Below are 225,651 nucleotides of genomic sequence, written 5' to 3' on the forward strand. Positions count from 1 at the left end.
CCGCCGTTCCGACTCGGCCTTGGAGATCAGCATACCAAGGCGTTTGGAAAAGTCTAACAGTCTAAACACAGTTTGCTATCAGGGGAGAGATTGTTTGCTATGTTCAGCTCCAGCCTCCAGACCGCAGCTGGCGCCGATATGGTAGCCGCATGAAATAACGGTGCTGTTCTTTCTTTAGCGCGAACCACTGCATGTCAATTTTACAGTCGTCTAAGGTCCTTCACTGGTCTCTCACCACCAGTGTTCACGACAGCCGCGAGCCTCTCCCAGATGTTGTCAGATGTTGTCAGAGTCTCAGTACTCACAGCAGCCGCAAGCTTCTCCAAGATGTCATTATACTCCTGACTTAGAAGAAGGTGACAACTATAAGATTTATTAGACTGATTTGTATTACATTATACTGCTGATTTACTGTGAATGAGTTACACTGTTTTATGACATTCCATCCTGCTGATTTATAAAGAGAATACTGTTTGCAGACAATCGTGGCCTTGCTTTTCTGATTGTTGGTTTTATGGCTAGGTGGGGGCCACCAGAGGCTATAAGAGTTTGAGTAACAGTCTGACATTTTGAGATCTGCTGTGACCCTCTTCATGCACATCTCCCATCCGGATGGTTAATGCTCAAAAGTGTTTGTATGGAATAATAATAATAATTGTATGGAATAAAGGGCACGGGGGCTCTCCCGAACCCAGGCTTCTCGTGGAGAAGAGGGCGTCAATTGCATTCAGGGACCAGTTGATCAAATCCGTAATTCTTCTTTTAGGTGTTTGAGAACAGACTGTAAGACTCTTCCAGTGTAAAGGGAGACAAGTAGACAAGACTAGACAGAGACACGAGAAAGCCAAGCAGGAAAGATAAGGGAGAGGGAAAAAGTGTGACCGCCTTCATCAAGAGCCAAACGAGACACAGTTCTGCTCTCTAGGCGAACCAGCCCTTGTCCACCTTCCTCTTTGGGCAAAAAAAGTGCAGCCTGGGGTAACCAGTGTCGGTTATCCCCCCCAAAAAATTGATCAACAAAGATTGATGTTTACACAATAAGCCAGGCAGTGGCTCCAGACAAGCTAATCGATGCCACAATACAGAAGCAACTAAGCTGTTTATAATCAGCGCCCTCCCCCTATATGACATCTGGGGTAATAACCATCTCCACTTCCCTAATTTCCCCTCAACTGTACCCAACACCCCTTCCCAGTTCTTGTTAACTGTATCTTCATCTCCCAAGTACACACCCAAATATTTCAAACAACGACTTTTCCACTTCAAAACACCTGGAAGTTGCGGGAGTCCAGCACGACAATATCCTACTGCAAGAGCCTCATTATTAGCCCAGTTTACTCGTGCAGCTGAAAATCTGCAGAAGTTTTCAACAATCATTCCTAACTTATTGACATCTTTTTGACTTCTAACAAAAGCAATAATATCACCAGCATATGCAGATAGGTTAAAAGACATGTTCAAACCTGCTGAACTCATCCCAGCAATAGAACACCTAACATCATTTAACACTGGTTCAATAGACAGAGCATATGACATACCAGACAGCGAACAACCTTGCCTGATACCTCTGGTCACTTTAAAAGGTTTACACAAACAACAGTTTATTTTCAGTACACTTTCAATGTCTTTGTACAACACCATAATCTTGGTAATTAAGTCAGTGCCGAGAACAAACCTTTGCAACACACTCCAGAGGTAACGGTGCTCAACTCTGTCAAAAGCCTTTTCTTGGTCCAGAGAAATCAGACCAATATCACATCCCAATGAACTGGAGACCTCCAAAATAGCTCTGACTAGTGACACATTATAAGAATAAGAACAACTTTATTTATCCCGAGGGAAATTCTTTTGTCATGTACATGCTCAAAGCAGCAGGAGAGACCGAGGAACAGATGAAATAGATATAAGATATACAATATATACAATAAGAATAGTGTACAGTAATATACAGTAGGATAGTGCAAGACAAATAATCGGATAACTCTAACAAAGTAATATGCATAACTATATCCTGGTGAATAAATAACTAAACTATCAGTGCAGGCGGTTCTAGAAAGTGACAAAGTATTGTGCAATAGACTGGAGTAGCAGCATATGATGGGGCGATGAAAACAAATATTCAATAAGTACTCTTGGGTAATATTGCACGGTCTGGAGGGAACAGAATAACATAGGTAATAGTCTCAGGAGAATCACCTACAGAGTGAGGAAGAGTTAAACAGTCTTATTGCCACCGGTACAAAGGATTTCCTGTGGCGGTCAGTTCTGCATTTCGGGGCAATGAGTCTTTTGCTGCGTTTGCTCCGATGGTCCATCATGGGGGCGTGCACGGGGTGGGAGGGGTTGTCCATGATAGAAAGAAGCTTTTTTAGCATTCTCCTCTCAGACACCTCCTCCAGGTTCTCAAGTCTGACACCCAGGACAGAACCAGCCTTTCTAATCAGTTTGTTCAGCCTGTTGGCATCAGCTGTCTTCACCCCACTTCCCCAGCACACAGCTGCAAAGAACACGACGCTCTCCAACACCGAGTGATAGAACATGGTCAGCATTTTCCTACCAACATTGAAGGACCTGAGCCGCCTCAGTAGGAAAAGCCGACTCTGCCCTTTTTTGTAGATAGCATTGGTGTTCTTGGTCCAGTCCAGTTTACAGTCCAAGTGTACCCCCAGGTACCGGTAGTCCTCAACGATCTCCACGTCAGCCCCTCTGATGGTGACAGGGGTAGGAGGAGGAGCCTGCTTCCTAAAGTCCATAATCAGTTCCTTTGTCTTTGTGATGTTAAGTTGTAGGTGGTTTAGCTCACACCACTCGACAAAGCTGTCCACCACACTCCTGTACTCCTCCTCCTGTCCATCCCTGATACAGCCCACGATGGCAGAGTCATCTGAGAATTTCTGCAGATGGCATGACTGAGACTTGTACCTGAAGTCAGATGTGTAGAGGGTGAAGAGGAGGGGTGATAGGACCGTCCCCTGCGGCGCCCCTGTGCTGCTCAGAATGTTATCTGAGCGGCAGCTCTTCAGGCGGACATGCTGTGGTCGACTTGTTAAATAGTCCGTAATCCAACCTACCAGTGGGGCGTCCACCTGCATTTCCGTGAGCTTATTCCCCAGCAGTGAAATCAGAGAATAGACCTGCCTGGCACGCAGTAGGTTTGTGTTTGATGGACAACTTGATCCATCACCTTCTTCAGTCTGTTTGCCAGCACTTTTGCAGCATTTTATAATCAGTGCATAATAAAGAGACAGGCCTTCAGTCCTTAATATCTTGAAGATCACCGTTTTGGGTAACAGTGTTAGAACCGCTCTCCTACAGCTCTGAGGTAAAGATCCTGTAGCAAAGCTCTCTTCAAAAACCTCCATGACAGCAATACCAAGGTCAGACCAAAAAGCTTTATAAAATTCGACTGGAAGTCCATTTATGCCAGGGGCCTTCCCTCCTTGCATACTTTGTAAGGCAGTATTAATTTCAGTCATTGTTAGAGGCTCCCCCAGCTCCTTGGTGAAATCCTCAGAAATTCTGGGGGGACTGCTGCAGAAGGCATTAAAAGTCTCTTCATCCTCCAAGTACTCAGAACGATAAAGCTCTGAGTAAACATCTGCCGCTCTCCGCCTGATGTCACCATCCACTGTCAAAGATCCCCAGCAGCTCAATTTCAAGGCAAGCAATTTAAGTGAGTGCTAATAAGAGTGACAGATACCGGCTAATACGGGTTCTGTGACACAAAGACACCAAATATATTAAAGCTGACCGCAAACAAAAACTAGTTTGTAAATAAAACCATTTCAAAAATCACGAGGGTACACAAAACAACATTTTTCACATTTATTTTGTCCAACAACTGTGATTTTACGTAACTGTATTCCAAAGTGCGTAAACTTTTAAAAAACTAGAAATGTCAAACTACATCAAAATTCCTTAGATATTCGGAACTGTTGCAACAGTGAGAAAAAGTCAGATGGAAAACTCAAAAGCTTATCTTGAATCAGCAGGGTTTCTTTTTTTGTTTTTTTACAGAGCCGTAAGTCTATTTTGTACCCTTGCAGCCCTCGGTCCTTCTCTGTCTTTAGCTCCAGTGAACCACTTGGACAGAGCCTTCTCTGCTTCTTGCAAGTTGACTTTTGATGTTAAATAATTCTTCTTCAGTGCCTCTGCAAATGAAGTAGAAAAATGGGCAAGCCAAAGTAAAGTTAATCTTAGCTTACTTAATTTGGTGATGATTTGCAAAGAACAATGTTTATTTCACTTTATTGCCTCAAAAAATATATATAAATTGCATGATAACCAATCTCAGTTACACTTGACTGATATGATGAAACTGGGATTTTGTTACACTTAATTAATGCAAACACAACTAAAACTATAACTGAAACTAATCAAAACTAAACTGAAACTAAGGATTTTCAAAAAAAAATTAAAACTAAACTAAACTAGCAAACAATTGGTAAAAACTAATTAAAACGAATATAAAATTGAAAATCTGAGGTCAAAACTAAATAAAAATAAAAACTAATGAAAATTGCAAAACTATTAAAACCCTGGTGTGCACGATGTGTCTTCTGCATGCAGTAATGCACTTCTGCTTGTGCTGAGTGATGTAAACAAACAATCGATCTACGCTCTTCAAACATCAAAATTGATCATTTGATATTTTTTATGACACCTCAATGGCGAGTGTTCCCACCCTCTGCTCTTTGTAACTTAACGTAATCTTTCCGTTTTCGTATTTTGGACATGATTTTTGAGTCCACCTTCGCAGTAGCAATTGACTGCAAAATAAAGCTACCGGAAATGTACAACCCTACATCCGGTCTTAAAACAGGAAGTTAGCATTTTCTCGTGCACAGGGTCTATTGCTGCTCAATACTTTGGCTCCTCACGAATTTGGTGTCTTCTGATTCTGGTCAGTAGTTATTGTGCTGTAATTCACCTTTACATCTCTAAAGTTGGTTACATATGGCATACAAGAGTTAATGGTGGCACTGACGGCAAGATCATCATCCATATTACACTCCACACAAACTGTCTCACTGGCACGTGAAAATTAAAATCTGGTAACACCGGGAGCATTAGAGAAGTTAAACAATTTACCATTGTAAGAAAAATTCTTTTTTTCTGCTTTCTGACTGGGGGGAGGTGCCACCGCATAACGAGGGTATTTATTAATCGTTTAAAGCCATCTTGGATGGAATTCCCCGACACTCTTTTGCCATGTGTCCACTGGCTCCACACTTACTACAGATGGGTCGCCCTTGTTCATCCCACTTATGCCGTGGCCGTTCCACCGGCCGTGAAATTTGTTTTGTCTCTGGGGGTGGCTCAGACACTTCAGCACATCTCCTATACTGACAGGAACTAAAGAGCTGGGAGCTGGACATGTCTGTGGCATTGGTGCTGGTCAAACAAATTCCATCAGCTCCTCCTGAAGAGTATTCTTGACATCCATAATTTGCTCCTTCATTTCTCCGCTTTAACTGTATCTTTCCAATTCAAGGTATCCTGCCACTTTAGATCTCCTTTTACTATAGCACAAGCAGAAAAATAGAAAGAAAGAATAGAAATCCCCAATCCACTCTATAACAACAGTCTCCTGCTTCCCTATAAATCAACACGTTCTCACTCCTAACTCGTCATATGTGCGACGCCCATACAGCATGTATCACTTCTCAATTATTTATTGCACTTCTTGCTCGTCAGTAAGGTACTTTTAGTGCTTTATCTATGTTTGTGTGGGGACTTGTTATAAATCAGTCTTCAACCTTTAATCTCTCTCTGAAAATTACTGGGATTAAATGCAGTATAATAAACTTTCCTGAAACTGTGTCTTGTCATGATCTCCAGTGCTGCCATTTCATAGGATCTCCTGTCCAGGGCTTCTCAAACGTTGGTTGTTTTTTATAACTCATCTCACCTTCTGCTCTTGTGTCTGCTGTGACAAGCCTTTTATACTCACCCAAGCTTGAGCAGAATAACAAGACTTCCAGTTTCTGCATAAAGCAAATATATAAATTGTTCATCATTTTCAGCTGGTGAAACTCGCCAACCATCCCACTGCTGCTGCAGCAGTAGCTGACAGACCAGCTGCACCTGCAGCACCATTACACAAAGAAGCTGAGAAATACTTATGCTTTGTGCCTAATAAGTAAATATCACTTCAGTCCTGCTGAGATCACAGTGTACTGTATCTTTATCATCATGATTAGTTATCGTTATCATTAATGATATCACTGACGATGTCATTGTTATATTTCCCCTCAACTGTACCCAACACCCCTTCCCAGTTCTTGTTAACTGTATCTTCATCTCCCAAGTACACACCCAAATATTTCAAACAACGACTTTTCCACTTCAAAACACCTGGAAGTTGCGGGAGTCCAGCACGACAATATCCTACTGCAAGAGCCTCATTATTAGCCCAGTTTACTCGTGCAGCTGAAAATCTGCAGAAGTTTTCAACAATCATTCCTAACTTATTGACATCTTTTTGACTTCTAACAAAAGCAATAATATCACCAGCATATGCAGATAGGTTAAAAGACATGTTCAAACCTGCTGAACTCATCCCAGCAATAGAACACCTAACATCATTTAACACTGGTTCAATAGACAGAGCATATGACATACCAGACAGCGAACAACCTTGCCTGATACCTCTGGTCACTTTAAAAGGTTTACACAAACAACAGTTTATTTTCAGTACACTTTCAATGTCTTTGTACAACACCATAATCTTGGTAATTAAGTCAGTGCCGAGAACAAACCTTTGCAACACACTCCAGAGGTAACGGTGCTCAACTCTGTCAAAAGCCTTTTCTTGGTCCAGAGAAATCAGACCAATATCACATCCCAATGAACTGGAGACCTCCAAAATAGCTCTGACTAGTGACACATTATAAGAATAAGAACAACTTTATTTATCCCGAGGGAAATTCTTTTGTCATGTACATGCTCAAAGCAGCAGGAGAGACCGAGGAACAGATGAAATAGATATAAGATATACAATATATACAATAAGAATAGTGTACAGTAATATACAGTAGGATAGTGCAAGACAAATAATCGGATAACTCTAACAAAGTAATATGCATAACTATATCCTGGTGAATAAATAACTAAACTATCAGTGCAGGCGGTTCTAGAAAGTGACAAAGTATTGTGCAATAGACTGGAGTAGCAGCATATGATGGGGCGATGAAAACAAATATTCAATAAGTACTCTTGGGTAATATTGCACGGTCTGGAGGGAACAGAATAACATAGGTAATAGTCTCAGGAGAATCACCTACAGAGTGAGGAAGAGTTAAACAGTCTTATTGCCACCGGTACAAAGGATTTCCTGTGGCGGTCAGTTCTGCATTTCGGGGCAATGAGTCTTTTGCTGCGTTTGCTCCGATGGTCCATCATGGGGGCGTGCACGGGGTGGGAGGGGTTGTCCATGATAGAAAGAAGCTTTTTTAGCATTCTCCTCTCAGACACCTCCTCCAGGTTCTCAAGTCTGACACCCAGGACAGAACCAGCCTTTCTAATCAGTTTGTTCAGCCTGTTGGCATCAGCTGTCTTCACCCCACTTCCCCAGCACACAGCTGCAAAGAACACGACGCTCTCCAACACCGAGTGATAGAACATGGTCAGCATTTTCCTACCAACATTGAAGGACCTGAGCCGCCTCAGTAGGAAAAGCCGACTCTGCCCTTTTTTGTAGATAGCATTGGTGTTCTTGGTCCAGTCCAGTTTACAGTCCAAGTGTACCCCCAGGTACCGGTAGTCCTCAACGATCTCCACGTCAGCCCCTCTGATGGTGACAGGGGTAGGAGGAGGAGCCTGCTTCCTAAAGTCCATAATCAGTTCCTTTGTCTTTGTGATGTTAAGTTGTAGGTGGTTTAGCTCACACCACTCGACAAAGCTGTCCACCACACTCCTGTACTCCTCCTCCTGTCCATCCCTGATACAGCCCACGATGGCAGAGTCATCTGAGAATTTCTGCAGATGGCATGACTGAGACTTGTACCTGAAGTCAGATGTGTAGAGGGTGAAGAGGAGGGGTGATAGGACCGTCCCCTGCGGCGCCCCTGTGCTGCTCAGAATGTTATCTGAGCGGCAGCTCTTCAGGCGGACATGCTGTGGTCGACTTGTTAAATAGTCCGTAATCCAACCTACCAGTGGGGCGTCCACCTGCATTTCCGTGAGCTTATTCCCCAGCAGTGAAATCAGAGAATAGACCTGCCTGGCACGCAGTAGGTTTGTGTTTGATGGACAACTTGATCCATCACCTTCTTCAGTCTGTTTGCCAGCACTTTTGCAGCATTTTATAATCAGTGCATAATAAAGAGACAGGCCTTCAGTCCTTAATATCTTGAAGATCACCGTTTTGGGTAACAGTGTTAGAACCGCTCTCCTACAGCTCTGAGGTAAAGATCCTGTAGCAAAGCTCTCTTCAAAAACCTCCATGACAGCAATACCAAGGTCAGACCAAAAAGCTTTATAAAATTCGACTGGAAGTCCATTTATGCCAGGGGCCTTCCCTCCTTGCATACTTTGTAAGGCAGTATTAATTTCAGTCATTGTTAGAGGCTCCCCCAGCTCCTTGGTGAAATCCTCAGAAATTCTGGGGGGACTGCTGCAGAAGGCATTAAAAGTCTCTTCATCCTCCAAGTACTCAGAACGATAAAGCTCTGAGTAAACATCTGCCGCTCTCCGCCTGATGTCACCATCCACTGTCAAAGATCCCCAGCAGCTCAATTTCAAGGCAAGCAATTTAAGTGAGTGCTAATAAGAGTGACAGATACCGGCTAATACGGGTTCTGTGACACAAAGACACCAAATATATTAAAGCTGACCGCAAACAAAAACTAGTTTGTAAATAAAACCATTTCAAAAATCACGAGGGTACACAAAACAACATTTTTCACATTTATTTTGTCCAACAACTGTGATTTTACGTAACTGTATTCCAAAGTGCGTAAACTTTTAAAAAACTAGAAATGTCAAACTACATCAAAATTCCTTAGATATTCGGAACTGTTGCAACAGTGAGAAAAAGTCAGATGGAAAACTCAAAAGCTTATCTTGAATCAGCAGGGTTTCTTTTTTTGTTTTTTTACAGAGCCGTAAGTCTATTTTGTACCCTTGCAGCCCTCGGTCCTTCTCTGTCTTTAGCTCCAGTGAACCACTTGGACAGAGCCTTCTCTGCTTCTTGCAAGTTGACTTTTGATGTTAAATAATTCTTCTTCAGTGCCTCTGCAAATGAAGTAGAAAAATGGGCAAGCCAAAGTAAAGTTAATCTTAGCTTACTTAATTTGGTGATGATTTGCAAAGAACAATGTTTATTTCACTTTATTGCCTCAAAAAATATATATAAATTGCATGATAACCAATCTCAGTTACACTTGACTGATATGATGAAACTGGGATTTTGTTACACTTAATTAATGCAAACACAACTAAAACTATAACTGAAACTAATCAAAACTAAACTGAAACTAAGGATTTTCAAAAAAAAATTAAAACTAAACTAAACTAGCAAACAATTGGTAAAAACTAATTAAAACGAATATAAAATTGAAAATCTGAGGTCAAAACTAAATAAAAATAAAAACTAATGAAAATTGCAAAACTATTAAAACCCTGGTGTGCACGATGTGTCTTCTGCATGCAGTAATGCACTTCTGCTTGTGCTGAGTGATGTAAACAAACAATCGATCTACGCTCTTCAAACATCAAAATTGATCATTTGATATTTTTTATGACACCTCAATGGCGAGTGTTCCCACCCTCTGCTCTTTGTAACTTAACGTAATCTTTCCGTTTTCGTATTTTGGACATGATTTTTGAGTCCACCTTCGCAGTAGCAATTGACTGCAAAATAAAGCTACCGGAAATGTACAACCCTACATCCGGTCTTAAAACAGGAAGTTAGCATTTTCTCGTGCACAGGGTCTATTGCTGCTCAATACTTTGGCTCCTCACGAATTTGGTGTCTTCTGATTCTGGTCAGTAGTTATTGTGCTGTAATTCACCTTTACATCTCTAAAGTTGGTTACATATGGCATACAAGAGTTAATGGTGGCACTGACGGCAAGATCATCATCCATATTACACTCCACACAAACTGTCTCACTGGCACGTGAAAATTAAAATCTGGTAACACCGGGAGCATTAGAGAAGTTAAACAATTTACCATTGTAAGAAAAATTCTTTTTTTCTGCTTTCTGACTGGGGGGAGGTGCCACCGCATAACGAGGGTATTTATTAATCGTTTAAAGCCATCTTGGATGGAATTCCCCGACACTCTTTTGCCATGTGTCCACTGGCTCCACACTTACTACAGATGGGTCGCCCTTGTTCATCCCACTTATGCCGTGGCCGTTCCACCGGCCGTGAAATTTGTTTTGTCTCTGGGGGTGGCTCAGACACTTCAGCACATCTCCTATACTGACAGGAACTAAAGAGCTGGGAGCTGGACATGTCTGTGGCATTGGTGCTGGTCAAACAAATTCCATCAGCTCCTCCTGAAGAGTATTCTTGACATCCATAATTTGCTCCTTCATTTCTCCGCTTTAACTGTATCTTTCCAATTCAAGGTATCCTGCCACTTTAGATCTCCTTTTACTATAGCACAAGCAGAAAAATAGAAAGAAAGAATAGAAATCCCCAATCCACTCTATAACAACAGTCTCCTGCTTCCCTATAAATCAACACGTTCTCACTCCTAACTCGTCATATGTGCGACGCCCATACAGCATGTATCACTTCTCAATTATTTATTGCACTTCTTGCTCGTCAGTAAGGTACTTTTAGTGCTTTATCTATGTTTGTGTGGGGACTTGTTATAAATCAGTCTTCAACCTTTAATCTCTCTCTGAAAATGACTGGGATTAAATGCAGTATAATAAACTTTCCTGAAACTGTGTCTTGTCATGATCTCCAGTGCTGCCATTTCATAGGATCTCCTGTCCAGGGCTTCTCAAACGTTGGTTGTTTTTTATAACTCATCTCACCTTCTGCTCTTGTGTCTGCTGTGACAAGCCTTTTATACTCACCCATTTTATTTCCATTTCTGTTTCTCACTATTTTTCTTAACAAGATTAAACCAGAGTCTATGTATGACTCAAGTATGTGAAGAAATTCTACACTAATTGGTACCTGCGCTTTTCCTTCTGTTACATACCACACTCCAAAGAAAGGACACACATAATACAGACACATTTTCAGTGACCCAAATAACGTTCATACACGCTCCGTATCATAACCTCCTTTTTGTTTGTGTTTATTTTAAGCAAGGGATTTAACATAAGGATTAAAATAGAAAGAAAAATCCTTGAAATAACACATGTGTGTGAAATACATAATAAAAAACATAAAATAAATAAATATATCAAACCCCCTGAGATCCAGTCTCACAATCATTTGTTCTATGACGACTAAAGGAAGTTTATTTACTTCACAGACCCAGTGACACCCATTCAGTTTCATTATCCAGGAAATAACAGCTGATGCTCACACTTCTGTTTAAGACACAGTCCAATCTTAGGTTCCTCACCCTGAGTGGAACAATGGGCCTTTTTCAAATCATCTCTACATCATATGAGTTCATGATTCTAGCATTACAGAAAATGTCTTAATATTTCCAGACTGAGCTGTGGTAAGATCTTTTGTTTTCTTTCTTGTGTTTCAGTGACAGCCTTAGCCATTGCAGCCGGTCAGGTAACAAACCTATTTGCTCATTTATTTATTTTTATCTCTAAAACTCATAAAGTCATACATATCAACACATGTATTCATTGTGAAGCATCCTGATGATCAGTAACCAAGTGTTTCTTCCTGGTCTCAGGTACAGCAGTGATCTCTGCTCCTATTGTCCTGGGGGCTGTTGGTTTCACCTCAGCTGGAATAGCAGCTGCAGCTGCTGTGGCCAATGGAGGAGTGGCAGCAGGTAGTGCGGTGGCTGTTTTGCAGTCAGCAGGTAAAAGAAAAACAAAACAATCATCTGAGTTGGTGAAATCATACGTCACACAACTTTAAAATGCTTTTCACCAGGGGTTTCAACTCATGAGCTAAAACTCCCTGATTTTAGCTCATAAACACAGTTTGGTGATAAGTATTAGGTTGTACCAAAAATGGCTGGTAATGGACAGATGCAAGGTTATCGATGGTTACATCCTCGTGCAATAAAGAGGTTGAATGTTGTATCACACTACGGCTGATCAATTTATTTCACTTACTCATCTAAATAAGGAATTTTGTAGCGGATATAGCAATGATAGCAGTTTGTCTTGGAACTGTAATGTCCATATCAACAACTTTTTTCGTACGGCTCTAATACTCCGTCGTAGGATAAAGCCTCCCCGTCTTCTCTGTAGCTCAGTTACTTGATCTAACTCCTCGATCAGCTGTCTGGTATTCTGAAGCCTGTTTTCTCTCTGCAGGTATGGCAGGTCTGTCTGGGACCGTCACCACAGCCGTGGGCTCTGTTGGAGGAGCTATTGGAGGATTTTTGGCTGCTCTCATTTGAGACCAGGAAATTATGATAATCAGAAAGAAAATATAATAATAAATGATATATTTACTGCTGCCAATTGGAAAGAGTTGCAATGGTATCAGTGTCGTACTTCAGTAGAGCTTGACTGAAATTTGATTGCCGGTAATGCTGTGGTGTTTTGTTATAAAACATGAACACTATCAATTTATGCAACTTTGAATGAAGCCATAACAAAATAATGAAAAGCATTTTTATTGTTATGTTTAGATTTTATTATTATACTTATGTATCTGTTAAACCTTGCTGGCTATAAAAATCAGCCCATTTCACAGCAGACGCAGAGCAGTCATTTGAGTTCCTGTGCATGAATTGTCTTTGACAAAAACCAGCTGAGCTATGGCCCAGTTAGATGTTAATGTGTGTTCTTATGTTGTGTTATAGAGACAGCTGTGTGTACTGCTGCAGGAGCAAGTAAGCAGTTTATTTATCTTTAACTAATTTGAATTAAAGCACGATCCATGTCTGATACATGTCTTGTCTTCCTGCAGTAGGTGCTGTAGTCGCTGCTCCTGCTCTTCTGGGAGCTGCAGGTTTCACCTCAGCTGGAATAGCTGCAGGCTCCTACGCTGCAGGCATGATGTCGTCTGCTGCAGCTGCTAATGGAGGAGGAGTTGCAGCCGGAAGTGTGGTGGCTGTTTTGCAGTCAGCAAGTAAATAAATAATTAGACGTTTTATTAGGATTTTAACTTGCAACAACATGCAAAAAGAAAAAGTTCATGAAAATATCACAATTTTAGATTAGATAATGACACTGTTGTATTATTATGATAATAAATATAACAATGACATCGTCAGTGATATCATTAATGATAACGATAACTAATCATGATGATAAAGATACAGTACACTGTGATCTCAGCAGGACTGAAGTGATATTTACTTATTAGGCACAAAGCATAAGTATTTCTCAGCTTCTTTGTGTAATGGTGCTGCAGGTGCAGCTGGTCTGTCAGCTACTGCTGCAGCAGCAGTGGGATGGTTGGCGAGTTTCACCAGCTGAAAATGATGAACAATTTATATATTTGCTTTATGCAGAAACTGGAAGTCTTGTTATTCTGCTCAAGCTTGGGTGAGTATAAAAGGCTTGTCACAGCAGACACAAGAGCAGAAGGTGAGATGAGTTATAAAAAACAACCAACGTTTGAGAAGCCCTGGACAGGAGATCCTATGAAATGGCAGCACTGGAGATCATGACAAGACACAGTTTCAGGAAAGTTTATTATACTGCATTTAATCCCAGTCATTTTCAGAGAGAGATTAAAGGTTGAAGACTGATTTATAACAAGTCCCCACACAAACATAGATAAAGCACTAAAAGTACCTTACTGACGAGCAAGAAGTGCAATAAATAATTGAGAAGTGATACATGCTGTATGGGCGTCGCACATATGACGAGTTAGGAGTGAGAACGTGTTGATTTATAGGGAAGCAGGAGACTGTTGTTATAGAGTGGATTGGGGATTTCTATTCTTTCTTTCTATTTTTCTGCTTGTGCTATAGTAAAAGGAGATCTAAAGTGGCAGGATACCTTGAATTGGAAAGATACAGTTAAAGCGGAGAAATGAAGGAGCAAATTATGGATGTCAAGAATACTCTTCAGGAGGAGCTGATGGAATTTGTTTGACCAGCACCAATGCCACAGACATGTCCAGCTCCCAGCTCTTTAGTTCCTGTCAGTATAGGAGATGTGCTGAAGTGTCTGAGCCACCCCCAGAGACAAAACAAATTTCACGGCCGGTGGAACGGCCACGGCATAAGTGGGATGAACAAGGGCGACCCATCTGTAGTAAGTGTGGAGCCAGTGGACACATGGCAAAAGAGTGTCGGGGAATTCCATCCAAGATGGCTTTAAACGATTAATAAATACCCTCGTTATGCGGTGGCACCTCCCCCCAGTCAGAAAGCAGAAAAAAAGAATTTTTCTTACAATGGTAAATTGTTTAACTTCTCTAATGCTCCCGGTGTTACCAGATTTTAATTTTCACGTGCCAGTGAGACAGTTTGTGTGGAGTGTAATATGGATGATGATCTTGCCGTCAGTGCCACCATTAACTCTTGTATGCCATATGTAACCAACTTTAGAGATGTAAAGGTGAATTACAGCACAATAACTACTGACCAGAATCAGAAGACACCAAATTCGTGAGGAGCCAAAGTATTGAGCAGCAATAGACCCTGTGCACGAGAAAATGCTAACTTCCTGTTTTAAGACCGGATGTAGGGTTGTACATTTCCGGTAGCTTTATTTTGCAGTCAATTGCTACTGCGAAGGTGGACTCAAAAATCATGTCCAAAATACGAAAACGGAAAGATTACGTTAAGTTACAAAGAGCAGAGGGTGGGAACACTCGCCATTGAGGTGTCATAAAAAATATCAAATGATCAATTTTGATGTTTGAAGAGCGTAGATCGATTGTTTGTTTACATCACTCAGCACAAGCAGAAGTGCATTACTGCATGCAGAAGACACATCGTGCACACCAGGGTTTTAATAGTTTTGCAATTTTCATTAGTTTTTATTTTTATTTAGTTTTGACCTCAGATTTTCAATTTTATATTCGTTTTAATTAGTTTTTACCAATTGTTTGCTAGTTTAGTTTAGTTTTAATTTTTTTTTGAAAATCCTTAGTTTCAGTTTAGTTTTGATTAGTTTCAGTTATAGTTTTAGTTGTGTTTGCATTAATTAAGTGTAACAAAATCCCAGTTTCATCATATCAGTCAAGTGTAACTGAGATTGGTTATCATGCAATTTATATATATTTTTTGAGGCAATAAAGTGAAATAAACATTGTTCTTTGCAAATCATCACCAAATTAAGTAAGCTAAGATTAACTTTACTTTGGCTTGCCCATTTTTCTACTTCATTTGCAGAGGCACTGAAGAAGAATTATTTAACATCAAAAGTCAACTTGCAAGAAGCAGAGAAGGCTCTGTCCAAGTGGTTCACTGGAGCTAAAGACAGAGAAGGACCGAGGGCTGCAAGGGTACAAAATAGACTTACGGCTCTGTAAAAAAACAAAAAAAGAAACCCTGCTGATTCAAGATAAGCTTTTGAGTTTTCCATCGGACTTTTTCTCACTGTTGCAACAGTTCCGAATATCTAAGGAATTTTGATGTAGTTTGACATTTCTAGTTTTTTAAAAGTTTACGCACTTTGGAATACAGTTACGTAAAATCACAGTTGTTGGACAAAATAAATGTGAAAAATGTTGTTTTGTGTACCCTCGTGATTTTTGAAATGGTTTTATTTACAAACTAGTTTTTGTTTGCGGTCAGCTTTAATATATTTGGTGTCTTTGTGTCACAGAACCCGTATTAGCCGGTATCTGTCACTCTTATTAGCACTCACTTAAATTGCTTGCCTTGAAATTGAGCTGCTGGGGATCTTTGACAGTGGATGGTGACATCAGGCGGAGAGCGGCAGATGTTTACTCAGAGCTTTATCGTTCTGAGTACTTGGAGGATGAAGAGACTTTTAATGCCTTCTGCAGCAGTCCCCCCAGAATTTCTGAGGATTTCACCAAGGAGCTGGGGGAGCCTCTAACAATGACTGAAATTAATACTGCCTTACAAAGTATGCAAGGAGGGAAGGCCCCTGGCATAAATGGACTTCCAGTCGAATTTTATAAAGCTTTTTGGTCTGACCTTGGTATTGCTGTCATGGAGGTTTTTGAAGAGAGCTTTGCTACAGGATCTTTACCTCAGAGCTGTAGGAGAGCGGTTCTAACACTGTTACCCAAAACGGTGATCTTCAAGATATTAAGGACTGAAGGCCTGTCTCTTTATTATGCACTGATTATAAAATGCTGCAAAAGTGCTGGCAAACAGACTGAAGAAGGTGATGGATCAAGTTGTCCATCAAACACAAACCTACTGCGTGCCAGGCAGGTCTATTCTCTGATTTCACTGCTGGGGAATAAGCTCACGGAAATGCAGGTGGACGCCCCACTGGTAGGTTGGATTACGGACTATTTAACAAGTCGACCACAGCATGTCCGCCTGAAGAGCTGCCGCTCAGATAACATTCTGAGCAGCACAGGGGCGCCGCAGGGGACGGTCCTATCACCCCTCCTCTTCACCCTCTACACATCTGACTTCAGGTACAAGTCTCAGTCATGCCATCTGCAGAAATTCTCAGATGACTCTGCCATCGTGGGCTGTATCAGGGATGGACAGGAGGAGGAGTACAGGAGTGTGGTGGACAGCTTTGTCGAGTGGTGTGAGCTAAACCACCTACAACTTAACATCACAAAGACAAAGGAACTGATTATGGACTTTAGGAAGCAGGCTCCTCCTCCTACCCCTGTCACCATCAGAGGGGCTGACGTGGAGATCGTTGAGGACTACCGGTACCTGGGGGTACACTTGGACTGTAAACTGGACTGGACCAAGAACACCAATGCTATCTACAAAAAAGGGCAGAGTCGGCTTTTCCTACTGAGGCGGCTCAGGTCCTTCAATGTTGGTAGGAAAATGCTGACCATGTTCTATCACTCGGTGTTGGAGAGCGTCGTGTTCTTTGCAGCTGTGTGCTGGGGAAGTGGGGTGAAGACAGCTGATGCCAACAGGCTGAACAAACTGATTAGAAAGGCTGGTTCTGTCCTGGGTGTCAGACTTGAGAACCTGGAGGAGGTGTCTGAGAGGAGAATGCTAAAAAAGCTTCTTTCTATCATGGACAACCCCTCCCACCCCGTGCACGCCCCCATGATGGACCATCGGAGCAAACGCAGCAAAAGACTCATTGCCCCGAAATGCAGAACTGACCGCCACAGGAAATCCTTTGTACCGGTGGCAATAAGACTGTTTAACTCTTCCTCACTCTGTAGGTGATTCTCCTGAGACTATTACCTATGTTATTCTGTTCCCTCCAGACCGTGCAATATTACCCAAGAGTACTTATTGAATATTTGTTTTCATCGCCCCATCATATGCTGCTACTCCAGTCTATTGCACAATACTTTGTCACTTTCTAGAACCGCCTGCACTGATAGTTTAGTTATTTATTCACCAGGATATAGTTATGCATATTACTTTGTTAGAGTTATCCGATTATTTGTCTTGCACTATCCTACTGTATATTACTGTACACTATTCTTATTGTATATATTGTATATCTTATATCTATTTCATCTGTTCCTCGGTCTCTCCTGCTGCTTTGAGCATGTACATGACAAAAGAATTTCCCTCGGGATAAATAAAGTTGTTCTTATTCTTATAATGTGTCACTAGTCAGAGCTATTTTGGAGGTCTCCAGTTCATTGGGATGTGATATTGGTCTGATTTCTCTGGACCAAGAAAAGGCTTTTGACAGAGTTGAGCACCGTTACCTCTGGAGTGTGTTGCAAAGGTTTGTTCTCGGCACTGACTTAATTACCAAGATTATGGTGTTGTACAAAGACATTGAAAGTGTACTGAAAATAAACTGTTGTTTGTGTAAACCTTTTAAAGTGACCAGAGGTATCAGGCAAGGTTGTTCGCTGTCTGGTATGTCATATGCTCTGTCTATTGAACCAGTGTTAAATGATGTTAGGTGTTCTATTGCTGGGATGAGTTCAGCAGGTTTGAACATGTCTTTTAACCTATCTGCATATGCTGGTGATATTATTGCTTTTGTTAGAAGTCAAAAAGATGTCAATAAGTTAGGAATGATTGTTGAAAACTTCTGCAGATTTTCAGCTGCACGAGTAAACTGGGCTAATAATGAGGCTCTTGCAGTAGGATATTGTCGTGCTGGACTCCCGCAACTTCCAGGTGTTTTGAAGTGGAAAAGTCGTTGTTTGAAATATTTGGGTGTGTACTTGGGAGATGAAGATACAGTTAACAAGAACTGGGAAGGGGTGTTGGGTACAGTTGAGGGGAAATTAGGGAAGTGGAGATGGTTATTACCCCAGATGTCATATAGGGGGAGGGCGCTGATTATAAACAGCTTAGTTGCTTCTGTATTGTGGCATCGATTAGCTTGTCTGGAGCCACTGCCTGGCTTATTGTGTAAACATCAATCTTTGTTGATCAATTTTTTGGGGGGGATAACCGACACTGGTTACCCCAGGCTGCACTTTTTTTGCCCAAAGAGGAAGGTGGACAAGGGCTGGTTCGCCTAGAGAGCAGAACTGTGTCTCGTTTGGCTCTTGATGAAGGCGGTCACACTTTTTCCCTCTCCCTTATCTTTCCTGCTTGGCTTTCTCGTGTCTCTGTCTAGTCTTGTCTACTTGTCTCCCTTTACACTGGAAGAGTCTTACAGTCTGTTCTCAAACACCTAAAAGAAGAATTACGGATTTGATCAACTGGTCCCTGAATGCAATTGACGCCCTCTTCTCCACGAGAAGCCTGGGTTCGGGAGAGCCCCCGTGCCCTTTATTCCATACAATTATTATTATTATTCCATACAAACACTTTTGAGCATTAACCATCCGGATGGGAGATGTGCATGAAGAGGGTCACAGCAGATCTCAAAATGTCAGACTGTTACTCAAACTCTTATAGCCTCTGGTGGCCCCCACCTAGCCATAAAACCAACAATCAGAAAAGCAAGGCCACGATTGTCTGCAAACAGTATTCTCTTTATAAATCAGCAGGATGGAATGTCATAAAACAGTGTAACTCATTCACAGTAAATCAGCAGTATAATGTAATACAAATCAGTCTAATAAATCTTATAGTTGTCACCTTCTTCTAAGTCAGGAGTATAATGACATCTTGGAGAAGCTTGCGGCTGCTGTGAGTACTGAGACTCTGACAACATCTGACAACATCTGGGAGAGGCTCGCGGCTGTCGTGAACACTGGTGGTGAGAGACCAGTGAAGGACCTTAGACGACTGTAAAATTGACATGCAGTGGTTCGCGCTAAAGAAAGAACACCACCGTTATTTCATGCGGCTACCATATCGGCGCCAGCTGCGGTCTGGAGGCTGGAGCTGAACATAGCAAACAATCTCTCCCCTGATAGCAAACTGTGTTTAGACTGTTAGACTTTTCCAAACGCCTTGGTATGCTGATCTCCAAGGCCGAGTCGGAACGGCGGGTGTGTATGTAGCTGCTGAGGGACAGAGTGCAGATGCAAGTGATTTGTGTCCATTTTGTGAGGAAACAAAGAGTTTGTGAGCAAGTCCTACAATAATAACAGTAAGATTTTGAGAAAGCCCCCCAAAATAGCTAAGTTTTGATGAATAGATTGTGTGTACAGAGCGTAAATTGAGTGAGTTAGAAGCATTTGTTGGGAGGTGAGAGAGCAGATTGAGATGGGCTGTTGAGCAGCTGAGAGAGCTGATTGTGGCAGTGTTTTGCTGAGAAGAGAGAAGAGGAAAGAAAGAGCAAGTGTCATTATTTGAAAGAGAGAAAGATGGCGGGCAGGCCGCCTTTGCGCAAAGAAAAAGGAAAAGAAAAGGGCAAAAGAGTGAGGGGCTCCGGTTCTTTAAGCGCAGCCCAGAAGCCCACTAGCTGCTGAGGGACAGCGTGGATTCGAACCAGCGACCTCAGGTGTCACACACGAGCTAGTAGCCTGGCAGTATACTCCTGCGCCACCTGCGCAAGCCGGAAGAATCGGGACATATTTGGTATATTTAAGTTCTATAAACATGCTCCTACGCAGGGGCGATTTTAGCCCATTTCTGGGGGTGCTTCAGCTCCCCCAAAATGAATCAAAGCACCCCCAAAGATTTCTTACTTCTTTTTTTTTTTTTTTTGACAATATTTGCTGTTTGTGTGACACACTACTAAAAATATAAAAAGCATACAGTACTTGGTTGAGACGGAACATTTGAACAACAAAAGTATAGAGAACCCCTCCCCCCTCCCAAAATGGTTTGTTCCAGCTCGCCCCCACTCTGGCTCTAGGGTCGTTGCTGCCACAGCGATGGTAGCGGAGACGCAGCGGAGCGGAGGTGGATTGGCTGGATTAAAACAGGACATATTAGCAGCATTTAACCTTCAGTTACTCTTTATGTAGTTAGATAGGAGTCGTGTTTCTTTTTAGCTGAAAAACCTTACACCCAGGTAACCTGCAGTGCTGAAAACGTGTTTTCCAATGATGTTTGCTACCCTACAATCCGTCCTACTCTGTAGTAAATTCTGCGACATTTGACCGTCCTGTTGCTCCCACTGAAATGTATACAGCCTATTTAAAATCTAAAACTTAAAATTGTCCGTAGCCTGCCGTTGTTACCACTGTCCTGTTTGAAATGGATACTAACTAGCTAACTGACTGAATGCCCATTAACCTTATAACTCCTGTTGTGTGTGTGTGTGTTTGTGTACAGAGAGACAGCCAGGTTCATAATGGATATAAGGAAGGCTTTTTCAAAAACAGGAGCCACATTCAGGTAAAAGTGTAAGAACAAATGATCCATCAATAAAGGATAATGTTGGATCAGTGTTTCAATATTTTATATCTTTTATTAGATGTTCATGTGGTTTGGTTATTTGCCTTTTGGTTGAAAGTACACTGAGAGAGGACTTTTCGTTAGTGATCCTAATAATTTTTTTTTTCACATGAATGTAATTTTTTCATCTAATTGAATACAATCTATTTGTGTATGATTGTCAGTCCAAAGAGGGAGAGAGGAAAGAGGGGAACGTGAGGAGAAAGTACAAGGTCAGGAAGAACCAGGTAAGAAAACAGACAGGGAACAGTGACAGGCAAAAGAGAAACTATGAAACTGACGAAGAGAAAAAACCTGATTTTACTCATACAGTCTGGAAGTTGTGTCCTCCCTATATTAAAGCTGCTATCTGCAAAACAAACTGGGTTGAAACATTTTTGACCCTCTTTAACAACATTCCAACATAACATTATCATTGATTGGGGAGATTAAAATGAATGATATATTTTTATGTGGTTCAGCCACAACTCTACTAAAACCTCAGCCAGTAATAGGTAGGCCAACTTTTGGACTGTCCAGTTGTGTGTATGACTGCCGCATACAGACCCCCTTATCAGTGTTTCTCAAACTTTTTACAGTGCACACCACCTGAGAAAAATGTCAAGCTCTCCCAAGTACCACTATGAAAGCATGAAACTCATAAATCTTACAACACAAAATTAGTATTATTAAATTAGTATCTGCAGTAAAGATTTTTTCATACATTGTATACATTCTACCACAGGCAAAGTTGCCTCCATTTTTATAGTACTTGTTGACCACCTCCACCTCCTCTCTCTCTATCTGAACTGTCAGTGGACCTGGTCTGGACCTCCCGAAGTCCACAACCAGTTCCTTGGTCTTTGAAGTGTTGAGTTGCAGGTGGTTTGTGTGACTCCATGTAACAAAGTTTCTCACAAGACTCCTGTACTCCTCTTCCTGGTCATCCTAGATGAGGGGTAGGCAACTCCAGGCCTCGAGTGCCGGTGTCCTGGAGGTTTTAGATGTGTCCATGATCCATCACAGCTGATTTAAAGGGCTAAATGGCTCCTCAGCATTTCTTGAAGTTCTCCAGAGGCCTGGTAATGAACTAATCATTTGATTCAGGTGTGTTAACCCAGGGTGTGATCTAAAACCTGCAGGACACTGGCACTCGAGGCCTGGAGTTGCCTACCCCTGTCCTAGATACACCCCATGATGACTGTGTCGTCCACAAACATCTGAGATTCAGAGTTGTAGCAGACATCAGAGGTGTACAGGGTGGAGAGAAGAGGGGACAGCACAGTTCCCTGTGGTGCTCCTGTGCTGCTGACCACAGTGTCAGACGTGACGTCCTTCAGCTTGACGTACTGTGGTCTGTCAGTGAGGTAGTTGGTTTTTAATAGTATTCATTTATTTCTCCTCTGACTTTGGCCTGGGTCTTGCGGTTCCAGTGAAAGGAAATCTTAACGCTTCAGGTTACCAAGACGTTTTGGACCAGTCTGTGCTTAAAACACTGTGAGAACAGTTTAGGGAGGGTGTTTTTCCCTTCCAACACGACTGTGACCTAATGCACAAACATGGTCCATAAAGACATGATTGAATGTGTCTGGCATAGAAGCAGAGTGGCTTGCTTTGAGCCCTGATCTTAACTCCTAGATCACCATTGTGATGAACCAGAATGAACCCCTCAGTTTCTTGCACCGTCACAATGAGGCTTTTTCCACCGAGCCTCTGAAAAACACTGGCAAAGGAGCTCCTCTGGGCTTTTACCACGTCCAGAATGTGAGTGCACACACACACATCTGCACCTACACACACACTAACTGTGCTTCAACGATTTTATTCTAACTCAGTTTGTCAAACCCTTTATTTTTATCTGTTGGAGCAGATTTCTGTCGAAGTTACAGAGTCTTTTATTGAGAACATCAAGAGCAAGCCCGTCGTGTTTGAAGTGTTCAGCCACTACCAGCAGCACCCGCTGCACCTCCATGGCCAGGACGTGAACAGGTTGGTGGGGGTCAAACAGCAGATCCAGTCATGCAGTGATAATTCATATTTAATGCAGCAGATTTTGTTAGAAATGTGTAAACGATTGTATTCTAATCACATTGGCTAATTTTATATGCATATATAAATAAAAGGTATTTTTATTAAGTCAACATTCCTCCAACAGCATCCAGGAAATACTATCCTATTCCCATCCGTTGCTTAGAAACTGTCCTGAGGAGACAGCTTCAGGATCAATGACATGTCATTCACACCAATGAAGACGTGAGTAGAGCAGTTTTCAAGTGTAATAACATTCCTTTCGATCATATTGAGTATAGACGAATGCAACTGTGAGCTTTAGCGATTAGCCCGTTTCAACAGGACCGTGATCTTGATGTGTGAGACAGCAGGGTGCTGCCACTGGTGTTGTAATCTGTGATTTAGTTCCTCCTAACATTTCAGTTTGCTTCCAGTATCTATCCTCTGTGATTACTGGCTCTATAGACAGATTTAATAGAAGTGTGTGAGCTACTGGCTCAGTATAAAGGGTCAGTAGTGTTTTCACGTCACCTATCCATCCTCCATTCAGTCACCCAAAGCATGTAGTAAATACTCCTCACTTTTATTCATCTTCTCTTCAATTCAGAAAATTTTCAGCTTGATAACATTGAGCTTCTGTGTGTGTGTGTGTGTGTGTGTGTGTGTGTGTGTGTGTGTGTGTGTGTGTGTGTGTGTGTCATTGTTTTTGTCCTCTGCTTTAGGTGAGATCTGAATGGCATCAGGCAAAGTTGCTAAGCTTGACATCACAGACAACAACGACGGCACAGTTGCTGTCGAATATGCTCCCACAGAGGCCGGTCTGCATGAGATGGATCCATGCACATCCCGGGTATCTGCATATGTTTAGGAGTAATGTGTGGGAATAAAGTGCATGGAGAAAATAGTTTGGAAGGAAGTCACTAACCACTCTTTTTCTGTCTGTCAACAGGAAGTCCCTTGCAGTTCTACGTGGATTACATGTGCCTATGGCCCTGGCCTTATCCACGGGACGGTCAACAAGCCAGCTGTCTTTACTGTTAACACCAAAGAGGCTGGAGAAGGTAGGTAACAGTCACATGGCCAAACACACATTGTGTGCTGTGGAATGCTATAACTTACTTGCTTCCTCAGATTTTCAACACACGGGACACTGTCTGTTCATATCACATCTTTGTAGGTGGTTTGTCTTTTGTCTCTGGCCATTAAGGGTCCATCCAAGGCTGGACTGTGTGGACAACCATGGCGGAACCTGCACTGTGTCTTACCTTCCAGTGCTGCCATGAGACTGCAGCATCCTTGTTAAATACAATGACAAACACACCCCAGGCAGCCCCTTGTCTGCTAGGATTACTGCTAACATCAGTGTAGACCATCCATGCAGCCTCTAAGATGGCAGCCCAAACACTACAGTAAAGTAATTCATTTCCTGCTGGATCTGGAGATGTTCCAAGACTACATACCTGGAAACATTCTGATCAGATGCCCCAAACCACCTGCTTCTCCCCTCTCCTGCAGCTCAGCCACAAACCACAGCCCACCACAATATGATAGAAAAGGTGCATTTATGCCATTAGTGTGCCCTAGGAATCACTGCTGGATCTCTAGGTGACGATTCCATGAGGATGTACCATCTGAAGGTGGGCTGAGCTGCAGATATTCCACTGGACATAGGAGAGCTTGACCTCAGCCAGCTGACAGCCTCTCTTACAACACCCTCGGTGCGAGAGGAGCCCTGCCTGCTGAAGATGCTGCGTAACGCTCACATTGGTGAGTGTCCGTCTGATAAGTGAGAAGTTTGCTAAACAATGAGACTCATCAGAATCCAAATACTTTATTAATCACTGAGTAAAAGACAGAGGGGGAAAAGTAATAAAAGTTAAAGCATGGAGAAAGAATCAGGAGCAACTGAAACAGGCTGCATACACACAAGAATAAGCGTTAACCCTCATCTGTTTTGTCTGTCTGTCTTAGGAATCTCCTTTGTTTCCAAGGAGATTGGTGAGCACCTTGTTAACATCAAGAAGAACGGCCGTCATGTTCCCAGCAGCCCAATTGCTGTTATGATCAAGCAGTCAGGGATTGGTGATGTGAGCCGTGTGAGTGGACCGGGGCTGACCGAGGACAGGACCTTTCAGCCTGCAGAGTTCATCGTGATGCAGGTAAATGCTCAGTGAAAGCATAGATACTAGAGATGGCACCATACCACTTTTTTATTTACCAATATGATAAATTTTCCTGGTCGGTACAGTGTTATCCACACAAAAGTTGATATAGTCTCTTCTGCAGGTTGTTAGGCTGTCGATATCCTCCTACAGCGGCTGAGATCCTTTGGTGTGAACAGGACTCTTCTAAGGACGTTCTACGACACTGTGGTGGCGTCTGCTGTCTTTTATGCTGTGGTCTGCTGCAGTGGTGGAATGGCAGAGAGGGACTGGGGGAAACTTAACAAACTGGTCAAGAGGCCCAGCTCTGTCCTGGACTGTCTGCTGAAGTTCATTGAGCAGATAAGCTAACATCCATCATGGACAGCCCCTCCCACCCCTTGCATGAGACTGTACGAGCACTGAGCAGCTCGTTCAGCAGAAGACTTTTACACCCACAGTGTAGGAAGGAGCGCTACCAATTCAGTCATTCTTACCAGCAGCTGTCAGACTATAATCCAGTTTAACATGGTTATCTGACTCATCACCTGTTTAATTAACATATCAATGTTTTTAATTGCTGCTGCTCACTTGCAGCTTGTTTGTACACTGTATATTTCACCAGGATCATTTCTTCTTCATTTCTCCTTTTCTTCTTCAGTCTTCTTTTGCGGCTCTTTCACTGAATTTTAGTCAGAGCGCGGTGAAACTTGGTGTTTGGTATCGATGATAGCTCTGGAAGATAGCTTGTGGTTCAGTTTTGTTTGTTTAGTGGACTTGTGTGCATTTACGTAACAGCTCTTTTAATCATGGCTTCTTTTCGTTGTGTTTGGTGGTTGTAGAAATGGTTTATATGAGATTTTAGCTGAGATGTGCCCACAGAGTGAATGTAAAATGCAAATGAAGCAGTAGAAACAGTCTACGTCATTTCCTGGATGCTGTACGAAAAGTAACGGTAAGAAATCGAAGGCGTGACCGTTATGATTTGTAATATATTATCTGTGTGTGCGCTGAGTAAGTCCTCTGTAAAATGGCTGCCTGGCTGAACAAAACAGAGTGGGATCAAGTTCGCCACAACTTGTTCTCCAGGGACTCCTCTCTGCAAAGGTTAGCCTTACAGAGGATATCGGCTTGGAGGGACAGGTGTCCCAATATCTCTAGTTCTGTGGCCATTGACTGCACAGAGGCTCTGGTTCGCTGCCAGGTGCGTGACCGGTCCGGACCGCTAAATGACGAAGAGCTGGCGCTAATGTACGGGATGGCCTTGGTGAGGTTTGTTAGCCTCATCTCCGAGGGCAAAAAGAAGAGGAAGCCCCTGTCGCGTTCCTGGGTCTGTTGACCCAGCGTTTTGAGTTTTAGTTTATTTTGATGTTTATGGTTTATTTTTAAGTTCATTAGGTTATCTAAGCTTATTTGTTTATTTAGATTCCCCTTGTGTCTTCTACCCCTGTGTTTTAGTCTCCTATTGCCCTTTGTGTTTCATGCTGCGTGTCTTATGTTGTCAAGTTTATATTGTCTTGTCTGCATCTCATGTTTTCTGTTTTATTTTGAAGGTCTGTGTCCTATGTTAGTGTAGTCAGCTTTGCTTCCTTTGTCTCCTTATGTCAGACCAGTGTCAGCTGTTTCCCCATGTGTTTCCACTTCCCCTAATCACCCTTGTCTGTTGTTCAACGTCATGTTTCCAGGATTTTCCATGATTAGGTTTTTTGCAATGTTCAAGGTTTTGTTCTTTACCTTTTTGTGTTTAGCATTTAGTTTTCCCAGTTTAGTTCTAGTTAGGTTCTTTCTTGTGTGCATCTGCCTTTTTGTTTTTGTAGCTTTTTATCAGCCATATTAATCTGCTCGCTTTTTGTTGATAGTCAAGTTTTGGTCCAAGTTCCTTCGTGTCTGCATTTTGGGTCCGCTCTTCACTATACATACAGTCTGCCTCTGCCAGACTGTGACAGCCCCGGATGATGAGGATCGGGGCTAAAAAGCTAAAGATCCCAGTGTGGTTGGTACATCTGAGGCACAGGGCCACTCACTGGACGACTCCTCCATCCCTGAAGTCGTTGCGACAGGGATGTGAGGCGGCGCTGGAGTGGCTCAAAGAAGAGCACTGGGCCAAGTATAAGGAGACTGACCTCAAGCGGCAGGAAGGTGGCATGTTAAAAAGAATCAAAAAGTCTGCCTTGCAGTCCAGGAATCAGTTGATTGATGTGCTGCTGGGGGATGGATTTCTGGTTCCTACAGTTGGGCAGCTGGAAGAATTTGGCTGTGACACCTCATACTGTGCCAGTCTCACTGAGCCCAGATTGCCAAAAACGTTTCTGCGCTTTTGGCTGCCCCTGCTTAAGATGGTCAGCTCACCAGCATTTATCCAAGTCTTCCTTGAGAAGCTCTTTGCGAAGCAGAAGCTGCTCACCAAAGAGCCCAAAGGTCACAGGGCTTTCTACATTGCAGCCTGGATTTCAGAAGTCCTCCTATGCAATAGGAAGAAAGGTGCCAGGAGGAAGCACAGGATCTTTAGGAACCGGATCCAGCTGAAGGGGTTGGACCTAATATCTTTGTGCCTGGATGCCCCCTCCATCAGCATGCCTCACCTGCTCCAGTTAATCCTGGATGACATGGAGCACTGAAATCAAAATATAAAAATAAAATCTGTTCAGAGATATTAATAATGTTCATAGTTGATGTCTTTAAGTTGATTATTTCATGTCACATATCGCCCTATGTTTTTATTTCTTTTAATCATCTTAATTGTACAGCACATTGGTTGATCTGTTAAATGTGCTATAAAAATAAATTTGACTTTGACATTTATGATTTGAAGAGTCTGTTTGTTTATTTTGATCTTTTCTGTACAGCTGATCAGAGTTGGTTTCACCCGAGGTCGTTAACTAAAACAATTTGTTCAAAAGACAGAATTTTCTGAGAGACTTAACAAAGTAAAAGTTTTGATTATTCAATTCTCTGTTAATTCAACTCAGTGTTTATATAAGTAAACATAAACTATGGGGGTGTCCAAATTCAGATGCTGCATCCTGCTGAGGCCACATTTGTAGGCCGATTACGTCACAGCGATGCAACGAAGGCTGTCCAAATTCGTAGACTCCTCTAAATGCAGCCGACAAATGCGTCCTCCTTTTCCCCAGATTTGAAGGATGCGTCGGGTATATCCATCGTGACCCACCATATCCCACAATTCATAGCATGCCCCAGCCGGCGGCAGCCACTTAGTTTTAATATTACTCTTATTACTCTTTCTGGGTGTGCAGACACAGGCAGCTATACAGCCAACTTCTGTGTTCTAGGCTTCAGTTCATTTCATCTCATTTTACTCACTGATCTGAACCTCTTCAGGTCCTGGGTTTGGTGCAGCAGTGCAGTTGGTTATACTAATGGCTTATCAAAGGTCGTTGTATGTGAAATTCTATTTTATGTATTTGGAAGCAGTAATTAGCAAATACCTTGGAAGTGTTTCACAGAGCTGTTGAATCTATCCATCAAAATGTTCTGACATCTTTAACACAAGCTGAAAATCTGAACCTTTTTGAGTGAGGATTCTTTCCATTACTGATATCAGGTCAGTGTAACTAATAAACTGACACTTCTCGTAGGACAAAAACAGTGACATGTTGTCCTCTGGTCTGTGCTCTTCTCAGGAGTTGGAAATGCTGAAGGAAGTGTCAGAAGCTTGTGAGTCCCTGAGCGAGGAGAAAAGCGGTTTCAAACACAGCCTCACTACTGGAGCCGAGGAGAGAAGCACACATTACGTAAGTCAGTTTTAATACTCACACTCGTATTTGGAGTTTCTTACATTTTGTTTTTTATTTGTTTCTTCTTCTTTTTCTTTCTCCACTAGCTGATCAACTGAAGAAGGTTATGAGGTGAATTGGAGACTTTCTCTCTCAGCTTGATTCATGATGTCGTTTAGAGTGATAAGACTCATCAAAATCACAGAGGAGGGTCTGAGCTATGGTGGTGTTGAGACACAGACAACACAGCTTGGAAGTGTTTCACAGAAGTGTAAGGGACAGACAGAGGTGTGTGGTCACTGCAGTCACCATGACACAGACTCCCTGATTTAATCCGAGCATGACTGACATGTTGGGCAAGTTTGTCTAATTCTTTTTTATGTAAAACAGAAAAGTGTCACTGTTAAATTGGTGAGTCGAGATTTTTTTACGTAATTTTTTTTTGAGAAATCATGGGTGACATTAAACAGGCAGTTGCAGAGCTTCTATGTTTAACACTCACTTTGTTCCTTTATAGAAGGAAATTATTTCAGCAGCAGAGCAAACTGTTTTTTGGACAATAAATGTAAAGTATAACAGAGAATTTGATACTTTGATTTGATACTTTAACCTCACTACATTTATTTCATAGCTCAGAGTTCTAGTTATTCAAAGATGAGAATTTAGATGTGAAATTGAACCTTTAAGTGACTAGTGCTTTGAGAACTGCCATCAGTTACACAATGAAGTTCATTTACGTACAGGTTATTGTATTAGTAATGCTATATTGTACATAGAGACAGAATATGACATGAAGGGCTACTGACCACAGAAAAGTAAAAGGTAACTGGGCCGATAGACTAACGGGAGAGAAACAAGCTTTCTGTGATTCTATTTGTGTTTTTTTGTGGTAATCTTGGATATCTTAGGTTGTCTCATTACTGTCATATATGTCCTATCATTAAAACACTGGCTTCTAACAACTAACAGTGTCTCGAAAATAATTTAATAAATAAACAAATAATATGGATGCATGACTCAAATGCATGACTTTTAACTTGTGTATTTTTTAGGCTGAACACTGCTGCTAATGCGACTTAGGTAAATGGTTTCAGGCTCTCCCCTCCTGAGTTTGAGAAACGTTCAGGATCAGAAAATGTGTGACTCACAGGTGCTGTAGCGTATGGCCACAGCTTCACTCTGAGCTCCATCTCCATAGAGTGCAGACAGTGATATCTGATACTCCTTAAGACACAGGACAACAGTTTATTGACATATTGTATTTTTACTTCATAATATGTACTCCAACAATCCAATAGTTCTTCCCCACCTGTCTCAGGTTGCCTCCACTTAGTGAGGTAAGAAACATCATCATCAGCTGCAGCTTCCCAGTCACTGTCTGAGAAATTAGTTACCCTAAGGTCAGAAGGAGGAGGCACCTTCACTAGAAGAAAAGAATAAAAATGAGAAAGCTACATTTTGACATCTTTCATTATTAATAACATTTACAGTACTGTGCAAAAGTCGTGAGCCACACGCTGAAGTATTTCTTTGGACATTATCTGGTTTTTCCACTCCTTTTTAGTCCAGTTCTTGTACCTGGCCATTTTCTGAGTAATGTTTTTTGTTTGTTTGTGCAAACACTTTGCACTGACCATTATTGGAGAATTAAAAAGCACCTAAGTCAAGGAATGTGTGTGCACATAACAGAAAACTTGGGAAAGAACCAATTTTAAATCTTTAAGCACTTTGTTACTAGCAGCCTGTCACAAAAACACATTTTGTATAGTGTGGTTTTTTTTTTAATCTGAATAAAATGTATAAAAATGTGTGTGATTAATCACAATGTGTTAGTGTGTAATCACCCTGAGACATGCATGCCTGTCTGCTAGCGTCAGATCTAAAGCCATTTCTGATTTGGAGATGCAGGCTGCAGATTCTGTCCAGATTATCCCAGCTCTCGTCACTAAACATCCAGTCTTCACTTATCAAATGTGTAAAATTCAAGGCTGGTCCTTAAAAGCTCCCAACAACACAAAAAGTGCATAGCCACACAAGTCCCAGCGTTTCCCACAGCAGCAGCAGCAGCAGCAGCTGTGAAAAGAAAGTGGAGAAAGGATGAATGAGTCTGTGCTTATCGGCTCTCCGCTCTCCCCCAAGCTGGCGTTGTTCTTGGTAGCCATGACAACGGAGATAGTCCCAGCTTTCTAAATAAAGGCCCCAACACCCCAAAAAAGAGATCGGGATTCCCTGCGCAGGCCAGGAATCCCCCTAGCAGACCGAAGCTACAGACAGGATTCGGAATGAGTGATTGAGTGAGAATTGAACCATCGACTGTCTGTGCTTCAACCTGCCAGGGGCCGGCAAGTGCTCTGCGCCAGAAAGAACTGGCAGAGGGCATTGGAATAGAGGACGATGACACCGAAGACCGAGGTAATGGGTCTGTCTAAGGGCCAGTGGAATATAAGCTATAGGTTGTAGTGGTGGTTATATTAGATTCAGAGTGTAGAGGAGATGGATCATTGTAATTAAGAGTCATAGAAATCTGAACCTCACTGCTAAACTGGCGGTCTAACTGTACATGTGCTGCCATTGCAGAGGTCCCTCCCACTGAGTGTGAGGATGTGGAAGATATTGGTAGTCCTGATGTGAAAGCAGAGCTTCCCTCCCACCTCAGCATCACTAAGGATGTTAAGGAGCGCTGCATTCATCTGCTGTCTGATCCCAGCCTCAGGCTCCGACTCAAGGTAGTTTTATGTAGAGTCAACTGTTGGACTAATAACAAAAATAATCATTCTTGTGAAGGTAGGACCGCCAGCGTTGGTACAATTCATCCTGTCAGAACTGTGTGGATGACTGTTCAGTGGTGTAATGCTCATCAAGGAAAAACATTCAGTCTGGTCCAGGAGTGAAACAGAAATAAGTCACGTCTGTGCTGAAGTCGTGCCTGCTCAGGAGTTTGGGCTCTCAATGAAGACCTCAGTAATTAGTTTCAGCTCACATATAATCAGGATCAAAACAGAGATAATTGTTAGGCGTGTTGTGCGTCTTTGTCTTTAGGTACTGGACGTGCTGGAGTTGTGCGTTCAGGTGCTGAGTGAGAGGGAAAATGAACTGCTGCCTATGGCTCATCGCTGCTGGCCAGCACTCCTGCAGAGACTCACAGCCGATGACCCATTAGCAGTCCTCAGAGCCTTCAGGGTAAGTAAAACAAACCTCTCTTTTCATTACATGAGTCAAAATTATTCAAGTCGTCTTTAGTTTTAAACTCTTAATAGTGAAAGAATGAAAGATGGTGCCCAACAACAGTCTTATTTCATTCAGAAATAGTTCTATTATTTTCTTCTTTGGGTTGTAATGTGAAGACTCTTGAAACTAACATTTCTTCTATCAGCACAGAAAAATCACCGTGTGGATGCCTTCTTAGAGGCTGCTTTTCAAACTGTCTCAGAGAATCACAAAGTAGGACTTTGTGATAAATGAAGCTGATAGTTTTTTGTGATCTTTGGTACAAGTGTCAGCTGATTCAACTTGTCGTGTAAATTAGGCTACTCGTCAGCTCCTGTCATCAGCTGGAATATTTTTAAATTTGTTATTCATATTTTCATTGATGAACTGACAAGTACAGACACGTTAAGTCTGTAAACAGTCATTTATTCACTCAGAGCTGCTGCTGGGAAATTGTTTCATCAGCTTTTGGATATATACGAGTTTTGTAAATACTACAATTCATCCATGAGTATACAACGGGAAGGTTTTATTGAATTTTGACTGCTTGCTGCTGGATTGTATAGTTTGGTTACAACAGTTTAAATCAGATTTAGTACTGACTTTAGTACAAACCGGATTCCAAAAAAGTTGGGACACTAAACAAATTGTGAATAAAAACTGAAAAACTGAATGCAATGATGTGGAGATGGCAAATGTCAATATTTGATTCAGAATAGAACATAAATCACGGAACAAAAGTTGAAACTGAGAAAATTTATCATCTGAAGGGAAAAATATGGTGATTCAAAATGTCATGGTGTCAACAAATCCCAAAAAAGTTGGGACAAGGCCATTTTCACCACTGTGTGGCATCTCCCCTTCTTCTTACAACACTCAACAGACGTCTGGGGACCGAGGAGACCAGTTTCTCAAGTTTAGCAATAGGAATGCTCTCCCATTCGTGTCTAATACAGGCCTCTAACTGTTCAATCGTCTTGGGCCTTCTTTGTCGCACCTTCCTCTTTATGATGCGCCAAATGTTCTCTATAGGTGAAAGATCTGGACTGCAGACTGGCCATTTCAGTACCCGGATCCTTCTCCTACGCAGCCATGATGTTGTGATTGATGCAGAATGTGGTCTGGCATTATCTTGCTGAAAAATGCAGGGTCTTCCCTGAAAGAGATGACTTCTGGATGGGAGCATATGTTGTTCTAGAACCTGAATATATTTTTCTGCATTGATGGTGCCTTTCCAGACATGCAAGCTGCCCATGCCACACGCACTCATGCAACCCCATACCATCAGAGACGCAGGCTTCTGAACTGAGCGTTGATAACAACTTGGGTTGTCCTTGTCCTTGTCCTTGGTCCGGATGACATGGCGTCCCACATTTCCAAAAAGAACTTGGAATCGTGACCCGTCTGACCACAGAACAGTCTTCCATTTTGCCACACTCCATTTTACATGATCCCTGGCCCAGTGGAAACGCCTGAGCTTGTGGATCTTGCTTAGAAATGGCTTCTTCTTTGCACTGTAGAGTTTCAGCTGGCAACGGCGGATGGCACGGTGGATTGTGTTCACTGACAATGATTTCTGGAAGTATTCCTGAGCCCATTCTGTGATTTCCTTTACAGTAGCATTCCTGTTTGTGGTGCAGTGTCGTTTAAGGGCCCGGAGATCACGGGCATCCAGTATGGGTTTACGCCTTTGACCCTTACGCACAGAGATTGTTCCAGATTCTCTGAATCTTCGGATGATGTTATGCACAGTTGATGGTGATAACTGCAAAGTCTTTGCAATTTTTCGCTGGGTAACACCTTTCTGATATTGCTCCACTATCTTTCTGCGCAACATTGTGGGAATTGGTGATCCTCTACCCATCTTGGCTTCTGAGAGACACTGCCACTCTGAGAAGCTCTTTTTATACCCAGTCATGTTGCCAATTAACCTAATTAGTGTTAATTGGTCTTCCAGCTCTTCGTTATGCTCAAATTTACTTTTTCCAGCCTCTTATTGCTACTTGTCCCAACTTTTTTGGGATTTGTTGACACCGTGAAATTTTGAATCAACATATTTTTCCTTTAAAATGATACATTTTCTCGGATTAAACTTTTGATCTGTCATCTACGTTCTATTCTGAATGGAATATTGACATTTGCCATCTCCACATCATTGCATTCAGTTTTTATTCACAATTTGTTTAGTGTCCCAACTTTTTTGGAATCCGGTTTGTACTATGAGCGCAGTGCGGGCTGAACAGTTTTTGAGTTGATGACTTCTGATAGGAAGAGTCTGTTTGTTTATTTTGTTTGTTTCCGTACAGCTGATCAGAGTTAGACTGAGTTACTTTCACCCAATCTCGTTAACAAATAACCTCCTAGGACCTGGCGTCCACGTATGTGGACATCACATGTGTGTTAAACATTTTTCCTCTGCCACCTTTAGTGCCATCTTTAGTACAAACCACTGCATGTCAATTTTACAGTCGTCTAAGGTCCATCACTGGTCTCTCACCATGAGTGTTCACGACAGCCGCGAGCCTCTCCCAGATGTTGTCAGATGTTGTCAGAGTCTCAGTACTCACAGCAGCCGCAAGCTTCTCCAAGATGTCATCCGTGCTGCATCTAATGAGTGTGAGGTTATTATACTGTCATATGTTACATTATACTTTTAATCAAAGAATGGTAGAATCATGATACTGCTGTAGGCCACATTACACTTATACTTATTATAGATGGTGTAATCATTATGTAGTTTAGTTTGCATTATACTCCTGACTTAGAAGAAGGTGACAACTATAAGATTTATTAGACTGATTTGTATTACATTATACTGCTGATTTACTGTGAATGAGTTACACTGTTTTATGACATTCCATCCTGCTGATTTATAAAGAGAATACTGTTTGCAGACAATCATGGCCTTGCTTTTCTGATTGTTGGTTTTATGGCTAGGTGGGGGCCACCAGAGGATATAAGAGTTTGAGTAACAGTCTGACATTTTGAGATCTGCTGTGACCCTCTTCATGCACATCTCCTATCCGGATGGTTAATGCTCAAAAGTGTTTGTATGGAATAATAATAATAATTGTATGGAATAAAGGGCACGGGGGCTCTCCCGAACCCAGGCTTCTCGTGGAGAAGAGGGCGTCAATTGCATTCAGGGACCAGTTGATCAAATCCGTAATTCTTCTTTTAGGTGTTTGAGAACAGACTGTAAGACTCTTCCAGTGTAAAGGGAGACAAGTAGACAAGACTAGACAGAGACACGAGAAAGCCAAGCAGGAAAGACAAGGGAGAGGGAGAAAGTGTGACCGCCTTCATCAAGAGCCAAACGAGACACAGTTCTGCTCTCTAGGCGAACCAGCCCTTGTCCACCTTCCTCTTTGGGCAAAAAAAGTGCAGCCTGGGGTAACCAGTGTTGGTTATCCCCCCCCCAAAAAAATTGATCCTATCAACAACAAAATCATACTACGACACACACTAATAAACTACATTCACTATGACCTCAATACCTAATACACAGTCCAATATTTCTACAGTGTACTGTTATGAAAACAACAGAATGATGATGACACACTGTGGTAAAGGTTTAGAGGTTTATTTGCAGATAGTTATGAATACAGGATAAACACTGTGGGCTCCAGGAGACGGGGCAGAGGTAGTGAAGGTTGTCTGAAGGCACACTCAGACACTGTCACAGAAGGTTGCGGAGAGCCGTAACGTTGAAACGTCTGCACAGAAACAGAGAGTGAGCAAAGGCAAGAACTGATGGAAAATGTGACATGACTGTGGCATGATACCTTGGTAATGCAATGATCTGGTTGTTTAGAAGCCAGCGTGAAGACCTCATGAGGAACAGGCGAGTAATCAGCTGATTGTTGACAAGTGACCGAGGGACAGGAAGGTGGAGGAGCATCCCCTAAAAAAGACAAGCACACGGACAACAACACAGGCATACACCGAAAGAGGAGAGAGAGAAAGAAGCAGGCCAGCAAAAGAGGGCAAGGGAACGATGACATCTACAGAGACCCATTTTCATTTGGTACATCGTGTTACCAGATGTCAGTTTGTGATGTTAGATCCCAACTTGTCAGTCAAGAAACCTTTTTCCAAAGATATCAGCACAAACCAAAATCACTGTGCGGATTAAAAACAGTAAATTGTCGAAGTTTGTGACGGATCATCCCATTTTCTGTTTGTAATCTGATTAAATCAGATGTATAGCACTGCCTGCATTTGTGAGTAGTGTCTCACTGTTGTTCAGTGGGTGCAGCCGTGTTGGGAGAGGGTCGCCATGGCTATAAGCCAGGGCAGCTTCCGGGATGATGGTTCTGGCTCCTATTTGTTTTTACTTACAGGTGATGACGTGAGGGGAGCCGCGGTGGTATCGAGCGACGGACTCCAGTGCAGAATGCTAACTGGGCTGGGATGTGATGGGCCCAGTGGACGGACGAGACTGGGACAGGAGGCTCCTCGTCTGCCTGGCACGAGGCTGGCCTGGACCCCGCTCAGCAAGAGGAATTTCTGTCCAGCTCAAGAACACACAAGGAATATTCGTCCTGGGTTGTGGGACTGGGTGGGATTTTTGTGCACGAAGAGAATTGTATTTTGACCAGTTTTAGAATAATCTTATCTAGTCTCGGTGGGAATTTTAGCATATTGAGAATATTTTATTGTATAATTTATTTCTTAGTATCTGGTTTGTCTTATTCCTGCTGTCCACCTGGTGGAATAAACAGTTTCTGATCAGACAATCACTTCTGTGTTATAATGTTAACTGAAGTTTCTCAGGTCAGATGACCAATAGATGATAAGAAATATACTCTTAGCAATTATTAGAGTTGAAAAGTACTTTGCAAGTCAAAGTACTAAATCGGGTTAGGTTGAGGCTTAATCCTTCACCTTAAATGGTTCAGATTGTCTCTAAATGGATGAATGAAACAATACTTTCCTGTCAAAAACAATATTTTAGTCAGGGCTAGCAGAAAGTTTCATATATATCATGAACATCTTTCCTATTTGTCTTCCTATAGTTTAGTTTCATTTTCTTACCCCACCCCCAACCGGTGGAGGCAGATGGCCGCCCTCCCTGAGCCTGGTTCTGCCGAAAATGGAGTTTTTCCTTCCCACTGTTGCCAAGTGCTTGCTCATAGGGGATCATTTGATTGTTGGGGCTTTCTCTGTATTATTGCACAACCTTTATCTTACCATATATTTCAAGTTTATATGTTGTGAATTGGCTTGATTTAAATCAAACTGAACTGCATTCAATTAAAGCCAAATATAACTTGTAATCGAATCTATTCAAATGTAAAGTCCTCTCACTCAATTTGGACTAGCACTGAAAAACACACTGACATCCTCTGTTTCCCAATTAGCAGATCAGAGGGTGCTGTTTTATTCATGACTCAATACTTGAATGGTTTTATCCTGTTTATAAATAAACATTTTAAAATGACATTGCTTCATTGTATGATTAGTTCTTTGTCTGTGTCAGTCCTTAATACACACACATGTATACAATAATTCTAGTTGCCACAGTCTCCGGAGATCCTATGCTCTGTTTTCTCATACTTTTCTTCACTGTTTACCTCATTCTGCCCAATAAAATGTACATTTTTGTAAACAATGACTTGTTTTATGCCATTAAAAAGAAACATGTCTCCATACGAGGACGTAGTTGAAAAGAAAAAGTCACCACTTTGCATTTTACAAATCAAGTAAACAAACACGGGGCTATTTATCATATAACTAACTTTTAGGTATGTGGGATAGAAGGACTGGAGCTTTAAATGTTGTGCCTCCATAATTATTCTAGAGTCTTTACAGTGTTCAGCCCCTGCTGTGATTTGGTTCTACATACATAAACTTGAAGTGAATTAATCCACCTGTTCACAGGAGATCACAGGAAGATGACACCAAACATCAGAAGATCTTATTGTGCGCCACAGTAAAAGGCTGGTTTCTTGGGACTAAAAGCACATAATAAACTACAGCAGAAGCTCACATAAAGCAGGAAATAAGCAGGCAGCACTTCATCTGCTAATGCACGTTTCCCACTTTTATTGTTGCCTCATTCACTAACAGTTCAATGGTGCAAGATTACCATACACAGAATTAGGATATCTGCATGACACATCTGGGGTTAACTGATATTAAATTTCAGAGGGGGAAGGTGGGAAATATCACGGCTAGTTTTGTTTGAAAGGCATCAACAGAAAAACAAACACAGAAAAAAGTGATGAGGTGAAGAAAGACACAATAAGTCTGCTGTCGTTTTAGATGTCACCAGCTACTTTGTATAGTCCTATATCTCTGATATTAAAAAATTAAAATGAGTTAAAATACACCTTTATTTTGATAGAGTTCAGATGGATGCCTAGCATGACTAATGAGTAGATCTCCTCCAAAAAAACAACAGACTTCTAATTCACTCAAACCACTTTCTAATAAAGAGGAAGCACTAATGTAACTCACCTCCTCAGTGGAGGTGCAGGGGTTACATGTTAGGTCTCCTTTTCCTTTCATTTGGTTTAATATGAGTGGAACAACTAAACCGCACAGACTTTATCTGATCAGTTAGTTCAACCTTTTATTAATATGTGCAAAGAGCTGCAAACAAATACATATACATTGCAAACAATAAATACACAATCCAAAATAAAAACACCTCTGCAAATGAAGTGGAAACGTTTGCTCTGGCAGCGCTTCGCATCAACATGTATATGAGGTACATTGCACTTTTGAGACTTGATCTGTGCATAGGTGCATCTTTGATGTGCAGCTCAGAGATCCACAATCCAGCACGTTTCTGTTTCTCTGACTGTCAGGCTGGCTGACCCGAGGTCACGTCAGAGCTTTATTTTTTATCTATATGTAACAGACAGCTGAACACGAGTACTTCACTTCAGAGATTTCAGCCGACGCTGGTGTGACAGCGAGGGGAGTCATGGGACTACATCGTAATCTGTCCTGCGGGCCATTTAAAAGCAGCTTTGCTGGCTAACCACTGCCGTCAAAGCAAAAAAACTAAAGAAACATTGCACCTTCATTCTTTTTTCCTTACGTCCTTCTAACCTTTTCACTGTGTTTTCTTTGCGTCTTGACAACAAGAGTGTAAAGTTAATAGCAGTAAATGTCAAGGCTTCTGATTCTCAGTGAGATAGAGCAAGCTAGAGGAGCAGAGAGGAATGTGTTAAATGAGGGTTAACTAACACACTGATCCCAGAACACACCCGATGTACAAATCAAGTTTTCTCCTTAGTTCGTTTTCATCCTCCTAGTCCTCCTCCTCCTCATCTCCTTGTAACCTTGTTTATATTCCTTGGGATGAAAAAGCAAAAAGGGGCCCAAATCTACTCCTGCAGGAACAATTGGTCATTGTTTGTTTTTTTAAACTGCTGAGATATGAAGCGATCCTCGCTTGTTTGTCTCTAGTTAGTCTGCAGTTTTAATGTTAACACAAATGCATGAGTATTTTACTGACTCACTAACTGACACTGGCACTATTGGGGGTTTAGAGGCGGCGTATGTACACAGATTGAGGAGGATCTACGTATGACGTGGACGACAGTGGAACCGCTCCGCCCGCTCAGTTCTTCGTCAGGCCGCTGCGCCGCCTCGCCAGCTTAGATCTGCGGGGAGAGTTTTATGTTGTGAGGAGAAGGGAATGTTTTTGAAGGGTGCAGAAGCTGCACGTTTGACTGTGGTGTGAGAGGAGCGTGTGTGTGTACCTTATCCTTCCTGCTAGCAGAGGACTAAAAGCGTACAGCCATTCGTTCATGTCTTTCTCATTGTTGGCCTGCAGGAGGATGCCTCGATGTTTTGTGTACACTGCAAATGTGTTGGGCATCTGAAAAGAAAACATCACATTATATTCATGTTCATTCAAATGATAAATCCCAGTCCATTTGCCATTTCATCATTCAATGTGTCCAAAATTGGCCAACGTGCACCAAAACCATTTGAATGAATCTCATTAAAAACAAACGTGTTACATCGAGCCTTTCTCTATCCTGCCTCAAACCTTAAGCATGGCCTGCTGGTCTTTGCTGTATTCCACCTGTGCTGTGGAGAGGTTGACGGCGCCTCGCTCCACGGGGTCCTTGTCGCTGTTGTAGATGAAGACGTAGGGCCGGCGAACAACCACAAAATGCTTCACCTATGAGTTAGAGCGAGGCTCCACGAAGCTTAGAAAACCCTTCTTGGACACAACAGATCTGAAAAGAAGAGATTTGATTCATTTATTTTTTTTTTTTAAGAGAGTGCTTGTTTTTCTGAGGAAGAAGCAGAGTTGGTTTGTTTCCAGCTGAAATCATCCAGGTTCAGGAATTTGAATCGATCCACATCATTTCTGCTTGAACTAGAGAACATGAGTGTCGAGTATAGAGTATACGAGTATAGACAGAAAGAGGAAAAGTTAGTTTAACAGCATTATTTTTTATGAAGTCCTACTTGGTGCTAACATTACAGGGTGTCTGTTTACAGCAGTGTGTCATGTTGCTAAAAAAAAAAGTGAGTGACGTGAGCAGAGTTCTGACATATCAGGAAGTGAACACAGTGACTGAAGCGGTGTTCACATTCATCCTTGAATCATGACAAAACGTGAGGAATCGCACTGAGGTGAGACCTTGACAACAGATAAATCAGGAGCCACAGAGTGTCAAGTGTCAGCCGACACCAATCGGGACAATGATAAGAGAGAAATTCATTTACAGACACGTGAAAAAGCAGTCTAAGGTTCTGGATCTAGATTATTACAACACATCATTATTTATTTAAAACAACCCAAAATGCACAAATGACTATAACCAAGTACATGTGACCTGTGAGTACCTGTGATTCAGCAGCTGATGGAACCAACTTTAGCAGCAAAAACTTGAGGTAATCGTTTTTTATTAGTGTTTCACAGCAGTGTGGACGGATTTGTGGCCCATTTGTCTTTACAATGTTTCTTTGGTTCATTGAAGTTTGCAGATATTTATTCATTCACAGCTTTCTTAACGTTCAATCATGTTGAAGTCTCAACTTTGAGCCACTGCAGCATCACTCTGTTGTTGCTTTGCTGCTGCGCTCTGGAGTCACTGACCCAACGATGATCTCATTTGACTCTAGAGTACTTCATGGCTCACTCAGTGACCTAGACACTTTGCAGGTTCTTTGGCAGCAAAAAAAGCCCAAATAATCATCACGATTTATTCATAACACACGTGAAAAGACCCAGGAAAACCGAGTTAACGATAAAAACGATAACAAAATAACGCTGAAAACTGATAAAAACCCTGAAAACCATACATTTCACACCTGAGCCTCAACTCTTGCGGCCCGGTACCAAACGACTCACGGACCGGTACCGGTCCGAGGCCCGGGGGTTGGGGACCGCTGATCTAGTGCATTTGATTAGCACTTGGCTAATACTGACCCTCTTAACTAATTATGGAAATAGTCTTGGATGTACTTAGTTTTTTAAACATCTGAATTTCGGCTGAGTGTTTGTTAAATAAATAATGACGTGGTATAACGTGTTATGTGTTGTTCATCTGAGGTTGCATTTACCTCATATTAAGACCTACTAAGGACCTGATTTATTTTTAATTATGTCCTAAAACATAAAACCTGAGAGCTCACATAACTGCATATGCTCAGAATATATACAGCACACATGGATACAAATGACTGCCTTGCAGCAGCAATCTTAAGACCATCACTATGAGCTCTATACAAGGTTACACTGTTCCTGTTATTAACAGCAGGGGGCACTATCAGCCACAGACTGAGAGCCAGATATGCTCTGCTGGTGCCTCATTGGCCTCATTGTTCCTGAGGTAAGACTCTATAGTGAGAAACAGCTGAGGGGGAAAACATTGATCTGGAAACGTCTGAGTGTTACAGAGGATATACATAGCACTGTGGTTCAGTGTCACACAATCACAAACAAATACAGAAAAGTAGTAAAAAGGGTGTTGCCTCCAAATATTGCTTTTTTGGAGCTTAGGAGGCTTAATATCGACAGGCATGAATGAAGACAGATCAGAACAGCTGTTTGATCACAGCATCCAGTACCAACACAATCATCCACACTCAAGAGCCCTGTTGGCTTCAGAGTCAGCAGCTGAATGTCTAAAATATGAAATGCAATTTTTTGGTCCATCAGCTACAGCTACAGCATGAACTGCTTAAAGTGAGAAGCAGCCTAAAGCCCGACAGATTCATCTTTCCAGACTGAAAATATCTCGCTGCCCTTCTCGTGGATGAGGGTCACCCTTGATCCTGCAGCAAACATAACAGGAGCTCAGGATCACAGTGAGCACAGCTAGAGCAACATTACGCTTTAAAAGAAGATATTAAACTGTGTACAAAGGAAGCAGTTACCACTGTGTGAGTAAGCGGGCGATCGTGGCTCAAGAGTTGGGAGTTCGCCTTGTAAACCGGTTCGAGCCCCGGCCCGGACAGTCTCGGTAGTTGTATCCTTGGGCAAGACACTTCACCCTTGTCTGACTACTGGTTGTGGTCAGAGGGCCCGGTGGCGCCAGTGTCCGGCAGCCTCGCCTCTGTCAGTGCACCCCAGGGGGGCTGTAGCTTGCCATCACCAGTGCGTGAATGTGAACTGGATGTGTAAAGCGCTTTGGGGTCCTTAGGGACTAGTAAAGTGCTATACAAATACAGGCCATTTTAATAAGAAAACAACATGTGCACCAATCCTGTACCTGGTGCAGCAGGTAGGTACCATGGCAGGGCAGGCCTCCACTGTGATCCACGATGGCTGGAATGCACCTGTGCATGGAGGGAGGAGGAGACACAGCATCCCAACTTATAATATTCTTCATGGAGATCATTTTTATGGTTCCTTTAAAGCTTGTGCGTGAATATAACACTCCAGGTGGATACTCACTCTCCAGTGGGCTCCAACTCGCTGATCTCAAACCAGACCAGCAGGTCGTACTTGCTGACACACTGACCCAGGTTGGATTTGGTGATGGTGTTCAACTTGGTGGCTGGAACTGACACACACACACACACACACACACACACACACACACACACACACACAGAAGCTCAATGTTATCAAGCTGAAAATTTTCTGAATTGAAGAGAAGATGAATAAAAGTGAGGAGTATTTACTACATGCTTTGGGTGACTGAATGGAGGATGGATAGGTGACGTGAAAACACTACTGACCCTTTATACTGAGCCAGTAGCTCACACAATAGAAGCTCACACACTTCTATTAAATCTGTCTATAGAGCCAGTAATCACAGAGGATAGATACTGGAAGCAAACTGAAATATTAGGAGGAACTAAATCACAGATTACAACACCAGTGGCAGCACCTTGCTGTCTCACACATCAGGATCACGGTCCTGTTGAAACGGGCTAATCGCTAAAGCTCACAGTTGCATTCGTCTATACTCAATATGATCGAAAGGAATGTTATTACACTTGAAAACTGCTCTACTCACGTCTTCATTGGTGTGAATGACATGTCATTGATCCTGAAGCTGTCTCCTCAGGACAGTTTCTAAGCAACGGATGGGAATAGGATAGTATTTCCTGGATGCTGTTGGAGGAATGTTGACTTAATAAAAATACCTTTTATTTATATATGCATATAAAATTAGCCAATGTGATTAGAATACAATCGTTTACACATTTCTAACAAAATCTGCTGCATTAAATATGAATTATCACTGCATGACTGGATCTGCTGTTTGACCCCCACCAACCTGTTCACGTCCTGGCCATGGAGGTGCAGCGGGTGCTGCTGGTAGTGGCTGAACACTTCAAACACGACGGGCTTGCTCTTGATGTTCTCAATAAAAGACTCTGTAACTTCGACAGAAATCTGCTCCAACAGATAAAAATAAAGGGTTTGACAAACTGAGTTAGAATAAAATCGTTGAAGCACAGTTAGTGTGTGTGTAGGTGCAGATGTGTGTGTGTGCACTCACATTCTGGACGTGGTAAAAGCCCAGAGGAGCTCCTTTGCCAGTGTTTTTCAGAGGCTCGGTGGAAAAAGCCTCATTGTGACGGTGCAAGAAACTGAGGGGTTCATTCTGGTTCATCACAATGGTGATCTAGGAGTTAAGATCAGGGCTCAAAGCAAGCCACTCTGCTTCTATGCCAGACACATTCAATCATGTCTTTATGGACCATGTTTGTGCATTAGGTCACAGTCGTGTTGGAAGGGAAAAACACCCTCCCTAAACTGTTCTCACAGTGTTTTAAGCACAGACTGGTCCAAAACGTCTTGGTAACCTGAAGCGTTAAGATTTCCTTTCACTGGAACCGCAAGACCCAGGCCAAAGTCAGAGGAGAAATAAATGAATACTATTAAAAACCAACTACCTCACTGACAGACCACAGTACGTCAAGCTGAAGGACGTCACGTCTGACACTGTGGTCAGCAGCACAGGAGCACCACAGGGAACTGTGCTGTCCCCTCTTCTCTCCACCCTGTACACCTCTGATGTCTGCTACAACTCTGAATCTCAGATGTTTGTGGACGACACAGTCATCATGGGGTGTATCTAGGACAGGGGTAGGCAACTCCAGGCCTCGAGTGCCAGTGTCCTGCAGGTTTTAGATCACACCCTGGGTTAACACACCTGAATCAAATGATTAGTTCATTACCAGGCCTCTGGAGAACTTCAAGAAATGCTGAGGAGCCATTTAGCCCTTTAAATCAGCTGTGATGGATCACGGACACATCTAAAACCTCCAGGACACCGGCACTCGAGGCCTGGAGTTGCCTACCCCTCATCTAGGATGACCAGGAAGAGGAGTACAGGAGTCTTGTGAGAAACTTTGTTACATGGAGTCACACAAACCACCTGCAACTCAACACTTCAAAGACCAAGGAACTGGTTGTGGACTTCGGGAGGTCCAGACCAGGTCCACTGACAGTTCAGATAGAGAGAGAGGAGGTGGAGGTGGTCAACAAGTACTATAAAAATGGAGGCAACTTTGCCTGTGGTAGAATGTATACAATGTATGAAAAAATCTTTACTGCAGATACTAATTTAATAATACTAATTTTGTGTTGTAAGATTTATGAGTTTCATGCTTTCATAGTGGTACTTGGGAGAGCTTGACATTTTTCTCAGGTGGTGTGCACTGTAAAAAGTTTGAGAAACACTGATAAGGGGGTCTGTATGCGGCAGTCATACACACAACTGGACAGTCCAAAAGTTGGCCTACCTATTACTGGCTGAGGTTTTAGTAGAGTTGTGGCTGAACCACATAAAAATATATCATTCATTTTAATCTCCCCAATCAATGATAATGTTATGTTGGAATGTTGTTAAAGAGGGTCAAAAATGTTTCAACCCAGTTTGTTTTGCAGATAGCAGCTTTAATATAGGGAGGACACAACTTCCAGACTGTATGAGTAAAATCAGGTTTTTTCTCTTCGTCAGTTTCATAGTTTCTCTTTTGCCTGTCACTGTTCCCTGTCTGTTTTCTTACCTGGTTCTTCCTCACCTTGTACTTTCTCCTCACGTTCCCCTCTTTCCTCTCTCCCTCTTTGGACTGACAATCATACACAAATAGATTGTATTCAATTAGATGAAAAAATTACATTCATGTGAAAAAAAAAATTATTAAGATCACTAACGAAAAGTCCTCTCTCAGTGTACTTTCAACCAAAAGGCAAATAACCAAACCACATGAACATCTAATAAAAGATATAAAATATTGAAACACTGATCCAACATTATCCTTTATTGATGGATCATTTGTTCTTACACTTTTACCTGAATGTGGCTCCTGTTTTTGAAAAAGCCTTCCTTATATCCATTATGAACCTGGCTGTCTCTCTGTACACAAACACACACACACACAACAGGAGTTATAAGGTTAATGGGCATTCAGTCAGTTAGCTAGTTAGTATCCATTTCAAACAGGACAGTGGTAACAACGGCAGGCTACGGACAATTTTAAGTTTTAGATTTTAAATAGGCTGTATACATTTCAGTGGGAGCAACAGGACGGTCAAATGTCGCAGAATTTACTACAGAGTAGGACGGATTGTAGGGTAGCAAACATCATTGGAAAACACGTTTTCAGCACTGCAGGTTACCTGGGTGTAAGGTTTTTCAGCTAAAAAGAAACACGACTCCTACCTAACTACATAAAGAGTAACTGAAGGTTAAATGCTGCTAATATGTCCTGTTTTAATCCAGCCAATCCACCTCCGCTCCGCTGCGTCTCAGCTACCATCGCTGTGGCAGCAACGACCCTAGAGCCAGAGTGGGGGCGAGCTGGAACAAACCATTTTGGGAGGGGGGAGGGGTTCTCTATACTTTTGTTGTTCAAATGTTCCGTCTCAACCAAGTACTGTATGCTTTTTATATTTTTAGTAGTGTGTCACACAAACAGCAAATATTGTCAAAAAAAAAAAAAAAAGAAGTAAGAAATCTTTGGGGGTGCTTTGATTCATTTTGGGGGAGCTGAAGCACCCCCAGAAATGGGCTAAAATCGCCCCTGCGTAGGAGCATGTTTATAGAACTTAAATATACCAAATATGTCCCGATTCTTCCGGCTTGCGCAGGTGGCGCAGGAGTATACTGCCAGGCTACTAGCTCGTGTGTGACACCTGAGGTCGCTGGTTCGAATCCACGCTGTCCCTCAGCAGCTAGTGGGCTTCTGGGCTGCGCTTAAAGAACCGGAGCCCCTCACTCTTTTGCCCTTTTCTTTTCCTTTTTCTTTGCGCAAAGGCGGCCTGCCCGCCATCTTTCTCTCTTTCAAATAATGACACTTGCTCTTTCTTTCCTCTTCTCTCTTCTCAGCAAAACACTGCCACAATCAGCTCTCTCAGCTGCTCAACAGCCCATCTCAATCTGCTCTCTCACCTCCCAACAAATGCTTCTAACTCACTCAATTTACGCTCTGTACACACAATCTATTCATCAAAACTTAGCTATTTTGGGGGGCTTTCTCAAAATCTTACTGTTATTATTGTAGGACTTGCTCACAAACTCTTTGTTTCCTCACAAAATGGACACAAATCACTTGCATCTGCACTCTGTCCCTCAGCAGCTACATACACACCCGCCGTTCCGACTCGGCCTTGGAGATCAGCATACCAAGGCGTTTGGAAAAGTCTAACAGTCTAAACACAGTTTGCTATCAGGGGAGAGATTGTTTGCTATGTTCAGCTCCAGCCTCCAGACCGCAGCTGGCGCCGATATGGTAGCCGCATGAAATAACGGTGCTGTTCTTTCTTTAGCGCGAACCACTGCATGTCAATTTTACAGTCGTCTAAGGTCCATCACTGGTCTCTCACCACCAGTGTTCACGACAGCCGCGAGCCTCTCCCAGATGTTGTCAGATGTTGTCAGAGTCTCAGTACTCACAGCAGCCGCAAGCTTCTCCAAGATGTCATCCGTGCTGCATCTAATGAGTGTGAGGTTATTATACTGTCATATGTTACATTATACTTTTAATCAAAGAATGGTTGAATCATGATACTGCTGTAGGCCACATTACACTTATACTTATTATAGATGGTGTAATCATTATGTAGTTTAGTTTGCATTATACTCCTGACTTAGAAGAAGGTGACAACTATAAGATTTATTAGACTGATTTGTATTACATTATACTGCTGATTTACTGTGAATGAGTTACACTGTTTTATGACATTCCATCCTGCTGATTTATAAAGAGAATACTGTTTGCAGACAATCGTGGCCTTGCTTTTCTGATTGTTGGTTTTATGGCTAGGTGGGGGCCACCAGAGGCTATAAGAGTTTGAGTAACAGTCTGACATTTTGAGATCTGCTGTGACCCTCTTCATGCACATCTCCCATCCGGATGGTTAATGCTCAAAAGTGTTTGTATGGGATAATAATAATAATTGTATGGAATAAAGGGCACGAGGGCTCTCCCGAACCCAGGCTTCTCGTGGAGAAGAGGGCGTCAATTGCATTCAGGGACCAGTTGATCAAATCCGTAATTCTTCTTTTAGGTGTTTGAGAACAGACTGTAAGACTCTTCCAGTGTAAAGGGAGACAAGTAGACAAGACTAGACAGAGGCACGAGAAAGCCAAGCAGGAAAGATAAGGGAGAGGGAGAAAGTGTGACCGCCTTCATCAAGAGCCAAACGAGACACAGTTCTGCTCTCTAGGCGAACCAGCCCTTGTCCACCTTCCTCTTTGGGCAAAAAAAGTGCAGCCTGGGGTAACCAGTGTCGGTTATCCCCCCCCAAAGAAATTGATCCTATCAACAACAAAATCATACTACGACACACACTAATAAACTACATTCACTATGACCTCAATACCTAATACACAGTCCAATATTTCTACAGTGTACTGTTATGAAAACAACAGAATGATGATGAGACACTGTGGTAAAGTTTTAGAGGTTTATTTGCAGATAGTTATGAATACAGGATAAACACTGTGGGCTCCAGGAGACGGGGCAGAGGTAGTGAAGGTTGTCTGAAGGCACACTCAGACACTGTCACAGAAGGTTGCGGAGATCCGTAACGTTGAAACGTCTGCACAGAAACAGAGAGTGAGCAAAGGCAAGAACTGATGGAAAATGTGACATGACTGTGGCATGATACCTTGGTAATGCAATGATCTGGTTGTTTAGAAGCCAGCTTGAAGACCTCATGAGGAACAGGCGAGTAATCAGCTGATTGTTGACAAGTGACCGAGGGACAGGAAGGTGGAGGAGTATCCCCTAAAAAAGACAAGCACACGGACAACAACACAGGCATACACCGAAAGAGGAGAGAGAGAAAGAAGCAGGCCAGCAAAAGAGGGCAAGGGAACGATGACGTCTACAGAGACCCATTTTCATTTGGTACATCGTGTTACCAGATGTCAGTTTGTGATGTTAGATCCCAACTTGTCAGTCAAGAAACCTTTTTCCAAAGATATCAGCACAAACCAAAATCACTGTGCGGATTAAAAACAGTAAATTGTCGAAGTTTGTGACGGATCATCCCATTTTCTGTTTGTAATCTGATTAAATCAGATGTATAGCACTGCCTGCATTTGTGAGTAGTGTCTCACTGTTGTTCAGTGGGTGCAGCCGTGTTGGGAGAGGGTCGCCATGGCTATAAGCCAGGGCAGCTTCCGGGATGATGGTTCTGGCTCCTATTTGTTTTTACTTACAGGTGATGACGTGAGGGGAGCCACGGTGGTATCGAGCGACGGACTCCAGTGCAGAATGCTAACTGGGCTGGGATGTGATGGGCCCAGTGGACGGACGAGACTGGGACAGGAGGCTCCTCGTCTGCCTGGCACGAGGCTGGCCTGGACCCCGCTCAGCAAGAGGAATTTCTGTCCAGCTCAAGAACACACAAGGAATATTCGTCCTGGGTTGTGGGACTGGGTGGGATTTTTGTGCACGAAGAGAATTGTATTTTGACCAGTTTTAGAATAATCTTATCTAGTCTCGGTGGGAATTTTAGCATATTGAGAATATTTTATTGTATAATTTATTTCTTAGTATCTGGTTTGTCTTATTCCTGCTGTCCACCTGGTGGAATAAACAGTTTCTGATCAGACAATCACTTCTGTGTTATAATGTTAACTGAAGTTTCTCAGGTCAGATGACCAATAGATGATAAGAAATATACTCTTAGCAATTATTAGAGTTGAAAAGTACTTTGCAAGTCAAAGTACTAAATCGGGTTAGGTTGAGGCTTAATCCTTCACCTTAAATGGTTCAGATTGTCTCTAAATGGATGAATGAAACAATACTTTCCTGTCAAAAACAACATTTTAGTCAGGGCTAGCAGAAAGTTTCATATATATCATGAACATCTTTCCTATTTGTCTTCCTATAGTTTAGTTTCATTTTCTTACCCCACCCCCAACCGGTGGAGGCAGATGGCCGCCCTCCCTGAGCCTGGTTCTGCCGAAAATGGAGTTTTTCCTTCCCACTGTTGCCAAGTGCTTGCTCATAGGGGATCATTTGATTGTTGGGGCTTTTTCTGTATTATTGCACAACCTTTATCTTACCATATATTTCAAGTTTATATGTTGTGAATTGGCTTGATTTAAATCAAACTGAACTGCATTCAATTAAAGCCAAATATAACTTGTAATCGAATCTATTCAAATGTAAAGTCCTCTCACTCAATTTGGACTAGCACTGAAAAACACACTGACATCCTCTGTTTCCCAATTAGCAGATCAGAGGGTGCTGTTTTATTCTTGACTCAATACTTGAATGGTTTTATCCTGTTTATAAATAAACATTTTAAAATGGCATTGCTTCATTGTATGATTAGTTCTTTGTCTGTGTCAGTCCTTAATACACACACATGTATACAATAATTCTAGTTGCCACAGTCTCCGGAGATCCTATGCTCTGTTTTCTCATACTTTTCTTCACTGTTTACCTCATTCTGCCCAATAAAATGTACATTTTTGTAAACAATGACTTGTTTTATGCCATTAAAAAGAAACATGTCTCCATACGAGGACGTAGTTGAAAAGAAAAAGTCACCACTTTGCATTTTACAAATCAAGTAAACAAACACGGGGCTATTTATCATATAACTAACTTTTAGGTATGTGGGATAGAAGGACTGGAGCTTTAAATGTTGTGCCTCCATAATTATTCTAGAGTCTTTACAGTGTTCAGCCCCTGCTGTGATTTGGTTCTACATACATAAACTTGAAGTGAATTAATCCACCTGTTCACAGGAGATCACAGGAAGATGACACCAAACATCAGAAGATCTTATTGTGCGCCACAGTAAAAGGCTGGTTTCTTGGGACTAAAAGCACATAATAAACTACAGCAGAAGCTCACATAAAGCAGGAAATAAGCAGGCAGCACTTCATCTGCTAATGCACGTTTCCCACTTTTATTGTTGCCTCATTCACTAACAGTTCAATGGTGCAAGATTACCATACACAGAATTAGGATATCTGCATGACACATCTGGGGTTAACTGATATTAAATTTCAGAGGGGGAAGGTGGGAAATATCACGGCTAGTTTTGTTTGAAAGGCATCAACAGAAAAACAAACACAGAAAAAAGTGATGAGGTGAAGAAAGACACAATAAGTCTGCTGTCGTTTTAGATGTCACCAGCTACTTTGTATAGTCCTATATCTCTGATATTAAAAAATTAAAATGAGTTAAAATACACCTTTATTTTGATAGAGTTCAGATGGATGCCTAGCATGACTAATGAGTAGATCTCCTCCAAAAAAACAACAGACTTCTAATTCACTCAAACCACTTTCTAATAAAGAGGAAGCACTAATGTAACTCACCTCCTCAGTGGAGGTGCAGGGGTTACATGTTAGGTCTCCTTTTCCTTTCATTTGGTTTAATATGAGTGGAACAACTAAACCGCACAGACTTTATCTGATCAGTTAGTTCAACCTTTTATTAATATGTGCAAAGAGCTGCAAACAAATACATATACATTGCAAACAATAAATACACAATCCAAAATAAAAACACCTCTGCAAATGAAGTGGAAACGTTTGCTCTGGCAGCGCTTCGCATCAACATGTATATGAGGTACATTGCACTTTTGAGACTTGATCTGTGCATAGGTGCATCTTTGATGTGCAGCTCAGAGATCCACAATCCAGCACGTTTCTGTTTCTCTGACTGTCAGGCTGGCTGACCCGAGGTCACGTCAGAGCTTTATTTTTTATCTATATGTAACAGACAGCTGAACACGAGTACTTCACTTCAGAGATTTCAGCCGACGCTGGTGTGACAGCGAGGGGAGTCATGGGACTACATCGTAATCTGTCCTGCGGGCCATTTAAAAGCAGCTTTGCTGGCTAACCACTGCCGTCAAAGCAAAAAAACTAAAGAAACATTGCACCTTCATTCTTTTTTCCTTACGTCCTTCTAACCTTTTCACTGTGTTTTCTTTGCGTCTTGACAACAAGAGTGTAAAGTTAATAGCAGTAAATGTCAAGGCTTCTGATTCTCAGTGAGATAGAGCAAGCTAGAGGAGCAGAGAGGAATGTGTTAAATGAGGGTTAACTAACACACTGATCCCAGAACACACCCGATGTACAAATCAAGTTTTCTCCTTAGTTCGTTTTCATCCTCCTAGTCCTCCTCCTCCTCATCTCCTTGTAACCTTGTTTATATTCCTTGGGATGAAAAAGCAAAAAGGGGCCCAAATCTACTCCTGCAGGAACAATTGGTCATTGTTTGTTTTTTTAAACTGCTGAGATATGAAGCGATCCTCGCTTGTTTGTCTCTAGTTAGTCTGCAGTTTTAATGTTAACACAAATGCATGAGTATTTTACTGACTCACTAACTGACACTGGCACTATTGGGGGTTTAGAGGCGGCGTATGTACACAGATTGAGGAGGATCTACGTATGACGTGGACGACAGTGGAACCGCTCCGCCCGCTCAGTTCTTCGTCAGGCCGCTGCGCCGCCTCGCCAGCTTAGATCTGCGGGGAGAGTTTTATGTTGTGAGGAGAAGGGAATGTTTTTGAAGGGTGCAGAAGCTGCACGTTTGACTGTGGTGTGAGAGGAGCGTGTGTGTGTACCTTATCCTTCCTGCTAGCAGAGGACTAAAAGCGTACAGCCATTCGTTCATGTCTTTCTCATTGTTGGCCTGCAGGAGGATGCCTCGATGTTTTGTGTACACTGCAAATGTGTTGGGCATCTGAAAAGAAAACATCACATTATATTCATGTTCATTCAAATGATAAATCCCAGTCCATTTGCCATTTCATCATTCAATGTGTCCAAAATTGGCCAACGTGCACCAAAACCATTTGAATGAATCTCATTAAAAACAAACGTGTTACATCGAGCCTTTCTCTATCCTGCCTCAAACCTTAAGCATGGCCTGCTGGTCTTTGCTGTATTCCACCTGTGCTGTGGAGAGGTTGACGGCGCCTCGCTCCACGGGGTCCTTGTCGCTGTTGTAGATGAAGACGTAGGGCCGGCGAACAACCACAAAATGCTTCACCTATGAGTTAGAGCGAGGCTCCACGAAGCTTAGAAAACCCTTCTTGGACACAACAGATCTGAAAAGAAGAGATTTGATTCATTTATTTTTTTTTTTTAAGAGAGTGCTTGTTTTTCTGAGGAAGAAGCAGAGTTGGTTTGTTTCCAGCTGAAATCATCCAGGTTCAGGAATTTGAATCGATCCACATCATTTCTGCTTGAACTAGAGAACATGAGTGTCGAGTATAGAGTATACGAGTATAGACAGAAAGAGGAAAAGTTAGTTTAACAGCATTATTTTTTATGAAGTCCTACTTGGTGCTAACATTACAGGGTGTCTGTTTACAGCAGTGTGTCATGTTGCTAAAAAAAAAAGTGAGTGACGTGAGCAGAGTTCTGACATATCAGGAAGTGAACACAGTGACTGAAGCGGTGTTCACATTCATCCTTGAATCATGACAAAACGTGAGGAATCGCACTGAGGTGAGACCTTGACAACAGATAAATCAGGAGCCACAGAGTGTCAAGTGTCAGCCGACACCAATCGGGACAATGATAAGAGAGAAATTCATTTACAGACACGTGAAAAAGCAGTCTAAGGTTCTGGATCTAGATTATTACAACACATCATTATTTATTTAAAACAACCCAAAATGCACAAATGACTATAACCAAGTACATGTGACCTGTGAGTACCTGTGATTCAGCAGCTGATGGAACCAACTTTAGCAGCAAAAACTTGAGGTAATCGTTTTTTATTAGTGTTTCACAGCAGTGTGGACGGATTTGTGGCCCATTTGTCTTTACAATGTTTCTTCGGTTCATTGAAGTTTGCAGATATTTATTCATTCACAGCTTTCTTAACGTTCAATCATGTTGAAGTCTCAACTTTGAGCCACTGCAGCACCACTCTGTTGTTGCTTTGCTGCTGCGCTCTGGAGTCACTGACCCAACGATGATCTCATTTGACTCTAGAGTACTTCATGGCTCACTCAGTGACCTAGACACTTTGCAGGTTCTTTGGCAGCAAAAAAAGCCCAAATAATCATCACGATTTATTCATAACACACGTGAAAAGACCCAGGAAAACCGAGTTAACGATAAAAACGATAACAAAATAACGCTGAAAACTGATAAAAACCCTGAAAACCATACATTTCACACCTGAGCCTCAACTCTTGCGGCCCGGTACCAAACGACTCACGGACCGGTACCGGTCCGAGGCCCGGGGGTTGGGGACCGCTGATCTAGTGCATTTGATTAGCACTTGGCTAATACTGACCCTCTTAACTAATTATGGAAATAGTCTTGGATGTACTTAGTTTTTTAAACATCTGAATTTCGGCTCAGTGTTTGTTAAATAAATAATGACGTGGTATAACGTGTTATGTGTTGTTCATCTGAGGTTGCATTTACCTCATATTAAGACCTACTAAGGACCTGATTTATTTTTAATTATGTCCTAAAACATAAAACCTGAGAGCTCACATAACTGCATATGCTCAGAATATATACAGCACACATGGATACAAATGACTGCCTTGCAGCAGCAATCTTAAGACCATCACTATGAGCTCTATACAAGGTTACACTGTTCCTGTTATTAACAGCAGGGGGCACTATCAGCCACAGACTGAGAGCCAGATATGCTCTGCTGGTGCCTCATTGGCCTCATTGTTCCTGAGGTAAGACTCTATAGTGAGAAACAGCTGAGGGGGAAAACATTGATCTGGAAACGTCTGAGTGTTACAGAGGATATACATAGCACTGTGGTTCAGTGTCACACAATCACAAACAAATACAGAAAAGTAGTAAAAAGGGTGTTGCCTCCAAATATTGCTTTTACTGGTTTGGAGCTTAGGAGGCTTAATATCGACAGGCATGAATGAAGACAGATCAGAACAGCTGTTTGATCACAGCATCCAGTACCAACACAATCATCCACACTCAAGAGCCCTGTTGACTTCAGAGTCAGCAGCTGAATGTCTAAAATATGAAATGTAATTTTTTGGTCCATCAGCTACAGCTACAGCATGAACTGCTTAAAGTGAGAAGCAGCCTAAAGCCCGACAGATTCATCTTTCCAGACTGAAAATATCTCGCTGCCCTTCTCGTGGATGAGGGTCACCCTTGATCCTGCAGCAAACATAACAGGAGCTCAGGATCACAGTGAGCACAGCTAGAGCAACATTACGCTTTAAAAGAAGATATTAAACTGTGTACAAAGGAAGCAGTTACCACTGTGTGAGTAAGCGGGCGATCGTGGCTCAAGAGTTGGGAGTTCGCCTTGTAAACCGGTTCGAGCCCCGGCCCGGACAGTCTCGGTAGTTGTATCCTTGGGCAAGACACTTCACCCTTGTCTGACTACTGGTTGTGGTCAGAGGGCCCGGTGGCGCCAGTGTCCGGCAGCCTCGCCTCTGTCAGTGCACCCCAGGGGGGCTGTAGCTTGCCATCACCAGTGCGTGAATGTGAACTGGATGTGTAAAGCGCTTTGGGGTCCTTAGGGACTAGTAAAGTGCTATACAAATACAGGCCATTTTAATAAGAAAACAACATGTGCACCAATCCTGTACCTGGTGCAGCAGGTAGGTACCATGGCAGGGCAGGCCTCCACTGTGATCCACGATGGCTGGGATGCACCTGTGCATGGAGGGAGGAGGAGACACAGCATCCCAACTTATAATATTCTTCATGGAGATCATTTTTATGGTTCCTTTAAAGCTTGTGCGTGAATATAACACTCCAGGTGGATACTCACTCTCCAGTGGGCTCCAACTCGCTGATCTCAAACCAGACCAGCAGGTCGTACTTGCTGACACACTGACCCAGGTTGGATTTGGTGATGGTGTTCAACTTGGTGGCTGGAACTGACACACACACACACACTCACACACACACACACACACACACACACACACACACACACACACACACACACAGAAGCTCAATGTTATCAAGCTGAAAATTTTCTGAATTGAAGAGAAGATGAATAAAAGTGAGGAGTATTTACTACATGCTTTGGGTGACTGAATGGAGGATGGATAGGTGACGTGAAAACACTACTGACCCTTTATACTGAGCCAGTAGCTCACACACTTCTATTAAATCTGTCTATAGAGCCAGTAATCACAGAGGATAGATACTGGAAGCAAACTGAAATATTAGGAGGAACTAAATCACAGATTACAACACCAGTGGCAGCACCCTGCTGTCTCACACATCAGGATCACGGTCCTGTTGAAACGGGCTAATCGCTAAAGCTCACAGTTGCATTCGTCTATACTCAATATGATCGAAAGGAATGTTATTACACTTGAAAACTGCTCTACTCACGTCTTCATTGGTGTGAATGACACGTCATTGATCCTGAAGCTGTCTCCTCAGGACAGTTTCTAAGCAACGGATGGGAATAGGATAGTATTTCCTGGATGCTGTTGGAGGAATGTTGACTTAATAAAAATACCTTTTATTTATATATGCATATAAAATTAGCCAATGTGATTAGAATACAATCGTTTACACATTTCTAACAAAATCTGCTGCATTAAATATGAATTATCACTGCATGACTGGATCTGCTGTTTGACCCCCACCAACCTGTTCACGTCCTGGCCATGGAGGTGCAGCGGGTGCTGCTGGTAGTGGCTGAACACTTCAAACACGACGGGCTTGCTCTTGATGTTCTCAATAAAAGACTCTGTAACTTCGACAGAAATCTGCTCCAACAGATAAAAATAAAGGGTTTGACAAACTGAGTTAGAATAAAATCGTTGAAGCACAGTTAGTGTGTGTGTAGGTGCAGATGTGTGTGTGTGCACTCACATTCTGGACGTGGTAAAAGCCCAGAGGAGCTCCTTTGCCAGTGTTTTTCAGAGGCTCGGTGGAAAAAGCCTCATTGTGACGGTGCAAGAAACTGAGGGGTTCATTCTGGTTCATCACAATGGTGATCTAGGAGTTAAGATCAGGGCTCAAAGCAAGCCACTCTGCTTCTATGCCAGACACATTCAATCATGTCTTTATGGACCATGTTTGTGCATTAGGTCACAGTCGTGTTGGAAGGGAAAAACACCCTCCCTAAACTGTTCTCACAGTGTTTTAAGCACAGACTGGTCCAAAACGTCTTGGTAACCTGAAGCGTTAAGATTTCCTTTCACTGGAACCGCAAGACCCAGGCCAAAGTCAGAGGAGAAATAAATGAATACTATTAAAAACCAACTACCTCACTGACAGACCACAGTACGTCAAGCTGAAGGACGTCACGTCTGACACTGTGGTCAGCAGCACAGGAGCACCACAGGGAACTGTGCTGTCCCCTCTTCTCTCCACCCTGTACACCTCTGATGTCTGCTACAACTCTGAATCTCAGATGTTTGTGGACGACACAGTCATCATGGGGTGTATCTAGGACAGGGGTAGGCAACTCCAGGCCTCGAGTGCCAGTGTCCTGCAGGTTTTAGATCACACCCTGGGTTAACACACCTGAATCAAATGATTAGTTCATTACCAGGCCTCTGGAGAACGTCAAGAAATGCTGAGGAGCCATTTAGCCCTTTAAATCAGCTGTGATGGATCATGGACACATCTAAAACCTCCAGGACACCGGCACTCGAGGCCTGGAGTTGCCTACCCCTCATCTAGGATGACCAGGAAGAGGAGTACAGGAGTCTTGTGAGAAACTTTGTTACATGGAGTCACACAAACCACCTGCAACTCAACACTTCAAAGACCAAGGAACTGGTTGTGGACTTCGGGAGGTCCAGACCAGGTCCACTGACAGTTCAGATAGAGAGAGAGGAGGTGGAGGTGGTCAACAAGTACTATAAAAATGGAGGCAACTTTGCCTGTGGTAGAATGTATACAATGTATGAAAAAATCTTTACTGCAGATACTAATTTAATAATACTAATTTTGTGTTGTAAGATTTATGAGTTTCATGCTTTCATAGTGGTACTTGGGAGAGCTTGACATTTTTCTCAGGTGGTGTGCACTGTAAAAAGTTTGAGAAACACTGATAAGGGGGTCTGTATGCGGCAGTCATACACACAACTGGACAGTCCAAAAGTTGGCCTACCTATTACTGGCTGAGGTTTTAGTAGAGTTGTGGCTGAACCACATAAAAATATATCATTCATTTTAATCTCCCCAATCAATGATAATGTTATGTTGGAATGTTGTTAAAGAGGGTCAAAAATGTTTCAACCCAGTTTGTTTTGCAGATAGCAGCTTTAATATAGGGAGGACACAACTTCCAGACTGTATGAGTAAAATCAGGTTTTTTCTCTTCGTCAGTTTCATAGTTTCTCTTTTGCCTGTCACTGTTCCCTGTCTGTTTTCTTACCTGGTTCTTCCTCACCTTGTACTTTCTCCTCACGTTCCCCTCTTTCCTCTCTCCCTCTTTGGACTGACAATCATACACAAATAGATTGTATTCAATTAGATGAAAAAATTACATTCATGTGAAAAAAAAAATTATTAAGATCACTAACGAAAAGTCCTCTCTCAGTGTACTTTCAACCAAAAGGCAAATAACCAAACCACATGAACATCTAATAAAAGATATAAAATATTGAAACACTGATCCAACATTATCCTTTATTGATGGATCATTTGTTCTTACACTTTTACCTGAATGTGGCTCCTGTTTTTGAAAAAGCCTTCCTTATATCCATTATGAACCTGGCTGTCTCTCTGTACACAAACACACACACACACAACAGGAGTTATAAGGTTAATGGGCATTCAGTCAGTTAGCTAGTTAGTATCCATTTCAAACAGGACAGTGGTAACAACGGCAGGCTACGGACAATTTTAAGTTTTAGATTTTAAATAGGCTGTATACATTTCAGTGGGAGCAACAGGACGGTCAAATGTCGCAGAATTTACTACAGAGTAGGACGGATTGTAGGGTAGCAAACATCATTGGAAAACACGTTTTCAGCACTGCAGGTTACCTGGGTGTAAGGTTTTTCAGCTAAAAAGAAACACGACTCCTACCTAACTACATAAAGAGTAACTGAAGGTTAAATGCTGCTAATATGTCCTGTTTTAATCCAGCCAATCCACCTCCGCTCCGCTGCGTCTCAGCTACCATCGCTGTGGCAGCAACGACCCTAGAGCCAGAGTGGGGGCGAGCTGGAACAAACCATTTTGGGAGGGGGGAGGGGTTCTCTATACTTTTGTTGTTCAAATGTTCCGTCTCAACCAAGTACTGTATGCTTTTTATATTTTTAGTAGTGTGTCACACAAACAGCAAATATTGTCAAAAAAAAAAAAAAAAGAAGTAAGAAATCTTTGGGGGTGCTTTGATTCATTTTGGGGGAGCTGAAGCACCCCCAGAAATGGGCTAAAATCGCCCCTGCGTAGGAGCATGTTTATAGAACTTAAATATACCAAATATGTCCCGATTCTTCCGGCTTGCGCAGGTGGCGCAGGAGTATACTGCCAGGCTACTAGCTCGTGTGTGACACCTGAGGTCGCTGGTTCGAATCCACGCTGTCCCTCAGCAGCTAGTGGGCTTCTGGGCTGCGCTTAAAGAACCGGAGCCCCTCACTCTTTTGCCCTTTTCTTTTCCTTTTTCTTTGCGCAAAGGCGGCCTGCCCGCCATCTTTCTCTCTTTCAAATAATGACACTTGCTCTTTCTTTCCTCTTCTCTCTTCTCAGCAAAACACTGCCACAATCAGCTCTCTCAGCTGCTCAACAGCCCATCTCAATCTGCTCTCTCACCTCCCAACAAATGCTTCTAACTCACTCAATTTACGCTCTGTACACACAATCTATTCATCAAAACTTAGCTATTTTGGGGGGCTTTCTCAAAATCTTACTGTTATTATTGTAGGACTTGCTCACAAACTCTTTGTTTCCTCACAAAATGGACACAAATCACTTGCATCTGCACTCTGTCCCTCAGCAGCTACATACACACCCGCCGTTCCGACTCGGCCTTGGAGATCAGCATACCAAGGCGTTTGGAAAAGTCTAACAGTCTAAACACAGTTTGCTATCAGGGGAGAGATTGTTTGCTATGTTCAGCTCCAGCCTCCAGACCGCAGCTGGCGCCGATATGGTAGCCGCATGAAATAACGGTGCTGTTCTTTCTTTAGCGCGAACCACTGCATGTCAATTTTACAGTCGTCTAAGGTCCATCACTGGTCTCTCACCACCAGTGTTCACGACAGCCGCGAGCCTCTCCCAGATGTTGTCAGATGTTGTCAGAGTCTCAGTACTCACAGCAGCCGCAAGCTTCTCCAAGATGTCATCCGTGCTGCATCTAATGAGTGTGAGGTTATTATACTGTCATATGTTACATTATACTTTTAATCAAAGAATGGTTGAATCATGATACTGCTGTAGGCCACATTACACTTATACTTATTATAGATGGTGTAATCATTATGTAGTTTAGTTTGCATTATACTCCTGACTTAGAAGAAGGTGACAACTATAAGATTTATTAGACTGATTTGTATTACATTATACTGCTGATTTACTGTGAATGAGTTACACTGTTTTATGACATTCCATCCTGCTGATTTATAAAGAGAATACTGTTTGCAGACAATCGTGGCCTTGCTTTTCTGATTGTTGGTTTTATGGCTAGGTGGGGGCCACCAGAGGATATAAGAGTTTGAGTAACAGTCTGACATTTTGAGATCTGCTGTGACCCTCTTCATGCACATCTCCCATCCGGATGGTTAATGCTCAAAAGTGTTTGTATGGGATAATAATAATAATTGTATGGAATAAAGGGCACGGGGGCTCTCCCGAACCCAGGCTTCTCGTGGAGAAGAGGGCGTCAATTGCATTCAGGGACCAGTTGATCAAATCCGTAATTCTTCTTTTAGGTGTTTGAGAACAGACTGTAAGACTCTTCCAGTGTAAAGGGAGACAAGTAGACAAGACTAGACAGAGGCACGAGAAAGCCAAGCAGGAAAGATAAGGGAGAGGGAGAAAGTGTGACCGCCTTCATCAAGAGCCAAACGAGACACAGTTCTGCTCTCTAGGCGAACCAGCCCTTGTCCACCTTCCTCTTTGGGCAAAAAAAGTGCAGCCTGGGGTAACCAGTGTCGGTTATCCCCCCCCAAAGAAATTGATCCTATCAACAACAAAATCATACTACGACACACACTAATAAACTACATTCACTATGACCTCAATACCTAATACACAGTCCAATATTTCTACAGTGTACTGTTATGAAAACAACAGAATGATGATGAGACACTGTGGTAAAGTTTTAGAGGTTTATTTGCAGATAGTTATGAATACAGGATAAACACTGTGGGCTCCAGGAGACGGGGCAGAGGTAGTGAAGGTTGTCTGAAGGCACACTCAGACACTGTCACAGAAGGTTGCGGAGATCCGTAACGTTGAAACGTCTGCACAGAAACAGAGAGTGAGCAAAGGCAAGAACTGATGGAAAATGTGACATGACTGTGGCATGATACCTTGGTAATGCAATGATCTGGTTGTTTAGAAGCCAGCTTGAAGACCTCATGAGGAACAGGCGAGTAATCAGCTGATTGTTGACAAGTGACCGAGGGACAGGAAGGTGGAGGAGCATCCCCTAAAAAAGACAAGCACACGGACAACAACACAGGCATACACCGAAAGAGGAGAGAGAGAAAGAAGCAGGCCAGCAAAAGAGGGCAAGGGAACGATGACGTCTACAGAGACCCATTTTCATTTGGTACATCGTGTTACCAGATGTCAGTTTGTGATGTTAGATCCCAACTTGTCAGTCAAGAAACCTTTTTCCAAAGATATCAGCACAAACCAAAATCACTGTGCGGATTAAAAACAGTAAATTGTCGAAGTTTGTGACGGATCATCCCATTTTCTGTTTGTAATCTGATTAAATCAGATGTATAGCACTGCCTGCATTTGTGAGTAGTGTCTCACTGTTGTTCAGTGGGTGCAGCCGTGTTGGGAGAGGGTCGCCATGGCTATAAGCCAGGGCAGCTTCCGGGATGATGGTTCTGGCTCCTATTTGTTTTTACTTACAGGTGATGACGTGAGGGGAGCCGCGGTGGTATCGAGCGACGGACTCCAGTGCAGAATGCTAACTGGGCTGGGATGTGATGGGCCCAGTGGACGGACGAGACTGGGACAGGAGGCTCCTCGTCTGCCTGGCACGAGGCTGGCCTGGACCCCGCTCAGCAAGAGGAATTTCTGTCCAGCTCAAGAACACACAAGGAATATTCGTCCTGGGTTGTGGGACTGGGTGGGATTTTTGTGCACGAAGAGAATTGTATTTTGACCAGTTTTAGAATAATCTTATCTAGTCTCGGTGGGAATTTTAGCATATTGAGAATATTTTATTGTATAATTTATTTCTTAGTATCTGGTTTGTCTTATTCCTGCTGTCCACCTGGTGGAATAAACAGTTTCTGATCAGACAATCACTTCTGTGTTATAATGTTAACTGAAGTTTCTCAGGTCAGATGACCAATAGATGATAAGAAATATACTCTTAGCAATTATTAGAGTTGAAAAGTACTTTGCAAGTCAAAGTACTAAATCGGGTTAGGTTGAGGCTTAATCCTTCACCTTAAATGGTTCAGATTGTCTCTAAATGGATGAATGAAACAATACTTTCCTGTCAAAAACAACATTTTAGTCAGGGCTAGCAGAAAGTTTCATATATATCATGAACATCTTTCCTATTTGTCTTCCTATAGTTTAGTTTCATTTTCTTACCCCACCCCCAACCGGTGGAGGCAGATGGCCGCCCTCCCTGAGCCTGGTTCTGCCGAAAATGGAGTTTTTCCTTCCCACTGTTGCCAAGTGCTTGCTCATAGGGGATCATTTGATTGTTGGGGCTTTTTCTGTATTATTGCACAACCTTTATCTTACCATATATTTCAAGTTTATATGTTGTGAATTGGCTTGATTTAAATCAAACTGAACTGCATTCAATTAAAGCCAAATATAACTTGTAATCGAATCTATTCAAATGTAAAGTCCTCTCACTCAATTTGGACTAGCACTGAAAAACACACTGACATCCTCTGTTTCCCAATTAGCAGATCAGAGGGTGCTGTTTTATTCATGACTCAATACTTGAATGGTTTTATCCTGTTTATAAATAAACATTTTAAAATGGCATTGCTTCATTGTATGATTAGTTCTTTGTCTGTGTCAGTCCTTAATACACACACATGTATACAATAATTCTAGTTGCCACAGTCTCCGGAGATCCTATGCTCTGTTTTCTCATACTTTTCTTCACTGTTTACCTCATTCTGCCCAATAAAATGTACATTTTTGTAAACAATGACTTGTTTTATGCCATTAAAAAGAAACATGTCTCCATACGAGGACGTAGTTGAAAAGAAAAAGTCACCACTTTGCATTTTACAAATCAAGTAAACAAACACGGGGCTATTTATCATATAACTAACTTTTAGGTATGTGGGATAGAAGGACTGGAGCTTTAAATGTTGTGCCTCCATAATTATTCTAGAGTCTTTACAGTGTTCAGCCCCTGCTGTGATTTGGTTCTACATACATAAACTTGAAGTGAATTAATCCACCTGTTCACAGGAGATCACAGGAAGATGACACCAAACATCAGAAGATCTTATTGTGCGCCACAGTAAAAGGCTGGTTTCTTGGGACTAAAAGCACATAATAAACTACAGCAGAAGCTCACATAAAGCAGGAAATAAGCAGGCAGCACTTCATCTGCTAATGCACGTTTCCCACTTTTATTGTTGCCTCATTCACTAACAGTTCAATGGTGCAAGATTACCATACACAGAATTAGGATATCTGCATGACACATCTGGGGTTAACTGATATTAAATTTCAGAGGGGGAAGGTGGGAAATATCACGGCTAGTTTTGTTTGAAAGGCATCAACAGAAAAACAAACACAGAAAAAAGTGATGAGGTGAAGAAAGACACAATAAGTCTGCTGTCGTTTTAGATGTCACCAGCTACTTTGTATAGTCCTATATCTCTGATATTAAAAAATTAAAATGAGTTAAAATACACCTTTATTTTGATAGAGTTCAGATGGATGCCTAGCATGACTAATGAGTAGATCTCCTCCAAAAAAACAACAGACTTCTAATTCACTCAAACCACTTTCTAATAAAGAGGAAGCACTAATGTAACTCACCTCCTCAGTGGAGGTGCAGGGGTTACATGTTAGGTCTCCTTTTCCTTTCATTTGGTTTAATATGAGTGGAACAACTAAACCGCACAGACTTTATCTGATCAGTTAGTTCAACCTTTTATTAATATGTGCAAAGAGCTGCAAACAAATACATATACATTGCAAACAATAAATACACAATCCAAAATAAAAACACCTCTGCAAATGAAGTGGAAACGTTTGCTCTGGCAGCGCTTCGCATCAACATGTATATGAGGTACATTGCACTTTTGAGACTTGATCTGTGCATAGGTGCATCTTTGATGTGCAGCTCAGAGATCCACAATCCAGCACGTTTCTGTTTCTCTGACTGTCAGGCTGGCTGACCCGAGGTCACGTCAGAGCTTTATTTTTTATCTATATGTAACAGACAGCTGAACACGAGTACTTCACTTCAGAGATTTCAGCCGACGCTGGTGTGACAGCGAGGGGAGTCATGGGACTACATCGTAATCTGTCCTGCGGGCCATTTAAAAGCAGCTTTGCTGGCTAACCACTGCCGTCAAAGCAAAAAAACTAAAGAAACATTGCACCTTCATTCTTTTTTCCTTACGTCCTTCTAACCTTTTCACTGTGTTTTCTTTGCGTCTTGACAACAAGAGTGTAAAGTTAATAGCAGTAAATGTCAAGGCTTCTGATTCTCAGTGAGATAGAGCAAGCTAGAGGAGCAGAGAGGAATGTGTTAAATGAGGGTTAACTAACACACTGATCCCAGAACACACCCGATGTACAAATCAAGTTTTCTCCTTAGTTCGTTTTCATCCTCCTAGTCCTCCTCCTCCTCATCTCCTTGTAACCTTGTTTATATTCCTTGGGATGAAAAAGCAAAAAGGGGCCCAAATCTACTCCTGCAGGAACAATTGGTCATTGTTTGTTTTTTTAAACTGCTGAGATATGAAGCGATCCTCGCTTGTTTGTCTCTAGTTAGTCTGCAGTTTTAATGTTAACACAAATGCATGAGTATTTTACTGACTCACTAACTGACACTGGCACTATTGGGGGTTTAGAGGCGGCGTATGTACACAGATTGAGGAGGATCTACGTATGACGTGGACGACAGTGGAACCGCTCCGCCCGCTCAGTTCTTCGTCAGGCCGCTGCGCCGCCTCGCCAGCTTAGATCTGCGGGGAGAGTTTTATGTTGTGAGGAGAAGGGAATGTTTTTGAAGGGTGCAGAAGCTGCACGTTTGACTGTGGTGTGAGAGGAGCGTGTGTGTGTACCTTATCCTTCCTGCTAGCAGAGGACTAAAAGCGTACAGCCATTCGTTCATGTCTTTCTCATTGTTGGCCTGCAGGAGGATGCCTCGATGTTTTGTGTACACTGCAAATGTGTTGGGCATCTGAAAAGAAAACATCACATTATATTCATGTTCATTCAAATGATAAATCCCAGTCCATTTGCCATTTCATCATTCAATGTGTCCAAAATTGGCCAACGTGCACCAAAACCATTTGAATGAATCTCATTAAAAACAAACGTGTTACATCGAGCCTTCCTCTATCCTGCCTCAAACCTTAAGCATGGCCTGCTGGTCTTTGCTGTATTCCACCTGTGCTGTGGAGAGGTTGACGGCGCCTCGCTCCACGGGGTCCTTGTCGCTGTTGTAGATGAAGACGTAGGGCCGGCGAACAACCACAAAATGCTTCACCTATGAGTTAGAGCGAGGCTCCACGAAGCTTAGAAAACCCTTCTTGGACACAACAGATCTGAAAAGAAGAGATTTGATTCATTTATTTTTTTTTTTTAAGAGAGTGCTTGTTTTTCTGAGGAAGAAGCAGAGTTGGTTTGTTTCCAGCTGAAATCATCCAGGTTCAGGAATTTGAATCGATCCACATCATTTCTGCTTGAACTAGAGAACATGAGTGTCGAGTATAGAGTATACGAGTATAGACAGAAAGAGGAAAAGTTAGTTTAACAGCATTATTTTTTATGAAGTCCTACTTGGTGCTAACATTACAGGGTGTCTGTTTACAGCAGTGTGTCATGTTGCTAAAAAAAAAAGTGAGTGACGTGAGCAGAGTTCTGACATATCAGGAAGTGAACACAGTGACTGAAGCGGTGTTCACATTCATCCTTGAATCATGACAAAACGTGAGGAATCGCACTGAGGTGAGACCTTGACAACAGATAAATCAGGAGCCACAGAGTGTCAAGTGTCAGCCGACACCAATCGGGACAATGATAAGAGAGAAATTCATTTACAGACACGTGAAAAAGCAGTCTAAGGTTCTGGATCTAGATTATTACAACACATCATTATTTATTTAAAACAACCCAAAATGCACAAATGACTATAACCAAGTACATGTGACCTGTGAGTACCTGTGATTCAGCAGCTGATGGAACCAACTTTAGCAGCAAAAACTTGAGGTAATCGTTTTTTATTAGTGTTTCACAGCAGTGTGGACGGATTTGTGGCCCATTTGTCTTTACAATGTTTCTTCGGTTCATTGAAGTTTGCAGATATTTATTCATTCACAGCTTTCTTAACGTTCAATCATGTTGAAGTCTCAACTTTGAGCCACTGCAGCACCACTCTGTTGTTGCTTTGCTGCTGCGCTCTGGAGTCACTGACCCAACGATGATCTCATTTGACTCTAGAGTACTTCATGGCTCACTCAGTGACCTAGACACTTTGCAGGTTCTTTGGCAGCAAAAAAAGCCCAAATAATCATCACGATTTATTCATAACACACGTGAAAAGACCCAGGAAAACCGAGTTAACGATAAAAACGATAACAAAATAACGCTGAAAACTGATAAAAACCCTGAAAACCATACATTTCACACCTGAGCCTCAACTCTTGCGGCCCGGTACCAAACGACTCACGGACCGGTACCGGTCCGAGGCCCGGGGGTTGGGGACCGCTGATCTAGTGCATTTGATTAGCACTTGGCTAATACTGACCCTCTTAACTAATTATGGAAATAGTCTTGGATGTACTTAGTTTTTTAAACATCTGAATTTCGGCTCAGTGTTTGTTAAATAAATAATGACGTGGTATAACGTGTTATGTGTTGTTCATCTGAGGTTGCATTTACCTCATATTAAGACCTACTAAGGACCTGATTTATTTTTAATTATGTCCTAAAACATAAAACCTGAGAGCTCACATAACTGCATATGCTCAGAATATATACAGCACACATGGATACAAATGACTGCCTTGCAGCAGCAATCTTAAGACCATCACTATGAGCTCTATACAAGGTTACACTGTTCCTGTTATTAACAGCAGGGGGCACTATCAGCCACAGACTGAGAGCCAGATATGCTCTGCTGGTGCCTCATTGGCCTCATTGTTCCTGAGGTAAGACTCTATAGTGAGAAACAGCTGAGGGGGAAAACATTGATCTGGAAACGTCTGAGTGTTACAGAGGATATACATAGCACTGTGGTTCAGTGTCACACAATCACAAACAAATACAGAAAAGTAGTAAAAAGGGTGTTGCCTCCAAATATTGCTTTTACTGGTTTGGAGCTTAGGAGGCTTAATATCGACAGGCATGAATGAAGACAGATCAGAACAGCTGTTTGATCACAGCATCCAGTACCAACACAATCATCCACACTCAAGAGCCCTGTTGACTTCAGAGTCAGCAGCTGAATGTCTAAAATATGAAATGTAATTTTTTGGTCCATCAGCTACAGCTACAGCATGAACTGCTTAAAGTGAGAAGCAGCCTAAAGCCCGACAGATTCATCTTTCCAGACTGAAAATATCTCGCTGCCCTTCTCGTGGATGAGGGTCACCCTTGATCCTGCAGCAAACATAACAGGAGCTCAGGATCACAGTGAGCACAGCTAGAGCAACATTACGCTTTAAAAGAAGATATTAAACTGTGTACAAAGGAAGCAGTTACCACTGTGTGAGTAAGCGGGCGATCGTGGCTCAAGAGTTGGGAGTTCGCCTTGTAAACCGGTTCGAGCCCCGGCCCGGACAGTCTCGGTAGTTGTATCCTTGGGCAAGACACTTCACCCTTGTCTGACTACTGGTTGTGGTCAGAGGGCCCGGTGGCGCCAGTGTCCGGCAGCCTCGCCTCTGTCAGTGCACCCCAGGGGGGCTGTAGCTTGCCATCACCAGTGCGTGAATGTGAACTGGATGTGTAAAGCGCTTTGGGGTCCTTAGGGACTAGTAAAGTGCTATACAAATACAGGCCATTTTAATAAGAAAACAACATGTGCACCAATCCTGTACCTGGTGCAGCAGGTAGGTACCATGGCAGGGCAGGCCTCCACTGTGATCCACGATGGCTGGGATGCACCTGTGCATGGAGGGAGGAGGAGACACAGCATCCCAACTTATAATATTCTTCATGGAGATCATTTTTATGGTTCCTTTAAAGCTTGTGCGTGAATATAACACTCCAGGTGGATACTCACTCTCCAGTGGGCTCCAACTCGCTGATCTCAAACCAGACCAGCAGGTCGTACTTGCTGACACACTGACCCAGGTTGGATTTGGTGATGGTGTTCAACTTGGTGGCTGGAACTGACACACACACACACACACACACACACACACACACACACACACACACACACACACACACACACACACAGAAGCTCAATGTTATCAAGCTGAAAATTTTCTGAATTGAAGAGAAGATGAATAAAAGTGAGGAGTATTTACTACATGCTTTGGGTGACTGAATGGAGGATGGATAGGTGACGTGAAAACACTACTGACCCTTTATACTGAGCCAGTAGCTCACACACTTCTATTAAATCTGTCTATAGAGCCAGTAATCACAGAGGATAGATACTGGAAGCAAACTGAAATATTAGGAGGAACTAAATCACAGATTACAACACCAGTGGCAGCACCCTGCTGTCTCACACATCAGGATCACGGTCCTGTTGAAACGGGCTAATCGCTAAAGCTCACAGTTGCATTCGTCTATACTCAATATGATCGAAAGGAATGTTATTACACTTGAAAACTGCTCTACTCACGTCTTCATTGGTGTGAATGACACGTCATTGATCCTGAAGCTGTCTCCTCAGGACAGTTTCTAAGCAACGGATGGGAATAGGATAGTATTTCCTGGATGCTGTTGGAGGAATGTTGACTTAATAAAAATACCTTTTATTTATATATGCATATAAAATTAGCCAATGTGATTAGAATACAATCGTTTACACATTTCTAACAAAATCTGCTGCATTAAATATGAATTATCACTGCATGACTGGATCTGCTGTTTGACCCCCACCAACCTGTTCACGTCCTGGCCATGGAGGTGCAGCGGGTGCTGCTGGTAGTGGCTGAACACTTCAAACACGACGGGCTTGCTCTTGATGTTCTCAATAAAAGACTCTGTAACTTCGACAGAAATCTGCTCCAACAGATAAAAATAAAGGGTTTGACAAACTGAGTTAGAATAAAATCGTTGAAGCACAGTTAGTGTGTGTGTAGGTGCAGATGTGTGTGTGTGCACTCACATTCTGGACGTGGTAAAAGCCCAGAGGAGCTCCTTTGCCAGTGTTTTTCAGAGGCTCGGTGGAAAAAGCCTCATTGTGACGGTGCAAGAAACTGAGGGGTTCATTCTGGTTCATCACAATGGTGATCTAGGAGTTAAGATCAGGGCTCAAAGCAAGCCACTCTGCTTCTATGCCAGACACATTCAATCATGTCTTTATGGACCATGTTTGTGCATTAGGTCACAGTCGTGTTGGAAGGGAAAAACACCCTCCCTAAACTGTTCTCACAGTGTTTTAAGCACAGACTGGTCCAAAACGTCTTGGTAACCTGAAGCGTTAAGATTTCCTTTCACTGGAACCGCAAGACCCAGGCCAAAGTCAGAGGAGAAATAAATGAATACTATTAAAAACCAACTACCTCACTGACAGACCACAGTACGTCAAGCTGAAGGACGTCACGTCTGACACTGTGGTCAGCAGCACAGGAGCACCACAGGGAACTGTGCTGTCCCCTCTTCTCTCCACCCTGTACACCTCTGATGTCTGCTACAACTCTGAATCTCAGATGTTTGTGGACGACACAGTCATCATGGGGTGTATCTAGGACAGGGGTAGGCAACTCCAGGCCTCGAGTGCCAGTGTCCTGCAGGTTTTAGATCACACCCTGGGTTAACACACCTGAATCAAATGATTAGTTCATTACCAGGCCTCTGGAGAACGTCAAGAAATGCTGAGGAGCCATTTAGCCCTTTAAATCAGCTGTGATGGATCATGGACACATCTAAAACCTCCAGGACACCGGCACTCGAGGCCTGGAGTTGCCTACCCCTCATCTAGGATGACCAGGAAGAGGAGTACAGGAGTCTGGTGAGAAACTTTGTTACATGGAGTCACACAAACCACCTGCAACTCAACACTTCAAAGACCAAGGAACTGGTTGTGGACTTCGGGAGGTCCAGACCAGGTCCACTGACAGTTCAGATAGAGAGAGAGGAGGTGGAGGTGGTCAACAAGTACTATAAAAATGGAGGCAACTTTGCCTGTGGTAGAATGTATACAATGTATGAAAAAATCTTTACTGCAGATACTAATTTAATAATACTAATTTTGTGTTGTAAGATTTATGAGTTTCATGCTTTCATAGTGGTACTTGGGAGAGCTTGACATTTTTCTCAGGTGGTGTGCACTGTAAAAAGTTTGAGAAACACTGATAAGGGGGTCTGTATGCGGCAGTCATACACACAACTGGACAGTCCAAAAGTTGGCCTACCTATTACTGGCTGAGGTTTTAGTAGAGTTGTGGCTGAACCACATAAAAATATATCATTCATTTTAATCTCCCCAATCAATGATAATGTTATGTTGGAATGTTGTTAAAGAGGGTCAAAAATGTTTCAACCCAGTTTGTTTTGCAGATAGCAGCTTTAATATAGGGAGGACACAACTTCCAGACTGTATGAGTAAAATCAGGTTTTTTCTCTTCGTCAGTTTCATAGTTTCTATTTTGCCTGTCACTGTTCCCTGTCTGTTTTCTTACCTGGTTCTTCCTGACCTTGTACTTTCTCCTCACGTTCCCCTCTTTCCTCTCTCCCTCTTTGGACTGACAATCATACACAAATAGATTGTATTCAATTAGATGAAAAAATTACATTCATGTGAAAAAAAAATTATTAGGATCACTAACGAAAAGTCCTCTCTCAGTGTACTTTCAACCAAAAGGCAAATAACCAAACCACATGAACATCTAATAAAAGATATAAAATATTGAAACACTGATCCAACATTATCCTTTATTGATGGATCATTTGTTCTTACACTTTTACCTGAATGTGGCTCCTGTTTTTGAAAAAGCCTTCCTTATATCCATTATGAACCTGGCTGTCTCTCTGTACACAAACACACACACACACAACAGGAGTTATAAGGTTAATGGGCATTCAGTCAGTTAGCTAGTTAGTATCCATTTCAAACAGGACAGTGGTAACAACGGCAGGCTACGGACAATTTTAAGTTTTAGATTTTAAATAGGCTGTATACATTTCAGTGGGAGCAACAGGACGGTCAAATGTCGCAGAATTTACTACAGAGTAGGACGGATTGTAGGGTAGCAAACATCATTGGAAAACACGTTTTCAGCACTGCAGGTTACCTGGGTGTAAGGTTTTTCAGCTAAAAAGAAACACGACTCCTATCTAACTACATAAAGAGTAACTGAAGGTTAAATGCTGCTAATATGTCCTGTTTTAATCCAGCCAATCCACCTCCGCTCCGCTGCGTCTCCGCTACCATCGCTGTGGCAGCAACGACCCTAGAGCCAGAGTGGGGGCGAGCTGGAACAAACCATTTTGGGAGGGGGGAGGGGTTCTCTATACTTTTGTTGTTCAAATGTTCCGTCTCAACCAAGTACTGTATGCTTTTTATATTTTTAGTAGTGTGTCACACAAACAGCAAATATTGTCAAAAAAAAAAAAAAAAGAAGTAAGAAATCTTTGGGGGTGCTTTGATTCATTTTGGGGGAGCTGAAGCACCCCCAGAAATGGGCTAAAATCGCCCCTGCGTAGGAGCATGTTTATAGAACTTAAATATACCAAATATGTCCCGATTCTTCCGGCTTGCGCAGGTGGCGCAGGAGTATACTGCCAGGCTACTAGCTCGTGTGTGACACCTGAGGTCGCTGGTTCGAATCCACGCTGTCCCTCAGCAGCTAGTGGGCTTCTGGGCTGCGCTTAAAGAACCGGAGCCCCTCACTCTTTTGCCCTTTTCTTTTCCTTTTTCTTTGCGCAAAGGCGGCCTGCCCGCCATCTTTCTCTCTTTCAAATAATGACACTTGCTCTTTCTTTCCTCTTCTCTCTTCTCAGCAAAACACTGCCACAATCAGCTCTCTCAGCTGCTCAACAGCCCATCTCAATCTGCTCTCTCACCTCCCAACAAATGCTTCTAACTCACTCAATTTACGCTCTGTACACACAATCTATTCATCAAAACTTAGCTATTTTGGGGGGCTTTCTCAAAATCTTACTGTTATTATTGTAGGACTTGCTCACAAACTCTTTGTTTCCTCACAAAATGGACACAAATCACTTGCATCTGCACTCTGTCCCTCAGCAGCTACATACACACCCGCCGTTCCGACTCGGCCTTGGAGATCAGCATACCAAGGCGTTTGGAAAAGTCTAACAGTCTAAACACAGTTTGCTATCAGGGGAGAGATTGTTTGCTATGTTCAGCTCCAGCCTCCAGACCGCAGCTGGCGCCGATATGGTAGCCGCATGAAATAACGGTGCTGTTCTTTCTTTAGCGCGAACCACTGCATGTCAATTTTACAGTCGTCTAAGGTCCTTCACTGGTCTCTCACCACCAGTGTTCACGACAGCCGCGAGCCTCTCCCAGATGTTGTCAGATGTTGTCAGAGTCTCAGTACTCACAGCAGCCGCAAGCTTCTCCAAGATGTCATTATACTCCTGACTTAGAAGAAGGTGACAACTATAAGATTTATTAGACTGATTTGTATTACATTATACTGCTGATTTACTGTGAATGAGTTACACTGTTTTATGACATTCCATCCTGCTGATTTATAAAGAGAATACTGTTTGCAGACAATCGTGGCCTTGCTTTTCTGATTGTTGGTTTTATGGCTAGGTGGGGGCCACCAGAGGCTATAAGAGTTTGAGTAACAGTCTGACATTTTGAGATCTGCTGTGACCCTCTTCATGCACATCTCCCATCCGGATGGTTAATGCTCAAAAGTGTTTGTATGGAATAATAATAATAATTGTATGGAATAAAGGGCACGGGGGCTCTCCCGAACCCAGGCTTCTCGTGGAGAAGAGGGCGTCAATTGCATTCAGGGACCAGTTGATCAAATCCGTAATTCTTCTTTTAGGTGTTTGAGAACAGACTGTAAGACTCTTCCAGTGTAAAGGGAGACAAGTAGACAAGACTAGACAGAGACACGAGAAAGCCAAGCAGGAAAGATAAGGGAGAGGGAAAAAGTGTGACCGCCTTCATCAAGAGCCAAACGAGACACAGTTCTGCTCTCTAGGCGAACCAGCCCTTGTCCACCTTCCTCTTTGGGCAAAAAAAGTGCAGCCTGGGGTAACCAGTGTCGGTTATCCCCCCCAAAAAATTGATCAACAAAGATTGATGTTTACACAATAAGCCAGGCAGTGGCTCCAGACAAGCTAATCGATGCCACAATACAGAAGCAACTAAGCTGTTTATAATCAGCGCCCTCCCCCTATATGACATCTGGGGTAATAACCATCTCCACTTCCCTAATTTCCCCTCAACTGTACCCAACACCCCTTCCCAGTTCTTGTTAACTGTATCTTCATCTCCCAAGTACACACCCAAATATTTCAAACAACGACTTTTCCACTTCAAAACACCTGGAAGTTGCGGGAGTCCAGCACGACAATATCCTACTGCAAGAGCCTCATTATTAGCCCAGTTTACTCGTGCAGCTGAAAATCTGCAGAAGTTTTCAACAATCATTCCTAACTTATTGACATCTTTTTGACTTCTAACAAAAGCAATAATATCACCAGCATATGCAGATAGGTTAAAAGACATGTTCAAACCTGCTGAACTCATCCCAGCAATAGAACACCTAACATCATTTAACACTGGTTCAATAGACAGAGCATATGACATACCAGACAGCGAACAACCTTGCCTGATACCTCTGGTCACTTTAAAAGGTTTACACAAACAACAGTTTATTTTCAGTACACTTTCAATGTCTTTGTACAACACCATAATCTTGGTAATTAAGTCAGTGCCGAGAACAAACCTTTGCAACACACTCCAGAGGTAACGGTGCTCAACTCTGTCAAAAGCCTTTTCTTGGTCCAGAGAAATCAGACCAATATCACATCCCAATGAACTGGAGACCTCCAAAATAGCTCTGACTAGTGACACATTATAAGAATAAGAACAACTTTATTTATCCCGAGGGAAATTCTTTTGTCATGTACATGCTCAAAGCAGCAGGAGAGACCGAGGAACAGATGAAATAGATATAAGATATACAATATATACAATAAGAATAGTGTACAGTAATATACAGTAGGATAGTGCAAGACAAATAATCGGATAACTCTAACAAAGTAATATGCATAACTATATCCTGGTGAATAAATAACTAAACTATCAGTGCAGGCGGTTCTAGAAAGTGACAAAGTATTGTGCAATAGACTGGAGTAGCAGCATATGATGGGGCGATGAAAACAAATATTCAATAAGTACTCTTGGGTAATATTGCACGGTCTGGAGGGAACAGAATAACATAGGTAATAGTCTCAGGAGAATCACCTACAGAGTGAGGAAGAGTTAAACAGTCTTATTGCCACCGGTACAAAGGATTTCCTGTGGCGGTCAGTTCTGCATTTCGGGGCAATGAGTCTTTTGCTGCGTTTGCTCCGATGGTCCATCATGGGGGCGTGCACGGGGTGGGAGGGGTTGTCCATGATAGAAAGAAGCTTTTTTAGCATTCTCCTCTCAGACACCTCCTCCAGGTTCTCAAGTCTGACACCCAGGACAGAACCAGCCTTTCTAATCAGTTTGTTCAGCCTGTTGGCATCAGCTGTCTTCACCCCACTTCCCCAGCACACAGCTGCAAAGAACACGACGCTCTCCAACACCGAGTGATAGAACATGGTCAGCATTTTCCTACCAACATTGAAGGACCTGAGCCGCCTCAGTAGGAAAAGCCGACTCTGCCCTTTTTTGTAGATAGCATTGGTGTTCTTGGTCCAGTCCAGTTTACAGTCCAAGTGTACCCCCAGGTACCGGTAGTCCTCAACGATCTCCACGTCAGCCCCTCTGATGGTGACAGGGGTAGGAGGAGGAGCCTGCTTCCTAAAGTCCATAATCAGTTCCTTTGTCTTTGTGATGTTAAGTTGTAGGTGGTTTAGCTCACACCACTCGACAAAGCTGTCCACCACACTCCTGTACTCCTCCTCCTGTCCATCCCTGATACAGCCCACGATGGCAGAGTCATCTGAGAATTTCTGCAGATGGCATGACTGAGACTTGTACCTGAAGTCAGATGTGTAGAGGGTGAAGAGGAGGGGTGATAGGACCGTCCCCTGCGGCGCCCCTGTGCTGCTCAGAATGTTATCTGAGCGGCAGCTCTTCAGGCGGACATGCTGTGGTCGACTTGTTAAATAGTCCGTAATCCAACCTACCAGTGGGGCGTCCACCTGCATTTCCGTGAGCTTATTCCCCAGCAGTGAAATCAGAGAATAGACCTGCCTGGCACGCAGTAGGTTTGTGTTTGATGGACAACTTGATCCATCACCTTCTTCAGTCTGTTTGCCAGCACTTTTGCAGCATTTTATAATCAGTGCATAATAAAGAGACAGGCCTTCAGTCCTTAATATCTTGAAGATCACCGTTTTGGGTAACAGTGTTAGAACCGCTCTCCTACAGCTCTGAGGTAAAGATCCTGTAGCAAAGCTCTCTTCAAAAACCTCCATGACATCAATACCAAGGTCAGACCAAAAAGCTTTATAAAATTCGACTGGAAGTCCATTTATGCCAGGGGCCTTCCCTCCTTGCATACTTTGTAAGGCAGTATTAATTTCAGTCATTGTTAGAGGCTCCCCCAGCTCCTTGGTGAAATCCTCAGAAATTCTGGGGGGACTGCTGCAGAAGGCATTAAAAGTCTCTTCATCCTCCAAGTACTCAGAACGATAAAGCTCTGAGTAAACATCTGCCGCTCTCCGCCTGATGTCACCATCCACTGTCAAAGATCCCCAGCAGCTCAATTTCAAGGCAAGCAATTTAAGTGAGTGCTAATAAGAGTGACAGATACCGGCTAATACGGGTTCTGTGACACAAAGACACCAAATATATTAAAGCTGACCGCAAACAAAAACTAGTTTGTAAATAAAACCATTTCAAAAATCACGAGGGTACACAAAACAACATTTTTCACATTTATTTTGTCCAACAACTGTGATTTTACGTAACTGTATTCCAAAGTGCGTAAACTTTTAAAAAACTAGAAATGTCAAACTACATCAAAATTCCTTAGATATTCGGAACTGTTGCAACAGTGAGAAAAAGTCAGATGGAAAACTCAAAAGCTTATCTTGAATCAGCAGGGTTTCTTTTTTTGTTTTTTTACAGAGCCGTAAGTCTATTTTGTACCCTTGCAGCCCTCGGTCCTTCTCTGTCTTTAGCTCCAGTGAACCACTTGGACAGAGCCTTCTCTGCTTCTTGCAAGTTGACTTTTGATGTTAAATAATTCTTCTTCAGTGCCTCTGCAAATGAAGTAGAAAAATGGGCAAGCCAAAGTAAAGTTAATCTTAGCTTACTTAATTTGGTGATGATTTGCAAAGAACAATGTTTATTTCACTTTATTGCCTCAAAAAATATATATAAATTGCATGATAACCAATCTCAGTTACACTTGACTGATATGATGAAACTGGGATTTTGTTACACTTAATTAATGCAAACACAACTAAAACTATAACTGAAACTAATCAAAACTAAACTGAAACTAAGGATTTTCAAAAAAAAATTAAAACTAAACTAAACTAGCAAACAATTGGTAAAAACTAATTAAAACGAATATAAAATTGAAAATCTGAGGTCAAAACTAAATAAAAATAAAAACTAATGAAAATTGCAAAACTATTAAAACCCTGGTGTGCACGATGTGTCTTCTGCATGCAGTAATGCACTTCTGCTTGTGCTGAGTGATGTAAACAAACAATCGATCTACGCTCTTCAAACATCAAAATTGATCATTTGATATTTTTTTATGACACCTCAATGGCGAGTGTTCCCACCCTCTGCTCTTTGTAACTTAACGTAATCTTTCCGTTTTCGTATTTTGGACATGATTTTTGAGTCCACCTTCGCAGTAGCAATTGACTGCAAAATAAAGCTACCGGAAATGTACAACCCTACATCCGGTCTTAAAACAGGAAGTTAGCATTTTCTCGTGCACAGGGTCTATTGCTGCTCAATACTTTGGCTCCTCACGAATTTGGTGTCTTCTGATTCTGGTCAGTAGTTATTGTGCTGTAATTCACCTTTACATCTCTAAAGTTGGTTACATATGGCATACAAGAGTTAATGGTGGCACTGACGGCAAGATCATCATCCATATTACACTCCACACAAACTGTCTCACTGGCACGTGAAAATTAAAATCTGGTAACACCGGGAGCATTAGAGAAGTTAAACAATTTACCATTGTAAGAAAAATTCTTTTTTTCTGCTTTCTGACTGGGGGGAGGTGCCACCGCATAACGAGGGTATTTATTAATCGTTTAAAGCCATCTTGGATGGAATTCCCCGACACTCTTTTGCCATGTGTCCACTGGCTCCACACTTACTACAGATGGGTCGCCCTTGTTCATCCCACTTATGCCGTGGCCGTTCCACCGGCCGTGAAATTTGTTTTGTCTCTGGGGGTGGCTCAGACACTTCAGCACATCTCCTATACTGACAGGAACTAAAGAGCTGGGAGCTGGACATGTCTGTGGCATTGGTGCTGGTCAAACAAATTCCATCAGCTCCTCCTGAAGAGTATTCTTGACATCCATAATTTGCTCCTTCATTTCTCCGCTTTAACTGTATCTTTCCAATTCAAGGTATCCTGCCACTTTAGATCTCCTTTTACTATAGCACAAGCAGAAAAATAGAAAGAAAGAATAGAAATCCCCAATCCACTCTATAACAACAGTCTCCTGCTTCCCTATAAATCAACACGTTCTCACTCCTAACTCGTCATATGTGCGACGCCCATACAGCATGTATCACTTCTCAATTATTTATTGCACTTCTTGCTCGTCAGTAAGGTACTTTTAGTGCTTTATCTATGTTTGTGTGGGGACTTGTTATAAATCAGTCTTCAACCTTTAATCTCTCTCTGAAAATGACTGGGATTAAATGCAGTATAATAAACTTTCCTGAAACTGTGTCTTGTCATGATCTCCAGTGCTGCCATTTCATAGGATCTCCTGTCCAGGGCTTCTCAAACGTTGGTTGTTTTTATAACTCATCTCACCTTCTGCTCTTGTGTCTGCTGTGACAAGCCTTTTATACTCACCCATTTTATTTCCATTTCTGTTTCTCACTATTTTTCTTAACAAGATTAAACCAGAGTCTATGTATGACTCAAGTATGTGAAGAAATTCTACACTAATTGGTACCTGCGCTTTTCCTTCTGTTACATACCACACTCCAAAGAAAGGACACACATAATACAGACACATTTTCAGTGACCCAAATAACGTTCATACACGCTCCGTATCATAACCTCCTTTTTGTTTGTGTTTATTTTAAGCAAGGGATTTAACATAAGGATTAAAATAGAAAGAAAAATCCTTGAAATAACACATGTGTGTGAAATACATAATAAAAAACATAAAATAAATAAATATATCAAACCCCCTGAGATCCAGTCTCACAATCATTTGTTCTATGACGACTAAAGGAAGTTTATTTACTTCACAGACCCAGTGACACCCATTCAGTTTCATTATCCAGGAAATAACAGCTGATGCTCACACTTCTGTTTAAGACACAGTCCAATCTTAGGTTCCTCACCCTGAGTGGAACAATGGGTCTATGTGAGTACAGCTGCCTTTTTCAAATCATCTCTACATCATATGAGTTCATGATTCTAGCATTACAGAAAATGTCTTAATATTTCCAGACTGAGCTGTGGTAAGATCTTTTGTTTTCTTTCTTGTGTTTCAGTGACAGCCTTAGCCATTGCAGCCGGTCAGGTAACAAACCTATTTGCTCATTTATTTATTTTTATCTCTAAAACTCATAAAGTCATACATATCAACACATGTATTCATTGTGAAGCATCCTGATGATCAGTAACCAAGTGTTTCTTCCTGGTCTCAGGTACAGCAGTGATCTCTGCTCCTATTGTCCTGGGGGCTGTTGGTTTCACCTCAGCTGGAATAGCAGCTGCAGCTGCTGTGGCCAATGGAGGAGTGGCAGCAGGTAGTGCGGTGGCTGTTTTGCAGTCAGCAGGTAAAAGAAAAACAAAACAATCATCTGAGTTGGTGAAATCATACGTCACACAACTTTAAAATGCTTTTCACCAGGGGTTTCAACTCATGAGCTAAAACTCCCTGATTTTAGCTCATAAACACAGTTTGGTGATAAGTATTAGGTTGTACCAAAAATGGCTGGTAATGGACAGATGCAAGGTTATCGATGGTTACATCCTCGTGCAATAAAGAGGTTGAATGTTGTATCACACTACGGCTGATCAATTTATTTCACTTACTCATCTAAATAAGGAATTTTGTAGCGGATATAGCAATGATAGCAGTTTGTCTTGGAACTGTAATGTCCATATCAACAACTTTTTTCGTACGGCTCTAATACTCCGTCGTAGGATAAAGCCTCCCCGTCTTCTCTGTAGCTCAGTTACTTGATCTAACTCCTCGATCAGCTGTCTGGTATTCTGAAGCCTGTTTTCTCTCTGCAGGTATGGCAGGTCTGTCTGGGACCGTCACCACAGCCGTGGGCTCTGTTGGAGGAGCTATTGGAGGATTTTTGGCTGCTCTCATTTGAGACCAGGAAATTATGATAATCAGAAAGAAAATATAATAATAAATGATATATTTACTGCTGCCAATTGGAAAGAGTTGCAATGGTATCAGTGTCGTACTTCAGTAGAGCTTGACTGAAATTTGATTGCCGGTAATGCTGTGGTGTTTTGTTATAAAACATGAACACTATCAATTTATGCAACTTTGAATGAAGCCATAACAAAATAATGAAAAGCATTTTTATTGTTATGTTTATATTTTATTATTATACTTATGTATCTGTTAAACCTTGCTGGCTATAAAAATCAGCCCATTTCACAGCAGACGCAGAGCAGTCATTTGAGTTCCTGTGCATGAATTGTCTTTGACAAAAACCAGCTGAGCTATGGCCCAGTTAGATGTTAATGTGTGTTCTTATGTTGTGTTATAGTGACAGCTGTGTGTACTGCTGCAGGAGCAAGTAAGCAGTTTATTTATCTTTAACTAATTTGAATTAAAGCACGATCCATGTCTGATACATGTCTTGTCTTCCTGCAGTAGGTGCTGTAGTCGCTGCTCCTGCTCTTCTGGGAGCTGCAGGTTTCACCTCAGCTGGAATAGCTGCAGGCTCCTACGCTGCAGGCATGATGTCGTCTGCTGCAGCTGCTAATGGAGGAGGAGTTGCAGCCGGAAGTGTGGTGGCTGTTTTGCAGTCAGCAAGTAAATAAATAATTAGACGTTTTATTAGGATTTTAACTTGCAACAACATGCAAAAAGAAAAAGTTCATGAAAATATCACAATTTTAGATTAGATAATGACACTGTTGTATTATTATGATAATAAATATAACAATGACATCGTCAGTGATATCATTAATGATAACGATAACTAATCATGATGATAAAGATACAGTACACTGTGATCTCAGCAGGACTGAAGTGATATTTACTTATTAGGCACAAAGCATAAGTATTTCTCAGCTTCTTTGTGTAATGGTGCTGCAGGTGCAGCTGGTCTGTCAGCTACTGCTGCAGCAGCAGTGGGATGGTTGGCGAGTTTCACCAGCTGAAAATGATGAACAATTTATATATTTGCTTTATGCAGAAACTGGAAGTCTTGTTATTCTGCTCAAGCTTGGGTGAGTATAAAAGGCTTGTCACAGCAGACACAAGAGCAGAAGGTGAGATGAGTTATAAAAAACAACCAACGTTTGAGAAGCCCTGGACAGGAGATCCTATGAAATGGCAGCACTGGAGATCATGACAAGACACAGTTTCAGGAAAGTTTATTATACTGCATTTAATCCCAGTCATTTTCAGAGAGAGATTAAAGGTTGAAGACTGATTTATAACAAGTCCCCACACAAACATAGATAAAGCACTAAAAGTACCTTACTGACGAGCAAGAAGTGCAATAAATAATTGAGAAGTGATACATGCTGTATGGGCGTCGCACATATGACGAGTTAGGAGTGAGAACGTGTTGATTTATAGGGAAGCAGGAGACTGTTGTTATAGAGTGGATTGGGGATTTCTATTCTTTCTTTCTATTTTTCTGCTTGTGCTATAGTAAAAGGAGATCTAAAGTGGCAGGATACCTTGAATTGGAAAGATACAGTTAAAGCGGAGAAATGAAGGAGCAAATTATGGATGTCAAGAATACTCTTCAGGAGGAGCTGATGGAATTTGTTTGACCAGCACCAATGCCACAGACATGTCCAGCTCCCAGCTCTTTAGTTCCTGTCAGTATAGGAGATGTGCTGAAGTGTCTGAGCCACCCCCAGAGACAAAACAAATTTCACGGCCGGTGGAACGGCCACGGCATAAGTGGGATGAACAAGGGCGACCCATCTGTAGTAAGTGTGGAGCCAGTGGACACATGGCAAAAGAGTGTCGGGGAATTCCATCCAAGATGGCTTTAAACGATTAATAAATACCCTCGTTATGCGGTGGCACCTCCCCCCAGTCAGAAAGCAGAAAAAAAGAATTTTTCTTACAATGGTAAATTGTTTAACTTCTCTAATGCTCCCGGTGTTACCAGATTTTAATTTTCACGTGCCAGTGAGACAGTTTGTGTGGAGTGTAATATGGATGATGATCTTGCCGTCAGTGCCACCATTAACTCTTGTATGCCATATGTAACCAACTTTAGAGATGTAAAGGTGAATTACAGCACAATAACTACTGACCAGAATCAGAAGACACCAAATTCGTGAGGAGCCAAAGTATTGAGCAGCAATAGACCCTGTGCACGAGAAAATGCTAACTTCCTGTTTTAAGACCGGATGTAGGGTTGTACATTTCCGGTAGCTTTATTTTGCAGTCAATTGCTACTGCGAAGGTGGACTCAAAAATCATGTCCAAAATACGAAAACGGAAAGATTACGTTAAGTTACAAAGAGCAGAGGGTGGGAACACTCGCCATTGAGGTGTCATAAAAAATATCAAATGATCAATTTTGATGTTTGAAGAGCGTAGATCGATTGTTTGTTTACATCACTCAGCACAAGCAGAAGTGCATTACTGCATGCAGAAGACACATCGTGCACACCAGGGTTTTAATAGTTTTGCAATTTTCATTAGTTTTTATTTTTATTTAGTTTTGACCTCAGATTTTCAATTTTATATTCGTTTTAATTAGTTTTTACCAATTGTTTGCTAGTTTAGTTTAGTTTTAATTTTTTTTTGAAAATCCTTAGTTTCAGTTTAGTTTTGATTAGTTTCAGTTATAGTTTTAGTTGTGTTTGCATTAATTAAGTGTAACAAAATCCCAGTTTCATCATATCAGTCAAGTGTAACTGAGATTGGTTATCATGCAATTTATATATATTTTTTGAGGCAATAAAGTGAAATAAACATTGTTCTTTGCAAATCATCACCAAATTAAGTAAGCTAAGATTAACTTTACTTTGGCTTGCCCATTTTTCTACTTCATTTGCAGAGGCACTGAAGAAGAATTATTTAACATCAAAAGTCAACTTGCAAGAAGCAGAGAAGGCTCTGTCCAAGTGGTTCACTGGAGCTAAAGACAGAGAAGGACCGAGGGCTGCAAGGGTACAAAATAGACTTACGGCTCTGTAAAAAAACAAAAAAAGAAACCCTGCTGATTCAAGATAAGCTTTTGAGTTTTCCATCTGACTTTTTCTCACTGTTGCAACAGTTCCGAATATCTAAGGAATTTTGATGTAGTTTGACATTTCTAGTTTTTTAAAAGTTTACGCACTTTGGAATACAGTTACGTAAAATCACAGTTGTTGGACAAAATAAATGTGAAAAATGTTGTTTTGTGTACCCTCGTGATTTTTGAAATGGTTTTATTTACAAACTAGTTTTTGTTTGCGGTCAGCTTTAACATATTTGGTGTCTTTGTGTCACAGAACCCGTATTAGCCGGTATCTGTCACTCTTATTAGCACTCACTTAAATTGCTTGCCTTGAAATTGAGCTGCTGGGGATCTTTGACAGTGGATGGTGACATCAGGCGGAGAGCGGCAGATGTTTACTCAGAGCTTTATCGTTCTGAGTACTTGGAGGATGAAGAGACTTTTAATGCCTTCTGCAGCAGTCCCCCCAGAATTTCTGAGGATTTCACCAAGGAGCTGGGGGAGCCTCTAACAATGACTGAAATTAATACTGCCTTACAAAGTATGCAAGGAGGGAAGGCCCCTGGCATAAATGGACTTCCAGTCGAATTTTATAAAGCTTTTTGGTCTGACCTTGGTATTGATGTCATGGAGGTTTTTGAAGAGAGCTTTGCTACAGGATCTTTACCTCAGAGCTGTAGGAGAGCGGTTCTAACACTGTTACCCAAAACGGTGATCTTCAAGATATTAAGGACTGAAGGCCTGTCTCTTTATTATGCACTGATTATAAAATGCTGCAAAAGTGCTGGCAAACAGACTGAAGAAGGTGATGGATCAAGTTGTCCATCAAACACAAACCTACTGCGTGCCAGGCAGGTCTATTGTCTGATTTCACTGCTGGGGAATAAGCTCACGGAAATGCAGGTGGACGCCCCACTGGTAGGTTGGATTACGGACTATTTAACAAGTCGACCACAGCATGTCCGCCTGAAGAGCTGCCGCTCAGATAACATTCTGAGCAGCACAGGGGCGCCGCAGGGGACGGTCCTATCACCCCTCCTCTTCACCCTCTACACATCTGACTTCAGGTACAAGTCTCAGTCATGCCATCTGCAGAAATTCTCAGATGACTCTGCCATCGTGGGCTGTATCAGGGATGGACAGGAGGAGGAGTACAGGAGTGTGGTGGACAGCTTTGTCGAGTGGTGTGAGCTAAACCACCTACAACTTAACATCACAAAGACAAAGGAACTGATTATGGACTTTAGGAAGCAGGCTCCTCCTCCTACCCCTGTCACCATCAGAGGGGCTGACGTGGAGATCGTTGAGGACTACCGGTACCTGGGGGTACACTTGGACTGTAAACTGGACTGGACCAAGAACACCAATGCTATCTACAAAAAAGGGCAGAGTCGGCTTTTCCTACTGAGGCGGCTCAGGTCCTTCAATGTTGGTAGGAAAATGCTGACCATGTTCTATCACTCGGTGTTGGAGAGCGTCGTGTTCTTTGCAGCTGTGTGCTGGGGAAGTGGGGTGAAGACAGCTGATGCCAACAGGCTGAACAAACTGATTAGAAAGGCTGGTTCTGTCCTGGGTGTCAGACTTGAGAACCTGGAGGAGGTGTCTGAGAGGAGAATGCTAAAAAAGCTTCTTTCTATCATGGACAACCCCTCCCACCCCGTGCACGCCCCCATGATGGACCATCGGAGCAAACGCAGCAAAAGACTCATTGCCCCGAAATGCAGAACTGACCGCCACAGGAAATCCTTTGTACCGGTGGCAATAAGACTGTTTAACTCTTCCTCACTCTGTAGGTGATTCTCCTGAGACTATTACCTATGTTATTCTGTTCCCTCCAGACCGTGCAATATTACCCAAGAGTACTTATTGAATATTTGTTTTCATCCCCCCATCATATGCTGCTACTCCAGTCTATTGCACAATACTTTGTCACTTTCTAGAACCGCCTGCACTGATAGTTTAGTTATTTATTCACCAGGATATAGTTATGCATATTACTTTGTTAGAGTTATCCGATTATTTGTCTTGCACTATCCTACTGTATATTACTGTACACTATTCTTATTGTATATATTGTATATCTTATATCTATTTCATCTGTTCCTCGGTCTCTCCTGCTGCTTTGAGCATGTACATGACAAAAGAATTTCCCTCGGGATAAATAAAGTTGTTCTTATTCTTATAATGTGTCACTAGTCAGAGCTATTTTGGAGGTCTCCAGTTCATTGGGATGTGATATTGGTCTGATTTCTCTGGACCAAGAAAAGGCTTTTGACAGAGTTGAGCACCGTTACCTCTGGAGTGTGTTGCAAAGGTTTGTTCTCGGCACTGACTTAATTACCAAGATTATGGTGTTGTACAAAGACATTGAAAGTGTACTGAAAATAAACTGTTGTTTGTGTAAATCTTTTAAAGTGACCAGAGGTATCAGGCAAGGTTGTTCGCTGTCTGGTATGTCATATGCTCTGTCTATTGAACCAGTGTTAAATGATGTTAGGTGTTCTATTGCTGGGATGAGTTCAGCAGGTTTGAACATGTCTTTTAACCTATCTGCATATGCTGGTGATATTATTGCTTTTGTTAGAAGTCAAAAAGATGTCAATAAGTTAGGAATGATTGTTGAAAACTTCTGCAGATTTTCAGCTGCACGAGTAAACTGGGCTAATAATGAGGCTCTTGCAGTAGGATATTGTCGTGCTGGACTCCCGCAACTTCCAGGTGTTTTGAAGTGGAAAAGTCGTTGTTTGAAATATTTGGGTGTGTACTTGGGAGATGAAGATACAGTTAACAAGAACTGGGAAGGGGTGTTGGGTACAGTTGAGGGGAAATTAGGGAAGTGGAGATGGTTATTACCCCAGATGTCATACAGGGGGAGGGCGCTGATTATAAACAGCTTAGTTGCTTCTGTATTGTGGCATCGATTAGCTTGTCTGGAGCCACTGCCTGGCTTATTGTGTAAACATCAATCTTTGTTGATCAATTTTTTGGGGGGGATAACCGACACTGGTTACCCCAGGCTGCACTTTTTTTGCCCAAAGAGGAAGGTGGACAAGGGCTGGTTCGCCTAGAGAGCAGAACTGTGTCTCGTTTGGCTCTTGATGAAGGCGGTCACACTTTCTCCCTCTCCCTTATCTTTCCTGCTTGGCTTTCTCGTGCCTCTGTCTAGTCTTGTCTACTTGTCTCCCTTTACACTGGAAGAGTCTTACAGTCTGTTCTCAAACACCTAAAAGAAGAATTACGGATTTGATCAACTGGTCCCTGAATGCAATTGACGCCCTCTTCTCCACGAGAAGCCTGGGTTCGGGAGAGCCCCCGTGCCCTTTATTCCATACAATTATTATTATTATTCCATACAAACACTTTTGAGCATTAACCATCCGGATGGGAGATGTGCATGAAGAGGGTCACAGCAGATCTCAAAATGTCAGACTGTTACTCAAACTCTTATAGCCTTTGGTGGCCCCCACCTAGCCATAAAACCAACAATCAGAAAAGCAAGGCCACAATTGTCTGCAAACAGTATTCTCTTTATAAATCAGCAGGATGGAATGTCATAAAACAGTGTAACTCATTCACAGTAAATCAGCAGTATAATGTAATACAAATCAGTCTAATAAATCTTATAGTTGTCACCTTCTTCTAAGTCAGGAGTATAATGCAAACTAAACTACATAATGATTACACCATCTATAATAAGTATAAGTGTAATGTGGCCTACAGCAGTATCATGATTCAACCATTCTTTGATTAAAAGTATAATGTAACATATGACAGTATAATAACCTCACACTCATTAGATGCAGCACGGATGACATCTTGGAGAAGCTTGCGGCTGCTGTGAGTACTGAGACTCTGACAACATCTGACAACATCTGGGAGAGGCTCGCGGCTGTCGTGAACACTGGTGGTGAGAGACCAGTGATGGACCTTAGACGACTGTAAAATTGACATGCAGTGGTTCGCGCTAAAGAAAGAACAGCACCGTTATTTCATGCGGCTACCATATCGGCGCCAGCTGCGGTCTGGAGGCTGGAGCTGAACATAGCAAACAATCTCTCCCCTGATAGCAAACTGTGTTTAGACTGTTAGACTTTTCCAAACGCCTTGGTATGCTGATCTCCAAGGCCGAGTCGGAACGGCGGGTGTGTATGTAGCTGCTGAGGGACAGAGTGCAGATGCAAGTGATTTGTGTCCATTTTGTGAGGAAACAAAGAGTTTGTGAGCAAGTCCTACAATAATAACAGTAAGATTTTGAGAAAGCCCCCCAAAATAGCTAAGTTTTGATGAATAGATTGTGTGTACAGAGCGTAAATTGAGTGAGTTAGAAGCATTTGTTGGGAGGTGAGAGAGCAGATTGAGATGGGCTGTTGAGCAGCTGAGAGAGCTGATTGTGGCAGTGTTTTGCTGAGAAGAGAGAAGAGGAAAGAAAGAGCAAGTGTCATTATTTGAAAGAGAGAAAGATGGCGGGCAGGCCGCCTTTGCGCAAAGAAAAAGGCAAAAGAGTGAGGGGCTCCGGTTCTTTAAGCGCAGCCCAGAAGCCCACTAGCTGCTGAGGGACAGCGTGGATTCGAACCAGCGACCTCAGGTGTCACACACGAGCTAGTAGCCTGGCAGTATACTTCTGCGCCACCTGCGCAAGCCGGAAGAATCGGGACATATTTGGTATATTTAAGTTCTATAAACATGCTCCTACGCAGGGGCGATTTTAGCCCATTTCTGGGGGTGCTTCAGCTCCCCCAAAATGAATCAAAGCACCCCCAAAGATTTCTTAATTCTTTTTTTTTTTTTTTGACAATATTTGCTGTTTGTGTGACACACTACTAAAAATATAAAAAGCATACAGTACTTGGTTGAGACGGAACATTTGAACAACAAAAGTATAGAGAACCCCTCCCCCCTCCCAAAATGGTTTGTTCCAGCTCGCCCCCACTCTGGCTCTAGGGTCGTTGCTGCCACAGCGATGGTAGCTGAGACGCAGCGGAGCGGAGGTGGATTGGCTGGATTAAAACAGGACATATTAGCAGCATTTAACCTTCAGTTACTCTTTATGTAGTTAGATAGGAGTCGTGTTTCTTTTTAGCTGAAAAACCTTACACCCAGGTAACCTGCAGTGCTGAAAACGTGTTTTCCAATGATGTTTGCTACCCTACAATCCGTCCTACTCTGTAGTAAATTCTGCGACATTTGACCGTCCTGTTGCTCCCACTGAAATGTATACAGCCTATTTAAAATCTAAAACTTAAAATTGTCCGTAGCCTGCCGTTGTTACCACTGTCCTGTTTGAAATGGATACTAACTAGCTAACTGACTGAATGCCCATTAACCTTATAACTCCTGTTGTGTGTGTGTGTTTGTGTACAGAGAGACAGCCAGGTTCATAATGGATATAAGGAAGGCTTTTTCAAAAACAGGAGCCACATTCAGGTAAAAGTGTAAGAACAAATGATCCATCAATAAAGGATAATGTTGGATCAGTGTTTCAATATTTTATATCTTTTATTAGATGTTCATGTGGTTTGGTTATTTGCCTTTTGGTTGAAAGTACACTGAGAGAGGACTTTTCGTTAGTGATCTTAATAATTTTTTTTTTCACATGAATGTAATTTTTTCATCTAATTGAATACAATCTATTTGTGTATGATTGTCAGTCCAAAGAGGGAGAGAGGAAAGAGGGGAACGTGAGGAGAAAGTACAAGGTCAGGAAGAACCAGGTAAGAAAACAGACAGGGAACAGTGACAGGCAAAAGAGAAACTATGAAACTGACGAAGAGAAAAAACCTGATTTTACTCATACAGTCTGGAAGTTGTGTCCTCCCTATATTAAAGCTGCTATCTGCAAAACAAACTGGGTTGAAACATTTTTGACCCTCTTTAACAACATTCCAACATAACATTATCATTGATTGGGGAGATTAAAATGAATGATATATTTTTATGTGGTTCAGCCACAACTCTACTAAAACCTCAGCCAGTAATAGGTAGGCCAACTTTTGGACTGTCCAGTTGTGTGTATGACTGCCGCATACAGACCCCCTTATCAGTGTTTCTCAAACTTTTTACAGTGCACACCACCTGAGAAAAATGTCAAGCTCTCCCAAGTACCACTATGAAAGCATGAAACTCATAAATCTTACAACACAAAATTAGTATTATTAAATTAGTATCTGCAGTAAAGATTTTTTCATACATTGTATACATTCTACCACAGGCAAAGTTGCCTCCATTTTTATAGTACTTGTTGACCACCTCCACCTCCTCTCTCTCTATCTGAACTGTCAGTGGACCTGGTCTGGACCTCCCGAAGTCCACAACCAGTTCCTTGGTCTTTGAAGTGTTGAGTTGCAGGTGGTTTGTGTGACTCCATGTAACAAAGTTTCTCACCAGACTCCTGTACTCCTCTTCCTGGTCATCCTAGATGAGGGGTAGGCAACTCCAGGCCTCGAGGTCCTGGAGGTTTTAGATGTGTCCATGATCCATCACAGCTGATTTAAAGGGCTAAATGGCTCCTCAGCATTTCTTGAAGTTCTCCAGAGGCCTGGTAATGAACTAATCATTTGATTCAGGTGTGTTAACCCAGGGTGTGATCTAAAACCTGCAGGACACTGGCACTCGAGGCCTGGAGTTGCCTACCACTGTCCTAGATACACCCCATGATGACTGTGTCGTCCACAAACATCTGAGATTCAGAGTTGTAGCAGACATCAGAGGTGTACAGGGTGGAGAGAAGAGGGGACAGCACAGTTCCCTGTGGTGCTCCTGTGCTGCTGACCACAGTGTCAGACGTGACGTCCTTCAGCTTGACGTACTGTGGTCTGTCAGTGAGGTAGTTGGTTTTTAATAGTATTCATTTATTTCTCCTCTGACTTTGGCCTGGGTCTTGCGGTTCCAGTGAAAGGAAATCTTAACGCTTCAGGTTACCAAGACGTTTTGGACCAGTCTGTGCTTAAAACACTGTGAGAACAGTTTAGGGAGGGTGTTTTTCCCTTCCAACACGACTGTGACCTAATGCACAAACATGGTCCATAAAGACATGATTGAATGTGTCTGGCATAGAAGCAGAGTGGCTTGCTTTGAGCCCTGATCTTAACTCCTAGATCACCATTGTGATGAACCAGAATGAACCCCTCAGTTTCTTGCACCGTCACAATGAGGCTTTTTCCACCGAGCCTCTGAAAAACACTGGCAAAGGAGCTCCTCTGGGCTTTTACCACGTCCAGAATGTGAGTGCACACACACACATCTGCACCTACACACACACTAACTGTGCTTCAACGATTTTATTCTAACTCAGTTTGTCAAACCCTTTATTTTTATCTGTTGGAGCAGATTTCTGTCGAAGTTACAGAGTCTTTTATTGAGAACATCAAGAGCAAGCCCGTCGTGTTTGAAGTGTTCAGCCACTACCAGCAGCACCCGCTGCACCTCCATGGCCAGGACGTGAACAGGTTGGTGGGGGTCAAACAGCAGATCCAGTCATGCAGTGATAATTCATATTTAATGCAGCAGATTTTGTTAGAAATGTGTAAACGATTGTATTCTAATCACATTGGCTAATTTTATATGCATATATAAATAAAAGGTATTTTTATTAAGTCAACATTCCTCCAACAGCATCCAGGAAATACTATCCTATTCCCATCCATTGCTTAGAAACTGTCCTGAGGAGACAGCTTCAGGATCAATGACATGTCATTCACACCAATGAAGACGTGAGTAGAGCAGTTTTCAAGTGTAATAACATTCCTTTCGATCATATTGAGTATAGACGAATGCAACTGTGAGCTTTAGCGATTAGCCCGTTTCAACAGGACCGTGATCCTGATGTGTGAGACAGCAGGGTGCTGCCACTGGTGTTGTAATCTGTGATTTAGTTCCTCCTAACATTTCAGTTTGCTTCCAGTATCTATCCTCTGTGATTACTGGCTCTATAGACAGATTTAATAGAAGTGTGTGAGCTACTGGCTCAGTATAAAGGGTCAGTAGTGTTTTCACGTCACCTATCCATCCTCCATTCAGTCACCCAAAGCATGTAGTAAATACTCCTCACTTTTATTCATCTTCTCTTCAATTCAGAAAATTTTCAGCTTGATAACATTGAGCTTCTGTGTGTGTGTGTGTGTGTGTGTGTGTGTGTGTGTGTGTGTGTGTGTGTGTGTGTGTGTCATTGTTTTTGTCCTCTGCTTTAGGTGAGATCTGAATGGCATCAGGCAAAGTTGCTAAGCTTGACATCACAGACAACAACGACGGCACAGTTGCTGTCGAATATGCTCCCACAGAGGCCGGTCTGCATGAGATGGATCCATGCACATCCCGGGTATCTGCATATGTTTAGGAGTAATGTGTGGGAATAAAGTGCATGGAGAAAATAGTTTGGAAGGAAGTCACTAACCACTCTTTTTCTGTCTGTCAACAGGAAGTCCCTTGCAGTTCTACGTGGATTACATGTGCCTATGGCCCTGGCCTTATCCACGGGACGGTCAACAAGCCAGCTGTCTTTACTGTTAACACCAAAGAGGCTGGAGAAGGTAGGTAACAGTCACATGGCCAAACACACATTGTGTGCTGTGGAATGCTATAACTTACTTGCTTCCTCAGATTTTCAACACACGGGACACTGTCTGTTCATATCACATCTTTGTAGGTGGTTTGTCTTTTGTCTCTGGCCATTAAAGGTCCATCCAAGGCTGGACTGTGTGGACAACCATGGCGGAACCTGCACTGTGTCTTACCTTCCAGTGCTGCCATGAGACTGCAGCATCCTTGTTAAATACAATGACAAACACACCCCAGGCAGCCCCTTGTCTGCTAGGATTACTGCTAACATCAGTGTAGACCATCCATGCAGCCTCTAAGATGGCAGCCCAAACACTACAGTAAAGTAATTCATTTCCTGCTGGATCTGGAGATGTTCCAAGACTACATACCTGGAAACATTCTGATCAGATGCCCCAAACCACCTGCTTCTCCCCTCTCCTGCAGCTCAGCCACAAACCACAGCCCACCACAATATGATAGAAAAGGTGCATTTATGCCATTAGTGTGCCCTAGGAATCACTGCTGGATCTCTAGGTGACGATTCCATGAGGATGTACCATCTGAAGGTGGGCTGAGCTGCAGATATTCCACTGGACATAGGAGAGCTTGACCTCAGCCAGCTGACAGCCTCTCTTACAACACCCTCGGTGCGAGAGGAGCCCTGCCTGCTGAAGATGCTGCGTAACGCTCACATTGGTGAGTGTCCGTCTGATAAGTGAGAAGTTTGCTAAACAATGAGACTCATCAGAATCCAAATACTTTATTAATCACTGAGTAAAAGACAGAGGGGGAAAAGTAATAAAAGTTAAAGCATGGAGAAAGAATCAGGAGCAACTGAAACAGGCTGCATACACACAAGAATAAGCGTTAACCCTCATCTGTTTTGTCTGTCTGTCTTAGGAATCTCCTTTGTTTCCAAGGAGATTGGTGAGCACCTTGTTAACATCAAGAAGAACGGCCGTCATGTTCCCAGCAGCCCAATTGCTGTTATGATCAAGCAGTCAGGGATTGGTGATGTGAGCCGTGTGAGTGGACCGGGGCTGACCGAGGACAGGACCTTTCAGCCTGCAGAGTTCATCGTGATGCAGGTAAATGCTCAGTGAAAGCATAGATACTAGAGATGGCACCATACCACTTTTTTATTTACCAATATGATAAATTTTCCTGGTCGGTACAGTGTTATCCACACAAAAGTTGATATAGTCTCTTCTGCAGGTTGTTAGGCTGTCGATATCCTCCTACAGCGGCTGAGATCCTTTGGTGTGAACAGGACTCTTCTACGACACTGTGGTGGCGTCTGCTGTCTTTTATGCTGTGGTCTGCTGCAGTGGTGGAATGGCAGAGAGGGACTGGGTGAAACTTAACAAACTGGTCAAGAGGCCCAGCTCTGTCCTGGACTGTCTGCTGAAGTTCATTGAGCAGATAAGCTAACATCCATCATGGACAGCCCCTCCCACCCCTTGCATGAGACTGTACGAGCACTGAGCAGCTCGTTCAGCAGAAGACTTTTACACCCACAGTGTAGGAAGGAGCGCTACCAATTCAGTCATTCTTACCAGCAGCTGTCAGACTATAATCCAGTTTAACATGGTTATCTGACTCATCACCTGTTTAATTAACATATCAATGTTTTTAATTGCTGCTGCTCACTTGCAGCTTGTTTGTACACTGTATATTTCACCAGGATCATTTCTTCTTCATTTCTCCTTTTCTTCTTCAGTCTAACTTTTGCGGCTCTTTCACTGAATTTTAGTCAGAGCGCGGTGAAACTTGGTGTTTGGTATCGATGATAGCTCTGGAAGATAGCTTGTGGTTCAGTTTTGTTTGTTTAGTGGACTTGTGTGCATTTACGTAACAGCTCTTTTAATCATGGCTTCTTTTCGTTGTGTTTGGTGGTTGTAGAAATGGTTTATATGAGATTTTAGCTGAGATGTGCCCACAGAGTGAATGTAAAATGCAAATGAAGCAGTAGAAACAGTCTACGTCATTTCCTGGATGCTGTACGAAAAGTAACGGTAAGAAATCGAAGGCGTGACCGTTATGATTTGTAATATATTATCTGTGTGTGCGCTGAGTAAGTCCTCTGTAAAATGGCTGCCTGGCTGAACAAAACAGAGTGGGATCAGGTTCGCCACAACTTGTTCTCCAGGGACTCCTCTCTGCAAAGGTTAGCCTTACAGAGGATATCGGCTTGGAGGGACAGGTGTCCCAATATCTCTAGTTCTGTGGCCATTGACTGCACAGAGGCTCTGGTTCGCTGCCAGGTGCGTGACCGGTCCGGACCGCTAAATGACGAAGAGCTGGCGCTAATGTACGGGATGGCCTTGGTGAGGTTTGTTAGCCTCATCTCCGAGGGCAAAAAGAAGAGGAAGCCCCTGTCGCGTTCCTGGGTCTGTTGACCCAGCGTTTTGAGTTTTAGTTTATTTTGATGTTTATGGTTTATTTTTAAGTTCATTAGGTTATCTAAGCTTATTTGTTTATTTAGATTCCCCTTGTGTCTTCTACCCCTGTGTTTTAGTCTCCTATTGCCCTTTGTGTTTCATGCTGCGTGTCTTATGTTGTCAAGTTTATATTTTCTTGTTTGCATCTCATGTTTTCTGTTTTATTTTGAAGGTCTGTGTCCTATGTTAGTGTAGTCAGCTTTGCTTCCTTTGTCTCCTTATGTCAGACCAGTGTCAGCTGTTTCCCCATGTGTTTCCACTTCCCCTAATCACCCTTGTCTGTTGTTCAACGTCATGTTTCCAGGATTTTCCATGATTAGGTTTTTTGCAATGTTCAAGGTTTTGTTCTTTACCTTTTTGTGTTTAGCATTTAGTTTTCCCAGTTTAGTTCTAGTTAGGTTCTTTCTTGTGTGCATCTGCCTTTTTGTTTTTGTAGCTTTTTATCAGCCATATTAATCTGCTCGCTTTTTGTTGATAGTCAAGTTTTGGTCCAAGTTCCTTCGTGTCTGCATTTTGGGTCCGCTCTTCACTATACATACAGTCTGCCTCTGCCAGACTGTGACAGCCCCGGATGATGAGGATCGGGGCTAAAAAGCTAAAGATCCCAGTGTGGTTGGTACATCTGAGGCACAGGGCCACTCACTGGACGACTCCTCCATCCCTGAAGTCGTTGCGACAGGGATGTGAGGCGGCGCTGGAGTGGCTCAAAGAAGAGCACTGGGCCAAGTATAAGGAGACTGACCTCAAGCGGCAGGAAGGTGGCATGTTAAAAAGAATCAAAAAGTCTGCCTTGCAGTCCAGGAATCAGTTGATTGATGTGCTGCTGGGGGATGGATTTCTGGTTCCTACAGTTGGGCAGCTGGAAGAATTTGGCTGTGACACCTCATACTGTGCCAGTCTCACTGAGCCCAGATTGCCAAAAACGTTTCTGCGCTTTTGGCTGCCCCTGCTTAAGATGGTCAGCTCACCAGCATTTATCCAAGTCTTCCTTGAGAAGCTCTTTGCGAAGCAGAAGCTGCTCACCAAAGAGCCCAAAGGTCACAGGGCTTTCTACATTGCAGCCTGGATTTCAGAAGTCCTCCTATGCAATAGGAAGAAAGGTGCCAGGAGGAAGCACAGGATCTTTAGGAACCGGATCCAGCTGAAGGGGTTGGACCTAATATCTTTGTGCCTGGATGCCCCCTCCATCAGCATGCCTCACCTGCTCCAGTTAATCCTGGATGACATGGAGCACTGAAATCAAAATATAAAAATAAAATCTGTTCAGAGATATTAATAATGTTCATAGTTGATGTCTTTAAGTTGATTATTTCGTGTCACATATCGCCCTATGTTTTTATTTCTTTTAATCATCTTAATTGTACAGCACATTGGTTGATCTGTTAAATGTGCTATAAAAATAAATTTGACTTTGACATTTATGATTTGAAGAGTCTGTTTATTTTGATCTTTTCTGTACAGCTGATCAGAGTTGGTTTCACCCGAGGTCGTTAACTAAAACAATTTGTTCAAAAGACAGAATTTTCTGAGAGACTTAACAAAGTAAAAGGTTTGATTATTCAATTCTCTGTTAATTCAACTCAGTGTTTATATAAGTAAACATAAACTATGGGGGTGTCCAAATTCAGAGGCTGCATCCTGCTGAGGCCACATTTGTAGGCCGATTACGTCACAGCGATGCAACGAAGGCTGTCCAAATTCGTAGACTCCTCTAAATGCAGCCGACAAATGCGTCCTCCTTTTCCCCAGATTTGAAGGATGCGTCGGGTATATCCATCGTGACCCACCATATCCCACAATTCATAGCATGCCCCAGCCGGCGGCAGCCACTTAGTTTTAATATTACTCTTATTACTCTTTCTGGGTGTGCAGACACAGGCAGCTATACAGCCAACTTCTGTGTTCTAGGCTTCAGTTCATTTCATCTCATTTTACTCACTGATCTGAACCTCTTCAGGTCCTGGGTTTGGTGCAGCAGTGCAGTTGGTTATACTAATGGCTTATCAAAGGTCGTTGTATGTGAAATTCTATTTTATGTATTTGGAAGCAGTAATTAGCAAATACCTTGGAAGTGTTTCACAGAGCTGTTGAATCTATCCATCAAAATGTTCTGACATCTTTAACACAAGCTGAAAATCTGAACCTTTTTGAGTGAGGATTCTTTCCATTACTGATATCAGGTCAGTGTAACTAATAAACTGACACTTCTCGTAGGACAAAAACAGTGACATGTTGTCCTCTGGTCTGTGCTCTTCTCAGGAGTTGGAAATGCTGAAGGAAGTGTCAGAAGCTTGTGAGTCCCTGAGCGAGGAGAAAAGCGGTTTCAAACACAGCCTCACTACTGGAGCCGAGGAGAGAAGCACACATTACGTAAGTCAGTTTTAATACTCACACTCGTATTTGGAGTTTCTTACATTTTGTTTATTATTTGTTTCTTCTTCTTTTTCTTTCTCCACTAGCTGATCAACTGAAGAAGGTTATGAGGTGAATTGGAGACTTTCTCTCTCAGCTTGATTCATGATGTCGTTTAGAGTGATAAGACTCATCAAAATCACAGAGGAGGGTCTGAGCTATGGTGGTGTTGAGACACAGACAACACAGCTTGGAAGTGTTTCACAGAAGTGTAAGGGACAGACAGAGGTGTGTGGTCACTGCAGTCACCATGACACAGACTCCCTGATTTAATCCGAGCATGACTGACATGTTGGGCAAGTTTGTCTAATTCTTTTTTATGTAAAACAGAAAAGTGTCACTGTTAAATTGGTGAGTCGAGATTTTTTTACGTAATTTTTTTTTGAGAAATCATGGGTGACATTAAACAGGCAGTTGCAGAGCTTCTATGTTTAACACTCACTTTGTTCCTTTATAGAAGGAAATTATTTCAGCAGCAGAGCAAAGTGTTTTTTGGACAATAAATGTAAAGTATAACAGAGAATTTGATACTTTGATTTGATACTTTAACCTCACTACATTTATTTCATAGCTCAGAGTTCTAGTTATTCAAAGATGAGAATTTAGATGTGAAATTGAACCTTTAAGTGACTAGTGCTTTGAGAACTGCCATCAGTTACACAATGAAGTTCATTTACGTACAGGTTATTGTATTAGTAATGCTATATTGTACATAGAGACAGAATATGACATGAAGGGCTACTGACCACAGAAAAGTAAAAGGTAACTGGGCCGATAGACTAACGGGAGAGAAACAAGCTTTCTGTGATTCTATTTGTGTTTTTTTGTGGTAATCTTGGATATCTTAGGTTGTCTCATTACTGTCATATATGTCCTATCATTAAAACACTGGCTTCTAACAACTAACAGTGTCTCGAAAATAATTTAATAAATAAACAAATAATATGGATGCATGACTCAAATGCATGACTTTTAACTTGTGTATTTTTTAGGCTGAACACTGCTGCTAATGCGACTTAGGTAAATGGTTTCAGGCTCTCCCCTCCTGAGTTTGAGAAACGTTCAGGATCAGAAAATGTGTGACTCACAGGTGCTGTAGCGTATGGCCACAGCTTCACTCTGAGCTCCATCTCCATAGAGTGCAGACAGTGATATCTGATACTCCTTAAGACACAGGACAACAGTTTATTGACATATTGTATTTTTACTTCATAATATGTACTCCAACAATCCAATAGTTCTTCCCCACCTGTCTCAGGTTGCCTCCACTTAGTGAGGTAAGAAACATCATCATCAGCTGCAGCTTCCCAGTCACTGTCTGAGAAATTAGTTACCCTAAGGTCAGAAGGAGGAGGCACCTTCACTAGAAGAAAAGAATAAAAATGAGAAAGCTACATTTTGACATCTTTCATTATTAATAACATTTACAGTACTGTGCAAAAGTCGTGAGCCACACGCTGAAGTATTTCTTTGGACATTATCTGGTTTTTCCACTCCTTTTTAGTCCAGTTCTTGTACCTGGCCATTTTCTGAGTAATGTTTTTTGTTTGTTTGTGCAAACACTTTGCACTGACCATTATTGGAGAATTAAAAAGCACCTAAGTCAAGGAATGTGTGTGCACATAACAGAAAACTTGGGAAAGAACCAATTTTAAATCTTTAAGCACTTTGTTACTAGCAGCCTGTCACAAAAACACATTTTGTATAGTGTGTTTTTTTTTTTAATCTGAATAAAATGTATACAAATGTGTGTGATTAATCACAATGTGTTAGTGTGTAATCACCCTGAGACATGCATGCCTGTCTGCTAGCGTCAGATCTAAAGCCATTTCTGATTTGGAGATGCAGGCTGCAGATTCTGTCCAGATTATCCCAGCTCTCGTCACTAAACATCCAGTCTTCACTTATCAAATGTGTAAAATTCAAGGCTGGTCCTTAAAAGCTCCCAACAACACAAAAAGTGCATAGCCACACAAGTCCCAGCGTTTCCCACAGCAGCAGCAGCAGCAGTAGCAGCAGCAGCTGTGAAAAGAAAGTGGAGAAAGGATGAATGAGTCTGTGCTTATCGGCTCTCCGCTCTCCCCCAAGCTGGCGTTGTTCTTGGTAGCCATGACAACGGAGATAGTCCCAGCTTTCTAAATAAAGGCCCCAACACCCCAAAAAAGAAAGAAAAAGAGATCGGGATTCCCTGCGCAGGCCAGGAATCCCCCTAGCAGACCGAAGCTACAGACAGGATTCGGAATGAGTGAGAATTGAACCATCGACTGTCTGTGCTTCAACCTGCCAGGGGCCGGCAAGTGCTCTGCGCCACCTGGCGGCCGTGTAATTCGTGCAAATTTGACATATTTGACTTCTCTGAATACGAATTATTTTTGAAAAAGAAAAATAATAATTTTAATGTAAGGCAAAACATGTATGGTGCTCGGTAAAGATGACACGCCGACTCACTTCTTCTTCTTCTTTTTTTTCTTTTTTTTTTTTGTTTGAGAAAGTTTGTTTTCGTATTAAACCAGTGTCAGTGACGTCATTCTACGCGACTACCACAGGTAAGGAAAAGGCTGAATCTGTAGATCTTTTTCTTTTATTTTTGTTGTCTAAAACACAAAAATCCCGAAACAGTCAGCTCACAAAGTTGCAGGTTGGTGGCAATTTGGCAGAACAGCCAATGACTTAAAGCATTTAGTTGCATATATCTTGCCACAAGACGTGCGCTAAGCTAGCTAAATTAGTTTCTGTTAGCGAATCAAGTTTAAGCTCCTCACATATCATCATCCAGGGTACAGTCATATGCTCATGAGGAGATCCCATGCAGGCAACGTAACAAGTTAAATATGCACTAATTTGAAGCTATTTCCTAATATCTAACCATTATGATAAATGTTTGCCTGCGACTGACACAGCCAACACAAATGTCATTGAAAAAAACAAAACCCTGTGATAACATGTTTTTGTTTTTCTAGAATAGAAGAACCACATTTTAAAAAGCCAGTAGGAATAAATCTTTGTTGTTACTGCATGATTAGAATGAAGTAACAACAAGTCTGGCTGGAATAAGAAGTGGTAATCTGCGTACTGTGCTAGTGATCTGCATAATTCACCTTAGATGGTCATCTGTTTGGATGGCTGAAGTCGGCTAACGACACAGCTAATTTCATCAGGCTGCTTATGAAACATCTAAAATGATAGATGGTTAACTACACAACGGAAGCAACAGCATTACAATCACTTGATTTAATTAAAGATTTTCCCCCAAACTTTTGATCCAAATGAGCAAAGTACTGCAACCATCTGAACCTTCTAGGTGTTACATGTTACAGTGTTGCACTCTGGCCAGCTTTAAAAATGGAAAACTCTTTGTGTGGTTTACTCGGTTCTGTAAATGAGGCTCCTTTCATTTGTGAGACTGTTGTTCTTCTCTTCCCTTTTGTCCACCCTTACAAGGTGAAGGTGCTGCCCACCCATGATGCCAGCAAGGTGCGTGCAAGTGGATCCGGCCTTAAAACCACTGGAGTGCCCACCTCTCTGCCAGTGAAGTTCAACATTGATGCCAAAGATGCAGGTGAGGGACTGCTGGCAGTGCAGATCACTGTGAGTGCATGAACGTGGACCACACAATAATGTAATCAAAGCGCTGATATTTAGGTAACAGTTTTTGTTTTCTCCTGAAGGACCCAGACGGGAAGCCCAAGAAGCAAATATCTGTGACAACCATGATGGGACCTACCTGGTGTCTTATGTGCCAGACATGACTGACAGATACGCCACACTCATTAAGTACGGAGGAGACGAGATCCCTTATTCACCCTACTGAATCAGGGCTCTGCCCACCCGAGATGCCAGCAAGTGCACTGTCACTGAATGTTGTCCAGTGGCCAGGTAGGACTCACTTCCTTGGTTGCTTATACAACTTTTAGTTGGCCCTTTAGGTCACTTGATCCATGACTTGAGTAAGCACTGTCCTGTTGAGTTTGTGGGCTCAGATGACAGTTATTGTAGAAAGGATGTGAAATCATGTTTTAGTTTTTTGTAAATTATAGTCAAACATACAATGAACTGGGGTATTCTCTTTGGTTAACAGAGCAATGCGATAATAAAAGTGGACAAAGCACATCGAGTTGCCACAAATATCTTAGTATATCACACAGTTTACATAGTCGAAAAGGAGTATAAAGAAGTTTACACTTACAGTGGGGCAAAAAATGAGGTGACCAAATACTTATTTTCCACCATAATTTGCAAATCAATTCTTTAAAACTCAGACAAGTTAGAGGTACACCTATGATGAAAATTACAGGCCTCTCTCATCTTTTTAAGTGGGAGAACTTTCTTTCATCATCAACATCTGCATCCACGATCCACCAGCTCAACAGCAACATCTGTCAGCTGTGCATCCAACTCGAGGCCTTCGCCTGCTGTGCTCAGGCTCTGGGCCGCGATTTCCGTCCCTTGTTGACGACCTCGCTGTATCCTGTGCTGGAGAAAGCTGGTGAGGAGACGCTGCTGGTCAGCCAGGCGGCGCTGAGCTCCATATGGAACATCAATAAGGTCTGTGGATACGCTTCCCTGAAGGAACTGATCAATGAGAACTCTGACTACCTGCTTAATGACATATCACTCAACCTTCAGAGACTCAGCCAGCATCCACAGGTTGTTATGACGTGTTTTTGTTTTTAACCCAAAATGGACACAGAAATAACTGTTGGAGGGTTTACCCGATTTCCTCCTTGATCTGCTTAAGCCTGTGCTGCCCTGAGCTTGTACTGTATTTCATTATAATCCTGTTTTGTTGGCCAGGCTCCACCGGTGTTGACAGTTCTGTTGACTCACTCTGACTGCAGCCTGCTGGTCGGGGACATCGTTCAGGATCTGGATCTCAGCTACGAGCGCACAGCTGCTCTTTTCTGCTCCGCGCTGCACGCGCTCATGAAGGCACTGGGTAAGATTTCAACAGTGATGTCAGCTTGAGTCTCACGTATACTGGGAGTCAAAGAGGACAAGGAAGAAAATGTGACTCATTGCATGCTCTGCCACATTTTTTTTATGTTGCTTAACTTTGTTTTCTGCAGTGCCCTTCAAAGTTTCTATCAAGGAGTACACTTCAGGATGTATAATTTGCTCGTTATGAAATTGTCAGTATCTTTGGAAACATTTAATACATCGTGATGGTTTAATTGCTGAGTCGTTTTCTGTTGTAGAATTAATATTCATAATAATATTCATACAGAAGTTTTACAAGCCCTCGCAGTAAAAATGTATGAATTAAATGTTACTGATGGGCTCTTTTCAAAAACATCAGCATCTGTGTCACACTGATTTTGATCAACTGACTTATTTTATTGTAACCAAACCTATGCTCATATTGTTGCCTTGTTTTTCCTTTAGCGAGGTGGTTTCCTTCCACTTGTAGCAGGACCAGTACGTCTGCCAGCTCCAGGAAAAGCTCCAGTGACCAGGAAGACCTCAGCATTCGCCAATTCCTGCTGAATTACCGCAAACAGAAAGAAGTGGCAGAGGGCATTGGAATAGAGGACGATGACACCGAAGACAGAGGTAATAGGTCTGTCTAAGGGCCAGTGGAATATAAGCTATAGGCAATGTTCCCTCTAAGCTGCGCACGTGCGCAATTGCGCACTGCTGGCACAGTCTCTGCGCACAGAAAATCTGCGTTGCGCACAAAAAAAAAAAACTGACAGTACCTGAATTGAAATTAAAATTAATACTTTAACAATTCTGTTTTGCAGTGTGAGTCAGTAAGTGACTGGCTGCTCCCATATGGGATTAGAACGATGCCACCTTATCCCATAGTCCAGCCAATAATGCGATTCACATTCGTATATACGCAGCCAATCAACGTAGTTGACAGGCTATGACAGCGTCCTTATGTGCCGACACCGGTGTTTTAGCTAGCAAAGCGGCGTGGCTGATGTGGAGTGAAGCCACGTAAATGACAACGTGTACAACCATTGGAGGTGCGAGCAGGAGAGACGGAACAATTGACGGGACAAGTGTGGACTTTATACCAGTTTTTAAATTGTGTTGATAGGCCACGTAAAACCAGAGTTGTGATATAAAAAAAATGCAATGTTTGGTTTTCTTCCTGAATACTATCGTTGTTTATATTTACTGCGGGAAGAAACGGTAAAAACGGCGTTTTATAAGAAAAAAAGCTCGAAAGCACTCTCCGCCTGTCAGCAAAAACAAAACCCCCCGCCTCCCCTTTCATATTCGTCCAAAAAAGTACCATGTCGACCTTCTGACATCTTTAACACAAGCTGAAAATCTGAACCTTTTTGAGTGAGGATTCTTTCCATTACTGATATCAGGTCAGTGTAACTAATAAACTGACACTTCTCGTAGGACAAAAACAGTGACATGTTGTCCTCTGGTCTGTGCTCTTCTCAGGAGTTGGAAATGCTGAAGGAAGTGTCAGAAGCTTGTGAGTCCCTGAGCGAGGAGAAAAGCGGTTTCAAACACAGCCTCACTACTGGAGCCGAGGAGAGAAGCACACATTACGTAAGTCAGTTTTAATACTCACACTCGTATTTGGAGTTTCTTACATTTTGTTTATTATTTGTTTCTTCTTCTTTTTCTTTCTCCACTAGCTGATCAACTGAAGAAGGTTATGAGGTGAATTGGAGACTTTCTCTCTCAGCTTGATTCATGATGTCGTTTAGAGTGATAAGACTCATCAAAATCACAGAGGAGGGTCTGAGCTATGGTGGTGTTGAGACACAGACAACACAGCTTGGAAGTGTTTCACAGAAGTGTAAAGGACAGACAGAGGTGTGTGGTCACTGCAGTCACCATGACACAGACTCCCTGATTTAATCCGAGCATGACTGACATGTTGGGCAAGTTTGTCTAATTCTTTTTTATGTAAAACAGAAAAGTGTCACTGTTAAATTGGTGAGTCGAGATTTTTTTACGTAATTTTTTTTTGAGAAATCATGGGTGACATTAAACAGGCAGTTGCAGAGCTTCTATGTTTAACACTCACTTTGTTCCTTTATAGAAGGAAATTATTTCAGCAGCAGAGCAAAGTGTTTTTTGGACAATAAATGTAAAGTATAACAGAGAATTTGATACTTTAACCTCACTACATTTATTTCATAGCTCAGAGTTCTAGTTATTCAAAGATGAGAATTTAGATGTGAAATTGAACCTTTAAGTGACTAGTGCTTTGAGAACTGCCATCAGTTACACAATGAAGTTCATTTACGTACAGGTTATTGTATTAGTAATGCTATATTGTACATAGAGACAGAATATGACATGAAGGGCTACTGACCACAGAAAAGTAAAAGGTAACTGGGCCGATAGACTAACGGGAGAGAAACAAGCTTTCTGTGATTCTATTTGTGTTTTTTTGTGGTAATCTTGGATATCTTAGGTTGTCTCATTACTGTCATATATGTCCTATCATTAAAACACTGGCTTCTAACAACTAACAGTGTCTCGAAAATAATTTAATAAATAAACAAATAATATGGATGCATGACTCAAATGCATGACTTTTAACTTGTGTATTTTTTAGGCTGAACACTGCTGCTAATGCGACTTAGGTAAATGGTTTCAGGCTCTCCCCTCCTGAGTTTGAGAAACGTTCAGGATCAGAAAATGTGTGACTCACAGGTGCTGTAGCGTATGGCCACAGCTTCACTCTGAGCTCCATCTCCATAGAGTGCAGACAGTGATATCTGATACTCCTTAAGACACAGGACAACAGTTTATTGACATATTGTATTTTTACTTCATAATATGTACTCCAACAATCCAATAGTTCTTCCCCACCTGTCTCAGGTTGCCTCCACTTAGTGAGGTAAGAAACATCATCATCAGCTGCAGCTTCCCAGTCACTGTCTGAGAAATTAGTTACCCTAAGGTCAGAAGGAGGAGGCACCTTCACTAGAAGAAAAGAATAAAAATGAGAAAGCTACATTTTGACATCTTTCATTATTAATAACATTTACAGTACTGTGCAAAAGTCGTGAGCCACACGCTGAAGTATTTCTTTGGACATTATCTGGTTTTTCCACTCCTTTGTAGTCCAGTTCTTGTACCTGGCCATTTTCTGAGTAATGTTTTTTGTTTGTTTGTGCAAACACTTTGCACTGACCATTATTGGAGAATTAAAAAGCACCTAAGTCAAGGAATGTGTGTGCACATAACAGAAAACTTGGGAAAGAACCAATTTTAAATCTTTAAGCACTTTGTTACTAGCAGCCTGTCACAAAAACACATTTTGTATAGTGTGGTTTTTTTTTTAATCTGAATAAAATGTATAAAAATGTGTGTGATTAATCACAATGTGTTAGTGTGTAATCACCCTGAGACATGCATGCCTGTCTGCTAGCGTCAGATCTAAAGCCATTTCTGATTTGGAGATGCAGGCTGCAGATTCTGTCCAGATTATCCCAGCTCTCGTCACTAAACATCCAGTCTTCACTTATCAAATGTGTAAAATTCAAGGCTGGTCCTTAAAAGCTCCCAACAACACAAAAAGTGCATAGCCACACAAGTCCCAGCGTTTCCCACAGCAGCAGCAGCAGCAGCAGCTGTGAAAAGAAAGTGGAGAAAGGATGAATGAGTCTGTGCTTATCGGCTCTCCGCTCTCCCCCAAGCTGGCGTTGTTCTTGGTAGCCATGACAACGGAGATAGTCCCAGCTTTCTAAATAAAGGCCCCAACACCCCAAAAAAGAGATCGGGATTCCCTGCGCAGGCCAGGAATCCCCCTAGCAGACCGAAGCTACAGACAGGATTCGGAATGAGTGATTGAGTGAGAATTGAACCATCGACTGTCTGTGCTTCAACCTGCCAGGGGCCGGCAAGTGCTCTGCGCCAGAAAGAACTGGCAGAGGGCATTGGAATAGAGGACGATGACACCGAAGACCGAGGTAATGGGTCTGTCTAAGGGCCAGTGGAATATAAGCTATAGGTTGTAGTGGTGGTTATATTAGATTCAGAGTGTAGAGGAGATGGATCACTGTAATTAAGAGTCATAGAAATCTGAACCTCACTGCTAAACTGGCGGTCTAACTGTACATGTGCTGCCATTGCAGAGGTCCCTCCCACTGAGTGTGAGGATGTGGAAGATATTGGTAGTCCTGATGTGAAAGCAGAGCTTCCCTCCCACCTCAGCATCACTAAGGATGTTAAGGAGCGCTGCATTCATCTGCTGTCTGATCCCAGCCTCAGGCTCCGACTCAAGGTAGTTTTATGTAGAGTCAACTGTTGGACTAATAACAAAAATAATCATTCTTGTGAAGGTAGGACCGCCAGCGTTGGTACAATTCATCCTGTCAGAACTGTGTGGATGACTGTTCAGTGGTGTAATGCTCATCAAGGAAAAACATTCAGTCTGGTCCAGGAGTGAAACAGAAATAAGTCACGTCTGTGCTGAAGTCGTGCCTGCTCAGGAGTTTGGGCTCTCAATGAAGACCTCAGTAATTAGTTTCAGCTCACATATAATCAGGATCAAAACAGAGATAATTGTTAGGCGTGTTGTGCGTCTTTGTCTTTAGGTACTGGACGTGCTGGAGTTGTGCGTTCAGGTGCTGAGTGAGAGGGAAAATGAACTGCTGCCTATGGCTCATCGCTGCTGGCCAGCACTCCTGCAGAGACTCACAGCCGATGACCCATTAGCAGTCCTCAGAGCCTTCAGGGTAAGTAAAACAAACCTCTCTTTTCATTACATGAGTCAAAATTATTCAAGTCGTCTTTAGTTTTAAACTCTTAATAGTGAAAGAATGAAAGATGGTGCCCAACAACAGTCTTATTTCATTCAGAAATAGTTCTATTATTTTCTTCTTTGGGTTGTAATGTGAAGACTCTTGAAACTAACATTTCTTCTATCAGCACAGAAAAATCACCGTGTGGATGCCTTCTTAGAGGCTGCTTTTCAAACTGTCTCAGAGAATCACAAAGTAGGACTTTGTGATAAATGAAGCTGATAGTTTTTTGTGATCTTTGGTACAAGTGTCAGCTGATTCAACTTGTCGTGTAAATTAGGCTACTCGTCAGCTCCTGTCATCAGCTGGAATATTTTTAAATTTGTTATTCATATTTTCATTGATGAACTGACAAGTACAGACACGTTAAGTCTGTAAACAGTCATTTATTCACTCAGAGCTGCTGCTGGGAAATTGTTTCATCAGCTTTTGGATATATACGAGTTTTGTAAATACTACAATTCATCCATGAGTATACAACGGGAAGGTTTTATTGAATTTTGACTGCTTGCTGCTGGATTGTATAGTTTGGTTACAACAGTTTAAATCAGATTTAGTACTGACTTTAGTACAAACCGGATTCCAAAAAAGTTGGGACACTAAACAAATTGTGAATAAAAACTGAAAAACTGAATGCAATGATGTGGAGATGGCAAATGTCAATATTTGATTCAGAATAGAACATAAATCACGGAACAAAAGTTGAAACTGAGAAAATTTATCATCTGAAGGGAAAAATATGGTGATTCAAAATGTCATGGTGTCAACAAATCCCAAAAAAGTTGGGACAAGGCCATTTTCACCACTGTGTGGCATCTCCCCTTCTTCTTACAACACTCAACAGACGTCTGGGGACCGAGGAGACCAGTTTCTCAAGTTTAGCAATAGGAATGCTCTCCCATTCGTGTCTAATACAGGCCTCTAACTGTTCAATCGTCTTGGGCCTTCTTTGTCGCACCTTCCTCTTTATGATGCGCCAAATGTTCTCTATAGGTGAAAGATCTGGACTGCAGACTGGCCATTTCAGTACCCGGATCCTTCTCCTACGCAGCCATGATGTTGTGATTGATGCAGAATGTGGTCTGGCATTATCTTGCTGAAAAATGCAGGGTCTTCCCTGAAAGAGATGACTTCTGGATGGGAGCATATGTTGTTCTAGAACCTGAATATATTTTTCTGCATTGATGGTGCCTTTCCAGACATGCAAGCTGCCCATGCCACACGCACTCATGCAACCCCATACCATCAGAGACGCAGGCTTCTGAACTGAGCGTTGATAACAACTTGGGTTGTCCTTGTCCTTGTCCTTGGTCCGGATGACATGGCGTCCCACATTTCCAAAAAGAACTTGGAATCGTGACCCGTCTGACCACAGAACAGTCTTCCATTTTGCCACACTCCATTTTACATGATCCCTGGCCCAGTGGAAACGCCTGAGCTTGTGGATCTTGCTTAGAAATGGCTTCTTCTTTGCACTGTAGAGTTTCAGCTGGCAACGGCGGATGGCACGGTGGATTGTGTTCACTGACAATGATTTCTGGAAGTATTCCTGAGCCCATTCTGTGATTTCCTTTACAGTAGCATTCCTGTTTGTGGTGCAGTGTCGTTTAAGGGCCCGGAGATCACGGGCATCCAGTATGGGTTTACGCCTTTGACCCTTACGCACAGAGATTGTTCCAGATTCTCTGAATCTTCGGATGATGTTATGCACAGTTGATGGTGATAACTGCAAAGTCTTTGCAATTTTTCGCTGGGTAACACCTTTCTGATATTGCTCCACTATCTTTCTGCGCAACATTGTGGGAATTGGTGATCCTCTACCCATCTTGGCTTCTGAGAGACACTGCCACTCTGAGAAGCTCTTTTTATACCCAGTCATGTTGCCAATTAACCTAATTAGTGTTAATTGGTCTTCCAGCTCTTCGTTATGCTCAAATTTACTTTTTCCAGCCTCTTATTGCTACTTGTCCCAACTTTTTTGGGATTTGTTGACACCGTGAAATTTTGAATCAACATATTTTTCCTTTAAAATGATACATTTTCTCGGATTAAACTTTTGATCTGTCATCTACGTTCTATTCTGAATGGAATATTGACATTTGCCATCTCCACATCATTGCATTCAGTTTTTATTCACAATTTGTTTAGTGTCCCAACTTTTTTGGAATCCGGTTTGTACTATGAGCGCAGTGCGGGCTGAACAGTTTTTGAGTTGATGACTTCTGATAGGAAGAGTCTGTTTGTTTATTTTGTTTGTTTCCGTACAGCTGATCAGAGTTAGACTGAGTTACTTTCACCCAATCTCGTTAACAAATAACCTCCTAGGACCTGGCGTCCACGTATGTGGACATCACATGTGTGTTAAACATTTTTCCTCTGCCACCTTTAGTGCCATCTTTAGTACAAACCACTGCATGTCAATTTTACAGTCGTCTAAGGTCCATCACTGGTCTCTCACCATGAGTGTTCACGACAGCCGCGAGCCTCTCCCAGATGTTGTCAGATGTTGTCAGAGTCTCAGTACTCACAGCAGCCGCAAGCTTCTCCAAGATGTCATCCGTGCTGCATCTAATGAGTGTGAGGTTATTATACTGTCATATGTTACATTATACTTTTAATCAAAGAATGGTAGAATCATGATACTGCTGTAGGCCACATTACACTTATACTTATTATAGATGGTGTAATCATTATGTAGTTTAGTTTGCATTATACTCCTGACTTAGAAGAAGGTGACAACTATAAGATTTATTAGACTGATTTGTATTACATTATACTGCTGATTTACTGTGAATGAGTTACACTGTTTTATGACATTCCATCCTGCTGATTTATAAAGAGAATACTGTTTGCAGACAATCATGGCCTTGCTTTTCTGATTGTTGGTTTTATGGCTAGGTGGGGGCCACCAGAGGATATAAGAGTTTGAGTAACAGTCTGACATTTTGAGATCTGCTGTGACCCTCTTCATGCACATCTCCTATCCGGATGGTTAATGCTCAAAAGTGTTTGTATGGAATAATAATAATAATTGTATGGAATAAAGGGCACGGGGGCTCTCCCGAACCCAGGCTTCTCGTGGAGAAGAGGGCGTCAATTGCATTCAGGGACCAGTTGATCAAATCCGTAATTCTTCTTTTAGGTGTTTGAGAACAGACTGTAAGACTCTTCCAGTGTAAAGGGAGACAAGTAGACAAGACTAGACAGAGACACGAGAAAGCCAAGCAGGAAAGACAAGGGAGAGGGAGAAAGTGTGACCGCCTTCATCAAGAGCCAAACGAGACACAGTTCTGCTCTCTAGGCGAACCAGCCCTTGTCCACCTTCCTCTTTGGGCAAAAAAAGTGCAGCCTGGGGTAACCAGTGTTGGTTATCCCCCCCCCAAAAAAATTGATCCTATCAACAACAAAATCATACTACGACACACACTAATAAACTACATTCACTATGACCTCAATACCTAATACACAGTCCAATATTTCTACAGTGTACTGTTATGAAAACAACAGAATGATGATGACACACTGTGGTAAAGGTTTAGAGGTTTATTTGCAGATAGTTATGAATACAGGATAAACACTGTGGGCTCCAGGAGACGGGGCAGAGGTAGTGAAGGTTGTCTGAAGGCACACTCAGACACTGTCACAGAAGGTTGCGGAGAGCCGTAACGTTGAAACGTCTGCACAGAAACAGAGAGTGAGCAAAGGCAAGAACTGATGGAAAATGTGACATGACTGTGGCATGATACCTTGGTAATGCAATGATCTGGTTGTTTAGAAGCCAGCGTGAAGACCTCATGAGGAACAGGCGAGTAATCAGCTGATTGTTGACAAGTGACCGAGGGACAGGAAGGTGGAGGAGCATCCCCTAAAAAAGACAAGCACACGGACAACAACACAGGCATACACCGAAAGAGGAGAGAGAGAAAGAAGCAGGCCAGCAAAAGAGGGCAAGGGAACGATGACATCTACAGAGACCCATTTTCATTTGGTACATCGTGTTACCAGATGTCAGTTTGTGATGTTAGATCCCAACTTGTCAGTCAAGAAACCTTTTTCCAAAGATATCAGCACAAACCAAAATCACTGTGCGGATTAAAAACAGTAAATTGTCGAAGTTTGTGACGGATCATCCCATTTTCTGTTTGTAATCTGATTAAATCAGATGTATAGCACTGCCTGCATTTGTGAGTAGTGTCTCACTGTTGTTCAGTGGGTGCAGCCGTGTTGGGAGAGGGTCGCCATGGCTATAAGCCAGGGCAGCTTCCGGGATGATGGTTCTGGCTCCTATTTGTTTTTACTTACAGGTGATGACGTGAGGGGAGCCGCGGTGGTATCGAGCGACGGACTCCAGTGCAGAATGCTAACTGGGCTGGGATGTGATGGGCCCAGTGGACGGACGAGACTGGGACAGGAGGCTCCTCGTCTGCCTGGCACGAGGCTGGCCTGGACCCCGCTCAGCAAGAGGAATTTCTGTCCAGCTCAAGAACACACAAGGAATATTCGTCCTGGGTTGTGGGACTGGGTGGGATTTTTGTGCACGAAGAGAATTGTATTTTGACCAGTTTTAGAATAATCTTATCTAGTCTCGGTGGGAATTTTAGCATATTGAGAATATTTTATTGTATAATTTATTTCTTAGTATCTGGTTTGTCTTATTCCTGCTGTCCACCTGGTGGAATAAACAGTTTCTGATCAGACAATCACTTCTGTGTTATAATGTTAACTGAAGTTTCTCAGGTCAGATGACCAATAGATGATAAGAAATATACTCTTAGCAATTATTAGAGTTGAAAAGTACTTTGCAAGTCAAAGTACTAAATCGGGTTAGGTTGAGGCTTAATCCTTCACCTTAAATGGTTCAGATTGTCTCTAAATGGATGAATGAAACAATACTTTCCTGTCAAAAACAATATTTTAGTCAGGGCTAGCAGAAAGTTTCATATATATCATGAACATCTTTCCTATTTGTCTTCCTATAGTTTAGTTTCATTTTCTTACCCCACCCCCAACCGGTGGAGGCAGATGGCCGCCCTCCCTGAGCCTGGTTCTGCCGAAAATGGAGTTTTTCCTTCCCACTGTTGCCAAGTGCTTGCTCATAGGGGATCATTTGATTGTTGGGGCTTTCTCTGTATTATTGCACAACCTTTATCTTACCATATATTTCAAGTTTATATGTTGTGAATTGGCTTGATTTAAATCAAACTGAACTGCATTCAATTAAAGCCAAATATAACTTGTAATCGAATCTATTCAAATGTAAAGTCCTCTCACTCAATTTGGACTAGCACTGAAAAACACACTGACATCCTCTGTTTCCCAATTAGCAGATCAGAGGGTGCTGTTTTATTCATGACTCAATACTTGAATGGTTTTATCCTGTTTATAAATAAACATTTTAAAATGACATTGCTTCATTGTATGATTAGTTCTTTGTCTGTGTCAGTCCTTAATACACACACATGTATACAATAATTCTAGTTGCCACAGTCTCCGGAGATCCTATGCTCTGTTTTCTCATACTTTTCTTCACTGTTTACCTCATTCTGCCCAATAAAATGTACATTTTTGTAAACAATGACTTGTTTTATGCCATTAAAAAGAAACATGTCTCCATACGAGGACGTAGTTGAAAAGAAAAAGTCACCACTTTGCATTTTACAAATCAAGTAAACAAACACGGGGCTATTTATCATATAACTAACTTTTAGGTATGTGGGATAGAAGGACTGGAGCTTTAAATGTTGTGCCTCCATAATTATTCTAGAGTCTTTACAGTGTTCAGCCCCTGCTGTGATTTGGTTCTACATACATAAACTTGAAGTGAATTAATCCACCTGTTCACAGGAGATCACAGGAAGATGACACCAAACATCAGAAGATCTTATTGTGCGCCACAGTAAAAGGCTGGTTTCTTGGGACTAAAAGCACATAATAAACTACAGCAGAAGCTCACATAAAGCAGGAAATAAGCAGGCAGCACTTCATCTGCTAATGCACGTTTCCCACTTTTATTGTTGCCTCATTCACTAACAGTTCAATGGTGCAAGATTACCATACACAGAATTAGGATATCTGCATGACACATCTGGGGTTAACTGATATTAAATTTCAGAGGGGGAAGGTGGGAAATATCACGGCTAGTTTTGTTTGAAAGGCATCAACAGAAAAACAAACACAGAAAAAAGTGATGAGGTGAAGAAAGACACAATAAGTCTGCTGTCGTTTTAGATGTCACCAGCTACTTTGTATAGTCCTATATCTCTGATATTAAAAAATTAAAATGAGTTAAAATACACCTTTATTTTGATAGAGTTCAGATGGATGCCTAGCATGACTAATGAGTAGATCTCCTCCAAAAAAACAACAGACTTCTAATTCACTCAAACCACTTTCTAATAAAGAGGAAGCACTAATGTAACTCACCTCCTCAGTGGAGGTGCAGGGGTTACATGTTAGGTCTCCTTTTCCTTTCATTTGGTTTAATATGAGTGGAACAACTAAACCGCACAGACTTTATCTGATCAGTTAGTTCAACCTTTTATTAATATGTGCAAAGAGCTGCAAACAAATACATATACATTGCAAACAATAAATACACAATCCAAAATAAAAACACCTCTGCAAATGAAGTGGAAACGTTTGCTCTGGCAGCGCTTCGCATCAACATGTATATGAGGTACATTGCACTTTTGAGACTTGATCTGTGCATAGGTGCATCTTTGATGTGCAGCTCAGAGATCCACAATCCAGCACGTTTCTGTTTCTCTGACTGTCAGGCTGGCTGACCCGAGGTCACGTCAGAGCTTTATTTTTTATCTATATGTAACAGACAGCTGAACACGAGTACTTCACTTCAGAGATTTCAGCCGACGCTGGTGTGACAGCGAGGGGAGTCATGGGACTACATCGTAATCTGTCCTGCGGGCCATTTAAAAGCAGCTTTGCTGGCTAACCACTGCCGTCAAAGCAAAAAAACTAAAGAAACATTGCACCTTCATTCTTTTTTCCTTACGTCCTTCTAACCTTTTCACTGTGTTTTCTTTGCGTCTTGACAACAAGAGTGTAAAGTTAATAGCAGTAAATGTCAAGGCTTCTGATTCTCAGTGAGATAGAGCAAGCTAGAGGAGCAGAGAGGAATGTGTTAAATGAGGGTTAACTAACACACTGATCCCAGAACACACCCGATGTACAAATCAAGTTTTCTCCTTAGTTCGTTTTCATCCTCCTAGTCCTCCTCCTCCTCATCTCCTTGTAACCTTGTTTATATTCCTTGGGATGAAAAAGCAAAAAGGGGCCCAAATCTACTCCTGCAGGAACAATTGGTCATTGTTTGTTTTTTTAAACTGCTGAGATATGAAGCGATCCTCGCTTGTTTGTCTCTAGTTAGTCTGCAGTTTTAATGTTAACACAAATGCATGAGTATTTTACTGACTCACTAACTGACACTGGCACTATTGGGGGTTTAGAGGCGGCGTATGTACACAGATTGAGGAGGATCTACGTATGACGTGGACGACAGTGGAACCGCTCCGCCCGCTCAGTTCTTCGTCAGGCCGCTGCGCCGCCTCGCCAGCTTAGATCTGCGGGGAGAGTTTTATGTTGTGAGGAGAAGGGAATGTTTTTGAAGGGTGCAGAAGCTGCACGTTTGACTGTGGTGTGAGAGGAGCGTGTGTGTGTACCTTATCCTTCCTGCTAGCAGAGGACTAAAAGCGTACAGCCATTCGTTCATGTCTTTCTCATTGTTGGCCTGCAGGAGGATGCCTCGATGTTTTGTGTACACTGCAAATGTGTTGGGCATCTGAAAAGAAAACATCACATTATATTCATGTTCATTCAAATGATAAATCCCAGTCCATTTGCCATTTCATCATTCAATGTGTCCAAAATTGGCCAACGTGCACCAAAACCATTTGAATGAATCTCATTAAAAACAAACGTGTTACATCGAGCCTTTCTCTATCCTGCCTCAAACCTTAAGCATGGCCTGCTGGTCTTTGCTGTATTCCACCTGTGCTGTGGAGAGGTTGACGGCGCCTCGCTCCACGGGGTCCTTGTCGCTGTTGTAGATGAAGACGTAGGGCCGGCGAACAACCACAAAATGCTTCACCTATGAGTTAGAGCGAGGCTCCACGAAGCTTAGAAAACCCTTCTTGGACACAACAGATCTGAAAAGAAGAGATTTGATTCATTTATTTTTTTTTTTTAAGAGAGTGCTTGTTTTTCTGAGGAAGAAGCAGAGTTGGTTTGTTTCCAGCTGAAATCATCCAGGTTCAGGAATTTGAATCGATCCACATCATTTCTGCTTGAACTAGAGAACATGAGTGTCGAGTATAGAGTATACGAGTATAGACAGAAAGAGGAAAAGTTAGTTTAACAGCATTATTTTTTATGAAGTCCTACTTGGTGCTAACATTACAGGGTGTCTGTTTACAGCAGTGTGTCATGTTGCTAAAAAAAAAAGTGAGTGACGTGAGCAGAGTTCTGACATATCAGGAAGTGAACACAGTGACTGAAGCGGTGTTCACATTCATCCTTGAATCATGACAAAACGTGAGGAATCGCACTGAGGTGAGACCTTGACAACAGATAAATCAGGAGCCACAGAGTGTCAAGTGTCAGCCGACACCAATCGGGACAATGATAAGAGAGAAATTCATTTACAGACACGTGAAAAAGCAGTCTAAGGTTCTGGATCTAGATTATTACAACACATCATTATTTATTTAAAACAACCCAAAATGCACAAATGACTATAACCAAGTACATGTGACCTGTGAGTACCTGTGATTCAGCAGCTGATGGAACCAACTTTAGCAGCAAAAACTTGAGGTAATCGTTTTTTATTAGTGTTTCACAGCAGTGTGGACGGATTTGTGGCCCATTTGTCTTTACAATGTTTCTTTGGTTCATTGAAGTTTGCAGATATTTATTCATTCACAGCTTTCTTAACGTTCAATCATGTTGAAGTCTCAACTTTGAGCCACTGCAGCATCACTCTGTTGTTGCTTTGCTGCTGCGCTCTGGAGTCACTGACCCAACGATGATCTCATTTGACTCTAGAGTACTTCATGGCTCACTCAGTGACCTAGACACTTTGCAGGTTCTTTGGCAGCAAAAAAAGCCCAAATAATCATCACGATTTATTCATAACACACGTGAAAAGACCCAGGAAAACCGAGTTAACGATAAAAACGATAACAAAATAACGCTGAAAACTGATAAAAACCCTGAAAACCATACATTTCACACCTGAGCCTCAACTCTTGCGGCCCGGTACCAAACGACTCACGGACCGGTACCGGTCCGAGGCCCGGGGGTTGGGGACCGCTGATCTAGTGCATTTGATTAGCACTTGGCTAATACTGACCCTCTTAACTAATTATGGAAATAGTCTTGGATGTACTTAGTTTTTTAAACATCTGAATTTCGGCTGAGTGTTTGTTAAATAAATAATGACGTGGTATAACGTGTTATGTGTTGTTCATCTGAGGTTGCATTTACCTCATATTAAGACCTACTAAGGACCTGATTTATTTTTAATTATGTCCTAAAACATAAAACCTGAGAGCTCACATAACTGCATATGCTCAGAATATATACAGCACACATGGATACAAATGACTGCCTTGCAGCAGCAATCTTAAGACCATCACTATGAGCTCTATACAAGGTTACACTGTTCCTGTTATTAACAGCAGGGGGCACTATCAGCCACAGACTGAGAGCCAGATATGCTCTGCTGGTGCCTCATTGGCCTCATTGTTCCTGAGGTAAGACTCTATAGTGAGAAACAGCTGAGGGGGAAAACATTGATCTGGAAACGTCTGAGTGTTACAGAGGATATACATAGCACTGTGGTTCAGTGTCACACAATCACAAACAAATACAGAAAAGTAGTAAAAAGGGTGTTGCCTCCAAATATTGCTTTTTTGGAGCTTAGGAGGCTTAATATCGACAGGCATGAATGAAGACAGATCAGAACAGCTGTTTGATCACAGCATCCAGTACCAACACAATCATCCACACTCAAGAGCCCTGTTGGCTTCAGAGTCAGCAGCTGAATGTCTAAAATATGAAATGCAATTTTTTGGTCCATCAGCTACAGCTACAGCATGAACTGCTTAAAGTGAGAAGCAGCCTAAAGCCCGACAGATTCATCTTTCCAGACTGAAAATATCTCGCTGCCCTTCTCGTGGATGAGGGTCACCCTTGATCCTGCAGCAAACATAACAGGAGCTCAGGATCACAGTGAGCACAGCTAGAGCAACATTACGCTTTAAAAGAAGATATTAAACTGTGTACAAAGGAAGCAGTTACCACTGTGTGAGTAAGCGGGCGATCGTGGCTCAAGAGTTGGGAGTTCGCCTTGTAAACCGGTTCGAGCCCCGGCCCGGACAGTCTCGGTAGTTGTATCCTTGGGCAAGACACTTCACCCTTGTCTGACTACTGGTTGTGGTCAGAGGGCCCGGTGGCGCCAGTGTCCGGCAGCCTCGCCTCTGTCAGTGCACCCCAGGGGGGCTGTAGCTTGCCATCACCAGTGCGTGAATGTGAACTGGATGTGTAAAGCGCTTTGGGGTCCTTAGGGACTAGTAAAGTGCTATACAAATACAGGCCATTTTAATAAGAAAACAACATGTGCACCAATCCTGTACCTGGTGCAGCAGGTAGGTACCATGGCAGGGCAGGCCTCCACTGTGATCCACGATGGCTGGAATGCACCTGTGCATGGAGGGAGGAGGAGACACAGCATCCCAACTTATAATATTCTTCATGGAGATCATTTTTATGGTTCCTTTAAAGCTTGTGCGTGAATATAACACTCCAGGTGGATACTCACTCTCCAGTGGGCTCCAACTCGCTGATCTCAAACCAGACCAGCAGGTCGTACTTGCTGACACACTGACCCAGGTTGGATTTGGTGATGGTGTTCAACTTGGTGGCTGGAACTGACACACACACACACACACACACACACACACACACACACACACACAGAAGCTCAATGTTATCAAGCTGAAAATTTTCTGAATTGAAGAGAAGATGAATAAAAGTGAGGAGTATTTACTACATGCTTTGGGTGACTGAATGGAGGATGGATAGGTGACGTGAAAACACTACTGACCCTTTATACTGAGCCAGTAGCTCACACAATAGAAGCTCACACACTTCTATTAAATCTGTCTATAGAGCCAGTAATCACAGAGGATAGATACTGGAAGCAAACTGAAATATTAGGAGGAACTAAATCACAGATTACAACACCAGTGGCAGCACCTTGCTGTCTCACACATCAGGATCACGGTCCTGTTGAAACGGGCTAATCGCTAAAGCTCACAGTTGCATTCGTCTATACTCAATATGATCGAAAGGAATGTTATTACACTTGAAAACTGCTCTACTCACGTCTTCATTGGTGTGAATGACATGTCATTGATCCTGAAGCTGTCTCCTCAGGACAGTTTCTAAGCAACGGATGGGAATAGGATAGTATTTCCTGGATGCTGTTGGAGGAATGTTGACTTAATAAAAATACCTTTTATTTATATATGCATATAAAATTAGCCAATGTGATTAGAATACAATCGTTTACACATTTCTAACAAAATCTGCTGCATTAAATATGAATTATCACTGCATGACTGGATCTGCTGTTTGACCCCCACCAACCTGTTCACGTCCTGGCCATGGAGGTGCAGCGGGTGCTGCTGGTAGTGGCTGAACACTTCAAACACGACGGGCTTGCTCTTGATGTTCTCAATAAAAGACTCTGTAACTTCGACAGAAATCTGCTCCAACAGATAAAAATAAAGGGTTTGACAAACTGAGTTAGAATAAAATCGTTGAAGCACAGTTAGTGTGTGTGTAGGTGCAGATGTGTGTGTGTGCACTCACATTCTGGACGTGGTAAAAGCCCAGAGGAGCTCCTTTGCCAGTGTTTTTCAGAGGCTCGGTGGAAAAAGCCTCATTGTGACGGTGCAAGAAACTGAGGGGTTCATTCTGGTTCATCACAATGGTGATCTAGGAGTTAAGATCAGGGCTCAAAGCAAGCCACTCTGCTTCTATGCCAGACACATTCAATCATGTCTTTATGGACCATGTTTGTGCATTAGGTCACAGTCGTGTTGGAAGGGAAAAACACCCTCCCTAAACTGTTCTCACAGTGTTTTAAGCACAGACTGGTCCAAAACGTCTTGGTAACCTGAAGCGTTAAGATTTCCTTTCACTGGAACCGCAAGACCCAGGCCAAAGTCAGAGGAGAAATAAATGAATACTATTAAAAACCAACTACCTCACTGACAGACCACAGTACGTCAAGCTGAAGGACGTCACGTCTGACACTGTGGTCAGCAGCACAGGAGCACCACAGGGAACTGTGCTGTCCCCTCTTCTCTCCACCCTGTACACCTCTGATGTCTGCTACAACTCTGAATCTCAGATGTTTGTGGACGACACAGTCATCATGGGGTGTATCTAGGACAGGGGTAGGCAACTCCAGGCCTCGAGTGCCAGTGTCCTGCAGGTTTTAGATCACACCCTGGGTTAACACACCTGAATCAAATGATTAGTTCATTACCAGGCCTCTGGAGAACTTCAAGAAATGCTGAGGAGCCATTTAGCCCTTTAAATCAGCTGTGATGGATCATGGACACATCTAAAACCTCCAGGACACCGGCACTCGAGGCCTGGAGTTGCCTACCCCTCATCTAGGATGACCAGGAAGAGGAGTACAGGAGTCTTGTGAGAAACTTTGTTACATGGAGTCACACAAACCACCTGCAACTCAACACTTCAAAGACCAAGGAACTGGTTGTGGACTTCGGGAGGTCCAGACCAGGTCCACTGACAGTTCAGATAGAGAGAGAGGAGGTGGAGGTGGTCAACAAGTACTATAAAAATGGAGGCAACTTTGCCTGTGGTAGAATGTATACAATGTATGAAAAAATCTTTACTGCAGATACTAATTTAATAATACTAATTTTGTGTTGTAAGATTTATGAGTTTCATGCTTTCATAGTGGTACTTGGGAGAGCTTGACATTTTTCTCAGGTGGTGTGCACTGTAAAAAGTTTGAGAAACACTGATAAGGGGGTCTGTATGCGGCAGTCATACACACAACTGGACAGTCCAAAAGTTGGCCTACCTATTACTGGCTGAGGTTTTAGTAGAGTTGTGGCTGAACCACATAAAAATATATCATTCATTTTAATCTCCCCAATCAATGATAATGTTATGTTGGAATGTTGTTAAAGAGGGTCAAAAATGTTTCAACCCAGTTTGTTTTGCAGATAGCAGCTTTAATATAGGGAGGACACAACTTCCAGACTGTATGAGTAAAATCAGGTTTTTTCTCTTCGTCAGTTTCATAGTTTCTCTTTTGCCTGTCACTGTTCCCTGTCTGTTTTCTTACCTGGTTCTTCCTCACCTTGTACTTTCTCCTCACGTTCCCCTCTTTCCTCTCTCCCTCTTTGGACTGACAATCATACACAAATAGATTGTATTCAATTAGATGAAAAAATTACATTCATGTGAAAAAAAAAATTATTAAGATCACTAACGAAAAGTCCTCTCTCAGTGTACTTTCAACCAAAAGGCAAATAACCAAACCACATGAACATCTAATAAAAGATATAAAATATTGAAACACTGATCCAACATTATCCTTTATTGATGGATCATTTGTTCTTACACTTTTACCTGAATGTGGCTCCTGTTTTTGAAAAAGCCTTCCTTATATCCATTATGAACCTGGCTGTCTCTCTGTACACAAACACACACACACACAACAGGAGTTATAAGGTTAATGGGCATTCAGTCAGTTAGCTAGTTAGTATCCATTTCAAACAGGACAGTGGTAACAACGGCAGGCTACGGACAATTTTAAGTTTTAGATTTTAAATAGGCTGTATACATTTCAGTGGGAGCAACAGGACGGTCAAATGTCGCAGAATTTACTACAGAGTAGGACGGATTGTAGGGTAGCAAACATCATTGGAAAACACGTTTTCAGCACTGCAGGTTACCTGGGTGTAAGGTTTTTCAGCTAAAAAGAAACACGACTCCTACCTAACTACATAAAGAGTAACTGAAGGTTAAATGCTGCTAATATGTCCTGTTTTAATCCAGCCAATCCACCTCCGCTCCGCTGCGTCTCAGCTACCATCGCTGTGGCAGCAACGACCCTAGAGCCAGAGTGGGGGCGAGCTGGAACAAACCATTTTGGGAGGGGGGAGGGGTTCTCTATACTTTTGTTGTTCAAATGTTCCGTCTCAACCAAGTACTGTATGCTTTTTATATTTTTAGTAGTGTGTCACACAAACAGCAAATATTGTCAAAAAAAAAAAAAAAAGAAGTAAGAAATCTTTGGGGGTGCTTTGATTCATTTTGGGGGAGCTGAAGCACCCCCAGAAATGGGCTAAAATCGCCCCTGCGTAGGAGCATGTTTATAGAACTTAAATATACCAAATATGTCCCGATTCTTCCGGCTTGCGCAGGTGGCGCAGGAGTATACTGCCAGGCTACTAGCTCGTGTGTGACACCTGAGGTCGCTGGTTCGAATCCACGCTGTCCCTCAGCAGCTAGTGGGCTTCTGGGCTGCGCTTAAAGAACCGGAGCCCCTCACTCTTTTGCCCTTTTCTTTTCCTTTTTCTTTGCGCAAAGGCGGCCTGCCCGCCATCTTTCTCTCTTTCAAATAATGACACTTGCTCTTTCTTTCCTCTTCTCTCTTCTCAGCAAAACACTGCCACAATCAGCTCTCTCAGCTGCTCAACAGCCCATCTCAATCTGCTCTCTCACCTCCCAACAAATGCTTCTAACTCACTCAATTTACGCTCTGTACACACAATCTATTCATCAAAACTTAGCTATTTTGGGGGGCTTTCTCAAAATCTTACTGTTATTATTGTAGGACTTGCTCACAAACTCTTTGTTTCCTCACAAAATGGACACAAATCACTTGCATCTGCACTCTGTCCCTCAGCAGCTACATACACACCCGCCGTTCCGACTCGGCCTTGGAGATCAGCATACCAAGGCGTTTGGAAAAGTCTAACAGTCTAAACACAGTTTGCTATCAGGGGAGAGATTGTTTGCTATGTTCAGCTCCAGCCTCCAGACCGCAGCTGGCGCCGATATGGTAGCCGCATGAAATAACGGTGCTGTTCTTTCTTTAGCGCGAACCACTGCATGTCAATTTTACAGTCGTCTAAGGTCCATCACTGGTCTCTCACCACCAGTGTTCACGACAGCCGCGAGCCTCTCCCAGATGTTGTCAGATGTTGTCAGAGTCTCAGTACTCACAGCAGCCGCAAGCTTCTCCAAGATGTCATCCGTGCTGCATCTAATGAGTGTGAGGTTATTATACTGTCATATGTTACATTATACTTTTAATCAAAGAATGGTTGAATCATGATACTGCTGTAGGCCACATTACACTTATACTTATTATAGATGGTGTAATCATTATGTAGTTTAGTTTGCATTATACTCCTGACTTAGAAGAAGGTGACAACTATAAGATTTATTAGACTGATTTGTATTACATTATACTGCTGATTTACTGTGAATGAGTTACACTGTTTTATGACATTCCATCCTGCTGATTTATAAAGAGAATACTGTTTGCAGACAATCGTGGCCTTGCTTTTCTGATTGTTGGTTTTATGGCTAGGTGGGGGCCACCAGAGGATATAAGAGTTTGAGTAACAGTCTGACATTTTGAGATCTGCTGTGACCCTCTTCATGCACATCTCCCATCCGGATGGTTAATGCTCAAAAGTGTTTGTATGGGATAATAATAATAATTGTATGGAATAAAGGGCACGGGGGCTCTCCCGAACCCAGGCTTCTCGTGGAGAAGAGGGCGTCAATTGCATTCAGGGACCAGTTGATCAAATCCGTAATTCTTCTTTTAGGTGTTTGAGAACAGACTGTAAGACTCTTCCAGTGTAAAGGGAGACAAGTAGACAAGACTAGACAGAGGCACGAGAAAGCCAAGCAGGAAAGATAAGGGAGAGGGAGAAAGTGTGACCGCCTTCATCAAGAGCCAAACGAGACACAGTTCTGCTCTCTAGGCGAACCAGCCCTTGTCCACCTTCCTCTTTGGGCAAAAAAAGTGCAGCCTGGGGTAACCAGTGTCGGTTATCCCCCCCCAAAGAAATTGATCCTATCAACAACAAAATCATACTACGACACACACTAATAAACTACATTCACTATGACCTCAATACCTAATACACAGTCCAATATTTCTACAGTGTACTGTTATGAAAACAACAGAATGATGATGAGACACTGTGGTAAAGTTTTAGAGGTTTATTTGCAGATAGTTATGAATACAGGATAAACACTGTGGGCTCCAGGAGACGGGGCAGAGGTAGTGAAGGTTGTCTGAAGGCACACTCAGACACTGTCACAGAAGGTTGCGGAGATCCGTAACGTTGAAACGTCTGCACAGAAACAGAGAGTGAGCAAAGGCAAGAACTGATGGAAAATGTGACATGACTGTGGCATGATACCTTGGTAATGCAATGATCTGGTTGTTTAGAAGCCAGCTTGAAGACCTCATGAGGAACAGGCGAGTAATCAGCTGATTGTTGACAAGTGACCGAGGGACAGGAAGGTGGAGGAGCATCCCCTAAAAAAGACAAGCACACGGACAACAACACAGGCATACACCGAAAGAGGAGAGAGAGAAAGAAGCAGGCCAGCAAAAGAGGGCAAGGGAACGATGACGTCTACAGAGACCCATTTTCATTTGGTACATCGTGTTACCAGATGTCAGTTTGTGATGTTAGATCCCAACTTGTCAGTCAAGAAACCTTTTTCCAAAGATATCAGCACAAACCAAAATCACTGTGCGGATTAAAAACAGTAAATTGTCGAAGTTTGTGACGGATCATCCCATTTTCTGTTTGTAATCTGATTAAATCAGATGTATAGCACTGCCTGCATTTGTGAGTAGTGTCTCACTGTTGTTCAGTGGGTGCAGCCGTGTTGGGAGAGGGTCGCCATGGCTATAAGCCAGGGCAGCTTCCGGGATGATGGTTCTGGCTCCTATTTGTTTTTACTTACAGGTGATGACGTGAGGGGAGCCGCGGTGGTATCGAGCGACGGACTCCAGTGCAGAATGCTAACTGGGCTGGGATGTGATGGGCCCAGTGGACGGACGAGACTGGGACAGGAGGCTCCTCGTCTGCCTGGCACGAGGCTGGCCTGGACCCCGCTCAGCAAGAGGAATTTCTGTCCAGCTCAAGAACACACAAGGAATATTCGTCCTGGGTTGTGGGACTGGGTGGGATTTTTGTGCACGAAGAGAATTGTATTTTGACCAGTTTTAGAATAATCTTATCTAGTCTCGGTGGGAATTTTAGCATATTGAGAATATTTTATTGTATAATTTATTTCTTAGTATCTGGTTTGTCTTATTCCTGCTGTCCACCTGGTGGAATAAACAGTTTCTGATCAGACAATCACTTCTGTGTTATAATGTTAACTGAAGTTTCTCAGGTCAGATGACCAATAGATGATAAGAAATATACTCTTAGCAATTATTAGAGTTGAAAAGTACTTTGCAAGTCAAAGTACTAAATCGGGTTAGGTTGAGGCTTAATCCTTCACCTTAAATGGTTCAGATTGTCTCTAAATGGATGAATGAAACAATACTTTCCTGTCAAAAACAACATTTTAGTCAGGGCTAGCAGAAAGTTTCATATATATCATGAACATCTTTCCTATTTGTCTTCCTATAGTTTAGTTTCATTTTCTTACCCCACCCCCAACCGGTGGAGGCAGATGGCCGCCCTCCCTGAGCCTGGTTCTGCCGAAAATGGAGTTTTTCCTTCCCACTGTTGCCAAGTGCTTGCTCATAGGGGATCATTTGATTGTTGGGGCTTTTTCTGTATTATTGCACAACCTTTATCTTACCATATATTTCAAGTTTATATGTTGTGAATTGGCTTGATTTAAATCAAACTGAACTGCATTCAATTAAAGCCAAATATAACTTGTAATCGAATCTATTCAAATGTAAAGTCCTCTCACTCAATTTGGACTAGCACTGAAAAACACACTGACATCCTCTGTTTCCCAATTAGCAGATCAGAGGGTGCTGTTTTATTCATGACTCAATACTTGAATGGTTTTATCCTGTTTATAAATAAACATTTTAAAATGGCATTGCTTCATTGTATGATTAGTTCTTTGTCTGTGTCAGTCCTTAATACACACACATGTATACAATAATTCTAGTTGCCACAGTCTCCGGAGATCCTATGCTCTGTTTTCTCATACTTTTCTTCACTGTTTACCTCATTCTGCCCAATAAAATGTACATTTTTGTAAACAATGACTTGTTTTATGCCATTAAAAAGAAACATGTCTCCATACGAGGACGTACTTGAAGAGAAAAAGTCACCACTTTGCATTTTACAAATCAAGTAAACAAACACGGGGCTATTTATCATATAACTAACTTTTAGGTATGTGGGATAGAAGGACTGGAGCTTTAAATGTTGTGCCTCCATAATTATTCTAGAGTCTTTACAGTGTTCAGCCCCTGCTGTGATTTGGTTCTACATACATAAACTTGAAGTGAATTAATCCACCTGTTCACAGGAGATCACAGGAAGATGACACCAAACATCAGAAGATCTTATTGTGCGCCACAGTAAAAGGCTGGTTTCTTGGGACTAAAAGCACATAATAAACTACAGCAGAAGCTCACATAAAGCAGGAAATAAGCAGGCAGCACTTCATCTGCTAATGCACGTTTCCCACTTTTATTGTTGCCTCATTCACTAACAGTTCAATGGTGCAAGATTACCATACACAGAATTAGGATATCTGCATGACACATCTGGGGTTAACTGATATTAAATTTCAGAGGGGGAAGGTGGGAAATATCACGGCTAGTTTTGTTTGAAAGGCATCAACAGAAAAACAAACACAGAAAAAAGTGATGAGGTGAAGAAAGACACAATAAGTCTGCTGTCGTTTTAGATGTCACCAGCTACTTTGTATAGTCCTATATCTCTGATATTAAAAAATTAAAATGAGTTAAAATACACCTTTATTTTGATAGAGTTCAGATGGATGCCTAGCATGACTAATGAGTAGATCTCCTCCAAAAAAACAACAGACTTCTAATTCACTCAAACCACTTTCTAATAAAGAGGAAGCACTAATGTAACTCACCTCCTCAGTGGAGGTGCAGGGGTTACATGTTAGGTCTCCTTTTCCTTTCATTTGGTTTAATATGAGTGGAACAACTAAACCGCACAGACTTTATCTGATCAGTTAGTTCAACCTTTTATTAATATGTGCAAAGAGCTGCAAACAAATACATATACATTGCAAACAATAAATACACAATCCAAAATAAAAACACCTCTGCAAATGAAGTGGAAACGTTTGCTCTGGCAGCGCTTCGCATCAACATGTATATGAGGTACATTGCACTTTTGAGACTTGATCTGTGCATAGGTGCATCTTTGATGTGCAGCTCAGAGATCCACAATCCAGCACGTTTCTGTTTCTCTGACTGTCAGGCTGGCTGACCCGAGGTCACGTCAGAGCTTTATTTTTTATCTATATGTAACAGACAGCTGAACACGAGTACTTCACTTCAGAGATTTCAGCCGACGCTGGTGTGACAGCGAGGGGAGTCATGGGACTACATCGTAATCTGTCCTGCGGGCCATTTAAAAGCAGCTTTGCTGGCTAACCACTGCCGTCAAAGCAAAAAAACTAAAGAAACATTGCACCTTCATTCTTTTTTCCTTACGTCCTTCTAACCTTTTCACTGTGTTTTCTTTGCGTCTTGACAACAAGAGTGTAAAGTTAATAGCAGTAAATGTCAAGGCTTCTGATTCTCAGTGAGATAGAGCAAGCTAGAGGAGCAGAGAGGAATGTGTTAAATGAGGGTTAACTAACACACTGATCCCAGAACACACCCGATGTACAAATCAAGTTTTCTCCTTAGTTCGTTTTCATCCTCCTAGTCCTCCTCCTCCTCATCTCCTTGTAACCTTGTTTATATTCCTTGGGATGAAAAAGCAAAAAGGGGCCCAAATCTACTCCTGCAGGAACAATTGGTCATTGTTTGTTTTTTTAAACTGCTGAGATATGAAGCGATCCTCGCTTGTTTGTCTCTAGTTAGTCTGCAGTTTTAATGTTAACACAAATGCATGAGTATTTTACTGACTCACTAACTGACACTGGCACTATTGGGGGTTTAGAGGCGGCGTATGTACACAGATTGAGGAGGATCTACGTATGACGTGGACGACAGTGGAACCGCTCCGCCCGCTCAGTTCTTCGTCAGGCCGCTGCGCCGCCTCGCCAGCTTAGATCTGCGGGGAGAGTTTTATGTTGTGAGGAGAAGGGAATGTTTTTGAAGGGTGCAGAAGCTGCACGTTTGACTGTGGTGTGAGAGGAGCGTGTGTGTGTACCTTATCCTTCCTGCTAGCAGAGGACTAAAAGCGTACAGCCATTCGTTCATGTCTTTCTCATTGTTGGCCTGCAGGAGGATGCCTCGATGTTTTGTGTACACTGCAAATGTGTTGGGCATCTGAAAAGAAAACATCACATTATATTCATGTTCATTCAAATGATAAATCCCAGTCCATTTGCCATTTCATCAGTCAATGTGTCCAAAATTGGCCAACGTGCACCAAAACCATTTGAATGAATCTCATTAAAAACAAACGTGTTACATCGAGCCTTTCTCTATCCTGCCTCAAACCTTAAGCATGGCCTGCTGGTCTTTGCTGTATTCCACCTGTGCTGTGGAGAGGTTGACGGCGCCTCGCTCCACGGGGTCCTTGTCGCTGTTGTAGATGAAGACGTAGGGCCGGTGAACAACCACAAAATGCTTCACCTATGAGTTAGAGCGAGGCTCCACGAAGCTTAGAAAACCCTTCTTGGACACAACAGATCTGAAAAGAAGAGATTTGATTCATTTATTTTTTTTTTTTAAGAGAGTGCTTGTTTTTCTGAGGAAGAAGCAGAGTTGGTTTGTTTCCAGCTGAAATCATCCAGGTTCAGGAATTTGAATCGATCCACATCATTTCTGCTTGAACTAGAGAACATGAGTGTCGAGTATAGAGTATACGAGTATAGACAGAAAGAGGAAAAGTTAGTTTAACAGCATTATTTTTTATGAAGTCCTACTTGGTGCTAACATTACAGGGTGTCTGTTTACAGCAGTGTGTCATGTTGCTAAAAAAAAAAGTGAGTGACGTGAGCAGAGTTCTGACATATCAGGAAGTGAACACAGTGACTGAAGCGGTGTTCACATTCATCCTTGAATCATGACAAAACGTGAGGAATCGCACTGAGGTGAGACCTTGACAACAGATAAATCAGGAGCCACAGAGTGTCAAGTGTCAGCCGACACCAATCGGGACAATGATAAGAGAGAAATTCATTTACAGACATGTGAAAAAGCAGTCTAAGGTTCTGGATCTAGATTATTACAACACATCATTATTTATTTAAAACAACCCAAAATGCACAAATGACTATAACCAAGTACATGTGACCTGTGAGTACCTGTGATTCAGCAGCTGATGGAACCAACTTTAGCAGCAAAAACTTGAGGTAATCGTTTTTTATTAGTGTTTCACAGCAGTGTGGACGGATTTGTGGCCCATTTGTCTTTACAATGTTTCTTCGGTTCATTGAAGTTTGCAGATATTTATTCATTCACAGCTTTCTTAACGTTCAATCATGTTGAAGTCTCAACTTTGAGCCACTGCAGCACCACTCTGTTGTTGCTTTGCTGCTGCGCTCTGGAGTCACTGACCCAACGATGATCTCATTTGACTCTAGAGTACTTCATGGCTCACTCAGTGACCTAGACACTTTGCAGGTTCTTTGGCAGCAAAAAAAGCCCAAATAATCATCACGATTTATTCATAACACACGTGAAAAGACCCAGGAAAACCGAGTTAACGATAAAAACGATAACAAAATAACGCTGAAAACTGATAAAAACCCTGAAAACCATACATTTCACACCTGAGCCTCAACTCTTGCGGCCCGGTACCAAACGACTCACGGACCGGTACCGGTCCGAGGCCCGGGGGTTGGGGACCGCTGATCTAGTGCATTTGATTAGCACTTGGCTAATACTGACCCTCTTAACTAATTATGGAAATAGTCTTGGATGTACTTAGTTTTTTAAACATCTGAATTTCGGCTCAGTGTTTGTTAAATAAATAATGACGTGGTATAACGTGTTATGTGTTGTTCATCTGAGGTTGCATTTACCTCATATTAAGACCTACTAAGGACCTGATTTATTTTTAATTATGTCCTAAAACATAAAACCTGAGAGCTCACATAACTGCATATGCTCAGAATATATACAGCACACATGGATACAAATGACTGCCTTGCAGCAGCAATCTTAAGACCATCACTATGAGCTCTATACAAGGTTACACTGTTCCTGTTATTAACAGCAGGGGGCACTATCAGCCACAGACTGAGAGCCAGATATGCTCTGCTGGTGCCTCATTGGCCTCATTGTTCCTGAGGTAAGACTCTATAGTGAGAAACAGCTGAGGGGGAAAACATTGATCTGGAAACGTCTGAGTGTTACAGAGGATATACATAGCACTGTGGTTCAGTGTCACACAATCACAAACAAATACAGAAAAGTAGTAAAAAGGGTGTTGCCTCCAAATATTGCTTTTACTGGTTTGGAGCTTAGGAGGCTTAATATCGACAGGCATGAATGAAGACAGATCAGAACAGCTGTTTGATCACAGCATCCAGTACCAACACAATCATCCACACTCAAGAGCCCTGCTGGCTTCAGAGTCAGCAGCTGAATGTCTAAAATATGAAATGTAATTTTTTGGTCCATCAGCTACAGCTACAGCATGAACTGCTTAAAGTGAGAAGCAGCCTAAAGCCCGACAGATTCATCTTTCCAGACTGAAAATATCTCGCTGCCCTTCTCGTGGATGAGGGTCACCCTTGATCCTGCAGCAAACATAACAGGAGCTCAGGATCACAGTGAGCACAGCTAGAGCAACATTACGCTTTAAAAGAAGATATTAAACTGTGTACAAAGGAAGCAGTTACCACTGTGTGAGTAAGCGGGCGATCGTGGCTCAAGAGTTGGGAGTTCGCCTTGTAAACCGGTTCGAGCCCCGGCCCGGACAGTCTCGGTAGTTGTATCCTTGGGCAAGACACTTCACCCTTGTCTGACTACTGGTTGTGGTCAGAGGGCCCGGTGGCGCCAGTGTCCGGCAGCCTCGCCTCTGTCAGTGCACCCCAGGGGGGCTGTAGCTTGCCATCACCAGTGCGTGAATGTGAACTGGATGTGTAAAGCGCTTTGGGGTCCTTAGGGACTAGTAAAGTGCTATACAAATACAGGCCATTTTAATAAGAAAACAACATGTGCACCAATCCTGTACCTGGTGCAGCAGGTAGGTACCATGGCAGGGCAGGCCTCCACTGTGATCCACGATGGCTGGGATGCACCTGTGCATGGAGGGAGGAGGAGACACAGCATCCCAACTTATAATATTCTTCATGGAGATCATTTTTATGGTTCCTTTAAAGTTTGTGCGTGAATATAACACTCCAGGTGGATACTCACTCTCCAGTGGGCTCCAACTCGCTGATCTCAAACCAGACCAGCAGGTCGTACTTGCTGACACACTGACCCAGGTTGGATTTGGTGATGGTGTTCAACTTGGTGGCTGGAACTGACACACACACACACACACACACACACACACACACACACACACACACACAGAAGCTCAATGTTATCAAGCTGAAAATTTTCTGAATTGAAGAGAAGATGAATAAAAGTGAGGAGTATTTACTACATGCTTTGGGTGACTGAATGGAGGATGGATAGGTGACGTGAAAACACTACTGACCCTTTATACTGAGCCAGTAGCTCACACACTTCTATTAAATCTGTCTATAGAGCCAGTAATCACAGAGGATAGATACTGGAAGCAAACTGAAATATTAGGAGGAACTAAATCACAGATTACAACACCAGTGGCAGCACCCTGCTGTCTCACACATCAGGATCACGGTCCTGTTGAAACGGGCTAATCGCTAAAGCTCACAGTTGCATTCGTGTATACTCAATATGATCGAAAGGAATGTTATTACACTTGAAAACTGCTCTACTCACGTCTTCATTGGTGTGAATGACATGTCATTGATCCTGAAGCTGTCTCCTCAGGACAGTTTCTAAGCAACGGATGGGAATAGGATAGTATTTCCTGGATGCTGTTGGAGGAATGTTGACTTAATAAAAATACCTTTTATTTATATATGCATATAAAATTAGCCAATGTGATTAGAATACAATCGTTTACACATTTCTAACAAAATCTGCTGCATTAAATATGAATTATCACTGCATGACTGGATCTGCTGTTTGACCCCCACCAACCTGTTCACGTCCTGGCCATGGAGGTGCAGCGGGTGCTGCTGGTAGTGGCTGAACACTTCAAACACGACGGGCTTGCTCTTGATGTTCTCAATAAAAGACTCTGTAACTTCGACAGAAATCTGCTCCAACAGATAAAAATAAAGGGTTTGACAAACTGAGTTAGAATAAAATCGTTGAAGCACAGTTAGTGTGTGTGTAGGTGCAGATGTGTGTGTGTGCACTCACATTCTGGACGTGGTAAAAGCCCAGAGGAGCTCCTTTGCCAGTGTTTTTCAGAGGCTCGGTGGAAAAAGCCTCATTGTGACGGTGCAAGAAACTGAGGGGTTCATTCTGGTTCATCACAATGGTGATCTAGGAGTTAAGATCAGGGCTCAAAGCAAGCCACTCTGCTTCTATGCCAGACACATTCAATCATGTCTTTATGGACCATGTTTGTGCATTAGGTCACAGTCGTGTTGGAAGGGAAAAACACCCTCCCTAAACTGTTCTCACAGTGTTTTAAGCACAGACTGGTCCAAAACGTCTTGGTAACCTGAAGCGTTAAGATTTCCTTTCACTGGAACCGCAAGACCCAGGCCAAAGTCAGAGGAGAAATAAATGAATACTATTAAAAACCAACTACCTCACTGACAGACCACAGTACGTCAAGCTGAAGGACGTCACGTCTGACACTGTGGTCAGCAGCACAGGAGCACCACAGGGAACTGTGCTGTCCCCTCTTCTCTCCACCCTGTACACCTCTGATGTCTGCTACAACTCTGAATCTCAGATGTTTGTGGACGACACAGTCATCATGGGGTGTATCTAGGACAGGGGTAGGCAACTCCAGGCCTCGAGTGCCAGTGTCCTGCAGGTTTTAGATCACACCCTGGGTTAACACACCTGAATCAAATGATTAGTTCATTACCAGGCCTCTGGAGAACTTCAAGAAATGCTGAGGAGCCATTTAGCCCTTTAAATCAGCTGTGATGGATCATGGACACATCTAAAACCTCCAGGACACCGGCACTCGAGGCCTGGAGTTGCCTACCCCTCATCTAGGATGACCAGGAAGAGGAGTACAGGAGTCTTGTGAGAAACTTTGTTACATGGAGTCACACAAACCACCTGCAACTCAACACTTCAAAGACCAAGGAACTGGTTGTGGACTTCGGGAGGTCCAGACCAGGTCCACTGACAGTTCAGATAGAGAGAGAGGAGGTGGAGGTGGTCAACAAGTACTATAAAAATGGAGGCAACTTTGCCTGTGGTAGAATGTATACAATGTATGAAAAAATCTTTACTGCAGATACTAATTTAATAATACTAATTTTGTGTTGTAAGATTTATGAGTTTCATGCTTTCATAGTGGTACTTGGGAGAGCTTGACATTTTTCTCAGGTGGTGTGCACTGTAAAAAGTTTGAGAAACACTGATAAGGGGGTCTGTATGCGGCAGTCATACACACAACTGGACAGTCCAAAAGTTGGCCTACCTATTACTGGCTGAGGTTTTAGTAGAGTTGTGGCTGAACCACATAAAAATATATCATTCATTTTAATCTCCCCAATCAATGATAATGTTATGTTGGAATGTTGTTAAAGAGGGTCAAAAATGTTTCAACCCAGTTTGTTTTGCAGATAGCAGCTTTAATATAGGGAGGACACAACTTCCAGACTGTATGAGTAAAATCAGGTTTTTTCTCTTCGTCAGTTTCATAGTTTCTCTTTTGCCTGTCACTGTTCCCTGTCTGTTTTCTTACCTGGTTCTTCCTCACCTTGTACTTTCTCCTCACGTTCCCCTCTTTCCTCTCTCCCTCTTTGGACTGACAATCATACACAAATAGATTGTATTCAATTAGATGAAAAAATTACATTCATGTGAAAAAAAAAATTATTAAGATCACTAACGAAAAGTCCTCTCTCAGTGTACTTTCAACCAAAAGGCAAATAACCAAACCACATGAACATCTAATAAAAGATATAAAATATTGAAACACTGATCCAACATTATCCTTTATTGATGGATCATTTGTTCTTACACTTTTACCTGAATGTGGCTCCTGTTTTTGAAAAAGCCTTCCTTATATCCATTATGAACCTGGCTGTCTCTCTGTACACAAACACACACACACACAACAGGAGTTATAAGGTTAATGGGCATTCAGTCAGTTAGCTAGTTAGTATCCATTTCAAACAGGACAGTGGTAACAACGGCAGGCTACGGACAATTTTAAGTTTTAGATTTTAAATAGGCTGTATACATTTCAGTGGGAGCAACAGGACGGTCAAATGTCGCAGAATTTACTACAGAGTAGGACGGATTGTAGGGTAGCAAACATCATTGGAAAACACGTTTTCAGCACTGCAGGTTACCTGGGTGTAAGGTTTTTCAGCTAAAAAGAAACACGACTCCTACCTAACTACATAAAGAGTAACTGAAGGTTAAATGCTGCTAATATGTCCTGTTTTAATCCAGCCAATCCACCTCCGCTCCGCTGCGTCTCAGCTACCATCGCTGTGGCAGCAACGACCCTAGAGCCAGAGTGGGGGCGAGCTGGAACAAACCATTTTGGGAGGGGGGAGGGGTTCTCTATACTTTTGTTGTTCAAATGTTCCGTCTCAACCAAGTACTGTATGCTTTTTATATTTTTAGTAGTGTGTCACACAAACAGCAAATATTGTCAAAAAAAAAAAAAAAAAGAAGTAAGAAATCTTTGGGGGTGCTTTGATTCATTTTGGGGGAGCTGAAGCACCCCCAGAAATGGGCTAAAATCGCCCCTGCGTAGGAGCATGTTTATAGAACTTAAATATACCAAATATGTCCCGATTCTTCCGGCTTGCGCAGGTGGCGCAGGAGTATACTGCCAGGCTACTAGCTCGTGTGTGACACCTGAGGTCGCTGGTTCGAATCCACGCTGTCCCTCAGCAGCTAGTGGGCTTCTGGGCTGCGCTTAAAGAACCGGAGCCCCTCACTCTTTTGCCCTTTTCTTTTCCTTTTTCTTTGCGCAAAGGCGGCCTGCCCGCCATCTTTCTCTCTTTCAAATAATGACACTTGCTCTTTCTTTCCTCTTCTCTCTTCTCAGCAAAACACTGCCACAATCAGCTCTCTCAGCTGCTCAACAGCCCATCTCAATCTGCTCTCTCACCTCCCAACAAATGCTTCTAACTCACTCAATTTACGCTCTGTACACACAATCTATTCATCAAAACTTAGCTATTTTGGGGGGCTTTCTCAAAATCTTACTGTTATTATTGTAGGACTTGCTCACAAACTCTTTGTTTCCTCACAAAATGGACACAAATCACTTGCATCTGCACTCTGTCCCTCAGCAGCTACATACACACCCGCCGTTCCGACTCGGCCTTGGAGATCAGCATACCAAGGCGTTTGGAAAAGTCTAACAGTCTAAACACAGTTTGCTATCAGGGGAGAGATTGTTTGCTATGTTCAGCTCCAGCCTCCAGACCGCAGCTGGCGCCGATATGGTAGCCGCATGAAATAACGGTGCTGTTCTTTCTTTAGCGCGAACCACTGCATGTCAATTTTACAGTCGTCTAAGGTCCATCACTGGTCTCTCACCACCAGTGTTCACGACAGCCGCGAGCCTCTCCCAGATGTTGTCAGATGTTGTCAGAGTCTCAGTACTCACAGCAGCCGCAAGCTTCTCCAAGATGTCATCCGTGCTGCATCTAATGAGTGTGAGGTTATTATACTGTCATATGTTACATTATACTTTTAATCAAAGAATGGTTGAATCATGATACTGCTGTAGGCCACATTACACTTATACTTATTATAGATGGTGTAATCATTATGTAGTTTAGTTTGCATTATACTCCTGACTTAGAAGAAGGTGACAACTATAAGATTTATTAGACTGATTTGTATTACATTATACTGCTGATTTACTGTGAATGAGTTACACTGTTTTATGACATTCCATCCTGCTGATTTATAAAGAGAATACTGTTTGCAGACAATCGTGGCCTTGCTTTTCTGATTGTTGGTTTTATGGCTAGGTGGGGGCCACCAGAGGCTATAAGAGTTTGAGTAACAGTCTGACATTTTGAGATCTGCTGTGACCCTCTTCATGCACATCTCCCATCCGGATGGTTAATGCTCAAAAGTGTTTGTATGGGATAATAATAATAATTGTATGGAATAAAGGGCACGAGGGCTCTCCCGAACCCAGGCTTCTCGTGGAGAAGAGGGCGTCAATTGCATTCAGGGACCAGTTGATCAAATCCGTAATTCTTCTTTTAGGTGTTTGAGAACAGACTGTAAGACTCTTCCAGTGTAAAGGGAGACAAGTAGACAAGACTAGACAGAGGCACGAGAAAGCCAAGCAGGAAAGATAAGGGAGAGGGAGAAAGTGTGACCGCCTTCATCAAGAGCCAAACGAGACACAGTTCTGCTCTCTAGGCGAACCAGCCCTTGTCCACCTTCCTCTTTGGGCAAAAAAAGTGCAGCCTGGGGTAACCAGTGTCGGTTATCCCCCCCCAAAGAAATTGATCCTATCAACAACAAAATCATACTACGACACACACTAATAAACTACATTCACTATGACCTCAATACCTAATACACAGTCCAATATTTCTACAGTGTACTGTTATGAAAACAACAGAATGATGATGAGACACTGTGGTAAAGTTTTAGAGGTTTATTTGCAGATAGTTATGAATACAGGATAAACACTGTGGGCTCCAGGAGACGGGGCAGAGGTAGTGAAGGTTGTCTGAAGGCACACTCAGACACTGTCACAGAAGGTTGCGGAGATCCGTAACGTTGAAACGTCTGCACAGAAACAGAGAGTGAGCAAAGGCAAGAACTGATGGAAAATGTGACATGACTGTGGCATGATACCTTGGTAATGCAATGATCTGGTTGTTTAGAAGCCAGCTTGAAGACCTCATGAGGAACAGGCGAGTAATCAGCTGATTGTTGACAAGTGACCGAGGGACAGGAAGGTGGAGGAGTATCCCCTAAAAAAGACAAGCACACGGACAACAACACAGGCATACACCGAAAGAGGAGAGAGAGAAAGAAGCAGGCCAGCAAAAGAGGGCAAGGGAACGATGACGTCTACAGAGACCCATTTTCATTTGGTACATCGTGTTACCAGATGTCAGTTTGTGATGTTAGATCCCAACTTGTCAGTCAAGAAACCTTTTTCCAAAGATATCAGCACAAACCAAAATCACTGTGCGGATTAAAAACAGTAAATTGTCGAAGTTTGTGACGGATCATCCCATTTTCTGTTTGTAATCTGATTAAATCAGATGTATAGCACTGCCTGCATTTGTGAGTAGTGTCTCACTGTTGTTCAGTGGGTGCAGCCGTGTTGGGAGAGGGTCGCCATGGCTATAAGCCAGGGCAGCTTCCGGGATGATGGTTCTGGCTCCTATTTGTTTTTACTTACAGGTGATGACGTGAGGGGAGCCACGGTGGTATCGAGCGACGGACTCCAGTGCAGAATGCTAACTGGGCTGGGATGTGATGGGCCCAGTGGACGGACGAGACTGGGACAGGAGGCTCCTCGTCTGCCTGGCACGAGGCTGGCCTGGACCCCGCTCAGCAAGAGGAATTTCTGTCCAGCTCAAGAACACACAAGGAATATTCGTCCTGGGTTGTGGGACTGGGTGGGATTTTTGTGCACGAAGAGAATTGTATTTTGACCAGTTTTAGAATAATCTTATCTAGTCTCGGTGGGAATTTTAGCATATTGAGAATATTTTATTGTATAATTTATTTCTTAGTATCTGGTTTGTCTTATTCCTGCTGTCCACCTGGTGGAATAAACAGTTTCTGATCAGACAATCACTTCTGTGTTATAATGTTAACTGAAGTTTCTCAGGTCAGATGACCAATAGATGATAAGAAATATACTCTTAGCAATTATTAGAGTTGAAAAGTACTTTGCAAGTCAAAGTACTAAATCGGGTTAGGTTGAGGCTTAATCCTTCACCTTAAATGGTTCAGATTGTCTCTAAATGGATGAATGAAACAATACTTTCCTGTCAAAAACAACATTTTAGTCAGGGCTAGCAGAAAGTTTCATATATATCATGAACATCTTTCCTATTTGTCTTCCTATAGTTTAGTTTCATTTTCTTACCCCACCCCCAACCGGTGGAGGCAGATGGCCGCCCTCCCTGAGCCTGGTTCTGCCGAAAATGGAGTTTTTCCTTCCCACTGTTGCCAAGTGCTTGCTCATAGGGGATCATTTGATTGTTGGGGCTTTTTCTGTATTATTGCACAACCTTTATCTTACCATATATTTCAAGTTTATATGTTGTGAATTGGCTTGATTTAAATCAAACTGAACTGCATTCAATTAAAGCCAAATATAACTTGTAATCGAATCTATTCAAATGTAAAGTCCTCTCACTCAATTTGGACTAGCACTGAAAAACACACTGACATCCTCTGTTTCCCAATTAGCAGATCAGAGGGTGCTGTTTTATTCTTGACTCAATACTTGAATGGTTTTATCCTGTTTATAAATAAACATTTTAAAATGGCATTGCTTCATTGTATGATTAGTTCTTTGTCTGTGTCAGTCCTTAATACACACACATGTATACAATAATTCTAGTTGCCACAGTCTCCGGAGATCCTATGCTCTGTTTTCTCATACTTTTCTTCACTGTTTACCTCATTCTGCCCAATAAAATGTACATTTTTGTAAACAATGACTTGTTTTATGCCATTAAAAAGAAACATGTCTCCATACGAGGACGTACTTGAAAAGAAAAAGTCACCACTTTGCATTTTACAAATCAAGTAAACAAACACGGGGCTATTTATCATATAACTAACTTTTAGGTATGTGGGATAGAAGGACTGGAGCTTTAAATGTTGTGCCTCCATAATTATTCTAGAGTCTTTACAGTGTTCAGCCCCTGCTGTGATTTGGTTCTACATACATAAACTTGAAGTGAATTAATCCACCTGTTCACAGGAGATCACAGGAAGATGACACCAAACATCAGAAGATCTTATTGTGCGCCACAGTAAAAGGCTGGTTTCTTGGGACTAAAAGCACATAATAAACTACAGCAGAAGCTCACATAAAGCAGGAAATAAGCAGGCAGCACTTCATCTGCTAATGCACGTTTCCCACTTTTATTGTTGCCTCATTCACTAACAGTTCAATGGTGCAAGATTACCATACACAGAATTAGGATATCTGCATGACACATCTGGGGTTAACTGATATTAAATTTCAGAGGGGGAAGGTGGGAAATATCACGGCTAGTTTTGTTTGAAAGGCATCAACAGAAAAACAAACACAGAAAAAAGTGATGAGGTGAAGAAAGACACAATAAGTCTGCTGTCGTTTTAGATGTCACCAGCTACTTTGTATAGTCCTATATCTCTGATATTAAAAAATTAAAATGAGTTAAAATACACCTTTATTTTGATAGAGTTCAGATGGATGCCTAGCATGACTAATGAGTAGATCTCCTCCAAAAAAACAACAGACTTCTAATTCACTCAAACCACTTTCTAATAAAGAGGAAGCACTAATGTAACTCACCTCCTCAGTGGAGGTGCAGGGGTTACATGTTAGGTCTCCTTTTCCTTTCATTTGGTTTAATATGAGTGGAACAACTAAACCGCACAGACTTTATCTGATCAGTTAGTTCAACCTTTTATTAATATGTGCAAAGAGCTGCAAACAAATACATATACATTGCAAACAATAAATACACAATCCAAAATAAAAACACCTCTGCAAATGAAGTGGAAACGTTTGCTCTGGCAGCGCTTCGCATCAACATGTATATGAGGTACATTGCACTTTTGAGACTTGATCTGTGCATAGGTGCATCTTTGATGTGCAGCTCAGAGATCCACAATCCAGCACGTTTCTGTTTCTCTGACTGTCAGGCTGGCTGACCCGAGGTCACGTCAGAGCTTTATTTTTTATCTATATGTAACAGACAGCTGAACACGAGTACTTCACTTCAGAGATTTCAGCCGACGCTGGTGTGACAGCGAGGGGAGTCATGGGACTACATCGTAATCTGTCCTGCGGGCCATTTAAAAGCAGCTTTGCTGGCTAACCACTGCCGTCAAAGCAAAAAAACTAAAGAAACATTGCACCTTCATTCTTTTTTCCTTACGTCCTTCTAACCTTTTCACTGTGTTTTCTTTGCGTCTTGACAACAAGAGTGTAAAGTTAATAGCAGTAAATGTCAAGGCTTCTGATTCTCAGTGAGATAGAGCAAGCTAGAGGAGCAGAGAGGAATGTGTTAAATGAGGGTTAACTAACACACTGATCCCAGAACACACCCGATGTACAAATCAAGTTTTCTCCTTAGTTCGTTTTCATCCTCCTAGTCCTCCTCCTCCTCATCTCCTTGTAACCTTGTTTATATTCCTTGGGATGAAAAAGCATCCTTGAATCATGACAAAACGTGAGGAATCGCACTGAGGTGAGACCTTGACAACAGATAAATCAGGAGCCACAGAGTGTCAAGTGTCAGCCGACACCAATCGGGACAATGATAAGAGAGAAATTCATTTACAGACACGTGAAAAAGCAGTCTAAGGTTCTGGATCTAGATTATTACAACACATCATTATTTATTTAAAACAACCCAAAATGCACAAATGACTATAACCAAGTACATGTGACCTGTGAGTACCTGTGATTCAGCAGCTGATGGAACCAACTTTAGCAGCAAAAACTTGAGGTAATCGTTTTTTATTAGTGTTTCACAGCAGTGTGGACGGATTTGTGGCCCATTTGTCTTTACAATGTTTCTTCGGTTCATTGAAGTTTGCAGATATTTATTCATTCACAGCTTTCTTAACGTTCAATCATGTTGAAGTCTCAACTTTGAGCCACTGCAGCACCACTCTGTTGTTGCTTTGCTGCTGCGCTCTGGAGTCACTGACCCAACGATGATCTCATTTGACTCTAGAGTACTTCATGGCTCACTCAGTGACCTAGACACTTTGCAGGTTCTTTGGCAGCAAAAAAAGCCCAAATAATCATCACGATTTATTCATAACACACGTGAAAAGACCCAGGAAAACCGAGTTAACGATAAAAACGATAACAAAATAACGCTGAAAACTGATAAAAACCCTGAAAACCATACATTTCACACCTGAGCCTCAACTCTTGCGGCCCGGTACCAAACGACTCACGGACCGGTACCGGTCCGAGGCCCGGGGGTTGGGGACCGCTGATCTAGTGCATTTGATTAGCACTTGGCTAATACTGACCCTCTTAACTAATTATGGAAATAGTCTTGGATGTACTTAGTTTTTTAAACATCTGAATTTCGGCTCAGTGTTTGTTAAATAAATAATGACGTGGTATAACGTGTTATGTGTTGTTCATCTGAGGTTGCATTTACCTCATATTAAGACCTACTAAGGACCTGATTTATTTTTAATTATGTCCTAAAACATAAAACCTGAGAGCTCACATAACTGCATATGCTCAGAATATATACAGCACACATGGATACAAATGACTGCCTTGCAGCAGCAATCTTAAGACCATCACTATGAGCTCTATACAAGGTTACACTGTTCCTGTTATTAACAGCAGGGGGCACTATCAGCCACAGACTGAGAGCCAGATATGCTCTGCTGGTGCCTCATTGGCCTCATTGTTCCTGAGGTAAGACTCTATAGTGAGAAACAGCTGAGGGGGAAAACATTGATCTGGAAACGTCTGAGTGTTACAGAGGATATACATAGCACTGTGGTTCAGTGTCACACAATCACAAACAAATACAGAAAAGTAGTAAAAAGGGTGTTGCCTCCAAATATTGCTTTTACTGGTTTGGAGCTTAGGAGGCTTAATATCGACAGGCATGAATGAAGACAGATCAGAACAGCTGTTTGATCACAGCATCCAGTACCAACACAATCATCCACACTCAAGAGCCCTGTTGACTTCAGAGTCAGCAGCTGAATGTCTAAAATATGAAATGTAATTTTTTGGTCCATCAGCTACAGCTACAGCATGAACTGCTTAAAGTGAGAAGCAGCCTAAAGCCCGACAGATTCATCTTTCCAGACTGAAAATATCTCGCTGCCCTTCTCGTGGATGAGGGTCACCCTTGATCCTGCAGCAAACATAACAGGAGCTCAGGATCACAGTGAGCACAGCTAGAGCAACATTACGCTTTAAAAGAAGATATTAAACTGTGTACAAAGGAAGCAGTTACCACTGTGTGAGTAAGCGGGCGATCGTGGCTCAAGAGTTGGGAGTTCGCCTTGTAAACCGGTTCGAGCCCCGGCCCGGACAGTCTCGGTAGTTGTATCCTTGGGCAAGACACTTCACCCTTGTCTGACTACTGGTTGTGGTCAGAGGGCCCGGTGGCGCCAGTGTCCGGCAGCCTCGCCTCTGTCAGTGCACCCCAGGGGGGCTGTAGCTTGCCATCACCAGTGCGTGAATGTGAACTGGATGTGTAAAGCGCTTTGGGGTCCTTAGGGACTAGTAAAGTGCTATACAAATACAGGCCATTTTAATAAGAAAACAACATGTGCACCAATCCTGTACCTGGTGCAGCAGGTAGGTACCATGGCAGGGCAGGCCTCCACTGTGATCCACGATGGCTGGGATGCACCTGTGCATGGAGGGAGGAGGAGACACAGCATCCCAACTTATAATATTCTTCATGGAGATCATTTTTATGGTTCCTTTAAAGCTTGTGCGTGAATATAACACTCCAGGTGGATACTCACTCTCCAGTGGGCTCCAACTCGCTGATCTCAAACCAGACCAGCAGGTCGTACTTGCTGACACACTGACCCAGGTTGGATTTGGTGATGGTGTTCAACTTGGTGGCTGGAACTGACACACACACACACACTCACACACACACACACACACACACACACACACACACACACACAGAAGCTCAATGTTATCAAGCTGAAAATTTTCTGAATTGAAGAGAAGATGAATAAAAGTGAGGAGTATTTACTACATGCTTTGGGTGACTGAATGGAGGATGGATAGGTGACGTGAAAACACTACTGACCCTTTATACTGAGCCAGTAGCTCACACACTTCTATTAAATCTGTCTATAGAGCCAGTAATCACAGAGGATAGATACTGGAAGCAAACTGAAATATTAGGAGGAACTAAATCACAGATTACAACACCAGTGGCAGCACCCTGCTGTCTCACACATCAGGATCACGGTCCTGTTGAAACGGGCTAATCGCTAAAGCTCACAGTTGCATTCGTCTATACTCAATATGATCGAAAGGAATGTTATTACACTTGAAAACTGCTCTACTCACGTCTTCATTGGTGTGAATGACACGTCATTGATCCTGAAGCTGTCTCCTCAGGACAGTTTCTAAGCAACGGATGGGAATAGGATAGTATTTCCTGGATGCTGTTGGAGGAATGTTGACTTAATAAAAATACCTTTTATTTATATATGCATATAAAATTAGCCAATGTGATTAGAATACAATCGTTTACACATTTCTAACAAAATCTGCTGCATTAAATATGAATTATCACTGCATGACTGGATCTGCTGTTTGACCCCCACCAACCTGTTCACGTCCTGGCCATGGAGGTGCAGCGGGTGCTGCTGGTAGTGGCTGAACACTTCAAACACGACGGGCTTGCTCTTGATGTTCTCAATAAAAGACTCTGTAACTTCGACAGAAATCTGCTCCAACAGATAAAAATAAAGGGTTTGACAAACTGAGTTAGAATAAAATCGTTGAAGCACAGTTAGTGTGTGTGTAGGTGCAGATGTGTGTGTGTGCACTCACATTCTGGACGTGGTAAAAGCCCAGAGGAGCTCCTTTGCCAGTGTTTTTCAGAGGCTCGGTGGAAAAAGCCTCATTGTGACGGTGCAAGAAACTGAGGGGTTCATTCTGGTTCATCACAATGGTGATCTAGGAGTTAAGATCAGGGCTCAAAGCAAGCCACTCTGCTTCTATGCCAGACACATTCAATCATGTCTTTATGGACCATGTTTGTGCATTAGGTCACAGTCGTGTTGGAAGGGAAAAACACCCTCCCTAAACTGTTCTCACAGTGTTTTAAGCACAGACTGGTCCAAAACGTCTTGGTAACCTGAAGCGTTAAGATTTCCTTTCACTGGAACCGCAAGACCCAGGCCAAAGTCAGAGGAGAAATAAATGAATACTATTAAAAACCAACTACCTCACTGACAGACCACAGTACGTCAAGCTGAAGGACGTCACGTCTGACACTGTGGTCAGCAGCACAGGAGCACCACAGGGAACTGTGCTGTCCCCTCTTCTCTCCACCCTGTACACCTCTGATGTCTGCTACAACTCTGAATCTCAGATGTTTGTGGACGACACAGTCATCATGGGGTGTATCTAGGACAGGGGTAGGCAACTCCAGGCCTCGAGTGCCAGTGTCCTGCAGGTTTTAGATCACACCCTGGGTTAACACACCTGAATCAAATGATTAGTTCATTACCAGGCCTCTGGAGAACGTCAAGAAATGCTGAGGAGCCATTTAGCCCTTTAAATCAGCTGTGATGGATCATGGACACATCTAAAACCTCCAGGACACCGGCACTCGAGGCCTGGAGTTGCCTACCCCTCATCTAGGATGACCAGGAAGAGGAGTACAGGAGTCTGGTGAGAAACTTTGTTACATGGAGTCACACAAACCACCTGCAACTCAACACTTCAAAGACCAAGGAACTGGTTGTGGACTTCGGGAGGTCCAGACCAGGTCCACTGACAGTTCAGATAGAGAGAGAGGAGGTGGAGGTGGTCAACAAGTACTATAAAAATGGAGGCAACTTTGCCTGTGGTAGAATGTATACAATGTATGAAAAAATCTTTACTGCAGATACTAATTTAATAATACTAATTTTGTGTTGTAAGATTTATGAGTTTCATGCTTTCATAGTGGTACTTGGGAGAGCTTGACATTTTTCTCAGGTGGTGTGCACTGTAAAAAGTTTGAGAAACACTGATAAGGGGGTCTGTATGCGGCAGTCATACACACAACTGGACAGTCCAAAAGTTGGCCTACCTATTACTGGCTGAGGTTTTAGTAGAGTTGTGGCTGAACCACATAAAAATATATCATTCATTTTAATCTCCCCAATCAATGATAATGTTATGTTGGAATGTTGTTAAAGAGGGTCAAAAATGTTTCAACCCAGTTTGTTTTGCAGATAGCAGCTTTAATATAGGGAGGACACAACTTCCAGACTGTATGAGTAAAATCAGGTTTTTTCTCTTCGTCAGTTTCATAGTTTCTCTTTTGCCTGTCACTGTTCCCTGTCTGTTTTCTTACCTGGTTCTTCCTCACCTTGTACTTTCTCCTCACGTTCCCCTCTTTCCTCTCTCCCTCTTTGGACTGACAATCATACACAAATAGATTGTATTCAATTAGATGAAAAAATTACATTCATGTGAAAAAAAAAATTATTAAGATCACTAACGAAAAGTCCTCTCTCAGTGTACTTTCAACCAAAAGGCAAATAACCAAACCACATGAACATCTAATAAAAGATATAAAATATTGAAACACTGATCCAACATTATCCTTTATTGATGGATCATTTGTTCTTACACTTTTACCTGAATGTGGCTCCTGTTTTTGAAAAAGCCTTCCTTATATCCATTATGAACCTGGCTGTCTCTCTGTACACAAACACACACACACACAACAGGAGTTATAAGGTTAATGGGCATTCAGTCAGTTAGCTAGTTAGTATCCATTTCAAACAGGACAGTGGTAACAACGGCAGGCTACGGACAATTTTAAGTTTTAGATTTTAAATAGGCTGTATACATTTCAGTGGGAGCAACAGGACGGTCAAATGTCGCAGAATTTACTACAGAGTAGGACGGATTGTAGGGTAGCAAACATCATTGGAAAACACGTTTTCAGCACTGCAGGTTACCTGGGTGTAAGGTTTTTCAGCTAAAAAGAAACACGACTCCTACCTAACTACATAAAGAGTAACTGAAGGTTAAATGCTGCTAATATGTCCTGTTTTAATCCAGCCAATCCACCTCCGCTCCGCTGCGTCTCAGCTACCATCGCTGTGGCAGCAACGACCCTAGAGCCAGAGTGGGGGCGAGCTGGAACAAACCATTTTGGGAGGGGGGAGGGGTTCTCTATACTTTTGTTGTTCAAATGTTCCGTCTCAACCAAGTACTGTATGCTTTTTATATTTTTAGTAGTGTGTCACACAAACAGCAAATATTGTCAAAAAAAAAAAAAAAAGAAGTAAGAAATCTTTGGGGGTGCTTTGATTCATTTTGGGGGAGCTGAAGCACCCCCAGAAATGGGCTAAAATCGCCCCTGCGTAGGAGCATGTTTATAGAACTTAAATATACCAAATATGTCCCGATTCTTCCGGCTTGCGCAGGTGGCGCAGGAGTATACTGCCAGGCTACTAGCTCGTGTGTGACACCTGAGGTCGCTGGTTCGAATCCACGCTGTCCCTCAGCAGCTAGTGGGCTTCTGGGCTGCGCTTAAAGAACCGGAGCCCCTCACTCTTTTGCCCTTTTCTTTTCCTTTTTCTTTGCGCAAAGGCGGCCTGCCCGCCATCTTTCTCTCTTTCAAATAATGACACTTGCTCTTTCTTTCCTCTTCTCTCTTCTCAGCAAAACACTGCCACAATCAGCTCTCTCAGCTGCTCAACAGCCCATCTCAATCTGCTCTCTCACCTCCCAACAAATGCTTCTAACTCACTCAATTTACGCTCTGTACACACAATCTATTCATCAAAACTTAGCTATTTTGGGGGGCTTTCTCAAAATCTTACTGTTATTATTGTAGGACTTGCTCACAAACTCTTTGTTTCCTCACAAAATGGACACAAATCACTTGCATCTGCACTCTGTCCCTCAGCAGCTACATACACACCCGCCGTTCCGACTCGGCCTTGGAGATCAGCATACCAAGGCGTTTGGAAAAGTCTAACAGTCTAAACACAGTTTGCTATCAGGGGAGAGATTGTTTGCTATGTTCAGCTCCAGCCTCCAGACCGCAGCTGGCGCCGATATGGTAGCCGCATGAAATAACGGTGCTGTTCTTTCTTTAGCGCGAACCACTGCATGTCAATTTTACAGTCGTCTAAGGTCCATCACTGGTCTCTCACCACCAGTGTTCACGACAGCCGCGAGCCTCTCCCAGATGTTGTCAGATGTTGTCAGAGTCTCAGTACTCACAGCAGCCGCAAGCTTCTCCAAGATGTCATCCGTGCTGCATCTAATGAGTGTGAGGTTATTATACTGTCATATGTTACATTATACTTTTAATCAAAGAATGGTTGAATCATGATACTGCTGTAGGCCACATTACACTTATACTTATTATAGATGGTGTAATCATTATGTAGTTTAGTTTGCATTATACTCCTGACTTAGAAGAAGGTGACAACTATAAGATTTATTAGACTGATTTGTATTACATTATACTGCTGATTTACTGTGAATGAGTTACACTGTTTTATGACATTCCATCCTGCTGATTTATAAAGAGAATACTGTTTGCAGACAATCGTGGCCTTGCTTTTCTGATTGTTGGTTTTATGGCTAGGTGGGGGCCACCAGAGGATATAAGAGTTTGAGTAACAGTCTGACATTTTGAGATCTGCTGTGACCCTCTTCATGCACATCTCCCATCCGGATGGTTAATGCTCAAAAGTGTTTGTATGGGATAATAATAATAATTGTATGGAATAAAGGGCACGGGGGCTCTCCCGAACCCAGGCTTCTCGTGGAGAAGAGGGCGTCAATTGCATTCAGGGACCAGTTGATCAAATCCGTAATTCTTCTTTTAGGTGTTTGAGAACAGACTGTAAGACTCTTCCAGTGTAAAGGGAGACAAGTAGACAAGACTAGACAGAGGCACGAGAAAGCCAAGCAGGAAAGATAAGGGAGAGGGAGAAAGTGTGACCGCCTTCATCAAGAGCCAAACGAGACACAGTTCTGCTCTCTAGGCGAACCAGCCCTTGTCCACCTTCCTCTTTGGGCAAAAAAAGTGCAGCCTGGGGTAACCAGTGTCGGTTATCCCCCCCCAAAGAAATTGATCCTATCAACAACAAAATCATACTACGACACACACTAATAAACTACATTCACTATGACCTCAATACCTAATACACAGTCCAATATTTCTACAGTGTACTGTTATGAAAACAACAGAATGATGATGAGACACTGTGGTAAAGTTTTAGAGGTTTATTTGCAGATAGTTATGAATACAGGATAAACACTGTGGGCTCCAGGAGACGGGGCAGAGGTAGTGAAGGTTGTCTGAAGGCACACTCAGACACTGTCACAGAAGGTTGCGGAGATCCGTAACGTTGAAACGTCTGCACAGAAACAGAGAGTGAGCAAAGGCAAGAACTGATGGAAAATGTGACATGACTGTGGCATGATACCTTGGTAATGCAATGATCTGGTTGTTTAGAAGCCAGCTTCAAGACCTCATGAGGAACAGGCGAGTAATCAGCTGATTGTTGACAAGTGACCGAGGGACAGGAAGGTGGAGGAGCATCCCCTAAAAAAGACAAGCACACGGACAACAACACAGGCATACACCGAAAGAGGAGAGAGAGAAAGAAGCAGGCCAGCAAAAGAGGGCAAGGGAACGATGACGTCTACAGAGACCCATTTTCATTTGGTACATCGTGTTACCAGATGTCAGTTTGTGATGTTAGATCCCAACTTGTCAGTCAAGAAACCTTTTTCCAAAGATATCAGCACAAACCAAAATCACTGTGCGGATTAAAAACAGTAAATTGTCGAAGTTTGTGACGGATCATCCCATTTTCTGTTTGTAATCTGATTAAATCAGATGTATAGCACTGCCTGCATTTGTGAGTAGTGTCTCACTGTTGTTCAGTGGGTGCAGCCGTGTTGGGAGAGGGTCGCCATGGCTATAAGCCAGGGCAGCTTCCGGGATGATGGTTCTGGCTCCTATTTGTTTTTACTTACAGGTGATGACGTGAGGGGAGCCGCGGTGGTATCGAGCGACGGACTCCAGTGCAGAATGCTAACTGGGCTGGGATGTGATGGGCCCAGTGGACGGACGAGACTGGGACAGGAGGCTCCTCGTCTGCCTGGCACGAGGCTGGCCTGGACCCCGCTCAGCAAGAGGAATTTCTGTCCAGCTCAAGAACACACAAGGAATATTCGTCCTGGGTTGTGGGACTGGGTGGGATTTTTGTGCACGAAGAGAATTGTATTTTGACCAGTTTTAGAATAATCTTATCTAGTCTCGGTGGGAATTTTAGCATATTGAGAATATTTTATTGTATAATTTATTTCTTAGTATCTGGTTTGTCTTATTCCTGCTGTCCACCTGGTGGAATAAACAGTTTCTGATCAGACAATCACTTCTGTGTTATAATGTTAACTGAAGTTTCTCAGGTCAGATGACCAATAGATGATAAGAAATATACTCTTAGCAATTATTAGAGTTGAAAAGTACTTTGCAAGTCAAAGTACTAAATCGGGTTAGGTTGAGGCTTAATCCTTCACCTTAAATGGTTCAGATTGTCTCTAAATGGATGAATGAAACAATACTTTCCTGTCAAAAACAACATTTTAGTCAGGGCTAGCAGAAAGTTTCATATATATCATGAACATCTTTCCTATTTGTCTTCCTATAGTTTAGTTTCATTTTCTTACCCCACCCCCAACCGGTGGAGGCAGATGGCCGCCCTCCCTGAGCCTGGTTCTGCCGAAAATGGAGTTTTTCCTTCCCACTGTTGCCAAGTGCTTGCTCATAGGGGATCATTTGATTGTTGGGGCTTTTTCTGTATTATTGCACAACCTTTATCTTACCATATATTTCAAGTTTATATGTTGTGAATTGGCTTGATTTAAATCAAACTGAACTGCATTCAATTAAAGCCAAATATAACTTGTAATCGAATCTATTCAAATGTAAAGTCCTCTCACTCAATTTGGACTAGCACTGAAAAACACACTGACATCCTCTGTTTCCCAATTAGCAGATCAGAGGGTGCTGTTTTATTCATGACTCAATACTTGAATGGTTTTATCCTGTTTATAAATAAACATTTTAAAATGGCATTGCTTCATTGTATGATTAGTTCTTTGTCTGTGTCAGTCCTTAATACACACACATGTATACAATAATTCTAGTTGCCACAGTCTCCGGAGATCCTATGCTCTGTTTTCTCATACTTTTCTTCACTGTTTACCTCATTCTGCCCAATAAAATGTACATTTTTGTAAACAATGACTTGTTTTATGCCATTAAAAAGAAACATGTCTCCATACGAGGACGTAGTTGAAAAGAAAAAGTCACCACTTTGCATTTTACAAATCAAGTAAACAAACACGGGGCTATTTATCATATAACTAACTTTTAGGTATGTGGGATAGAAGGACTGGAGCTTTAAATGTTGTGCCTCCATAATTATTCTAGAGTCTTTACAGTGTTCAGCCCCTGCTGTGATTTGGTTCTACATACATAAACTTGAAGTGAATTAATCCACCTGTTCACAGGAGATCACAGGAAGATGACACCAAACATCAGAAGATCTTATTGTGCGCCACAGTAAAAGGCTGGTTTCTTGGGACTAAAAGCACATAATAAACTACAGCAGAAGCTCACATAAAGCAGGAAATAAGCAGGCAGCACTTCATCTGCTAATGCACGTTTCCCACTTTTATTGTTGCCTCATTCACTAACAGTTCAATGGTGCAAGATTACCATACACAGAATTAGGATATCTGCATGACACATCTGGGGTTAACTGATATTAAATTTCAGAGGGGGAAGGTGGGAAATATCACGGCTAGTTTTGTTTGAAAGGCATCAACAGAAAAACAAACACAGAAAAAAGTGATGAGGTGAAGAAAGACACAATAAGTCTGCTGTCGTTTTAGATGTCACCAGCTACTTTGTATAGTCCTATATCTCTGATATTAAAAAATTAAAATGAGTTAAAATACACCTTTATTTTGATAGAGTTCAGATGGATGCCTAGCATGACTAATGAGTAGATCTCCTCCAAAAAAACAACAGACTTCTAATTCACTCAAACCACTTTCTAATAAAGAGGAAGCACTAATGTAACTCACCTCCTCAGTGGAGGTGCAGGGGTTACATGTTAGGTCTCCTTTTCCTTTCATTTGGTTTAATATGAGTGGAACAACTAAACCGCACAGACTTTATCTGATCAGTTAGTTCAACCTTTTATTAATATGTGCAAAGAGCTGCAAACAAATACATATACATTGCAAACAATAAATACACAATCCAAAATAAAAACACCTCTGCAAATGAAGTGGAAACGTTTGCTCTGGCAGCGCTTCGCATCAACATGTATATGAGGTACATTGCACTTTTGAGACTTGATCTGTGCATAGGTGCATCTTTGATGTGCAGCTCAGAGATCCACAATCCAGCACGTTTCTGTTTCTCTGACTGTCAGGCTGGCTGACCCGAGGTCACGTCAGAGCTTTATTTTTTATCTATATGTAACAGACAGCTGAACACGAGTACTTCACTTCAGAGATTTCAGCCGACGCTGGTGTGACAGCGAGGGGAGTCATGGGACTACATCGTAATCTGTCCTGCGGGCCATTTAAAAGCAGCTTTGCTGGCTAACCACTGCCGTCAAAGCAAAAAAACTAAAGAAACATTGCACCTTCATTCTTTTTTCCTTACGTCCTTCTAACCTTTTCACTGTGTTTTCTTTGCGTCTTGACAACAAGAGTGTAAAGTTAATAGCAGTAAATGTCAAGGCTTCTGATTCTCAGTGAGATAGAGCAAGCTAGAGGAGCAGAGAGGAATGTGTTAAATGAGGGTTAACTAACACACTGATCCCAGAACACACCCGATGTACAAATCAAGTTTTCTCCTTAGTTCGTTTTCATCCTCCTAGTCCTCCTCCTCCTCATCTCCTTGTAACCTTGTTTATATTCCTTGGGATGAAAAAGCAAAAAGGGGCCCAAATCTACTCCTGCAGGAACAATTGGTCATTGTTTGTTTTTTTAAACTGCTGAGATATGAAGCGATCCTCGCTTGTTTGTCTCTAGTTAGTCTGCAGTTTTAATGTTAACACAAATGCATGAGTATTTTACTGACTCACTAACTGACACTGGCACTATTGGGGGTTTAGAGGCGGCGTATGTACACAGATTGAGGAGGATCTACGTATGACGTGGACGACAGTGGAACCGCTCCGCCCGCTCAGTTCTTCGTCAGGCCGCTGCGCCGCCTCGCCAGCTTAGATCTGCGGGGAGAGTTTTATGTTGTGAGGAGAAGGGAATGTTTTTGAAGGGTGCAGAAGCTGCACGTTTGACTGTGGTGTGAGAGGAGCGTGTGTGTGTACCTTATCCTTCCTGCTAGCAGAGGACTAAAAGCGTACAGCCATTCGTTCATGTCTTTCTCATTGTTGGCCTGCAGGAGGATGCCTCGATGTTTTGTGTACACTGCAAATGTGTTGGGCATCTGAAAAGAAAACATCACATTATATTCATGTTCATTCAAATGATAAATCCCAGTCCATTTGCCATTTCATCATTCAATGTGTCCAAAATTGGCCAACGTGCACCAAAACCATTTGAATGAATCTCATTAAAAACAAACGTGTTACATCGAGCCTTTCTCTATCCTGCCTCAAACCTTAAGCATGGCCTGCTGGTCTTTGCTGTATTCCACCTGTGCTGTGGAGAGGTTGACGGCGCCTCGCTCCACGGGGTCCTTGTCGCTGTTGTAGATGAAGACGTAGGGCCGGCGAACAACCACAAAATGCTTCACCTATGAGTTAGAGCGAGGCTCCACGAAGCTTAGAAAACCCTTCTTGGACACAACAGATCTGAAAAGAAGAGATTTGATTCATTTATTTTTTTTTTTTAAGAGAGTGCTTGTTTTTCTGAGGAAGAAGCAGAGTTGGTTTGTTTCCAGCTGAAATCATCCAGGTTCAGGAATTTGAATCGATCCACATCATTTCTGCTTGAACTAGAGAACATGAGTGTCGAGTATAGAGTATACGAGTATAGACAGAAAGAGGAAAAGTTAGTTTAACAGCATTATTTTTTATGAAGTCCTACTTGGTGCTAACATTACAGGGTGTCTGTTTACAGCAGTGTGTCATGTTGCTAAAAAAAAAAGTGAGTGACGTGAGCAGAGTTCTGACATATCAGGAAGTGAACACAGTGACTGAAGCGGTGTTCACATTCATCCTTGAATCATGACAAAACGTGAGGAATCGCACTGAGGTGAGACCTTGACAACAGATAAATCAGGAGCCACAGAGTGTCAAGTGTCAGCCGACACCAATCGGGACAATGATAAGAGAGAAATTCATTTACAGACACGTGAAAAAGCAGTCTAAGGTTCTGGATCTAGATTATTACAACACATCATTATTTATTTAAAACAACCCAAAATGCACAAATGACTATAACCAAGTACATGTGACCTGTGAGTACCTGTGATTCAGCAGCTGATGGAACCAACTTTAGCAGCAAAAACTTGAGGTAATCGTTTTTTATTAGTGTTTCACAGCAGTGTGGACGGATTTGTGGCCCATTTGTCTTTACAATGTTTCTTCGGTTCATTGAAGTTTGCAGATATTTATTCATTCACAGCTTTCTTAACGTTCAATCATGTTGAAGTCTCAACTTTGAGCCACTGCAGCACCACTCTGTTGTTGCTTTGCTGCTGCGCTCTGGAGTCACTGACCCAACGATGATCTCATTTGACTCTAGAGTACTTCATGGCTCACTCAGTGACCTAGACACTTTGCAGGTTCTTTGGCAGCAAAAAAAGCCCAAATAATCATCACGATTTATTCATAACACACGTGAAAAGACCCAGGAAAACCGAGTTAACGATAAAAACGATAACAAAATAACGCTGAAAACTGATAAAAACCCTGAAAACCATACATTTCACACCTGAGCCTCAACTCTTGCGGCCCGGTACCAAACGACTCACGGACCGGTACCGGTCCGAGGCCCGGGGGTTGGGGACCGCTGATCTAGTGCATTTGATTAGCACTTGGCTAATACTGACCCTCTTAACTAATTATGGAAATAGTCTTGGATGTACTTAGTTTTTTAAACATCTGAATTTCGGCTCAGTGTTTGTTAAATAAATAATGACGTGGTATAACGTGTTATGTGTTGTTCATCTGAGGTTGCATTTACCTCATATTAAGACCTACTAAGGACCTGATTTATTTTTAATTATGTCCTAAAACATAAAACCTGAGAGCTCACATAACTGCATATGCTCAGAATATATACAGCACACATGGATACAAATGACTGCCTTGCAGCAGCAATCTTAAGACCATCACTATGAGCTCTATACAAGGTTACACTGTTCCTGTTATTAACAGCAGGGGGCACTATCAGCCACAGACTGAGAGCCAGATATGCTCTGCTGGTGCCTCATTGGCCTCATTGTTCCTGAGGTAAGACTCTATAGTGAGAAACAGCTGAGGGGGAAAACATTGATCTGGAAACGTCTGAGTGTTACAGAGGATATACATAGCACTGTGGTTCAGTGTCACACAATCACAAACAAATACAGAAAAGTAGTAAAAAGGGTGTTGCCTCCAAATATTGCTTTTACTGGTTTGGAGCTTAGGAGGCTTAATATCGACAGGCATGAATGAAGACAGATCAGAACAGCTGTTTGATCACAGCATCCAGTACCAACACAATCATCCACACTCAAGAGCCCTGTTGACTTCAGAGTCAGCAGCTGAATGTCTAAAATATGAAATGTAATTTTTTGGTCCATCAGCTACAGCTACAGCATGAACTGCTTAAAGTGAGAAGCAGCCTAAAGCCCGACAGATTCATCTTTCCAGACTGAAAATATCTCGCTGCCCTTCTCGTGGATGAGGGTCACCCTTGATCCTGCAGCAAACATAACAGGAGCTCAGGATCACAGTGAGCACAGCTAGAGCAACATTACGCTTTAAAAGAAGATATTAAACTGTGTACAAAGGAAGCAGTTACCACTGTGTGAGTAAGCGGGCGATCGTGGCTCAAGAGTTGGGAGTTCGCCTTGTAAACCGGTTCGAGCCCCGGCCCGGACAGTCTCGGTAGTTGTATCCTTGGGCAAGACACTTCACCCTTGTCTGACTACTGGTTGTGGTCAGAGGGCCCGGTGGCGCCAGTGTCCGGCAGCCTCGCCTCTGTCAGTGCACCCCAGGGGGGCTGTAGCTTGCCATCACCAGTGCGTGAATGTGAACTGGATGTGTAAAGCGCTTTGGGGTCCTTAGGGACTAGTAAAGTGCTATACAAATACAGGCCATTTTAATAAGAAAACAACATGTGCACCAATCCTGTACCTGGTGCAGCAGGTAGGTACCATGGCAGGGCAGGCCTCCACTGTGATCCACGATGGCTGGGATGCACCTGTGCATGGAGGGAGGAGGAGACACAGCATCCCAACTTATAATATTCTTCATGGAGATCATTTTTATGGTTCCTTTAAAGCTTGTGCGTGAATATAACACTCCAGGTGGATACTCACTCTCCAGTGGGCTCCAACTCGCTGATCTCAAACCAGACCAGCAGGTCGTACTTGCTGACACACTGACCCAGGTTGGATTTGGTGATGGTGTTCAACTTGGTGGCTGGAACTGACACACACACACACACTCACACACACACACACACACACACACACACACACACACACACACACACACACAGAAGCTCAATGTTATCAAGCTGAAAATTTTCTGAATTGAAGAGAAGATGAATAAAAGTGAGGAGTATTTACTACATGCTTTGGGTGACTGAATGGAGGATGGATAGGTGACGTGAAAACACTACTGACCCTTTATACTGAGCCAGTAGCTCACACACTTCTATTAAATCTGTCTATAGAGCCAGTAATCACAGAGGATAGATACTGGAAGCAAACTGAAATATTAGGAGGAACTAAATCACAGATTACAACACCAGTGGCAGCACCTTGCTGTCTCACACATCAGGATCACGGTCCTGTTGAAACGGGCTAATCGCTAAAGCTCACAGTTGCATTCGTCTATACTCAATATGATCGAAAGGAATGTTATTACACTTGAAAACTGCTCTACTCACGTCTTCATTGGTGTGAATGACACGTCATTGATCCTGAAGCTGTCTCCTCAGGACAGTTTCTAAGCAACGGATGGGAATAGGATAGTATTTCCTGGATGCTGTTGGAGGAATGTTGACTTAATAAAAATACCTTTTATTTATATATGCATATAAAATTAGCCAATGTGATTAGAATACAATCGTTTACACATTTCTAACAAAATCTGCTGCATTAAATATGAATTATCACTGCATGACTGGATCTGCTGTTTGACCCCCACCAACCTGTTCACGTCCTGGCCATGGAGGTGCAGCGGGTGCTGCTGGTAGTGGCTGAACACTTCAAACACGACGGGCTTGCTCTTGATGTTCTCAATAAAAGACTCTGTAACTTCGACAGAAATCTGCTCCAACAGATAAAAATAAAGGGTTTGACAAACTGAGTTAGAATAAAATCGTTGAAGCACAGTTAGTGTGTGTGTAGGTGCAGATGTGTGTGTGTGCACTCACATTCTGGACGTGGTAAAAGCCCAGAGGAGCTCCTTTGCCAGTGTTTTTCAGAGGCTCGGTGGAAAAAGCCTCATTGTGACGGTGCAAGAAACTGAGGGGTTCATTCTGGTTCATCACAATGGTGATCTAGGAGTTAAGATCAGGGCTCAAAGCAAGCCACTCTGCTTCTATGCCAGACACATTCAATCATGTCTTTATGGACCATGTTTGTGCATTAGGTCACAGTCGTGTTGGAAGGGAAAAACACCCTCCCTAAACTGTTCTCACAGTGTTTTAAGCACAGACTGGTCCAAAACGTCTTGGTAACCTGAAGCGTTAAGATTTCCTTTCACTGGAACCGCAAGACCCAGGCCAAAGTCAGAGGAGAAATAAATGAATACTATTAAAAACCAACTACCTCACTGACAGACCACAGTACGTCAAGCTGAAGGACGTCACGTCTGACACTGTGGTCAGCAGCACAGGAGCACCACAGGGAACTGTGCTGTCCCCTCTTCTCTCCACCCTGTACACCTCTGATGTCTGCTACAACTCTGAATCTCAGATGTTTGTGGACGACACAGTCATCATGGGGTGTATCTAGGACAGGGGTAGGCAACTCCAGGCCTCGAGTGCCAGTGTCCTGCAGGTTTTAGATCACACCCTGGGTTAACACACCTGAATCAAATGATTAGTTCATTACCAGGCCTCTGGAGAACGTCAAGAAATGCTGAGGAGCCATTTAGCCCTTTAAATCAGCTGTGATGGATCATGGACACATCTAAAACCTCCAGGACACCGGCACTCGAGGCCTGGAGTTGCCTACCCCTCATCTAGGATGACCAGGAAGAGGAGTACAGGAGTCTGGTGAGAAACTTTGTTACATGGAGTCACACAAACCACCTGCAACTCAACACTTCAAAGACCAAGGAACTGGTTGTGGACTTCGGGAGGTCCAGACCAGGTCCACTGACAGTTCAGATAGAGAGAGAGGAGGTGGAGGTGGTCAACAAGTACTATAAAAATGGAGGCAACTTTGCCTGTGGTAGAATGTATACAATGTATGAAAAAATCTTTACTGCAGATACTAATTTAATAATACTAATTTTGTGTTGTAAGATTTATGAGTTTCATGCTTTCATAGTGGTACTTGGGAGAGCTTGACATTTTTCTCAGGTGGTGTGCACTGTAAAAAGTTTGAGAAACACTGATAAGGGGGTCTGTATGCGGCAGTCATACACACAACTGGACAGTCCAAAAGTTGGCCTACCTATTACTGGCTGAGGTTTTAGTAGAGTTGTGGCTGAACCACATAAAAATATATCATTCATTTTAATCTCCCCAATCAATGATAATGTTATGTTGGAATGTTGTTAAAGAGGGTCAAAAATGTTTCAACCCAGTTTGTTTTGCAGATAGCAGCTTTAATATAGGGAGGACACAACTTCCAGACTGTATGAGTAAAATCAGGTTTTTTCTCTTCGTCAGTTTCATAGTTTCTATTTTGCCTGTCACTGTTCCCTGTCTGTTTTCTTACCTGGTTCTTCCTGACCTTGTACTTTCTCCTCACGTTCCCCTCTTTCCTCTCTCCCTCTTTGGACTGACAATCATACACAAATAGATTGTATTCAATTAGATGAAAAAATTACATTCATGTGAAAAAAAAATTATTAGGATCACTAACGAAAAGTCCTCTCTCAGTGTACTTTCAACCAAAAGGCAAATAACCAAACCACATGAACATCTAATAAAAGATATAAAATATTGAAACACTGATCCAACATTATCCTTTATTGATGGATCATTTGTTCTTACACTTTTACCTGAATGTGGCTCCTGTTTTTGAAAAAGCCTTCCTTATATCCATTATGAACCTGGCTGTCTCTCTGTACACAAACACACACACACACAACAGGAGTTATAAGGTTAATGGGCATTCAGTCAGTTAGCTAGTTAGTATCCATTTCAAACAGGACAGTGGTAACAACGGCAGGCTACGGACAATTTTAAGTTTTAGATTTTAAATAGGCTGTATACATTTCAGTGGGAGCAACAGGACGGTCAAATGTCGCAGAATTTACTACAGAGTAGGACGGATTGTAGGGTAGCAAACATCATTGGAAAACACGTTTTCAGCACTGCAGGTTACCTGGGTGTAAGGTTTTTCAGCTAAAAAGAAACACGACTCCTATCTAACTACATAAAGAGTAACTGAAGGTTAAATGCTGCTAATATGTCCTGTTTTAATCCAGCCAATCCACCTCCGCTCCGCTGCGTCTCCGCTACCATCGCTGTGGCAGCAACGACCCTAGAGCCAGAGTGGGGGCGAGCTGGAACAAACCATTTTGGGAGGGGGGAGGGGTTCTCTATACTTTTGTTGTTCAAATGTTCCGTCTCAACCAAGTACTGTATGCTTTTTATATTTTTAGTAGTGTGTCACACAAACAGCAAATATTGTCAAAAAAAAAAAAAAAAGAAGTAAGAAATCTTTGGGGGTGCTTTGATTCATTTTGGGGGAGCTGAAGCACCCCCAGAAATGGGCTAAAATCGCCCCTGCGTAGGAGCATGTTTATAGAACTTAAATATACCAAATATGTCCCGATTCTTCCGGCTTGCGCAGGTGGCGCAGGAGTATACTGCCAGGCTACTAGCTCGTGTGTGACACCTGAGGTCGCTGGTTCGAATCCACGCTGTCCCTCAGCAGCTAGTGGGCTTCTGGGCTGCGCTTAAAGAACCGGAGCCCCTCACTCTTTTGCCCTTTTCTTTTCCTTTTTCTTTGGGCAAAGGCGGCCTGCCCGCCATCTTTCTCTCTTTCAAATAATGACACTTGCTCTTTCTTTCCTCTTCTCTCTTCTCAGCAAAACACTGCCACAATCAGCTCTCTCAGCTGCTCAACAGCCCATCTCAATCTGCTCTCTCACCTCCCAACAAATGCTTCTAACTCACTCAATTTACGCTCTGTACACACAATCTATTCATCAAAACTTAGCTATTTTGGGGGGCTTTCTCAAAATCTTACTGTTATTATTGTAGGACTTGCTCACAAACTCTTTGTTTCCTCACAAAATGGACACAAATCACTTGCATCTGCACTCTGTCCCTCAGCAGCTACATACACACCCGCCGTTCCGACTCGGCCTTGGAGATCAGCATACCAAGGCGTTTGGAAAAGTCTAACAGTCTAAACACAGTTTGCTATCAGGGGAGAGATTGTTTGCTATGTTCAGCTCCAGCCTCCAGACCGCAGCTGGCGCCGATATGGTAGCCGCATGAAATAACGGTGGTGTTCTTTCTTTAGCGCGAACCACTGCATGTCAATTTTACAGTCGTCTAAGGTCCTTCACTGGTCTCTCACCACCAGTGTTCACGACAGCCGCGAGCCTCTCCCAGATGTTGTCAGATGTTGTCAGAGTCTCAGTACTCACAGCAGCCGCAAGCTTCTCCAAGATGTCATTATACTCCTGACTTAGAAGAAGGTGACAACTATAAGATTTATTAGACTGATTTGTATTACATTATACTGCTGATTTACTGTGAATGAGTTACACTGTTTTATGACATTCCATCCTGCTGATTTATAAAGAGAATACTGTTTGCAGACAATCGTGGCCTTGCTTTTCTGATTGTTGGTTTTATGGCTAGGTGGGGGCCACCAGAGGCTATAAGAGTTTGAGTAACAGTCTGACATTTTGAGATCTGCTGTGACCCTCTTCATGCACATCTCCCATCCGGATGGTTAATGCTCAAAAGTGTTTGTATGGAATAATAATAATAATTGTATGGAATAAAGGGCACGGGGGCTCTCCCGAACCCAGGCTTCTCGTGGAGAAGAGGGCGTCAATTGCATTCAGGGACCAGTTGATCAAATCCGTAATTCTTCTTTTAGGTGTTTGAGAACAGACTGTAAGACTCTTCCAGTGTAAAGGGAGACAAGTAGACAAGACTAGACAGAGACACGAGAAAGCCAAGCAGGAAAGATAAGGGAGAGGGAAAAAGTGTGACCGCCTTCATCAAGAGCCAAACGAGACACAGTTCTGCTCTCTAGGCGAACCAGCCCTTGTCCACCTTCCTCTTTGGGCAAAAAAAGTGCAGCCTGGGGTAACCAGTGTCGGTTATCCCCCCCAAAAAATTGATCAACAAAGATTGATGTTTACACAATAAGCCAGGCAGTGGCTCCAGACAAGCTAATCGATGCCACAATACAGAAGCAACTAAGCTGTTTATAATCAGCGCCCTCCCCCTATATGACATCTGGGGTAATAACCATCTCCACTTCCCTAATTTCCCCTCAACTGTACCCAACACCCCTTCCCAGTTCTTGTTAACTGTATCTTCATCTCCCAAGTACACACCCAAATATTTCAAACAACGACTTTTCCACTTCAAAACACCTGGAAGTTGCGGGAGTCCAGCACGACAATATCCTACTGCAAGAGCCTCATTATTAGCCCAGTTTACTCGTGCAGCTGAAAATCTGCAGAAGTTTTCAACAATCATTCCTAACTTATTGACATCTTTTTGACTTCTAACAAAAGCAATAATATCACCAGCATATGCAGATAGGTTAAAAGACATGTTCAAACCTGCTGAACTCATCCCAGCAATAGAACACCTAACATCATTTAACACTGGTTCAATAGACAGAGCATATGACATACCAGACAGCGAACAACCTTGCCTGATACCTCTGGTCACTTTAAAAGGTTTACACAAACAACAGTTTATTTTCAGTACACTTTCAATGTCTTTGTACAACACCATAATCTTGGTAATTAAGTCAGTGCCGAGAACAAACCTTTGCAACACACTCCAGAGGTAACGGTGCTCAACTCTGTCAAAAGCCTTTTCTTGGTCCAGAGAAATCAGACCAATATCACATCCCAATGAACTGGAGACCTCCAAAATAGCTCTGACTAGTGACACATTATAAGAATAAGAACAACTTTATTTATCCCGAGGGAAATTCTTTTGTCATGTACATGCTCAAAGCAGCAGGAGAGACCGAGGAACAGATGAAATAGATATAAGATATACAATATATACAATAAGAATAGTGTACAGTAATATACAGTAGGATAGTGCAAGACAAATAATCGGATAACTCTAACAAAGTAATATGCATAACTATATCCTGGTGAATAAATAACTAAACTATCAGTGCAGGCGGTTCTAGAAAGTGACAAAGTATTGTGCAATAGACTGGAGTAGCAGCATATGATGGGGCGATGAAAACAAATATTCAATAAGTACTCTTGGGTAATATTGCACGGTCTGGAGGGAACAGAATAACATAGGTAATAGTCTCAGGAGAATCACCTACAGAGTGAGGAAGAGTTAAACAGTCTTATTGCCACCGGTACAAAGGATTTCCTGTGGCGGTCAGTTCTGCATTTCGGGGCAATGAGTCTTTTGCTGCGTTTGCTCCGATGGTCCATCATGGGGGCGTGCACGGGGTGGGAGGGGTTGTCCATGATAGAAAGAAGCTTTTTTAGCATTCTCCTCTCAGACACCTCCTCCAGGTTCTCAAGTCTGACACCCAGGACAGAACCAGCCTTTCTAATCAGTTTGTTCAGCCTGTTGGCATCAGCTGTCTTCACCCCACTTCCCCAGCACACAGCTGCAAAGAACACGACGCTCTCCAACACCGAGTGATAGAACATGGTCAGCATTTTCCTACCAACATTGAAGGACCTGAGCCGCCTCAGTAGGAAAAGCCGACTCTGCCCTTTTTTGTAGATAGCATTGGTGTTCTTGGTCCAGTCCAGTTTACAGTCCAAGTGTACCCCCAGGTACCGGTAGTCCTCAACGATCTCCACGTCAGCCCCTCTGATGGTGACAGGGGTAGGAGGAGGAGCCTGCTTCCTAAAGTCCATAATCAGTTCCTTTGTCTTTGTGATGTTAAGTTGTAGGTGGTTTAGCTCACACCACTCGACAAAGCTGTCCACCACACTCCTGTACTCCTCCTCCTGTCCATCCCTGATACAGCCCACGATGGCAGAGTCATCTGAGAATTTCTGCAGATGGCATGACTGAGACTTGTACCTGAAGTCAGATGTGTAGAGGGTGAAGAGGAGGGGTGATAGGACCGTCCCCTGCGGCGCCCCTGTGCTGCTCAGAATGTTATCTGAGCGGCAGCTCTTCAGGCGGACATGCTGTGGTCGACTTGTTAAATAGTCCGTAATCCAACCTACCAGTGGGGCGTCCACCTGCATTTCCGTGAGCTTATTCCCCAGCAGTGAAATCAGAGAATAGACCTGCCTGGCACGCAGTAGGTTTGTGTTTGATGGACAACTTGATCCATCACCTTCTTCAGTCTGTTTGCCAGCACTTTTGCAGCATTTTATAATCAGTGCATAATAAAGAGACAGGCCTTCAGTCCTTAATATCTTGAAGATCACCGTTTTGGGTAACAGTGTTAGAACCGCTCTCCTACAGCTCTGAGGTAAAGATCCTGTAGCAAAGCTCTCTTCAAAAACCTCCATGACAGCAATACCAAGGTCAGACCAAAAAGCTTTATAAAATTCGACTGGAAGTCCATTTATGCCAGGGGCCTTCCCTCCTTGCATACTTTGTAAGGCAGTATTAATTTCAGTCATTGTTAGAGGCTCCCCCAGCTCCTTGGTGAAATCCTCAGAAATTCTGGGGGGACTGCTGCAGAAGGCATTAAAAGTCTCTTCATCCTCCAAGTACTCAGAACGATAAAGCTCTGAGTAAAGATCTGCCGCTCTCCGCCTGATGTCACCATCCACTGTCAAAGATCCCCAGCAGCTCAATTTCAAGGCAAGCAATTTAAGTGAGTGCTAATAAGAGTGACAGATACCGGCTAATACGGGTTCTGTGACACAAAGACACCAAATATATTAAAGCTGACCGCAAACAAAAACTAGTTTGTAAATAAAACCATTTCAAAAATCACGAGGGTACACAAAACAACATTTTTCACATTTATTTTGTCCAACAACCGTGATTTTACGTAACTGTATTCCAAAGTGCGTAAACTTTTAAAAAACTAGAAATGTCAAACTACATCAAAATTCCTTAGATATTCGGAACTGTTGCAACAGTGAGAAAAAGTCAGATGGAAAACTCAAAAGCTTATCTTGAATCAGCAGGGTTTCTTTTTTTGTTTTTTTACAGAGCCGTAAGTCTATTTTGTACCCTTGCAGCCCTCGGTCCTTCTCTGTCTTTAGCTCCAGTGAACCACTTGGACAGAGCCTTCTCTGCTTCTTGCAAGTTGACTTTTGATGTTAAATAATTCTTCTTCAGTGCCTCTGCAAATGAAGTAGAAAAATGGGCAAGCCAAAGTAAAGTTAATCTTAGCTTACTTAATTTGGTGATGATTTGCAAAGAACAATGTTTATTTCACTTTATTGCCTCAAAAAATATATATAAATTGCATGATAACCAATCTCAGTTACACTTGACTGATATGATGAAACTGGGATTTTGTTACACTTAATTAATGCAAACACAACTAAAACTATAACTGAAACTAATCAAAACTAAACTGAAACTAAGGATTTTCAAAAAAAAATTAAAACTAAACTAAACTAGCAAACAATTGGTAAAAACTAATTAAAACGAATATAAAATTGAAAATCTGAGGTCAAAACTAAATAAAAATAAAAACTAATGAAAATTGCAAAACTATTAAAACCCTGGTGTGCACGATGTGTCTTCTGCATGCAGTAATGCACTTCTGCTTGTGCTGAGTGATGTAAACAAACAATCGATCTACGCTCTTCAAACATCAAAATTGATCATTTGATATTTTTTATGACACCTCAATGGCGAGTGTTCCCACCCTCTGCTCTTTGTAACTTAACGTAATCTTTCCGTTTTCGTATTTTGGACATGATTTTTGAGTCCACCTTCGCAGTAGCAATTGACTGCAAAATAAAGCTACCGGAAATGTACAACCCTACATCCGGTCTTAAAACAGGAAGTTAGCATTTTCTCGTGCACAGGGTCTATTGCTGCTCAATACTTTGGCTCCTCACGAATTTGGTGTCTTCTGATTCTGGTCAGTAGTTATTGTGCTGTAATTCACCTTTACATCTCTAAAGTTGGTTACATATGGCATACAAGAGTTAATGGTGGCACTGACGGCAAGATCATCATCCATATTACACTCCACACAAACTGTCTCACTGGCACGTGAAAATTAAAATCTGGTAACACCGGGAGCATTAGAGAAGTTAAACAATTTACCATTGTAAGAAAAATTCTTTTTTTCTGCTTTCTGACTGGGGGGAGGTGCCACCGCATAACGAGGGTATTTATTAATCGTTTAAAGCCATCTTGGATGGAATTCCCCGACACTCTTTTGCCATGTGTCCACTGGCTCCACACTTACTACAGATGGGTCGCCCTTGTTCATCCCACTTATGCCGTGGCCGTTCCACCGGCCGTGAAATTTGTTTTGTCTCTGGGGGTGGCTCAGACACTTCAGCACATCTCCTATACTGACAGGAACTAAAGAGCTGGGAGCTGGACATGTCTGTGGCATTGGTGCTGGTCAAACAAATTCCATCAGCTCCTCCTGAAGAGTATTCTTGACATCCATAATTTGCTCCTTCATTTCTCCGCTTTAACTGTATCTTTCCAATTCAAGGTATCCTGCCACTTTAGATCTCCTTTTACTATAGCACAAGCAGAAAAATAGAAAGAAAGAATAGAAATCCCCAATCCACTCTATAACAACAGTCTCCTGCTTCCCTATAAATCAACACGTTCTCACTCCTAACTCGTCATATGTGCGACGCCCATACAGCATGTATCACTTCTCAATTATTTATTGCACTTCTTGCTCGTCAGTAAGGTACTTTTAGTGCTTTATCTATGTTTGTGTGGGGACTTGTTATAAATCAGTCTTCAACCTTTAATCTCTCTCTGAAAATGACTGGGATTAAATGCAGTATAATAAACTTTCCTGAAACTGTGTCTTGTCATGATCTCCAGTGCTGCCATTTCATAGGATCTCCTGTCCAGGGCTTCTCAAACGTTGGTTGTTTTTATAACTCATCTCACCTTCTGCTCTTGTGTCTGCTGTGACAAGCCTTTTATACTCACCCATTTTATTTCCATTTCTGTTTCTCACTATTTTTCTTAACAAGATTAAACCAGAGTCTATGTATGACTCAAGTATGTGAAGAAATTCTACACTAATTGGTACCTGCGCTTTTCCTTCTGTTACATACCACACTCCAAAGAAAGGACACACATAATACAGACACATTTTCAGTGACCCAAATAACGTTCATACACGCTCCGTATCATAACCTCCTTTTTGTTTGTGTTTATTTTAAGCAAGGGATTTAACATAAGGATTAAAATAGAAAGAAAAATCCTTGAAATAACACATGTGTGTGAAATACATAATAAAAAACATAAAATAAATAAATATATCAAACCCCCTGAGATCCAGTCTCACAATCATTTGTTCTATGACGACTAAAGGAAGTTTATTTACTTCACAGACCCAGTGACACCCATTCAGTTTCATTATCCAGGAAATAACAGCTGATGCTCACACTTCTGTTTAAGACACAGTCCAATCTTAGGTTCCTCACCCTGAGTGGAACAATGGGTCTATGTGAGTACAGCTGCCTTTTTCAAATCATCTCTACATCATATGAGTTCATGATTCTAGCATTACAGAAAATGTCTTAATATTTCCAGACTGAGCTGTGGTAAGATCTTTTGTTTTCTTTCTTGTGTTTCAGTGACAGCCTTAGCCATTGCAGCCGGTCAGGTAACAAACCTATTTGCTCATTTATTTATTTTTATCTCTAAAACTCATAAAGTCATACATATCAACACATGTATTCATTGTGAAGCATCCTGATGATCAGTAACCAAGTGTTTCTTCCTGGTCTCAGGTACAGCAGTGATCTCTGCTCCTATTGTCCTGGGGGCTGTTGGTTTCACCTCAGCTGGAATAGCAGCTGCAGCTGCTGTGGCCAATGGAGGAGTGGCAGCAGGTAGTGCGGTGGCTGTTTTGCAGTCAGCAGGTAAAAGAAAAACAAAACAATCATCTGAGTTGGTGAAATCATACGTCACACAACTTTAAAATGCTTTTCACCAGGGGTTTCAACTCATGAGCTAAAACTCCCTGATTTTAGCTCATAAACACAGTTTGGTGATAAGTATTAGGTTGTACCAAAAATGGCTGGTAATGGACAGATGCAAGGTTATCGATGGTTACATCCTCGTGCAATAAAGAGGTTGAATGTTGTATCACACTACGGCTGATCAATTTATTTCACTTACTCATCTAAATAAGGAATTTTGTAGCGGATATAGCAATGATAGCAGTTTGTCTTGGAACTGTAATGTCCATATCAACAACTTTTTTCGTACGGCTCTAATACTCCGTCGTAGGATAAAGCCTCCCCGTCTTCTCTGTAGCTCAGTTACTTGATCTAACTCCTCGATCAGCTGTCTGGTATTCTGAAGCCTGTTTTCTCTCTGCAGGTATGGCAGGTCTGTCTGGGACCGTCACCACAGCCGTGGGCTCTGTTGGAGGAGCTATTGGAGGATTTTTGGCTGCTCTCATTTGAGACCAGGAAATTATGATAATCAGAAAGAAAATATAATAATAAATGATATATTTACTGCTGCCAATTGGAAAGAGTTGCAATGGTATCAGTGTCGTACTTCAGTAGAGCTTGACTGAAATTTGATTGCCGGTAATGCTGTGGTGTTTTGTTATAAAACATGAACACTATCAATTTATGCAACTTTGAATGAAGCCATAACAAAATAATGAAAAGCATTTTTATTGTTATGTTTAGATTTTATTATTATACTTATGTATCTGTTAAACCTTGCTGGCTATAAAAATCAGCCCATTTCACAGCAGACGCAGAGCAGTCATTTGAGTTCCTGTGCATGAATTGTCTTTGACAAAAACCAGCTGAGCTATGGCCCAGTTAGATGTTAATGTGTGTTCTTATGTTGTGTTATAGTGACAGCTGTGTGTACTGCTGCAGGAGCAAGTAAGCAGTTTATTTATCTTTAACTAATTTGAATTAAAGCACGATCCATGTCTGATACATGTCTTGTCTTCCTGCAGTAGGTGCTGTAGTCGCTGCTCCTGCTCTTCTGGGAGCTGCAGGTTTCACCTCAGCTGGAATAGCTGCAGGCTCCTACGCTGCAGGCATGATGTCGTCTGCTGCAGCTGCTAATGGAGGAGGAGTTGCAGCCGGAAGTGTGGTGGCTGTTTTGCAGTCAGCAAGTAAATAAATAATTAGACGTTTTATTAGGATTTTAACTTGCAACAACATGCAAAAAGAAAAAGTTCATGAAAATATCACAATTTTAGATTAGATAATGACACTGTTGTATTATTATGATAATAAATATAACAATGACATCGTCAGTGATATCATTAATGATAACGATAACTAATCATGATGATAAAGATACAGTACACTGTGATCTCAGCAGGACTGAAGTGATATTTACTTATTAGGCACAAAGCATAAGTATTTCTCAGCTTCTTTGTGTAATGGTGCTGCAGGTGCAGCTGGTCTGTCAGCTACTGCTGCAGCAGCAGTGGGATGGTTGGCGAGTTTCACCAGCTGAAAATGATGAACAATTTATATATTTGCTTTATGCAGAAACTGGAAGTCTTGTTATTCTGCTCAAGCTTGGGTGAGTATAAAAGGCTTGTCACAGCAGACACAAGAGCAGAAGGTGAGATGAGTTATAAAAAACAACCAACGTTTGAGAAGCCCTGGACAGGAGATCCTATGAAATGGCAGCACTGGAGATCATGACAAGACACAGTTTCAGGAAAGTTTATTATACTGCATTTAATCCCAGTCATTTTCAGAGAGAGATTAAAGGTTGAAGACTGATTTATAACAAGTCCCCACACAAACATAGATAAAGCACTAAAAGTACCTTACTGACGAGCAAGAAGTGCAATAAATAATTGAGAAGTGATACATGCTGTATGGGCGTCGCACATATGACGAGTTAGGAGTGAGAACGTGTTGATTTATAGGGAAGCAGGAGACTGTTGTTATAGAGTGGATTGGGGATTTCTATTCTTTCTTTCTATTTTTCTGCTTGTGCTATAGTAAAAGGAGATCTAAAGTGGCAGGATACCTTGAATTGGAAAGATACAGTTAAAGCGGAGAAATGAAGGAGCAAATTATGGATGTCAAGAATACTCTTCAGGAGGAGCTGATGGAATTTGTTTGACCAGCACCAATGCCACAGACATGTCCAGCTCCCAGCTCTTTAGTTCCTGTCAGTATAGGAGATGTGCTGAAGTGTCTGAGCCACCCCCAGAGACAAAACAAATTTCACGGCCGGTGGAACGGCCACGGCATAAGTGGGATGAACAAGGGCGACCCATCTGTAGTAAGTGTGGAGCCAGTGGACACATGGCAAAAGAGTGTCGGGGAATTCCATCCAAGATGGCTTTAAACGATTAATAAATACCCTCGTTATGCGGTGGCACCTCCCCCCAGTCAGAAAGCAGAAAAAAAGAATTTTTCTTACAATGGTAAATTGTTTAACTTCTCTAATGCTCCCGGTGTTACCAGATTTTAATTTTCACGTGCCAGTGAGACAGTTTGTGTGGAGTGTAATATGGATGATGATCTTGCCGTCAGTGCCACCATTAACTCTTGTATGCCATATGTAACCAACTTTAGAGATGTAAAGGTGAATTACAGCACAATAACTACTGACCAGAATCAGAAGACACCAAATTCGTGAGGAGCCAAAGTATTGAGCAGCAATAGACCCTGTGCACGAGAAAATGCTAACTTCCTGTTTTAAGACCGGATGTAGGGTTGTACATTTCCGGTAGCTTTATTTTGCAGTCAATTGCTACTGCGAAGGTGGACTCAAAAATCATGTCCAAAATACGAAAACGGAAAGATTACGTTAAGTTACAAAGAGCAGAGGGTGGGAACACTCGCCATTGAGGTGTCATAAAAAATATCAAATGATCAATTTTGATGTTTGAAGAGCGTAGATCGATTGTTTGTTTACATCACTCAGCACAAGCAGAAGTGCATTACTGCATGCAGAAGACACATCGTGCACACCAGGGTTTTAATAGTTTTGCAATTTTCATTAGTTTTTATTTTTATTTAGTTTTGACCTCAGATTTTCAATTTTATATTCGTTTTAATTAGTTTTTACCAATTGTTTGCTAGTTTAGTTTAGTTTTAATTTTTTTTGAAAATCCTTAGTTTCAGTTTAGTTTTGATTAGTTTCAGTTATAGTTTTAGTTGTGTTTGCATTAATTAAGTGTAACAAAATCCCAGTTTCATCATATCAGTCAAGTGTAACTGAGATTGGTTATCATGCAATTTATATATATTTTTTGAGGCAATAAAGTGAAATAAACATTGTTCTTTGCAAATCATCACCAAATTAAGTAAGCTAAGATTAACTTTACTTTGGCTTGCCCATTTTTCTACTTCATTTGCAGAGGCACTGAAGAAGAATTATTTAACATCAAAAGTCAACTTGCAAGAAGCAGAGAAGGCTCTGTCCAAGTGGTTCACTGGAGCTAAAGACAGAGAAGGACCGAGGGCTGCAAGGGTACAAAATAGACTTACGGCTCTGTAAAAAAACAAAAAAAGAAACCCTGCTGATTCAAGATAAGCTTTTGAGTTTTCCATCTGACTTTTTCTCACTGTTGCAACAGTTCCGAATATCTAAGGAATTTTGATGTAGTTTGACATTTCTAGTTTTTTAAAAGTTTACGCACTTTGGAATACAGTTACGTAAAATCACAGTTGTTGGACAAAATAAATGTGAAAAATGTTGTTTTGTGTACCCTCGTGATTTTTGAAATGGTTTTATTTACAAACTAGTTTTTGTTTGCGGTCAGCTTTAATATATTTGGTGTCTTTGTGTCACAGAACCCGTATTAGCCGGTATCTGTCACTCTTATTAGCACTCACTTAAATTGCTTGCCTTGAAATTGAGCTGCTGGGGATCTTTGACAGTGGATGGTGACATCAGGCGGAGAGCGGCAGATCTTTACTCAGAGCTTTATCGTTCTGAGTACTTGGAGGATGAAGAGACTTTTAATGCCTTCTGCAGCGGTCCCCCCAGAATTTCTGAGGATTTCACCAAGGAGCTGGGGGAGCCTCTAACAATGACTGAAATTAATACTGCCTTACAAAGTATGCAAGGAGGGAAGGCCCCTGGCATAAATGGACTTCCAGTCGAATTTTATAAAGCTTTTTGGTCTGACCTTGGTATTGATGTCATGGAGGTTTTTGAAGAGAGCTTTGCTACAGGATCTTTACCTCAGAGCTGTAGGAGAGCGGTTCTAACACTGTTACCCAAAACGGTGATCTTCAAGATATTAAGGACTGAAGGCCTGTCTCTTTATTATGCACTGATTATAAAATGCTGCAAAAGTGCTGGCAAACAGACTGAAGAAGGTGATGGATCAAGTTGTCCATCAAACACAAACCTACTGCGTGCCAGGCAGGTCTATTGTCTGATTTCACTGCTGGGGAATAAGCTCACGGAAATGCAGGTGGACGCCCCACTGGTAGGTTGGATTACGGACTATTTAACAAGTCGACCACAGCATGTCCGCCTGAAGAGCTGCCGCTCAGATAACATTCTGAGCAGCACAGGGGCGCCGCAGGGGACGGTCCTATCACCCCTCCTCTTCACCCTCTACACATCTGACTTCAGGTACAAGTCTCAGTCATGCCATCTGCAGAAATTCTCAGATGACTCTGCCATCGTGGGCTGTATCAGGGATGGACAGGAGGAGGAGTACAGGAGTGTGGTGGACAGCTTTGTCGAGTGGTGTGAGCTAAACCACCTACAACTTAACATCACAAAGACAAAGGAACTGATTATGGACTTTAGGAAGCAGGCTCCTCCTCCTACCCCTGTCACCATCAGAGGGGCTGACGTGGAGATCGTTGAGGACTACCGGTACCTGGGGGTACACTTGGACTGTAAACTGGACTGGACCAAGAACACCAATGCTATCTACAAAAAAGGGCAGAGTCGGCTTTTCCTACTGAGGCGGCTCAGGTCCTTCAATGTTGGTAGGAAAATGCTGACCATGTTCTATCACTCGGTGTTGGAGAGCGTCGTGTTCTTTGCAGCTGTGTGCTGGGGAAGTGGGGTGAAGACAGCTGATGCCAACAGGCTGAACAAACTGATTAGAAAGGCTGGTTCTGTCCTGGGTGTCAGACTTGAGAACCTGGAGGAGGTGTCTGAGAGGAGAATGCTAAAAAAGCTTCTTTCTATCATGGACAACCCCTCCCACCCCGTGCACGCCCCCATGATGGACCATCGGAGCAAACGCAGCAAAAGACTCATTGCCCCGAAATGCAGAACTGACCGCCACAGGAAATCCTTTGTACCGGTGGCAATAAGACTGTTTAACTCTTCCTCACTCTGTAGGTGATTCTCCTGAGACTATTACCTATGTTATTCTGTTCCCTCCAGACCGTGCAATATTACCCAAGAGTACTTATTGAATATTTGTTTTCATCGCCCCATCATATGCTGCTACTCGAATTTTATTGCACAATACTTTGTCACTTTCTAGAACCGCCTGCACTGATAGTTTAGTTATTTATTCACCAGGATATAGTTATGCATATTACTTTGTTAGAGTTATCCGATTATTTGTCTTGCACTATCCTACTGTATATTACTGTACACTATTCTTATTGTATATATTGTATATCTTATATCTATTTCATCTGTTCCTCGGTCTCTCCTGCTGCTTTGAGCATGTACATGACAAAAGAATTTCCCTCGGGATAAATAAAGTTGTTCTTATTCTTATAATGTGTCACTAGTCAGAGCTATTTTGGAGGTCTCCAGTTCATTGGGATGTGATATTGGTCTGATTTCTCTGGACCAAGAAAAGGCTTTTGACAGAGTTGAGCACCGTTACCTCTGGAGTGTGTTGCAAAGGTTTGTTCTCGGCACTGACTTAATTACCAAGATTATGGTGTTGTACAAAGACATTGAAAGTGTACTGAAAATAAACTGTTGTTTGTGTAAACCTTTTAAAGTGACCAGAGGTATCAGGCAAGGTTGTTCGCTGTCTGGTATGTCATATGCTCTGTCTATTGAACCAGTGTTAAATGATGTTAGGTGTTCTATTGCTGGGATGAGTTCAGCAGGTTTGAACATGTCTTTTAACCTATCTGCATATGCTGGTGATATTATTGCTTTTGTTAGAAGTCAAAAAGATGTCAATAAGTTAGGAATGATTGTTGAAAACTTCTGCAGATTTTCAGCTGCACGAGTAAACTGGGCTAATAATGAGGCTCTTGCAGTAGGATATTGTCGTGCTGGACTCCCGCAACTTCCAGGTGTTTTGAAGTGGAAAAGTCGTTGTTTGAAATATTTGGGTGTGTACTTGGGAGATGAAGATACAGTTAACAAGAACTGGGAAGGGGTGTTGGGTACAGTTGAGGGGAAATTAGGGAAGTGGAGATGGTTATTACCCCAGATGTCATATAGGAGGAGGGCGCTGATTATAAACAGCTTAGTTGCTTCTGTATTGTGGCATCGATTAGCTTGTCTGGAGCCACTGCCTGGCTTATTGTGTAAACATCAATCTTTGTTGATCAATTTTTTGGGGGGGATAACCGACACTGGTTACCCCAGGCTGCACTTTTTTTGCCCAAAGAGGAAGGTGGACAAGGGCTGGTTCGCCTAGAGAGCAGAACTGTGTCTCGTTTGGCTCTTGATGAAGGCGGTCACACTTTTTCCCTCTCCCTTATCTTTCCTGCTTGGCTTTCTCGTGTCTCTGTCTAGTCTTGTCTACTTGTCTCCCTTTACACTGGAAGAGTCTTACAGTCTGTTCTCAAACACCTAAAAGAAGAATTACGGATTTGATCAACTGGTCCCTGAATGCAATTGACGCCCTCTTCTCCACGAGAAGCCTGGGTTCGGGAGAGCCCCCGTGCCCTTTATTCCATACAATTATTATTATTATTCCATACAAACACTTTTGAGCATTAACCATCCGGATGGGAGATGTGCATGAAGAGGGTCACAGCAGATCTCAAAATGTCAGACTGTTACTCAAACTCTTATAGCCTCTGGTGGCCCCCACCTAGCCATAAAACCAACAATCAGAAAAGCAAGGCCATGATTGTCTGCAAACAGTATTCTCTTTATAAATCAGCAGGATGGAATGTCATAAACAGTGTAACTCATTCACAGTAAATCAGCAGTATAATGTAATACAAATCAGTCTAATAAATCTTATAGTTGTCACCTTCTTCTAAGTCAGGAGTATAATGCAAACTAAACTACATAATGATTACACCATCTATAATAAGTATAAGTGTAATGTGGCCTACAGCAGTATCATGATTCAACCATTCTTTGATTAAAAATATAATGTAACATATGACAGTATAATAACCTCACACTCATTAGATGCAGCACGGATGACATCTTGGAGAAGCTTGCGGCTGCTGTGAGTACTGAGACTCTGACAACATCTGACAACATCTGGGAGAGGCTCGCGGCTGTCGTGAACACTGGTGGTGAGAGACCAGTGAAGGACCTTAGACGACTGTAAAATTGACATGCAGTGGTTCGCGCTAAAGAAAGAACACCACCGTTATTTCATGCGGCTACCATATCGGCGCCAGCTGCGGTCTGGAGGCTGGAGCTGAACATAGCAAACAATCTCTCCCCTGATAGCAAACTGTGTTTAGACTGTTAGACTTTTCCAAACGCCTTGGTATGCTGATCTCCAAGGCCGAGTCGGAACGGCGGGTGTGTATGTAGCTGCTGAGGGACAGAGTGCAGATGCAAGTGATTTGTGTCCATTTTGTGAGGAAACAAAGAGTTTGTGAGCAAGTCCTACAATAATAACAGTAAGATTTTGAGAAAGCCCCCCAAAATAGCTAAGTTTTGATGAATAGATTGTGTGTACAGAGCGTAAATTGAGTGAGTTAGAAGCATTTGTTGGGAGGTGAGAGAGCAGATTGAGATGGGCTGTTGAGCAGCTGAGAGAGCTGATTGTGGCAGCGTTTTGCTGAGAAGAGAGAAGAGGAAAGAAAGAGCAAGTGTCATTATTTGAAAGAGAGAAAGATGGCGGGCAGGCCGCCTTTGCGCAAAGAAAAAGGAAAAGAAAAGGGCAAAAGAGTGAGGGGCTCCGGTTCTTTAAGCGCAGCCCAGAAGCCCACTAGCTGCTGAGGGACAGCGTGGATTCGAACCAGCGACCTCAGGTGTCACACACGAGCTAGTAGCCTGGCAGTATACCTCTGCACCACCTGCGCAAGCCGGAAGAATCGGGACATATTTGGTATATTTAAGTTCTATAAACATGCTCCTACGCAGGGGCGATTTTAGCCCATTTCTGGGGGTGCTTCAGCTCCCCCAAAATGAATCAAAGCACCCCCAAAGATTTCTTACTTCTTTTTTTTTTTTTTTGACAATATTTGCTGTTTGTGTGACACACTACTAAAAATATAAAAAGCATACAGTACTTGGTTGAGACGGAACATTTGAACAACAAAAGTATAGAGAACCCCTCCCCCCTCCCAAAATGGTTTGTTCCAGCTCGCCCCCACTCTGGCTCTAGGGTCGTTGCTGCCACAGCGATGGTAGCTGAGACGCAGCGGAGCGGAGGTGGATTGGCTGGATTAAAACAGGACATATTAGCAGCATTTAACCTTCAGTTACTCTTTATGTAGTTAGATAGGAGTCGTGTTTCTTTTTAGCTGAAAAACCTTACACCCAGGTAACCTGCAGTGCTGAAAACGTGTTTTCCAATGATGTTTGCTACCCTACAATCCGTCCTACTCTGTAGTAAATTCTGCGACATTTGACCGTCCTGTTGCTCCCACTGAAATGTATACAGCCTATTTAAAATCTAAAACTTAAAATTGTCCGTAGCCTGCCGTTGTTACCACTGTCCTGTTTGAAATGGATACTAACTAGCTAACTGACTGAATGCCCATTAACCTTATAACTCCTGTTGTGTGTGTGTGTGTTTGTGTACAGAGAGACAGCCAGGTTCATAATGGATATAAGGAAGGCTTTTTCAAAAACAGGAGCCACATTCAGGTAAAAGTGTAAGAACAAATGATCCATCAATAAAGGATAATGTTGGATCAGTGTTTCAATATTTTATATCTTTTATTAGATGTTCATGTGGTTTGGTTATTTGCCTTTTGGTTGAAAGTACACTGAGAGAGGACTTTTCGTTAGTGATCTTAATAATTTTTTTTTTCACATGAATGTAATTTTTTCATCTAATTGAATACAATCTATTTGTGTATGATTGTCAGTCCAAAGAGGGAGAGAGGAAAGAGGGGAACGTGAGGAGAAAGTACAAGGTCAGGAAGAACCAGGTAAGAAAACAGACAGGGAACAGTGACAGGCAAAAGAGAAACTATGAAACTGACGAAGAGAAAAAACCTGATTTTACTCATACAGTCTGGAAGTTGTGTCCTCCCTATATTAAAGCTGCTATCTGCAAAACAAACTGGGTTGAAACATTTTTGACCCTCTTTAACAACATTCCAACATAACATTATCATTGATTGGGGAGATTAAAATGAATGATATATTTTTATGTGGTTCAGCCACAACTCTACTAAAACCTCAGCCAGTAATAGGTAGGCCAACTTTTGGACTGTCCAGTTGTGTGTATGACTGCCGCATACAGACCCCCTTATCAGTGTTTCTCAAACTTTTTACAGTGCACACCACCTGAGAAAAATGTCAAGCTCTCCCAAGTACCACTATGAAAGCATGAAACTCATAAATCTTACAACACAAAATTAGTATTATTAAATTAGTATCTGCAGTAAAGATTTTTTCATACATTGTATACATTCTACCACAGGCAAAGTTGCCTCCATTTTTATAGTACTTGTTGACCACCTCCACCTCCTCTCTCTCTATCTGAACTGTCAGTGGACCTGGTCTGGACCTCCCGAAGTCCACAACCAGTTCCTTGGTCTTTGAAGTGTTGAGTTGCAGGTGGTTTGTGTGACTCCATGTAACAAAGTTTCTCACCAGACTCCTGTACTCCTCTTCCTGGTCATCCTAGATGAGGGGTAGGCAACTCCAGGCCTCGAGTGCCGGTGTCCTGGAGGTTTTAGATGTGTCCATGATCCATCACAGCTGATTTAAAGGGCTAAATGGCTCCTCAGCATTTCTTGAAGTTCTCCAGAGGCCTGGTAATGAACTAATCATTTGATTCAGGTGTGTTAACCCAGGGTGTGATCTAAAACCTGCAGGACACTGGCACTCGAGGCCTGGAGTTGCCTACCCCTGTCCTAGATACACCCCATGATGACTGTGTCGTCCACAAACATCTGAGATTCAGAGTTGTAGCAGACATCAGAGGTGTACAGGGTGGAGAGAAGAGGGGACAGCACAGTTCCCTGTGGTGCTCCTGTGCTGCTGACCACAGTGTCAGACGTGACGTCCTTCAGCTTGACGTACTGTGGTCTGTCAGTGAGGTAGTTGGTTTTTAATAGTATTCATTTATTTCTCCTCTGACTTTGGCCTGGGTCTTGCGGTTCCAGTGAAAGGAAATCTTAACGCTTCAGGTTACCAAGACGTTTTGGACCAGTCTGTGCTTAAAACACTGTGAGAACAGTTTAGGGAGGGTGTTTTTCCCTTCCAACACGACTGTGACCTAATGCACAAACATGGTCCATAAAGACATGATTGAATGTGTCTGGCATAGAAGCAGAGTGGCTTGCTTTGAGCCCTGATCTTAACTCCTAGATCACCATTGTGATGAACCAGAATGAACCCCTCAGTTTCTTGCACCGTCACAATGAGGCTTTTTCCACCGAGCCTCTGAAAAACACTGGCAAAGGAGCTCCTCTGGGCTTTTACCACGTCCAGAATGTGAGTGCACACACACACATCTGCACCTACACACACACTAACTGTGCTTCAACGATTTTATTCCAACTCAGTTTGTCAAACCCTTTATTTTTATCTGTTGGAGCAGATTTCTGTCGAAGTTACAGAGTCTTTTATTGAGAACATCAAGAGCAAGCCCGTCGTGTTTGAAGTGTTCAGCCACTACCAGCAGCACCCGCTGCACCTCCATGGCCAGGACGTGAACAGGTTGGTGGGGGTCAAACAGCAGATCCAGTCATGCAGTGATAATTCATATTTAATGCAGCAGATTTTGTTAGAAATGTGTAAACGATTGTATTCTAATCACATTGGCTAATTTTATATGCATATATAAATAAAAGGTATTTTTATTAAGTCAACATTCCTCCAACAGCATCCAGGAAATACTATCCTATTCCCATCCGTTGCTTAGAAACTGTCCTGAGGAGACAGCTTCAGGATCAATGACATGTCATTCACACCAATGAAGACGTGAGTAGAGCAGTTTTCAAGTGTAATAACATTCCTTTCGATCATATTGAGTATAGACGAATGCAACTGTGAGCTTTAGCGATTAGCCCGTTTCAACAGGACCGTGATCCTGATGTGTGAGACAGCAGGGTGCTGCCACTGGTGTTGTAATCTGTGATTTAGTTCCTCCTAACATTTCAGTTTGCTTCCAGTATCTATCCTCTGTGATTACTGGCTCTATAGACAGATTTAATAGAAGTGTGTGAGCTACTGGCTCAGTATAAAGGGTCAGTAGTGTTTTCACGTCACCTATCCATCCTCCATTCAGTCACCCAAAGCATGTAGTAAATACTCCTCACTTTTATTCATCTTCTCTTCAATTCAGAAAATTTTCAGCTTGATAACATTGAGCTTCTGTGTGTGTGTGTGTGTGTGTGTGTGTGTGTGTGTGTGTGTGTGTGTGTGTGTGTGTGAGTGTGTGTGTGTGTGTCAGTTCCAGCCACCAAGTTGAACACCATCACCAAATCCAACCTGGGTCAGTGTGTCAGCAAGTACGACCTGCTGGTCTGGTTTGAGATCAGCGAGTTGGAGCCCACTGGAGAGTGAGTATCCACCTGGAGTGTTATATTCACGCACAAGCTTTAAAGGAACCATAAAAATGATCTCCATGAAGAATATTATAAGTTGGGATGCTGTGTCTCCTCCTCCCTCCATGCACAGGTGCATCCCAGCCATCGTGGATCACAGTGGAGGCCTGCCCTGCCATGGTACCTACCTGCTGCACCAGGTACAGGATTGGTGCACATGTTGTTTTCTTATTAAAATGGCCTGTATTTGTATAGCACTTTACTAGTCCCTAAGGACCCCAAAGCGCTTTACACATCCAGTTCACATTCACGCACTGGTGATGGCAAGCTACAGCCCCCCTGGGGTGCACTGACAGAGGCGAGGCTGCCGGACACTGGCGCCACCGGGCCCTCTGACCACAACCAGTAGTCAGACAAGGGTGAAGTGTCTTGCCCAAGGATACAACTACCGAGACTGTCCGGGCCGGGGCTCGAACCGGTTTACAAGGCGAACTCCCAACTCTTGAGCCACGATCGCCCGCTTACTCACACAGTGGTAACTGCTTCCTTTGTACACAGTTTAATATCTTCTTTTAAAGCGTAATGTTGCTCTAGCTGTGCTCACTGTGATCCTGAGCTCCTGTTATGTTTGCTGCAGGATCAAGGGTGACCCTCATCCACGAGAAGGGCAGCGAGATATTTTCAGTCTGGAAAGATGAATCTGTCGGGCTTTAGGCTGCTTCTCACTTTAAGCAGTTCATGCTGTAGCTGTAGCTGATGGACCAAAAAATTACATTTCATATTTTAGACATTCAGCTGCTGACTCTGAAGCCAACAGGGCTCTTGAGTGTGGATGATTGTGTTGGTACTGGATGCTGTGATCAAACAGCTGTTCTGATCTGTCTTCATTCATGCCTGTCGATATTAAGCCTCCTAAGCTCCAAACCAGTAAAAGCAATATTTGGAGGCAACACCCTTTTTACTACTTTTCTGTATTTGTTTGTGATTGTGTGACACTGAACCACAGTGCTATGTATATCCTCTGTAACACTCAGACGTTTCCAGATCAATGTTTTCCCCCTCAGCTGTTTCTCACTATAGAGTCTTACCTCAGGAACAATGAGGCCAATGAGGCACCAGCAGAGCATATCTGGCTCTCAGTCTGTGGCTGATAGTGCCCCCTGCTGTTAATAACAGGAACAGTGTAACCTTGTATAGAGCTCATAGTGATGGTCTTAAGATTGCTGCTGCAAGGCAGTCATTTGTATCCATGTGTGCTGTATATATTCTGAGCATATGCAGTTATGTGAGCTCTCAGGTTTTATGTTTTAGGACATAATTAAAAATAAATCAGGTCCTTAGTAGGTCTTAATATGAGGTAAATGCAACCTCAGATGAACAACACATAACACGTTATACCACGTCATTATTTATTTAACAAACACTGAGCCGAAATTCAGATGTTTAAAAAACTAAGTACATCCAAGACTATTTCCATAATTAGTTAAGAGGGTCAGTATTAGCCAAGTGCCAATCAAATGCACTAGATCAGCGGTCCCCAACCCCCGGGCCTCGGACCGGTACCGGTCCGTGAGTCGTTTGGTACCGGGCCGCAAGAGTTGAGGCTCAGGTGTGAAATGTATGGTTTTCAGGGTTTTTATCAGTTTTCAGCGTTATTTTGTTATCGTTTTTATCGTTAACTCGGTTTTCCTGGGTCTTTTCACGTGTGTTATGAATAAATCGTGATGATTATTTGGGCTTTTTTTGCTGCCAAAGAACCTGCAAAGTGTCTAGGTCACTGAGTGAGCCATGAAGTACTCTAGAGTCAAATGAGATCATCGTTGGGTCAGTGACTCCAGAGCGCAGCAGCAAAGCAACAACAGAGTGGTGCTGCAGTGGCTCAAAGTTGAGACTTCAACATGATTGAACGTTAAGAAAGCTGTGAATGAATAAATATCTGCAAACTTCAATGAACCGAGGAAACATTGTAAAGACAAATGGGCCACAAATCCGTCCACACTGCTGTGAAACACTAATAAAAAACGATTACCTCAAGTTTTTGCTGCTAAAGTTGGTTCCATCAGCTGCTGAATCACAGGTACTCACAGGTCACATGTACTTGGTTATAGTCATTTGTGCATTTTGGGTTGTTTTAAATAAATAATGATGTGTTGTAATAATCTAGATCCAGAACCTTAGACTGCTTTTTCACGTGTCTGTAAATGAATTTCTCTCTTATCATTGTCCCGATTGGTGTCGGCTGACACTTGACACTCTGTGGCTCCTGATTTATCTGTTGTCAAGGTCTCACCTCAGTACGATTCCTCACGTTTTGTCATGATTCAAGGATGAATGTGAACACCGCTTCAGTCACTGTGTTCACTTCCTGATATGTCAGAACTCTGCTCACGTCACTCACTTTTTTTTTTAGCAACATGACACACTGCTGTAAACAGACACCCTGTAATGTTAGCACCAAGTAGGACTTCATAAAAAATAATGCTGTTAAACTAACTTTTCCTCTTTCTGTCTATACTCGTATACTCTATACTCGACACTCATGTTCTCTAGTTCAAGCAGAAATGATGTGGATCGATTCAAATTCCTGAACCTGGATGATTTCAGCTGGAAACAAACCAACTCTGCTTCTTCCTCAGAAAAACAAGCACTCTCTTAAAAAAAAATAAAATAAATGAATCAAATCTCTTCTTTTCAGATCTGTTGTGTCCAAGAAGGGTTTTCTAAGCTTCGTGGAGCCTCGCTCTAACTCATAGGTGAAGCATTTTGTGGTTGTTCGCCGGCCCTACGTCTTCATCTACAACAGCGACAAGGACCCCGTGGAGCGAGGCGCCGTCAACCTCTCCACAGCACAGGTGGAATACAGCAAAGACCAGCAGGCCATGCTTAAGGTTTGAGGCAGGATAGAGAAAGGCTCGATGTAACACGTTTGTTTTTAATGAGATTCATTCAAATGGTTTTGGTGCACGTTGGCCAATTTTGGACACATTGAATGATGAAATGGCAAATGGACTGGGATTTATCATTTGAATGAACATGAATATAATGTGATGTTTTCTTTTCAGATGCCCAACACATTTGCAGTGTACACAAAACATCGAGGCATCCTCCTGCAGGCCAACAACGAGAAAGACATGAACGAATGGCTGTACGCTTTTAGTCCTCTGCTAGCAGGAAGGATAAGGTACACACACACGCTCCTCTCACACCACAGTCAAACGTGCAGCTTCTGCACCCTTCAAAAACATTCCCTTCTCCTCACAACATAAAACTCTCCCCGCAGATCTAAGCTGGCGAGGCGGCGCAGCGGCCTGACGAAGAACTGAGCGGGCGGAGCGGTTCAACTGTCGTCCATGTTATACGTAGATCCTCCTCAATCTGTGTACATACGCCGCCTCTAAACCCCCAATAGTGCCAGTGTCAGTTAGTGAGTCAGTAAAATACTCATGCATTTGTGTTAACATTAAAACTGCAGACTAACTAGAGACAAACAAGCGAGGATTGCTTCATATCTCAGCAGTTTAAAAAAACAAACAATGACCAATTGTTCCTGCAGGAGTAGATTTGGGCCCCTTTTTGCTTTTTCATCCCAAGGAATAAAAACGAGGTTACAAGGAGATGAGGAGGAGGAGGACTAGGAGGATGAAAACGAACTAAGGAGAAAACTTGATTTGTACATCGGGTGTGTTCTGGGATCAGTGTGTTAGTTAACCCTCATTTAACACATTCCTCTCTGCTCCTCTAGCTTGCTCTATCTCACTGAGAATCAGAAGCCTTGACATTTACTGCCATTAACTTTACACTCTTGTTGTAAAGACGCAAAGAAAACACAGTGAAAAGGTTAGAAGGACGTAAGGAAAAAAGAATGAAGGTGCAATGTTTCTTTAGTTTTTTTGCTTTGACGGCAGTGGTTAGCCAGCAAAGCTGCTTTTAAATGGCCCGCAGGACAGATTACGATGTAGTCCCATGACTCCCCTCGCTGTCACACCAGCGTCGGCTGAAATCTCTGAAGTGAAGTACTCGTGTTCAGCTGTCTGTTACATATAGATAAAAAATAAAGCTCTGACGTGACCTCGGGTCAGCCAGCCTGACAGTCAGAGAAACAGAAACGTGCTGGATTGTGGATCTCTGAGCTGCACATCAAAGATGCACCTATGCACAGATCAAGTCTCAAAAGTGCAATGTACCTCATATACATGTTGATGCGAAGCGCTGCCAGAGCAAACGTTTCCACTTCATTTGCAGAGGTGTTTTTATTTTGGATTGTGTATTTATTGTTTGCAATGTATATGTATTTGTTTGCAGCTCTTTGCACATATTAATAAAAGGTTGAACTAACTGATCAGATAAAGTCTGTGCGGTTTAGTTGTTCCACTCATATTAAACCAAATGAAAGGAAAAGGAGACCTAACATGTAACCCCTGCACCTCCACTGAGGAGGTGAGTTACATTAGTGCTTCCTCTTTATTAGAAAGTGGTTTGAGTGAATTAGAAGTCTGTTGTTTGTTTGGAGGAGATCTACTCATTAGTCATGCTAGGCATCCATCTGAACTCTATCAAAATAAAGGTGTATTTTAACTCATTTTAATTTTTTAATATCAGAGATATAGGACTATACAAAGTAGCTGGTGACATCTAAAACGACAGCAGACTTATTGTGTCTTTCTTCACCTCATCACTTTTTTCTGTGTTTGTTTTTCTGTTGATGCCTTTCAAACAAAACTAGCCGTGATATTTCCCACCTTCCCCCTCTGAAATTTAATATCAGTTAACCCCAGATGTGTCATGCAGATATCCTAATTCTGTGTATGGTAATCTTGCACCATTGAACTGTTAGTGAATGAGGCAACAATAAAAGTGGGAAACGTGCATTAGCAGATGAAGTGCTGCCTGCTTATTTCCTGCTTTATGTGAGCTTCTGCTGTAGTTTATTATGTGCTTTTAGTCCCAAGAAACCAGCCTTTTACTGTGGCGCACAATAAGATCTTCTGATGTTTGGTGTCATCTTCCTGTGATCTCCTGTGAACAGGTGGATTAATTCACTTCAAGTTTATGTATGTAGAACCAAATCACAGCAGGGGCTGAACACTGTAAAGACTCTAGAATAATTATGGAGGCACAACATTTAAAGCTCCAGTCCTTCTATCCCACATACCTAAAAGTTAGTTATATGATAAATAGCCCCGTGTTTGTTTACTTGATTTGTAAAATGCAAAGTGGTGACTTTTTCTTTTCAACTACGTCCTCGTATGGAGACATGTTTCTTTTTAATGGCATAAAACAAGTCATTGTTTACAAAAATGTACATTTTATTGGGCAGAATGAGGTAAACAGTGAAGAAAAGTATGAGAAAACAGAGCATAGGATCTCCGGAGACTGTGGCAACTAGAATTATTGTATACATGTGTGTGTATTAAGGACTGACACAGACAAAGAACTAATCATACAATGAAGCAATGTCATTTTAAAATGTTTATTTATAAACAGGATAAAACCATTCAAGTATTGAGTCATGAATAAAACAGCACCCTCTGATCTGCTAATTGGGAAACAGAGGATGTCAGTGTGTTTTTCAGTGCTAGTCCAAATTGAGTGAGAGGACTTTACATTTGAATAGATTCGATTACAAGTTATATTTGGCTTTAATTGAATGCAGTTCAGTTTGATTTAAATCAAGCCAATTCACAACATATAAACTTGAAATATATGGTAAGATAAAGGTTGTGCAATAATACAGAGAAAGCCCCAACAATCAAATGATCCCCTATGAGCAAGCACTTGGCAACAGTGGGAAGGAAAAACTCCATTTTCGGCAGAACCAGGCTCAGGGAGGGCGGCCATCTGCCTCCACCGGTTGGGGGTGGGGTAAGAAAATGAAACTAAACTATAGGAAGACAAATAGGAAAGATGTTCATGATATATATGAAACTTTCTGCTAGCCCTGACTAAAATATTGTTTTTGACAGGAAAGTATTGTTTCATTCATCCATTTAGAGACAATCTGAACCATTTAAGGTGAAGGATTAAGCCTCAACCTAACCCGATTTAGTACTTTGACTTGCAAAGTACTTTTCAACTCTAATAATTGCTAAGAGTATATTTCTTATTATCTATTGGTCATCTGACCTGAGAAACTTCAGTTAACATTATAACACAGAAGTGATTGTCTGATCAGAAACTGTTTATTCCACCAGGTGGACAGCAGGAATAAGACAAACCAGATACTAAGAAATAAATTATACAATAAAATATTCTCAATATGCTAAAATTGCCACCGAGACTAGATAAGATTATTCTAAAACTGGTCAAAATACAATTCTCTTCGTGCACAAAAATCCCACCCAGTCCCACAACCCAGGACGAATATTCCTTGTGTGTTCTTGAGCTGGACAGAAATTCCTCTTGCTGAGCGGGGTCCACGCCAGCCTCGTGCCAGGCAGACGAGGAGCCTCCTGTCCCAGTCTCGTCCGTCCACTGGGCCCATCACATCCCAGCCCAGTTAGCATTCTGCACTGGAGTCCGTCGCTCGATACCACCGCGGCTCCCCTCACGTCATCACCTGTAAGTAAAAACAAATAGGAGCCAGAACCATCATCCCGGAAGCTGCCCTGGCTTATAGCCATGGCGACCCTCTCCCAACACGGCTGCACCCACTGAACAACAGTGAGACACTACTCACAAATGCAGGCAGTGCTATACATGTGATTTAACCCTCAGAGCCCCCTGGAGCCATTTTTCATCCACAGCGTTTTTTAATTTCAAGCCATTTTCACTGTGTTTAATAGAATATAGCCAAACTTTCCAAACATTTTTTTTTTTAACTTTAGAATTGCAGTCTGAGTTCATTAGATTAGCTTGAGGTGGCTAAGCTACAAAATTCCATCCACTTTACCCCCTAGAGCCAAAAAACGCCCCATTGAAACCCATTATAAACGCTATTTTTCACTGCCCAATCATTACCATCAAATTAAACATGATCTTTCCAGTTTCACTGAGACTTTGGACTGGGGGCCTTAGAATTGTAATTTTTTTATTTGTCCACCAGGTGGCGCCCTTTTTTCATTTTTGAGCATTCAACAAAGTAAGGCCAAAAATTCAGGTTTGGAGCGCCTCTTTCTGCTTTAAAAAGTGGAAAAAAGGAGTGGTGTTGTGTGTCACTATCAATGATCTTTATATTTTTTTTAAATATAAAGGTCTTTATGCCGAAAAAAAGAAAAAAAGACAAAAACTGACTTTTTTTTTCAAAAGTATTCAAAAGTATTTTCTCTCAGACGGCCACACTCTAATGCAAACAAATAAAATATAAAAGCAAGGACCAAAACCAAATTACATTTTATTTTCCCCTTCAAACTCATATTTTAAACACAGCCAGGGTTGATTGACCCCTGATTGACCTCTGCCCCCGGAAGTAGTCATTGATGTAAGGCTATGGAGCGCATTTGAAAAGACGCACATTTGAGCAGAAAATGGAGCTTCTCTCATCTCAATGAGAGAAGGGTTATGTAATGGATCGTGTAGCGACACATATATCTGTCAATCGATCATGTAGCGACACCATATGTCTGCAAATTGTGAGCGAAGAGGAGACCGATGGAAGCAGCCAGCCGCTGGACGGATGGATAATAGCGGGGCACCGGTCTGACTCGTGTTGTGCGCACATTTGCGCACAGCCTCCGCTGTCGGGGCTGCGAGAAACGCTCATGTTTTCGTTTGAAAATGTGAAAAATAAGTATCGTTACATTATCATTGAGTTTGATTGTTACAACAAAAATGTATATTTTTAAATCTGAAGGCGGGACGTTGACGTCACGACGACTTCCTTCCGGTGTGTCTTGTTTATGTCCTTTCACTAAATTCTCCCTCAACAAATCCTCTAGTTTTATAGTAAACGACAGCAGATCACTTCTAAACGTCGGTGATAAGGTTGCACATGTAATCTTGGACACTTTTAAACCCGACCAGCCTGTCCGCCTGCACGTCTGGCCATGGGGCTAATCCATGCGCACAGGCTCCGGTGAGTAAACAGCGCTAGGCTCTTTGTTTTGATATATTTCAGTGCGTGTTGTATACTTGTATAACTATGCATGTGACAAAAAAAGAAAGAATCTTTCTTGCTATCGTGCTATGTGACCTGCTGTGCCAAATTAAATGTTGGAAAATATTTTCCACGATTTGGGATTATGCGCATCTTCATGACACAAAGACACCACGTGTTTGTGTCATGAAAAACAAAAATGACAAATTAGTATCCTTACATTCAGTTTGAGGGCTACAACAGAATATTATTTGTTTTCATGTGGTATCGGATGTGTTGTGCTGGGGACACCGACACTATCCCACCGCTGCAGCTACTGGCACCGGGGACTGCAGAAGCGGCCACCGCGGGGCAGCTGGAGCCTCCGCCGGACGCACAACTTTCCCGATTCCCAGCAACATAAATGTTTGTTCATCCTTGTAAAATAAATGTTTTTCTGGCTCAAAGTGATCTTGTATTGTTATTTAGACATTTTTTTTAATTTTTATTTTAGAACAAAACAAGGTAATAAGCATTTAGTGTAAGCAAAACATGATAAACCTGATATGGCACTATATGACATTTATTCTTTTTCTGCGAAAAAATAGTAACGTATCAAAATGAATGTCAGTGGTAATCTTTGGACCATCCAAAGGCCTAATTATAATTACAATAAAATATTACTTCAAATGTATTTTATGGAAAATATTCAAGTTTTTTGTTTTTTTCCGCTAAAAAAGCCTTGCGCTCGTGTGACGAAACTGGGATATAAAGGGTTAAAATCCGCGAAATATAATGAAAACTTTATATGAATATTTCAAGGAGAAGTAGTTCTAAAAGATTGGCTAATTTAAAGTGGAAAAAAATATTAATATATAATCTTTTTATAGCACTTTTTATGGCGTGGTCGATTTTTGGCTCTAGGGTGTCAGAAGAATATATATGGCACCTTTTTGGGGGGGGTGAGGGGTGGGGTGGGGGGTGAGGGGTCAGAGGGCAGGGGAGGGGTGGGGGTTTTTGCCTGGGGGGATTGCCCCCCACACCCCCTTTGCCGAGCTTAAAAACTGGCATCTTGTGCACGTACGAGCACGCGCGCATGCACTCTCATGTACGCGCTTTCACTCTTCCGAAATGGGGCACTTCCTGTGGCCGTGCGGTCCCACTGCGCATGCTCTGTTTCCTCCTAGCAGGGTGTTTTTTAATTAAGGTTCATCAGCCGCTGTAGGCATTTTGTTTTTCATGGTAAATTTATACAAACAGGAATTTCTTTGTCTTTTTATTCTATAGAAAGACTTTTGTTGTCAGATAATCGAACTGAAACAGCAGTGTGCTTTATAAGCAGATTTTCTACGGTTAGTTAAGCGACTCCCCAACCTTGTTGCATTGTTTCTAACAACTCATTGTTGGCTGTTTTAGACTTTAAGACGCCGTTTATCTCAAGAAATGGTGAATAAGGATGTGGAGAGAGACCAAACTTTTATCCCTTTCATTAAATAACTGCATCCCCCCCCCCCCCCCCTCAAAAGAAACTTTCACCTAAGAACAGCGCCGTTAGTTCGCATTAATTTTCAGTTAAAATTTAAAATAATTAAAACAAAAATACGCGAGGGCTTTCCCAGACATTCTTTAAAACACAGATGTGCAACGCATTATTTAATTAGTGTTTATCAGCCGATGCGTTTTAGTTTTCAGTGTGAATATATACAAACAGGAGTTACTTTTGCAATAGTGTTTTTACACACTCTAACCGAAATGGTAGATTTTGTGTGTTTTTAACAACTGCACTTTGGGGAGGGGGGTAGTTAAGGTGAATTTGAGGTCTGTGCTTTGGGGTGGGGGAAGAGGCATAAAGGTTTATAAAAGCCAGCAAACTCTATCCTTGAGCCTGACACCCGCACGTTAGTTTGTGTATTCGACCGTAAATTTTTAGAGAAAATACGCATTGAATTTTGATGCCATTTTTAAAACATAGATGTGCAATACATTATTTTAATGTTGTTTATCAAACGCTGTGTGCGTTTTGGTTTTCACTGTGAATGAGTTACTTTTGTAAATGCAGGATCACATTTTTTTAATGGTGCTTTTTAGACACTGATCTGAAAGATAAATGCTTTTGGTAGAAGCAGCTTTGCTGGATTTGTTTTTTAACTTGGTGAAACATAGTGCGAAACTCTTAATTCAGTATTTTACAGGTTTTAACTGTGTGGTCTTTCGGGAAAATGTAGGTCCACTTGTGAAATGAGAGCATGCACCGTGCTCTTCAGAATTGTCAGCTTTGCTCGTTTCATGGGTCCTCTGTTGATAAAACTGATTTTTAATGGATCTTAATGTTTAGAGACAATAGCGAAGGTACTGACCTGTGCGTCTCTTTAAACTCTAGATGTTAAATTTTAAGGCTACATATTATTTATCTTGCACTAAGTCTGCTTGGCATATGCTCTGTATAAAGGCTCTGGACCTTTCCAAAAAGGCGTAGAGGCGACTTTAGCATGATTAATTTATTACAATGTCAGTTTCTGGGAAGTTTTCCCTCCTGTGTCTATGGCTGGTGCAAGTTTTTTGTTTATTTGTGAAACTGAGCGTGGTTGTGGACAATTCCGACTGTGCTGTTTGAACTGAGTTTCGTGTTGGATCACTTTCTTTAATTGTTAATTCTCTGCGAGCAGTGAAGAACCAAACTAGTACTTCAAAGTTTTAAATCCATTTTGCCCCAGTGGCCAGTGCGAAGTTGTGCTGCAGATCCCAGCATGAAAGCTGAGGGTCCAGCCAGCCGGCAGAAAGGCCAGTTGATGCCTCGACATGCGTTGGAACCGGTTTTGCCCGCACAGAGCGTTTCTGACATGCTGGCGTTGCTTATGCATAAGAGAAAAGCAACAATACAGCGTTGCTCCAAGACATCCTTTCACACGGTATGTATGTATGTCTGTCTGTCAGCGCTAATTATTCAAACCCTGTTTAAAAGGCGACTCATTTGTTGGCCAAAAACATTTCCTCTAAATTTGCAAAGTTACTGATTTAAAAATATATATTTTTGTCACACTCTAGACTCTTGAGCATATTTATATAGCAAAATTCACAGTGGTATAACCATGTTAAATAAAAGATGCCCAAGTGTGCACCAATGCACTCTAATGCATGCCTTTAAACTGTATGCTGATAAGTCTGTATCCATAATTTGTGGATCTGCTGATTTGTTTTTTTTTAATGTGGCACTTTTTTTTTCACGAACTGCAGATGATGAAATCCTCTTTATTTGAGAAAGTGACCCTAAGCTATTGTTGTTCATACTTACTGAGTTCCCTAACCACTTCTTTACTATGTCAGCAAACTTTCTGAACAAGAAAGGTATCGTAGATTTAAAGACACATCTTCATTGAAGCAAAGGCAAAACATTGAATTTTATGTTCATATTAAAGAGTGAAAATCCAAAAGCTGCTGCTATCTTTTGTATTAATGATCTCTCTCTCTCTGTGCATGTGTGTGTGAGTGAGTGAGTGTAATGCTATGTGTGTGTGTGTGTGTGTGTGTGAGTGAGTGAGTGTAATGCTATGTGTGTGTGTGTGTGTGTGTGTGTGTGTGTGTGTACAGGAGAAAGGTGATGGCAGGAGCTTTTTTTTAATGCATTTCGAATCAACTTTTTTTTTGTTTTACAAGAAGTGTATTTCATACATTGGAACAAATGTAATCTTTTCTATACTTTATAAGTATGAAACTCTAAAGATTTTAAGTTCATGCACATTGTGAAACAAGAATCTAAATCTTTCTGTCACAATGATTTCTATAAACGCATGTTGTTTATGGGATAATGTGAAAAATCTTTTGTGGGCTCTAATAATGATCAGTGGTGATTGAAGAGGAAGCTTGAACCCTGGCTCTGGAGATTTTCATGACAAGTGACAGTGCAGACATTTGTTAATGAGAGAACATGTTTTATCATCAAAACGACTGTGAATTTAAGCGTCGTTAAAGTGTTGACTCGTGTTTTTTAATAGAAGACTTAAAACACTAAACTCTAATTTCAGGGGTTTATTTTAAGTTTACAGAATATAACATCTGGTATGACAATGAGTTTTACTTCTCACTGTCTGTGTTATTGTCAATGTGTATCTATTTATCATGTATGCTACTTTGCTCTGTGGACTAAAATGTTTCATTGTATTCATGAAATAAACCAGAATTTCAATGTCCGAATCTTTTACTGTTTTTCTGCTTTTGTTCACTCCAAGTTTGACAAAACCCACAGCTCACTAACAATGTGGAGCAATCTCAATGTATTTAGCTGCTTTTTCCCTAAACACAATCAGTTGACTGAGAGAAATGCCTGTAGTCCTCACTTTGGTCATTTTGAATGTTGAAGGAGATTTGCTCCATAGACACCTTATACTAGTGTTTCCTGCACTTAATCCACCACTACTATGTTCTATTTAAACCCAGATTCCTTTTATAGTTTGCAGTGAAAAACCATTGCTTAATGGGACAGCAGTACAAGTCACTCTTTACTAACACATTGTAGATAAGTTTATTGCTGGACAACACAGCTAGCAGTCTCACACACTCTTTAGGTTTTTGAAGTTTTGTGTGTAATGGTTTAGTGTATCAAACCTTACCCTTTTCTCCCAGTATCACAACAGTATGACTCCCAAAGTACGGCTCAGTAAACAAACAAGGACTCTGAAGTCAGAACAGAAAGATACAGTTGGAAGATGAATGATTGTGTTTTTTATGATGCGTAGTAAACTACCCCCTCTTCTTTTTCTCTGTGTTGTTGTTCTTGTGTGTATGCTTTAGAAGTCAAAGTATACATTAGCCACACTTACAAAAAACATTTTGAATTTCATTTAGAACTGAGATTCTACGTTGTAAGCAGAAATCTTATGCTCAGCCATAAGTGTGTTTCCCCACTTTCACAATGCTAAGGTGTCAAATCCACAACCCCCAACAGATGGTTTGTCACACACTGGGTTCAAACACTCAAAAAGCAGCACAACAGCAGGTTCAAGAAGGACAAGGCCCCCTTTATTTGCACAGCCTCACACACCATAGATTTTTAAAGTTGTGGTGTACAATGGTTTAGCCACAGATGTGACTTCTACTTTTGATAAAGATCACTCCACATGCATATTTCTTAAGAAATGAAGCGTCTTTATTAAGCTCTTATTTATACATGTCTACACAATAATAGGCACCGTGTGCTCTGTGACATTATAGTCTTCTACTTCAGCTTCCATTGGTTTGCATTTTCAACTCCCAACCTTTCAGGTTGTTATGAACGACTTATATTTCTAACACTTTGTGATGTAAAAGTGAACCACGCAGCTTTTTTATTTTCTGTCTGATGGAAGGACTTAAGACACGAGTTATTTAAACAATTCTAAATGACAGTGTGACGGCCATAGTACTTTATGCGGGTCAAATATGTTAAGGATAATGTTTCTCAATGTAACATGGCAAAGAACTTTTGGTTAGGATACAACATTTTGTAAACAGTTACCTCAGAACCTGTACTGTCAGATCTATGTATGTAAGGTTAAACTTGCCACAGTTCATCCACTTAAGTAAGTAACCAAACACATAAAGTCACCCTCACCAATAATCGACTGTTCCTTGAAAAAACGTAGCACAAACAGACAACTGACTCAGCAATGATAAGTAGAGCTACCCGAGGCCGAGACTCAAGCAGAAGAAAATTAAAAGTTGTTTTGTTTTTTTATGGCTCGAAAGATTGAAGAAAAATATGTTTAATAATTCAACAAGAGCCGCACCTTCAACACATGTACATTCAAATTTTGGAACAGGCTCAACATTGATGTTGTTCAGTAGTTTTTATCCACTCTCAAAAGTCATTTTATGGCTTTAATATTTCCAGCTGATAAGGAGACTTACAGCATTTCAAATACGCGTCCAAATGCTTTAAACATCCGCTTTGTCTGTAACGACAGTCTCAAACTGCAGAGCATTGTTTTTACTCAAATTCAGCATTTTCTGATGAAAATTTAGCTGCTTTTTTTTTCACTGTAACACCCCCCTCAATGCCATTTTTTAGGATGATATTCTTGGAGATTCATTTTTTAAATATATATTTGTGCTTTTGGAGTGAGGGTATCTAATACGCACGTTGTCACTGTGTTTTGTACTACCAACTGCGAGGGCTCTGCTTTTACTTTGAGCAGTCTGGTTTTATTTTGTCTCGTGAGTGTGTGTGTTTTTCAAAGGAGATCTTCATCAGTTTGATTTTGTTACCACAAACTTTGTGTAAAGTTCACAACAGAGGTAAAGAGATTTAAACACACCAGTTTAAGGAGGCATGCAGGGGTTGGACCAGCTGCACAGGACAGGTGAAGAAGAGAGTGTCGGCGGAGATGTGCAACAGAAGCAGAGGGAACATTTTACAAGATGATAAATGGCAGATTTAGATGATTACGGATTTTTGTTGACAAGATTAAAAGACACGTCCATCACAGTTTAGCAGCATTTCAGTTTGATTAAATTAAAGTTGTTGTTTTTTAAAACTACACAGGGTTTATTTTCTCCTTTGATAGTAATCATATTGAACATGTCAGTGATGGAAACAAGAATATAAAGAAAAATGCTAAACGTGTGTCTAATTAAACTGTTCCTGTGAACCATAAATCATCCTTTAGTATGTTCGGTGTTACAAACTTGAAGAAGCACAGAAAAGATCATCAGATATTAATCAGTTTTCAGCCTTCATTCATATTGAAATGTTGAAATCTTTCCTGCTAGACCGAAGTGTAGCGTTTGATACCGTTGGCCATAACATTTTATTACATCTATTATTAAATGGAGAGTCCTCTTCACACACTGAAGTCAATTATGAAGCTCCACGGCTTCTGTGCAAAGACTAGTTCTGTTTACATTATACTTGCTTTAGAAGGCATAGCATACATTTTTACTGCTATGCAGATGATACCCACTTTTATTGGTTAAACTGCTTGTATGTCTTAGATACATAATGAGCTTTAATTTTCTGCTTCTAAGTTCAGAGAAAACTGAGGTTATTGTAATATGGCATAAAAATCTTAGAAACACTGTGGCTAACAAGATCCTTACTCTGGGCGGCATCGTCTGTTGTAGTGATTTGACACATTATAAGTAAAATTGAAGCACACAATCCCGTCGCACAACATCAACATTTATTTATATACAAAAATAAAAATGCTTTTTTTTTTACATAAAAGAATTGTAACTTTACAATTCATCACCGATTACGTGGGTACATAGTCCTCATCCTTAGCCCATGAACCAGACATATAACTTCCCGTTTCTGCAACACCTTTAATGCACAATCATGGTCTTAAGCCTTCAGAGCGCCTGAAGGCTGGCTATCACCTCCGGTCATCTGTTTCCAAATAGCTAAAAAGCAGCCGGTTACCGAAGGGTCAGTGACACTCGCCTTTTAAGGCAACAAACTTCAAGCTGCAGGGTCTCTAAAAGCTAATAATGGACCCTCGTCATTAATCACTAAGCAAACATGACTGCAGGCTGTCTCAAAAAGAGCAGAAGACACTTGGGCCTTCGCTCAGGCCTGCTACTAGATTTATGTGTATTGTAAGCATGCATGCAATTAACCTGCTATGTTCTCATCTTCCCTCAACATGTATCACCTGGACATCGCGCCAGTGAAGCTTACAACCTTCCTGAATGGAACATCAACTCTAAACAAGCACAGTTATGCATTATGTATAGAATGAACTCAACCTGTGAATATAAAGGTCAATGTGATGACAAACATATTCAATGCAATATGAGCCCTATAAGAAATATTACTGATAAAATAATACTGTAAAACATATTCTTAATGCATTCATCATAAGGCAGGTTATATGGCAGCAATAAAAGAATCTCTGAATCCCAGCACAGGTAAAGTCCGCACAGCCTACATTCTTATGGATGTAACAGACTCTGAGAACTACGATAAAGTGAAAGAGGCAATTCTGGCAAAATATGAGATCACTGCTGACACCTACAGACGCCGCTTCAGATCTATGAAAGTTGAACCAGGTGAGACGCCACGTGAACTTTATGTAAGATTGAAAGACCTGTTTTCAAGATGGATTAAACCTGAAAAATTAACTGTAGAAGAAATATCTGAGCAGATAATTCTGGAGCAGTTTTTAAGAATGGTTAACCCAGAGATGGAGATCTGGATACGTGAGCATGACCCGAAGACGGCAAAGGAAGCAGCTAGCCTCGCAGAGGTTTTTACTTCAGCCAGAAAAGGAAGCAAGAGCACCTACTTCAGCCGGGAGACCCACTACGCCCAACCAAGTAAGTCCATTGGGGGTGAACAGGGTTCTGGTCAAGTTCAGGCTAGAAATCTTTCTAGTTCTAGGCAGCTCCCTTCCCATAGACCTCACAATGTGAAGAAATCCTTTAAGTCTTCAGTTCAGGATATTAAATGTTATCACTGTCATAACTTTGGCCATACACAACAATTTTGCCCTGCCCTTAAGACAAAACCATCTCTTTTGTGTGCAGTTCCAAGACCAGCCACAGAGCCGGTAGGAAAGAAAGCTTGTACTGTCCCTGTTTTAATTAATGGGAGTAAAGAAGAAGCTTTGCTTGACTCTGGGTGCTTCCAAACTCTTGTACACTCTAGCATAATTTCAGGAGAAAAGCTAAGTGGGGTTGGGGCTACAATAAGTTGTGTGCATGGAGATGAACACAGGTACCCCACTGCTGAGGTTTACCTGACAGTGGGAGGTCAAACCTACTTGTTAGTGGTAGCTGTGGTTCCCAGTTTGCCATATTCAGTGATACTTGGTAATGACATCCCCACTCTCTTTGATCTAATACATCAGTCAGATTATGACCCTCAAATGAGTGCTGAGAAAGACATTCAAGGCTTAGGTGATGAATCTGGAAGTTCACTTACTCTAGATATGAAAGTTGAACCATTTAAACCCTGTCATGTAGTCACAAGAGCACAAAGTGCAAGGGAAATGATGCAAGAGCTACCCTTTTTTGAGGAGTCTCTCGAAACAGAGCCAGGGAAGATTAGGAAGTCTAGGGCTCAGAAAAGAAGAGAAAAGTTCAAAGGCTCAGGGGAAAAAGGTACAGCATTGTTTCCTAAGCCAAATAACCAGCTTGAGTTTGATGTTCCCTCAGATTTAGGTGTACTCCAAAGAAGCGACCCTACTCTAAAACCCTGGTTTGAGAAGGTAACAGAGGTAGAGGGGGCTAGTCAAGGTCAGGTGAGCTGTCTTGCAGACACTGTTTACTTGATTAAAGGAGGCATATTGTACCAGAGAAAGGGGAAGTGCGAAGCTATAGCACTCCCACAACAGTTCAGAAACAAAATTATGGATTTGGGTCATTCAATTCCATGGGCAGGTCATATGGCTTTTCACAAAACACTGAATAGGATCAGCAGCCGTTTTGTTTGGCCAGGAATGTATGTCCAGGTTTCTGAGTTTTGCCGTTCCTGTGAAAAATGTCAGTTGACCTCAGGCAAAGGAGTAGCGCGAGCCCAGTTGCAACCACTGCCAATTATTGAAACACCGTTTGAGAGGCTAGGCATGGATATTGTGGGCCCTTTAGAGAGGAGCTCCACAGGTCATCGCTACATATTAGTCATATGTGATTATGCAACACGGTTTCCTGAGGCCTTCCCACTCAGATCAATTAAAGCCCGTCACATTGCTAATTGTCTGCTGCAGCTTTTCTCTAGGGTAGGCATACCAAGAGAAATTCTGACAGATTGTGGAACGAACTTTCTAAGTTGTTGCAGCAGGTTTATACGCTGTTAGGGATAAAGGGACTTAAGACCACCCCTTATCACCCCCAAACGGACGGGCTAGTAGAGAGATACAACCAGACTCTCAAAAGTATGCTGCGTAAGTTTGTCTCTGACACAGGTGCTGACTGGGATCAGTGGCTGCCATACCTTCTGTTCGCCTACCGGGAGGTCCCACAGGTTTCCACTGGCTTTTCGCCTTTTGAACTTTTGTACGGCCGCCAAGTGAGAGGCCCCCTGGATCTACCTAAGGACTGCTGGGAGGACCCCAAAGCAGAGGGCGAAAACATCGCAGCCTACGTCATCACAATGAGAGAGAGGTTGGAGAAAATGGCATCATTGGTGCAAGACAACATGAAAGCTGCACAAAAACATCAAAAGACGTGGTATGATCAGAAGGCCAGGGATAGGGTGTTCCTTCCAGGTCAGAAAGTACTGTTATTGCTTCCCACCAGCGATAACAAGCTGCTGACAAAATGGCATGGACCATATGAGATCGTCAGACAAGTGAGTAAAGTCACTTATGAACTGAATACGCCAGAAAGAGTTAAAAAATATCAGACGTTTCACGTGAACTTGTTGAAGGAATTCCACAGCCGACAAGAGCCGGTCCATCAGTTACTGGTGCGTTCAGTTAAGGATGAGGAGGTGACGGAGAAGTTCTTTCCAACTAACATTCAAGTTTGTGCTTCAGTTGACCTTTCTCATTTGTCTCCTACTGAGCAGGCTGATATAAAACCACTCGTGGACCCACAGCTCTTTCGAGAAACACCAGGCTTTACATCACTGGTTCAGCACAAGATACGGGTGAAGGAGGATGCACCCATTCGACAAAAGAGCTACAGAATTCCAGAACGGTTGGTGCCAGTGCTGCAGAAAGAAATAAAACTGATGTTGGACCTGGGAATCATTGAGGTGTCAAGTAGTGAGTGGTGCAGCCCGATTGTTTTGGTACCAAAGAAAGATGACACCCTGAGATTCTGTATTGATTTCAGATATTTGAATGCAGTATCCAAGTTTGATCCCTACCCAATGCCCAGGGTGGATGACCTGTTGGAGAGAGTTGGATCAGCAAGGTACATTACGACACTCGATCTGTGTAAAGGATACTGGCAAGTGGCTTTGGCACCAGAAGCGAAAGAGCTGACAGCCTTCAAAACTCCTTTTGGTATGTACCAATTTAAAGTCATGCCATTTGGGCTTCAAGGTGCACCAGCGACATTCCAATGATTAATGGACCATGTACTGAGAGATGTGTCAGCATTCTCTGCAGCATATCTGGATGACGTGGTGGTGTACAGCCAGTCCTGGGAAGAGCATGTCATTCACCTACAGAAGGTGCTACACTCCATCAGAATGGCTGGACTGACTATTAACCCCAAGAAGTGTTCCATAGCCAAGAGAGAAGTGGCGTACTTGGGCTTTGTGGTTGGCTCTGGGAAGATAAAGCCGCAGGTTGGAAAGATTGAAGCAATTCAGTCCTTCCCAGTTCCAACAACAAAAAGGAAGGTGAGAGGTTTTCTGGGTCTAGTAGGCTGGTACAGGAAATTCATACCTTCTTTTGCAGAGCGATCCACTGTACTGAATGACCTCACAAAAGGCTCAGCCCCCAACAAAGTGCATTGGACAGAAGACTGTGAGCAAGCATTCAGTGACCTCAAGGAAGCAGTTTGTACACATCCAGTTCTACACAGCCCAGACTTCAACAAGCCATTCATCTTGCAAACTGATGCTTCAGGAGTTGGCCTTGGTGCTGTCCTTCAGCAAGAGGTGGATGGTGAAAGAAGGCCTGTAGTGTTTCTGAGTCGGAAACTACTCGACAGGGAGACGAGGTATTCAACGGTGGAGAAAGAGTGCTTGGCCATGAAATGGGCTATCGAGGCCTTGAGGTATTATCTTCTGGGACGTCACTTCACTCTAGAGACTGATCACCGTGCCCTCCAGTGGTTGAATCGCATGAGGGATGCAAATGCCCGCATTGCAGGATGGTACCTGTCTCTGCAGCCTTATGACTTTACGGTCCAGTATAGGCCAGGGAAGTCAAATGTGGTTGCTGACTGTTTATCTAGGATGACAGAGGACTGAAGCACTTCGCGCTTTAAGAGAGGGAGGAGGAAATGTAAGGAAGAGGACTCCCTTACTACATTTATTTGTATTATATTATCTGTATAGCACTTTAGAGCACACCTTTCACTTTATTAAAAGCACCTTATCAAGCACTTTATTTAGCATTGCACTTTAAGCATGGATTTGCACAGTAAAACATTTGCACACAAGAAGTTTAAATATTTATTGATTATTTATTGGGAATTTTAAAATCAGTTGGTAGCCTTGATTCAGATCCTGCACAGCTGCTCCTCATCAAGGAATGTGGTGGTTGTCTGTCAGGAAAGAAGAATGGTGATTGAGATTGTGATTAAGGTTTACCAGTAAGGAAAACTAATGCAAATGTGTGTGTGAAATCTAGGAATAAAAGTGGTGCAAATAAGTGTTGGAAGATAATGATTACTCACCTTTCTTGCCTGTGTCCTCTTCAGGGTGTTTGGGCAAATGTTTCCCCGGGGGTCCAGACACCATTTAAAGGTTCCGGGAGAGACCATCGGTAAAGAGAGTGTGGTGAATCTTTTTGTGCTTGGGTTTCTGGGTTTTTATAATATTGGGTTTGGTGTAACATTAAAGTGTGAAATATTTATTAATATGAAAATGTGAAATGTATTTATGTATTTATTTATTCTAATTCATATATTATATACTGTGGTGGAAGGTTGGGATTTAAGAATTTACCTAAGAGTGGAATAATGGTTAAGTCGGTGACAGCTGAACATATTTAAGGCTGCCGGTTGCCATTAGAAGGGGATATTGTGCTGTGAAGAAGCTCGACAAGTGAATTGTTGTGAGGAGAGCTGTATGGCAAATAAATACTTTTGTTCCATTACACTTGCCTTCGTCCATCTCACTGTGTTTCCAGCCGCTAAGGGCTGCCCTGTTACAGCTAGTATGATGTATATTATAAACAACAATAGCAGCATTAATAATACTACAAAAATAATTCATATTAATACAGCTGTATGTTTTAAACAACAATAATAATTAGGCAATAATGACATTGATATGTTGATATTAAATATAATAATAAATTAGTTAATGACAAGAACTGATCAAATTTTCTTCTATTTTTTTCTTGTTAGAGAATGCAATGAAAGATCCATCAACTACAGGTCCTTCTCAAAAAATTAGCATATTGTGATAAAGTTCATTATTTCCTGTAATTTACTGATGAACACACATTTATGCACGCACAAATGTATCCTTTGCATTTTCTTTGTGTTAATGTGATTTAAAGCGGTATGTGCAATGTGGACTCTCCACTTAAGTATGGTGAGTTTATTTTTTATCAAATGGCAAAGTTTGCAATGTCACTGAAGTTCAAGATGATGAGCTCAGAAAAAAAATGAACATGTAAAAAACATCAGTAAAAATACAATGAGAATGGGATTTTTTTCCCCTCACAAACACTTTATTAGTACACTCTAAGAAATGACACACTGATGTTGGTAGCATTATGTAAATGTTTCATGTTAAAACTAATGCCACCAATTGATTTTTAACTTTAAACACAAGTATGTTGTTTTGAATTTAATTAACAACATAATATTTCAATACAACAAAATGCAGTAAATTAAATCCAACGTAAAAAGTTCATTTAAAATGAAGAGCACTTTAATTTAAAGAGGATTGTCCTAATAGGCTCTCCATACTTCTGAGTTTGCACATGTGCAGTGTGGAAGTTTGATCATCCGCCATTTTCAACTGACACTTGCATATGCTTAGTATCCTGGATAGAATCCATCGCCATCTGAGGATTATTTGGTAAGTACAACAATTTAAGGATAACAAATTTGATTAATGTATACTAACTGATAAACATCTGACACTTTCGGGAATACTTTTGCATTTTTTTTTAAACAAATGATGCCTGGTAAATTTTTTAACACTCTAGCTTGTATACCTCTCTCACATGTTAGAAGTATGAAAACATTTAACAAATATTGTTGAACCTGCTTCGGTGTAATTTTCCAAAATCTTTTGCGATCCTGTTAAGGTGAGACTTGCCTACTAAGACCGACAGTTTTAAAATTACTCCCAACATCTACCGCACCTGCTCCCTGACATCAGTAATGACCACAGGGAGCGCCAGCGATCCTGTAGTTTGAAGAATGAAATGAATGTGTAGTGTATTTTAGAAATGTGCATCAATTAAGTTGCTACATTGTTTGAAAGAATTCGACTCCATGTTGATTTCTGGTTTAGTGTCAAACGCAGGGATTTAAGCGATTAACACTTTGATTTGTAAAGTATAAGACATGCGTTCATCTGTTGTCATTGAAGTGCAGAATAATGTGTAATACTGTTATATATAATGCATTTAACTCCTTGTATCAGTTTCCATTGGTTATCATCGCTACCGAAGACAGGAAATCATCAAAGACATGCCATTCATTGCAGAGGTCAAAAACAGATGGCCTGCTCTGTTTTCAGAGACTGAGGTAATTCTTACTAGCTTTGTTATTGCAAGTCATTTTCATAAGAACTTGTATTTGAAGAAGAACAAAGTACTGTAAATTGTTAATTTTAAAAGATACAAAATGTTTGACTGAAAGTTGTAACATTCTTGCATGTGGCCTCTAATAAAATTAATAGAGAATACTCTCTAGTTGTAATTTTTAATATGTTTCAGGTTGTTGCAGAGTTCACCCGCATCACCATGGTCCCTTTGTTGTCAACTTTCATGGCTAAGCTGGACCACTACGCTGACCACCTTCTTGGAGTGTTCAAAAAGAAGGGGGGAACAGCTAAACGCAATATCAACTTAATCATAGCAGCCATGGATGGGGTATGTATTTTAGTTGACCTTGATTGAGCTCTGAAATTATTTGAATGCTTCTTCAACTTCTGTGTCTGTCATTAATCAGAATTTTTTTTCAACTGAATATGTGTATATTTGAATATTTTGTAGATACATGTGAATCAGTGACATGCAATCAAGTGAGGCACCTTAATGAGAAGTAAAATACTAACAAAAGAGAAATTCAATTTGTACACTAGATTTTAAATTTGCTTTCTGTGTGATTTCAATATTTTTATGGTCAAAATTGCTGTCATTACGGATTTTCTGTTCAAATACAAGGTAAAACGCTGAGAGGAGGTGATGATGATGTGTCTCACCGCGGACACACACATGCGCAATCCCACTGCTGTTTCTCTAAATTGCCAACGTACATGTTTGATTGCACATGCAATACAGATGATGACTTGATGCAGACTACCTCATTTATTTGATGAATGTGTGTTACATGTTTAATGTTATTGGTCATAAATGTGCTGCAAAAATGCATGGAGTGAGGCTGATGGAGGGCAGTGCTGAACCCTAAAGGCAACATGTATAAGAGGTACACAGATTCACAGTGTAATCACATTACACTGAGAGCGCCATTGACACAGTGGATAAAGCAGCGCACTTAGGGAACATCAGTAAATTTCACAAAGGACAAATTGACACCAAATCAGTCCTAAGCAATGAAACGCACCAATTTTATTTCAAAGCATCTCCTATTTATAAATTAATAAATTGAAGTAAAATTAATCATTTTTCTATAATTGCTTCCAGGTCATTTGACCAATTTATTTACTACACACAAAAATGAGACACACCAAACCTAAATAAATTTTAATGCATCTTCTGTAGGGCTGGGCACTTATTGCATCGCTTATCAATATTGTGATAACGCACATCCTATGTGATTAAAATGATAGACTGCTTTCAAACCTCTAAAAAAAATATATGATAATTTAGTTGAGACTATTATTTCCATTAATGTCATTCAACAAGATAAATAACTGCTGGTTTGTCTAAATAGCACATTTGCTAAGTTTAATTTGCAGTATTTGTATTTGTGAGGCTGCATTGATAGATTTATAGGCAAAAATACTATTATGATCTTTTATTGTAACTCTTATTGTTAAGAAGCTTGGAAAGAAAAGCGTCTGGACTTCTTTAAGTTGCTTGAAGACGTTTCATCTCTCATCCTTGCTTCTTCACTGAAGAAGCTTCACTTTTCTTTTCAAGCTCCTTAGACTACGATGATCTGGATGACTGAGAACCTTCACAGACATATTGTTATCGCAAAAAAATACCACAAAATGTCGTGATAGGATTTTAAGTCCATATTGCCCAGTTCTAATCTTCTGTTTAATTTTAATATTTTTAGGGACACAGTTATTAAATATATTGTTGAACAATCTAGAATTGATTAAAGCAAAAATGAAAGCTTTCACGTAATGTCAAAATTGAAAAGCTTCGATTTTTGGGTTCATATATTTGTTAATCTGACACAGAGGAGTCAGTGCCTTACCAATCATGAACCTCACTGCACGTCACTGATGTGAGTTATGCAACATTGCTTAATCACTTATCTGGATTATGTGTTAATATTTTTGACTTTGTTTTGTAAAGAGGTTGAAAGGACTCAAAATAGGAAACTTCTCTCATATTGAGTTCTTATCTCCACCAGAATCCCAGCGTTGATGTTCGACGGGAATGCATTCTGAAAGCTGTGTCTACTTAAATGAAAAGCCGGATGACCTGTTCAAGGAATTCTTGGTAAGTTAAAAAAGGAAAACGATCAGTTATTTCCCTTTTTTTAATTTGGGATTGGAAATGGAAGGTGGACTTACTTGTCCATATGTATACGTATGCAATTAACTTATCTTTTTCTTTTATTTTTATTTAAAGGATGTGGATCTTGGTGCAAGCAGAGAAACGGAGCAGCTGACTTTGGGAGTCTATGTTGTCAGACATGAAGGAGCAAACTCTGCAGATATACCTAAGGACATTGGTGTCATCATAGAAGGATGCACTGTGCTGAAAGCTCTTAGTGATGTGGCAAAGGGTTGTGCCCTCCTGCTTGGACTAATCTACAGTCTAAATCTGAGCTACCCAAAGCACCTGAAATACACATTTGAATTTCTTCAGACGGTGCTGATGGAGTTGGATGGGAACAACCTATCCATGAAGGTGCAGGTTCTGAAAAACAAACTGCTTGAGTGAAACAGCTTGCACTGAACTATAGAGGACACTGAACTTTAAGGTTCTCGAACCCTTCTCCTTGCACTTCATAAACTGTTCAGTTTGAATTGACACCAGAACTTCTGCAAGGCCTTTCACTTTTCTGCGTTCTTTGTTCTTGAACCTTTACCAACATCCAGCTACACTGCAAAAGACTGCTCCTAACTTTGGACTTCAGTTTAAGTTTTGAAGCAAAGGTTATTTTTCTAAATATGGACAAAAATGACACTAAAGTAATTTCTACCTGCTGTATTGTGGGCTTTTCATTGTAGCCCAATCAAGTTTAAATTAAGTCATGTTAATGTTAAAAATGTTGGAATCACAACACTTTCCAGTTTTAATCATTTCAGTTTAACATGACATTCTGTATCTTGTCTTCCTGCACTTTAAATGCACTTGAATATATGTAAAGATTGTTTAGGAAAAAAGATCTAGAAGCATTTGAATTGCTCAAAGTGTGCTTCAACAAGTTTTACACAAAGTGTTATTAAAGTTAGGTTAACTGAATAAACTTGTTCGATTTTTTTAATTTACAAACTTAAATAGAGTAGGTTGCAATTCTGTTAAAGTGATTTAATCATATAGTTTCAGTAGAGCATGTTTTGGGTGAGTAGATTTATCAGATTTACTTAAGATTTCTTGTTCAAATTAAATATATCATACATTTTATATTTCACTAACCCAGTTGTGTGGAACCGGTTGACATAACTGGGTGGAGTAAATACAACATTTTATTTCTTAGAGTGTATGTGTAAGACAGAAACAGCAGGTCATGCAGTAGTTTTTAAATTGAGCACATATCCTCTGTGTCATTTTGGGATAAATGGCTAGCAGTACAGATTCACAGCTCCTGCTCTAAGAAAGTGTGTCTTTAGTGGCTGTGCTGTCAGTCGAAGTTATCATAGTGTACTTCGAAAAACTTTCACAAACATGCCATTTGAAAGAAATGTCAACACTCTGTCATGAACTGGCTGTGTGGAGGCAGATGAGGACCCAAACACAAAACTCACGGAGACAAAAGGCTGAACTCAAAATCACTGCTTTATTGCAGGCTTCACAAGGAAACAGAACTAAACTGGGAATGCTAACTGAGGACCGAGGGAACACAGGAAGGCACACAGGTTCGGGGAGGAGACATTGACGACGCGACCCTGAACTGAGGGAGACATGCACATAAATACACAGAGGGTTAACGAGGGAAGTGGGAGCACACGGGGAACACAGCTGACACAGATAATCGTAACGAGACACGGCAGGAGAAACACGACACTGAGGGGAGACTGTCAAATAGTGATGTGTCGTTCGCGAACGAAATGGCTCTTAGAGCCGGGTCTTTGACGTGAACGATGCGAGCCGGCTCCTTATCGCGAGCCGTGGGTTGTTGTTTTTTTTTCCTTTCTCTCACCCTGTCTCTCGCACTTTTTTCCGCTGCTTTACGCTGGGATGAGGGGGGAGGGGCGGTAGGTACACTCAGTAGCACAGGAACAGAGCGATAGGGAAAGAGAGAGAAAGAGAGCCAGGGACAACAACGTCACATTAGAAAGGTATAGTTATCATCCACAACTATTTTCAGTTGCAGATGATAAAGGAGTCAGAAAGTTTATTCATGTAGGCCCATATGACAGAGAATGTGCATCTTCTTTTTGTTTTCATATTTTAATTTATATTTAATTGTGTTGGGGTTTGCAGTGTTTTGTGTTGTTTTACTTTAAATTTGTAAAAGGAAAAAGCTAAAAATTTAAATAGTTAAAAATTGAAATGTGAATAGTTGATTTTTGTATTATATGATTTATTTATTACATTTTATGTGGAGTGAATAAATAAAAGTATATTTACGGTGACCCCTAGAGACAAAGCACGTACGAACTCTAAAGCATGTACAAACCCTGAAGCACGTACGAACTCCAAAACACGTAAAAACTCTATAGCACGTACAAACCCCGAAGCACGTAAAAACTCCAAAACACGTAAAAACTCCAAAACATGTAAAAACTCCAAAACACGTAAAAATTCAGAAGCACGTACAAACTCCAAAACACGTAAAAACTCCATAGCACGTACAAACTCCGAAGCACGTACAAACTCCGAAGCACGTACAAACTCTAAAACACGTACAAACTCAGAAGCACGTACAAACTCTAAAACACGTAAAAACTCAGAAGCACATAAAAACTCCAAAACATGTACAAAACACAACAGAAATGCTCCAGGATGCTAGGCGCAGTGTTGAGCTTTTGTTACCTAGTGGCTGCACAAGCCAGCAAGTACCAACGACCGGATTTGGTGTGTGGTAATAACAGGTAAATGAACATTTTTATTCATTTACCTGCAATTATCTTCATTACCTTCAATTATTTGAATATATATGAGTGCTTGTGTATAAATACACAAACAATACACATATGCTTTCAATTGTGTAATTTAAGTGATCTAGGTAGCTCTGTTTTGGAAGTTCAGTTCATGCTAGAAATGTGCTTCGGAGTTTGTACGTGTTTTGTCTCTAGGGGCCACCGCATATATTTATATATAAATAAAACCACTTTTTTTACATTAGTAATTCCTTTTGTGCATAATTTTATATTATTGTTAATAATAAATTAATTAAAGCAACAAAACAACCTGAAGAGCCGGTTCGGAGCCGAAAGAGCCGGCACTTTTTAGAGAACCGGCTCTTTCGGTTCGGCTCACTAAAAAGAGCCGGAAATCCCATCACTAATGCCAATGATACATATTTCACCTCTGTAATATTTTGGACATTTATAATTCAGCTGTGTGTATATATTAGAGCTATTTGTTATATTTTGTAACTCGTAATATATTGTGTTATTTAATTTTGTTCAGCCTTTTACTGCTTTTATTGTCTTGGAGCAACTGTAACCACAGCATTTCCTTAGGGGATTAATACACTCTTCTGATTCTATTGCACTTTCAGCTCCAGCATGCAGAGAAAGTATTAAACATTTTTCCTCTGCCACCTAATAAAAATATAGATACACACAACGCAATAGAACACAGAGGCTTCCACCTGACCCAAATGACCACAACTACCACATATGTTTAGTGTCAGTTCATCTGATTATTAATTTTTAGGATTCAGATGTGTTGTTTCTTCTATTTAATGTCAGACACTTGCAAAAAAGTTTGTATATTGGAAAACTAAAACACTGAAACGCTAAGTTCAAGAATCAACAGAGAATACAGTGCTTAACCATTTTAATTTGTTAAATTTGTAAGAACATTTTTTGAACATTTTTTCTGCTTCAAAATTGCTTTAGCAAAATAAGAGTCAAAGCTTGGCATCTCTCATGATGTTTGTATTCCAGATGGAAGCCCTCATCTGTCCGGGCTGGTGCCTGAGGCCCCGGGGATGCTGCTACGTGTGGCCTCATCCTCCTGCCGCTTTAGGTCAGCTTCCTGATCCTCTCCTCCCAACTGCCTGGACCAGAACTCCTGCTCTACCAGCTCCAGGGCCACCTTACATGCCTTTCGACACAAGTTCAAATTTGGATCAAGCCCATGTTCCATACTGTGGCTCAGGTCCACCACCCACCGTGGGATTGTTACGTTTTTCATCACCTCGGTGATCAGATTGACGAATCTGATAATAGCCATCGCGTACATCATGCGCATTGATTCTCCGTCCAAATTTCCGGACGAGTCCCGCAAGTGGCACCGCACCAGGTCCGCTGTGCAGTCCACTATCACTTTCGCAGGGGAGCTTTCGGCATCCCTGGCCCCCCAAGCCGAGATCGTCTCCAACGCAAACCTCTGCAGACAGGGGTCCCTTGAGTACAGGTACTCCCTAACCATTTTAAACTCTGCTCTGTTTTGCCAAGGTACCTGCGTGTCAGGATCCAAGCGGCCAGGAACACACAGGCACAAATGTAATCTTCAAAAAAATGGGTTTTATTATACCCCAAAAAGGACAAGATGATTACAAAAATTCAAAATAACAAAAATAAACTTTTTTTAAGAACCAAGTGGGCCCATAAAAGAGGTTAACTTAACAGAACTTTACTCAAAAGTCACTTAACAAAAACATAACTCAACAAACTGACCTCCCAAATGAGAAACAGCTCCAGTTATATAGCAAGTGAATAAACCATTATATACACCAAAGGTGAAAACTAAAGAGATAACAGCTAACCATCATTCAAGAAGAACCCCATTCCCCCTGCATGATCACAATAGATGGTCCAGTCCACTTTATTGGCTTCTGCATTTAAACCAGCTCCACCCACAGCCTCCTCTTTCAGCCAAACCAGGAAGGACTGGAGCAGAGGTCAGGTAACTCAGAAAGAGCAGAAATATAATCAATATAACATATACCTATATAAAACAACAAACAATGCAAAGCAGAGTCTATGCCACCATTTGGGCTATAGCTTAGTGCTGTCATGCATTACAGGTAAACTCAAAATAACAAATTAGTTAACTTATGATCACAGAAGCTTTAGAGCATAACGTAAACATAAGACAAAAGACCAAATGAATATTACCTAAGTATCTCAATTGTGTGGTTGCATGCAGCCATCACACACTCCCCCCCCCCTTCAGCAGTGAGCTGGAACAGCGAGAGAGATAGTCCGCTGTGCAGTTGTTCTTGCCTGCAATATGCTGAATGGTAAAACGGAATGGCTGCATCGCGAGGTACCATCTGGTGATTCGTCCATTCGTATCCTTCATTTTCTCCAACCACTGGAGCGCCTTGTGGTCAGTTTCCAGTGTAAATTCCCAGCCTAGGAGGTAATACTTGAGGGAATCAAGTGCCCACTTGATTGCTAAAGCCTCTTTTTCCACTGTTGAATATCTCATCTCTCTTGAGAACATTTTACGGCTAATCATTCTTCATAGTTGATGTCCAACTTTCAACACATTCCTCCTCTGGGACGCCTACTGTACCTCTGGGCCAAGTTTCATACAGATTTACTGTAATCTTCCTGCTTAACAGTGCAGCTGTTAAACAGCTGTTTCCATGAAGTTTCCATCACAGTGTATACATCAATGCACAACTGAGGGTTGAAGGAAAACCTAATGAGAACCCCCCCCCCCCGGCTAGCTATCGAGCTGGTGAGTAACAGCCGTCTTTGAAAATGTCTGGAGTATCAGGACCAGGATTTGGTTTAACATTCCCAGAGATAAGAAGCAGCAGAAGAATGACACGCTACATTTTTTTTTTTTTTTTTTTTTAGAGTTTAGTGTAAAATGCCAATTAGTGATGTGTCGTTCGCGAACGAAATGGCTCTTAGAGCCGGGTCTTTGACGTGAACGACGCGAGCCGGCTCCTTATCGCGAGCCGTGGGTTGTTGTTTTTTTTTTTCTTTCTTTCACCCTCTCTCTTGCACTTTTTTCCGCTGCTTTACGCTGGGATGAGGGGGGAGGGGCGGTAGGTACACTCAGTAGCACAGGAACAGAGCGGGAGGGAGAGAGAGAAAGAGAGCCAGGGACAACAACGTCACATTAGAAAGGTATAGTTATCATCCGCAACTATTTTCAGTTGCAGATGATAAAGGATTCAGAAAGTTTATTCATGTAGGCCCATATGACAGAGAATGTGCATCTTCTTTTTGTTTTCATATTTTAATTTATATTTAATTGTGTTGGGGTTTGCAGTGTTTTGTGTTGTTTTACTTTAAATTTGTAAAAGGAAAAAGCTAAAAATTTAAATAGTTAAAAATTGAAATGTGAATAGTTGATTTTTGTATTATATGATTTATTTATTACATTTTATGTGGAGTGAATAAATAAAAGTATATTTACGGTGACCCCTAGAGACAAAGCACGTACGAACTCTAAAGCACGTACAAACCCTGAAGCACGTACGAACTCCAAAACACGTAAAAACTCTATAGCGCGTACAAACCCCGAAGCACGTAAAAACTCCAAAACACGTAAAAACTCCAAAACATGTAAAAACTCCAAAACACGTAAAAATTCAGAAGCACGTACAAACTCCAAAACACGTAAAAACTCCATAGCACGTACAAACCCCGAAGCACGTACAAACTCTAAAACACGTAAAAACTCCAAAACACGTAAAAATTCAGAAGCACGTACAAACTCCAAAACACGTAAAAACTCCATAGCACGTACAAACTCTAAAACACGTACAAACTCTAAAACACGTACAAACTCAGAAGCACGTAAAAACTCTAAAACATGTACAAAACACAACAGAAATGCTCCAGGATGCTAGGCGCAGTGTTGAGCTTTTGTTACCTAGTGGCTGCACAAGCCAGCAAGTACCAACGACCGGATTTGGTGTGTGGTAATAACAGGTAAATGAACATTTTTATTCATTTACCTGCGATTATCTTCATTACCTTCAATTATTTGAATATATATGAGTGCTTGTGTATAAATACACAAACAATACACATATGCTTTCAATTGTGTAATTTAAGTGATCTAGGTAGCTCTGTTTTGGAAGTTCAGTTCATGCTAGAAATGTGCTTCAGAGTTTATACGTGTTTTGTCTCTAGGGGCCACCGCATATATTTATATATAAATAAAACCACTTTTTTTACATTAGTAATTCCTTTTGTGCATAATTTTATATTATTGTTAATAATAAATTAATTAAAGCAACAAAACAACCTGAAGAGCCGGTTCGGAGCCGAAAGAGCTGGCACTTTTTAGAGAACCGGCTCTTTCGGTTCGGCTCACTAAAAAGAGCCGGAAATCCCATCACTAATGCCAATGATACATATTTCACCTCTGTAATATTTTGGACATTTATAATTCAGCTGTGTGTATGTATTAGAGCTATTTGTTATATTTTGTAACTCGTAATATATTGTGTTATTTAATTTTGTTCAGCCTTTTACTGCTTTTATTGTCTTGGAGCAACTGTAACCACAGCATTTCCTTAGGGGATTAATACACTCTTCTGATTCTATTGCACTTTCAGCTCCAGCATGCAGAGAAAGTATTAAACATTTTTCCTCTGCCACCTAATAAAAATATAGATACACACAACGCAATAGAACACAGAGGCTTCCACCTGACCCAAATGACCACAACTACCACATATGTTTAGTGTCAGTTCATCTGATTATTAATTTTTAGGATTCAGATGTGTTGTTTCTTCTATTTAATGTCAGACACTTGCAAAAAAGTTTGTATATTGGAAAACTAAAACACTGAAACGCTAAGTTCAAGAATCAACAGAGAATACAGTGCTTAACCATTTTAATTTGTTAAATTTGTAAGAACATTTTTTGAACATTTTTTCTGCTTCAAAATTGCTTTAGCAAAATAAGAGTCAAAGCTTGGCATCTCTCATGATGTTTGTATTCCAGATGGAAGCCCTCATCTGTCCGGGCTGGTGCCTGAGGCCCCGGGGATGCTGCTACGTGTGGCCTCATCCTCCTGCCGCTTTAGGTCAGCTTCCTGATCCTCTCCTCCCAACTGCCTGGACCAGAACTCCTGCTCTACCAGCTCCAGGGCCACCTTACATGCCTTTCGACACAAGTTCAAATTTGGATCAAGCCCATGTTCCATACTGTGGCTCAGGTCCACCACCCACCGTGGGATTGTTACGTTTTTCATCACCTCGGTGATCAGATTGACGAATCTGATAATAGCCATCGCGTACATCATGCGCATTGATTCTCCGTCCAAATTTCCGGACGAGTCCCGCAAGTGGCACCGCACCAGGTCCGCTGTGCAGTCCACTATCACTTTCGCAGGGGAGCTTTCGGCATCCCTGGCCCCCCAAGCCGAGATCGTCTCCAACGCAAACCTCTGCAGACAGGGGTCCCTTGAGTACAGGTACTCCCTAACCATTTTAAACTCTGCTCTGTTTTGCCAAGGTACCTGCGTGTCAGGATCCAAGCGGCCAGGAACACACAGGCACAAATGTAATCTTCAAAAAAATGGGTTTTATTATACCCCAAAAAGGACAAGATGATTACAAAAATTCAAAATAACAAAAATAAACTTTTTTTAAGAACCAAGTGGGCCCATAAAAGAGGTTAACTTAACAGAACTTTACTCAAAAGTCACTTAACAAAAACATAACTCAACAAACTGACCTCCCAAATGAGAAACAGCTCCAGTTATATAGCAAGTGAATAAACCATTATATACACCAAAGGTGAAAACTAAAGAGATAACAGCTAACCATCATTCAAGAAGAACCCCATTCCCCCTGCATGATCACAATAGATGGTCCAGTCCACTTTATTGGCTTCTGCATTTAAACCAGCTCCACCCACAGCCTCCTCTTTCAGCCAAACCAGGAAGGACTGGAGCAGAGGTCAGGTAACTCAGAAAGAGCAGAAATATAATCAATATAACATATACCTATATAAAACAACAAACAATGCAAAGCAGAGTCTATGCCGCCATTTGGGCTATAGCTTAGTGCTGTCATGCATTACAGGTAAACTCAAAATAACAAATTAGTTAACTTATGATCACAGAAGCTTTAGAGCATAACGTAAACATAAGACAAAAGACCAAATGAATATTACCTAAGTATCTCAATTGTGTGGTTGCATGCAGCCATCACACACTCCCCCCCCCCTTCAGCAGTGAGCTGGAACAGCGAGAGAGATAGTCCGCTGTGCAGTTGTTCTTGCCTGCAATATGCTGAATGGTAAAACGGAATGGCTGCATCGCGAGGTACCATCTGGTGATTCGTCCATTCGTATCCTTCATTTTCTCCAACCACTGGAGCGCCTTGTGGTCAGTTTCCAGTGTAAATTCCCAGCCTAGGAGGTAATACTTGAGGGAATCAAGTGCCCACTTGATTGCTAAAGCCTCTTTTTCCACTGTTGAATATCTCATCTCTCTTGAGAACATTTTACGGCTAATCATTCTTCATAGTTGATGTCCAACTTTCAACACATTCCTCCTCTGGGACGCCTACTGTACCTCTGGGCCAAGTTTCATACAGATTTACTGTAATCTTCCTGCTTAACAGTGCAGCTGTTAAACAGCTGTTTCCATGAAGTTTCCATCACAGTGTATACATCAATGCACAACTGAGGGTTGAAGGAAAACCTAATGAGAACCCCCCCCCCCGGCTAGCTATCGAGCTGGTGAGTAACAGCCGTCTTTGAAAATGTCTGGAGTATCAGGACCAGGATTTGGTTTAACATTCCCAGAGATAAGAAGCAGCAGAAGAATGACACGCTACATTTTTTTTTTTTTTTTTTTTTAGAGTTTAGTGTAAAATGCCAATTAGTGATGTGTCGTTCGCGAACGAAATGGCTCTTAGAGCCGGGTCTTTGACGTGAACGACGCGAGCCGGCTCCTTATCGCGAGCCGTGGGTTGTTGTTTTTTTTTTTCTTTCTTTCACCCTCTCTCTTGCACTTTTTTCCGCTGCTTTACGCTGGGATGAGGGGGGAGGGGCGGTAGGTACACTCAGTAGCACAGGAACAGAGCGGGAGGGAGAGAGAGAAAGAGAGCCAGGGACAACAACGTCACATTAGAAAGGTATAGTTATCATCCGCAACTATTTTCAGTTGCAGATGATAAAGGATTCAGAAAGTTTATTCATGTAGGCCCATATGACAGAGAATGTGCATCTTCTTTTTGTTTTCATATTTTAATTTATATTTAATTGTGTTGGGGTTTGCAGTGTTTTGTGTTGTTTTACTTTAAATTTGTAAAAGGAAAAAGCTAAAAATTTAAATAGTTAAAAATTGAAATGTGAATAGTTGATTTTTGTATTATATGATTTATTTATTACATTTTATGTGGAGTGAATAAATAAAAGTATATTTACGGTGACCCCTAGAGACAAAGCACGTACGAACTCTAAAGCACGTACAAACCCTGAAGCACGTACGAACTCCAAAACACGTAAAAACTCTATAGCGCGTACAAACCCCGAAGCACGTACAAACCCCGAAGCACGTAAAAACTCCAAAACACGTAAAAACTCCAAAACATGTAAAAACTCCAAAACACGTAAAAATTCAGAAGCACGTACAAACTCCAAAACACGTAAAAACTCTAAAACACGTACAAACTCTAAAACACGTACAAACTCAGAAGCACGTAAAAACTCTAAAACATGTACAAAACACAACAGAAATGCTCCAGGATGCTAGGCGCAGTGTTGAGCTTTTGTTACCTAGTGGCTGCACAAGCCAGCAAGTACCAACGACCGGATTTGGTGTGTGGTAATAACAGGTAAATGAACATTTTTATTCATTTACCTGCGATTATCTTCATTACCTTCAATTATTTGAATATATATGAGTGCTTGTGTATAAATACACAAACAATACACATATGCTTTCAATTGTGTAATTTAAGTGATCTAGGTAGCTCTGTTTTGGAAGTTCAGTTCATGCTAGAAATGTGCTTCAGAGTTTATACGTGTTTTGTCTCTAGGGGCCACCGCATATATTTATATATAAATAAAACCACTTTTTTTACATTAGTAATTCCTTTTGTGCATAATTTTATATTATTGTTAATAATAAATTAATTAAAGCAACAAAACAACCTGAAGAGCCGGTTCGGAGCCGAAAGAGCTGGCACTTTTTAGAGAACCGGCTCTTTCGGTTCGGCTCACTAAAAAGAGCCGGAAATCCCATCACTAATGCCAATGATACATATTTCACCTCTGTAATATTTTGGACATTTATAATTCAGCTGTGTGTATATATTAGAGCTATTTGTTATATTTTGTAACTCGTAATATATTGTGTTATTTAATTTTGTTCAGCCTTTTACTGCTTTTATTGTCTTGGAGCAACTGTAACCACAGCATTTCCTTAGGGGATTAATACACTCTTCTGATTCTATTGCACTTTCAGCTCCAGCATGCAGAGAAAGTATTAAACATTTTTCCTCTGCCACCTAATAAAAATATAGATACACACAACGCAATAGAACACAGAGGCTTCCACCTGACCCAAATGACCACAACTACCACATATGTTTAGTGTCAGTTCATCTGATTATTAATTTTTAGGATTCAGATGTGTTGTTTCTTCTATTTAATGTCAGACACTTGCAAAAAAGTTTGTATATTGGAAAACTAAAACACTGAAACGCTAAGTTCAAGAATCAACAGAGAATACAGTGCTTAACCATTTTAATTTGTTAAATTTGTAAGAACATTTTTTGAACATTTTTTCTGCTTCAAAATTGCTTTAGCAAAATAAGAGTCAAAGCTTGGCATCTCTCATGATGTTTGTATTCCAGATGGAAGCCCTCATCTGTCCGGGCTGGTGCCTGAGGCCCCGGGGATGCTGCTACGTGTGGCCTCATCCTCCTGCCGCTTTAGGTCAGCTTCCTGATCCTCTCCTCCCAACTGCCTGGACCAGAACTCCTGCTCTACCAGCTCCAGGGCCACCTTACATGCCTTTCGACACAAGTTCAAATTTGGATCAAGCCCATGTTCCATACTGTGGCTCAGGTCCACCACCCACCGTGGGATTGTTACGTTTTTCATCACCTCGGTGATCAGATTGACGAATCTGATAATAGCCATCGCGTACATCATGCGCATTGATTCTCCGTCCAAATTTCCGGACGAGTCCCGCAAGTGGCACCGCACCAGGTCCGCTGTGCAGTCCACTATCACTTTCGCAGGGGAGCTTTCGGCATCCCTGGCCCCCCAAGCCGAGATCGTCTCCAACGCAAACCTCTGCAGACAGGGGTCCCTTGAGTACAGGTACTCCCTAACCATTTTAAACTCTGCTCTGTTTTGCCAAGGTACCTGCGTGTCAGGATCCAAGCGGCCAGGAACACACAGGCACAAATGTAATCTTCAAAAAAATGGGTTTTATTATACCCCAAAAAGGACAAGATGATTACAAAAATTCAAAATAACAAAAATAAACTTTTTTTAAGAACCAAGTGGGCCCATAAAAGAGGTTAACTTAACAGAACTTTACTCAAAAGTCACTTAACAAAAACATAACTCAACAAACTGACCTCCCAAATGAGAAACAGCTCCAGTTATATAGCAAGTGAATAAACCATTATATACACCAAAGGTGAAAACTAAAGAGATAACAGCTAACCATCATTCAAGAAGAACTCCATTCCCCCTGCATGATCACAATAGATGGTCCAGTCCACTTTATTGGCTTCTGCATTTAAACCAGCTCCACCCACAGCCTCCTCTTTCAGCCAAACCAGGAAGGACTGGAGCAGAGGTCAGGTAACTCAGAAAGAGCAGAAATATAATCAATATAACATATACCTATATAAAACAACAAACAATGCAAAGCAGAGTCTATGCCACCATTTGGGCTATAGCTTAGTGCTGTCATGCATTACAGGTAAACTCAAAATAACAAATTAGTTAACTTATGATCACAGAAGCTTTAGAGCATAACGTAAACATAAGACAAAAGACCAAATGAATATTACCTAAGTATCTCAATTGTGTGGTTGCATGCAGCCATCACACTGCGTCTCCATCTTTCGCGCTCTTTCGGCTTCGTTTCCTGCTCCTGACGCCTGTTCCAATTCAAGGTACATCAGGCCAATGCCTTCGTCCCGCTGCTCAGGTTGCCTAGTAACCATGATACTAACCAATGACTGTAAGCAACATGGACCACGCGACAGCTCCCCAAAAATGAAGCCAAAACGTCTCTATAGGGCTTTGGAGTTGACGTCACGCCGCAGTGCATTGTGGGATCGCGGCACCATGACAGAAAGCCACAAATCAAAACAAACACACTGTTTTGGAAGCAGAACTGTCAGAACCATGCTTAAAATCAGCGCAAAAGACAAAGGGCTGTATCGCGATCGATTGCGCCCAGACGCCAAGAGACGGTACTTGGAAAAAATAGCGTGCATCGGTAATGTGGACCCGTATGAAAAAAGACAGTGGAGTGGAAACCCAGACAGCCGCCGTTCTCCTATCCCGATACTTTCGCGTACCTTGTCTGTGGAGTCAGCGCATACACGGCGAATCATTTTCGGAATTATAAATTCCGGGAGGCGCACATCTAATTCACAAACGGTTGGGTACAAGATTTGGCCGTTTTTAAGCCTCCACGTTGTGAGTACGTTGACCATATGACCAAGATACAGCCAGAGGTTGCACATAACATTGACTTCTCCTCAGCAGCTGCCCCCAAAATTGCTCTAGATGAACAATTCACGATTGATGCCAGCTGTGCGTTGCCATGTAAATAGTTTGCATTTCATGTGTACCTGCACATGTACTTGCTAAGTTACATGTGAACAGATCTTGAAAAAAAAACAAAACATACTTTTCATTTCTGTTTTATTGAAACCACTTTACAGAAAGTACAATTATTTACAATGAACTGTACATGCAACACGGCGGTTTTATGAATATTCAACAAGAGAAAGTTTCATTTGGCCCTGGTTTGACAACCACACTGGGGCAGGTATTCACCAAAACACAGCACCTTAACATTCTTATCAAGCAGTGTTGTGTCTTCACCCTCACATGATCTGAGTAACTCCTGTCCACAGTCTCCATGACATGGTGATTTTGTCGTTGGTCTTCTGTCAGATCTTCATCTAATACTTCTGCACGGGGCACACCTTCATACTCTGCAGCTGCATAATGAAAGCATGTAAGATAAAATTAGTGCATACACATAAGGTAAATGTACACCAGTATTCCAGGTGCATGATTCATCTGAAAGTTATGTGCAGATTAGCCTACAGTTAGCGCAATTTTGTATGTTCTTTTTTTTTTTTTCTTTTGGGGGGGGGGGGGGGGTTTACCTCCGATGGGTGCTCTTTTTCGCTTTCGTTGCACTCGCCTTGCGAGTCTGACCGCTGCAATCCAAGCCTGACGTCTTCGTTTAGTAATATCGGATACATGAGATCCCTCCCGTTGCCTCCAGGAGGGGAAACGATGAAAAGAGAGCCCATTTTCCAGCTTCTTGCCTTCCCTATCGTGTGATCTAACGTTGCAACCGACAACACAGTACGTACGAACCATAGCTGACGCTTCCGTGTGCTTCGTTTGGCTTACTGTCATGGCGGGAGGGGGCGTGTTTAATTCAGGAGCTTCCTGTGGGCAGTTGTGTCTCTGACTGGGATCGAACCAATGACCCTTTGCTTAAATGCGGTAACCAGTACGCTGTTGATGAAGGAAAATGGAAATAACTGAGACCCTGAATAATTAAATGTTGTTGATCTATTGCTGAATGGTGTTTAAATGGCCGTTACAAATCAGTTGAAGCTGGAAGTGCTGTAGTGTGTCTTATGGTCGTTGTTACATACCCATCTTTGTACAAATACATTGAAACATTATTAATAAAAAAAAGTTACTTATATTAACACATTCAGTAGCTGTTGTGAGATGAACTGGCATTTATTGTACATCTGTTCCAACACAGTGAAGTCACATGCAATATAGATAGTCATCATAAGATGTTTTACCAAAAGCTTTTGTAATTCTTTTCAGTCTGTCAGTATGGCATCTGTGTCTACACTTGGATTTGAAGTTTATAGAGGTTAAAGTGCACTTGGGGTCAGGGGTCTGTAGCATTTTGCACTTCCAGTAGACTGACATTTGGTCATCATCATCATCACTGAGTCACAACATCTTCTCCTTTACCCTCACACTTTAACTCCACTCTGTTCCCTTTCATACGTCATATATGCTCAGTCTGCTACAAACCAGGAGGCGTAAAGCAGGATAAAGTTAAAAGTTTGACCCATTGTGTAAACTAACTTGATCTATGAATGATCAACAACCAGGAGGAGGCAACGATTATGGAGGCACAGGAGGTGAGGACCACGCAGGTGGAGGAAGTGAGGAATGTGATGGAGAAGATTGAGCTCAACAAGGGACAGGTTGACTCACTGAGCACTTCAGAGGGGCAAGTGGAGCACGCAGGCAACAAGACCAGCAAAGGTAATTTATATGTTTGTATGTATTGTATGCTTTATATTTGGAGTCCAGGCTGAATTTTAGAGGAGTACCTGATGGCTGAAACAACAGTAATTTATGTTCCCTGACCAAGGATCAAGGAACATGTATTTTACACCAGTTGATACATGTACAGTCAAATCTATTGAATGTTGATATTATTACATTTAATGTAACCATTTAAAATGATTTTGTTTTGTTTTTTCTCCTAAAATCACATACGTCAACACAGGATCCACCAGGGAGAGAGTTTTTGGTGAAAGCCACAAAAAGACAAAGATGGGTATGTCATTGTTTGTGGAAGTATTTAGAGTAGTTTGATACACTGTAGTAGAGTGTGTATGGTACTGTAGCATATTGAGAATATTTTATTGTATAATTTATTTCTTAGTATCTGGTTTGTCTTATTCCTGCTGTCCACCTGGTGGAATAAACAGTTTCTGATCAGACAATCACTTCTGTGTTATAATGTTAACTGAAGTTTCTCAGGTCAGATGACCAATAGATGATAAGAAATATACTCTTAGCAATTATTAGAGTTGAAAAGTACTTTGCAAGTCAAAGTACTAAATCGGGTTAGGTTGAGGCTTAATCCTTCACCTTAAATGGTTCAGATTGTCTCTAAATGGATGAATGAAACAATACTTTCCTGTCAAAAACAATATTTTAGTCAGGGCTAGCAGAAAGTTTCATATATATCATTGATATCTTTCCTCTTTGTCTTCCTATAGTTTAGTTTCATTTTCTTACCCCATCCCCAACCGGTGGAGGCAGATGGCCGCCCTCCCTGAGCCTGGTTCTGCCGAAAATGGAGTTTTTCCTTCCCACTGTTGCCAAGTGCTTGCTCATAGGGGATCATTTGATTGTTGGGGCTTTCTCTGTATTATTGCACAACCTTTATCTTACCATATATTTCAAGTTTATATGTTGTGAATTGGCTTGATTTAAATCAAACTGAACTGCATTCAATTAAAACCGAATATAACTTGTAATCGAATCTATTCAAATGTAAAGTCCTCTCACTCAATTTGGACTAGCACTGAAAAACACACTGACATCCTCTGTTTCCCAATTAGCAGATCAGAGGGTGCTGTTTTATTCATGACTCAATACTTGAATGGTTTTATCCTGTTTATAAATAAACATTTTAAAATGACATTGCTTCATTGTATGATTAGTTCTTTGTCTGTGTCAGTCCTTAATACACACACATGTATACAATAATTCTAGTTGCCACAGTCTCCGGAGATCCTATGCTCTGTTTTCTCATACTTTTCTTCACTGTTTACCTCATTCTGCCCAATAAAATGTACATTTTTGTAAACAATGACTTGTTTTATGCCATTAAAAAGAAACATGTCTCCATACGAGGACGTAGTTGAAAAGAAAAAGTCACCACTTTGCATTTTACAAATCAAGTAAACAAACACGGGGCTATTTATCAAATAACTAACTTTTAGGTATGTGGGATAGAAGGACTGGAGCTTTAAATGTTGTGCCTCCATAATTATTCTAGAGTCTTTACAGTGTTCAGCCCCTGCTGTGATTTGGTTCTACATACATTAACTTGAAGTGAATTAATCCACCTGTTCACAGGAGATCACAGGAAGATGACACCAAACATCAGAAGATCTTATTGTGCGCCACAGTAAAAGGCTGGTTTCTTGGGACTAAAAGCACATAATAAACTACAGCAGAAGCTCACATAAAGCAGGAAATAAGCAGGCAGCACTTCATCTGCTAATGCACGTTTCCCACTTTTATTGTTGCCTCATTCACTAACAGTTCAATGGTGCAAGATTACCATACAAAGAATTAGGATATCTGCATGACACATCTGGGGTTAACTGATATTAAATTTCAGAGGGGGAAGGTGGGAAATATCACGGCTAGTTTTGTTTGAAAGGCATCAACAGAAAAACACACACAGAAAAAAGTGATGAGGTGAAGAAAGACACAATAAGTCTGCTGTCGTTTTAGATGTCACCAGCTACTTTGTATAGTCCTATATCTCTGATATTAAAAAAAATTAAAATGAGTTAAAATACACCTTTATTTTGATAGAGTTCAGATGGATGCCTAGCATGACTAATGAGTAGATCTCCTCCAAAAAAACAACAGACTTCTAATTCACTCAAACCACTTTCTAATAAAGAGGAAGCACTAATGTAACTCACCTCCTCAGTGGAGGTGCAGGGGTTACATGTTAGGTCTCTTCCCCCCCTCTCTCTTACATTCAAACCCTCTCTTAGTTCACACTCGAACAGCCACACCAGCATTTGGTTTAATATGAGTGGAACAATTAAACCGCACAGACTTTATCTGATCAGTTAGTTCAACCTTTTATTAATATGTGCAAAGAGCTGTAAACTAATATTTAAACATTGCAAACAATAAATACACAATCCAAAATAAAAACACCTCTGCAAATGAAGTGGAAACGTTTGCTCTGGCAGCGCTTCGCATCAACATGTATATGAGGTACATTGCACTTTTGAGACTTGATCTGTGCATAGGTGCATCTTTGATGTGCAGCTCAGAGATCCACAATCCAGCACGTTTCTGTTTCTCTGACTGTCAGGCTGACTGACCCGAGGTCACGTCAGAGCTTTATTTTTTATCTATATGTAACAGACAGTTGGTTCCTCTCCTTCCATGCATTTCATACGACACAGCAGGCAGACTGCTGGTTGGTTGACCAGAGTTTTTCAATGCCTGTCTGCATTAACACATCTCGAGAGGCGTTGGTGCCAAAAAGTGAATCCAAAGTCGAATGTAGCAGCTGCAGCACGGCACACAGAGCAAATATTTTCATGGGGTAATATCAGAAATAAGACCTTTGAATATGTAGTCCCTTTAACTTCTTTCCTTCTATTAAACCCTTTGAGAAACAGCTATCCAGTGAACTCCTGATATGAGCTCTTATCATTTGTTCCTGATGCTCAGATACAATCCTGGACTCAACATATGTGGCTGTGTCTCTGTCCTTGCTATAGATATGTGTTAATGTGCAAAATAAGGTTAAATTAAGAAATAAATGCCCTCTGTTACATTTCATAGAAACCTTCATTGTGGAACGATTAAAAGCATAAGGAAAAAAATACCAATGTTAAAATAAAAAAAATATGAACAGGCCGCTGCACCGCCTCGCCAGCTTAGATCTGCAGGGAGAGTTTTACGTCTATCCTGCCTCAAACCTTAAGCATGGCCTGCTGGTCTTCACTGTATTCCACCTGTGCTGTGGAGAGACGCCTCGCTCCACGGGGTCCTTGTCGCTGTTATAGATGAAAACGTAGGGCCGGCGAACAACCACAAAATGCTTCACCCATGAGTTAGAGCGAGGCTCCATGAAGCTTAGAAAACCCTTCTTGGACACAACAGATCTGAAAAGAAGAGGTTTGATTCATTTATTTATTTTTTAAGAGAGTGCTTGTTTTTCTGAGGAAGAAGCAGAGTTGGTTTGTTTCCAGCTGAAATCATCCAGGTTCAGGAATTTGAATCGATCCACATCATTTCTGCTTGAACTAGAGAACATGAGTGTCGACTTACATTTGGTCTGTGAGACACATGTCATAGTGACAGTATTTGGGCTAATATGGCATTACTCATCCTGGTTGCATTTCTTCAATATCAGGCACCAAGCTGAGGAAGTCGTTCTTTGCAGCCCGCGCAAGGTAGGAGGTCTCCAGAGTGGGAACCATCGGGAAGTTTTCATAGTCTGAGCAGGAGGGACTGGAGGCACGTGAGCTGTTCTCAGGGGTCCTTTAACACAAATCACACCAAGTTAGAATCAAATAGATAACCTGTCAATAACCGTTTGCACATCGAGGTCAATGTTCCTAAAAATATGTTTACTTCTGGTCCATGGAACCTCAGCGGGAGTCCGACAGAGAGGGGCAGGTAGAGGAAGGGTGAGGGTGGCACTGCTGAAGCTCGTCACGGATGGATCACGTCTGATCGGTGAGATGTCAGAAAGCTGAAGTGAAACAACAGCAGGATGAGGTAGACGTTAATATATGAACTCCCTGATGTGACACAGAAAGGCTATTGTTTTTATTTCTTTGTATTATTTCTCACCTTGCAGTCACTGATGCTGTTCACCAGCTGGTTGTATTCACTATTGAAGGTGTGTGTCAGAAGGCGCAGGCACTACAACACAACGGGAACAAGACCGATCAGCTCCGAGCAGAGAAGGAAGAAGGCAGCAACAAGAACGTCCACTAAGCCGACGTTTTTTTTCACCTTGGTGGCCAGCTCCTTCTCACGATCCACCAGCTCTCGATGTCGGCGGAATCGTAGCCGCCGCTCTTGCTCGGCGTGATGGCGCTTTCAAAGGTGGTGCTGGAGATCTGCGAGGAGATGGAGGTGGGCAGAGTGCCGGAGCTCATGCTGGGGGACAGAGACTCGCTCAGGGACTTGGTGGTGGGAGCTGTTCCCACGGGAGCCGCCTCTCCCAGCTTCTCTCTCAGCGCCAGAAGGTGACGGGTCTTTTCATCCACCTGGACGAAAGATGGGGGCGAATGTGAGGTGGGGAGAAGAGGGGAGGGAAGTCTGTACCCTAAAAAAGCCTTTTTAGAATAGCACTTTGGTCTTTGAGTTAAAAAGTCATTTTACCCTCTACGATATTAAACAGAGATTAATTTCTTTATAAATCTTTTAAGGCCCACCTCCTGCAGCTGCTCCATCTTCTCTAGCTCCCACTGGAGCTCTAGGATGAGGCTATCTCCTCTGGGCCTCCAGCCAGCCAGGTTCTCCTCTCCACGCACGTAAGCCACTGATGTGTCCAGGACCTTCCTCCTCCTCCTCTGCATCCCTGCTCAGGACATGAGCCCTCATTAGGATGAAGCTCTCCGCAGAATTATCATAAAACAGCTGCTGTTCTTTAAACATGTTTCATGTCCGCTCACCTGGGCTTCCAGTGTCAGACATCTTACACAAGCTCAGCTCGTAGATCCCAGTCACTCGGTTACTATAATGAAGCAGAGGTTATGAACAAGGAAACTTTGTAACAGGGCAGATATCTTTGATTGTGAAACAGAGATGGCCACAGTACAGCAGCCCAGATTTACCAGTCAGGAGTTTTGGAGTATCCAGTCCCAAAGAGGTTCTTGAGAGAACGGGGTGGGAAAATCTTGGCGTCTCGGGAGTAAAAGACCATGCAGACGTCTTTGGTTATAATGGCAGGCTGGATGCAATGGTCCAGCTGCAGAGAGGAGATAAAGGGTGTGTGTTAGACACGATGACATCAAGAGACTTAAAAACACGTAAAAACAGGTACAACACAGCAGAGCAGCGGCTGACCGGCAGCCTCGCCTCTGTCAGTGCACCCCAGGGTGGCTGTGGCTACAATGTAGCTTGCCATCACCAGTGCGTGAATGGGTGGATGACTGGATGTGTAAAGCGCTTTGGGGTCCTTAGGGACTAGTAAAGTGCTATACACATACAGGCCATTTTAATAAGAAAACAACATGTGCACCAATCCTGTACCTGGTGCAGCAGGTAGGTACCATGGCAGGGCAGGCCTCCACTGTGATCCACGATGGCTGGGATGCACCTGTGCATGGAGGGAGGAGGAGACACAACATCCCAACTTATAATATTCTTCATGGAGATCATTTTTATGATTCCTTTAAAGCTTGTGCGTGAATATAACACTCCAGGTGGATACTCACTCTCCAGTGGGCTCCAACTCGCTGATCTCAAACCAGACCAGCAGGTCGTACTTGTTGACACACTGACCCAGGTTGGATTTGGTGATGGTGTTCAACTTGGTGGCTGGAACTGACACACACACACACACACACACACACACACACACACACACACACACACACACACACACACACACAGAAGCTCAATGTTATCAAGCTGAAAATTTTCTGAATTGAAGAGAAGATGAATAAAAGTGAGGAGTATTTACTACATGCTTTGGGTGACTGAATGGAGGATGGATAGGTGACGTGAAAACACTACTGACCCTTTATACTGAGCCAGTAGCTCACACACTTCTATTAAATCTGTCTATAGAGCCAGTAATCACAGAGGATAGATACTGGAAGCATACTTAAATGTTAGGAGGAACTAAATCACAGATTACAACACCAGTGGCAGCACCCTGCTGTCTCACACATCAAGATCACGGTCCTGTTGAAACGGGCTAATCGCTAAAGCTCACAGTTGCATTCGTCTATACTCAATATGATCGAAAGGAATGTTATTACACTTGAAAACTGCTCTACTCACGTCTTCATTGGCGTGAATGACATGTCATTGACCCTGAAGGTGTCTCCTCAGGACAGTTTCTAAGCAACGGATGGGAATAGGATAGTATTTCCTGGATGCTGTTGGAGGACTGTTGACTTAATAAAAATACCTTTTATTTATATATGCATATAAAATTAGCCAATGTGATTAGAATACAATCGTCTACACATTTCTAACAAAATCTGCTGCATTAAATATGAATTATCACTGCATGACTGGATCTGCTGTTTGACCCCCACCAACCTGTTCACGTCCTGGCCATGGAGGTGCAGCGGGTGCTGCTGGTAGTGGCTGAACACTTCAAACACGACGGGCTTGCTCTTGATGTTCTCAATAAAAGACTCTGTAACTTCGACAGAAATCTGCTCCAACAGATAAAAAAAAAGGGCTTGACAAACCGAGTTGGAATAAAATCGTTGAAGCACAGTTTTTGTGTGTAGGTGCAGATGTGTGTGTGTGCACTCACATTCTGGACGTGGTAAAAGCCCAGAGGAGCTCCTTTGCCAGTGTTTTTCAGAGGCACGGAGGAAAAAGCCTCATTGTGATGGTGCAAGAAACTGAGGGGTTCATTCTGGTTCATCACAATGGTGATCTAGGAGTTAAGATCAGGGCTCAAAGCAAGCCACTCTGCTTCTATGCCAGACACATTCAATCATGTCTTTATGGACCATGTTTGTGCATTAGGTCACAGTCGTGTTGGAAGGGAAAAACACCCTCCCTAAACTGTTCTCACAGTGTTTTAAGCACAGACTGGTCCAAAACGTCTTGGTAACCTGAAGCGTTAAGATTTCCTTTCACTGGAACCGCAGGTCCCAGGCCAAAGTCAGAGGAGAAATAAATGAATACTATTAAAAACCAACTACCTCACTGACAGACCACAGTACGTCAAGCTGAAGGACGTCACGTCTGACACTGTGGTCAGCAGCACAGGAGCACCACAGGGAACTGTGCTGTCCCCTCTTCTCTTCACCCTGTACACCTCTGACGTCTGCTACAACTCTGAATCTCAGATGTTTGTGGACGACACAGTCATCATGGGGTGTATCTAGGATAACCAGGAAGAGGAGTACAGGTGTCTGGTGAGAAACTTTGTAGGGCTGGGTATCGTCACTGATTTCTAGAATCGATTCGTTTCCGATTCACAAGGTCCCGAATCGATTCGATCCACGATTCAATTCAATTCGATTCAATTCGATTCGATTCGATTCAATTAAATTCGATTTGAATCTGGGAAATTTTGACAGTCAGAAATATTATAATTCAGATCAGTACATTTACATATTTTTGTATCTATAAAAAGGAAGCTGACACACGTAAGACTTTATCAAAGGTGTAAGCATCACAGCAGATGCTTTTGTGTCAAAGTAGCTGAAAATAAAACACAGAAAAACATGAAGTTGGTTTTCCTGGCCTGGGATTTTATAAAAATATTCTGCAGTACATCAAAAACAAAAGAAAAGCATTAATCAACATATGAACGTTACCTCTGACGTTACAGCGGTTTTATTAGAGACACAGCTAAGCATTTTGCATTTTGCATAATTTTAAAAAGTTTAAATTTGTTCAATATTGAACGGCAGAAATTAGGTTTTCTTTTCGGAAGTATGTAAAAGGAAAAAAAAAGTGCGGTCGACAGCACTGTAAACAACAGTAGACTTGTGCATAACAAGCAAGCGAATAATGCAGAAAACAGATTTTTAGACGGGAAACTGTTCTTGAAGTACAGAGAGAGAGAGAGAGAGCTGTGCATGAAGTGTGATTTTATCGTGGTGGAAGCAAAACAGCAAAAGTCAGAGGGAATCCATGACGATGTTTATGTGAAGCGTAGTTTGGATCTTCTTTTGCTGCTGGTTCAGTCTATATTGTTTGGAGAGAGACAAAACTAACAGCTTTAGAATCAGCGCAAAAAGGGCATGAACACAAAGCGCGGACCCGCCGAAACATCAGAATCTGCGAGCTGTCGGCTTTCAGCCCCGACCGTGTCCGTGCAGTTGTTGTTCCAAAAAGTGATTATCTGCCAGAAAGTGATTGTTGTCCGCGGGAGCGCACGCAGCCGCTTAAAGCTGCAGCGCCCGTCAGGTGAGAAAGGCGACATCTCACTGATTCTGATCCGCGGGTCCGCGCTGTGCGTTTACGTCTTTGTGCAGAATCCGTGTACCTGCTCTCATTTACTGTCTTAGCTGTTTGGTGGTTGTTGAAATTTTGTGAGGTTTAACCTGAGATTCTGGCGTTTCGGGCAAAATAAATTTATATAAAAAAATCGATTCAGGATTTTAATGAATCGATTTCACGTTATCCAAGCCAGAATCGATTTTAATCGATGAATCGATTATTAAAACCCACCCCTACTGAGTGGGGTCCACGCCAGCCTCGTGCCAGGCAGACGAGGAGCCTCCTGTCCCAGTCTCGTCCGTCCACTGGGCCCATCACATCCCAGCCCAGTTAACATTCTGCATTGGAGTCCGTCGCTCGATACCACCGCGACTCCCCTCACGTCATCACCTGTAAGTAATAACAAATAGGAGCCAGAACCATCATCCCATCATCTTATAGCCATGGCGACTGTCTCCCAACACGGCTGCA

General features: G+C 41.9%; 11 protein-coding genes, 4 long non-coding RNA genes and 1 pseudogene across 21 annotated transcripts; 9 read left to right on the plus strand and 7 right to left on the minus strand.

The window, feature by feature from the left end:
- Positions 1-20,418: 20,418 nt before the first annotated feature.
- On the plus strand, positions 20,419-25,257 carry LOC134619296 (filamin-A-like). Of its 2 annotated transcripts, XM_065469618.1 has the most exons (11): positions 20,419-20,531; positions 20,795-20,857; positions 21,082-21,144; positions 22,535-22,660; positions 22,767-22,885; positions 23,052-23,149; positions 23,629-23,756; positions 23,856-23,967; positions 24,084-24,673; positions 24,878-25,065; positions 25,193-25,257. In XM_065469618.1, the coding sequence occupies exons 9-11, from the start codon at positions 24,652-24,654 to the stop codon at positions 25,226-25,228; spliced, it is 246 nt and encodes an 81-aa protein (XP_065325690.1). In that variant the 5' UTR covers positions 20,419-20,531; positions 20,795-20,857; positions 21,082-21,144; positions 22,535-22,660; positions 22,767-22,885; positions 23,052-23,149; positions 23,629-23,756; positions 23,856-23,967; positions 24,084-24,651; the 3' UTR covers positions 25,229-25,257. The 2 variants fall into 2 exon arrangements, 1 of the variants encoding a protein (XP_065325690.1); XR_010573357.1 differs by lacking the exon at positions 21,082-21,144.
- A 47-nt stretch (positions 25,258-25,304) lies between these two features.
- Positions 25,305-27,759, plus strand: LOC134618142 (ribosomal biogenesis protein LAS1L-like). The gene has a single exon (XM_063463443.1). It carries the CDS (start codon positions 27,000-27,002, stop codon positions 27,663-27,665), a length of 666 nt encoding a protein of 221 aa, XP_063319513.1. The 5' UTR covers positions 25,305-26,999; the 3' UTR covers positions 27,666-27,759.
- A 10,601-nt stretch (positions 27,760-38,360) lies between these two features.
- LOC134618183 (kinesin-like protein KIF1B) lies at positions 38,361-45,463 on the minus strand. Its single transcript, XM_065469613.1, has 9 exons — positions 45,441-45,463; positions 43,925-44,050; positions 43,700-43,818; positions 43,436-43,533; positions 42,868-42,976; positions 42,683-42,749; positions 40,003-40,195; positions 39,710-39,828; positions 38,361-39,610 (listed from the first exon to the last, which is right to left on the minus strand). Exons 2-4 carry the CDS (start codon positions 44,036-44,038, stop codon positions 43,440-43,442), a joined length of 327 nt encoding a protein of 108 aa, XP_065325685.1. The 5' UTR covers positions 44,039-44,050; positions 45,441-45,463; the 3' UTR covers positions 38,361-39,610; positions 39,710-39,828; positions 40,003-40,195; positions 42,683-42,749; positions 42,868-42,976; positions 43,436-43,439.
- Positions 45,464-51,130: 5,667 nt separating this feature from the next.
- On the minus strand, positions 51,131-58,246 carry LOC134618165 (kinesin-like protein KIF1B). The gene is made up of 9 exons (XM_065469611.1): positions 58,224-58,246; positions 56,708-56,833; positions 56,483-56,601; positions 56,219-56,316; positions 55,644-55,752; positions 55,459-55,525; positions 52,773-52,965; positions 52,480-52,598; positions 51,131-52,380 (listed from the first exon to the last, which is right to left on the minus strand). Exons 2-4 carry the CDS (start codon positions 56,819-56,821, stop codon positions 56,223-56,225), a joined length of 327 nt encoding a protein of 108 aa, XP_065325683.1. The 5' UTR covers positions 56,822-56,833; positions 58,224-58,246; the 3' UTR covers positions 51,131-52,380; positions 52,480-52,598; positions 52,773-52,965; positions 55,459-55,525; positions 55,644-55,752; positions 56,219-56,222.
- A 5,667-nt stretch (positions 58,247-63,913) lies between these two features.
- Positions 63,914-71,729, minus strand: LOC134618172 (uncharacterized). 3 transcript variants are annotated; one of them, XR_010573368.1, is made up of 10 exons: positions 71,617-71,729; positions 71,291-71,353; positions 69,489-69,614; positions 69,264-69,382; positions 69,000-69,097; positions 68,427-68,535; positions 68,242-68,308; positions 65,556-65,748; positions 65,263-65,381; positions 63,914-65,163 (listed from the first exon to the last, which is right to left on the minus strand). It is a non-coding gene; the product is annotated as an uncharacterized LOC134618172 (long non-coding RNA). The 3 variants fall into 3 exon arrangements; XR_010573369.1 differs by lacking the exons at positions 71,291-71,353; positions 71,617-71,729 and adding an exon at positions 71,005-71,071 and having other exon boundaries at positions 63,915-65,163; XR_010091848.2 differs by lacking the exons at positions 69,489-69,614; positions 71,291-71,353; positions 71,617-71,729 and adding an exon at positions 71,005-71,071 and having other exon boundaries at positions 63,915-65,163.
- Positions 71,730-88,077: 16,348 nt separating this feature from the next.
- Positions 88,078-91,596, plus strand: LOC134618187 (uncharacterized). The gene is made up of 7 exons (XR_010573374.1): positions 88,078-88,190; positions 88,452-88,514; positions 90,185-90,310; positions 90,417-90,535; positions 90,741-90,799; positions 91,277-91,404; positions 91,504-91,596. It is a non-coding gene; the product is annotated as an uncharacterized LOC134618187 (long non-coding RNA).
- Positions 91,597-91,789: 193 nt separating this feature from the next.
- On the plus strand, positions 91,790-92,940 carry LOC134619297 (filamin-A-like). Its single transcript, XM_065469620.1, has 3 exons — positions 91,790-92,321; positions 92,526-92,713; positions 92,841-92,940. Exons 1-3 carry the CDS (start codon positions 92,300-92,302, stop codon positions 92,874-92,876), a joined length of 246 nt encoding a protein of 81 aa, XP_065325692.1. The 5' UTR covers positions 91,790-92,299; the 3' UTR covers positions 92,877-92,940.
- A 425-nt stretch (positions 92,941-93,365) lies between these two features.
- Positions 93,366-95,342, plus strand: LOC134618145 (ribosomal biogenesis protein LAS1L-like). The gene has a single exon (XM_063463445.1). The coding sequence runs from the start codon at positions 94,638-94,640 to the stop codon at positions 95,301-95,303; it is 666 nt and encodes a 221-aa protein (XP_063319515.1). The 5' UTR covers positions 93,366-94,637; the 3' UTR covers positions 95,304-95,342.
- Positions 95,343-99,000: 3,658 nt separating this feature from the next.
- LOC134618149 (filamin-A-like) lies at positions 99,001-100,331 on the plus strand (the record flags this gene model as incomplete). The annotated part of the gene is made up of 3 exons (XM_063463450.1): positions 99,001-99,024; positions 99,920-100,037; positions 100,147-100,331. Coding segments are annotated over 3 exons (285 nt in total), but the record flags the coding sequence as incomplete, so codon positions are not given.
- A 2,565-nt stretch (positions 100,332-102,896) lies between these two features.
- LOC134618137 (TELO2-interacting protein 1 homolog) lies at positions 102,897-111,612 on the plus strand. 2 transcript variants are annotated; one of them, XM_063463431.1, is made up of 7 exons: positions 102,897-102,991; positions 103,081-103,261; positions 105,297-105,372; positions 105,538-105,686; positions 106,000-106,140; positions 108,636-108,783; positions 110,511-111,612. In XM_063463431.1, exons 2-7 carry the CDS (start codon positions 103,139-103,141, stop codon positions 110,762-110,764), a joined length of 891 nt encoding a protein of 296 aa, XP_063319501.1. In that variant the 5' UTR covers positions 102,897-102,991; positions 103,081-103,138; the 3' UTR covers positions 110,765-111,612. The 2 variants fall into 2 exon arrangements, with proteins under 2 accessions (XP_063319501.1, XP_063319502.1); XM_063463432.1 differs by lacking the exon at positions 108,636-108,783 and having other exon boundaries at positions 110,511-110,626.
- Positions 111,613-112,536: 924 nt separating this feature from the next.
- On the minus strand, positions 112,537-119,637 carry LOC134618185 (kinesin-like protein KIF1B). Its single transcript, XM_065469614.1, has 9 exons — positions 119,615-119,637; positions 118,099-118,224; positions 117,874-117,992; positions 117,610-117,707; positions 117,044-117,152; positions 116,859-116,925; positions 114,179-114,371; positions 113,886-114,004; positions 112,537-113,786 (listed from the first exon to the last, which is right to left on the minus strand). The coding sequence occupies exons 2-4, from the start codon at positions 118,210-118,212 to the stop codon at positions 117,614-117,616; spliced, it is 327 nt and encodes a 108-aa protein (XP_065325686.1). The 5' UTR covers positions 118,213-118,224; positions 119,615-119,637; the 3' UTR covers positions 112,537-113,786; positions 113,886-114,004; positions 114,179-114,371; positions 116,859-116,925; positions 117,044-117,152; positions 117,610-117,613.
- A 5,667-nt stretch (positions 119,638-125,304) lies between these two features.
- LOC134618164 (kinesin-like protein KIF1B) lies at positions 125,305-132,400 on the minus strand. The gene is made up of 9 exons (XM_065469610.1): positions 132,378-132,400; positions 130,862-130,987; positions 130,637-130,755; positions 130,373-130,470; positions 129,818-129,926; positions 129,633-129,699; positions 126,947-127,139; positions 126,654-126,772; positions 125,305-126,554 (listed from the first exon to the last, which is right to left on the minus strand). The coding sequence occupies exons 2-4, from the start codon at positions 130,973-130,975 to the stop codon at positions 130,377-130,379; spliced, it is 327 nt and encodes a 108-aa protein (XP_065325682.1). The 5' UTR covers positions 130,976-130,987; positions 132,378-132,400; the 3' UTR covers positions 125,305-126,554; positions 126,654-126,772; positions 126,947-127,139; positions 129,633-129,699; positions 129,818-129,926; positions 130,373-130,376.
- Positions 132,401-140,598: 8,198 nt separating this feature from the next.
- On the minus strand, positions 140,599-143,930 carry LOC134618182 (kinesin-like protein KIF1B). Its single transcript, XM_065469616.1, has 6 exons — positions 143,908-143,930; positions 142,392-142,517; positions 142,167-142,285; positions 141,903-142,000; positions 141,338-141,446; positions 140,599-141,219 (listed from the first exon to the last, which is right to left on the minus strand). The coding sequence occupies exons 2-4, from the start codon at positions 142,503-142,505 to the stop codon at positions 141,907-141,909; spliced, it is 327 nt and encodes a 108-aa protein (XP_065325688.1). The 5' UTR covers positions 142,506-142,517; positions 143,908-143,930; the 3' UTR covers positions 140,599-141,219; positions 141,338-141,446; positions 141,903-141,906.
- Positions 143,931-149,596: 5,666 nt separating this feature from the next.
- LOC134618170 (kinesin-like protein KIF1B) lies at positions 149,597-222,246 on the minus strand (annotated as a pseudogene).
- On the plus strand, positions 173,774-180,407 carry LOC134618153 (uncharacterized). Of its 3 annotated transcripts, XR_010091810.1 has the most exons (10): positions 173,774-173,886; positions 174,150-174,212; positions 175,890-176,015; positions 176,122-176,240; positions 176,407-176,504; positions 176,977-177,085; positions 177,204-177,270; positions 179,766-179,958; positions 180,133-180,251; positions 180,351-180,407. It is a non-coding gene; the product is annotated as an uncharacterized LOC134618153 (long non-coding RNA). The 3 variants fall into 3 exon arrangements; XR_010573360.1 differs by lacking the exons at positions 173,774-173,886; positions 174,150-174,212 and adding an exon at positions 174,259-174,499; XR_010091809.2 differs by lacking the exons at positions 173,774-173,886; positions 174,150-174,212; positions 175,890-176,015 and adding an exon at positions 174,262-174,499.
- LOC134618193 (uncharacterized) lies at positions 198,655-202,112 on the plus strand. The gene is made up of 5 exons (XR_010091877.2): positions 198,655-198,708; positions 199,282-199,385; positions 199,577-199,732; positions 201,411-201,499; positions 201,632-202,112. It is a non-coding gene; the product is annotated as an uncharacterized LOC134618193 (long non-coding RNA).
- Positions 222,247-225,651: the final 3,405 nt, after the last annotated feature.

The sequence above is a fragment of the Pelmatolapia mariae genome, linkage group LG20 (genome assembly GCF_036321145.2).
Source record: "Pelmatolapia mariae isolate MD_Pm_ZW linkage group LG20, Pm_UMD_F_2, whole genome shotgun sequence".
Taxonomy (NCBI): Eukaryota; Metazoa; Chordata; class Actinopteri; order Cichliformes; family Cichlidae; genus Pelmatolapia; species Pelmatolapia mariae.

Excerpts from the sequence above, each read along its gene's own strand:
- LOC134619296 (XM_065469618.1), top strand. The coding sequence starts at position 24,652 with ATGCTGCGTAACGCTCACATTG. Across the intron at positions 24,674-24,877 it reads GCTGCGTAACGCTCACATTG|GAATCTCCTTTGTTTCCAAG; the intron begins GTGAGTGTCCGT and ends TGTCTGTCTTAG. Across the intron at positions 25,066-25,192 it reads CAGAGTTCATCGTGATGCAG|GTTGTTAGGCTGTCGATATC; the intron begins GTAAATGCTCAG and ends TCTCTTCTGCAG.
- LOC134618142 (XM_063463443.1), top strand. The coding sequence starts at position 27,000 with ATGATGAGGATCGGGGCTAAAAAGCTAAAGATCCCAGTGTGGTTGGTA.
- LOC134618183 (XM_065469613.1), bottom strand. The coding sequence starts at position 44,038 with ATGAACCAGAATGAACCCCTCAGTTTCTTGCACCGTCACAATGAGGCT. Across the intron at positions 43,819-43,924 it reads GCTTTTACCACGTCCAGAAT|ATTTCTGTCGAAGTTACAGA; the intron begins GTGAGTGCACAC and ends CTGTTGGAGCAG. Across the intron at positions 43,534-43,699 it reads CATGGCCAGGACGTGAACAG|CATCCAGGAAATACTATCCT; the intron begins GTTGGTGGGGGT and ends TTCCTCCAACAG.
- LOC134618165 (XM_065469611.1), bottom strand. The coding sequence starts at position 56,821 with ATGAACCAGAATGAACCCCTCAGTTTCTTGCACCGTCACAATGAGGCT. Across the intron at positions 56,602-56,707 it reads GCTTTTACCACGTCCAGAAT|ATTTCTGTCGAAGTTACAGA; the intron begins GTGAGTGCACAC and ends CTGTTGGAGCAG. Across the intron at positions 56,317-56,482 it reads CATGGCCAGGACGTGAACAG|CATCCAGGAAATACTATCCT; the intron begins GTTGGTGGGGGT and ends TTCCTCCAACAG.
- LOC134619297 (XM_065469620.1), top strand. The coding sequence starts at position 92,300 with ATGCTGCGTAACGCTCACATTG. Across the intron at positions 92,322-92,525 it reads GCTGCGTAACGCTCACATTG|GAATCTCCTTTGTTTCCAAG; the intron begins GTGAGTGTCCGT and ends TGTCTGTCTTAG. Across the intron at positions 92,714-92,840 it reads CAGAGTTCATCGTGATGCAG|GTTGTTAGGCTGTCGATATC; the intron begins GTAAATGCTCAG and ends TCTCTTCTGCAG.
- LOC134618145 (XM_063463445.1), top strand. The coding sequence starts at position 94,638 with ATGATGAGGATCGGGGCTAAAAAGCTAAAGATCCCAGTGTGGTTGGTA.
- LOC134618137 (XM_063463431.1), top strand. The coding sequence starts at position 103,139 with ATGATGTCGTTTAGAGTGATAAGACTCATCAAAATCACAGAGGAGGGT. Across the intron at positions 105,687-105,999 it reads GCCTCAGGCTCCGACTCAAG|GTACTGGACGTGCTGGAGTT; the intron begins GTAGTTTTATGT and ends CTTTGTCTTTAG. Across the intron at positions 108,784-110,510 it reads CCGTGCTGCATCTAATGAGT|GTGATGACGTGAGGGGAGCC; the intron begins GTGAGGTTATTA and ends TTTTACTTACAG.
- LOC134618185 (XM_065469614.1), bottom strand. The coding sequence starts at position 118,212 with ATGAACCAGAATGAACCCCTCAGTTTCTTGCACCGTCACAATGAGGCT. Across the intron at positions 117,993-118,098 it reads GCTTTTACCACGTCCAGAAT|ATTTCTGTCGAAGTTACAGA; the intron begins GTGAGTGCACAC and ends CTGTTGGAGCAG. Across the intron at positions 117,708-117,873 it reads CATGGCCAGGACGTGAACAG|CATCCAGGAAATACTATCCT; the intron begins GTTGGTGGGGGT and ends TTCCTCCAACAG.
- LOC134618164 (XM_065469610.1), bottom strand. The coding sequence starts at position 130,975 with ATGAACCAGAATGAACCCCTCAGTTTCTTGCACCGTCACAATGAGGCT. Across the intron at positions 130,756-130,861 it reads GCTTTTACCACGTCCAGAAT|ATTTCTGTCGAAGTTACAGA; the intron begins GTGAGTGCACAC and ends CTGTTGGAGCAG. Across the intron at positions 130,471-130,636 it reads CATGGCCAGGACGTGAACAG|CATCCAGGAAATACTATCCT; the intron begins GTTGGTGGGGGT and ends TTCCTCCAACAG.
- LOC134618182 (XM_065469616.1), bottom strand. The coding sequence starts at position 142,505 with ATGAACCAGAATGAACCCCTCAGTTTCTTGCACCGTCACAATGAGGCT. Across the intron at positions 142,286-142,391 it reads GCTTTTACCACGTCCAGAAT|ATTTCTGTCGAAGTTACAGA; the intron begins GTGAGTGCACAC and ends CTGTTGGAGCAG. Across the intron at positions 142,001-142,166 it reads CATGGCCAGGACGTGAACAG|CATCCAGGAAATACTATCCT; the intron begins GTTGGTGGGGGT and ends TTCCTCCAACAG.